General features: G+C 43.6%; 5 protein-coding genes across 9 annotated transcripts; 1 reads left to right on the plus strand and 4 right to left on the minus strand.

Moving 5' to 3' along the window:
- Window positions 1–4977: 4977 nt before the first annotated feature.
- LOC106611068 (synapse differentiation-inducing gene protein 1-like) lies at window positions 4978–14524 on the plus strand. The gene is made up of 4 exons (XM_014210925.2): window positions 4978–5453; window positions 7328–7830; window positions 12622–12759; window positions 13616–14524. Exons 2-4 carry the CDS (start codon window positions 7399–7401, stop codon window positions 13775–13777), a joined length of 732 nt encoding a protein of 243 aa, XP_014066400.1. The 5' UTR covers window positions 4978–5453; window positions 7328–7398; the 3' UTR covers window positions 13778–14524.
- A 19777-nt stretch (window positions 14525–34301) lies between these two features.
- LOC106611064 (visual system homeobox 2) lies at window positions 34302–40849 on the minus strand. Of its 2 annotated transcripts, none has more exons than XM_014210920.2 (5): window positions 40292–40849; window positions 39807–39891; window positions 38478–38601; window positions 35808–35988; window positions 34302–35459 (listed from the first exon to the last, which is right to left on the minus strand). In XM_014210920.2, the coding sequence occupies exons 1-5, from the start codon at window positions 40704–40706 to the stop codon at window positions 35083–35085; spliced, it is 1182 nt and encodes a 393-aa protein (XP_014066395.1). In that variant the 5' UTR covers window positions 40707–40849; the 3' UTR covers window positions 34302–35082. The 2 variants fall into 2 exon arrangements, with proteins under 2 accessions (XP_014066395.1, XP_014066396.1); XM_014210921.2 differs by having other exon boundaries at window positions 34302–35396; window positions 40292–40837.
- A 5262-nt stretch (window positions 40850–46111) lies between these two features.
- On the minus strand, window positions 46112–65782 carry LOC106611063 (protein lin-52 homolog). The gene is made up of 6 exons (XM_014210919.2): window positions 65635–65782; window positions 63582–63656; window positions 63431–63468; window positions 63276–63342; window positions 63104–63187; window positions 46112–46623 (listed from the first exon to the last, which is right to left on the minus strand). The coding sequence occupies exons 1-6, from the start codon at window positions 65651–65653 to the stop codon at window positions 46568–46570; spliced, it is 339 nt and encodes a 112-aa protein (XP_014066394.1). The 5' UTR covers window positions 65654–65782; the 3' UTR covers window positions 46112–46567.
- A 936-nt stretch (window positions 65783–66718) lies between these two features.
- Window positions 66719–72848, minus strand: pomt2 (protein-O-mannosyltransferase 2). Of its 3 annotated transcripts, none has more exons than XM_014210918.2 (21): window positions 72688–72848; window positions 71826–72096; window positions 71648–71732; window positions 71393–71497; window positions 71186–71294; window positions 70850–70958; window positions 70557–70716; window positions 70347–70453; window positions 70141–70223; window positions 69792–69968; window positions 69635–69692; window positions 69418–69496; window positions 69146–69297; window positions 68963–69054; window positions 68751–68827; window positions 68590–68661; window positions 68434–68493; window positions 68250–68355; window positions 68023–68163; window positions 67754–67865; window positions 66719–67544 (listed from the first exon to the last, which is right to left on the minus strand). In XM_014210918.2, exons 2-21 carry the CDS (start codon window positions 72083–72085, stop codon window positions 67439–67441), a joined length of 2250 nt encoding a protein of 749 aa, XP_014066393.1. In that variant the 5' UTR covers window positions 72086–72096; window positions 72688–72848; the 3' UTR covers window positions 66719–67438. The 3 variants fall into 3 exon arrangements, with proteins under 3 accessions (XP_014066393.1, XP_014066392.1, XP_014066391.1); XM_014210917.2 differs by lacking the exon at window positions 72688–72848 and adding an exon at window positions 72494–72654; XM_014210916.2 differs by lacking the exon at window positions 72688–72848 and having other exon boundaries at window positions 71826–72656.
- Window positions 72849–77240: 4392 nt separating this feature from the next.
- Window positions 77241–232388, minus strand: LOC106611061 (latent-transforming growth factor beta-binding protein 2). Of its 2 annotated transcripts, XM_014210912.2 has the most exons (41): window positions 231379–232388; window positions 224285–224358; window positions 199432–199708; window positions 147109–147320; window positions 146003–146176; window positions 140034–140237; window positions 138667–138908; window positions 137072–137174; window positions 124084–124158; window positions 113907–114029; window positions 113631–113795; window positions 110303–110788; window positions 109575–109594; window positions 109335–109371; window positions 108593–108691; window positions 107469–107594; window positions 106824–106952; window positions 106314–106433; window positions 105845–105964; window positions 102781–102903; window positions 102464–102586; window positions 102230–102352; window positions 101964–102089; window positions 101663–101788; window positions 101452–101577; window positions 100715–100840; window positions 99252–99377; window positions 98633–98752; window positions 98356–98481; window positions 95378–95500; window positions 94584–94712; window positions 83031–83165; window positions 82620–82754; window positions 81300–81491; window positions 81033–81119; window positions 80151–80279; window positions 79893–80033; window positions 79524–79697; window positions 79081–79398; window positions 78816–78965; window positions 77241–77880 (listed from the first exon to the last, which is right to left on the minus strand). In XM_014210912.2, exons 1-41 carry the CDS (start codon window positions 231840–231842, stop codon window positions 77699–77701), a joined length of 6390 nt encoding a protein of 2129 aa, XP_014066387.1. In that variant the 5' UTR covers window positions 231843–232388; the 3' UTR covers window positions 77241–77698. The 2 variants fall into 2 exon arrangements, with proteins under 2 accessions (XP_014066387.1, XP_014066389.1); XM_014210914.2 differs by lacking the exon at window positions 108593–108691.
- Between the last annotated feature and the right edge of the window lie 26934 nt (window positions 232389–259322).

Here is a 259322-nt window from a genome sequence, read left to right on the forward strand (position 1 = left end):
GATAAACAAACCAATTGTTTGTTAGTGAGGAGTTTGTCAGCGCCGATGGCCAAACAAGATTTCTTGCTCAATTAGAAAAATTGCCACTGTTTGCGAGAGGAAGATTAAGTCTTTGGCCATAAAACAGCTAGATGTGTTGTTTATTGGACAACCCATGATCCTTACTGATTCATCACCTCCTTCAATAATCATCTGCCCACTACCTCCACTGCTCATGTCTGGACAGAAAACAAAGAACACTTCCTGGTCCTCTCAGTATCTGAAGATGCACTTGGCCATGACATAGTCTTCACCAGAAAGTGTTTTTTAGGGGGTGTGATTGTATTTGTGCCTCCAGTTCTGGAAGGAGAGATCACATTTGTTCCTGCCAAAAACGCCTTCTCATTTGTCAAACGTCTGCAGACTTGCAGCAGGGGCAGCTGGGGCATGAGTGTGATCACAGCCTCCTCTCATGGCTGACTGACCTCTACTCCTGTGTATGAAATTCTCAGACAATGTCTGATGTTCACAGTGAGCAGCAGAAGAAAAATATTTGAAGATGAGTTGAGGGTGTTTCTAGACTAGATGATGCAGTAGCAGATTTATTGTACCACTAATAAGCTATAAGCTAATATTGAGTATTGAGCAGAGGAATCAGCCCTCCCAATTGACGCTTCGCTAAGCCCCCCTTGGTTACTGTTGAAACCTTGGACAACATTTTCCCGGGAAGCCAAATTCCCTCTTCTAACCATTGGTGAAATCCTCTCACTATGATCTAAAACTGTGTTTTTAATACTCAATTAATTTAAACACAGACTACCCCTTGCTAATCAGGAAACTCTTGGGTATGTTGTGGTAGACTGGCATTACAATTGCTTCACAGGAACCTGTTAAAATAATGTTTGTAGTGTGGCTAGCCACTGAAAGGCTCTGATCATTGTCAGCATGCAGTCAAAGCTACAACCACTTTTGGAGCAAACTAGTGCCCTCAAATCATATCCTGATGTCGACAGCAGATGTAAGTTGCATTAATAACATGGCTAACTTAGCTACCTAACAGAAATTTTGAGAAAACAAGTTACATTAAATGGCTAGCTAGCTTGCATTAGCAACATTTGGTGGTCAATGAGACTGAGAGCTGGCTAACCAGCTGAGCAAGCAAAATGTAACAAAAGTATCATTTCGGATTCTAAAAATACAGGCTCTGCATTCTGTGAATCACATTCGCAAGTACCCCTGGTGCACTGTTAAATTATTTAGCTATTTAAACAATTACTTTTTTGAAGAAAACTCTTTTCCCACTGTGCTCACTGCTTTCATGTGTTTCAAAGTTACAAATGGAATGCTACGATTGGTTGCCCAAAATTCTGGGGCGGGACTTAAAACCCAAATCTTGATTCCTGCCTTTAAACAGAACCTAGCAGCAGCTTTTCAGTATTGTGGATTGTTTTATCCATCCCTGAGGTGGGTTCAGTGGTCAGAGGTGGTGTTGGTGTGCTTTGGCAGAGTGCTTAATCAGAGGAAATAATGCCTAGAATGATCCTTGGGGAAAGCAGCTTAAACCCCTTCTGTCTTGACAAAAGCAAGAACAGATCAAATTAAGTGGTTTCATACTTCCTCTGCAAAGAGGATTAAGCCGACTAATACCCAAAAGTGTTTAAATGATTAAAGCTGGTTAATGGGCATTAGGGAGGCCTTCCAGCCCAGGGTCTCAGTGTTGGCTGGTAAATCAAAGAGAGGTGGTCAAAAGCCTCAGTGAGAGAGGTGTAACACTATTAAACAAACACTACATACTGTAGGTTCTAAGCCTCCCAGCTTCAATGCAATATTCTTTACCTTTCTATTAAAAAAATGTATAAAGCATGTAGGGCCTACACTAAAAGACTGTTCCAATGAAACTTCCTTTTTCTACTTTGAAGACTATGAAATAGAGTAGGACCATAAACTTATGGTTGACAAATATTGTATCAGCCATTTGGTGACAGAGGACCTAAATATAGACTAGACAATAGAACAGAGGCCATGGTAAACACCATAAATATTCACAAATAAGACTTAGTGTCCAGCTATACCCAGATGGCAAAGATTGGACTAGTAAACAGTACATTATAGATAAGTGGATGAATGGACAAATATTGCCATGTGTGTTAAGTGTGTTTATGCAATGGGCTTTCTATTGTAGGCTGATTAAATCGAGAGAGAGAGAGAGAGAGAGAGAGAGAGAGAGAGAGAGAGAGAGAGAGAGAGAGAGAGAGAGAGAGAGAGAGAGAGAGAGAGAGAGAGAGAGAGAGAGGCTGTTGCCTCTGTGCTATAATATACTTTTTCCAAAAGCATTTGTGTCCATCATAGGTAGACGTGTCTGGTTCTACCCCATCGCCTCGCCCATCTAAACACAAGGTGACTCTGTGACAGACACAGCTCATCAGACAACTCATGAGGCCACATGCTTCTAAATGCAGCCTCATTTTTCCCTCATAAAGTCCCCGTCAGCAGGTTAATGCTTCACACAATGCATCTGACAGTGGAGAGGCAGACATAGAGACACTGCAGACAACAATGTGGCTGTTTTTCTATGGAAAATAAGCTACTAAAGAGAGACTAAAGCCTTGACCTGGAAACAACCACTAGCTCCTACCTCTCCAGCCACTTTATGAGGTGGCTGGGGAGGTCTCTCTTATCGGCAGACTCAACAGCCTTGGTTTCTCAAATGACTGCCTCGCCTGGTTCACCAACTACTTCTCAGATAGAATTCAGTATGTCAAATTGGAGGGCCTGTTGTCCGGACCTCTGGCAGTCTCTATGGGGGGGCCACAGGGTTCAATTCTCGGGCCGACTCTTTTCTCTGTATACATCAATGATGTCGCTCTTGTTGCTGGTGATTCTCTGATCCATCTCTACGCAGACGACACCATTCTGTATACTTCTGGCCCTTCTTTGGACACTGTGTTAACTAACCTCCAGACGAGCTTCAATGCCATACAACTCTCCTTCTGTGGCCTCCAACTGCTCTTAAATGCAAGTAAAACTAAATGCATGCTCTTCAACCGATCGCTGCCCGCACCTGCCCGCCCATCCAGCATCACTACTCTGGACGGTTCTGACTTAGAATATGTGGACAATTACAAATAACTAGGTGTCTGGTTAGACTGTAAACTCTCCTTCCAGACTCACATGAAGCATCTCCAATCCAAAATTACATCTAGAATCTGCTTCCTATTTCGCAACAAAGCCTCCTTCACACATGCTGCCAAACATACCCTCGTAAAACTGACTATCCTACCGATCCTTGACTTTGGTGATGTCATTTATAAAATAGCCTCCAACACTCTACTCAGCAAATTGGATGCAGTCTATCACAGTGCCATCCGTTTTGTCACCAAAGCCCCATATACTACCCACCACTGTGACCTGTACGCTCTCGTTGGCTGGCCCTCGCTTCATATTCATCACCAAACCCACTGGCTACAGGTCATCTATAAATCTTTGCTAGGTAAAGCCCCGCCTTATCTCAGCTCACTGGTCACCATAGCAGCACCCATCCGTAGCACGCGCTCTAGCAGGTATATCTCACTGGTCACCCCCAAAGCCTATTCCTCTTTGGGCCGCCTTTCCTTCCAGTTCTCTGCTGCCAATGACTGGAACGAATTGCAAAAATCACTGAAGCTGGAGACTCATATCTCCCTCACTAACTTTAAGCATCAGCTGTCAGAGCAGCTCACAGATCACTGCACCTGTACATAGCCCATCTGTAAATAGCCCATCCAACTACCTCATCCCCATATTGTTATTTATTTTTGCTCCTTTGCACCCTGGTATCTCTACTTGCACATTCATCTACTGCACATCTATCACTCCAGTGTTTAATTTCTAAATTGTATTTACTTCGCCACTATGGCCTATTTATTGCCTTACCTCCCTAATATCTTACCTCATTTGCACACACTGTATATAGATTTTTTCCTATTGTGTTATTGACAGTAAGTTTGTTTATTCCATGTGTAACTCTGTCTTGTTGTTTGTGTCACACTGCTTTGCTTTATCTTGGCCAGGTCGCAGTTTTAAATGAGAACTTGTTCTCAACTGGCCAACCTGGTTAAATGAAGGTGAAATAAAAAATTAAAAAATTAAGGTCTAAAAGAAACCCGTCAATATGTTGATTGCTCCACCTTGGCTTCTGTGTGGGGCCAATTATTACATGTCTGTGTCTAGTAACTTGAATGTGGTGTGATGACATTCATAATTTTATTTATTGGCACTAAACACTGTTGATGTTGATGTGGTTGGATTTAGCTATTTGCATCCTATAAATGGTTAAGTCATTGCCTAATAGATTCTCCTGGTGACATGTCAAAAGTATCAAAGCTTAATTCCAGTGTGTGGAATTTGTCACAGTCACTATTTTGCTGTGCTTGCATTAAAATCACATCTATATTATATTCATGTTATTATGTAAACACTATTTACAATGATAAATTGAAGGCATGAAATCTTAAGCAGATTAGGAGGGCATTAAGGTCAACCAAACTGGCAGACTTATGATAAATTCATGAGCTTCATCTGAAATATTAACCAAATGTAAATGCAAGGATATTAACAATGTTAATTCGTTTCTCATGTGATGCGGCACCTGAATAGTAGGGTTGATTTATGCTAGGTTTGATCATGTCCTCGAGCTCAGACTCAGACATAGACCATTTTGAATAGTGGATCATGAAAGGCACAGTAATAAAAACAGAGACAATTGAAAAGACTCCACAAATTCAATAATGAAAATGGTAAATAATACTGTCATGTCATTGTAAAGAACTAAAAAGGGTATAGGGACGTTATACACAGAAGTAAAATGAGTACTGATCCTACAAAAGTCATGCTCACCAGGCCAGGGATAGGAACATGGAAGGCTGTGTCAGTCTGTAGGACATCAAGAACTATCTTCTTCAAGAGGAGTGTATGCCCATACGATGACGCTGGACCCCGACGGCATAGTCATCCGCACTGCGAGGTGAAACATAGATGAGCGGTGGTGATTCTACCATCAAGCACGCTCTGTAGACTAGGCTACAAACAGACTTTGTGTCGCAAAGTGGATGGAAGACATATCTTCGATGTACTTTATATGAGCTATAGCTATTACTGATAGTCATTTAGAGAGTGATTGAGGAAGTGAACCCAAGCGGTGAGTGTGCGTAAAATCAAATCCTTCTCTCCCAGACTGGCTTCAATACGCAGTGGTCTGTCTTCTCAGCTAGCGGCACACAGCATAGAGCGGGCCGTCAGTTCATGTTTCAACAGAGAGCCAAAGTGACCTGCGCATTGGTCCTCGTTGTGTTCTATCAATTTTTCAAATTTTATGATGTGAACTTATATGAGGTACAGGGGTATGATTGTGAGCACAATTCGCTTTCCATCGACTCTTGGACAACTGTAAAAGGGAATGCTATTGAGGCAGTCTGTGGCAGGATCTTGTACAATAGGTAAGATCGATGGACTCAATTGATTACCTTGAATTGTTTTGATTTGCATTGCATACCGTCATGTATTTTCACTTTGTATGTCATTGATTGTTCATCTAAGTTTCACTATAATTCATGATTTGTAAATGTAATATCTTGAGATTCTGATTAAACATTAAGTGTAAATGTCATTAAATATAAATAATGAATGTAAAATGTATAGAGACAGACGAATATGATGAATATGTGGAATAGGAATGTGACATTTCCTGAATTGGCCATTCAATTAGCCATAGTTTTATTCCAAAATGGACTAAGCACTGTAAAATATTATTAGAAGTGATTTATAATTTCAGATAGTTGTCACCTCTCAAAAATGTATTATATCATATTAATCAGAGAGAGAGCGAGAGAGACAGAGAGAGAGAACAGCTCATGAGCCCTCCTCATACACACACCAAACTGTGCTCTCTAACCACAGACTCATACAAACATAAGTGCATGTCACTCTCTGTCTGATAAATGATTAGTGGAGATGAAATGTGCTTTTTGTTGTGTAATGTACTGTGAAATGGAATTTCCTCTTATCTGAAAAGCAGCAGAGATGCATCCTCAAAGGCATATGAGAATCACTTTGTAATTCCATTTAAATATCCTCTGGAGATACTTATATAAAGGGAATGCAAATCTTAATTGATACTTTGCGTTGATGTGTAGAGGAGAAGGCACTTGTGTACTGTGGGAATCTTCCCACATGGACATGATTTTTCATAGAGTTAAAGGTCCACGCTGAATTAACAAGTATTGCTCCAGCCCTTTGATAAGTTTCTTACTGTACATATTCTGTGATATTGCTCCTGGGTGAATCCCCCAAAAACATATTCCTAGAAGGAAGGATAAGCTCTTACTCAGAATTCCGTCCCACTATGCCTTCTTCCACACATAAACCTCTACATGACGGATAATCTGACATAGCCACCTTAATGCCACCATTCCATAGTAGACCTATTGAATGCTATGACTGTGCTATAGGATGCAGGATATAGGCAACTCACTGGGTTTTTCCATTGCATGCCATGCGAGACAGAAAATATCCCATCACGTACCAGGATTAAGCTGATAGGTTCTCTTTTCATCAGAACCTCAGTGAGTAGGCTTGGGTGGAAAGATTAAGAAGGTCTTTTCACAAACTTCCTCTGGGACTGACCTGATCCGCTTCCATTGGCTACTAGTTTTATTTATGGTAATTTCCCTGTCTGATAGTGAGAGAGGGAATTGTGGTGAGTTTTGCCAGCTCTTCAGAGCATGTGAATCATACTGCTTAAAACAACAAACTAGCTCACAGGAAAACATGTTACCCTGGTGACACGCTCCCCTGATGGTGTTATTGTCATTATTGAAATAGCCTCTTGAGAATACACTTACCGTTGCATGAAAATACCTTTGCTATTTGCTTTTGGTGCTTTGTTTTGCTTGATTTCATAGAGCTAAAGTGACTACAGTCAACATCACTGGAGCTTATTCATGACCTATGAGAGGCTTTCCCACTCTTTTAGAGCAAGGTACTCCAACGATGCAGTGATGAGGGTAGCTTAGCACTCTGATCAGTATGCATTGCAAAATCCTTAAACATTTGTCTTCATCTTACTTGGTTGGAGGGAGCATGGAAAATGATGAATGACTTTTTACCACCGTTTTTATATGAATTTAGGGGCATGAAATGTGCAGCGGTGACAGATGGTGATTTGGTGGTTTAGGTGTGGGTGAATGCCATGAGTTTAATACCGTGTGAAGAATATAGCAGATTCTATTGTCAATGCATTGGTAAGAGTTTCATACAAATTAATGTCATTACATATCATACCTCATCCCACTTTCCGTCTTTTCCCTTCCAGCTCGCAGCCGGTTATCAGTGCTTGCAGTCTATCCACTCTGATCTCCCTGAAGTCCCTCTCTGTCTCCCACCATGGAGAGTCTGAGTGAGCTGCAGAACCCGCTTCTAGATAAGACCAGCAGCAGACACGTGGTCCACAATGACTACCAGGCGTACCAGAGTGACTACCCCAACCACCAGTACCAGGAGAACATCATTGGTTACTTTGTCACAGGCAGCAACGGCAAGACTCAGGCCCAGCAGTTCCTGGATGCTACCTCTCTGCACTTAGCAGTGGAGGCCTTCTATAGGCCCAACTTTATCCTGTATAAGGACAATGTCAGCCTCCAGAGCAAGGACTCTAAGAGTGAGAGCTCCGAGACCACCTTTACAGAGAACAAGGACAGTGTGTTGGGAGTGGAGGGAGCCCCCACAGAGGACCCTCAGGACAAACTACTGGGAGAGAAGGAAGTGACGATCCAAACTGTGTCCTATGAGGTGGAGGAGGAAGGACACGAGTATGAGGTGAGAGATCACACAGAGGGCAACTATAAATGACCAACTACAACTTTGGATTTGGGATGTGTTGATGCTCATACAGGCTAAACAATGTGCATTGTTCAAATCAAAAGGTTTCTTTTTCATTAGTAGAGAGCAGTTGGACATAAATGAATAGGACGATTAAAATAACAAGGTTACATGTACCTCAAATTGTGTGGATTGTAATAGTGAGTTGCAGAAATCAATCACAGAATAATGGGTCACGGCACTCAATGCTTCTCATAACTATTTCATTTACAACAAATCTCCCTACCTCTTTCTAATAGGCTGCTAAGGCTGCCAGCATGATTCATGCCTATTTATTCCACCTAACTGTCTGTTCACTAAATGGCCAATTTGGTGTATTTTATAGCAATCTTACAAATCAAATACAGGGGTAATTGTACTGTTTTTCTCTTCCATAATTGTTGGCAAATCTCCCTGTTCATCTTTGATCATATCACTCCAGTCCTTTTGTTATGTTAGGACAAAACTGTGACTAAGCACTCCAAACTAAAATGGTGACAGTGGGAGAGCAACTTCTTTTGAAAAGTGGGAAAATCTCATTTCATGCAGCTAGGGTTGTAAAATATCCAATGTCGTGAGTTGGCAGCGGGGGAGTGCATAGATCCCTAACTGGACTTACGATCAGTCCAGCTCCTGTCACAAGGAGCTCAGCAGATGGATAAATGCACAGCAGAGACGGCCATTAATGCCATAGCTAATGCAGTGCTTTGAAAGTATTAGAGACTGGGCTGATGCATGGCCCGTCACAAAACAGCCAGCAGATAAATTATTCCAGGTAGATTCAAAGAACAAATTAATCTGATTAACACCCAGGAGATGAAAGTTGGGCTTCCAGTTGGAACTTGAGAGCTGGTTCTCTTGGTTAACCCTCTGTCTGGCATTTGTGTGCGTGTGCGTGTGTGTGTGTGAGTGTGCGTGTGTGTGTGTCGGTAGATCATTTCATCCTTGGATGTAGTTCCAAGAATTGGAGATGAAGTGAGTGTGCCAGCCAGGTGTGTGTTGATGTGATACAGCTCTCTACAGATGGAGATCAAAGCTCTGTAGAAGGCTTTTAAAGTGAACATGCTCTCAACACACTTAGACAAGAGGGAAAGCACTGGACGATAATTCTTACATGTCAAAGCCAGTATCTGCTGTTAGTTCTTCTATACATGTTGTTGTGTTTATCATAAGTTATGGAATTTCTCTTGGACAGATCTACAAGAAAACGAGCAGCTGTAGTTCAGGTGTTTGTGTTTTTCCTCACTGGTTATTTGGACAAATCACGATTTCGCAGGTGTTAGCATCTTTTGAATTTCGGATTGGGGACGGGACATTCAGCCCGTAACTGCACAGTTCCGCTCCTTGCTCTAGCATCTGTTCATCTCTTCTCTTAACTTAATCGCTCAGCTGACCAATTACTTGAGACATTAGTTCTGTGTTAACCAAGATAAAAGATTATGTTGAAAACCCTGCATCTGTATACTGACAACATGGTTCTCAGTAGGCATACAGAGATATGATGGTATTAACTGTTCCACACAATAACACATGACTGGACCATGTCCTCAATGACACCCATGTCAATTCTTTACTCAGTAATTATTTTTGTATTGGTGAGCTCTGTGCAATGTTTTATATCCATAATTGTAGATGAAAAGCAAGTTTTTCCAAAATGCCAACAGTTTAGTCCCTCTGCCAGCGTTTCCCACCAGATGTGATGTGGAATCAGGAAACTGCTGGTGTGTAAGGGGTAAAACAAGACTCAGGCCTGGGTGTGGGTGAATATGCCATTCCCTAGTGACTGGGGCCATGGCTGTCTGTGTGACCTGTGGGTGCGCCCAGTGTCCCCTGCCGTCATTAACGAGCCCTCTGGGAGTGCAGTCTGAGGATAATTAACAGACCAGTGCAGTGGAGGAGTCTCATCAATTCCACTGGCCTCAAAATGCCTGCCGCTACTGGCTGACTGGCTAACTCTCAGATTGGCTTTAGTGTAATGCACCACTGTCTGTCCATATTCCCATACCAAGTCTAGCAATCTATCCACAGCGACATGGGCATTCATTAGAAATGTGGTTGGATGTAGAGAATCTCACCTGGTGCTACAGGTATCCACCAGGAATTATTTCAGAAGCCCATTGTGGGCCAAAATCTCTTGGCCATTGGTCATGCATGTGGGTCTCCGAGTGCAACTTCAGACAAAATTGACATAGCTTCTGTAGCTATATAATGGTATGGATGTATGTATTATGTAATACATTTTAGATCCTCTGTCACTTTGTTCTCTCTACAAGCACAGTACTTGTGGCATTTAATGCACAATGCAAGGACACATCAATATGTTTATCACTCTCTCTAACATGTTTGCCAATGGGTGACAGGGTGATATGAGGGTTTTTCCGCTATGTCCACTTTGTCTACATGCTGTATTATAATTGGCTGGAGAGCTTTGACAGACACTCTCTCCGCCCGCCTCTCCGCCTCTCCGCCTCTCCTCTCGTCCTCTTTAAATTGGCTCATTTATTTTCGGCCCCGAACATCCATTTCCATTTCCTCTCTTCCCTCAGTCGCCCAGGTTTGTTTGATCCCTGCGAGTAACAAGACTAACAAATGAATCCTGTCCTGATGGAGGGCCATTCATTTAATCAAATAGCAGCTCCCTCTCTGGGAGGACTGCAAAGGTGAGGCTTTCTCTTCTTAAAGGTCATCCCAGAGATGTGGCTCCTCGTGTTTGGCTCTCAACTTTTGTCCCCGTACCAGAGTGCCCACAGCAGCGTCAGACTTTTCCATTCATTAGTCCCTCAGCTACCCAGGGGCCTCTGAGAAGGATCAAGGCACAGCATGAGTAGAGACCACACAAGCCCTCAGAACATTCCCAGCCTCTCAAGCAAACAGATGAGAGTTGGTGGCACCTTAATTGTGGAGGACGGGCTTGTGGTAATGGTTGGAGCAGAATAGTATCAAATACATGGTTTCTATGTGTTTGATGCCATTCTATTTGCTCCATTCCAGCCATTATATATTTTTTTTATTTTATTTATTTAACTAGGCAAGTCAGTTAATAACAAATTATTAATTACAATGATGGCCTACCGGGGAACAGTGGGTTAACTGCCTTGTTCAGGGGCAGAACAACAGATTTGTACCTTGTCAGCTCAGGGATTTGATCCAGCAACCTTTCGGTTACTGGCCCAATGCTCTAACCATTAGGCTACCTGCCGCCCCATTATGAGCCATCCTCCCCTCAGCAGCTTCCTGTGGTGGAGGTGCACATGAAGGATGGGGGGAGGGTGTCTCTCTCGTGCTGTAGAGGCAATTTAGCACATAAATTACACTGTCTTCTTCCTGTTTCCCCTGTCACTTGGTGATGATGAAACAGTCCGTTAATCCAGCGTTATCGGTCAGGTCGCTTATGGGTGTTGACAGAAATACAAATCCTCTCTGCCTGGCTGAGCCCATCATGTCCTACATGTAAGCAGAACAAGGGCAGATATGCCTGGGGGTGTTTGTCATCAACTATCACACTGTTCACAGTATGTCACAGTGTGTCACAGTATGTCTGCAGTGCAGAGTGACTTGCTTGACAAGTTCAGGGCCATGGAACAATGTTGTAGAATCTGACCCTATAATCTTGCAGATTTTTGTGTTAGAAACAGCTTTGAGGTACACATATTGATTTATAAATGCATTAAAATGTGTAAGTGTAAAATAATCTAGCATGAGTAGCTCATCTACAATTAACTATTGGCGGGAGGATGGTGAGGGCCCTGGCGATGGTGAGGGCCCTGGTGAGGCCCTTAGTGGAGCCAGGAAAATAACCTCACCCTCAACGTCAAGAAAATGAAGGACCTGATCATGGACTTCATGAAACAGCAGAGGGAGCACACCACTATCCACATCGACGGTCCACCCAGACAGACAGTGTGGTGAGAAGGCGCAACAGTGCCTCTTCAACCTCACAAGGCTAAATAAATTTGGCTTGGCACCTAAAACCCTCACAAACTTTTACAGATGCACAACTGAGAGCATCCTGTCGGGCTGTATCACTGCCTGGTACGGAAACTGCACCGCCCGCAACCGCACGGCTCTCCGGAGGATGGTGCAGTCTGCCCAACGCATCACCGAAAGCACACTGCCTTCCCTCCTGGACACCTACAGCACCCGATGTCACAGGAAGACAAATAGTTAGTCAAGGACATCAACCACCCGAGCCACTGCCTGTTCACCCCGCTATCATCCAGAAGGCGAGGTCAGTGCGGGTACATCAAAGCTGGGCCCGAGAGACTGAAAAACAGCTTCTATCTCAAGGCCATCAGACTGTTAAATAGCCATCACTAGCTGGCTACCACCCCGTTACTCAACCCTGCACCTAGAGGCTGCTGTCCTATGTACATAGACACGGAATCACTGGTCACTTTAATAATGGAACACTAGTCACTTTAATAATGTGTACATACTGCTTTACTTATCTCATATGTTTATACAGTATTCTATTATACTGTATTTTAGTCAGTGCTCGTCCTAATATTTATATATTTCTTAATTCCGTTCTTTTACTTTTCGATTTGTGTGTATTGTTAGATAATACTGCACTGTTGGAGCTAGGAACACAAGCATTTTGCTACACCCGCAATAACATCTGCTAAATATATGTATGTGACCAATAAAATGTGATTTGATTTGGCGTCACCATAATGTAGTTGTTCAGACGTACACCAACTGTGACTATCCCAACTGACTGGCTTTCCTGTGCCCTTCCCTCCCTCCCAGAGTGACAGCTCCAGTGACAGTGAGAGTGAGGACAACTTCATCATGCTACCCCCCAGGGACCACCTGGGCCTGGCCATCTTCTCCATGCTCTGCTGCTTCTGGCCCCTAGGGATTGCAGCCTTCTACTTCTCCCAGAGGGTGAGTCCAGGACCAGTACACTTTTACACCTACTACCCTGTTATTAACGCTAATTACCCCCAGAACACTCTGCAAGGTCAGTAGGCACAAGTGCTCTCTCTTTCACAAGTGTAACGCAGCTCATGTTCTACATCCATTGGCCCATACCAATTATTACAGACCATTTACTCCGTAAACTGTATAGGTACCCGCCCCTATTTACTCTTGTGATCACAAGCAACCATACAGCAGAGAGCAAAGGAAACTGAGTACAGCTCAAGCTAAAGGATGATTGTGCCGCCACATATACAGTATATTTTATTTTCAATTATGGTCACATTTAGTCAATCAAATACCTCAACAATAAATGTTATTTTATGTTAGCAATACATTTCCCAAGGGAGTATCTAGCTGATACTATCTACATGTATTTTTCAGTAAATAATAAATAGACAGGATAGCTGCTGCCCCCGGGACTGTCTCACCATTATTGTGATTATATTGAACCCCAGGTCTATCTATAAATAGCAGCACTTTAGTGAACAGGTTCTGAATGCAGCAGGTCCCCTCCCTGCCCCCTAATCCAACTACAATTTATCTCAGTGGTTCGCAACATCTCTCAAAGTAATTGCAAAGACAATTACATTGCAAAATGACCCAAATAAATGTGTCAAAAGGACAAATGGGTTATGTGAGGGTCCTTTCGGAGGGATACAAAAACATCCAAACAGCGCATTAGTCACTTTCAAAACGGTAGTGACATAATTGCCATAGCAACTAATGTCTTGTTTTCTCGCTCTACAGTAAATGTACACCTACTCACATTTTTCTCTGTCATATTTAATCATGACTCATTTCTCTATCTTTTGTCTCTCAGACTAGCAAGGCCATTGCTAAGGGAGACTTCTCCAGGGCAAGCAGTAGCTCCAGAAGAGCCCTGTTCCTTGCTGTTCTCTCCATCACCATCGGGGCAGGGATGTACGTGGGGGTGGCGGTGGTCCTCGTAGCCTACCTGTCCAAGTCTGGAGGACATGTATAGCAGCAGTACCACGGCCACAGGGGATTGCTTAGGAAGCTGTCCCTTCTATGGCAACCCTGAAGCACCATCCCCTATAGATGTGGCTCTGTCTGGATGTTTGGGTTGTGGAGCAGCAGAGAGGAGAGAGGAGGAGAGGAAGGAACAGAGTCAGTGTTTTGAAATGTTTACCCTGACTAAACAATGTAAACCACAGACGTATCCATCTGGATTACACCCTTGTGTCTATTTCCCAGCCACTTCTCTCTAGGTTTATCAGCCTGATAAGGAAGTTCGAGGTTCACAAAGTAATGAGGAAAACATCAATGGAAAGAGGAAAATGCTATTTTCCCCCAATGACTGTTCTGCTCCTAGTAAAATGAAAGTGATGATACTAATTCCAGAGCTAACCTCCTCCACTGATCTTCATCATTATCATGGAGGCCCCCATCCATCATTTTTTGCGGTTCTCTGTAAATACTTCATGTGCAAATTGTGTTTTTCTTCTTATTGATTTCCATGCCACAGTGAGTCATAATGAGCCAGTCATTGTGTCTGAAATGCTACATCAAGAAGGCTTACTTTACTGATTATTCATCAAAGTGCTCGCCAGTCCAGGTTCTGGGAAATGAATCTGCCATCATCAGTCAATCGACTCTAAACACAGAAAGCTATCGGAGAATGTAGATAAAACTGGTGAGCAGTGATCAAGAGGAAAATGTGTTTATTGTGCACTGTATCTCCTGTCAGAATAAATACATTTGGCATGAATAATGATTTTCCTGTTGCCTGTCTTTCTCACTTATTCATTGTCTCATTGAGGAGTGTGGAGAGAGGCATTTCTGACCGTATAATAGAGGGATGTCAGAATGCATTGTTGGCCACTGTGAGTTATATTGACAATTTGCTCGCCTCGTGGCTTCTCCCCTCACTGGCACTGCTTCTCTGTTCTCTGTGTTTGGCATCACTCATGGTCTCGACTTGAGGTGACTTTAACTGCCAGAAAGCTGAAAGCTCAGGAACAAAGCATACATTTTGGAGTCAGGATGGCAGAATGAAATGAGTGCAGTCTTTTATTCACCTGGAGACTGGAGAGCCATCAAGCCAATCTCTCTCTCTCTCTCTCCCTTCTTTGTCTGGCATCTCATCAGCACCACTCAAAGCCAGCAGAATGACTCAAATACACAGGGAGACGTTTGTCGTGACTTGACTTTTAACATTAATCTGAAGACTGTTATTTATCTAATTAACTATGTTTAATTGTTACCCGATTAAATTAATTTTGTAACAATTAACTCATTAGGATCTGGGGCACCACGAGAGCGGTTCTTTAAAGAGTTACCATCTCCTGAATGAAACTCTAAAGTTCTTTACCTATTACATCTATAAACAGTCAACATATTAATCATAACCTTGTATCTGTAATGCCGGTTGAAAGGAGAGGACCAAGGTGCAGCGTGGTGAGCATACATACTCTTTATTAGACAAGATGTCGAACAAAACAAACTCTACCCAACAAACCGTGAAGCTAAAGGCTATGTGCCCTAAACAAAGTCAACTTCCCACAACCCAAGGAGGGGAAAAAGGGCTACCTAAGTATGGTTCCCAATCAGAGACAACGATAGACAGCTGTCCCTGATTGAGAACCCTACCCGGCCAAAACAAAGAAAATAAAGAACATAGAAAAAGGAACATAGAATGCCCACCCTAGTCACACCCTGGCCTAACCAAAATAGAGAATAAAACCCTCTCTATGGCCAGGGCGTGACAGTATCATATCATCATTCTGAACAGTCGTAACATCCTGCATCTGCAAAAAACCCAGCCGTACTTATGATTCAGTACTACACAAATTGATTTAATAATTTATTTACTAGCTAACTAAATAGTAACACAGGATAAACATACAGACCTAATACATTAGAAACAAAAGACATGGAGAGGGCAAGAGAGAGAGAGGGACAGAGACACTTAACAGTTAACTGTCACTGTCCCTCTCTCTCTCTCGCCCTCTCCATGTCTTTTGTAACAAGCAGCCATATTGTTACATTTAAAAACTACTCTCAATTACACTACTCCTATACTTTGCACACGAACTGCCGCCCGCTTGGAGTAAGAAATCATGAATGTATTTATGTGAAAATGCCTTTCGCGGCGAGCTTGTAAGGCTCTTGATTTACAACAGGGTGTGAGGTGGGGTCTGGTTGAAGTTACGTTGCAAAGCTGATCTGACCTATTTGAATCCTGACAGGACAGTCATGGCACGTTCTTAACTCTAACACCAATTTCCTTGAGTTCCCTCTGTGTGTTTGAATAACAACATGAACCATACGAAATTATATAATTTTTTAACTCAAGGATGAATAGAAATTACGTGTGCATACAGTATACCTTTTATTCAAGGTTGTAAGTAGATACAGATCTGGTATATGGTTAAGGGGAGGGAAGGTTGCCGGTATTACAGTGACCTCATCTTGTCCCTTTTCAGCTCCCCTCCCTTTTCAGTATTTTAGGCCTCTAATGGATGGAATGGTCCAGTGGGGAGGATGGGGGCGAAAGAGCTCCTCTCATCAATGAAAGCTGTATGGGGTGGTGAAGTGCGTGAGAATGAGTGAGTGCAGCATGTGTTCCCTGTGTCTGTTCAATAGGGAGGAAAGTTCACCCACGCTCTCAGCACCCGCAGCTGAGCTCAGACCACTCGAAGCAAACTGGAGTCATATTAGTCATCCACCACCCTGGGAATAAAACTTTATAAATTACTGCAGGATGTGTTTGAACTGTGGGAAATCATTTATGTATTTTGTCAATTCCTTTGTTTTGAGGAGAATAAGTATGTAGGATATAACTAATATTTATTCAAAAATCATAGATTTGTCTGTATTTGTATTCACTTTGTTTAGCAGATTTAGTCTAAAACACGTCAAGCCAAGACATTGTGAAGTTGTTTGATTCAGACAGAATCCTATCACTGCTGCTTAACTGTTTGTTTGCTCGAAAATGAGTGTGTAACATCCAAAGACCTTTCATTTCCCTCTAGAAAATGACAGTGAGGAAATTGAATGGGGCATATCCACATATGACTGAGGGAAGAAAAACAGAGTGATAAATGGGAGAGAACAAAGTGGAAAAGCAACTGTATAGGAGTGGAATGACAAAAAGTCATTAGAAAGCCAATATGTACATTAATAGTTGACCGTTCATACATCCGGGACCATTTTCACTGTGCTATCATGACTGTGATTGAATACCTGTCATAATTGCCTGCATGCGGACAACATTGTCCTGCAAAATAACATCCTCTGTTTCTAGCATGTTCCTGATATCGGTTACTCTCACATTAGTTAGCTGTGTTCATGAGTTTCACTATGTATTTACATGATTGACCATGTATCATTCTTCACAGTGCCAAATGCCTTAAAATATCACCTGCAGTGAAGCTAATTGGTTTTGAGTTACATTTACATTTTAGTCATTTAGCAGACGCTCTTATCCAGAGCGACTTACAGTAGTGAATGCATACATTTCATACAACTCATACATTATTATTATTTTTTTTTTTTTCTGTGCTGGCCCCCCGTGGGAATCGAACCCACAACCCTGGTGTTGCAAACACCATGCTCTACCAACTGAGCTACAGGGAGTTCAAAGAAGAGTCAAAAAAATGTCATCTAAATTATATAATTGCCATGTATAGCTCTGAATTCTGCAGTTTTGACCTTCGCAATGTTGGCTGAGAGAGTCAATGTTCGCAAGACTGTTTTATCAGCTATTACGGAAGCATAGTTCATTCTGTGGAATTCATTCTTCAGACACAATTTTTTATTGCCTGAAGCATATTACATTACCAAGGATGGTTTCAGCAACATTGGGAAAACCTAATGAGCCTCATCATTAACAAACTGTAGCAGCTAACTCTTCATCTCTGTGGCAACAGCATAACGACAGATATCTTGTGAAAACATCCTCCTAAAAAAGGGTGAATTGTGAAATACTGTCTTATTAGTGTGATAACTGCAAACTGCACAACAAGCTATTCTGTGAAAAATGAGTTGTGTAGATTACAGACACTGTAATGCTGTTTGATGTTTATCCAGAGATGATTATTTTATGCTAGTGTGTCATTTAATGTATATTTAATTATTACATTAATGTTACACAGTGATACATTCAAGGTCCATTGCAGTGGCGACCTGTCATTCAGGGCAGGTGGGGCAGAGCCACATTAGCAAAAACAAATGTATAAAAAAATACATACACTACCGTTCAAAAGTTTAGGGTCACAGAACATCGCAAACTGTCTCTAACCAGAATAGAAAGAGGAGTGGGAGGCCCGGTGCACAACTGAGCAAGAGGACAAGTACATTAGAGTGTCTAGTTTGACAAACAGACGCCTTTGACAAACAAACACCAGTCTCAACGTCAACAGTGAAGAGGCGACTCCGGGATGCTGGCCTTCTAGGCAGAGTTCCTCTGTCCAGTGTCTGTGTTCTTTTGCCCATCTTAATCTTTTATTGGCCAGTCTGAGATATGGCTTTTTCTTTGCAACTCTGCCTAGAAGGCCAGCATCCCGGAGTCGCCTCTTCAATGTTGACATTGATACTGGTGTTTTGCGGGTACTGTTTAATGAAGCTGCCAGTTGAGGACTTGTGAGGTGTCTGTTTCTCAAACTAGACACTAATGTACTTGTCCTCTTGCTCAGTTGTGCACCGGGGCCTCCCACTCCTCTTTCTATTCTGGTTAGAGACAGTTTGCGCTGTTCTGTGTTGTTCGAGATCTTCAGTTTCTTGGCAATTTCTCACATGAAATAGCCTTCATTTCTCAGAACAAGAATAGACTGACGAGTTTCAGAAGAAAGTTCTTTGTTTCTGGCCATTTTGAGCCTGTAATCGAACCCACAAATGCTGATGCTCCAGATACTCAACTAGTCTAATGAAAGCCAGTTTTATTGCTTCTTTAAATCAGCACAACAGCTTTCACCTGTGCTAACATTATTGTAAAAGGGTTTTCTAATGATCAATTAGCCTTTTAAAATGATAAACTTGGATTAGCTAACACAACGTGCCATTGGAACACCTATGTAGATATTCCATTAAAAATCATCAGTTTCCAGCTACAATAGTCATTTACAACATTAACAATGTCTACACTGTATTTTTGATCAATTTGATGTTATTTTAATGGACAACAAATGTGCTTTTCTTTCAAAAACAAGGAAATGTTTAAGTGACCCCAAACTTTTGAACGGTAGTGTATATATTTTTTGGGGGGCCTTGCCTGTTTGAATGTTATTTTGACATTAATACATGTCACATATCAGTTTGCAAACAATGTCAACAACAAAAAATATATAATTCAGTTAATAAAGCTGCACACACACACACCCAGATGCAGACACTGGAGGCAGATGGTTGGAGTCTTACAATGTTTATTAATCCAAAGGGGTAGACAAGAGAATGGTCGTGGACAGGCAAAAAGGTCAAAACCAGATCAGAGTCTAGGAGGTACAGAGTGGCAGACAGGCTCATGATCAAGACAGGCAGAAAGGTCAGGCAGGCGGGTACAGAGTCCAGAAACAGGCAAGGGTCAAAACCAGAAGGACTAGAAAAAGGAGAAGAGCAAAAAGCAGGAGAACGGGAAAAATGCTGGTTGACTTGGAAAAACATACAAGACGAACTCAGCGACACCTGGAGGGGGTGGAGACAATCACAAGGACAGGTGAAACAGATCAGGGCGTGACACTCTTTTTTGTTTGATTGAGTAAGGCAGCTCCAAAATGCAGGTATTTCCGCCTAGCTCAGTGCTTTCTGTGGTGGTGGGTCGAGCCAGCAGAAAATAGGAGCATTGCGCCGTTATAGGCTCAGTGTTCTGTCACTCATGGGGACAGTACTTCATCGCCAAGTTTAAGTGCTTAGTAAGGGTAGACATCCAAAATTTCAGCCCTTTGGGTCCTGCCATAGAGTTATATTACAAGTGCCCTTCCAAGAAGGCTCAAGGTCATTGGCCACAAATAACATTACGTCAAATCACGTTATATGTACAGTAGCTTTGATTGGACTGATCATGTCAACATCTTACTTTCAAAGACTTAGCTTGCAGTCATCATCATGAATCAAGTCGACAATCTACTGGCAAATCCTTTTTAATCCTTGTCCTATGAAGAGAAATAATGAAGAGAAATTATAGATAAAACGTATCGGTGCTCCATTGGACATAAAGATTACACAACAAGTCTGAAATGGCAAATTCAACAATAAGTCTTTTGGAAGGAATCAGTGGCTAACTGCAAGCATTGTAACACAACCACTAACATTAGCCTGCTACTCATGGGCTCTATTTCTCTACGTGGGAACAATGCAAACTCTAGGTTGGGATTTTTGGCCTGGTTACATGTGCATTGAACAACACAGCAGCTTTTCTGTATTTCTGTATAACTCAAAATTGACGGTGAAGTTGGCTGTTTTACAATGGGGGTCAATGGGAAAGAATATTTGTTTTCCCCAATTTGTGGGCGTGGTCGAGGGGAATTCCTTATTATTACTTGAATATTGACTAGGAGTATACACTGAGTATACCAAACATTAGGAACACCTTCATAGTATTGAGTTGCACCCCTCCCCTTTTGCCCTCAGAACAGCCTCAATTCCTCAGGACATGGACTCTACAAGGTGTCGAAAGTGTTCCACAGGGATGCTGGCCCATTTTGACTCCAATGCTTCACACAGTTGTGTCAAGTTGGCTGGATGTCCTTTGGGTGGTGGGCCATTCTTGATACACATGGGAAACTGTTGAGCGTGAAAAACCCAGTAGCGTTGCAGTTCTTGACACAAATCGGTGCACCTGGCACCTACTACCATACCCTATTCAAAGGCACTTAAATCTTTTGTCTTGCTCATTCACCCTCTGAACGGCACACACACAATCCATGTCTCATTTGTCTCAAGGCTTAAAAATCCTTCTTTAACCTCTAGGGGACCCCTTCCCGTTCTTATCCCGTTAACGGGATTGATTTTGACAACAGCCAGTGGAAAATCAGAGCGCCAAATTCAAAACAGCTAAAATCTCATAATTCCATTTTCTCAAACAATCAACTATTTTACACCATTTTAAAGATAAGACTCTCGTTAATCCAACCACATTGTCCGATTTCAAAAAGGCTTTACGGCAAAAGCATAAAATTAGATTATGTTAGGACAGTTCCAACACAAGAAAAACCACACAGCCATTTTCCTAGCAAGGACAGGCGTCACAAATACCAGAAATTCAGCTACAATTATGCACTAACCTTTGACGATCTTCATTAGATGACACTCCTAGGACATTATGTTGCACAATACATGTATGTTTTGCTCGATAAAGTTCATATTTATATCCAAAAACAGCATTTTACATTGGCGCGTAATGTTGAGAAATGTTTTCCCTCCAAACCTGTCGGTGAATGAGCACAATGAGCACACATATTACAGAAATACTGATCATAAACTTTGATCAATATAGAAGTGTTATGCACAGAATTATAGATACACTTCTCCTAAATGTAACCGCTATGTCAGATTTCAAAAAAGGTTCATGGCAAAAGCACAATTTGCAATAATCTGAGTTAAGCCCAGAAGACACCAATAACAAGCAAACAGAAACCCGCCATCTTGGAGTCAATAAAACTAAGAAATTACATTATAAATATTCACTTACCTTTGATTATCTTCATCAGAAGGCACTCCCAGGAACCCCAGCTCCACAATAAATGTTCGATAAAGTTCATATATATGTCCAAATAATCCATTTTGTTTGCGCGTTAGGTTCACTATCCAAATCCACAACGCGCATGCTTACTTAGTCCAGACGAAAAGTCAAAAAAGTTATACTACAGTTTGTAGAAACATGTCAAACGATATATAGAATCAATCTTTAGGTTGTTTTTATCATATATCTTGAATAAAATTCCAACCAGACCTATCCATTCTCTTTAGCAGTGAATATGAACTCAGCTCGCTCCCAAGTCATTGTGCGTGACTTGAGCCCATGCCTTATAATGGGACACCTACTTCCTTGTGCTGTAATTCCCATCAAATTCACCATAGAATCTTCAAACACCATTCTAAAGACTGTTGACATCTAGTGGACGCTTTAGGAAGTGCAAAATTAACCCTAAGTCACTTGAAAAAACTACAACCTCAGATTTTCAACTTCCTGCTTGACTTTTTCTCAGGTTTCTGCCTGCCATATGAGTTCTGATATACTCACAGACACCATTCAAACGGTTTTAGAAACTTCAGAGTGTTTCCTATCCAAATCTACTAATAATATGCATATTCTAGTTTCTGGACCAGAGTAGTAACCTGTTTAAATTGGGTACGTTTTTCATCCGGCCGTGAAAATACTGCCCCCTAGCCCCAACAGGGTCAACCTGTCTCCTCCAATTCATCTACACCAGTGGTTCCCAAACGTTTTATAGTCCCATACCCCTTCAAACATTGAACCTCCAGCTGCGTACCCCCTCTAGCACCAGGGTCAGCGTACTCTCAAATGTTGTTTTTTGCCACCATTGTAAGCCTGCCACACGCACACTATACGATACATTTATTAAACATAAGAATGAGTGTGAGTTTTTGTCAAAACCCGGCTCGTGGGAAGTGACAAAGAGCTCTTATAGGACCAGTGCACAAATAATAATAATAATAATAATAATAATCAATAATTTTGCTCTTTATTTAAAATATGAAACCTTATTTGTTCATCAAAAATTGTGAAGAACTCACCACAGGTTAATGAGAAGAGTGTGCTTGAAAGGATGCACATAACTCTGCAATGTTGGGTTGTATTGGAGAGAGTCTCAGTCTTAAATCATTTTCCACACACAGTCTGTGTATTTTCCACACACAGTCTGTGCCTGTATTTACTTTTCATGCTATTGAGGGCCGAGAATCCACTCTCACATAGGTACGTGGTTGCAAAGGGCATCAGTGTCTTAACAGCGCAATTTGCCAAGGCAGGATACTCTGAGCACAGCCCAATTCAGAAATCTGGCAGTGGCTTCTGATTAAATTAAATTTTCACAGAACTGCTTGTTGCAACTTCGATGAGGCTCTCTTGTTCAGATATCGGTAAGTGGACTGGAGAAAGGGCCTGAAAGGGATAATGAATCCAGTTGTTTGTGTCATCCGTTTCGGGGGAAAGTACCTGCGCACCCAACTCACTCAGGTGCTTCGCTATATCACATTTGACGTTGTCCATAAGTTTCAGTTCATTTGCACACAAAAAAATCATGCAATGATGGAAAGACCTGTGTGTTGTCCTTGTTAATGCAGACAGAGAAGAGCGGCAACTTCTTAATCATAGCCCCAATTTTGTCCCGCACATTGAATATAGTTGCGGAGAGTGTAATCCTAGATTCAGATCATTTAGGCGAGAAAAAACATCACCCAGATCGGCCAGTCATGTGAGAAACTCGTCATCATGCAAGCGGTCAGACAAGTGAAAATTATGGTCAGTAAAGAAAACTTTAAGCTCGTCTCTCAATTTAAAAAAATGAGTCAATACTTTACACCCTCATCATATTTGCGCCTCTTCAATGGTCCAACGTCCCTGTCTGTTGTTCAGTGCTTTCCCGGATAAGGGGGCAGTAGCTCTTCGGCTGCATCAGATTCACAACTCTCAGTGTCCATGCTAGCTGGGCTAACAACAAATGTAGAATTACTGATGCGAGTATTGGATGTGTTCGTGGAAACAGAACAACTTGTGTCATCGACAGGTGCAGGTGTAGTACTGCTGGTAGTAGCAGCTGGTAGTAGCAGTACTACCAGTAGAGCTGGTATGTGTCTCTATGACCGCGGGCCTTTCTTTTTTAACCATTTATACATTTTCGAGAAAACGGAATGAGCAGCAGCTACATTTGGCTACATACGGACCGTTAGTGGAATTCCCGCTGAGAGATTAACGGTTAATGTGATTGGATGTTAATTATTTGACTAGGCTACCTGTATTTGACATTGTGTTGTTATTTCGCTGAACACTAGATGGTTTAATTTTATTTTTGGCAGTGAAACGAGGCTACTCAGGTGAGAAAAAAACCTCACCCAAATGTATAGCCCTGTTGGAAAATATAAATGGAGTGTTTGAAAATGTGACCAAAAAAATTCAGCACATTTTTTTAAATTATAATTGTATTTGGCGTACCCCCGACGGCATTGAAGGGGTACACATACCCCAGTTTGGGAATACCTGATCTACACTGATTGGCGTGGATTTAACAAGTGACATCAATAAGGGATCATAGCTTTCTCCTGGATTCACCTGCTCAGTCTATGTCATGGAAAGAGCAGGTGTCCTTAATGTTTTGCACACCCAGTGACAATCCATTGTTTAGCTGGAATGGAATGTTTGTATCCTGTATATTTCAATGTGATATGGGGTTGTCTCACGTAGCTATCTTAGGATAAATGCACTGACTGTAAATCGCTTTGGATTAAAGCATCCTGCAAAATGCCATTTAAAATGTTAATATATTACATAAAGATCTCATATTGCTCTTTATCTCATATTGATAAATAAAATGTAAAACAAATGAATCATTTGTACCGTTCTTTATTACAAATGTAGTTATTTGTCACATTTGACTGTGTAAAATCTAGCAGTACTACTTATTTCTCTGAGAGTGGGGTGAATATATAGCGTTCTGCAACAAAACATGATTATTTGTCTCTCTGAAATGAAACCATCAAGTGATAGATTTTAACCAAATACATAAACAACCCCATGGCATGATTAGATTGTGAAAAAACACACCAATCTCTTTCAGAAGTTCTTTAAACTGTAAAAGCTAATTGACCACAATTTCTGAAAATGTATATTTAGCGTTTTGGAATTAAAATGTTCAATTATATGATGTTTTCTTCACACATTCAACATTATTATTGTAATGTTTTATGATATTATTTCCACAGATAAACTGGGCTGAGCAGACCAAATACAATGTTAAAGCATTGTAAAAATGTGCATCCATGTTCATGGTTTGGAGAGCAGTCATATTATATTTAAATAATGTTATCATTGAGGATACAATGAAGGTTGTATTGTCAAGTGGGTGGATATTGAAAATAGAAACTACTGCAGCCCTATTCTCTACACATCAATCTAATTATGACTTAAATCCAGCAACATGACACACTTACCACCCCAATGCGTTTAGTTGTCAACCAACTATTTTCTACCAGCCAGACTCAAAGAAAAAGTAACCCTCTTTCTTACGTTATGATTTAAAATTCATAAAATGTCACATTTGGATTTATTCAATTAGTTTAGGTCTTGGAAACTCCTTGGCAGCTCCTATTGCTGGCCTCCTAATGACAGAAATCTAAATAAAAATGGAAATTCAAATGGCACTGTACTGTGGCCCCAGTATATGCTTTATCTTTGTGAGACACACAACTCAAGAATTCTCTTTGGTTTTGAAGCCAATCAGTACTCCCCAAACACTCCATCCTCTTTAGAAAGAAGGAAACAAAGACATGCAGATTCAGCAGCCCAGCTATCAGCATCAGTCTCTAATAAAGCCCGCTTCTTGTGAGAGCCACAGCTTCACTTCAGAGTCCAGTGCGTCTTTGAACATGTTCACGTGCATGCTTATCTGCCCTCACACCGTTGTCGCACAGCAACATGTTCCTCTCCATGGCGACAGCATTAGCCGGGACACTCTCTGGGCAGATAACAGGCTAGCAGCACATCTTGGGCTTTACTTATCTCTCCCAAGCAACAAGGAAACTCTGTCTATCTTTTTTAGCTTTTTATCCTTTCCATGATAAGCAGAGACTGGACACTTTTGTGCTCTGAGCGTCCCCCCCCCAAACTGCTGTTTTATGCCAGCTGTGGAGTGATGCGAGTCTAACGCAGCAGAGAGATAAGAGGGACAGAGGGATGGGAAGGTTTCTGATTACCTGCTACTATTACTATGTTTGAGTTAGCAGCACACATCATGTCAAAATGAGGCTGGCTTGGTGGATCAGGTTTTGCGTGATTTATTCTTATAAGGTATTATTGAAGTGAACTGGAACTAACACTCTTTTAGTCTGGCAGATGACACAAACTGGCTCTCAGAACTGCCCACAGATGGCCTGCTGAAAATACCCAGCTCAGAGGGTTTGGGCTGGGGGAGGGAAAGGAGGGCTGCTGGTGTCTTGCCACACATCATAAATCTTTCTAGGCCATGCTGTCAATGCTAACTGTACAAGATATTTTCATGATTAAAGTAGTGGCCAGAACAGGCAAGAATTATAAAGACTTGTGTCCAGCTGAGCTGTGTAGTGGAGGTGGAGGTTATCCAGGGACAGAAGCCCTACTCTCAATTTGAGCATGACTAGATTACTGTCATCTTATCTATTCACCGTATTCTCACATTCATAGTGTGACAATTAGAAGGTAGCGTCAAGTACCACTGCCTGGGAAGCTTATGGCTACATAAGTAGACTAAAGTGAACCTTGGCTCTGTCTCTTGACACCAGTTAGGGTTACTCACTTGTTTGATTACTGTATGTCCCTGTTCCTTCCCCTTTTATAAACAGTCACCTCTATTATAGACTCTAATCGAAAATACTGAAAGGCTAAATGTAAAAAAATTTTTTAAAAGAGTTAAAGCTGGCAACAAACTCTAGATACTAAATTCAGTGCATGGAAAATGTGGATTTTTAATACAAAAAGTGTCTTTATTCAGATGACATAGCCTTGTCTGATCCTGTTTCTATGTCTTGGTAAAATAACCCCTGGAAATTAAGACAGCCCTGATCTCAGACAACTCAGTAGTTATCCACCTGATCTCGGACCTCTACGGACTACTATGACATGAGGAACACTAACACTAGCTTCATGTCCACACCCCAGCTCAAACCTAACCCTAGCTTCATGTCCACACCCCAGCTCAAACCTAACCCTAGCTTCATGTCTAAACCCCAGCTCAAACCTAACCCTAGCTTCATGTCCACACCCCAGCTCAAACCTAACCCTAGCTTCATGTCTAAACCCCAGCTCAAACCTAACCCTAGCATCATGTCCACACCCCAGCTCAACCCTAACCCTAGCTTCATGTCCACACCCCAGCTCAAACCTAACCCTAGCTTCATGTCCACACCCCAGCTCAAACCTAACCCTAGCTTCATGTCTAAACCCCAGCTCAAACCTAACCCTAGCTTCATGTCTAAACCCCAGCTCAAACCTAACCCTAGATTCATGTCTAAACCCCAGCTCAAACCTAACCCTAGCTTCATGTCTAAACCCCAGCTCAAACCTAACCCTAGCTTCATGTCCACACCCCAGCTCAACCCTAACCCTAGCTTCATGTCCACACCCCTGCTCAACCCTAACCCTAGCTTCATGTCCACACCCCAGCTCAAACCTAACCCTAGCTTCATGTCCACACCCCAGCTCAAACCTAACGCTAGCTTCATGTCTAAACCCCAGCTCAAACCTAAACCTAGCTTCATGTCTAAACCCCAGCTCAAACCTAACCCTAGCTTCATGTCCACACCCCAGCTCAAACCTAACCCTAGCTTCATGTCTAAACCCCAGCTCAAACCTAACCCTAGCTTCATGTCCACACCCCAGCTCAAACCTAACCCTAGCTTCATGTCCAAACCCCAGCTCAAACCTAACCCTAGCATCATGTCCACACCCCAGCTCAACCCTAACCCTAGCTTCATGTCCACACCCCAGCTCAAACCTAACCCTAGCTTCATGTCCACACCCCAGCTCAAACCTAACGCTAGCTTCATGTCTAAACCCCAGCTCAAACCTAAACCTAGCTTCATGTCTAAACCCCAGCTCAAACCTAACCCTAGCTTCATGTCTAAACCCCAGATCAAACCTAACCCTAGATTCATGTCTAAACCCCAGCTCAAACCTAACCCTAGCTTCATGTCTAAACCCCAGCTCAAACCTAACCCTAGCTTCATGTCCACACCCCAGCTCAAACCTAACCCTAGCTTCATGTCCACACCCCAGCTCAAACCTAACCCTAGCTTCATGTCTAAACCCCAGCTCAAACCTAACCCTAGCATCATGTCCACACCCCAGCTCAAACCTAACCCTAGCTTCATGTCTAAACCCCAGCTCAAACCTAACCCTAGCATCATGTCTAAACCCCAGCTCAAACCTAACCCTAGCTTCATGTCCACACCCCAGCTCAAACCTAACCCTAGCTTCATGTCTAAACCCCAGCTCAAACCTAACCCTAGCATCATGTCTAAACCCCAGCTCAAACCTAACCCTAGCATCATGTCCACACCCCAGCTCAAACCTAACCCTAGCTTCATGTCTAAACCCCAGCTCAAACTTAACCCTAGCTTCATGTCCACACCCCAGCTCAAACCTAACTTTAGCATCATGTCCAAACCTCAGCTCAGCCCTAACCCTAAACCTAGCATAACCCTAACCCTAGCCTTATGTCCACACCCATGCTCAACCCTCACTTTAGCCATAACTCTAAACATAATCCTAACCTTAACCCTAGCTTCATGGAGTACCTGGTTCATTAATTCATTAGAACATGAGTATCATGTATGGCTCAACCCTTACCCTACAGTGTGACAAATTAAAAACACAGAACAAAAATATAAACACAACATGTAAAGTGATGATCCCATGTTTCATGAGCTGAAATAAAAGATCCCAGAAATGTTCCAAACACACAAAAAGCTTAATTCTCTAAAATCTTGTGAACAAATGTGTTTACATCCCTGTTAGTGAACTTCTCTCCTTTGCCAAGACAATCCATCCACCTGACATGTGTGGCATATCAAGAAGCTGATTCAACAGGATGATCATTACACAGGTGCACTTTGTGCTGGGGACAATAAAAAGCCACTCTAAAATGTGCAGTTTTGTCACACAAGACAATGCCACAGATGTCTCAAGTTTTGAGGGAGCATGCAATTGCCATGCTGACTATAGGAATGTCCAGCAGAGCTGTTGTAAGATAATTTAATGTTAATTTCTCTACCATAAGCCACATCTAGCATGGTTTTAGAGAATTTGGCAGTAAGTCCAACCAGCCTCACAACTGCAGACCGGTTTGCTGATGCCAAACGTTGTGAACTGAGTGCCCCATGGTGACCAGTGGGTTATGGTATGGGTAGGCATAAGCTACAGACAACAAACACAATTCAATTTTATCGATGGCAATTTGAACGCACAGAGGTACTGTGATGAGATCGTGAGGCCCATTGTCGTGCCATTCATCCGCCACCATCACCTCATGTTTCAGCATGTTAATGCACAGCCCCATGTTGCAAGGATCTGTACACAATTCCTGGAAGCTGAAAATGTACCAGTTCTTCCATGCCAGCATACTCACCAGACATTGAGCATGTTTGGAATGCTTGGCTCAACGTGTACGACAGCGTGTTCCAGTTCCTGACAATATCCAGCAACTTGAAAAGGAGTGGGACAACATTCCACAGGCCACAGTCAACAGCCTGATCAACATCAACTCTATGCAAAGGAAATGTGTTGCGCTGCATGAAGCAAATGATGGTCACAGCAGATACTGACTGGTTTTGTGATCCACGTCCTTACCTTTTTTTAAGGTATCTTTTTCCAACAGATGCATATCTGTATTCACAGTCATGTGAAATCCATAGATTAGGGCCTAATGAATTTATTTAAATTTACTGATTTCTGTATATGAACTACAACTCAGTAAAATTGATGAAATTGTTGCATGTTGCGTTTTTGTTCAGTATAAAATACTTTTTATGTATTATACAATTTACATAAATAATTTCCAAAGGCAGGCTCTCAAATGTTTACTGTTTTATTTAAGTAATTAATTCCATTTTCCTTTTGAATGTCATATTTAGCTCAAGATTACCACCTTGTGGTCAATGCCACATATTTAACCCTTCCTTTCCTTTCTAGGATCCATTTTCTCAAGCTTCACTTTCCACCTGATGGACAGCATTTTTTTTAACTAGGCAAGTCAGTTAAGAACAAATTCTTATTTCAATGACAGCCTAGGAACAGTGGGTTAACTGCCTCGTTCAGGGGCAGAACGACAGATTTTTACCTTGTCAGCTCGGGGATTCCATCTTGCAACCTTTTGGTTACAAGTCCAACGCTATAACCACTAGGCTACCTGCCGCCCCGCATTGTAAGATATGAGGAAAACAATCATACATTAAAAAAGTGTGATTCATCTCAACAGTGTTGAAAACAACAAGCAAACAAAGAACAGCAAGCTTAGGTAGAATTCATACCTAACCGGACATATGCATGAGGTTGAATGTTTAGCTGGACTTTAATTATTTTGCTCCCTCTGGAGCATATTGACCACAAACAGACATATATTATAAGAGTATAAGAACTGTAGTCCTCCAAACCCTTCATCTCACCATCAGTGAAACACTGCTTTAGATGCATGCATTCCCCAAAGTACCCAACAGAGGGCAGAATAACATTCCATTTAATTCCATTGGGAAATAGGGCTGCGGTCACATTATGTCAACTCACAAGCAACTGCATATAATATAATATAATATACATAGAATTCACAGATATAGCAATGCTTTTATGACGTTTACATTAGTTATGAAGTCAATTCACTTCAACCAACCATAAAAGGGCTTTCTGAAGTTCTGAATTGCTCTTGTGATGAACAGGGGTCCAGAATGTTTAGCCCTCTCTTTGCAGTGCAGTTTATCTCCTAAATGAACAGACTGATGGAATGAGATGGTGGACTGGAAATGGGTTATTGACATATATAATGATCTTGCAATGGTCACTTTCATATGCTGCTGTTCTGAGCTGCTATGTGCAGAGCTGTTGCCATAGGAAATTATGTCGGTGTTTCATCTCCGTTCAACCCTAATGTGCCACTAGTAACATGGTTTATGAGCTAGAGCTGCCGTTTCTCATTGATTAACTCAACTTTTTTTCTTGTACATCATGCATTATTTGACAAAGACAATCACTCAGAAGAAATTGTTTTTTAATGTTGAGTTAAGAAGACTATTTTACATAAAAGCTCTTATCTTACAGTTTGAAGAACTGGAGTTTCATCTGTCCATCAGGAGAAATATGATAAATGACATATCTAATATAAACAGCTTTCTCGTCAACAAATATGATCCCTCATAAGAATCCATTGCACTTTCAAAGGATTAAATAGCTTTGCACTTAAATGATTAATCTTCACACTGCGTATGTCTTAGCCCGAGTCATTTCATTTGTGAGTTTATGTATCCTGGCTAAGGGTCCAGTTCACTATACGGTTCTTCCAACAGTATTATAGGATTCTGAGGATCCACAACCTGTCATTACACTATTTTGTCCCTCTAAACTGTAAAAATGACTCACTCAACCACAAAGCTGTTCACATAAAGTTCCTGACAGACAAATATCCTCTCAAATAGCTAATGGTAAATCTCAGCTCCACGGCAGATGTTCAAACGAAGTGATGAAACTTTTATCCATGAGCTTTTTTGCCTAGTTTTAAAATGCAGGAGGCCAACTTCATTTTGTTTATTCCTCTGAGTGTTTTCATTTAGATCCAGCAAACAGAAACCAGAGTGGATAATAAGATTCCAAATATTCCAAAGGTTTAGACTATTATAAAATACCGTTTGTTGGATGTGATCTGAAGTTTCTGGCATTTCTAATAAACTGAACCATTGAATCAAGAGTGGCAAATATGAATGAAAGGGATGTTTCCTAAAACATAATTTTGTTAACACAATCCAGGCATTATCACACCAGATGTCATTGAATTGATTACACTGATGCTAAGTAAATTGAAGTAAATTAGGGTTGAATTTACAGTGTAAATTTAATGACAGTGTCAATATATACGGTACACCGTATTTTCCCTCTCCTGTGACATGATGACTGCGTTTAGGCAGCCAATTCTGATATTTTCCAACTAGTTGGTCTTGACCAATCAGATCAGCTATTTTGTTAATAACTGGGCAAAAGAAATCTGAATTGGACCACCTGTGTAAATGCAACCAAATATGATTCTAATCTGGGAAGCATCCAGTGTGCAAACGTCATGATGCCTGCTGACAGCCTACTCATCTGCCTGTTGCTCTATGGAAATGTTTTATATTTGCTATGAATGGCTTGGAATGGTTAATTTCATAAAGGAAGTACAAAAAGATCAGCCCAAGAGATACAAAAAGGCTTGAATTATTCAAACCTCTGGTTTAGAATGGTATACAGTAATAGATAATTTAATAGATCATTCAGAGTGAATCTGATTCAACATGCAATCTGATGGATTCTGTCTTGCATCCAAATCTATTCTAAATTGAAATCATGTTGACCTAATATGAACCAATGAATGTAAGTTAGCTCAGCATTTCAGCTAGCAGTATGTGCATACTTAAAAAAGCTAGGATGGATAAGTGATCTAAACATCTAAAATAAAGGGATAAAACAGCAATAATGGAGACAGATTCGGTTCTGGCTAAGTATCAGAGCAGGCGTCTTTAATACAGGCTCAGAGCACCTCATCTGAGCTGCTCTCACTGGCTCCCCTCTCCGATATGACCCTTATGCACTGGCCCCATACTTTAATCTGAGAGATTGAAGCCTCTCTACTGCAACGGATTACAGGCAGCAGAACAAAATACTGCACTTGGCTTCCCTGGGAACAGGCAGAGCATGCCGTTATAGGACCAGCTAGCCACCTTCTAATCAGCATGACCAACGGAGCATCTTACACAGGGAATGACAAGGACAAAACAGCAAACGGTAGCAACAGGCTCCGAGACAGATTCTACCCCCAAGCCATTAGACTGCTAAATAGCCATAAGACTGCTACATAGCTGATTAAATGGTTACCCAAACTTTTTGCATTGACCCTATCTTGCACTGAGTCTATGCACACTCACAATACTATATATACACCATATGTATACACTCTCACACACTACACTGACACTCACACAAACCCACACACATTCACATACACTACATACGCACACACATACGTCATGCACACACACGCATGTAGGCATGCACATCATAAGCTGCTCCTACTCTGTTCTTTATGTTACTCTTTCTTATTATTTATCCTGATGCCTAGTCACTTTACCCTGCTTTTATGTACATATCTACATCACATTCGTACCTCGTACCCCTACACAGTGACATGGTACTCCCAGCTAGCACATTTGGTTCCTTGGAAGCTGTGGGAATGTAGGTATTTGGTTTCCCATTGGTTCTGGGAGTAAAGCCATACGTTTTCTGGCTGATAAAATATAACGTTTTTTTTTAAACGTTCTGAGAATGGAAGTGAACATTTTGCCTGTTATGGGAATGTTAATTTTTAGTTGAATGCAGATCCTGAGAACATTTTACTATAATTACCTGAAAGTTTTCCTGAGAGGTTTTATCAATGGAAATTATAGTTTTTATTTTTTATAACTTCCTTAAAACTTTCACTGAATGTTTCAATAAGACTTTTAATAACACTACTAGCTTATTTTAGCTCCAAGCTCAGATAGGACACATGGAAATTCATTTGCTTAGGCATTAATCATGCAAACATTGCAGCACAGCATCAGTGAGATTCAAACCTATGATCTTCTGTTCTATATCTATGGAATAAGTCCACTGCGCCACCTGATGGACCTAGTATACTATGGGTTTTTTTACTCATGCAAAACTGTTTATTTTGGTCTATTCAAACGGACCCCATTTCAAAGGCAATTGTTATACTGAAGTACTGAAAATCCCACAAAAGAATGTTGTTTCTTAACATTCTCTGAACGTACTGAGAACATGTCTTTAAATAGAACCATGAGAAAAAAACTGTAGGAAATGTTATGCTTAAAAGATGCAGTATGCGGAAATCGCTCCGCCATTTCCTGGTTGCTATAATTCTAATAGTTCGCATAATTTCAGTTTATGTGACAAAACAAGCATGTATAGTGTAGAGAATCATTGTACCATCTAAACTGCTGTGAAATATCGTACATTCCCAATGTCAAACCAGTTGGAGAATGTTCCTAGAACATTACCAAAAATGTAATTAAATGGAACCATGTTTGAACTTTTAGGAAACATTATTTTAAAGTAATGAAATACCAAGGAAATAACATAATTTTGTCAAGCTCTCGCCAAGCTCTAAGAAATGTATGGTTCTTAGAGCATATGGATCTGTATATAACTTAACCTTTGTGTATTTTATTCCTCTTTTGTTACTATTTTTTATTATATGTTTTGCATTAACTCTGCATCTTTGGGAAGGGCTCGTAAGCAAGCTTTTCATGGCAAAGTTTACACCCATTGTATGTGGCGCGTGTGACAAATAAAATGTGATTTGATTTGAACTCTGGTAGTTTTTAGAGCGTCCATTGTCTGGTACAGCAGTCCAGGACTTACTACTACTTCCTGAAGACGGAAATAGCATAAGTATGCCCAGGTAGTGAACAGAAGAAAAGACAAATATAGTGAAGATTAAACTGTAGACAATTATTGAGCTACAGCTTCTCTCTTGCAGGTCCACCTGGCCACTTGGCTTTGTGTTTAGATAAAACACTAAATAAAGCAACAGCAGACCTCATCAACAACAAAAAATTATATTCTGTATTGCATATTATTCAGACTATGAAACAAAAACGCAAACATTTAAAGACTACATAAAAGTATGTTTTAACAGTGCCTTTGTGAGCTATCTTTATCTTTATTATATACAGCGTAATAACAAGGTAAGATAACTTTTTCATTGTTGTGTTCCTCTTAAGAGAATAATGTTTTCCCTTTCATACATCATCATCCCAAAGAAAAATCTTGAATATGTGTCTTCAGGGAGCGACTATACAAGAAACACAGTCAGCATCAATATTATGGATGCTGTGAATTCAATATACAGTATACTTTCAAAGATTGGCTACTTATATATCAACAAATGTCCTAATTGGCTCATTCTAACAAACACAAGTATGTTTAAGAATATTCAATGAGAGACATTTGGAAAGTGGGTATCTTCTAGTTATAGGGGTTGTCAGCAATATACATATGTATGTAGTGTTAACCCCCATATTAAACAAGTTTTAACAATATATAAGCAACAATATATGTATGAATGTCAGGGAGTAAGAAAGACAGAAAGTGCATTGGTGTTTTTCTTAGTCAATAAGAGACAAATTCAGTTATCTTATCTCTCCAATAGGAAGACCAGTTTAAATAAGGTCATTTTAAAACAGCGTAATAGAGATCGTGGATGAGTTCAACATGTAAAAACCTCTCAGGGAACACTGAATAATACTGATAGATCTAGTTGAGTCCATACAGATGTTTAGAGAACGGTCAAGAGAACTGCAAAGTCTTTACAAAGTGAGGGTCTATGGACTCTTGGGCTCTTCCACTGGACTCAAAGGGCCACTAGATTTTTCCTCTGCTGCCTGTCTCTCCACTTTGCACTCTGGTCTCTCACATGTAACAGTCCCGAGCACCTTTGCACTGTGCTCCTGTGCTTTTGCCCTGAGTGCTGCGATGCTGTTCTCCCTCAGTTCCTCTTTGGAGATGGGTGACTTGCCCTCCGGCCTCTTCTCCTCCACGTCACATTCTTCTCCTCTCTGAATGGCTGGCTGCTGGGGAATGTCGAACTTCCCTGTTGGCTGGGCGACCGTGGTCTCCATGGACTTTTTGTGCATCCCTGTAAAGAATTGGGGGTATTCGGATTTAGAAAAGCGTCTGCTGATTGGAAAGCCATCTTCAACTGAAAATATTAAACAAAGAAATAGTTGTGATTTAGCTATAGGAATATGATCTTCAAATTGAGTACGCATAATAAATGTAGACCGATTGTCAATACTTGCAGTATAGTTTTCCCCCCACTAGGCGAGAAGTAAGCCTACCAAATATAAATGATCATATCTTGATCATTTCAGAGCCATTTGATGAAAGGATGAAATCAAGAATAAAGTATTTGCCCTCTGCCCTGAATGACGAGGAACACACCCACAATCACAAGTAGAAAAGTAGAATGTGGAGAATATATGAGAGCAAGAATTAATTCAAAGCATGGAGGATGAAACCTGCTGTAGATTAAACAGTAGTCTCATACCAAGCAGCCATGGGGCACAAGAGTCCATGATGCCATCCTTGGCGGACTTGAGGATGGAATCCGGTAGGGGGATGGAGTGACGGACCATGGCGCCATACAGCCCATACTCTGCCATCACACTGCTGCGACCCCAGCACTTCTCCCTCTTCCTCCATTTGGCCCTGCGGTTCTGAAACCAGACCTGTAACCCAGGAGGCGTCATTAAGGACCACCTATCAACACTGAATCTAGCAATATTCCGACACACTGACACTAGCAGCATCAATGAGTCTTCTAACTGACAGACACCACCACCTTAAAAGGCTTTAGCACTACCATCACATTGCGCCACAGTTGTCCACCTCTTGAAAAATCGTTTGTATAATTTTTGTTGTTTTATTGGTTGTATATCGTTGTATTTTACATTTGTGTGACTGTCCTTGTCTATCAGTGTATCAGTGTTTGTTACTTGTTTTGTGTTTTTTTTTGTGGATACCAGCTGCTGCTTTTGGAAACGCTAATGAGGATCCAAATAAAGACCCAATGGCCCTTCATGCCAATTCTGTTCTATAATTTGTGAAAACAACATAACTAAATCTGGTTTTATTTCACAGTTACTCTAGTGTTGTGTTGTTTTGAGATCTCTGTAAGACCCCTTATGCAATGTTTGGCTATCTCCACCCAGTCTGAGGTAGTGTGGATGGATGTTCAGTGAAACATCAACTTGCCCAATGCCAAATGTGGAACTCCATGAGCACTGGTTGGGGCCCCATGCTATCTGTCAGCTCAGTGAGAGGCCAAATTGATTTCATAGCACAACACAGAGCTGTTAAACAGCCTACTTGGCCACATCTGATGGCTGTGTGCAAAGTGCAAAAAACAAAAGAGGAGGGGCAAGCACGGATATGTCTCGACTGTGGAGGGGAACCAGACATTAAACTGAAAATTAACAAAACCATTTCAACCCTTTTTCTGTTAATTCTAATGATAGCCCTTATTTCATACAATATATTTTTTTTATGAGAAATTGCTTCTCTGGTCCTCAAAGGAAGCTGAGGGGGAAGCTGCGAGCAGAAGCGACCCCTAGGGCACGCCAAGACTGATTGAAAACTAAGTTAATTTCAAGCTCAATCGATGGTGGACAGGCAGGCAAATATCACGGGAAATTAAACGAGCGGGACTCCGGGGAGCGGCACTATTGACCCGTGCTAATAAATTCAATGTAGTTATATAATTTGAACTCCCCGCATCTCGAGCCAGCTTCCCCTCGGAACAAGGCATGCTCATCTGATTCAACTAATTAGACTGTATGAGAAAATTGGATGTTAATTTTATTTAGGATTGGAATACAGTTTTTTTCCTTATTATTTATTCGCGGCGAAGAGCCATAATGAGAAGGAAATTAAACGCCGGTCGGGCAGATGGATGGTCCAGGTCACACCGCAATCTTCTTCTGCCTTGATAGCTTGATTAGGTCGTTAGTGCTCCTGTCCGAGAACAAATTGTTTCACATCCAACTACACCTAATGAGAGATTATCTGGCGAGGATGCTATTAGAGGTGTCTTTGTTCAGACAGGTAGAGAGGCATTATTGGTCGATTTATGTGGGCTCACTTGCCTCCTCCGTAAAACATTAAGGAGCTAACTATTTCGTCAAGTGCAGAGTAAGCCTATATCACTCTCCTTTTCATTTTCCACGCCATTCATTGGTTATTGGATGCCTGCTTTATAACCTAGGCCCAGGCTATTTAAATGTCAAGGCTAAAGCAACAAAGGTAGACCTGCCTATAGTTCTACACTGCATAAACCTATTCAGGTACCAATGTCCTTTATTCTGGCCGGGGACGCAAAAACCACCTGATACCATAGGCCTTCTTTATGAATGACTTAAATTGTTTGTAAGAGACCTTATCTAAATTATTATAATACATATCAAAAGCAGATTATGGTCCCAATGTACAGTGGCAGATGTCAGTGTTGGTTTAAAGGGCTACTTCGGGATTATGGCAATGAATGTTGGCCCTTTATCTACATGCCCAGAGTCAGATGAACTCTTGGATACCATTTTGATGTCTCGCCATCCAGTATGAAGGAAGTTAGAGGTAGTTTCGCAAGCCATTGCTAACTAGCGTTAGCGCAATGACTGCAAGTATTTGGTATCCACTAGCATTCGCTAACGCTAGTTACCAATTGTCATTGCACTAACGCTAGTTAGCAACTTACCTTCAAACTGCATGCAGAGACATAAAAATGGTATCCACCAGTTCATCTGACTCAGGGGAAGTAGATAAAGGGCTTAATTTCCAAAATCCTGAAGTATCCCTTTAGTAGCGCTTGCTCCAATATAAATGCAGAAAAGGTGTTAAAAAACCTAATGTGTCACTGATAATCACATCTCATTGGAGAAATACATTTTACAATTAGCACAGGAGAACCTGTAGGAAATATTTTGGAGAGTAACATAATAAGTACATTTGAGTTTCTTGCAAGGGACAATGAGAATTATATCAAAAACGATATTTGACGTGATAGTCAAATATAAATACAAAATAATATTAACACGAAGAATGCTGTTTTGAGACATTTAAATGCTATTTAGGGGAGGAAGAACTGCAGTTACAAAATACATTTCCTCTGACATGATACAATAACAACAGTGCCAACAATAGGCTATATAACCTGTAGTCATACCTGTATTCTGTCCTCAGGAAGCTCTGTTTTCATAGCCAGCATCTCCCGTGCATACACATCAGGGTAGTGCGCTTCGTTAAAGGCCTTCTCCAACTCCTCGAGCTGGTAAGATGTGAATATGGTTCTGTAGAAATATGAAATATGTGTAAATTGTGGACATTGAAAAATGTTCGAAAGGCGAATAATAGGCAAGCTCGGTTGGCTGTTATTTATTTCAAACAGATCAGATGTACAAATGCACACCTTCATTTGTACGGTGGCAATGCATTCCATTACATCTGATCTATCCAAGGTGTCTGTATGCATTTCATCTTAGGTACATTAAAAACAATGGTGCATTTTAGAAATAGACCTACAGTAGACAAACTCACATGGCCTCCAAAAGCAGCTGCTAAATGTGATTATTTATTCTCTTATTATTTGTTTACAATAAAAAAAAATGTGGCCTATTCAGTAGCCTATTTGAGGCAGTGGCTGTATCCCAGAAACCAATGTGTAGGACTATAAACATGCAGCCTATACATGCATTCAGTGAGTAGACTGCAAAAAATAAGTGGATTCATTTAAAAGGTTAGCAAAAAAAAAATGTGCGGGCTCTAATCCTTTATAGGCCTATATGCTGGTATAAAGGAAATCCTATTTTTCCATTTCAATGTCTGATCACCCTTATTGAATAAGACTATTCACAGACTAAGCCTATCTCTATGAAAGGTTTTAATAAGTCAAATGTAGGCTATGTCCATATGGTGTGTTAGGTCTACACTCGATGGTTAAAATAGGCCAATGCATTCACACCCCAAAACAAATATACATCAAAATGAATGACAAAAATATATGAAAAAAGACAAACATGTTAGAGTAGGCTAGCCTGTAAATTCACACTTGAAATAGAATACGAGGGGTAAATATTTGCTATGAATATTTGTATTTGCTATGAAACATGTCAAACATTTGAAACCAAGGGCTATTGGGAAATAAGGCAATGCGTTGACTAATTGCGTTTTATTAACTTGAATTTCAAACATATAGGCCTAGACCTTATTCGATTTAATTCCATGTTTGTTAGGTATATAAGGTTATTGATAGCCTAATGGCAATTGACAACCTGTAAATCATCTAAGTAATTAGCACAGGCTACTATTTCAAAATATATCCTAGTCTAATCTTGTTGTTGAATTAAGACAGTTCAAAAGGACTAAACAATGTAATATTAAAAAGGAGTGTTGTTAGGCCACACCATAAATTATGAAACATGCGACCTTCAGAAATTGAACAAGTTATTAGCATTCTGATAAACAATAATATCATGTGTTGGAATGCAACGCTTACCGGTGGCGTCTTTTCTTCCGTTTCTTGCTCTGGCTTAATGAGGTCTTTGAGAGTTTTCGTTCGTTTGACGAAAAATCTTCTGAGTCTGTGAATATTAGAAAACGTGACAACGTGAATGACTCGTTTGAGGCATTAGATAATTTCCAATGTGTTATCACAATTGTTAGTGATGAAATTGAGTACAATTTCTCCAACACAAATGTTATCGTTGTATTTTGTTACTGTTATATATATTTTTTAACTATTTTTTATTTATTTAACCTTTATTTAACTAGGCAAGTCAGTTAAGAACAACTTCTTATTTACAATTACGGCCTGACATAAGTAGCCTATTGCTATTATTTTATATTATTATTAACCAATGGTTATCCATTGTCCCTTTATAGTTCAGCCTAATACTAATATTACAATTATTATTATAATAAATACAAGTATATTTTTTAAGTCCCTTATTTCAGGCTAATGACAACGACTGAAATTCCTACCCGAACTGGCGGACTGGCTGTGGTCCAGAGGTCCCACAGTTCTATTGCGGGGCTGCAAGTGAACGTTCTGCGCGTCCTGCAGGACCTCCAAAAACGCTGGTTGGCTGTAGAACGACGGAATCCCTCCAGGCCCGATTAATCCCATCCCAACTCCGACACCAGCGGTACCAAGCATTGACCTGGCGGCAAGCAGGTGCGCCCCAGATGGCAGAGACTGCATGGTGCTCCTCGGGACCGCCGAAGAGTCTTTATTCAGCCCTAAAATCTCCTGGATCCCGAATCCCGTGCATCTGGGAGGGTGCGTGGCGCTGTTCTTTGATTGTTGGTGCAGGCTGTTACCTCCGTTAGCACCAAGAGAGGACGTTTTGGATATATTCAACGTTTCAGATAGCACAGCGCCTTGTTTACCTGTCATGGTGTCTTCGATAGTATTCCCTATTTTTAGCGGCTCACAGGTCGGTCCCCAGTGCACGATCCACTATGTATCACTCCAGACTCTTGAAAATGGTTCTTTTATCAAACAGGTCCATCCCAACAAGAGTCAGAGCCCAGCAGCCAATCAACTACTAGGGATTTTTCGGGATTCCTGCGCATCAAGCATTACGCGCCTTTGGAAATGGTTTATTCGCTAAGAACTGATATATTAAGGCTATGGGCACATAACCCAGAGTGTGAGGATAACCCAAACGCCTGCGGATAAAGAGGATGAAACAGGTGGACGGAGTTAAAGCCATGCTATTCATCCAATTTATTGAAAAACATTGCATCAATGCAGGCCTTTTGAAATGTTTTTCGTTTGTAGGCTAGCGTGTGTACTCGTTTATACTGTATATTGAATATAACAATTATTCTAGTATTTAAACGTGATCTTGATATTATAATGTCATGCCGAATTAAAACTATATGAGGCGGATTGAATGAGTCCGGGCCTGGATTTAGTTACCATAAAAATAGTTTAGTTTCATAAAAATAAAAACGCATGTTTCAGTCCATCTTTTTTTTAAAACCTTTATTTAACTGGGCAAGTCAGGAATAAATTCTTATTTACAATGACGGCCTAGGAACAGTGGGTTAACTACCTTGTTCAGGGACAGAAAGACAGATTTTTAAATTATCAGCTCTGGGATTCGACCTAGCAACCTTTCGGTTACTAATCCAACGCTCTAACCTGCCGCCTCTTCTAGTGGCGATTTCCATCTTCTATGATCGCTATGTCCATCCCTTGCCTCACACATGAAGGGATAATTGATCCGAGGCAAGGAAACCATCACACGGACATCAAAGCCTCTCCATAACGACAGCTGGACGCGAAAACACATCTCTACAGACTGATCTCACAGTAGCATACAAAACAGATTAATGGGGATGGACATTTCGCAAAATAAATGGAAAATTAGGAAAGAATCTGGGCTACCAACGTGTAGGCCTATTAGAAGCTATTTACTAAACAACGTTCTCAAATTAATTAATGCGCACAAAAACAACATTAGGCCTAGCCTAAATCACTTTTAATCGTTTAGAAAAGGATAGTTACTGATGCATGGGGTCATTTGGGAAGCACGCCAAGCATGTTCATAAAGTGCAATTACATTAATAAAGATCATTACCATTATCAAACACTGCACAATTTTATAGAATGTTTAATGTGCTACATCATTTTCTTTAGGCCCTATTTGTCTAATAGATTTGATCCAATCCACATTTTAATCCCCGGTGCAATCCAAAGCAATTTAACTCTGTGTGGAGGCTTTGCAGCTTATCTTTCTATATGCACAAGTCGCTTAGTTTAGATAGTCAGTTTATGTTTCATATTCCAATGGAGAGAACATATAGCCTATTGTATTTTAATGTAAAAATGATCTATTTCGACAATTTTTTCCTATATCTTATCGAATTAGCCTATTTGAAAAACATTGATTTGGTATAAAATAAATTGGCGTTTTTCTTTAAAATTTAAATGTTCATCAATGAATTAAATATAGCCACCCTTTAATCCTTCCAATATACTTCTTCATCCTAAATATCAGGGGCTTTTCCGCTAAATGAATCGGACACTGAGGCCTACATTTGGTGCAATTTACAAAGTAGCCTATACTTGGTTAGTTTTGAATATAATGAATAAATAATTAAATCGTTTTCTACACGTTTAATCACATTCTATTGGGCAGTTGTAGAGTACAAGAATAATGATTTCAAATGTAAACTACAATATTTACATATGGCAGCCTTCTTTTGTCAATACTGCGTGGACACAAATAAATGCCCGTATGATGAGCATATTTACGATTAGGCCTACTTGTGAACAGCTCCATGGGTCAAGTAATTCATACAACCATTTTACACATCGACACTGGATGAGTTTTGAGATATGTGTGGCACAATTTGGACATCTGCACAGATAATTACACCCAGATCATTTATGGAAATGGACTGAAACTATTTGAGGGGGACAAAGCAAACTCAGATCTTATCTAAGTGCCATGTGGTAATAGATGAATACATGTCCTGGTTCAAAGGGGACGGCCAGAGAGTCAGGCGCGCCAGAGGAAGGAAGCAACGTTGGCGTGTGGCAAAAACAGTTGATAAAAATCTAAAGTCACGTGACTGACAATTACATGCTGATTCTATAGGAACTTGTTATTGTGGATGTGAAATGTACGTATGATGTCCAGCCATGACTATTGACAGAGAGATGATCCCGTTGATGCCTTAGCAATTAGGGTATTGCAATTTGTGCGCCAGAATTCATACTTCTGGTGAAATGGCAATTCTGGTATCCTATTTTGTAGTTAAATTAATCTACAGACCATTTAGATTTTGTTCATATCTGATCTAGTCGATAGGGTGAGAGACACAGAGGTTAAAACAAAATAAATATTGTAAACTATAGCCCAGACCTAAAACGAATCTGTTCAGCAAAATCATATTTTACATCAAACAGTTAAAATTGAGCCACAGATTAAGAGGGAGAAAATATTACCGCCACAATTACTCGATGACCAGTTGAAACTAATTAGGAGGCTATTAAGTCAAAATTTCATTACGGGTAATGAAGAAATCAATGTTATCGGAATATGCTAATGACGCATCAGCCAGTCGAGATAAACCCATCTATTCACATAGAACCGTGAGTCAGGATGACCTGTCAATTACACCGCGGGTTCCTGCCCTCACTCCACCACCACTTCTGTTGCAATCTATCACGGCTTTGTTGTTTATTGTTGCTGGAGACCCTCTCTCTCTCAGTAGGCTTTTAATAACACATCTCCATATCAAAATGACGCCAACCTGATTTACATGCAGATGAGCGAACGGTCTAATAGGGTTCTAGATTAAAGGCAGTTTTAGTTCACTCATTCGTGTATATTGGGTTGCCCATCAAAGACCACAACATCCAAAGGCTGCAGATTAAATGGCAAACAAACAGCTGTTGCAAAAATGTGTTTATCTGTTGTTTCTCCCTGTTCCCTCTGTTTCCATCTTGCTGTGGGAGAGTTGTCATGTTGTGTAAACCAGATTGCCCTCAAACAATGGGATGAGAAACACTTTTATAGTTCAAGATCCCAACTCAAGTGGATGGCCTGAGGATGATATAAGGCTGAAAAGTGGAATAAATAAACAAATGTGTGCTTTAGCTTTAAAACACATTACATATCCATTCCAAACATGATTATCTAGTGTGTTCCACAAACTGATGTCCTGTGGTTAAAAAAAGAAGTATTGACCTCTATAGGCTAGAGGTCAAATCAGAGGGTGTTTAACTGCATCACTTCCCATTGCACCAGGCATCTAAATGTTGCAAATTAAAACCTCCCCCTTTGAATAAACACCAGTTGAGTCTTCAGTCTGCAGTCGTTTTGATTGGAAAGGCTTGAAGTCTATTTGTAATAATGAATAAGTAAATAACTTTCAATCCACAGGAAGGTCACTAGATAATGGGCTATGTGATGGGCTGTATCAGTAACATAACTATGCATTAGCTCAACCCCTGCAGATTGCTTGAGCTTGATATTTCATACTATGCAATCAAAATGAAGGATCACCGACGCTCCCACAGCACACATCTGCAGCCGCGCTCTACTGTGCAGATATGAATGAAAGCAGCATTTTTCTACTCTAAGACTGCCAGCAGGTAAATCCAACACATTTTGTGATTCAGCTGTTAGTTCTGAATCAAGCCCGGGCCCCTAACTCTATAGCTGTGTTGAAACAGTGAGCCAGTACTGATGACAGCACACATCTTGTGCCGAGTCGGGGCAAACTAAAACACTGCAAGAGGGTCTGCTTTTTTTCTTTCCCCAAAGCGCTGCCGAGGGCTTGATGACCCCCTGACGCAAAGTGAGTTTGCTAGTTCCAGTTCTCATGGCTCCTCTACAATGGCGTGTTTGGGAGCTGCCTGCCGGCATTGCTTAACTAGGCGAGGAGTTGATTAATTTGCACTAATTGACAGCTAATTAAAGGCCTGAGGGAACATCGAATTGACGTTTGTCGGGGCAGCGAGGCTCGGTGAGGTCAGGGCGATGTATTGTTGACGGATGGAGGAGTTTGTTCTCTCTATATAGACGACCCCTCCATGGGGAATGACCCGTTTCCCGAGGAGCATCCAACGGACCGGAAGCCTCGCATGAGATGCAGCCACCAGTGATTGAACCATATTGTGAACGCCAGGTCACTTACTGTGTCAACACTCAGTAGACTGATCAATGTACATCAGTCAATATCAACAAGTGTTAACCAGCCAACACAGCAATAGGCCATGTCAACCAGTCAGCTCTACACTATCTGAGCTACATACTCACTTTTCACCCGTATAATGATGTAAAACTTGTGTTACAAGGTACAGTAGTGGTTCAATTTGACAGAAAATAAACACTGTACACTAGACTAGAGCAGATAAATGAAACAGACTACAGGAGACTTTAATAAACCCTGATGCAGTGGGGGTAAAATAAGTAGCTTGCCCTCCTCCGCCAGCTTACATTCCTGTCCATCAGGCCATGCTGTACTTCCACTCCCCCCACCCAACCTGTCACAGGAATCTCCAGCACACACAGGAAAACACACACGCTGTCTGGGAACGGGGAAATTATATAAATAATCTGTATTTTGCAAGAGGTGAAGCTGGGTACGTGCGAGAGGCAGGGGGTGCAGCCACTTGGGCAGTGGCTGCCTCCGTCCGTGTGACTCGGAAAGACAATTAGGGGCTTATTAGCGGCCTGTGGAGATGTGTAACTTGTGGAGAGTGAGCGCTCCCCAGCGCGGCCAGAGCCCCTGCGACATCTCCAGCCGGGAACAGTCTGAGGCATTGTCTCACCTAATTATGTTGGACGGACTTCTTTTTGTTTCCCATTCAGCATGCCTGTCTGATTTCCTCTTTGCCTGGCCGCTAGCTTCGACGTCGCTGGAAGTGTGCTAATTAGAAAAGAAATGGTCCTAGTAATTATGTCAACTCTCATTAAAAGGGATGACAATGAGAAATATTATTTTTACGCAACGTTTTGTGTAGGGCCTCTACTTCCAATCCTCATTAAATGGAAAAATGCCCTTGTAGCGGGGAAGCACTCTCATGTCACAGCTCCTTACATGTCCAAAGCCAGAGAGGTGCTCTAACAGAAAGCGTCTATGGAGTGGCACAGGCATGAAGTTATTGCCCTAATTAAAAGTTCGATTCCCCCCCAAAAACTGTTGCATCATGGAACCAGTTTCTGAAGTGAATTTAATTGTATCCTAAACCAATGAAAGATAAAATTCTATCCATAGATGTACACTGAGGGTAATTACCAATTAGTTTGATTACAAGGACAATTAATAAACATGTTATAGCCTAAAAGAGGGAGCAATTTATTACATTTTCTTAAGAATTAGACAATTTTCTTTGACAAATTGCATTTTTTTTTTTATAATGCTCCAAATAGAAAAATAATAAATACAGAATATACACATTTAAAAACAGTCCTACAAGCTAGCTAAACAGGAAAGTAATTCTCCATTTCAAATCATTACAAAAGTAAATGGAACTGCCTTTGAGGACAAAAGAAATGTACAGGTTAGGGGGTGAAAAGTGTTGCAGCCCTTTGACTCGAGCGGAACTCCGCAGTGAGTGAATTTAGCCCCAGTGTCAATATTCAAATCCAGGGACTTGGTGGTAGTAGCAGTATGAGTGTATACATAAAGGCATAGGTCTTATTCCTCTTCTTCCTGTCTCAAGTCAGTCGTCTGGGTGTTGTATTACTCTCTGTGCAGACACATCCTGTGTAAAGAGCAGTCCTGGGGTCTTCACTTTTTGGGTCTCTCCAGGATGTTCAGGAACTTTCCCCTGGTCATCTCCCTGGCTGGAGAATGAACAAATGATACGATGTAAATATCAACTGAACATTTCAGAAATCAAACATTTTTGAGCACCTCTTACTCAAGGCTGCTTGAGGTAGCCTACCTAAAAACAACTGATTTGTTGAAAGTATTTCCACTGAATTCTGTATAGTAAACTTCTGGGTACACTACAACCTACAGTGGCAAGAAAAAGTATGCGAACATTTTGGAAATAAACTCTGCAAAAAAAGAAAACGTCCTCTCACTGTCAACTGCATTCATTTTCAGCAAACTTAACATGTGTAAATATTTGTATGAACATAACAAGATTCAACAACTGAGACAAACTGAATAAGTTCCACAGACATGTGACTAACAGAAATGTAATAATGTGTCCCTGAATAAAGGGGGGGGGGTCAAAATCAAAAGTAACAGTATCTGGTGTGGCCACCAGCTGCATTAAGTACGGCAGTGCATCTCCTCATGGACTGCACCAGATTTGCCAGTTCTTGCTGTGAGATGTTACCCCACTCTTCCACCAAGGCACCTGCAAGTTCCCGGACATTTCTGGGGGGGATGGCCCTAGCCCTCACCCTCCGATCCAACAGGTTCCAGACGTGCTCAATGGGATTGAGATCCGGGCTCTTCGCTTGCTATGGCAGAACACTGACAAATCACGCACAGAACGAGCAGTATGGTTAGTGGCATTGTCATGCTGGACGGTCATGTCAGAATGAGCCTGCAGGAAGGGTACCATATGAGGCAGGAGGATGTCTTCCCTGTAACGCACAGCGTTGAGATTGCCTGCAATGACAACAAGCTCAGTCCAATGATGCTGTGACACACCGCCCCAGACCATGACGGACCCTCCACCTCCAAATCGATCCTGCTCCAGAGTACAGGCCTCAGTGTAACGCTCATTTCATCGATGATAAACGCGAATCCGACCATCACCCCTGGTGAGACAAAACCGCGGCTCGTCAGTAAAGAGCCCTTTTTGCCAGTCCTGTCTGGTCCAGCGACGGTGGATTTGTGACCCATAGACAATGTTGTTCCCGGTGATGTCTGGTGAGGACCTGCCTTACAACAGACCTACAAGCCCTCAGTCCAGCCTCTCTCAGCCTATTGCGGACAGTCTGAGCACTGATGGAGGGATTGTGCGTTCCTGGTGTAACTCGGGCAGTTGTTGTTGCTATCCTGTACCTATCCCGCAGGTGTGATGTTCGGATGTACCGATCCTGTGCAGGTGTTGCTAAACGTGGTCTGCCACTGCGAGGACCATCAGCTGTCCGTCCCGTCTCCCTGTAGCACTGTCTTAGGTGTCTCACAGTACGGACATTGCAATTTATTGCCCTGGCCACATCTGCAGTCCTCATGCCTCCTTGCAGCATGCCTAAGCCACGTTCACGCAGATGAGCAGGGATCCTGGGCATCTTTTTTCCCCAGAGTCAGTAGAAAGGCCTCTTTAGTGTCCTAAGTTTTCATACCTGTGACCTTAATTGCCTACCGTCTGTAAGCTGTTAGTGTCTTAACGACCGTTCCAGAGGTGCATGTTCATTAATTGTTTATGGTTCATTGAACAAGCATGGGAAACAGTGTTTAAACCCTTTACAATGAAGATCTGTGAAGTTATTTGGATTTTTACTAATTATCTTTGAAAGACAGGATCTTCATCTAGGTCGCAACAATAGACAAACACAGTCTGTTTAAACTAATAACACACAAACAACTATACGTTTTGATGTCTTTATTGAATTCACCGTGTAAACATTCACAGTGCAGGGTGGAAAAAGGATGTGAACCCTTGGATTTAATAAATGGTTGACCCTCCTTTGGCAGCAATAACCTCCACCAAACGTTTTCTGTAGTTGCGGATCAGACCTGCACAAAGGTCAGGAGGAATTTTGGACCATTCCTCTTTACAAAACTCTTTCAGTTCAGCAATATTCTTGGGATGTCTGGTGTGAACTGCTCGAGGTCATGCCAGAGCATCTCAATCGGGTTGAGGTCAGGATTCTGACTGGGCCATTCCAGAAGGCATATTTTCTTCTGTTGAAGCTATTCTGTTGTTGATTTACTTCTGTGTTTTGGGTTGTTGTCCTGTTGCATCACCCAACTTCTTTTGAGCTCCAATTGGCGAACAGATAGCCTAACATTCTCCAGCAAAATGTCTTGATAAACTTGGGAATTCATTTTTCCGTTGATGACAGCAAGCTGTCCAGGCCCTGAGGCAGCAAAGCAGCCCCAAACCATGATGCTCCCTCCGCAATACTTTACAGCTGAGATGAGGTTTTGATGTTGGTGTGCTGTGCCTTTTTTCCTCCACACATAGTGTTGTGTGTTCCTTCCAAACAACTCAACTTTAGTTTCATCTGTCCACAGAATATTTTGCCAGTAGCGCTGTGGAACATCCAGGTGCACTTTTTCAAACTTCAGACTTGCAGCAATGTTTTTTTTGGACAGCAGTGGCTTCTTCCGTGGTGTCCTCCCGTGAAAACAATTCTTGTTTAGTGTCTTATGTATCGAAGACTCGTCAACAGAGATGTTAGCATGTTTCAGAGATTTCTGTAAGTCTTTAGCTGACACTCTAGGATTCATCTTAACCTCATTGAGCATTCTGCGCTGTGCTCTTGCAGTCATCTTTGCAGGACGGCCACTCCTAGGGAGAGTAGCAACAGTGCTTAACTTTCTCCATTTATAGACAATTTGTCATACTGTGGACTGATGCACATCAAGGCTTTTAGAGATACTTTTGTAACCCTTTCCAGCTTTATGCAAGTCAACAATTCTTAAGCTTAGGTCTTCCGAGATCTCTTTTGTTCGAGGCATGGTTCACATCAGGCAATGCTTCTTGTGTATAGTAAACTCATATTTTGTGAGTGTTTTTTATAGGGCAAGGCAGCTCTAACCAACATCTCCAATCTCATCTCATTGATTAGACTCCAGGTTAGCTGACTCCTGACTCCAATTAGCTTTTGGAGAAGTCATTAGCCTAGGGGTTTACATACCTTTTCCAACCTACACTGTGAATGTTTAAATGATGTATTCAATATAGACAAGAAAAATACAATAATTTGTGTGTTATTAGTTTAAGCACACTATGTTTGTCTATTATTGTGACTTAGATGAAGATCAGATCAAATTTGATGACCAATTTATGCAGATATCCAGGTAATTCCAAAGGGTTCACATAATTTTTCTTGCCACTGTATGCTGTCAAAACTTATGCTTCAACCATGGATTTAGACTAAAACAAGCTACAGCACTCCATTTCCCAGTCCCTCACTTCAGAGCAGAATCACTTATCAATGCAAAGCATGTATTTCATTTGTGAAACATCTAACGGGGAGGTAATTTATACAAACATCTGTTCATTCTGGACATGGAAAACAACATAAGACGCAAACTAGCTACTAAAGAGACACACACCCCTTGTGATTGCCTTATCAAGGCAGCCAGATACATGTATTCAAGCATCTCAGTATGTGCATGTATAACTGTGTTAAAGAAAAAGATGGGGGGAGTGAAAGGGGGATGTTGTCTGAGAGATACCGTTCTCTGGAACGCAAACTAATCAATCCACAACTTTCCATAGTGCCTTATGTCTAAGAGACTATGGCCATAACCACATTTCTTCTCACTGGCTGCCTTTACTATACACTTAGCTACCACTGAATGACCGTCGTAAGAACCGAAGACACTGATCAGATAGCACTCACAACATAAACCATAAAGGTTAGCTAGGAAAGCCCATGAAAATGGGAGATGTACTGTACGGAGACATAATGAAGAGCACTTGGTGGGGGGTCTACAAAACAAGCTCTGCACAATAGTTCTGGATCTGTGCCAACCCCATTGCGCGACAACAGATTGGCCCCAACTGAACGCCTTGTCACCTTGCTTCTATCTGGTAAGGAGCGTATTCCAGGCGGTTTTCAGTCAACAGCAGCCAGGTTGTGTCACAAGGGAAGCTACAGGGATGTTCCTCAAGCATCAGTGCCACCCTGGAGAGGCCTCATCCAGGTCCAATAATTACACTTTGTTCCTGATAATAAGAGGAGCAGGCTCTTAGCATCAGTACAGAATCAAAGCTCAGGGCCAAGAGGGGAGCTGGGATCACCTCTTCAAACGTACACAAAAACACCAGCTTCATACAGTTGTTAAGCATGCCCACCAGGACACGAAGAGCATTACAGGCCACACTGACAATCACAGAAAGTAAATTCCTATTTCAAGGGGGAAGCGGGCCTTCCTTCTTGTATATTTTCTGAAAAACATGCATACAAATACACATGAGTGTGAGTGTGTCTGACTGTCCCAAGCTTTCCCACCCACACAGAAGGTTTACAGTTGTAGAACTGTCTCTCTCTGCTTGTTGAACCAGACACCAGAGCTGATGAGCTGCCTAGGTGTTTGTTGGGCTGTGCAAAGCGGTGAAGAGGTTAGCGGCGCCACGGCGGCTAATGAAAAAGCAGGGTGAATTGTAATTTAGATGAGCCGCCCTCCCAGGAATGATAATGCCCCGGCTGGGCACGGGCCGCTTCACCTTGAGGCGTCCATCATCAGGTTCAACATGATGCTAATTGGATTTGGATTGATTAATTTTGCGCGGTGCTGCGGTCTCTTCGAATAACACTAAACAAAATAATTAGTGCCCCCGGACAGACCGACATACAGGGTCTTAGATGGAATGAAACCATCAGAATCACGTGAGATGTAATGAATTAAGATGACACAAAACTACTGGTGCACAGACATCATTTCCCTATTAGGAGGAGTTGGGTTTAGTGAGCCAAAGGCTATCACAACAGTGCTCTACATATCTAGTTAGACCTATACTCCATCTTGGAGCACGGAGAAAGAGAAATCTGCATGTTAAATAGAGAAGATAGTTACAAGAGCATTATTAAATGTCTGCTTTGACCTTGTATTTGATGATTTGATACTAAATAAAAAGACAAGACTGTAGATAAAACTATAACCTAAAATTATAGAATTATCGCTGTATCGCGTTGACAAATACAAATGGCATTCCCTCCAAACTTCATGCTGATGGAGACAGGACCTTTAGAGAATCCTATTGAGTCATTGGTCTCCTAATCCCAGGTTTGTCTTTCTGATCTCTCTGCTAAGAGCTCGTTAAATGGACCACTGGTTTCTGGAGAGGCCTGCTAAATGGGACAGACTGGTGTCTCTCTCCCTCCGTATCTCTCCATCCCCCAACAATAAAGTAGAGCAGCCTGGTCTGTGGCTGTGCCCCCCACCCTCCTCCAGAGACCCCCTCCATCAGGACTCACCCCTCTGAGCCACTCATTAATTAGAGTTCCGTTTAGCCTCCCCCTCTGTCTGTCAGATAGAAAGTCATACGATTTGCATTGTAAGAGAAAGATTAAAAGTGGGAAGAGAAAGGACCAGCAAGCCAGCCCCCCTCAGGCAACTGGACTCACACACGCACACACACACACACACACACACAGACTGAAAGACACCCACATAGATCTCTGTCAATGAGGATGTCTGCCTTGTGCACACAACAGTCCAGCACCCCCCCCAATGTGCACATGCCCACACATACATGTTGTTACAGGCCAGGGGTGATCAATACTGATTAGAGGGAGTGAGAGATGTGTTTAGTTGATTAGAAAGGTCAATCCCTAATTCTGTACTATGTTAATCAGCGACTTGTTACAGCTGCCATTATACTAAATGACACCTTTGGCTTATGGATTGTGAGGGCCTTGTCTTCACCCTGTTGATTAGTTGCTCTCTAATTATCATTGAGCCCTGGCTGGTCTGGGGATGATATCACACCTGATGTATACAGGAAAATACAAGTACACAATGTCCCCCTCAACCAGATGAATATCCAAAACTGAATACAATATTCGGCCACCGGCACTTCTCAAAATGATACTCTCAAAATGTAAAAATATAGCCGAAATGTGCGACATCACCTTCCTACCATTTGGAGTGAGTGATCTGGGTGTCAGTCACATCATCTCGTCTCCCCCCTGCGGCCCCTCCCGTGTGTGGAATGGTAGTAATCATGGTGAGGCCGCTTCACCACTCCAGGCACACGCCAGAGGAGCCAGCCAGACCCCTGTTAGCCCCAGAGACAGATGACCACCTGGGTTAACTGGTGTCCCAGCCTCCAGCCCTGACTGCCCCAATTCACTTTCATTAAGAGTCAAGCACACTAATCTGACCCCCACTGCCCATCTTCAAGTGCCACTCAGCTATTACTGTCTGTAAGCTTTATTTAATGGATTTAACATCTATTCTCACTGCCCACTTCCCCAGGGACCGGAGAGACACAGAGGAGATGACCCCCCCCCCCCACACACACACCCCTCCTTCTGCCATCAACACATTCACCCCCCCATATAACCCCCCGCCTCGCAACACATACACCTGACGCTCATGTTTGTGTTCAAAATTCAATTACCCACTTATTGATACTTCACAGGGATATTTAAGATGCAGACACGACCAGTGATTTCCCAGGGGAGCCACTGGTTCCTCTTTATGTCCCACCCGAGAGAGCGCTCCTCTCCTCCCCCCTCTTCTCTCCCTCCAATGTCTTCCTGCCTGCTGCCTGTGTGCACCGACACACACACACAAGCCTGCGCGCACAAACAAACATCTACACCGCCTCACCCCTGCCACAGCCTATCCCTGCTCAAGAGGTGTCCTTATTAATAGGCAATCAGTCAAAATTCATTCATTAAAAAGCCTAAAAGGTTTTACTCCGCCAAAATGATTAGCTGGGAAAGAAAAAAAATCCAATGAATTCTTAATGCATTTATGGAAATGAGGTGTCATTTCCGATCTGATCAGGGAGGCGGAAGGCAGGCAGGGCTGAGGAACAGCTCTCCCTCCCTCTACCATGATACACAAATAATACTGATACAGAGGACACAGCTCCACTGCTACTGGGTGATCAGTTGACTTGTTTAGACAAACTTGATGAACCTAAATTATGATTGTTCGTAAGATTGCGATTCAGCACCGACTGTTGCTTCATGCTTCAACAGGTACACTAAACCAACAGTCAGGAACCTATTCTGCGATAACCATGCAACACTGGTTTGAGGGTTCTGAAATAACTTGATACATATTTGGCTGAACATACAAGCTTTTCGGGGACAATTTTCTCATACCAGCGATTTCATCTCTTCAAGCCAAACAATATTTCCCCCAAAACATGCATCTCAAATCACAAAAAAGGCAAGTTCCAACACACAATGATAATTTGATACAGAAAACTGATCAACACATTCACAGCATCGTTTATGTCCTATTTCAGTTTCCCTTCATGCCAATCCTAACAACTCTCTGGCGGGTGGGAGCTGCCATTCGTCTCCACTATGAGCCCATAAAGCAGGCCGGTGCAGAGAGAAGAGGAGGACAGAGGAGGAGGGTCCCCTGTTCCTCATTCAGAGGCTGTCAGGGAGCAGCACTTCATAACGGCCCGCCCCGCGGTCACTCAGGTCGCCCTGGATGGATTGATGGAAGCACATTAGCACCGTGGGCCAGTGTGAATGCAATCATATTCAGCAGCACAGGCCTGTTTATAGGCAGGAGATTGATGCTGAGGAGGAGAGGAGGCTGTGAATGCTGGGCCATTAAGAGCTGTCTGCGCTGACCTTCAGCCTCACCTCCACATAGGCAGGGATGTAGGTGTCATCCTGGTTCTACTGTGGTGGTGGTGGCACAGTGCCAGCTCTGTGCCACTGCCAGCCAATACTGAGCAGGACTGGTCTTGACTGGCAATCCTTTGTATCAAACCAAACCTGGACGATCATGACAGCCTCATTCTATTTCCAACAATAAATCCATTGCAGTGAATAATCAGGAGGCTCAGTCGGTACAGTTCTTTTCATAATCTAACTGAATAATTATTTTAAAAAATACTATTACTACACTTAATGGTCTCTGCATAGGGCTGCTGGGCTCCATATCAGGCCACATCAGAGACAAAGGTATCACTGCATTACCAACGAGCCAAGGCCCAGTCAGTCAGTCAGCCAGTGGTGGTTGTGATCAGTGAAACCTACAAGTGTGTTAGAGCAGCAGCCTGAGACATGTCCCTCAGGACCACTCTCCTTTCAATTACCTCCAATAACATCACTTATCACAGTAGTCAGTGCTCCCCTAGGACCCAGGGCCTGATGCCGGGCTCAGCGGCCCACGACAGGGGCATTCATCATAGGGTGGGGAAGCAGCTGGGGTCTGGGGAGGAGGCACGCGCCAGGCCCCCGCTGGGACCCACCCGGGCAGCGTCACACAGCCATGGGGAGGTGGAGCCCCCTCCCCAGGGGACAGCCTGCCACACACTTATACTAACACATAGGCATATATAAATACACATCTACACAAAGTGCTGTCCCTCATGCCTTCAAGTCTTGGGGTCTATGATCTACAGGAATACTCTGCCTCAAATCTCCAAACATTACATGTTGTCATTTCACATTACATTAGGCCCGTCTTCATATTTTTATGTTTTAGTCATTTTTTGGGGTAATTTATTCTGACAATGGCATCTATAACATTGCCATGGTAGTGTTCCAAGTCCTCCTGAAGGGCTAGGTGAAATCAGTGTCCTCTAGGTGAGCGGTGTCTACCTCTGGCCAGTCCCCTTCCTCCTCGGGCCGCAGGGCGGGGGTGTGTCTTCACTGGCTGATTGTGCTCTTCCCATTAAACAGCCCACAGTTCAATGGGCCACATGTTTAAGGGGGGATAGTAAATCCTGTCCCCTGCCTTCATGCTCTCTCGCTCTCTCTCTCTCTCTCTCTCTCAGGCGGCTTGTTTACGGGGCACTGAAGAGTGCACAAACATGATGAAAAAGTAGCTGAGATTTACAAGGCCTCCCCTGACAGTGGGAAAAGGAGAAAATTAAACCAGAGCACATTAAAGAGGCTCCAGTACAAGCTGCTCTGAGACCGATAATAACCATCATTGTGTTGCGTCATCCCGAGGTACATGACATGGTTGCAAAAACAACATCCCTTCCTTTATGGCAGATAACAGCTTTATAAGAACCAGCTACAACACGTTCTTGACTAATAAATACGTGGTATGGTAGACAACATGAAGCATTGAATTAAAGATCCTTAACAGACAAGTGCATGCTCAGGCCATGAGTCGGGCTGATCTGAAAAATGTGAGGGACATCAGATAGCTTCATTTGGCCATAAATGCCTGTAAATGAAGATTATCGCGTTTGGGTGAGATTGGTCCCACAGACCCTGGATCAGACTGTATGATCAGCCGGTTTCATTTTGTATTTAGCAGCAATAATATGCTAAAATGTGTGTGGTAGACAGAGGATCCTGACCTGTAAATATGAGCCTGAAATAAGCAGATAACACATTTCATCTATGCTGAAGTCAATTACACTAATCTGAGCTTTCATAATGCCTGCTTCATAATATGTGGGACATTCGATAGAGCAGTGTCATCCCCACCAAGTCTACACGAATTTTGAGGCAATTCATCGTCATTCAAGCTGTCAAGTCATGCTCTATATCTTGGTGGCAATATTTTGACGTGGCATGCCTCCTTGATCTACTCAAAAGATGCTATTAAATAAAAATATATTTCTCATTTTTGTGAGCGAGCGGGGCAAAGCCCAGACAAATCATGTTTGGCATAATCCTCTCCAGAATGAGCCTACTTTAATCATCCTGTCTTTATGGAATTTTACAAATCAGCGTGGCGCTCGCTGTGGAGCGGGACGCATGAGCCCTGTACCAACTCTGCATAGCAACATGCTATACATCTCTCAGGATCGCAAAGAGGGGCAGATGGTTCCTGGTCCCCATCGTACAATATTACAGTTTCTGTTGGAAGCATTGTATGGAGGCTAAATCCACTCCAGATTTAAGGGAGAACTCCCACCACAAAGCATATATATAAATCTGATTGTCAGGGAGTGCGTTACTCTACAACAAGAGCGCAAAACAATTGAATAGGAAAGTGCATGCAAATTTAAAAGCATGCAGTGTGTCAGAACTTTACAATACTTTTATTTTGGAAGCAACCACATAATTTTGAGAGGAAACACTTCGGTCTGTATCAAATCGCTCTTTCTGGGTTTGTGCATGGTGTGCTTTGTCCACAGTTAGCCAAGTACCCATCTTCCTCTTAGGAAAAATAGGAGCACTTAGCTATATCTCCCTAATCCACATGTTAAGGATTAGGACAACAGATGCAGAAAATATGTCAGACCACATTTTGCATCCATCACATGCTTCAATCGTTGATGTGTTACGCTTATGTGAGACCTTCCCCCACTTCACAAGGCTTCTAATGCACTCTCGCAATGCTGCTGTTTTACGCTGAATTACCAAACCATAATCAACACAACCAAAATAAGAAATTCATACGTGCAGTGCTCCAACTGTTTTATACACCTGATTAGACAAGATATACAGTACCAGTCAAAATTTGACACACCTTCTCATTAAAGGTTTTTTTTTTTTTTTTACTATTTTCTACATTGTAGAAGTGTGAAGACATCAAAACTATGAAATCATGTAAATAAAATCAACATTTTATTTGTCACACACATGGTTAGCAGATGTTAATGCAAGTGTAGCGAAATGCTTGTGCTTCTAGTTCCGACCATGCAGTAATATCTAATAAGTAATCTAACAATTTCACAACAACTACCTTATACACACAAGTGTAAAGGAATGAATAAGAATATGTCCATAAAAATATATGGATGAGCGATGGCCGAACGGCATAGGCAGTAGATGGTATAGAGTACAGTATATACTTATGAGATGAGTAATGTAGGGTATATAATCATATAAAGTGGCATTGTTTAAAGTGTCTAGTGATCTTTTTATTACATCCAATTTTTTATTATTAAAGTGGCTAGAGATGAGTCAGTATGTGGCAGCAGCCTCTCAATGTTAGTGATGGCTGTTTAACAGTCTGATGGCCTTGAGATAGAAGCTGTTTTTTAGTCTCGGTCCCAGCTTTGATGCACCTGTACTGACCTCGCCTTCTGGATGATAGCGGGGTGAACAGGCAGTGGCTCGGGTGGTTGTTGTCCTTGATGATCTTTTTGGCCTTCCTGTGACATCGGGTGGTGTAGGTGTCCTGGAGGGCAGGTAGTTTGCCCCCGGTGATGTGTTGTGCAGCCTCCTGAGGTTGAAGAGGCGCTGCTGCGCCTTCTTCACCACGCTGTCTGTGTGGGTGGACCATTTCAGTTTGTCCGTGTCGTGTACGCCGAGGAACTTAAAACTTTGCACCTTCTCCACTACTGTCCCATCGATGTGGATAGGGGGCTGCTCCCTCTGCTGTTTCCCGAAGTCCACGATCATCTCCTTTGTTTTGTTGACATTGAGTGCGAGGTTAAATTCCTGACACCACACTCCGAGGGCCCTCACCTCCTCCCTGCAGACCGTCTTGTCGTTGTTGGTAATCAAGACTACCACTGTAGTGTCGTAAGCAAACTTGATGATTGAGTTGGAGGCGTGCACGGCCACGCAGTACGGGAGAGGGCTGAGAACGCACCCTTGTGGGGCCCCAGTGTTGCGGATCAGGGGGGTGGAGATGTTGTTTCCTACGCTCACCACATGGGGGCGACCCGTCAGGAAGTCCAGGACCCAGTTGCACAGGGCGGGGTCGAGACCCAGGGCATTCATACATAGGCATTCCTCTTGTCCAGATGGGTTAGGGCAGTGTGCAGTGTGATTGCGTCGTCTGTGGTCCTATTGGGGCGGTTAGCAAATTGGAGTGGGTCTAGGGTGTCAGGTAGGGTGGAGGTGATATGGTCCTTGACTAGTCTCTCAAAACACTTCATGATGATGGAAGTGGGTGCTACAGGGCGATAGTCATTTAGCTCAGATCCTTTAGCTTTCTTGGGAACAGGAACAATGGTGGCCCTCTTGAAGCATGTGGGAACAGCAGACTGGGATAAGGATTGATTGAATATGTCCGTAAACACACCAGCCAGCTGGTCTGCGCATGCTCTTAGGATGCGGCTAGGGATGCCGTCTGGGCCGGCAGCCTTGCGAGGGTTAACACGTTTAAATGTTTTACTCACGTTGGCTGCAGTGAAGCAGAGCCCGCAGGTTTTGGTAGCGGGCCGTGTCGGTGGCACTGTATTGTCCTCAAAGCGAGCAAAGAAGTTGTTCAGTTTTGCGCGAATGCTGCTATCAATCCACGGTCTGGTTGGGGAAGGTTTAAATAGTCGCTGTGGGTACAACATCACCGATGCACTTGCTAATAAACTCACTCACCGAATCAGCGTATTCATCAATGTTATTGTCCGACGCTATGCGGAACATATCCCAGTCCACGTGATCAAAGCAATCTTGAAGCGTGGAATCCGATTGGTCGGACCAGCATTTAACAGACCTGAGCACGGGCGTTACCGGTTTTAGTTTCTGTCTATAGGCTGTGAGCAACAAAATGGAGTTGTGGTCAGATTTTCCAAAAGGAGGGCGAGGGAGGGTTGTATGCGTCGTGGAAGTTAGAATAACAATGATCCAGTGTTTTGCCAGCCCGGGTCGCGCATTCGATATGCTGATTACATTTAGGGAGCCTTGTTAAAAACCCGAGCTACAATAAATGCAGCCTCAGGATATGTGGTTTCCAGTTTACATAGAGTCCAATGAAGTTCTTTCAGGGCCATCAATGTGTCTGCTTGGGGGGGATATACACGACGGTGATTATAATCGAAGAGAATTCTCTTGGTAGATAATGCGGTCAGCATTTGATTGTAAGGAATTCTAGGTCAAGTGAACAAAAGGACTTGAGTTCCTGTATGTTGTTATGATCACACCACGTCTCGTTAATCATAAGGCATACACCCCCACCCTTCTTCTTACCAGAGAGATGTTTGTTTCTGTCGGAGCGATGCGTGAAGAAACCAGGTGACTGTACCGACTCTGATAACGTATCCCAAGTGAGACATGTTTCTGTGAAACAGAGAATGTTACAATCTCTGATGTCTCTCTGGAAGGCAACACTTGCTCGGATTTCGTCTACCTTGTTGTCAAGAGACTGGACATTGGCGAGTAGTATACTCGGGAGCGCTGCGCGATGTGCCCGCCTACGGAGCCTGACCAGAAGAACGATCGTCTGCCCCTTCTGCGGCGCCGTTGTTTTGGGTTGCCGGCTGGGATCCGATCCATTGTCCTGGGTGGTGGACCAAATAGAAGATCCGCTTCGGGAAAGTCGTATTCCTGGTCGTAATGTTGGGGAGTTGACGTGGCTCTTATATCCAATAGTTCCTCCCGGCTGTATGTAATAAAACTTAAGATTTCCTGGGGTAACAACGTAAGAAATAATACATAAAAAAACTAAAAACTGCATAGTTTCCTAGGAACGCAAAGTGAGGCGGCTATCTCTGTCGGCGCCGGAAGCGAACCAATTTTTTTTAAAACATATCTAAATATATGTTATCTTTGCCTTGAAGACAGATTTGCACACTCTTGGCATTCTCTCAACGAGCTTCATGAGGTAGTCACCTGGAATGCATTTCAATTAAAAGGTGTGTCTTGTTAAAAGTTAATTTGTGGAATTAATTTCCATCTTAATACATTTGAGCCATTCAGTTGTGTTGTGACAAGGTAGCCCTATTTGGTAAAATACCATGTCCACATTACGGCAGGAACAGCTCAAATAAGCAAAGAGAAATGACAGTCCATTATTACTTTAAAAAGACACGAAGGTCAGTCAAACCGGAAAATTTCAAGAACTTTGAAAGTTTCTTCAAGTGCAGTTGCAAAAACCATCAAGCGGTATGACAAAACTGGCTCTCATGAGGACCACGACAGGAAAGGAAGACCCAGAGTTACCTCTGCTGCAGAGGATAAGTTCATTAGAGTTAACTGCACCTCAGATTGCATCCCAAATAAATGCTTCACAGAGTTCAAGTAACAGAGACATCTCAACATCAACTGTTCAGAGGAGACTGCGTGAATCAGGCCTTCATGGTCGAATTACTTCAAAGAAACCATTACTAAAGGTCACCGATAAGAAGAAGAGACTTGCTTGGGCCAAGAAACACAAGCAATGGACATTAGAACGGTGGAAAGCTGTCCTTTGGTCTGACGAGTCCAAATTTGAGAGACGCAGAGTAGGTGAACGGATGATCTCTGCACGTGTGGTTCCCAACTTGAAGCATGGAGGTGGTGTGATGGTGCTTTGCTGGTGACACTGACTGTGATTTATTTTGAATTCAAGGCACACTTAACCAACATGGCTACCACAGCATTCTGTAGCGATACGCCGTTCAATCTGGTTTGCGCTTAGTGGGAATATCATTTGTATTTCAACAGGATAATGACCCAACACACCTCCAGGTTGTGTAAGAGTTATTTGACCAAGAAGGAGAGTGATGGAGTGCTGCATCAGATGACCTGGCCTCCACAATCACCCGACCTCAAGCTAATTGAGATGGTTTGGGATGAGTTGACCGCAGAGTGAAGGAAAAGCAGCCAACAAGTGCACAGCAAATGTTGGAACTCCTTCAAGACTGTTGGAAAAGCATTCCAGGTGAAGCTGGTTGAGAGAATGCCAAGAGAGTGCAAAGCTGTCATCAAGGAAAAGGGTGGCTACTTTGAAGAATCTAAAATATATCTTGATTTGTTTAACACTTTTTTGTTACTACATGATTCCATGTGTGTTATTTCATAGTGTTGATGTCTTCACTATTATTCCCACAATGTAGAAAATAGCAAAAATAAAGAAAAACCCTTTAATGAGTAGGTGTGTCCAAACTTTTGACTGGTACTGTATATAAACTCAGCAAAAAAAGAAACATCCTCTCACTGTCAACTGTGTTGATTTTCAGCAAACTTAACATGTGTAAATATTTGCATGAACATAACAAGATTCAACAACTGAGACATAAACTGAACAAGTTCCACAGACATGTGACTAACATAAATTGAATAATGTGTCCCTGAACAAAGGGGGGGATCAAAATCAAAAGTAACAGTCAGTATCTGGTGTGGCCACCAGCTGCAATTAAGGACTGCAGTGCATCTCCTCCTCATGGACTGCACCAGATTTGCCAGTTCTTGCTGTGAGATGTTACCCCACTCTTCCACCAAGGCACCTGCGAGTTCCCGGACATTTCTGGGGGGGGGAAATGGCATAGCCCTCACCCTCCGATCCAACAGGTCCCAGACGTGCTCAATGGGATTGAGATCCGGGCTCGTCGCTGGCCATGGCAGAACACTGACATCCCTGTCTTGCAGGAAATCACGCACAGATGAGCAGTATGGCTGGTGACATTGTCTTGCTGGAGGGTCATGTCAGGATGAGCCTGTAGGAAAGGTACCACATGAGGGAGGAGGATGTCTTCCCTGTTACGCAAGCTCAGTCCGATGATGCTGTGACACACCGCCCCAGACCATGACGGACCCTCCACCCCCAAATCGATCCCGCTCCAGAGTACAGGCCTCGGTGTAACACTCATTCCTTTGACGATAAACGCAAATCCCACCATCACCCCTGGTGAGATAAAACCGCGACTCATCAGTGAAAGAGCACTTTTTGCCAGTCCTGCCTGGTCCAGCGACGGTGGATTTGTGCCCATAGGTGACGTTGTTGCCGGTGATGTCTGGTGAGGACCTGCCTTACAACAGACCTACAAGCCCTCAGTCCAGCCTCTCTCAGCCTATTGCGGACAGTCTGAGCACTGATGGAGGGATTGTGTGTTCCTGGTGTAACTCGGGCAGTTGTTGCTGCCACCCTGTACCTGTCCCACAGGTGTGATGTTCGGATGTACCGATCCTGTGCAGGTGTTGCTAAACGTGGTCTGCCACTGCGAGGACGATCAGCTGTCCATCCTGTCTCCCTGTATGGCTGTCTTAGGCGTCTCACAGTACGGACATTGCAATTTACTGCCCTGGCCACATCTGCAGTCCTCATGCCTCCTTGCAGCATGCCTAAGGCACGTTCACGCAGATGAGCAGGGACCCTGGGCATCTTTCTTTTGGTGTTTTTCAGAGTCAGTAGAAAGGCCTCTTTAGTGTCCTACATTTTCATAACTGTGACCTTAATTGCCTACCTGTTAGTGTCTTAACGACCGTTCCACAGGTGCATGTTCATTAATTGTTTATGGTTCATTGAACAAGCATGGGAAACAGTGTTAAAACCCTTTACAATGAAGATCTGTGAAGTTATTTGGATTTCTATGAATTATCTTTGAAAGACAGCAAAAAAAGAAACGTCCCTTTTTCAGGACCTTGAGTTTATATACTCCATTTACAATCTATTGATGTCTTATTCATAATAAAATTATTCAGAAAGATTGGATTAGAAATACATTGAATCTAACTAAGGGGTGTCTGTTGCGTGAAATATAAATGAGTAGAATGACTATCACCAAATACTTGAGATGTTCCTTGACTGTTCAGACAAAGTAGCCATAAGGCTAGCAGCACCATCTAGAGGTAGTGTACGGAATGACAACCTAGACCAAATAAGTGGTGCGGGTGTCATGTGTGTATTTCTCAGGTAAATACTTACACTCCTCAAGGCCCAGCTGGTAGGCCAAGTTCTGTAGCCCTTTGACCTTCTCCATCAGGTTGGCTGTGGTCAGGCTCCCCAGCTCTGTTGGAGGAATACAGTTAGTCAAACATTGCCTACCTGTGAAAAGACTATGCTCAACAGTGTACCATATGATGCTACTGTACTTTACCTTTTAACATTTCAATGTCCTCACTCTCCAGTTCAGCCATCCATTTGGGCGGAGAACTGGTAATTGGCTGCAATACAAAACATGTAAATAAGATTGTGCATTCTCTCAGCCATGTAGGTCAATTAATTTATCAATGCTATAGATATTTAACTCACATTTTTGCATGATGCAGCAAAATCTGCGACTCCTGGCACTGTGTGAGGGATGACAGCATGAAACAGGCAAACCAATCAAAACCAGGAATGAGTAAATTGCAATGATAGCCTCATAAAGACATGTAGCCTAACACAGAGAAGACACACTTACATTGCTCTGGCCATAGGTCAGGAGATGCTCTATCCAGCTTCTCAAAACTCAGCAGAGATGATTCAAAATCATCACCTTACAAAGTGGAAATGGAGATTTTAGTCATCATCAACAGATTGAACACTATTAAATATGAAAGTGTGCTGTGCAAACTAAGTCAGAGCTTGCCAGCTACATCAACAGCGCTCATCTACAGTACCTAGCTAGTAGTGATTGGTTTTGAATTGAAAATAATGTTATGAAAGGGGTCATGATCCTTTCTTCTCAATATACAGTGAGTTTGCATGTAGGCTATTGCTTAAATAACTAACGTTAGCTAGTAGCTACCTAGTACCATAGACAGCTAGCTAGAAATATAGTTATTGTCAGATGTTTGACAGTATGGAAGTTATTTTGACTGTATTTCTAACATTAAATAGCTAGCTATGAGTTATTTTTCACCCATCCCTTGTTATGTCACAATGCATTAGCTAGCTAGCTAGCTGGCTACGTTAACATTAGCTCACATGAATTAGTTAGAGCTACTGTTCCTTTACTAGCCACCTAGCTAGGTCAGTGTCCATTAAAATACACTTCAATTTATTGTTAAGTTGGATAGGCCTAGCTAGCTAATAGCTGACAACCGACATAGCTGGCCAAAATGTTTGTATACACTTGCTTGTCGAACATCTCATTCCAAAATCATGGGCATTAATATGGAGTTGGTCCCCACTTTGCTGCTATAACAGCCTCCAGTCTTCTGGGAAGGCTTTCCACTAGATGATGGAACATTGCTGCGGGGACTTGCTTCAATTTCAGCCACAAGAGCATTACTGAGGTCGGGCACTGATGTTTGGCGATTAGGACTGGCTCGCAGTCGGGATTCCAATTCATCCCAAAGGTGCTAGATGGGGTTGAGGTCAGGGCTCTGTGGAGGCCAGTTAAGTTCTTCCACACCGATCTCGACAAACCACTTCTGTATGGACCTCGCTTTGTGCACGGGGGCATTGTCATGCTAAAACAGGATAGGGGCATTCCCCAAACTGTTGCCACAAAGTTGGAAGCATAGAATCGTCTAGAATGTCATTGTATGCTGTAGCTTTAAAATTTCCCTTCACTGGAACTAAGGAGCTGAGCCCGAACAATGAAAAACAGCCCCAGACCATTATTCCTCCTCCACCAAACTATACAGTTGGCACTATGCATTCTGGAAGGTAGCGTTCTCCTGGCATCCTTCAAACCCAGATTAGTCTGTTGGACTGTCAGATGGTAACACCGTTGGACTGTCAGATGGTGAAGCGTGATTCATCACTCCAGAGAGTCCTATGGCAGCGAGCTTTACACCACTCCAGCCGACACTTGGCATTGCGCATTGGGATCTTAGGCTTGTGTGCGGCTACTCAGCAATGGAAACCCATTTCATGGCGCTCCCGATTATTTTTTTTAACGCTCTACGCACTTCAGCGGTCCCGTTCTGTGAACTTGTGTGGCCTACCACTTTGTGGCTGAGCCGTTGTTGCTCCTAGTTTTCACGTTACAATAACAGCACTTACAGTTGACTGGGGCAGCTATAGCAGTGCAGGGTAGAAACTTGACAAACGGACATGTTGGAAAGGTGGCATCCTATGACGGTGCCACATTGCAAGTCACTGAGCTCTTCAGTGACGCCATTCTGCCAATGTTTGTCTATGGGGATCGCAAGGCTGTGTGCTGAGTTTATACACCTGTCAGCAACGCGTGACTGAAATAGCCGAATCCAGTCATTTGAAGGGGTGTCCACGTAATTCTGAATATATAGTGTATCTTACCAAGTAGCTAGCTAACTAGCTAGTTAACTGTTAGTTAGCTACTGTAGCTAATGTAAGCTGCCTTGTTAGTTTGTTTTGGCAGACAAAAACACTTGTGTGGACAAAGCCTGGTAAAACAACGTGATGCATTATTTGTACAAAATATAAACTTTTATCAACTCAGAATGTTTCAGTAAATAGATATAGGAAACACACGTTTAATTGGCATCTCGCTATCAAAATGTACATTTATACACCCAACAACAGAGTAAAGAATTAGAATTTACCTCCATTTGGAGACGCCATCTTCAGATCCACACACGTGATATAATGCAGCCAATGGGTTGACGTGTCTGCACCAAGCTGCACTGCAAACTTCTGTCAGCAGGTGGCACATGTATCACAGTGCCACAAATTGCATCAAATATTCTTATCGATAAATCCGTCTCTAAGAAAAAAGCTTTCCTACCGCCATCTGTGACTGTATGTATGCTCAATTTCTTGAAAAAAAATCTAGATGAACCTCTGGGTGATTACATGGCAGCAGCCTACAATATAGTCTACCTGTAATATTGATTCTACACATATCTATTGTCAGCTTGTTTCTATCTAGCCCTTGATAACGACTCTGTTCCATTACATTACACATAAGAGTCATTAGACAAAGGCTTCTGTACGGGGATTTTAAGACCCCCTGACGCTCAAATATTTACATTAACACGCGACGCTTGCAGAACCGTTTTTGAATCATAAGGACCTTATCTTTCATATCAAGAAAAAAAGGTTTGTGTTCCCACACGGCCATATCTCCATGTTACAGCACTTCTTTAAGGAAAATAGACAAGACCAGAGGCGACCACCTGTGCTAATTAGCTATCTAGTGTCCCCCGAACACTTGTGTAACTCGGAAGTGTAGTTTCGTCAGATGGAGGCCCCCATAGCTGTATCTATCTGTGCAAAAGTGCTACAGTAAGTGTATCTTTTTTATTTAAAGGATTCTTTCTCGCTGATGAAAGACAAGGTCCATATGTTTCGAAAGCGATGATAATTGACGTTTCTAAACGTTAAAACACAGTATTGTAGTTCACATGAGCCAGTCGTGGGCAAAGCTAACGGCTGAAAACTGTTGGGAGAGGGCAACATTTTGAGTTTGAGAGCTAATTTCGATCTAGAAAAAAATGCATGCATGACATTGTGGTCCTTTTCTGTATTTGAGAAGTATGACGATCATGTCTGTCAACTTGTCACAAATGCAAAAAACAAATGATTAAAAGCATACCCACACATGAAATAAGATCACACGTTGCAAAAAAAATATATAGGAAACCACAGGAGAAATAAAAGGCAATGAATATGCACTATATAAAAAGGTTGTTTTGGAGAGTTGTATTGAAAAGTAACAGATTCCTTTCTTTGAGAAAGCAAAATACGGGACAGTCATTGAAAGCACTATCTTGCCAAAGATGTATACAATACTGTGCACACTAAGATCGAGGAAACATTACAAGATAATTTGATATAATGTAACGGAAACACCTTAATTTATTCCCATCATAAAACTTTTAATTAGAATATTAGATTCCCAAAAGTATTTAAAATGTATTTAGTCCCTAGGCACTTAGCTCATTATTGCAACTCAGTCAAGAAAAAACTAAACATGTTAAGGCAGTACAGTAGACATCATTAGCCGCCACTAACGGTCTCAATTAAATAAAACACATCATTCACACATTTCAACATCCACCTAATGCACATTAATGTATTTATCTCCCAACACAAAAAGAGTAAGCTATGATTGTGAATAGTATATTCTGTTCTTAGTATCGTTTCACAATGCACTGCTGCGCAATTCAAGTGTAGAAAGTCACTAAAATATTCAGTTTTCAATGTTGAATTAAAACACTTAGAAATATTTGGACGTAACTGACTATAAAATACTTTAATGTTAAATATTTAACAATCCATAGCTATGCACATTATGAAAAATACTGAAGTTCACATAGTGTATAAGAAACAGACACTTGCATGTCTGCAAAAAACCCACTGATATTTCACTATGTCAGTCAGAACTCTTCCTGACTGTTCACCTGCCTAAAACTCCCAGGAGTCCATCCACTTCAGGCCAGCCATGGTACTATCAGGGTCATGGGCCAGCGGCCCTCTCATACCATAGGACAGAGGGTGAAACATGTAAAAGCTGCATGGTTTAGAAAAGCAGAGAGAGAAACAGATGTAAACTGAAGATGAGAAGAGAGAACAACCAATTTCAAAATTCATTTTTGGGTGTAGATTAACTATTGCGCCAATGACATACAGTACTGTTGGCAATAAAGCCAAGAGAAAACTTCCATGTTTACAATTTAAATCAGGTTCAAAGGCACATAAGAGGTCTCATGATTATCTCACCTATTGAGGATGGCCAGGAAGAGCATTGCCTGTCCTCCTCTGAGCAGCCAGTGAGAATAGGGTGGGCGGAGCCATAGGTCAGCACTCTGCAGCAGGGTGTCCAAAGTGATCCCTGAGACAGAGATGACAATTCAAGATCTTTATAAATATAACTGGATCTGAACTACTCCAACATTATTTCATGTATAACTCCTGGATGAGTCTGTAACGTGCGATCAATATGATGGGGGCATTATGGGGAGCATGTGTTTGTGGTAGACCCACTTTACCTGTTAGCATGCTGCTGAAGAGCATGGCAGGGAAGTAGTGGTGGTAGTAGAGGATGCGGCCCATGGTGTAGAAGGGTACGTAGTGCAGAAACCAGCCCAAGAGCAGCAGCCCTCCACCTTCCATCAGCACGCGACAATGCTCTGCGCACACACACATATCAGTGTTAGAATCAAGTACTCAAACGAGTTACTCATGACACTGACAGGGACGTTCTGAAAGCTCCTACCTATTCTTCTCTTGTCCAGCTGGACTCCTCTGCGGAGGGCCAGAGAGGCCACTGCCACCATAACCATATACAGGCCCAGACCGACCAGGTTCAGCCACCAGATCACCTGCAGAGGAGGTAGATTTAGCTATATTGTAGCATTGTTATGTGTTAGCATACTCAGTGAGTGGAGAGAGGTACTTACAGGGTTCCCTAACAGGTAGACACGGTATTCCGTCTCATTCACTCCAGAGAACCTCAATCCCTTTGCAAAAACAGAACAAAAGCACAGTAATAAGAGACTATTTCATCTTGGGACTGTCCAACTACATTGAAGTCATGGGGTATTCAACATAAAAACCTGGTAGTTGATTGGCCAATGCCAGGGTTTAGAGCTCATTTCATTGTCTTTGGGCTTCAACCCACTGTTACCCTGTAAAAAGAGACATTTAGTTGTAATCAATACAACAAGTATGTGGGAGAATTTGGCACACAGTGAGGTGTGTTGTCTTGTTCTCTCACCCTGATCATAACGATGTGGGACTCCAGCAATATCTCCAGGAAGTGGGGCTTCAGCACTGAAAGGCTAATGTTGGGCACTATCAATGCACACACACAAACAAAAACACACACCTTTAGGTATTAAGTAAACACACAACACCATCACATATCAAGCAGTGGGCCATGGGAAAACAATTACATTTTTTTTTTTAAATGCAGGAATGGAGGCGTACATTTGGTATTGATATGATCCTCAATATTCCATTGAGAGTTTGGGGTCTCCTTCAGATATGGGCTACATGTAATCTCCACCTGTTCCCAGCCCCTGAACAGAGAAGACATCATCGGTCATGTTAACATTTGTAAATAAAGATAGAGAACTTTAGAAGAGTCTAGATCATTCCTCCATGTCTTACCATTTGGGGAGAGTCTTGCCAGAGGAGTAGAGCACACAGCCAGTTGCTCGGTGCAGGAAGCGTACTTTGCTGCGTAACACCTTGACCAGGTCGCCCTTCCGACCCCCACACACCTCCACCTGCCACAGGTCATTAGGGTCACCTGTTCCATTCTGAAAGCACCAGAAAGGAATGATACTGATCAACATTTAGGCTGAAGATTGAAACCTCTCTTACACACAACCTATCAATAACTTCTGAGAACTGTGCAAGCATTGTATGTGCTTACTCACGATGCCATAGCCTGTGACCTGGAAGTGTTTTTTAGTGAGAGGTGCCTCGTGGAGGTGACTGTGAAGGTTACGGGTAGTCCTGGTGGACACAGGAGAATCAACCATTATTGCACTGAAGAATTTGTTGTAATGTCAACATGTAAAACAGGTACAGTATGGGTGCAGTACAATGATAAGCTTTCAAACAGATGAGGGGTGTCACTGTCAAACCACTTACCCTTTGTGCTCCAATCGAATAATGTCACCATGACGAACAAGGTCAGGTTCTGATTGTGCTGGACAAAAAAAAAAGAACAAAATACATCATAATACGTATAAAACGCCTGTTGCAATTAACCTTATATTCTGACTGCACAACAAGGCTGTCCTCTCACCATCACTGTCATTGGATCTATGCACCAGCCACATGTTGTTATAGTCCTTATGGAGGTATGCTGTGACCTGCTGCTGCTTTGCTCCTACACCCTCTGGGTACAGATGCCAGTGAGAGTGGAGGTATCCTCCAGCGATACGCAGGTTCTTCACAGTGATGATAGAGCCATATGCCAGGTCTATAGGAGAGCACAGACCACCATCATAGTAGAACAAGGAAAACACATCAGCCGGGGGTTACTTAGGACATTATTTGAATACACGTCATTCAAACTGACAAGTGGAAATGTACTGTAAAGCACCACTATGGTAAAGACAAAAACGTAGAAGATTCTATTTAAATCAACTCACACTCAGGCATGGATGCATTGTGTAGGTTGTTTCCAATCAGACGGGACTGAAAAGCAGAGCTGAAGAAGCCATCTCCTGGACCACTGGAGACAGGGGACAATGGAAACACATTGTGTAAATGTGATTAGACATTATTTAGGGGAGAATCAATTTAAAGCTTTCCAATAACCCCACTATAACAAATGCACAGCCAATAATCACCTTACCTTTTGTTCAGGACAACAAAGTGGACTGCAAATATTGTAACATACAGGAACAGGGGGAGCAGAATAAGCCCAAACACCCGGGACAACAAGTGCTTCCCAAAATCCATCTGGTAGAAGGAAGGAAAGGGAGCAGGAGTCAGTGTTGGCCTCCAATGTAAGTCAGTTTGGTACATCAATATTATAGGTGATTCATAATCAGTTGATGAATACCAGAGAGAGGTGCAGGTCCCCCAGCAAACTCCACAGGTCCCAGGCTGTGTTCATTCCCACCAGCAGGATGACAAACAGCCCCACAAACTTAACCCCCAGAGCCCCAGACAGGTTCACCCCTGTCAGTACCAGCCAGAACCACCAGGGTGCGCTAAAGGGCCTGAACACCATAGGAGAGAGCATAGCAGCATCACTATGTACAAAGTTGGTCAATAACAAGTCCCTTTAATCTGATTCTAATGACATAACTGACAACTCAGATGTAGATTTGCTCTGCTCTGGAGGTTCCTTACCTACATCTCTGTCGATTAAACTTGACCATGCTGAGCACTGCTCCCATTATAAAGAACATGAGAATGGGGTCGAGAAGGATGTACTGAGAGATGGTGATGCAGCCAGTGTCTGAATGGGGGAGACAGCCCAAGGTACAAGTTATTTAGATTAAGGTGATCTAACACAATACACATTTTAAACTTCACTGAGAATCCTATACCACAGTTAGAACATTATAAGAATGGTTGACCAGTCTATACTCAAGTCTGTTTGGCAAGGTAATTGGCTAAAGTAGATCCAGACTCTCCCCCAGGCTGTCTCTGGTTACTTTGTTAGTGCTGGTGGTACATACTCACCAAAGGCCAGCACTGCAGCAGTGATGAGGGCAGCTGTCGAGGACTGGGACAACTCCAGCACTGTGAGGTAGGCAAAGGGGGGCAGACAGGAGCCCAGAGATGCACAGAACTGCACAGAGGTAGAGCAAGTTCACAGGTCAAACTAGTACTGTGGCGCATGACATTATTCACACAATATAAAAACCATTCTGTCTGTGTAGGCCTTACCCCTCTCATCCCCCAGTAGTTGTGGTGCTCATATTTGTCCCCAGGTTTAAGGAAAGGGTAGGTGCCATCATAGCCAGTCATGTACCCAGCTAGCCCAATCAGCATCTGGCATAGAGGGAATGGTTACTTAAAAACACATACACATTGTGTAAAGCAAGAATCAAGATACTTATCACGTTATGGAAGTAATGATGACTGTAGAAAGAGATATTCTAAGAATGTTTAGAATGCTAAAAGATAGTGGCATTATCTTACTTTGCCAAGTGGTGGGTGGACATCAAAGAAGAAGGTCCTGTTAATATAGTAACTCCCCATTTTCCCAAAGTGGGTTTCATCCCAGCTAAAACAGATAGGATCACACACAGATTATACAGAAACACACAGTGACTTCATGAGGGAGCCTTACAACTTCACTTGGGGCACCATCACTCACCATACATGAGGGGGTTCCATGATTTTGTAAAGGCGTGTGGAAAAAGCGAGGAACACCACCAACAGAAAGAAAGCTGTGCTTTGTGCCTCATTCTTTGGAGAGTAAATGCCCTGGTTATGTTGTGCTGATGTCCCATTTAAGGATTGGCTGTCACCTTCAGACAGTCGATCATCCTCTGTATTCTCCTGGGTCGACTCATGATGGGTTGAAACAGGGCTCTGCTCCCCTGTATTCATCTGGCCTCTCCGATTTCGTAGCATTGAGGATTCGTCTTTGTATTGTGCAACACATTTTTTCTTTGCCATTAGTTAAAACTTAAACAAATTGTGTCAATTTAATTGGTATTCTTTCAACCTCCCTCACTGTCCAAAGAAAGCTTAAGAAATAGGAATATTTTGTCAGTGGAATGTTTGTGACAGACTGCTACAACAAAGTAGCTAACAAGCAGCAGCAAAACAAGTCCCCTGTTACATTGTAGATTGGTCTATGCAGGGAATAGCTAGCTAGTAACAATGTCGCATAACAACGTTACAATTAATATATATATATATATTGTAATGTTATCCGTACACTAGCTAGCATTGTAGCTAGTTCCCGGCAGCAGCTGTCAGACAGCTTTGTGCATTTTCAACTGTAATTAATATCAATCTAATCATTCCTGTTTTCACCTGATATTCCGTAGGTAACGTAATGCATTAAAGGCAGGACTTCTTAGCAGGTTACATTTTACGCATTTGGAAAACAAGCATTTCTAAAATTTAACTATTACTCTGGCATGCACTCGTGACGGAATTTGCGCTGCACGGTGCACAGATTTCAAAGCATCTACCGGTATTATTGTAAAAGAAAACAAAACATTTACCCGATGTCCTTCATGAGATATCTGCAAAAAGTGCGCATCACGCGCACAATATAGTCGAATCTCAACACTCCAATTTTAGCCACGCACATTGCGTGGTTTCTGGGATCTGTATGCTTTTCCATCCTTCATTAAATCCATGACACGGGAATACGGACACAATTTCCCAGCAGTCAACTGAAATTCAGGACAAGGCTGGGGATCAGTTATAAACGCCTTCCACAATGTGGTTGTGCTGTACGCATAGACATTACGGCCACTGGGTGGCGTGAAAGCACAATAAATCACAGGCTCGCACACCACACAGATGCTCACAACACGTAAAATCCTCTCTAGTATGGAGGGTGATAAGTGCCAGTTCGAAAATGCAATGCTTAAATGCTAAATAAGAATGTGAAAAGGATCAATGCATTTTTATTTTCATATCAGTGTGCATGATTCATTCCAAGATAAATTGCAAAGTTAAAATGAAAATAGAAAAATGTGAAATTATACAAATTTGAAATAAAAACGGTAAATGGTCAATGAAAAAAGCCAAATGGTAAACAGAAAATCGCAAAATGTAATTTGAAATTGAAAGTGGCTGTTTTCATTTTCCAACTACCCAATTAAGCGTTTTCTATTTCAATTAGCATTTTCAAAGTGTATGCAAATTGCTTCTTGGAGGCGTGAACCGGGAGAGCAACACAACACCCCAATGTAGTGGTACACCTCTCTGTACATTGATTTTAGACTAGTGTAACCAACCCGGGTCTCCTGCACACCAGAAAAGCATAGGCCTGCTTAGCTGAAACCAAGGCTCTGGGAGCCAATTCAACTCTTCAGGTATCAGACAAGGTTACTCATCATGTGAACAACTAACCAAGGAGAAGTGGTTTGGTGACCACGCACATATGATGAATAACTTTGCCTAGTACTGAGTAACTTTGCTAAGACCAGAAAAATTGCATTGTCTCCCCAAGCTACATTTCCTAGGCTTTGGCTTAGCAGGCTAAGCTGTTCTTCTGGTGTACAGGACACCAGGTTCAAACCCTGTCAGTTACACTAGTCTAAAATTAATGCACAGAAAACATGGCATGGCTAGGATGTATCACTGCATAGTGGTGTTGTGTTGCTCTCCTAGTTAATGCCTCCGGGAAGCAATTTGCATACACTTTGAAAATGAAAAGATTAAGTACTAAATTGGGCAGTTGGAAAATGTAAACATCCACTTTGCTCATAGCATTTACCATTATCTGTAAACCATGTGTCATGTTGTGTTTACCATTTTCATTTATCATTTCCATTTACAGTTTCCAATTTTCAATTACCATTTTCGATTTTAATTTTAACATTGCATTTTCCCTGGGGCATGAATCATGCGCACTGATATGACAATATTAAACGCATTTATCAAGCACTGCTTTCTCAGACTGGCATTGATCACCCTCCATTCTCATGCAAGTGCTCCATTTGAGCTGAAAGTATATTTGCATTATAAACATTTGGTTTCGAAATTAGGATATTATTGTATAGTGATGAAATGTATTACTGTGTAATGTGTGTAGAATATTCCACAGATAAGGGAGACAAATAAATATAGATATTTTCAAAGTTTATTTTGATGACAGATAGTGACTACAGTCAGAGAGGTAAACAAAAGGAATGAACATGATATTTTCATTGACCACAGCATACATCACATCCTACACCACAACTTGTGGTTTACAAAGCTTTAAATAATATAAAATACATGTTCACAATTTGTTTTACCTCAATTTAAGACTTGTGGAGGGATGAATCATACAGTATAGATAGACTGATAAAGAGTACAGTGAACATCTCTTTGAATGCAGGTCAAGGGCATCAGTCATTGAAAGAAGGCATCCTCCAAATATGTGTAAGATAGGTGCTGGCAAGATACGCATTTCTCTTAATGGAAAATGTGAAAACATGACTAATCAGCAATCATATGTTTCTAGAGTTGAATGTGAAAGGACAACAATGTTTGTTTGATTGGAAATGACGAATAGTGTTCACTATATTGATTTTAAAAAAGGTCACCAGAATGACATACTGTTCCCAGTAACATTATTTGAAAGGCAAAAAAGTTGTGTTTTAATGGCACAAAGAATAATGCTTGCATTTCAAAAGGCATTCTTCTTTGTATTGTACTTGTAGGATCTATGGCACCACATTGTGTTTAAAAAAGTACTGCCATTCCCCAACATTACATTTCAATGTCTGCTCCACAGGGCAGGATACATACACTTTCTCTGGTACAGTGTAAACCACTTTTCTCATACATAAAGATATGTTTTTTTAAAGTTTTTTTTTTACAGAAATATATAAATCTAAATGGCTAGACTGTAATGCTGGATTTCTTTTCTTTTTTTTGTCAAACAAAAATATTGGCTGCACTATATGCATTATTAGAATGTAACAAAAACATTAATACATAGTACTAGATCTGTACAAAATATCCTAAACCTCGTCAACAAAGCCTTTACTCACATTCAGAGATGCATTAATGGGAATGTTCTTACATGGGATCTGAAGTCAATTGTGAATGTGAATGTGATTGAATGTAAACATAAAAAATTAGCTATGGGACATAATGTGTGCTTAACTACTCTCTTGACTAGTGGGAGAAGGCTAGTGGAACCTATACAAACATATTACATATTTAATCATATACAGTACCAGTCAAACGTTTGGACACACCTACTCATTTAAAGGTTTTTCCTTATTTTTACTATTTTCTACATTGTAGAATAATAGTGAAGACATCAACACTATGAAATAACACATGGTATTATGCAGTAACCAAAAAAGTGTTAAACAAATCTAAACATATTTCATATTTTTAATTCTTCAAAGTAGCCACCCTTTGCCTTGATGACAGGTTTGCACACTCTTGGCATTCTCTCAACCATCTTAAACCTGGAATGCTTTTCCAACAGTCTTGAAGGAGTTCCCATATATGCTGAGCACTTGTTGGCTTCTTTTCCATCACTCTGCGGTCCAACTCATCCCAAACCATCTCAATTGGGTTGAGGTCGGGTGATTGTGGAGGCCAGGTCATCTGATGCAGCACTCCATCACTCTCCTTCTTGGTCAAATCGCCCTTACACAGCCTGGAGGTGTGTTGGGTCATTGTCCTGTTGAAAAACAAATGATAGTCCCACTAAGTGCAAACCAGATGGGATGGCATATTGCTGCAGAATGCTGTGGGAACTAAATCAAATCAAATCAAATGTTATTGGTCGCATACACATATTTAGCAGATGTTATTGCGGGTGTAGCCAAATGCTTGTGTTCCGAGCTCCAACAGTGCAGTAGCATCTAACAATTCACAACAATACACACAAATCTAAACGTAAAATAATGGAATTAAGAAATCTATATGTATTAGATTGAGCAATGTCGGAGTGGCATTGACTAAAATACATTAATGTATTTCTACTGTATTTTTTTTACTCTACATCTCACAAAGACTCAGCGGTTGGAACCAAAAATCTCAACTTTGGACTCATCGGACCAAAGGACAGATTTCCACCAGTCTAATGTCCATTGCTTGTGTTTCTTGGCCCAAACAAGTCTCTTCTTCTTATTGGTGTCCTTTAGTAGCAATTTGACCATGAAGGCCTGATTCACGCAGTGTCCTCTGAACAGTTGATGTTGAGATGTGTCCACCCCTACCTTGTAACAACACAACTGACTGGCTCAAAACGCATTAAGAAGGAAATAAATTCCACAATTTAACTTTTAACAAGGCACACCTGTTAATTGAAATGCATTCCAGGTGACTACCTCATGAAGCAGGTTGAGAGAATGCCAAGAGTGTGCAAAGCTGTCATCAAGGCAAAAGCTGGCTACTTTGAAGAATATAAAATATATTTTGATTTTATTAACACTTTTTTGGTTACTACATGATTCCATATGTGTTATTTCATAGGTTTGATGTATTCACTATTATTCTACAATGTAGAAATTAGTAAAAATAAAGAAAAACCCTGAAATGAGTAGGTGTGTCCAAACTTTTGACTGGTATTGTACATTTATAGCCTTTCCAAGCCCATATTCTATTCAATCTCTCTCTCTCTCTCTCTCTCTCTCTCTCTCCCTCTCTCTCTACTGGCAGCATGTCAAAGCAACATTGTGATAGCATATGAATCTGGTCTGGACCTTGTTTGATCGTAGTTATTGCTCTTGAGACAACCTTGCCAACAGAGGAGCCTCTGTCTCGAGGATGAGGACTGTAGGATTGCACTGTTATAAGAAACACAGAAGACCAGTGGAAGGGGTGGTTGGTCCTTTTAAAGGCCTTGCTGACAACAGAAGCATCCCAAATACTAGTAAAAAGTGGTTTGAAAGTAACTTTCCCTGTATAGCAATGTGATTATTATGTTATAATATGAATATAACATGTGGCATGCTTACGACAATAAGCTTCCTCCAGGCTTAGTTACCAAACTTAAAAACTATTCACTGTTTCCCCTCATCATTAGTAAAGTATATTGGTCTGACAAATAAGACAATATAAATCCTATGCCCTCTTACTTTACAGAGCCTTGTCATGTACATGAAATAAATAATCAACCAAAAAGACAAATGGAGAAAAACAATGCAGAAAAAAATGTATGTATGCATACCAAACTGCCTGGGATCTCTGAATAAAAGGTCACTCCTCAGAAAATCCCTTTAAGCAAAATATAAATGTTAAGAAATAGGATATCCCATGGAATACATTCACTGGATAGCTCCTGGTCCCCTGTGGAAATGTGAATGAGTATTTGTGTATGTGTGTGTGTGTGTGTGTGTGTGTGTGTGTGTGTGTATGTGTATGTGTGTGTGTGTGTGTGTGTGTGTGTGTGTGTGTGTGTGTGTGTGTGTGTGTTTTAGGGGACAAGCGTGGACGTTTCAGTGTTTTTTGATGGAGGTTTAGTGCCAGGCCCTGTGAGAGGGCGGGAGGGTGAGGGTAAGGGTGTGGGGTGGTGGAGGGAGGAGAGAAGAAGCTCCAACAGTCACACCCTCATTTCCCTGTCACTCTCTCTCTAAAGCCAGCCACTGGTACCTCTGGGATGCATTCATGGGGCTTGGCAGAGGCCTGGAAGCCAGGCAGGCAGGTGCACTTGTACGACCCCTCAGTGTTGGTACAGGCCCCGTTCTTACACAGCGCCACGTTGTCACTGATATCCTCACACTCGTTTATGTCTGCAGGAAAAGGAGACACACAGCGTTAACTGAGGAGACCAATTTCACAGCAAATGCAGCTGTTCATACCACACGTCCTGTGTCAGAAGTCCCACATAGTGGCCTGGTCTGTATGGGTGATAGGATGGCTCCACAGTCAGGTGCCGTAGTTGTCTGGCGACAGTGGGGGCTAGAGGGATGCCTAACTCTCAGTACTTATAAAAACTGCTTTCATCGCGCTCTCTCTCTCTCTCTCTCTCTCTCTCTCTCTCTCTCTCAATACTATCTGGAAGGCAGCAGCCAAATGTCCTTTCATTGTTTGCCTTCAAGTGGTTTCTATTTTCTATTATAAACTGAGTGTTTCGAACCCTGAATGCTGATTGGCTCACAGCTGTGGTATACCAGACCGTATACCACAGGTATGACAAAACATTTATTTTTACTGCTCTAATTACATTGGTAACCAGTTTATAATAGCAATAAGGCACCTCAAGGGTTTGTGGTATATGGCCAATATACCACGGCTAAGGGCTGTGTCCAGGAACTCCGTGTTGCGTCGGAGAACAGCCCTTAGCAGTGGCATATTGGCCATATACCACACCCCCTTGGGCCTTATTGCTTAAATCTGACACGGGAGGTTTGATTGTAATTTCTCTGCAGCCAAACTCTGTGTGATATTGCATGGCAAGTTACCTCACTAAAGAGAACCCCAAGACCTGTCTCCAAAAGGCATAAACCTAGGGAAGGCTTCTTCATTCTGAAGTAGGGTTTGTTCTTAGCCCCACACCATATATCATTTTTAAATGTGGGAAAATGGAACAGATCAAAAGGTTATCTAAATTGACTAATTTGTTTCTAGGAATTCCAAAATGAAATGAGATATCTGGTAGGAACACAGAGAGGAGAATCTGACTGACTGCAGGTGGACATTATGAGACACTGGGAGAGGAACCTACCGATGCAGGCCATTTTGGTGAGGTCAAGCTCGTATCCATCAAAGCAGTCACAGGTGTAACCTTCCCTCACGCGCACACACCGGCCATTCTCACAGCCGTTCAGGATGCCACACTCCTCTGCTCGCAGGCCCTCGAAGCCATCAAAGCGGCCTTATTGGAAACAGAGTATGAATGAAGAAGGAGTCCCTACAGAGGTAGCATTTCACCATGCATTAGCAATAATATTCATTGGTGTGTATTTTCTGAATGATTCTTATGAGGTTACCATTGTATGAGTCTACAGGGCGAGGCTGGAACTCTCTTGGCCGGTGGACAGGGACACGTAGTGGCGGCTCTATGTCTCCCTCTCGGGAGCCATAGTCGTTGGTGTTGTCTGTGAACAGGGGGATGCCCTGGGTGTCCTCTGGGTTGTAGTAGGTACCCCCAGGCCCAGTGATGGGCCCTCCTCCATAGTTGTCCCAGTAGGGGGGGACATAGGGCCCCTCAGGACCCTCAACCCCAGGACCGTACTCATAGCCTGGCCTCTCTCGTAGACTGTCAGATCCCCCTCTCCTTGGCAGGTTACACATTGCTGCGTAGTCATCTGATCGAACACAAACAAACACACAGGTCAGTGTTTTAGTGAGATATGTATCACAGGTCATCATGTCACTTCTACATTTCAACTGAATAATAACAGCATGAATGTCGACTAGCTGTGTCCCTTACCAGAGTCCCTCCTGGGGCAGAAGGCACACTGTTCGCTCCAGGCCACTCCATAGAGACAGCAGCACTCTGTGTAGGTGGTCCTCCTGCCGATCAGCGGCTGGGCACACATACGCTCATCTACCAGGCCCTGCCAGCAGATGTCCAGGTGGATGTTCTCCTCAGGCTCATGAGTCTCTGTGGTTCAGGGAAGGGAGAAGAGAGGGAAGGAAGGAGAAGGGAAGAGAGTGATTCACAAAAGAGGAAAGGAGGGAGTTTTTACTAATTCTTTGTTGTTAATGTTGGACAGGTGAATCAATAATCTGGCTGGTAACTGTTTCATCTGGATAAACTCTGAGATGGAGGATGTCTGTAGGAGTGTGTGAGTCTCACCCTCGGTGGTGTTGACGCTGACGCAGCGACGGCGGGTGGTGTCCAGGACCAGAGGGGGACTGCAGAAGCAGTCAAAAGAGCCGGCAGTGTTCACACACACCCCATCCACACACGCCTTCTCTGTCAGGCACTCGTCATAATCTGGATAACACACACACACACACACATACACGTATACGTCAACGACTGAGTCCCATAGTTGAGACTTGGAGCAAGTTTGGTGGAACGGAGAAAGCAGAGACAGCGGGCAGCCCTTACCCACACACTCCAGACGGATGTTGTCGTAGTAGAAGCCTGTACGGCAGAAGCAGGAGTACGAGGAGAAGTTGTTAGAGCAACGGCCATTCTTACAGATATCTGGCCCGAACATCTTACACTCGTCCACATCTGGTGAGAGAGAGAGAGAGAGAGAGAGAGAGAGAGAGAGAGAGAGAGAGAGAGAGAGAGGGAGAGAGGGAGAGAGGGAGAGAGAGAGAGAGAGAGAGAGAGAGAGAGAGAGAGAGAGAGAGAGAGAGAGAGAGAGAGAGAGAGAGAGAGAGAGAGAGAGAGAGAGAGAGAGAGAGAGAGAGAGAGAGAGAGAGAGAGAGAGAGAGAGAGAGAGAGAGAGAGAGAGGGAGAGTGAAAGAAAGAAAGGAAGAAGGGTGACATCGGTTGATAAATTCACATATTACCATTCATCCAAATCACCTTGTCTTTAATATATCACCTCTAGAATCAGCCCAAACCTTGTGTAGGCCTACTGTGTCTGTAGAATCTCACTAAAACCCCTCCATGTGCTGTAGCTAGCTAGACCCCTCAAATCCTGACCCCTACTGTAAAATGAGCACAGCACCTTGCCTGAGACAGCCTTCTCTATTAGGTCAAGCTGGTTAGTGCACAACACTTGTGCTTAATTAGCTAGGTATGCAGGTATCCCGTCACGGTGTAAAGGGCTAGCTTTAAAGAGAACCATAAATTTGGTTGGAAATTACGCAGGACTTTTTTAACGGCTGCCATGGGTGGAAATAAAAGGGGAGCTGAAACAGCAATTTTCTTTGTGCTGGTACAAAGTTATGGGAGAAGGAAAAACTGTGAAACCTCAGGTATACCGACTCTTAACAGTAGCCAGTGGGTTGAGGAGACAACATGGAAGTAAAGTACCTTTGAAACTCTGCTGTTCCAGGCTCTGGGAGAAAACAGCTTGGGGCAGAAGACCACTTCCATGTGGACACAACTGGTCATACTCCTCTGGAGAAACAAACAAGAATGAATGGACAAACATACTTTCTCCTTACTGTAATAATGTATTGCACATCGTGAAGCAAAAAGGAGTGAGTATATGTGAACAGTTGTATGTGAATATCTGTCTCCTAAAGGTTGATCATTTGATCCCTCTTGGGAATCTCACTCATACTGTAGTAAGCTTACCTCTCCCTGGGACAGGACAGGGGTGGATCTCACAGTCGTCCCCCCAGCCGGACCCCACCGTGCAGCAGCACTCCTGCTTGGTGGTGTTGCGAGACAGCACGTTGTCACAGAAATTAGCATCGTTCAGGTTGTAGTAACACTCCTTCCTCTGTTCCTCAGTGGGTGAGGCTGGCTTAGGAGGAGCATCTTCACCTGTAGAACATGTAGGGGAATCACACCTCTCACGAGGAGAAATAGATGGGAATAATTGGAGGGGATTTGCAGAATAAATTGTGATACTAGTTGACCGCTACTTTCAGGGTTGAATTACTACAATAAAGACTACAGGTATTACCACTACGAATAATATTTATTGCCATCAGGATATCAGTAAGAATCAGTCAGTCTATTGGCCCCATGTCTAACAGCATGGTGAGTGGCACTGTGTTTCCTGGGTCAGGAGCTCCACAACATACAGTAGGGCAGGCAGTAGGCCTGAGTACCTTCAGCTGACACTGCTGAGGCTACTCTTTTATCCACAGACATGGTCTCAGGCATTCATAGTTAAGCAGCGGGCTTAGCCAAATGGAAACACTGGCATGTGAGTCAACACACCATTCATTCTCACATGATTGATTACCACACGTCAAAAGCAAACAGCGGAATGGGGTCAAAGTACACAAGGCATACTTGGGGTTTAATACCGAACGAGAACAAAAACATCCCCGTCGAGAGCATGCTGCTTATTAATGTAAATATGGCTCGCTTGTGTGTACATGCCAATGTCAAGCTAAAGACAAGCCAACGCCACAGACTCAAGGTAAGTTTGACCTTGTATTTCAGTAATCTGTTTACAGTGAACACTGTTAGTGTTTCTGAGAGAGATCTTTCCATGCCAGGTTTGCCAATAGCTATACCTTATCCTTGTTTGTCTTTGGGGGGAATTTGACTTGGGGAGACTTGACTAGGGAGATTTGACTGGGGGAGATTTGGCCATGGGGGAAAGCTCGGAGCTGTGCTCTGAGCACAGCAAATCAATTCTGTAAGGGGTGGCTGGAATAGTTTTCCTGCAATTCGTTTTTCGCAGACTTGAACTGCAATGCATTTATCCTTGTAGGGATAAAACATAACTCTCCATTCATCCAATAGCATGGAGTCAAACTCAGCAGAAAGGTTGTCCAATAGAAACATCTACTACAGGGAACATGCAACCACTCGTGCCCTGCTAGTTCCCCAGATGTCATGATAATATGAGATGCCTCATTAAGACAGTGAAAACTCAATCCCGCATAGACAGAATGAACCCTTAAGTCCCATAAGTCCCTGTGTGTTGTGTGTTACCCTGCAGGCGGCACTGGCTGGTGATGGGATCAAATTCCTCATTGTCGCTGGGGCAGATGCACAGGAAGCTGCCGTCCACGTTCTCACACAGGGCCTCTCCACACAGCGCCGTGCTCATCTCACACTCGTTCACGTCTGCACGGGACGGGGATGGGGGGTAAATTTACACACACCGATGCACAGCACGTACACATGCACACCGACAGGCACGAGTGTGCTTACACACACACACACACACACACACACACACACACACACACACACACACACACACACACACACACACACACACACACACACACACACACACACACACACACACACACACACACAATACAGTACATACTGCACATTGGTATACAGTCACTGACCATGCTAACCAGTGGAGTGTATCATTTAACAGTTACTTACCCACACAGCTATGGGCCCCGGCATCACCAGGGGGGTTGCTGTAGCCCTGGTCACACTGACAACGGTAGGAGCCATCTGTGTTCTCACAGAAGCCATGGTCCCCACAGATGGTCTCATTCACACACTCATCAATATCTAAACAAGAGAGCACCCAAAGGTGAGCATAACATAATGCATTCCAATCTTTCTCTGCTACGCATGTATAATTGTACCATTTCACGACTGGCTTGCTAATGACCGTGTGTTGCAATACTATAAGAAATACTACTACCGCTACGACTTACAATAACAATAGCAATCACCATCATCATAACATGTCAAACAGAGAAAATTAATACAGGAAGAGAATGGGATAGTTTACAGCTTCGTGGGGACCCAGATCATTTGATGGAATCCATTCTGCTGACCCCGATGGCTATCAATGAACCCAGTGAAAGGTCTGTAAGGGCTGCCTCTCAGCATGTATACTTGCCTCTGCTCTAAGGTTTCCTCTGTTCTAAGGGTTCCTCTGCTCTAAGGGTTCCTCTGCTCTATGGGTTCCTCTGCTCTATGGGTTCCTCTGCTCTATGGGTTCCTCTGCTCTATGGGTTCCTCTGCTCTAAAGGTTCCTCTGCTCTATGGGTTCCTCTGCTCTAAGGGTTCCTCTGCTCTATGGGTTCCTCTGCTCTATGGGTTCCTCTGCTCTATGGGTTCCTCTGCTCTATGGGTTCCTCTGCTCTAAAGGTTCCTCTGCTCTATGGGTTCCTCTGCTCTAAAGGTTCCTCTGCTCTATGGGTTCCTCTGCTCTAAAGGTTCCTCTGCTCTATGGGTTCCTCTGCTCTAAAGGTTCCTCTGCTCTATGGGTTCCTCTGCTCTAAAGGTTCCTCTGCTCTATGGGTTCCTCTGCTCTATGGGTTCCTCTGCTCTAAAGGTTCCTCTGCTCTAAGGGTTCCTCTGCTCTAAAGGTTCCTCTGCTCTATGGGTTCCTCTGCTCTAAAGGTTCCTCTGCTCTATGGGTTCCTCTGCTCTAAAGGTTCCTCTGCTCTATGGGTTCCTCTGCTCTAAAGGTTCCTCTGCTCTATGGGTTCCTCTGCTCTATGGGTTCCTCTGCTCTAAAGGTTCCTCTGCTCTAAGGGTTCCTCTGCTCTAAAGGTTCCTCTGCTCTATGGGTTCCTCTGCTCTATGGGTTCCTCTGCTCTAAAGGTTCCTCTGCTCTATGGGTTCCTCTGCTCTAAAGGTTCCTCTGCTCTATGGGTTCCTCTGCTCTAAAGGTTCCTCTGCTCTAAAGGTTCCTCTGCTATAAAGGTTCCTCTGCTCTAAGGGTTCCTCTGCTCTAAGGGTTTCTCTGACACACACACACACACACACACACACACACACACACACACACACACACACACTCCACACAGATCACAATTGCTGCTACCAGATTCTTATTTACTATTGTTAATACTGTACAATTGAAACACTTGCCCCTCGATCCCCTGTTCCCTGATACATGTGTAAATATTGGACTATAACTTGTGCCTTCCTGTATTATACTTATGCTAGAATGTTTATTATATTCTACTGAGCCATTTACTTTATGTTCGTATTCTTATTTTTTATTATTTATTTTTGTTGTTTCATTGTCGAGAAGGAATTTGCAAGTAAGCATTTTGTTAGACAGTGTATACCATGTGTATCAGTGGAGGCTGCTGAGGGGAGGACGGCTCTGAAATAATGTCTGGAACTGAGCTGTGGAATGGCATCCAACACATTGAAATCATTTGTTTGATGTATTTGATACCATTCTACCTATTCTGCTCCATCCATTACCATAAGCCCGTCCTCCCCAATTAAGGTGCCACCAACCTCCTGTGATGTGTACCCTATACATACAGTACGATTAATAACACTTGAAACTTGCTGGGTTCTATGCAGTGAGAAGTTCTTGTCACCCACTTACTGGTCCAGTGAGGTCTGAGATTATGTAACAACATGGGACTGACTGGCTTACACATCCACATAAACCACTTGAGAGATATTTTGTCCAAATGGCTAGGATAGGATTTCCATTTGGCTTGAATTAATGTACAATTCGTTCAACAACTCTGACTGGTCCACATTGTTTCCTATTTGAATCGGTTAACCTATTTTGACTTATTTTACATCTTACTTTTGTAATTCCAAAAATGTGTCGCATGCAACAAATCTAAGCAGGAGGGCTGATCTGGACTCATTCAGAAGATGTTTTGGTTAAAAGGAGGGAGAGGCCGATACCTGGCAACCATGTGCAGCCGCTCGCATGCACAGCCATATATCACAAAGCATGTTTAATGAAGTCAGGGGAAAGCCTTGTTATGTGTACATTTGGATGCGTGAGGAGAGGGAAAGCACAGACCTTAGAGATGGTTAACACTAAACCATATACCACTAGTGCTGATTCCCAACCACCCTCTGTTTAAAGGTAACATTTGTTAGCAATTTCTTACATACATAATTTAGTATTCATTGGAGTATGATGCATTGTGCAGAGGCCAACGACAGACAATGTTAGAGAGGCCAGGCTGATTATAATTGTTTAAAAAAACATATGGTTTGATCACACTTCATTCATCTACGGTTGTTCCTTGGTCAATCACATAAACCGCTGGTCAACTTTAACCTGCTTGTGCACTGACCACGTTCCAAGTCACCAGGTTCTGTGACACACAAACAACCATTATTATGTTCCTACATCGCTTACGTTATCGCGTGCTTCCTCTAGAGATCACAGAAAGGTAAAATGCACACAAAAGCCACATTCAGCAGCGTTCTCTTTTTTTCTGGAAGGGCACCTTTGTTGCGGAATTTGAGGGAAGTTTGCCAAGTTCTCTTTTGTTCGAGACCCCATGCTGTGTGTGTTCTTTTCTAATTAGAATCAAAATGGCTGAATCAGCGAAAGCTAATCTTTTACAGAACATTTGAAGTCGTGGGGAAATGGAGGAGTATCTGGTACTGTATTATTTTCTCTATATGTCACAACGTTATGGGCATGACATAATGACAGGAACAGTAGACAGTAAAGTATAAATCAACTTCATGGCATCTAGTAGCCCTGTATGTCTTATTAAACATGCTAACACATCAATTGGAATCAAATGGAAATACAGTTGCGCCAAGGATTCATAAAGTTAGTAGATTTGTTAAGGAAAAAAGAACTGACATTCACATATTGTCTAGCAGCAATTTATTCTGTCTCCTAGCTCTCGTAAATGCTGCATCATTCGAGGAAGAAGAAGAGGCAGCCAGAATGACTGCATTAAGCAACCCGTTCAGCAGGGATGGAGAGGGCTTGGCTTGGGCCCTTGCCGTACAGTTACATTACAGACAAGTGCATTCTGGGAGACCTAACTGTCCAGCCATCCCGAAGATGGTCCAAAATATTGCTACTAGTGATGTCAGCCAAATGGCTCTGACATGATGAAGAACACAGTTGACGTGGGGACATAAGAGCCACCAAAATACAAACGTTGTGTTTGCCAACTTAGTAGAAGGGGCCGTTATCAAAAACATGTAGTTGTTTCCCCATTAAAATGTTCACTTATTTAAATGTTTTAAGTAGCTATAGTCCCTCTGCACCGTGTGGAATTTGAGGACTTCCTACAGACTAATAGTAATAGGAGGTGTACACTGTAACACCGAAGAACATTTCTGCATGTGTGAAAAGCTGAAGTGGGGTTTTGGATTGTCAGTGTGAGTAAAGCAGACAGCTGGGAGGTCTCTCAGGAAGGTCATCTAAACTCTCAGCTGCTACATGAAATAATCTGTGTCTGCCCCGCGATTTTCATCCATCTGAAACATGGAAACAATGTTCCTGTTTCCACATGTGTAGCGGCATATATGACGCTATCAAACCATCATCCAAGAAAGGAAGGGGACATTACTTTAATGGTCTTTCCATGGCTTTCCATGGATGTCCTGAAGCCCTGGGACTGACAGCCTTACTTAACTCTTCAATTAAGACTGTCTGTCTGTCCAGCCAGACCGTGAGCATGTTAATCACATGCTAAATGGCCTGTGGGAAATGCACAATGCATGCTCTAACTCTAATAATACAGGCACTGTCAGTAACATACAGCAACATGAACACTGACACAGTCCAGCAGGAAGCTGAAACCCCTCTCCTACACTTTCCAGGTCATGATCACCGTAGTAACAACAGGAAGAATGCTAGACTGAATTGCTCGAGGGGGTGGATTTGAGGTGGGGTGAGAAGTTAACTGTAGATGGGAGTTGCTGAGCTGTTGGGCCATCTCCCCCCCCACCCTCCTCTCTCATAATGGTCTGACCCAGGAGCCCCTTCCTGAGTGTAAATCAGCCTGGCCCGGTAATGGTTCACGCCAGATCAGGTGAGCAGGTTAAGTGGAGGTCTCAGTGCCGTGTTGTAATGTGGAGCACATGGTGGGCCTGTGTGGCTAGCTGACTGTTGGCACACCCTCCACACTTCTCCCCTATGTTCCCTGGTTCCCTGGGCAACCCATGGCCTGATTGGACCCATATGCAGGCCAGGGTTATTTGACGCATAGGATTAGCCAGGGATGAGGAGGGATATTTATTTTACAGGGAGCGTGTTTCCCTGTTTCATCTGTTGTTTCATTCCCTGACCCCAGCCGACCCCAGCCGAGCCCGGCCACCTCCAAGATTAAACCGTGTTTTATAACCTGTGTGTACTATGTCCATTCCCCAACATAACCCTACATCTGGACAACAGCGTGCTAAATGTCTTTTGAAACCCATTACATTTCCATACATTAGTGTAGAAGCTTGAAGAGAGTGTGACCACCAACCATTTCCAGCCCTGTATGCCTTAATAAAGACAAGCCGTAGCCACACAAAATGTATAGCCACAACGCCGAGCTACAGCTGGATCAAAATGAGGTACGTGTTTCTTTTCCAACACAAACACATTGACAAGCACACCCAGTTTTTCTCATACAGTACCCACAGTTTGTCTCTATAGGCTGTCGTAGCAGGGATGAGTGAACAACTGAAATGGACGGAGGTAGAGCGCAGTTGCAGCTTAAGACTGTTTTCCCCTTTTGTATTATGACCACAAAATGAGTTTGGCGAGCAGAGCCAAAGACAACCAGCACCCCATCGGAGTAAAAATAAAACAACGCCCCTCGAAGAAATGGCAAATTACAGTGTCTGGCCTCAAATTTGATGATTTTTACAAGCAGACATAAACGCCTCAGAGTAATTGAGCTCCCTCCCCAGACACTTTATTGGGGTGACGGCAGCATCTCTCATAACCTCCCATAATGCCCTGGAACAAGTGGCCATTGTGCTGAGATGCTGAGCTGTGGAGGGGAGAGAGAGAGGCGAGAGGGCTTGGTCCTCAGATCCCACAGCCCAGACTGAGGGTGCGGGGGCCGGAGGGGAGAAGTTCTGAGTCAACATCTGTGCTGCTTTGTGTGGATGTACTGTATATATGTCCCAGGAAGATGCTGGGGAGCCTGGAAGAGAGGAGGAGCGGCTGGCACCAGAAAAGAAGTGAGGAGAGAGCGGGTCAGAGATGGCCATGGCTGGCTGCACCACTGCACTGGACTGGACCAGAGAGGCTGGAGCTGTTTCGATGCTCTGGGGTATTTTGACTTGGACTTGGGCTGTTGCCTTTGAACAGGTGTGGGTCATTGCCCACAATGTGTGACCTCTATGGTCAAACTGTTGTGAAAAAAAACCTTGTTGGTGGTTAGATAAGTGAGAGGAGACAGTTACACAACAACATGGCTATTGTGGGCGCCTAATGCAATAACCAGCAGCACCTACTTACATCACACAACTTTTTCAGACTATATTGAACTGAGCCTATGCGAGCAGGAGACAGGTCAAGTTGATGGTAAATGGTAAAACAGGGGAGGCTGTAAGCAGCTGTTTTGGATCTGGCCAGCTCTCACAACAGGCCCCTCCACGCTGGGATCCAGCCACACAGCATCATGGTCTTCAGAAGAGAGAGGGACACACCAAGCCAGGCTCTGTCATCGGCCAGGGTGCTGACGCTCAGCTAGGCTCTGCTCTCCACTGTGAGTCAAATAAAGAGGCATGGCAATGAGAATATAACAGGCTGCTCGACGTTCACCGCATCTCAACACCCTCTCTCTCTCTCTCTTTCAGGACGCCCCATCTGGGGCTCTTTCCACTAGATCATGCTATCATAACTCTCTCCCCTTCAGTCCTGGCCCTGCCTGTTTGGAAGCCATTTTGATATGAGCAAATGCTTGGCCTGTATGTTTGTTCAATGTCAGATATGCCTCTTATAAAACCGACTTAATCATGTAAGCAGTAAGCGAGAAGTTTACGGTAAGCGAGAAGTTTATCGGCAAAGGCGAACAACAGTGCCAGCCATGGCCTATTCAACCTGCTTGGAAAACGGGTGAGCACCAGCATTAATCAAACACTCTTCTGTATATAGTAAAATTATGTTCATCTCTCATGGACACACATACACAAACGGATGGTCTGTCCTTGCCAGTAAACACATAGGCGCTCTTGTTTTCAGTTGTCATGGAGACGGTGCTGTTCTGTTGTATTTGGACAGATGTTATAAACTGTCAAAAAAATAATAATTGCACACTCCACGTATAATCTCCCAGCAATTTAATGGGTATTTACCAACATTTCGGCATCACCGTGCCTTCCTCAGGGTAATGTCATGAATACTTGAACCAGGTTATGTAGACACACAGTGCAATTAGTGTAACCAATGACAGTAGTGAGGGGTGTGTCATAATGATTAAGTTAATTAAAATTAATTAGTGAAACTGTTAAAAATATTGTATATGGCATATTAAATAAACAGTATTATGCTATTGTTATCATATAGAAACATAATGGAATATTGTACATCATATTAAATAAACAGTATTATGCTATTGTTATCATATAGAAACATAATGGAATATTGTACATCATATTAGCATCAACGTACATTATTGTTTCATTCAATTTCACATAATAACTTCATATTTCATTTTTGTTACATGTAATCTTTTGGTTCAACCTTACAGATGTTAGACGCAGATTTGTCAGTCGTCTACACCCATCCCAGACCAGGGGTTACGACTTCCGCCGAAGTCGGCTCCTCTCCTTGTTCGGGCGGCGTTCGGCGGTCGACGTCACCGGCTTTCTAGCCATCAAATGGATACCATTTTTCATGTATCCATTTGTTTTGTCTTGTTCCCTGCACACCTGGTTTTCATTCCCGAATCACACTACATGTATTTATTCCTCTGTTCCCCCTCATGTCTTTGTGTGAGATTGTTTGTGTGTTAAGTGTTTTGTAACGCGCCAGGCTGGCGTTCGTTATTTCCGTGTTATTTCACGAAGCTTGTTTGAATTGTTAAACATTTATGTTTTGTGACTGTTTTTACGCGCTTTACACTTTGCCTTGCTGGCTGGAGGTGTTTGACGCAGCTGCGTCCGTCTGTAATCTCTCTCATGCTAAAATAAATTGTGCGCCTGTTCACAATTCTCTGCTCTCCTGCACCTGACTTCACCACAAGTACGCACACGCCTGACAGAATCTCACACCTACCATGGAGTCCGCAGGAGTCGAGGAGCGCGTCCAGGAACACTCAGCAATGCTGCATCATCTCGGTGGCATGATGGATCGCGTTGTCCAGACCATGGACCGCTGGGAGAGACAGGAAGTTTCTCCAGCGCCTCGACCAGCGCAACCGGTGTTACCTCTACCCGTCCCGTCCGGATCCAGTTCCAGTGGGATGTGTCTCTCCCTTCCCAGGGAGTATGACGGGATGGCAGCACAGTGCCAGGGGTTCCTCCTACAACTGGACTTATACCTGGCCACCGTTCACCCAGCTCCCTCGGGAAGGGAGAGAGTGTCTGCCCTCGTCTCATGCCTCTCGGGGAGAGTTCTGGAGTGGGCAAACGCCGTATGGGGAGAAGGAGACGCAGCGTTGGACCACTTCGAGGAGTTCACCGTCTTCGACCATCCACCCGAAGGAAAAGCGGCAGGGGAACGGCTCTTCCATTTGAGGCAGGGGACGAGGAGCACACAGGAGTTCGCACTGGAATTCCGGACCTTGGCCGCCGGAGCAGGATGGAATGACAGGGTCCTCATCGACCACTACCGATGCAGCCTGCGCGAGGACGTCCGACGGGAGTTGGCCTGCGCCCGTGCATTGACTATCGAGGTCTCAATCAAATCACGGTGAGGTACAGTTACCCGCTACCTCTTATCGCCACGGCGATTGAGTCAATGCATGGGGCACGCTTCTTCACTAAACTGGATCTCAGGAGTGCATACAACCTGGTGCGTATCCGGGAGGGAGACAAGTGGAAGACGGCGTTTAGTCCCACCTCAGGGCATTATGAGTACCTCGTCATGCCGTACGGGTTGATGAATGCTCCATCAGTCTTCCAATCCTTTGTAGACAAGATTTTCAGGGACCTGCACGGGCAGGGTGTAGTGGTGTATATCGATGACATTCTGATATACTCCGCTACACACGCCGAGCATGTGTCCTTGGTGCGCAAGGTACCTGGACGACTGTTGGAGCATGACCTGTACGTCAAGGCTGAGAAATGCCTGTTCTTTCAGCAGGCCGTCTCCTTCCTAGGGTATCGCATTTCCACATCGGGGGTGGAGATGGAGAGTGACCGCATTGCAGCCATACGTAATTGGCCGACTCCCACCACGGTAAAGGAGGTGCAGCGATTTTTAGGGTTTGCCAATTACTACCGGAGATTTATCTGGGGTTTTGGCCAGGTGGCTGCTCCCATTACCTCACTGCTGAAGGGGGGTCCTGTACATCTGCAGTGGTCGGTTGAGGCGGACAGGGCTTTTGGGCACCTAAGAGCTCTGTTTACCTCGGCTCCCATGCTGGCCCATCCGGATCCCTCTTTGGCGTTCATAGAGGAGGTGGACGCGTCCAAGGCTGGGATAGGAGCCATGCTCTCTCAGAGCTCGGGCACGCCACCGAAGCTCTGCCCCTGTGCTTACTTCTCGAAGAAGCTCAGCCCGGCGGAGTGGAACTATGATGTGGGGGACCGGGAGCTGTTGGCTGTGGTTAAGGCTTTGAAGGCGTGGAGACATTGGCTTGAGGAGGCGAAACACCCTTTCCTCATCTGGACTGACCACCGCAACCTGGAGTACATCCGGGCAGCTAGGATGGGATAGGCTAGTCTGAATCCTTGTCAGGCAAGGTCCGCCATGTTCTTTAACCGTTTTGTGTTTTCCCTGTCCTACGGACCAGGTTCCCAGAATGTGAAGGCAGACGCACTGTCCCGGCTGTATGACACAGAGGAGCGGCCCATGGATCAGACTCCCATTCTCCCGGCCTCCTGCTTGGTAGCGCCAGTCGTGTGGGAGCTGGACGCAGACATTCAGCAGGCGTTGCGTATAGAGCCCGCTCCACTCCAGTGTCCCGTCAGGCGTCAGTACGTTCCGTCTGCTGTCCGTGACAAGTTGATCTATTGGGCCCACACATCACTCTCCTCTGGTCATCTGGGGATCGGTCGGACCGTGCGCTGTCTGACTGGGAAGTACTGGTGGCCCACCTTGGCTCGGAACGTGAGGGTTTATGTTTCCTCCTGCTCGGTGTGCGCCCAGTGTAAGGCTCCTAGACACCTGCCCAGAGGTAAGCTACATCCCTTACCCGTTCCACAACGGCCTTGGTCACACCTGTCGGTGGATTTTCGAACGGATCTTCCTCCCTCACAGGGAAGCACCACGATCCTGGTCGTTGTGGATTGTTTCTCTGTCCCGTCGTCTCCTCCCTCTGCCCGGTCTCCCTACGGCCCTACAAACTGCGGAGGCCCTGTTTACACACGTCTTTCGTCACTACGGGGTGCCTGAGGATATAGTGTCTGATCGAGGTCCCCAGTTCACTTCGAGAGTCTGGAGGGCATTCATGGAACGTCTGGGGGTCTTGATCCGCCTCACCTCGGGTTTCCACCCCGAGAGTAATGGACAGGTGGAAAGAGTGAACCAGGATGTGGGCAGGTTTCTGCCCGGGGGAGTGGGCGGCGTTCGTGGCCTGGGCAGAGATGGCGCAGAACTCGCTCCGCCATTCCTCCACTAACCTCTCCCCCTTTCAGTGTGTATTGGGGTACCAGCCTGTTCTGGCACCGTGGCATCAGAGTCAGACCGAGGCTCCTGTGGTGGACGATTGGTTCAGGCGCGCGGAGGAGACATGGGAAGCCACCCATGCTCACCTCCAGCAGGCCGCGCTGCGCCAAAAGACCAGCACGGACCATCACCGCAGTGAGGCCCGGTGACAGGGTCTGGCTCTCGACCCGAAACCTGCCCCTCCGCCTGCCCTGCCGGAAGCTGGGCCCATGGTTTGTGGGGCCATTTAAAGTCCCGAGGAGAGTGAACGAGGTATGTTACTGGTTACAGCTTCCCTCCGATTACCATATTAACCCCTCGTTCCATGTGTCTCTCCTCAGGCCGATGGTGGCTGGTCCGCTCCAGGAGTCTGAGGTGCGGGAGGTTCCTCCGCCCCCTCTGGACATCGAGGGGGCCCCGGCGTACTCCGTCCGTTCCATCCTGGATTCGAGGCGTCGGGCGAGGGGCCTTCAGAGGGGTACGGTCCGGAGGAGAGGTGCTGGGTTCCGGTGGCGGATGTGTTGGACCCTGAACTGCTGCGGGAGTTCCACTGTCGCCGGCCGGATCGCCCTGCGCCTCGCCCTCTATTTATTCCTCTGTTCCCCCTCATGTCTTTGTGTGAGATTGTTTGTGTGTTACGTGTTTTTTAACGCGCCAGGCTGGCGTTTATTATTTCCGTGTTATTTCACGAAGCTTGTTTGAATTGTTAAACATTTATGTTTTGTGACTGTTTTTGCGCGCTTTACACTTTGCCTTGTTGGCTGGAGGATTTTGACGCAGCTGCGTCCGTCTGTCTGTAATCTCTCTCATGCCGAAATAAAGTGTGCGTCTGTTCACAATTCTCTGCTCTCCTGCACCTGACTTCACCACAAGTACGCACACACCTGACACCAGGTGACCACCAGAACGGGTCTCTCTAGTTGCAGAGACCTGAGGAGGTCGAGGGCTGGGGTGGGCGGCTGGCCGGGAGGGGTAGGGTGCACCGTACGTCCCATCAGACGACAGCCTTGCCCCACTTAGAGAGGGGAACAGCTGGGATCAGGTTACACCCCTGGCCCCTGCCAATAGGGCTCCATTAGCTCCATTGTCTGGAGGATGAGACCTAGCCCTATTATCTGACGGGCCTCAAACACTGCCTCGGATGACACCGCTGCCCCCTTTCTAAATGGCCCAATTTCAGGGCCCATTTCCCCTTTCTATGCTCCCCTGGCCAGGAAGGCCCAGTGCACTTGATAGCGTTTGATTCACACGAGCCTCTTTGTGTATGCGTGCCAGAGTGATATCAGTATCTCTGTATGGTGGGGGTGAGCTGGGGGGCTATCGACAAAATGCAGAGTGCTTCTTTCAGACCACTGCTCTGTCCTCTCCCACCCCAAGGTAAATTAGCAGTGAGGCTGATACTCGGGTGCCTTCAGCTATTCATAAAGTAAGTACATTACCTGTTGACTAAGCACAGCGCCTGTGTGTCCACTCTGACTTACCACAGTCTGGGTTGTCCTGTCCGTACAGGCCAGGCTGGCAGCCCATGAAGCATCGGTATGAGCCAATGGTGTTCTCACAGCGCCAGGTGCCACACACTGAGCTACCAAACTCCTTACACTCATTCTGATCTGTGGAGAGAGACAGAAGATGCTCTAATGTCATACACATATCAATCCTATCCTCCACCCTTCACAGCAGCATGGATCTCCAGCATGAGTAGGCCCGGCCAGGAGCCCTGAGATAAACATGTGCTTATGTCATACATGCATGCACACGCACACATGCACTGACACACAGCAACCCTACTCCTCACAGGCAGCACAATAGCTCCCCCAGCATGAGTAGGCCCGGCCAGGAGGCCTGTGGTGCTGCTCAGCAGCAGCATGGCCAAGAGCAATATTTTACAGCAACTGAAAAACGTGTGAAGGAGCAAAGGGAGACGTTCCAGAGGGAGAATCACCTCCATCCCACAATGAGTTAATTCACCCCCCAAAGGGGAGATGGGAAGGAGAGCTCCAGTCACTGGGAGCTCCCTTACGCAAGGCTACAGCCAGAGGAAAGCCTCTGAGCCAGGATTGGACTCTCTCACTGAGGGAACGTTACCACTGAAACCAAACTGATTACAGCTACATAATCAATGTGTTACACCGGGATGCGAACTCTGGTCTAAATGGACCAGAACATTCTATTAACTCTGCTGAAATGTTGTGAGAATGTAGTGATTCAGCTGGGGCAGAAGCAGTGGCTTGTTGTGGGAAGAGTGAGGGAGGTATGAGGTTGGTAGTGTTCTTACCCTCACAGTCGGCTGTGTCTGTAGAGTACTTGAAGCCAGCCTCACAAAGGCAGATGTAGGAGCCAGCCTTGTTTAGACACTGACCATGGGAGCACACGCCATCCTTGCTGCACTCATCAACATCTGGAGGAGAAAGGAGGATGAGAGGGGGGAGAGAGAGAGTGAAAGAGAGAGACGAGGGAAGAGTGCGACCGAGAGAAAAAGAGACAAATGGAGAGGAAAGTGTGAAAGGAAATGATTGTTAAGTTTTCTATGTTGATTACAGTCTTGAAGTATTATCTCCTTTGGTACAATATGAATCAGTTCACCCACTGAGAATCTCATTCTCTTTTAGCATGAAGAAAAATAATGTGTGCAGTCAAGGGTTTGTCTGAGAGTAAGATACACTGCCCATTTGGAACACTGTACTGGCAAACAGGAAATATGAAGAAAAAAAACGATGTACCTTCCCAGCAAACCAGAATTTGTTCTAGGCAAGTTCCCAGAACATTAGTTAGGTTCTGGCAAATTTTCTCATAACACAAAAACTGTCCAGTCGTGCTGATGATTATACAACGAGGGTTGATGATTATACGAGGGTTGATGATTATACAACGAGGGTTGGTGATTATACAACGAGGGTTGGTGATTATACAACGAGGGTTGATGATTATACAACGAGGGTTAATGATCTTGCTGTAGATCTGAAGATTGTAGGTTCAATCCCACATATTATTTAACCAAAAAACGGTTGAGGCTCAGATATAATCTACTAGAAGAGAGGATGTCTTTATTTCATTTAGATATAGAAATCCAGGCAGAATTTAGATTAACTGTAGAAAATAAAACATTCTGTAAAAATGTACTGTTTAACTTTTTCTTTAACACGATATAATTCCTAATTTGAGAAGCTTGATATGATCCCAGCTATCTTATTTTTCATTAACTAAAAAACAAAAGTGATCCTAGATCAGCACTCATAGTCTTGAAAACCTTGTAATTATGGCCCAGAAGTACGCAGCATATAAAGAGTATGAGTGTCGTGATGGTGAATAACCCAGTTAACAGTATATCCCTGGGTTAGTTATGTCTAAGAAGGCTAACGATTGAACATACTGCCATGGTTATATATACTGAAAAAATAAGATTTGGTTATCAAAAATATTCTTTGAATGTTTTTCGGATGTTATAATCCTAATGTTAGATCAAATCCTTTCTAAAACTTAATGGGAATCTTAGATAATGTCCTGGGAATGTTCCCGGTTTACTGGGTTAGCTATTGGTCTGGGAACATTCACTCCGACTAGTAAAACATTTATAATGATGGCTTTATGCTTGATTAAATGTAGATTGGTGGATAATTGCCACATTACAACATAACTTACAAGGTATTTGGACTGAATAATAAGTGGGGGCAAGGCAGAAAAGCAACAAAAATAGAACAGGAATGAAAAGCCCCTCTTCTTCTGCCAAGGGCTGATAATGAGACAAATCTCTCAAGGTAGATAGTAAACACATGTATGGAGGTACAGGGAACAAAATAGTCTGAGAAGTGTCTAGGTAAACACCCCAATTTATGTTCCAGTTTAAGAACTATATGATTCAATAACAAACATTTATAGCAATGATTTATCTCAAACAGAGCTGCATGGCAGGTTATGCTAGATTGACAAGTGATTAGTTCATCTTTGTGATTTATATTAGTCCTATGTCCACTGTTGAGTCCCAGACAGTGAAAGTGCCCATTGCCCTTTAAGCAACCATCTATCCAGCCAGTCCACCTGTGTTCCAACCAGAGGACCAAACACTCTGGGCTCACCTGACCCCCTCCATCCCATGTACCCCCTCTCCTCTCCCTGCAGGGCCCATGGCAGAGAGGCCTGGCTTTCATTGTGTCAGCGCTGCACACACAACAGCAGACGGCATGAAAATATACCCAGCATCTGATTTATAGGATAATTAAAGGACAATATTTGCTGTGGCAGAGGGCCAGGGGAGTGTGCCGGTTGGGTCTGCCTTGCTCACTGGTGTGGTGCTGTAGTACATGGCCACAGCCCAGGGGACATCAGGGAGAGCCTAGCCATCAGCACTGGCTACTGGGGAGGGGCTGCCTAGCCTGCTGGGTACGTATGCGGCGGTAGGTAGCCTTGCGGTTACGAGCGTGGGGCCAGTATCCGAAAGGTCGTTGGTTCGAATCCCCAAGCTGACTAGGTAAACATCTGTTGATGTGTCCTTGGATAAGAGTGTCTGCTAAATGACTAACATGTAAATGAATGGCTGGAAGACGTCTCGGGGCCTCATAACCCCCTCCAGGATCCTCTACCCCCAGAGAGTGGTCTTGCTCTACACTTACCTGCTTCACATCCCTCTAGAGGGATAACATGCTCAGTGTACTGCCCAAAGTTTTTTCATCCAGGCTATGCTAACTCTTGGTACCCTTCAGCAGTAAACTATACCAGAATCAATAATACGCAGGTCAGACATTTAGCCTGAGTTATGTTCCCTTCATATTGATTCTCCCAGAGGGTTCCATTTCTCTGTATTTTGACAGCTAATGCTCCAGAAGGTTTCAGTGAAAGGCTAGCTAGCTCTCTTGCCAACAATTAGGAGCAGCATTTTTTCCCCCTCTGTTGTGACCAGGGCAGTGGGTGCGGCTGGAATGACATCAAACCTGGTCCAGTGGAGCTGAGAGAGGGGGAGCAGTGAGACGGTTGATGTCTGGCCATGGCCTGTTAGAAACAATGTCTGGGTTTGATGACTGCTGCCTAACTGGTCTGGGGAACAAGTGGACACCCAGGCACCCCAGAGCAGGAGCAGAGGGTCAGGGGGGAGAGGGGTCAGCCCTGAGAGAGACAGGGTCAGGGAGTACAAGCTGCCCTCTGCATGCACTGTCTGCCCTCACCCAGACAGGAGAGGGGCATGTGGCTTGTGCTCGTTGTGGTAATACATTCAAACCAGTTGGTAGTTAGTTATAAACAGTATATATTGTTCTCTCTCACCTTGGCAGCCAATTCCATCTGTGGTGCCTGTGGTGTATCCATCAGGACATTTGCAGAGGTAGGAACCCACTGTGTTTAGACAGTCCCCATCTCCACAGATCCCCCCAGACTGACACTCATCCACATCTGTAATACATACACACACACAGAGGCAAACATGACAACATGACAGGCTAATCGGATAGTTAATCAAGGACAGTTCATCAATACACACACAGCTGAACAGGAGAGGACGTCACCCCCCCCATCCTAAGAGAGAGGGTGTGAGTGTGTGTACCTCTGCAAGATGTCCCGTCCACCATCTCCAGGCCCGGGGGACAGGAGCAGCTGTATGAACCAGGGTTGTTGGTACACTGTCCTGCCAGACACAGACCGTGGTCCTCACACTCGTTGATGTCTGTCGGGGGACACGTAGGGGAAACAGACACACACAGTGCGTAATGTAGCGTGACACATTCCCACCACAGCTGGGAGGTCATTAGGTCTTAATCCAAGTGGGTCCTCACTTTGTCCTCCAAATAAAACGGCCAAAACTTCAAGGAAAGTGTCACAACCTCCCACATGAATATACATCATTTTCATCTTTTACATCAGGGAATTATGACGACTCAAATCGCATCTACTGCACAGGAGGTTGGTGGCACCTTAATTGGGGAGGATGGGCTCGTGGTAATGACTGGAGCGGAATCAGTGGAATGGTATCAAACACATCATACACATAGTTTCCAGATGTTTGATGCCATTCCATTTGCTCCATTCCAGCCTCCACTGATCTGCAGGTACTCGTCTACCACGCAGAGCTGTGACTGACTACAAATAAATCATCAGCATAAGAGGAGAACTTCAAGCAGGAGTGAAGGGTCATTAGAGTTTAGTCCCAGGTAAAAAAGTAGTACCTTCACAGGTGAGCCCATTGGGCGCCAGCGTGAAGCCAAGGTCACAGGTCATACAGGAGTAGGAGCCCTCTGTGTTGCTGCAAACGCCCATGGGACAGACCCCTGGGGACAGGCACTCATTTATGTCTGAGAGAGAGAGAGTGAGAGAGAGAGAGAGAGAGAGAGAGAGAGAGAGAGAGAGAGAGAGGAGAGAGAGAGGAGAGAAAGAGAGGAGAGAGACAGAGAGAAGAGAGATGGAGACAGAGAGAGAGGAGAGAAAGAGAGAATGAATGAAAGAAAGAGAGGAGAGAGACAGAGAGAAGAGAGACGGAGACAGAGAGGGGAGAGAGAGAAAAGAGAGAGAGCATCATAACATGAGTGAGGTCAGATCTAGCCTAAGGAGCCAGTCTCTCAGTCTGTCTCTGGCCTGACAACATGACTAATGACTGAATGCAAGGAGCCAGTCTCTCAGTCTGTCTCCGGCCTGACAACATGACTCATGACTGAATGCAAGGAGCCAGTCTCTCAGTCTGTCTCTGGCCTGACAACATGACTAATGACTGAATGCAAGGAGCCAGTCTCTCAGTCTGTCTCTGGCCTGACAACATGACTAATGACTGAATGCAAGGAGCCAGTCTCTCAGTCTGTCTCTGGCCTGACAACATGACTAATGACTGAATGCAAGGAGCCAGTCTCTCAGTCTGTCTCCTGCCTGACAACATGACTAATGACTGAATGCAAGGAGCCAGTCTCTCAGTCTGTCTCCGGGCCTGAAAACATGACTCATGACAATGCAAGGAGCCAGTCTCTCAGTCTGTCTCCGGCCTGACAACATGACTCATGACTGAATGCAAGGAGCCAGTCTCTCAGTCTGTCTCCGGCCTGACAACATGACTCATGACTGAATGCAAGGACAGTAAGCAAAGCCTCCTTTATTAGCTTGCACTGACAGTGCTTTATTAAAAAGGGTGGAGAGAAGTATGCAGGACAGGCATCTATTCCAAAACAGCAAGCTATTACAGGTGGTGTATAATTACTGTATCAACAAACACTCATGGCTCTCTGTTATGTGATCATTGGAAATTCCTTGCTCTGGTACAGATTGTATTTCTTACGAGGGAAATAGTGAAGGCCATTGTTAAGTGAATGGAATGGCTTTTGGTTTGCCTGTGGGTCAACAGAGGAGTTCCACAGTTTGTGCTGGCTGCGTAGGAGCTGGGGAGTGGTTGGTTTCATTTCAAATTAAGCCGTTAATCTTTCCCTGGCATGAAGACATCCATTAAAATCCAATCAAAGTCTGACTTGGACTTGTTTTCAGGATTTTCCCAGGGCAAAAAACATTTCAAAAAGGAGATCTTCTTCCTAGTCTCAATCCACCCTTCCATTAAATGACATTAGAGTATGAACTGGATCTGTGCTGTGCATCTTGGGGAGAAGAATAGGAGGGCGGAGGTGAGTGTGTTCCAGAGGTTAGACAGTCTTACCCTGGCAGTGGGAGCCATCCTCAGACAGGGTAAAGCCAGTCCCACAGCTGCTGCAGGAGAAGGATCCGGGACTGTTCCTACACAGCTGGCCTGGGCACACGTTAGCCACCAAGCACTCATCCACATCTGAACAACAGGACAGAGAAACAGAGAGAGAAGGCCAGTTAACTACATACCTGAACAGCAGCAGAGGATAGAATGCCTGGTGGAAAACATGACTACATGCCACATGTAATCATTTCGATCAGTTTCTAATTGATATGGCATAAAGTTCCACTGTCAACACATCTATCTCTCCCGCTGATCTATCAGTGGGACAGGCTGACTTCACTGTGTTTTATTTGAAGCCCATGTCTCTTTCTTTTGAACGCGGATCAGATGGATGGTGCCAGAGGGAGAGGGATGCAGGATCCAGTTATGATGTGATGTCTGGGAGGAGTATTTTGGGATCTTTAGCTAAGGAGAGGGGCTTTGGTCCAATCCGTCACACCTGACATCATTTACAGACAACCTGAGCCTGCTGTTAACAAAAGGCGATGTGGGAGAGAGGCTTGGCTGGACTCACGCAGGGCCCAATGGGGGCGTTACCTGGCACACTCTCTCACATCTGTCACAGGCAGGGCAGAGTGCAGAGGGCAGGGTCAGAGCCTAACATGCTCATAGAGCACTCGGTAACACATGGCCTGGTAACGCACACACCAACTCACATGTACGCAGGAAATGCGTCCAAGACTCACCATCACACTCCAGCCCATCCTCAGTCACTCTATAGCCTGACCCACAGGTGGTGCAGGTGAAGGAACCCTCAGTGTTGGTGCATGTTCCCCTGGGGCACGTAGTGGGCAGCTCACACTCATCAATATCTGTAATACACCAATACGGACTACTAAGTAAAACACCACTCCTTCGATGGACCATTAGATGTGGTTTCAGGGAGAATGGACCGACCTTCACACAGCTCTCCATCTAGGGAGACGCTGTAGCCTGAGGGACAGGTGATGCAAGAGAAGGAGCCCTCAGAGTTCAGACAGATCCCGTTAGCACACACAGACCCAGACCGGCACTCATCAATATCTGGAGGAGACACCAGGCCAGCACAGACATTAATTACTATTGGCAAACAAACTATATACAAGTATTGCGTTACAGTTCTAAGACACACCTAGATCACAGTAACAGAGACAGTTATACATCTTTACAGAAGGCGTGGGTGAGTGTTCCAGCTGGGGAAGGCTTTGGCTGGACTCACCCTCACACCTCTGCCTGTCCTGGGACACCCTGTATCCGTCTTTACAGCGGGTGCAGGTGAAGGAGCCCTCTGTGTTGGCACACACCCCTCCCAGACACATGTCTGCCTTGGAGCACTCATCCACATCTGGAATAAAATGACAGATTGTCATGAAAAATGAGCAGTAGGATGCTACACACTGTCTGACATGCACCATATCTGTCCATGGTGGATGATGATCCTTCACCATGTTGCCTGAAATGCTAAGGGTTGAACGGGTTCCATACCTTCACATCTCTGTCCATCCGCTGAGCGCTGGAATCCAGGTCGGCAGTTCTCGCATGAGTAGGAACCTTCGGAATTGGTGCAAATTCCCGCGGGGCACACAGGTGTAGCACATTCGTCAACATCTAATAAAAACAACGATGAGGCATTAAAAGAGCCAAAGAGAGCTCAGAGCTCGAGGAGAACAGCGGCATGCCGTGAAGGCTCATATTCCACACATCTAATCTTTTACAGACCTTCACAGGCCCTGCCGTCTGGAGCGCTTTGGTAACCAGGGTTACAGCTGCACCTGTGGGAGCCATCCAGATTGACACACCTGCCATGGAGACAGGCTCCAGGGAGCAGACACTCATCCACATCTGGAGAAAAGACAGTATGTTAGAGGACCTTGTTAAACCACCGCTCATCCTCACTGTTAACAACATTTATTACAAAAAACCTGGACCTCAAAGGCTTCTTCAGTAGCACCATTTCCGCTTCAGAGAACTGTTTATTTTAATTACCGAAACTGGAGAATGAATGATGTGGAACTTATGTTTTCACAAACAAGTACCTTGGCAACTGCTGTTGTCCAGAGAGGCCCGGTATCCTTGGTAACAGCTGCAGCTGTAGGAGCCCTCGGAGTTGACACACCTACCGTGGGCGCACACCGATTGGTCCAAACACTCGTTGACATCTGAGGGTCAAGACAGGTCGCCAACATTGAGGTCACCACGCACCAAGACACATGAGTTTCACTGTGACAGATTTCAGACAGTAAAACACCCAGAACCCACGTCATGATTAGTTGGAATATACTGTACCCCGTGAATGTTTGTTATTATCTATTGTCCTGCCTTAATCTTTTCCAATTCATGCTCTAAGTCAATACACATGACAATAACAAGTTATTTCTGTGGAAGAAATCATACAGAAACGTTGTTTTAGTTGACTCCAAAAAGGCATAAAACAAAGACTATATTTCATGGCTCTCCAAGAATTTGCCCGGCAGCTCTTTCCTCTGTGCGTGTGATAGAGAGCATCTGTGTGTCTGTGAGTGTGTGAGTGGGCAGAGTACAACTCTCTCAACACAGTTGTGTGGGCAGGTTCAGTGTGAGGTGAATGACACAGTAGAAACAGAGGGCTACTGCACTGAAAACATCCAGTGGAACACAGGCAGGGCTTTGTGTGTCTCGTCTCGCGGTGGCTGTAGCCAGACGTCTGTCAGTAGGGCCCAAAACTTTGTTTCTGCAATCTCCTGGCATCTCTCAGTCCTCTACGATAAGCCTGACATGAGACTGGAGCTGTTCTCTCTATCGCACAACCAATTAGGCTTATCCACAACGCAGCCAATTGGGCTCCAACTACTGTGCTACAGGCAATTGACTGAGGCAAACACTGGAAACAAACATAGAGAACACACACGCTGCTTGCATACATGGTCCCTGGTTTAGTTGAGTTCCTTCACCCATGTGGATATTAGCCTGTTAGTGGGGGTTTTGAACCAACTTTATTTAGCTCCTCTGTTCCACCTCATTTACAGAGGAAGTGCAACTCAGCAGCTAGTCATACTCCACATCACAATATAGAACGCTATGAGTGCATTGATTGTATTTGTTTAAAGACCTACTAGCGGAAAATAATGGAGCCCATGTACTGTTTTCTTTGAAGGAAAGTAATAAAACGGGAGTAATCAAAGAGCCCGTAAGGTAAGGTCGAGCCTTCTTCCGTCATACGAATCATTGGGAAGAAGTTATAGAACGGGCCAAAAAACCTGCCTGGATAAGTTCACCTTTCACAGGCCAGCTCAGTCAGGGAGGACTTGACCTTCACACAATAATCACCTCAGACGCTGAAGGATACAATATTTTTCTGGAGGAGGCGAGAAGGAGAAGACGTCACAATACCAGCCAGGAGCGTCTTACGTAACAGGAACACCTCAAGGTTAGGTGACGTTGGCTCGTTCAGCATGCTACAGACCTAGTGTGTCATGCATTGTGTATTGAAGCCTTATAAACCCCCGTAGTGGTTTTATAGTGTAACAGAGGCAGTTATACGAGTGACTAACCACGGCCCTGTTTGTCTGACAGTTGGGTAATATTGACCCCTTGACCCCTTCATACATCTCAGTCATCACTCCAGTCCTCTCCCCTTGACCCAGTAATAAAGACATAGCCCCGCTGGGCTCCACTGCAGAGGCCAGAGCCATCCAAAAATAATAGGCTGTTTGTTTAAGGCTGTGGCCAAGGGAAAATATTTTGACTCTCACAAATTGAAGTATTACAAACAATCTTTTACAGCAGCAGATGATGTGAAAAGATCAGCAATAACAAGGGTGATATGTTTAACCCATAACAGTCTAAGCACTGTCTAAGCCAGAGGGGGGGTTCTACTAAGCTATATGGAATTGTTTTAAGAATGTCATACCAAGGATCATTTAGCTATTTCATTTAGAATTTTAAGACCCCTTGAAGTATTTTTAAATTTTTTTATAAATATTTGAGTAACATTTTTATTTGGCCTTACTGCTATTAGCCCATACAAACGCATTGAATAACAGGTTCACTACACAGAACAACAGATAGTCCCCCCCCCCCCAAAAAAAAATAAATAAATAAGTTTGTTCTGAAGTGTCTGTCCTATATCTGAGAGATATAAGAAAAATCAGGCAACATTTGTTCTTTTTTTCACGTTTTTAACCCCTTAATCTTGGCATTAAACAGTTTCCATATTTATAGTCCTTCTATAAATGTTTTCAACTGGTACCGGGAGACCCTTCAGACGAGTCTTGTTCAGCCTGTGGGCGTCCTAGAGCAAAACATCTACGTGTTCATGAGAGTCTCACCTTTCTACAGAGGGGTCATATTAGTGTGTAGCCCAAACCGTTCGGACGCTACAGACGATTTGGTCTGACAAACACCTGTCACCTTTCACCGCAGATGCGGAAGTGCAACATCGGCATAATAACACGCATCCAATGTAAAAAAAAACGGACATCTCGAGCTTAAACTGACAGATTTTTATGGAGATTTTTTTTGTTATGCTAATAAAATTTCAGCGGGGGCGTGGACATCGACTCTAGGGGGTTAAACAATATGGGTCTGGCCCTGGGGGTTAGGGATTGGTGGGGATGGGCAGATATTACAAAAATAATAGAGCAACTGGAAGGTTAAAGAGTGAGGGAGAGAAGGACCTAGCCTATGAGTCACTAAATCATTGCCCACGCTATGAGAGAGCCATCACTCAAGCCCCACCATGGCCTCTCCTGCGAGTGCTGTGGTTGGGGTGCTGTGGTAGTCCCCTGCACATAAAACATCCAATATTAACCCCTTTGAAAAGAGTATAACAGCATGAAATACATTTTCCACTATCCTTAATGACTCCAGCCCTTTGAGTGAAAAATCTAATTCAGTCCAGTGTGGTTGCAAACTGTAGAGTATCAGGCCTGTCAACATGTCCTTAAGACCATTCACTGTTGCACCGATGACGTCTCATTGGTCATTTCTGGTGTTGCCAACTGCAAGCTTTGCTCACGTAAAGTGTGCCAGGCAGGCTGGGGGAATATTATCCAATCATAAAGAAGTTTAAGAGGGAAACCCAGCTTATTTCCAGGCATGGCCCCTGGAGGCCCATCTTACCCAGACATCTCCCGCTGGCAGCCCTGAACCCGGGGCCACAGGCCTGGCACTGGAAGGAGCCTGGGGTGTTGACACACCTTCCACTGGGGCACGAGCTGGGGCCCTGGCACTCATTTACGTCTGGCAATGGAACAGGGGAGGGAGAGGAGAGAGTGGAGTTGAGGAAATACCATTAAGATAAGCCTGGATCTAGTCTCTGCATTTACATGGGCACTCGCACGCACACATGCACACACACACACCAATAATCATGCCCATATCCTCCCTCTGGTATTGCCTCCTATTTAAAGTCTCCACTTTGTTTTTCCCCTGGCTCAGAGCTGAGGAAAATACAACAATGCCTGTTCTGTGGCTGGATTAGATATAAACCCAGTGCAGCCAATAAACACCCATGGCCAGCATTGTGATGTTCTGTGGATGTTCTGAAAGTACAGAGTATTAAGGTTGTCTGTCTCTGTGCTGGATTCACCTTCACACTGCCCTTTCCAGGACTTGGCGTAGCCACTCTTGCATTCACAGGTGTAAGATCCCTCTGTGTTGACACAGTCACCATCCTGGCACTTGTTGGCCATGTCACACTCATTTATATCTGCACAGAATCCCCAAAACAAGTCAGAGAGGGAAGTAACAAAGAGTGGCTATTGTTCTATGAATCTGGCTCATTAGAGAAACATTGCTAGTCTGAAATTGGCCTTAAATTGCCTTAAATTGCCTTGAAATACAACATAAAAGACTGTTTGAAAATGATGGCACATTACACTTATATAGCATGTTTAAAAAGCTCAAATGTGTCTTCTTAGAGCATAATTCATATTTAAATCTGTCTCTCAGTTCCCCTGGTCGCTCTGGGGAGTGCTTTAGCTAGTATTCTCGTGTGAGAGCACCAGCTAGTACAGTATTTATGTGAGCAGTGAGAACATCACTGGGTGAACGTCCCTTCCTAAAACTACAGCACCCAACATGCTTTTCCCCATCTCACCCTGGCAGAACTTCCTGTTCTGGGTGATGACCTGGCTGTAGCCGCTGTAGCATTGGCAGGTGTAGGAGCCAAAGGTGTTCACACAACGGCCCTTCCCTCCACAAGGGTCCCCCTCACACTCATTCACATCTGGACAGAGAGAGGGAAGGAGGGAGACAGACAGAGAGGGAGAGAGAGAGAGGGGAGGGGAGAGAGACAGAAAGAAACAAATAAAGAGAGAGAGAGATACAGAGAGAAAGAAAGAGGGGGGAGAAAGGCCAGAGTGTTCCATTTCAGTTCCATTTCACCACTGGAAACCTTGTCCTTTCCAACCCTTCACTCTGGAGCCCCTCCACAGTGCAGAGTGGAGTGCAAGCATTCCTCAGTGATGGGCCAGAGCAGGGTTTGGACGGCGACTGCAGAGTGAGGTAACGGATCACAGCTCTGTGGCAGCTCTCTGGATTGCTCCGACCTTGTTGTCAGGCGTTGCATAAAGGGTCAACATAAACACAGGGATCGCTTTCACTTGGCTCTTGAGTTCTCAAGGCCTCTGTGCTTGTATCGTATGTGGTGTGAACGGCGAGGCTCGTGTTGAGACAATGATATGGAGAGCTGACAGAACTCCCGGAGAAGCCCCCTTTGCCCACCCGGCTATTCCCGTCTTACCGATGCAGTTGGTCTGGAGTGCGCTCAGCTTGTAGCCGGGGTCACAGTAGCAGGTGTAGCCTGTCTGCACTGGCACACACAGCCCATGGCCACATATGGTTGGAGTGATGGAGCACTTGTCAATATCTGTGAGGAGATACTGACACTGACTTACCTGTGTGAACATTCAATACAATACAATACAATACAATACAACACAATACAATACAATACAATACAATACAATACAATACAATACAATACAATACAATACAATACAATACCAACAGACATGCCGTGTTCGTCCTATCCTATTAAGTTGTCTTTTCCACTCTTCTTAAACACGATCTACTCCAAAGAAAGTTTACTCGTCCACCACGTGTTATTCTCCATGGAAACGCGCAGGCTGCTTTATGGCAGGCTGCATGGATGGGACACGTTTTACTGCGGTGTAGTGTTCAAACATGTGGCAGGGGGCGCTCACTAAGAGTCAGGATGACAGGGAGGGGCCATGCACTGTTAAGCCTGTCATTGGACTTGTCAGTTGTTTGTTCCAGTCCAAAGTGGTTCTTGTAAACATGAGCTGAGGGTGGGCTGCTGGGTTTGACTCAGAGCTCTGACCCTCTCCATAGGATGACCGCGAGTCACAAACACACAGTCTTCTCTCTCTTCTTTTCATGCAGGCCTGGCGTCTGTCCAGTCCAGACAGTTTCCTCTTCCAAAAGGCACACTCTCTCTGGTTTCTCGCCCTCTGTGCTGCTCGGAAGCCTGAAGCCAAGTTGGCTTGGGGCAGAGGGTCCACTAAGAGGACAATTCATCCTATGCTTCCCCTTGCTACACTACAGGTCAGCCCTAAGAAATGTCTATCAAACAGGCCTGTTGGACATTCAAGTCACAAATGAACTGAGAAATCCCATTTGTATCTAGAAAGCATAAAGTTTAATTTCAATTCTACATTTAAATAGTTATTGGGGAGCATTATGAGTAGACTGTTCCAATTCATTGAATTACCAAAGCTTGTCACACCATTAAATCAAACTAAATCTGCATCTGCTAATGGACTGTTCATCTAGCATCAGTGGATGTTGAGGCACAGTGGCCAGTGCAGTGGAGACCATGAAGTGTACTGTGACCATGCCTCTCACCTGTGACCTGAGTGGCCACATTGATGGAGGCTGTGTCCTTGCCCTCAGATTCAGGCCCCAGGTTGATGGGAGAGTCAGGAGTCACTTTCTCTACCACATCTACCGGAGACAGAGTTGGGGGACAAGAGAGAGGGAGAGAGACAGAGAGAGAAACAGAGAGAGAGAAAGAGAGAAGAAAGACAGAGAGGGAAAGAGAGAAAAGAGACGAGGTGTCAACGTGTCAATGGGCCAATGGGGAGAGCAGACTGGATATCCAACAGCCTTGGCTGCTGCTACTCTCCCCTGACTGACATAGTATCTGCTTTTCCAACTGGCAATGGCATGACAATCACTCACAAGGTCCTCCTACGGTAGCATGGCAGTGATATAAAGGTGAAATACGCCTTTTCTGCTTGCTAAAAACAGATAACAGACATCAATCAGCTGGACCCATAGATCGACTCAACATACAGACTGTCAATGTTTTCATTGGCAGGGGAATCCCGAGGCAGGCTGCCTCTGCTGTGTGCTTTGTGTGAGCAATTTATAGAAAATGGATCAGCACTCCTTGTGCCTGACTACTTGATGAATCTCTGCTTTCTCTGGCACTCTCATTGGTTTTATCAATGCACCATGAGGTGTCGGATCACTGTGTAAAAACACCACAGTAAATTACAGGCTGAAACTGTGATTATGAGTTATGAATATGAACAGACACCATTGTGACGAGGTTCTTTGATGAATTGGGATTGAGATACATTACCTGGGTACTTCAATGGGGAGTCAGTCGCAACAGGACGCTGTGGAATAAGCAAGAATAGGTTCGAATTTGGTTATAACAAAATGTGTTTCTCTCTTCTGACAGTTTTTACCGTCAATGTATTTTTTCATATCGATTGCAATTACTTAATACCATAGGAGTCTTAAAGCTAAGACGCTGTGATTTCTTCTAAAATAAACATTTCAAAAGCATGTGTTTTTTTCTGAGAGAAGAGGAACTCACCGGGTTGAATATTTCCACATCTGTTAGGAGAGAGAGAAGTGGCTGTGTTATCAGTAGAGAAAACTGACATTCGGTTAGCATTACCGCGCATTGTCATTGAGATATCAATCCATGTTCTCATCGGGCGTTTTACTGTTTAGACGCCATCTTAAGGTCTTTGTTTCCAATAAAACTCATCTTACAGCACATTTATCCCTAAAGCCAGGGAGAAGACCTACACTCTGATAATGTACTATACAGCCCATAGAAACACTTGAAACAGATATCTCAGATAATGAAGACACAATCCCTAAATATTTATGGTCTCCTTATATAAATCATTTTGCTCGGGCCATGCCGATAAATGATCTCATAACTGTAAATCAGAAGAATGTTTCACAGAAGATTCAGAGGTCGCAGATGTTTGACCTGTGTGGATTAAGTACTCTGCTCAAATGCTTTTGGGAGGTGTATTCTGACCGATAGGGGAAGCAAATACGGTTTGATATTTAGTAGATGAGGATAAACCTGTTATTTGTGGAGATAAAAACATCCTGTTGATGTTTTCGTCTGTGTAAACAGCTACTTTATCCTCGTCTACTAAAAGGTTTTCCATTGTGTAACCTCGTAAACTTAGACCCATTTTAATATAGTATGTTGTAGAAATAATATGATCAATGGTCGACTGGCTACCTTATTTGGACACAAATACCACAATAAAATATGCATAACAATATAATTGTTCTCACCTTGAGGCTGGCTGGGGGTCTCCCCAGCTGGATGCTGGGTGTCTGGGTCTGGAAGGAGAGGGTGTTGTGGTTGTTGGGAGGTGTGAGGGTACTGGGGGATCTGGGGCGTCTGGGGGACCTCTTGAGGGTGCTGTGGATGGTGGGGTTTGTGGGATTGATGAGGGTACCGTGGGGTCTGGGGGTGGTGGGGTATCTCCTGTGGGTGTTGTGGGTGTTGTGGTTGGTGGGGGTGTTGTGGATGCTGTGGTTGATGTGGTTGGCGGTGGTAGGGGTACTGTGGGATCTGTGGGGTCTGTGGGACGTGGGGCAGCTGCTGCGGGGGCTGAGCTGGCTGCTGGGGCAGTTGGGGGTGGCTAGGGTTTTGGGCCTCCCAGGAAACGCCAGTCCTCCTCAGCTCCTCTTCCTCCAGCTGTCTCAGGGAGATCTGCACGTCGGAGCGCGAGTATGTGTAGCCGTGGCCAGCGGGACAGATCTCCTTGAAATGGTCTGCAGGCGTACAGGGGCAAACAAAGAACCATAGAAAACATCATAAGGCCATATTCCCCCCTTGGGCTCCTGAGCTAACATGAAACGCTGCCAGACAGTAATTATGGGTCGTATTTCTGTCTGGTGTTCGCAGCAATACCAAAAGCCATCCATGTAATACCATTATGTACAGCATGCCATACTGTAGTCTCTCCTCTGTGAAGGGGATTGGGTTTCAGCCATGGCCAGGGAGGGAGCTGCCAGGGAAGTGACAGCCGTCAGAGAGGCTATCACAAAGGGGATTTGGATGTGTCAGATGGGTGTGAACGTTTAAATTCAATTGGGATTGTTAGCGTTTAGAAAAAATCCCTAACTTAAAAACGATTTTTTCCCCCCAGTGCAGTTATCACTAACTAGACGATAGGCTATAAAGGCCTGGGGAAATTTGTGTAATTGAAATAAAACCAAAGAGGAAGATGTGAACTTTAGGCTACTTTAGTAAATATGCGAGATACATATTACCAAGACACATGCGGTTCTTTGTGCCTGCCCACTCCTCTCTCCCTCGCGGTGGCTCGCTTGCTCTTTCTCTTCGCTCATGATGCGAATGTGTGTTCAGTCTTCGGTCTGTTGCGTGTAGAATATCCTAGCCTATTCATTGATGATAGGGCCCTGCTTTACTGAAGTTGCGAGACACATGCAAGCCAAGAAATTGCGAGATACAACATTCCGTTTGGAGTTGACTCTCCACCACTACGTCATAATCGTTAACAGTTGGGAAAATGGCAGAGAAAGGCAAGTGACAGCAGCGAAGTCCTGTACGACAATAATTTGAGAAGGTAAATGTGAAGGTGATAAAATGCAAACGTATAGTAAATGTAGTACAGGTGCAATGCTTAACCATCTGAAAGGGACACACTGTGAGACCCGGGGATGGATGGGCGGAGTAGCCATGACTGCGGTAGATGGAACTGCATCACCCCCTAGTGGTCATAAGCAGGACCATATTTTGCCTTGTGAATTCACGTGCAATTGGATTATTTTTTTCTCAGCATTTAAACGAAGAAAAAAATTATGTTTAAAGATATATATTTATTTTTCATTTGTCACATCCCTAGTTTCAGACACAGACTCAGGGCAGTGCCAGGGGGGCAGTGCCAGGGGGGCAGTGCCAGGGGGGCAGTGCCAGGGGGGCAGTGTCAGGGGGGCAGTGTCATGGGGGCAGTGTCAGGGGGGCAGTGCCAGGGGGCAGTGCCAGGGGGGCAGTGTCAGGTGGGCAGTGTCAGGTGGGCAGTGTCAGGTGGGCAGGCAGGTGGGCAGTGTCAGGGGGGCAGTGTCAGGCGGGCAGTGTCAGGGGGGCAGTGTCAGGGGGGGAAGTAGAGGATCATGTAATACTAACTGACCTTTGAACTCTGGGCAGGAGAAGAGTGAGTAAGCGAGCCAGTGCCAGTGTGTGGAGGACTGACTGAAGGAAGGTAAAAGGAAGGTGATTGCATCTCTTTGTGTTGGCGCCCAACACATTTCAACAGGGGTGAATCCATTACAGTTAAATAGTATTGTACCCTGCCTGACCTGGAACACAGGCCTCCATGACAATTTTATAATGGACAAATAATCTCTGGAATATAGATACCAATACTGACAGCACTGTGGTTAGGTGTAACTGTAAATGCAAGAAGTAGGGATACGATGAAGTCTCCTAACTGATCTGTCTAATGCGGATGGAGATGGGGATTTGTGGCTAATTCCACATCAGAGCTCTAAGTCTGACAGGAAGGCAAGTCAATGTGCTCCTATTACGACTAATAATGAGTCTGGATGCTCTGTGTTCAACATGGCTCTAACAGCTTGTCACGCCATACAGATGTAGGATCTTAATTTGATCCCCCTTTTGCAGGACAACTTCCTGCAATGCAGGAAATGTAAAGCGTGTAGCGTATTTCAGGTTTAAAAAGGCTTTTGAAGTTTGTAATTTCCACTTTGAAATTTCAGACTTGATTTTCCCTTAAGAAAAATGTATCAACCCCTACAAAAATATCCATGAATTATAATCCACATTATAATTCAAATCTCCTGTAGCTGCAGTATTATTTTCCTGCTGTAGCAAACTGTTTCAAATGAAGATCCTTCATCTGTACAAAAGTCAGTGTCTGGCGATGACAGGGTCATCAGGCTGTATGTGGACTGCATCTACACATAGACCAGAGCACTAGTCTGGCATAGCACCATGGAGGTCTGGCTCTCTGATATCTGATCTATGACAACCTCCATGAATCACTTGCCAAAACGGTCACTGCTCTAAATAATGGTCTTTTCTTTGACTTTGAAGATAAAATCGGCAAGAAAAAAAGAGGATGACAACCACAGCCCATGTTTGATTTGGCTTGACTCGTTTTTCTTTCTTTGGGAGACATAGCTGGACTATTACTGACGTTTCTCTCCAAGGGCCTGTGTGATAACACACGATTCACTCCCACTATTATAATATTATACAGTCTCAACATATAAAGGTTCTGTTGTTTTGATCTTATTCCACATCAAACACATTGGGTTATCATTGAACTGCAATACATGACCGGCGGGCTATCGAGGCCAGTATAATATAGTGAGTGAAGCCTGAATGACAGTGGTGTTGAGTAGCATGTACTGTATGCTTTCATTAACATCACAATACGCAGCCTAAGATCCCACATTTCGTCCCGCTGTTAAAATCCAACCCAGCCAATGAATGTTCACCAAGTGAATCAAACTAGAAATATTTAACCAGTTCATCGAGGTTGTAGTGTTGAGAGAGCGAGAGAGAGATTAAGTAAAGAGAGAGAAATAGAGAACGTGGGTGTGGGGTTAGTGTGTGTGTGGGTACCTGTGTCTGGCAGAGGGCACCTCTCGCAGGCCGTGCCCCAGGCCTTGCCCACACGGCTGCAGCAGCAGATCTGTTTGGTAATGTGCTGAGCGAGAGGCAGAGAGCAGGTCCCCACTGACGCTGAGCGGTAACACATCCCCCTCTGGTCCGACACAGCCTTGTCCGCTGTCAGAAAAAAACATATACAAGCCTCAATGAGACAGACCTCACAGACCAAGGAAACACCATAAGACAGACAGACCATCAGACGTAACATCAGGCAGTAGGAGTACTCACAGACACAGTGGCTCCTGGCAGGGTCCAGCATGTAGCCTGGTTTACAGGTGCATCTGTAGCTTCCTCTGGTATTCAGACACTCGGCGTTCTTACAGATCCCGTTCATCAGACACTCGTTGATGTCTGAGAAAAGAAAACACTCCACGGTAGTACAGTATCTGATTGTTGGGTTGTCATCGTGAAACAGGAAAGGGCCTTCCCCAAACTGTTGCCACAAAGTTAGAATCACAGAATTGTCTATAATGTCATTGTATGCTGTAGTGTAAAGATATCTCTTCACTGGAACTAAGGGGCCTAGCCCGAACTACGAAAAACAGCCCCAGACCATTATTTCTTCTCCACCAAACTTTACAATTGGCACTATGCATTTGGGTAGGTAGCGTTCTCCTGGCATCCGTCAAACCCAGATGGTGAAGCGTGATTCATCATTCCAGAGAACAGGTTTCCACTGCTCCAGAGTTCAATGGCAGCGAGCTTTACACCACTACAGCAGACGCTGGCATTGTGCATGGTGATCTTAGGCTTGTGTGCGGCTGGTTGGCCATGGAAGCCCATTTCATGAAGCTCCCGACGAACAGTTATTGTGTTGACGTTGCTTCCAGAGGCAGTTTGGAACTCGGTAGTGTTGCAACCGAGGACAGACACTACACGCTTCAGCACTCGGCGGTCCCATTCTGTGAGTTTGTGTGGCCTACCACTTCGCCGCTGAGACGTTGTTGCTCCTAGATGTTTCCACTTCACAATAACAACACTTAGAGTTGACCGGGGCAGCTCTAGCAGGGCAGAAATTTGACAAAATGACTTGTTGGAAAGGTGACATCCTATGACGGTGCCACGTTGAATGTCACTGAGCTCTTCAGTAGGGCCATTCTACCGCCAATGTTTGTCTATGGAGATTGCATGGCTGCGTGCTCGACTTCATACTGTACAACTGTCAGCAACGGGTGTGGCTGAAATGGCCAAATCCACTCATTTGAAGGGGTGTCCACATACTTATAGATGCCCTAGATGACATATGATAGATGACATATGATAGATGACATATGATAGATGCCATAGATGACATATGATAGATGCCATAGATGACATATGATAGATAACATATGATAGACGCCCTAGATTACTTTTGATAGATGACATATGATAGATGACATATGATAGATGCCATAGATGACATATGATAGATGCCATAGATTACTTTTCATAGATAACATATGATAGATGCCCTAGATGACTTTTGATAGATAAGATATGATAGATGCTATAGATGACATATGATAGATGCCATAGATGACATATGATAGATGCCCTAGATGACTTTTGATAGATAAGATATGATAGATGACATTTGATAGATAAGATATGATAGATGCTATAGATGACATATGATAGATGCCATAGATGACACATGATAGATAACATATGATAGACGCCCTAGATGACTTATGATAGATGCCATAGATGACAAATGATAGAAAACATATGATAGATGCCATAGATGACATATGATAGATGCCATAGATGGCTTTTTTAACAATATAATACATCAGAGCAGAGTGGAGTGACATCATTAGATAGTGTGTGAAATGCACGTGAACTGTGTACACACACAGACACTCTATTGTATTTGTTCTTGGTATCTTGTCAAATCTTTTTTTTATAAAACAGAGAGAGAGATAAAGAGATGGCTCTTTTCTTGAAAGACCAGGGTAGTTGGAAACGGAGCAGAGATGGGTATGTCTTAGATTAGCATCTCTGTTCCTACAGTTTATTTCCCACACTGTGACCAAGGTCAATGCATCCAATAAGCTCACGTTAGGAAATATACTAGAGGCAGAGAGTGTTTTTCCCCCTCAACCATGTGTGGAAAGGAGGAAAGATAGCGTGATGGTGAGTGGCGTTTGTTTATGTGTCCATTCAACAGCAGAGAGCTGCGCTCCTGAGTCACCCAGCCAACCAGAGGAGGTAGCTAGTGGCCCAGGCAGGAGGCAGGAGAAGAGCACCACATGCCTCAGCCTCTTAGTCATGCCACCACATTGGGACCATGCAGGGTTTGTTTTTTCACAGAGTTAAACAAAGAGTAAATCATTAGGCCTTTTCCCATTGCCGTGACGACTGGAACCTGACAAGCTGCCATGGCAGATTTTCCCAATAATAATGAATCTGCTCTTGTTTTGCTGGTGTGCTAGCCGGTGGAAATAGTGAGCTTATAAGGGAACAGGCAGGGTCTGGGGAGTGATGGGAGGCAAAACAAACTATCATGTGAGTACAGGCCTCTCTCTCTCTATATATATACAGTCAGCTCCAAAAGAATTGAGACAGTGACACATTTTTTGTTGTTTTGGTGCTGTACTCCAGCACTTTGGATTTGAAATTATACAGTAACTATGAGGTTAATGTGCAGGCTGTCAACTTTAATTTTAGGCTATTTTAATCCGTTTAGAAATTACAGCACTTTTTGTACATTTTATGGGACCAAAATTATTGGGACAAATTCACTTATAAGTGTATTAAAGTAGTCAAAATTGTAGTACTTGGCCTCATATTTCTAGCACGCAATGATTACATCAAGCTTGTAACTCTAAAAACTTGTTGGATGCATTTGTTGTTTGTTTTGGTTGTGTTTCAGACTATTTTGTGACCAATTGAAATGAATGGTAAATAATGTATTGTGTTTTTTTTGGTCACTTTTATAGTAAATAAGAATAGAACATGTTTCTAAACACTTCTACATTAATGTGGACACTACCATGATTATGGATCATCTTGAATGAATCGTGAATAATGATCCGTGAGAAACTTACAGACACACAAATATCATGTCCCGGAGACATGCTAACCTCTCACCATTAAAATAACAGGGGAGATTAGCATTTTTGGGGGATATGATATTTATGCCCTTTGGGGCTCACTGCATATACACAAAACATTAAGGACACCTGCTCTTTCCATGACATAGACTGACCAGGTGAATCCAGGTGAAAGCCATGATCCCTTATTGATGTCACTTGTTAAATCCACGTCAATCAGTGTAGATGGAGGGGAGGAGGCAGGTTAAATAAGGATTTTTAAGCATTGAGACAATTGAGACATGGATTGTGTATGTGTGCCATTCAGAGGGTGAATGGGCAAGAACAAATATTAAAGTGCCTTTGAACGGGGTATGGTAGTAGGTGCCAGGCACACCAGTTTGAATTTGTCAAGAACTGCAAACGTTGCTGTTTTTTTCATGCTCAACAGTTTCTTGTGTCTCTCAAGAACGGGTCCACCACCCAAAGTAAAACTTGACACAACTGTGGGAAGCATTGGAGTCAACATGGGCCAGCATCCCTGTGGAACGCTTTCGACATCTTGTAGAATCCAAGCCCCAACGAATTGAGGCTGTTTTGATGGCAAAAGGGGGTGCAACTCAATATTAGGAAGGTGCTCCTAATGTTTTATACACTCAGCGTACTGAGTGTATACAGTGCATTTGGAAAGTATTCAGAACCCTTGACCTTTTCCGCATTTTGTTACATTACAGCCTTATTCTAAAATGTATTAAATAAACATTTTACCTCATCAATCTACATACAATACCCCATAATGACAAAGTGAAAACAGGTTTTTACAAATTTGTATGTATTAAAAATGTATTAAAAATAAAAAACAGAAAAAACATATTTACATAAGTATTCAGACCCTTTGCTATGAGACTCGAAATTGAGCTCAGGTGCATCTGGTTTCCAATGATCATCCTTGAGATGTTTCTACAACTTGATTGGAGTCCACTTGTGGTGAATTCAATTGATTGGACATGATTTGGAAAGGCTCACACACCTGTCTATATAAGCTTCCACAGTTGACAGTGCATGTCAGAGAAAAAACCAAGACATGAGGTCGAAGGAAGTGTCCGTAGAGCTCCTAGACAGGATTGTGTTGAGGCACAGATCTGGGGAAGGGTACCAAAAAATGTTTGCAATATTTAAGGTCCCCAAGAACACAGTGGCCATCATTCTTAAATGGAAGAAGTTTTGAACCACCAAGACTCTTCCTAGAGCTGGCCACCCGGCCAAACTGAACAATCGGGGGAGAAGGGACTTGGTCAGGGAGGTGTCAAAGAATCCGATGGTCACTCTGACATGGCTCCAGAGTTCCTCTGCGGAGATGGGAGAATCTTCCAGAAGGACAATCATCTCTGCAGCACTCCACCAATCAGGGCTTTATGGTAGAACGGAAGCCACTCCTCAGTAAAAGGCACATGACAGCCCGCTTGGAGTTTGCCAAAAAACACCTAAAGACTCTCAAACCATGAGAACCAAGATTCTCTTGTCTGATGAAACCAAGATTGAACTCTTCGGCCTGAATGCCAAGGTTCACCTTCCACCAGGACAACGACCCTAAGCACACAGCCAAGACAACGCAGGAGTGGCTTTGGGACAAGTCTCTGACTTGAACCCGATCGAACATCTCTGGAGAGACCTGAAAATAGCTGTGCAGCGACGCTCCCCATCCAACCTGACAGAGCTTGAGAGGATCTGCAGAGAAGAATGGGAGAAACTCCCCAAATACAGGTGTGCCAAGCTTGTAGCGTCATACCCAAGAAGACTAGAGGCTGTAATTGCTGCCAAAGGTGCTTCAACAAAGTACTGAGTAAAGGGTCTGAATACTTATGTACATGTGATATTTTAGTTTTAAATTCTTTACGAATTAGCAAAAATGTATAAAAACCAGATTTTGCTTTGTCATTATGGGGTATTGTCTGTAGATTGACGAGGTAAAACAACTATTTAATCAATTTTAGAATAATGCTGTAACGTAACAAAAAGTGGAAAAAGTCAAGGGGTCTGAATACTTTCTGAATGCACTATGTGTGTGTGTGTGTGTGTGTGTGTGTGTGTGTGTGTGTGTGTGTGTGTGTGTGTGTGTGTGTGTATATATATATATATATATATATATATATACTGCTCAAAATAAAGGGAACACTTAAACAACACATCCTAGATCTGAATGAAAGAAATAATCTTATTAAATACTTTTTCTTTACATAGTTGAATGTGCTGACAACAAAATCACACAAAAATAATCAATGGAAATCCAATTTATCAACCCATGGAGGTCTGGATTTGGAGTCACACTCAAAATTAAAGTGGAAAACCACACTACAGGCTGATCCAACTTTGATGTAATGTCCTTAAAACAAGTCAAAATGAGGCTCAGTAGTGTGTGTGGCCTCCATGTGCCTGTATGATGTGCTCAATTGGATTCAGGTCTGGGGAACGGGCGGGCCAGTCCATAGCATCAATGCCTTCCTCTTGCAGGAACTGCTGACACACTTTAGCCACCTGAGGTCTAGCATTGTCTTGCATTAGGAGGAACCCAGGGCCAACCGCACCAGCATATGGTCTCACAAGGGGTCTGAGGATCTCATCTCGGTACCTAATGGCAGTCAGGCTACCTCTGGCGAGCACATGGAGGACTGTGCGGCCCCCCAAAGAAATGCCACCCCACACCATGACTGACCCACCGCCAAACCGGTCATGCTGGAGGATGTTGCAGGCAGCAGAACATTCTCCACAGCGTCTCCAGACTCTGTCACGTCTGTCACATGCTCAGTGTGAACCTGCTTTCATCTGTGAAGAGCACAGGGCGCCAGTGGCGAATTTGCCAATCTTGGTGTTCTCTGGCAAATGCCAAACGTCCTGCACGGTGTTGGGCTGTAAGCACAACCCCCACCTGTGGACGTCGTGCCCTCATACCACCCTCATGGAGTCTGTTTCTGACCGTTTGAGCAGACACATGCACATTTGTGGCCTGCTGGAGGTCATTTTGCAGGGCTCTGGCAGTGCTCCTCCTGCTCCTCCTTGCACAAAGGCGGAGGTAGCGGTCCTGCTACTGGGTTGTTGCCCTCCTACGGCCTCCTCCACATCTCCTGATGTACTGGCCTGTCTCCTGGTAGCGCCTCCATGCTCTGGACACTACGCTGACAGACACAGCAAACCTTCTTGCCACAGCTCGCATTGATGTGCCATCCTGGATGAGCTGCACTACCTGAGCCACTTGTGTGGGTTGTAGACTCCGTCTCATGCTACCACTAGAGTGAAAGCACCGCCAGCATTCAAAAGTGACCAAAACATCAGCCAGGAAGCATAGGAACTGAGAAGTGGTCTGTGGTCTCCACCTGCAGAACCACTCCTTTATTGGGGGTGTCTTGCTTATTGCCTATAATTTCCACCTGTTGTCTATTCCATTTGCACAACAGCATGTGAAATGTATTGTCAATCAGTGTTGCTTCCTAAGTGGACAGTTTGATTTCACAGAAGTGTGATTGACTTGGAGTTACATTGTGTAGTTTGTGTTCCCTTTATTTTTTTGAGCAGTATATATATATATATATATATATATATATATATATATATATATATATATATATATATATATATATATGTGTCTGTGTGCGTGCATGTGTGTTGGTGGTATGGGGGATTAAAAGGGGAACAAGTTTAAGGTCATAAATAGCTGACTTCCCCATGACCTATCCCCATGACCTATCCCCAAGCCCCTCTGTTAGTAATGATGTAAACAGGCCGACTCAAGTGTAAGCAAATGGGCGGACATGGTTTCCTGTTTGGGTGAGCCATGGGGCACATAAAGAAGACGCAATGGACAACTCATGTCATGGGGTTATACATTATGAGCTCTGACCAAACCATATCTCTTGGGGAAACGGAACTCTGCTAGCTCTCACTCAGAGAGACAACAACACTGCTTGTGGAGGCGACAGGGACTATAGGGATGTAGAGCTGAAGGCTGAAGTTTAACGTTAGGCTCAGCCTTCCTTCATCACATGGGGTCTGTAATCCAGGGTCAGGTTGACTCCAGATTAGTGTTAGTGGTACAGTCTGGTCGGGGGTAAGAGATTGGAACTGACAGCCTGTCATGACCTGCACTAATCTCAACACCTATCTGACTTCATGGTTGGTCGCTCACTCATTCTCCAAGAGACATTCTCTGTTATTATATACGCACAGATGGAACACACATAGACGTCCATCAGAGCCCTCCGACAGGTTTCTCAGGATGCCATTGTTATTGTAGTAATGACGCGGAATGATGACTCCACCCAAAGAGTCCCCTGACTGCGCTTAAACTGACAACCTGCCGGCCCTGAACTCACCCGACCCTTCATTTCTCACTTTTTGACGGCAGGGCCAAAATAAGCTTGTAGAGGATTCACATAAACAACCAGGATAATTATTTACTGTCATTGTAAAGGAAATATCTAGTACTATTGGAGTGGGGACTGGCGGGTCCTCTGTGAAGACTGAGGTGTTTAAATCTTTTGAATCAGACACTAAACATAAGTCAAGAAGCGAAAAACCCATCCATTTGAGGATTTGGGAAGAATAAGTGTTCCTTTTCCAAATCTTCTCAGATACATGTAAGAACTTGACCGGTCCTTAGCTGGAACACCTGTCAAATCTCAATCCAAAATGTGAGAGTTCAGTGACCAGCCGGAGGAAGACGACACGACAGCACCATCCTCAGGGGATAGGTACTCAGTGTAAAGCCAATTAGTACACAGCTTGGCCCACTAATTGCTTTGTGTCTTCCTCTATATAGGTGTGCCAGGAGAGGAGCTGGGGGAGAATTGGGAGTAGAGGCGGGGACCTGCGAGGACGTCGGTATTTCCTACCTCAAAGAAAGTGTCTGTGTATGGGGTGTCTCTCTGTTAACCAAGGCAGGCTATAGGTAGAGAGAAGTGTTCCTCCTGTAACTATTATGAGTAGACGATAGTCTAAAGACAGGAGTAGCCGTTTGTTGTTTTGTTTTCCTTTTTTGGCCACGGCCTTTTGGTCAATGGCTTAGTTTCTGTTTATTTATTTTGTTCTGTAGGTGTTTCAGAGTTGGACGTTCCCTGTACGGGAGTTATTTTTGTCAGGTGAAAGAAGACCCGTTTAGTAAACTATACAAAACGAACCACAACCACTGCCTCTGGTCTGTTAATATTATACCTCCCGCCTGTGTTAGGGTGCTTCGACAAGCTGATCCGATCACAATAACATCTCGATATAGGCTAACTAACAATATGACTTCCTGTCTATAGAGACTTAAGCCCCCACTCACAACAGAAACAGCACATACTAAGTTTATGGCAGTGAGGCCATAGATGTCCACTACTTAAGCAGCCCTATATATATATTCATGGTGACTCTAGCTGACACAATTTCTCTGGAGTGTTTGAAAGATAAGGGCCTGTCCGGAGGTCACAAAACAGCTTGTGTTTCTGAGGGGACATCTTATCTGTGACGCGATGCCCACTGTACGCCACCGAGCCCAGCAGCAGGGGTAGAAAGAAAGAGCAGGGTGAATCACGTCTGTGCTCAGACACAGGATAAGACACAGTACTTTTTCTCCTCCTCTGAAATACAGAGCAAGAAGCTCAAGGCGAGGAGTCACGCTTTGGCAAGGAGGATACCCGTTTGATAATAATGACAGAATCCCTGAAAAATCAGCTTTTTGCCTCCTTGGCAGTTGTTCTGAGGGGTAAAATAAAATAATTTTGGGGAATGGAGCTCCAGCAGAATTGGAACAAGACTTTGAAGCTGGCCAGTAAATATTGTGAATATCTGTCAGTTTGGTTTTTCAGCCTCCAAAAATGAGGGACTGCGAGGGGAGAACATCTTGAAGTGATCAGAAAAAGCCAGCTGAATTAAAGTCAGATAAATTACTTTACTGGCAACTCTTGACACCCTTTTGGACAGCATAAAAAGTGTCTTTGTCCACCGCTTTTTTTTATATAAATGCGAGGAATGCAAAATAATTTAGCATATCAATAACTCTATCACCACAAATAAGAAACACCCACAGTATCCACAATACACTCTACTACAGTATTTGCCATGCAACTCAGAAAACTTGTTGAAATTTACTGTTGATGATGACCAATCTAATAAAATAAAACGAATCTTCTTGTTTTACATTGTGTGTATTCTTTTGTCTGGGATGTGCATTTCAAACCATTATAACATCTAAAATGATCTGTTTATGATGGTACACTCCATAAGGTTATAAGTATGCAATGACATCCAGATTAAAAAAACATAAATCAAGTCTTTGGAAGTTGGGAGTGGAAGAGCTGGTCATAAATCTAACTGATAGTCCTTAGCACTGACAGAAACTATATTTGGAGAATAGCACAAGAAACATCCAGAAATCACTGATGTATGAGGTAATGCATATCTCTTCAGGCCAAAATAGACCTATTGATCTTTGAATTCCAATATGATTTAACACCATCTTATATGTGATTCTCTCCCTATTTGTGGTTGTCTACAGCAGTGTTTCCCAACTCCGGTCCTCCAGTTCCCCCAACAGTACAATTTGTTTGCTGTTGCCCCGGACAAAAACACCTGATTCAACTTGTCAAGGGCTTGATGATTAGTTGACAAGTAAAATCAGGTGTGGTTGTCCGGGGTACTGGAGGAACTGAGTTGGGAAACACTGGTCTACAGTATCTACAGTATCCAGTGGATGTACGTTGTGGGAGGATATCTCTTCTATAGCAGTCAGCAGGCTGACAGGGCCCACTAAAAGGCAGTGAGGAGGGAGGCAAGCAACACATTCAGGGACGGACGGACACAGTTTGTTTTCACACACAGATGGATGGGTGAGCTGGAAGTCACGCCGTCTATCCCCTGCTGACAGATTGAGTAGGAGTGTTGAGAACAAACTGTAACAGAAGTTTAACAAAAGGCTTTGGCCATATAGCTCCATACAGACCTCCACAGAGCAATTAAAAACACCACTCCCTCCTGGGGCATATTGGGGCAGCTGAACTCTGACCCAGGCCACAGCTTATTGTACCCATGACCCTGTTCCCAGTGGGCTAGACATATAGACAGGAATACTTTTATACAGGCCCTGGGGGTTTGTTAAGCATGGTCATGTATGGGCAGTCACTGTAGAACTGTTCTTATCACAATACAGACATAACGTTTTGAGAATAGGATGTGGTGGAGTGTGGCTGCTACACAATGCATGTTTTGGGGTTGACTTGGGTCATTTGAATTCAATGCAGACATGGTACAACTATGTCAGAATACAATCTATGAGAAAAAATTCAATGACAGTTCTTCAGGCACTATTGGTATTACTAAACACAATCAAACAACAAGACATCTTTCCTTCCCCTTACCTTGACAATGAGTCATGTTCATCCTTTTGTAACCCTTGGGGCATTCCACTTGCCCGTTCGCAATCACTGCATACGCTGCAGGAAAAGGAAAAGAAAGAAGGTGATGAGTGAACGCACTGATTAGAAAAAGAGAAATTATCACACTCTGCTTGTCTACTTTAAAAAACATTGCATCCATAAGTCACGGAGGGAGGGAGGGAGGGAGGGAGGGAGGGAGGGAGGGAGGGAGGGAGGGAGGGAGGGAGGGAGGGAGGGAGGGAGGGAGGGAGGGAGGGAGGGAGGGAGGGAGGGAGGGGATGGTTCATGTGTAGCATGGGAGCATATAAGTTACAGATGTGCTGAGCTTGGCAGGGGGAGAAATGAGACGGGGACCCACAGCTGGGCCCTGCGGGACACCACAATGCTGCCATGTAAACGAATCCCCATTAACCGCAGTTATACGACAACACTGCCATCACGCACAATCATCAACACCACACGTCATTTATAATCATATTACCTAGAGCTCCACACCCCTGGGGACACATACACAGTGAAAGAGAGCCTTATATCATAAATTGTTTCGAGAAAACACATGCCACAGCCATGACCTGTGTCACCAACCACGGCGAAAATCCACTTAAACACCAGACTAATGCTTCATGTGCACATGCCAGGAATGATGATGAATGCAAGGTTTACTGGGGTTCTTACGAGGGTGCTGCGCATATTTATTTTTTTGCTTGTTCTACTATAACAATAACAATCTCCTCATGTTGCATGTCCTTCAGCGAGGTACTTTAGAGGTTCACAGAAGCTGTGTTGTAAATAACGCTCTGTGTCCGTTCATGCCCCCAGCATGGCCATACACTTGCTGACAGAGGCCTGAAAACCTGATGTCATTATTCATTCGGCTCCCAGTCAGGGCAGGGCATGCTCAATTAGTTGTTGGGACCGGGGAAGGAGGCTATTCTCAATATCAGATGGCCAGGACTGAGTCTTCACTTGTGGGGAAGGTAGGGGGTAATCAGAGCCGATTGCTGGACAGGATCAAAGTGATTAGTCACAGATTTCACAGTTATGGAAAGGTGAAAGAGGAGACGCAGACGAAGAGTCTCCTAGAATATCATCAGACACATGTTGAAAGGAGAACGGTCCTCTTCATGATTTAGTAGTGTCTGGCTAGGGTGGATTTTTCATTTCAACATGATGGGACAGTAGTGTATTCACTCCCTTTACATCCAGCGGAAGAGCAGAAAATGTTTTTCATGTGACTTCCAGACCATTCTTAGCTTTTCTAGTTCATCAGATTGTGAGCGGCACCACACAATTGACAAGCCTTCAAAAGAATGTTGATATCTCATATGTGCATTTGATCTAATTTTCAGCATATACACTACCGGTCAAAAGTTTTAGAACACCTACTCATTCAAGGGTTTTTCTTTATTTTTTACTATTTTCTACATTGTACAATAATAGTGAAGACATCAAAACTATAAAATAACACATATGGAATCATGTAGTAACCAAAAAAGTGTTAAACAAATCAAATTATATTTTATATTTGAGATTCTTCAAATAGCCACCCTTTGCCTTGATGACAGCTTTGCACACACTTGGCATTCTCTCAACCAGCTTCACCTGGAATGCTTTTCCAACAGTCTTGAAGGAGGTTCCTACATATGCTGAGCATTTGTTGGCTGCTTTTCCTTCACTCTGTGGTCCAACTCATCCCAACCATCTCAATTTGGTTGAGGTCAGGGGATTGTGGAAGCCAGGTCAGCTGATGCAGCACTCCATCAGTCCTTCTTGGTAAAATAGCCCTTACACAGCCTGGAGGTGTGATGGGTCATTGTCCTGTTGAAAAACAAATGATAGTCCCACTAAGCCCAAACCAGATGTGATGGCGTATCGCTGTGGAATGCTGTGGTAGCCATGATGGTTAAGTGTGCCTTGAACTCTAAATAAATCACAGACATGCGGAGATCATCCGTTCACCCACAGCGCGTCTCACAAAGACACGGCGGTTGGAACCAAAAATCTCCAATTTGGACTCCAGACCAATGGACACATTTCCACCAGTCTAATGTCCATTGCTCGTGTTTCTTGGCCCAAGCAAGTCTCTTCTTCTTATTGGTGTCCTTTAGTAGTGGTTTCTTTGCAGCAAATCGACCATGGGAGCCTGATTCACACAGTCTCCTCTGAACAGTTGATGTTGAGATGTGCCTGTTACTTGAACTCTGTGAAGCATTTATTTGGGCTGAAATTTCTGAGGCTGGTAACCCCAATGAACTTATTCTCTACAGCAGAGGTAACTCTGGGTCTTCCATTCCTGTGGTGGTCCTCATGAGAGCCAGTTTCATCAAGGTGCTTGATGGTTTTTGCGACTGCACTTGAAGAAACCTTCAAAGTTCTGGAAATGTTCCGTATTGACTGACCTTCATGTCTTAAAGTAATGATGGACTGCCGTTTCTCTTTGCTTATTTGAGCTGATCTTGCCATAACATGGACTTGGCATTTTACCAAATAGGACTATTTTCTGTATACCCCCCCACCTTGTCACAACACAATTGATTGGCTCAAGCGCATTAAGAAGGAAACAAATTCCACAAATTAACTTTTAAGAAGGCACACCATTAATTGAAATGGATTCCAGGTGACTACCCCATGAAGCTGGTTGAGAGAATGCTGGACCACAGAGTGAAGGAAAAGCAGCCAACAAGTGCTCAGCATATGTGGGAACGCCTTCAAGACTGTTGGAAAAGCATTTCAGGTGAAGCTGGTTGAGAGAATGCCAAGAATGTGCAAAGCTTTCATCAAGGCAAGGGTGGCTATTTGAAGAATCTCAAATATAAAATATATTTTGATTTGTTTAACTCTTTTTTGGTTACTGCATGATTCCATATGTGTTTTTTCAAAGTTTTGATGTCTTCACTATTATTCTACAATGTAGAAATTGTTAAAAATAAATTAAAACGTAATTTGGAGCACAGCAGGAATTTCGCCACCAGTACCAATGAAAACATGTTCTCTTCCCTGCAGGCTCTTCCCCTGGCCGAGTGGGCCCTGAGGGGAAGTTTATCTTCAGGCAACGCTGCAGCAGATTGCAGAGTGTTGATCTGGAGGCCTGGGAGTGACAGACAGTGGTGTCGCAGGACACCTGGCAGACAGTGGTGTCGCAGGCCGTCTGGCAGGCCGTCTGGCAGACAGTGGTGTTGCAGGACACCTGGCAGGTAAGCAGACGGTGGGTCAACAGGACCTGATAAGAGCCCCTCTCATACAACCCATCAATCTAGACACCAGGGCAGAGCAAACAGGTCCGGCATCCCCTCAGCCACAGCAGCACATCTGCCCTTACATCAGTGTAGCACTGATGTAAAGCTGACCCTGCAGTCAGCCTTCCTTCTCCTCTGTTTGTTTGGGAACCCCCCGTCATTTATTTTCCTTTTCCTTCCTACACAGGCGACAAGCTGTTAATTGGAAAAAAATTGGTGGAATTCTGATTCCAGATCCAGCTGCCAAAGTTCTCTCCGTTTGTGGTATTGGTGAACCTCAGTTCATCAACAGGCTATCAATATCGCAGGGAGGAGAAAGAATAGGGGGAGATCTTGTAGTCTACCTGGAATGTGCCATCAATCCGTCTTATTTATGGTGTTATCCCATCTGTGTTCTGAGTGATTGTGAGAGTCTAACAGTATTAGTTCATACTGTTGGTCATGACGTGACTCAGTGATCACTGAAGGAGGCAGTAAGGCTGCAGTGTCTGCAGGTTCACACAGCAGATCAGAAGTGGATCGGACCAGACGGGAGCTCCCCTGCAGGGTCAGGGTCGGTGATAATTGTGTCAAAGCGAAGCGGCTGTTCCGGTCCCGCCCTGCACCCCTGGAATCCCCAGAGAGGCCTCTGGGTAATGAGCTGTTGTGACAGGGTGGTGGGCGAGGCAGGTGCGAACCCCCATGAGAACAGGATCAGTCTGCCCTGATTGACAGGGACACATGACAAGGGATGCCTGGCAGGGCGCAGGCCACTCTATAAATCTTATTAGCACGGAGAGAATAGGGGACACACAGAGGAGAGCAGGTCTGTCTGAAGTAACTTCCCCCACAGGTACCTGAGCTGGCTGACAGGACATCATCTGTATGGTCAACCCACTGCTAAAGACAATGGCAAGCAAACAAGATACTGTATAAATAAGACCAGAAGTTTTGCCTAACCACCTTACAAGGGAAAACGAGTTATAGGCCAGTGCAATGGACAACAAACCCAAAGAGTGAAATGTACTGTAAGCTATGTATCTATGATATATGCTAGTTCAGGATGTTTTGTAACCTACTGTGGGTAGAATGCCACTCTGGAATGGGTTTGACATGCCGTCATGCTGACCCAGACAATGTTCATTGTCACAGATCCCAATGCAATGAAATGCAAGAGTGACCTCGCTGCATCATTAGTGTTCCCCTTGGTTACATGGATGCTGGGACAGAGAGACCAGACTGGCCCATATTCATTGTGCTTTACAAAGAGGAAGTACAGGGACACAGACTGTTGGCCTCACTTGTTCCCCCTCCATTCATTCATTGCACTTTACCAAAAGACTTTGTCACCCTTGACTGATTTGTTTTACTTCACCAGTCATCTCTAAATTGTGTCAGGCATTTTATTTGCAACCATCCAGCAATATTTGCTTGTAAACAGTTGAAGCCTCATATACAATTTCTTAATAGGTGGCATCACTTTCTTTTGAGAGCCTACTCTAAAACAGGAGTCAAAGCTAACTTAGCACGGCCTTCAAAATAGGCCTTTAGAGATGTGGGTGTTTACAGAGGGAATGAGAGAGGAGGATAGGAAAAAGGGGAGTGAAGGTAAGAAAAGAGTGAGAGGGAAGGAGTTTGAAGGGAAAGGAGCGAGTCTAGTCAAATGGGTTCTGCTTGACAGAAATCTGTAATTGGTAATTAGTGCAATCATTATGTGGACCACCTGGCCTGAAGGAGGCTTCTATTCGCCTACTTAGATGTACGAGCGGCAGGCACATCCATCACAGGCTGAGAGCACGGTACTGAACCCACAATGTACTGTACTGCCTCAACCCCAATATACTGCTCCTCCATGGGGCCTGCCCTGAGTCCCCCTATCCCCAGGCTTATCCAGGAGCCTAGCTGGAGAACCTGAGAAGAAGTAGTAGACCAGAGAGGGGGAATGGATGTAAGCCACAGGAGGAGGGGAGACAGTCATCTCTATCCATTCCAAAGTTAGCCATTCTGTAGGAACACAACAGACATGAGTGACAAGAACCTTTAAAACCCTTTAAGCGACTTGCTTACTGAGAACAGACGGCCATGGGACAAACTGGTGCCATGGAGGGGTAAACCCAACACAACCCTTTAATCACAAGGAGTTGTTTCATTCCCTTTGAGATGAAGATGAGAAAGAACCCATGTCCCTCTGGCCTCCAGGCCATCGACTGATTACAGAAAACAGCTAAGGGGAAGTCATTTGCTTTTCAAAGCAGAACGTCTCATTGGCATAAGCCAAGTTGCCATTCTGGCACGGCCCATATCACGAGTCCTGTAAATAAGCCCCAGCTGCCAGCCAGTCAAACGCTGGGGCATCAGATGAGACGAGACAGCCACATGGACCTAACATCAACATCCCCATGATGAGATCAGCCTCAGACACCACACAGTCATGCAAAGCTAACATTTGCTTTCTTAAAAAAGCTCCAGTATACCAGCTTGGAGTTTGATATTGGGTAAATGACATTCCCAGCTGTGAGTTCATAGGCACAGACAATTACCATGTTCTGACAGACATTGTATAAAGAAAATGCAGCTAGTCCGATCAAGGCATTTATTTCATCAAATGAAATCAACTGTATTTATAAAGCCCTTTTCACATCATGAGATGTCACAAAGTGCTTCTCCCTCATGTTCGGCTTGACTTAATCCTTCTTCAAAAACATTGTATTTGTCTCCGTTTTTAACATAATTTGATGCTTTTTGCATCTGTTTGTAGTTTGACAGTTTTACATTTTGTTCTGTCCTCCCTTCTTTACGACGCCCACAGCGGTGTGCCTGTGACCTCCCATTTAAATAGACACACATTCTCCCATAATCTCCCACTGCCGCCACTTGACATGAAATATTTACCACTGGGGGCGTGGCCAAGAGATGACATGGTATAGTCCATACCCCATGATGAACAGGCTAAACATGTATCATATCCAGCCATGCAACAGAGATTTCATTTCCATGTGCCTCCAACTCACTGGCACGGTGCCTTGTACAAGCAGTCCTCTCTGGGCCAGATAGATAGATACTGTGTGCCTGCATTGGGATTTATTCCTGCTTGCAGTCAGGCCCAGTCAGCCCTCATTAGCCACACTGCTGTCTAGCTAATAGATTCCATCACACTGTTTGTACCCGGCATTAAGCTACATCAACACAGAACGAATCAGAACCTGTCAAAGGATGGCAACGTCTCTGTCTAATCACCATGAGAGAGAGGCTGCATCGGCAAAGAGCGAGAGAGCAGCCTGGAACCTTGGCACGGACTACAGCAGATGTTCAGCTCAGTCTGTGTTGTTCTGAACAAGTCGCCCCATCACTGGGTTTGGATGTTGGTCATTAACAAGTGTTCAATGTTTGATCACTGCTAATAAAAAGTACTAGGCACATGTTTGGTCCTAAATGGGCAGATTCAATAGTTCTCCATGGGACTGGAAGGGATGATCTCATGTAGGGTGAATTGGAACAGGGCCTTCTCCTCCTCCTTCTCATCTTATTTGATTCATCTGATGCTCAGGAATAACATTCCTATGAGAGCGAGATAGTAGAGTCAGAGAGAGGTTGCTCCCTCAGTATGGGGCGGGCCTGCTGGTGTGGTCGGGGTTGAGGGGCAGAGGGCTGACATCATCATGCTGTGACATCATCCTGTGACCTCGGTGGCCTGGGGAGGTAGTGGCTCCAGGGCTAGAGGCCAGGGCTCCTGTGGGTGCGTCTGTGATTTATGTTGGCCCCGGGGACCTCTGTTCCTGCTCCCTGGGAAGCATCCCGGAGTGGGAGAGTCACTTGGAGGGAAGACTTCCTGGAATGACAGACAGGGAGACGACCGGAGCCATGCTTTATGGAATTGAATAAGCATTCGAACACACGGGTACTGATGGCCACTTAGAAATAAAATTACAATGGGTGGCCAGCTACTCCATATAAAGTCAGAAACAGCCATGCCACTCTCGCACCAGGTCATAGGGTCACACTCAGGGCAGAGCTTGTGGCCTCTTCTAAAGTACCTCAGATCAGTTTTCACATGAACCCTTCACTTAAAGTGATCCTCAATGCAGAAAACCCTAACAAACAGTCTGAATGACACTGATCTACCTATCATTGTTCTGATCTACTGTTTCTACAAAGAGCTGGATTCACTTTATTGGGTACGTTTCCCAATATACTGTACTTTGAAAGCAAATTAGCTGTCAATCAACTCCATACCCCACATTGGCCTTGCCTCATCCAATCAGCTGTCATTCTGCAGTCTAGGGGGACAAGCAGCTCTAATTGCTTCCATCTCCTCTCCTGTCAGAGGACACACTTCAACATTTCAGCCATAAGCCTGAAATTTAAATAAGGTCTGGCGCTGTTTTCTCTCAATTCAATTCAAGTGGCTTTATTGGCGTGGGAAACATATGTTAACATTGCCAAAGCAAGTGAAGTAGATAATATACAAAAGTGAAATAAACAATAAAAATGAACAGTAAACATTACACTCACAGAAGTTCCAAAAGAATAAAGACATTACAAATGTCATGTTATGTATATATACAGTGTTGTAACGATGTACAAATGGTTAAAGTACAAAAGGGAAAATAAATAAGCAGAAATATAGGTTGTATTTACAATGGTGTTTGTTCTTCACTGGTTGACCTTTTCTTGTGGTCTCTCTCTCTCTCTCTCTCTCTCTCTCTCTCTCTCTCTCTCTCTCTCTCACGCTCTCTCTCTCTCAGCCTCATATGAACCAGAGAGAGAGGAGAGATGGACATATGAACCAGAGAGAGAGAGAGGAGCGATGGATATATGAACCAGAGAGAGAGAGGAGAGATGGACATATGAACCAGAGAGAGAGGAGAGATGGACATATGAACCAGAGAGAGAGAGGAGAGATGGACATATGAACCAGAGAGAGAGGAGAGATGGACATATGAACCAGAGAGAGAGAGGAGAGATGGACATATGAACCAGAGAGAGAGAGGAGAGATGGACATATGAACCAGAGAGAGAGGAGAGATGGACATATGAACCAGAGAGAGAGAGGAGAGATGGACATATGAACCAGAGAGAGAGGAGAGATGGACATATGAACCAGAGAGAGAGGAGAGATGGACATATGAACCAGAGAGAGAGGAGAGATGGACATATGAACCAGAGAGAGAGAGGAGAGATGGACATATGAACCAGAGAGAGAGGAGAGATGGATATATGAACCAGAGAGAGAGGAGAGATGGACATATGAACCAGAGAGAGAGAGGAGAGATGGACATATGAACCAGAGAGAGAGAGGAGAGATGGACATATGAACCAGAGAGAGAGAGGAGAGATGGACATATGAACCAGAGAGAGAGAGGAGAGATGGACATATGAACCAGAGAGAGAGGAGAGATGGACATATGAACCAGAGAGAGAGAGGAGAGATGGACATATGAACCAGAGAGAGAGAGAGGAGAGATGGACATATGAACCAGAGAGAGAGGAGAGATGGACATATGAACCAGAGAGAGCGAGGAGAGACGGACATATGAACCAGAGAGAGAGGAGAGATGGACATATGAACCAAAGAGAGAGAGAGGAGAGATGGACATATGAACCAGAGAGAGAGAGGAGAGATGGACATATGAACCAGAGAGAGAGAGGAGAGATGGACATATGAACCAGAGAGAGAGAGGAGAGATGGACATATGAACCAGAGAGAGAGAGGAGAGATGGACATATGAACCAGAGAGAGAGAGGAGAGATGGACATATGAACCAGAGAGAGAGAGGAGAGATGGACATATGAACCAGAGAGAGAGAGGAGCGATGGATATATGAACCAGAGAGAGAGAGGAGAGATGGACATATGAACCAGAGAGAGAGGAGAGATGGACATATGAACCAGAGAGAGAGGAGAGATGGACATATGAACCAGAGAGAGAGAGGAGAGATGGACATATGAACCAGAGAGAGAGAGGAGAGATGGACATATGAACCAGAGAGAGAGGAGAGATGGACATATGAACCAGAGAGAGAGAGGAGAGATGGACATATGAACCAGAGAGAGAGAGGAGAGATGGACATATGAACCAGAGAGAGAGAGGAGAGATGGACATATGAACCAGAGAGAGAGAGGAGAGATGGACATATGAACCAGAGAGAGAGAGGAGAGATGGACATATGAACCAGAGAGAGAGAGGAGAGATGGACATATGAACCAGAGAGAGAGGAGAGATGGACATATGAACCAGAGAGAGAGGAGAGATGGACATATGAACCAGAGAGAGAGGAGAGATGGATATATGAACCAGAGAGAGAGGAGAGATGGACATATGAACCAGAGAGAGAGAGGAGAGATGGACATATGAACCAGAGAGAGAGAGGAGAGATGGACATATGAACCTGAGAGAGAGAGGAGAGATGGACATATGAACCAGAGAGAGAGAGGAGAGATGGACATATGAACCAGAGAGAGAGGAGAGATGGACATATGAACCAGAGAGAGAGAGGAGAGATGGACATATGAACCAGAGAGAGAGAGAGGAGAGATGGACATATGAACCAGAGAGAGAGGAGAGATGGACATATGAACCAGAGAGAGAGAGGAGAGATGGACATATGAACCAGAGAGAGAGGAGAGATGGACATATGAACCAAAGAGAGAGAGAGGAGAGATGGACATATGAACCAGAGAGAGAGAGGAGAGATGGACATATGAACCAGAGAGAGAGGAGAGATGGACATATGAACCAGAGAGAGAGAGGAGAGATGGACATATGAACCAGAGAGAGAGAGGAGAGATGGACATATGAACCAGAGAGAGAGAGGAGAGATGGACATATGAACCAGAGAGAGAGAGGAGAGATGGACATATGAACCAGAGAGAGAGGAGAGATGGACATATGAACCAGAGAGAGAGAGGAGAGATGGACATATGAACCAGAGAGAGAGGAGAGATGGACATATGAACCAAAGAGAGAGAGAGAGGAGAGATGGACATATGAACCAGAGAGAGAGAGGAGAGATGGACATATGAACCAGAGAGAGAGGAGAGATGGACATGTGAACCAGAGAGAGAGAGGAGAGATGGACATATGAACCAGAGAGAGAGAGGAGAGAGATGGACATATGAACCAGAGAGAGAGAGGAGAGATGGACATATGAACCAGAGAGAGAGAGGAGAGATGGATATATGAACCAGAGAGAGAGAGGAGAGATGGACATATGAACCAGAGAGAGAGGAGAGATGGACATATGAACCAGAGAGAGAAAGGAGAGATGGACCATGGTCTTATTTTATCTGGTGTTCATTACTCACTGAAATTTGCAGCATGTGGGTTTACAGTGCATTCGATCCTACAGGGCTGAACGGGGCTGGTGCTGGGGCTTCCACAGTGTCACTGTCATTACCTCCATTACGTCAACTTCCCTCCCTCCCAAAAACACACACCCGTTGGTTTCCCCACCGCACTGCGGCTTCCTCCACTCCATATAACAATAATAATATGTTATCTGCCTAAAACAACAGAGTAGTCTGGCAGTGTCTTGGATTGATGTCTTTCACTGAATCAGTCAGAGAGTTCAGTGATTCCCTCCCATTGGATAGAGGGAGAACTATAGGAGAATAACGTAGGAATGGTGTGGAGATCACAGTCAGGACTGAAGCCAAGATAGGCAGAGAAAGAGACATCCAGGCACTTGGAGCTGACCAGAGGAGACATTAAAAGGTTCCGGGAAACAGTAGGTCGATGGAGCATTCCTGAATGGAACCACATTCAACACTAGTCCTTAAACAGCTAAGCGACATAGTTCTCAGTGTCTATAAAATATGTTGTTAAGAGGCTCCTGTTGCTGTGACACTTGTTTTCAATGGCCTGTATGTTTTACAAACAGTAATAAACTGACGGGTGTTGTATGAGTCACACCCCAAAACAAGCTGGGCATTATGACCTCAGCATCACACGCTTGGAGAGGAGAGACACAAGCCTCTCTCATTGAGGTAAATGACTACTTTCCAGAAACTTGTCATCAAGCCATCAACTGACCTGGCTGGGAGCAGTCCAAGAGAGATGTACGGGATGACAAAATGATTACTATTCATTAGTGCGTGTCCACTTGTTTAAGTTACTACATACACAAAGTATAATCAAGCCAGCTAAAGCGGGTTCTGGCCATATTTGTATACAGGGAACCATAAGACTGGAAAGGAATGCCAAGTATTCCCTATAAAGTCCTTCAAAGTATGGACCAATCAGCATGGGACATACAGTATGTGGCTCCATCTTTCCCTCTTTTGTCTTTCATTCTCTCATCTCCAGTGTGACCCGGGACCAAGGCCCTAGCTGCCCCGAAACAACTACACAATGAGAGAATGGAGGTATAGTTCTGTTTCTCCCCACTTCAAAGGATGGAGGAGAGGAAAACATCTGTGAGCCAAACGAGATACTGGTGTGGGAGAGAGAAAGACAGAGAGAAAGACAGATATAGATAGAGAGAGAGAGGGAGGGAGAGAGAGAGAGAGAGAGAGCGAGAGAAAGAAAGCGATATAGAGAGACAGAGAGACTGAGAGAAAGAGACAGAGAGAATAAGATAGAGAAAGAAAGAGAGAGAGAGAGAGAGAGAGAGAGAGAGAGCGAGAGAAAGAAAGCGATAGAGAGAGACAGAGAGACTGAGAGAAAGAGACAGAGAGAATAAGATAGAGAAAGAAAGAGAGAGAGAGAGAGAGAGAGAGAGAGAGCGAGAGAGAGAAAGAGAGAGAGAGAGAGAGAGAGAGAGAGAGAGAGAGAGAGAGAGAGAGAGAGAGAGAGAGAGAGAGAGAGAGAGAGAGAGAGAGAGAGAGAGAGAGAGAGAGAGAGAGAGAGAGAGAGAGAGAGAGAGAGATTCTGGCACAGAGAGAAGAGAAGAATAGATGTTCGTCCATGATGAATGGACCTGAGATGAGATGATGTCTGCTTGTGATTAGCGCTCTGGCAGACAGACACTTCACAGGGAATGGGCTACGACAGCACCCTGTGACAGGCTATTGACATCTACCGCAGCCAGGCCTCTTCCTGATAGGATTAACAGGGAAGAGCAGGGCGGGGACCGTCTCTCCCAACCACCAAACAACCCTCGTGGGGAGCTTCAGTAGGGCCTGGAGGCCCTTGGGTGGGGGTCATCAGGGGCCCGGAGCACTCCTCTATTTAAAACATAATGAAGAAACGCTGCCAACAACTTTACTGAGAGTCTGCTGCCTCCACACACAGAGAGAGGGGAAGAACCACCCAACGGGCACACGGTGGCTTTTCAAAACCGCCGCAGCAGCAGCAGCACAGGGAGCTCTGGTCAGGAACCATGGCCGTCCATTTCTCTTCTGATAGCTATAGTAGAGGCAGAGCTGGCCTCTCTCTCTCCCTGACGGCAGGCTGGGTGGCACTCCTGCTAGTCTTTGTTAGTCATGCTAAATGTGTTTTCATTTGGTAACTTGTTTTGTTTTTAGAAGCGAAAACAGCTACATTTTACAATGAGACGATAAGTGATGCCAATAGTCGAGGCACGATCCTCCTAATCTAGGATACAAAAGTCAGTAATCATCCTGAATGATCACCCCACTGTTAAAGGGATTGCCTGTTCATTTCAGAGATAGATTGTGTTCATGATTGACGTAAAATACATTGTTTAGCCAAATGAACACATCATAAGATAACAGATATAACAGAAGGAATAGCTCGGGAGGATCTAGGTTCACTGGTTCAGTGTGTTCAGGATGTGAGGGTAAAGGGGACTCACCTGGTTTGGTTGGACACTCTGTGCACTTGTTCAGGCCCCATGAGGCACCCACACTTCCACAGCAGTCATCCTGTTTGGTCAGGCCAGGAAGAGGCTTCCCACACTGAAATGATAACACACACACACACATCTCAACACACTCACACAACACAGGACACATCACCTACACCTTCCCTTTTTCCACTCTGACAGCATGTTGTTTAACCTGACTTTATATACTGTGTGTGTGTGTGTTTGTGTGTGTGCGTGTGTTTAATCAGACTATATGTGTGTGTGTGTGTGTGTGTGTGTGTGTGTGTGTGTGTGTGTGTGTGTGTGTGTGTGTGTGTGTGTGTGTGTGTGTGTGTGTGTGTGTGTGTGTGTGTGTGTGTGTGTGTGTGTGTGTGTGTGTGTGTGTGTGTGTGTGTGTGTGTGTGTGTGTGTGTGTGGGTGTTTAGCTGTTTGTGAGTCTTCTCCTCTGAATGAGGATAGAGTGAGCTGAACTGAACACATCTGAGACTGGTTAGGCCGCAGCAGAGGACATAAACAGGCTGAACCAGGAATAGCTCTGCTGCTGCTCTTGGCTTGGCTCATTAAGGAACTTGGCTAATTGTGGAGAGATTATTATCAAACATCACTGAATTCTGCCTGGCAAATGGTGCCTCATGGAGCTTTGGGAAAAGAGTTAAGGACACATTGCTATGGAACACCTAATTGGTAAAGTCAGTCAAGACCAAACAGAGATCTTCTTTTTTTTTGGAGGGGGGACCAATGAGCGACATGAATCTGACTGTAGGTTATTTTCAAAATGGCATGGACAATGAGAGATCCCTTCCAGCACGAACATACACTTTCTCTGCTCTGCGTGTCAAGCAGCCGATAACACATAGCCTAACACTGGGCTTGCAGCGGCTCTACAGAGGACACTACTGTTAGAGTTGGAAACAGGAGGCAGGGGGAATAACAACATCTCTCACAGCCAAGCCAACAGATGCTGCCTGTACAGAACCTACGATGAGGAGCTCTCGTTACCAGTGGAGGTAGAAATCTGAGGAACGGCTCATTGTAACGGCTGGAATGGAACGGTATCGCAAACACATGGTTACCATGTGTTTGATACCTTTCCACATATTCCATTCCAGCTGTTCCAATGAGCCTGTCTTCAGATTCTACCTCCATGGGTTCCTCCAACCCCCACCACTGCTCTTTACGCTCTGTGTGTGAGAGATGAGATAGAGAGTGTGTGTGAGAGAGAGATGAGAGGGTGGTGTGTGTGTGTGTGTGAAGGAGATCGCTCTGTGTTTGAGACATTGGGTGGATTTCAGCCTCTCACCTTAGTCCTCCCTCTCAAGCCTAACTCATAACACGTCTGTGGGTGTTGGGAGGGGAACACGAGATGATCAATGTGTTGAGAGCTTATAAATCCTGGCTGCAGTATAATTCAGAGCCACAGACAGACTTCCTGTCCCAAACACCTACTATCAGACAGACGGTAAGACACACGGAAGCCAAACCTGGTCTCCACCCCTAAAGACTGCTAAGATCATCATCAACTATAATGTACTGCGTTCAGAGTATGCCACTCAAAACATCATACTCAGAGGACCGTGCTATACCTGTCCATCAACGGTCTCTTGGAAGCACCTCCCCACGTAGCCGTTCTGTCGGTTGTGTGGTCTGGTGTGCCCATGCCCATTTCCGATGCTATTGCCAGGTTGGGAGCGCTGCTGTACAGAGTGAGCCCCCTCAGCCGCGGGGGGTCTCTGGCCAGGCTTGACCCGGGCTACCTGGTGGATCTGCACCTCAGCCTCGTGGGGGTGCTGGATGTGGACATTCACCATGGACGGGTGTAGAGAGGCTGGACAGGACACAGAGCGCACAGCACAGTCTGTCAGGCAACACTCTACTACCACATTCAGCAGAAACACATTGAGCCCAATCTGTCTGGACATGGGAAAGAGCATGATGAATAGTCCTGGACCTGACCTTGCAGTGATGCTTCTCAAAGGGTTGTAAGGCCCAAGTTAGGTCTTAACATATAGAGATACAGTACAAACGAAAAGACACTTAAAACACAAAAAAGTTGAATTCCATTATTATATGTTTATGACCCAAGACAGGTTGGAGGAATTGCAGAACTGTTGTAATGTTGAGGACATTCTCCTTTGTCCATGTGACACCAGAGCACATCCATATTCAGGATGTGCCAAGGAATTTTCCATGAATTTTGACATACTCTCACCTTTCATAAATCACAGCTCCACAAACAGGCCCTGTGTTTGATATACTACAGAGAGTGAGAGAGAGCACATGACTTTACCATGGCCTTGTAGTGACTCTCTCGACACAGTCAGACAGACAGGCAGATGCCTGCCCTGTGATGTAACAACACACACATGTGGTCTGTCATTAGATTAGCATTATAAAGTCAGTAAAGGCTGGAAAAAAATGGAGAATGGAATTCAAAGGAGCTAAGTGAGAATCTGAAGAGAGAGCTTCTGCTTCTACTTACAGCAGGCCAAAGAGAAGCCAGGACAAAAGGGGAATGCTTCTTTAATGCTGCTTATTTTAGCAGCTCTTCATGGCACTGGTTAGGGCATGCTCTGTTTCTAATTCACTATAGGGTCTTCTGTTGATAAGAGGGAGCACTGTGTGAACAATATGGGGAACTCCAAAAAAACACCCCATTACATATTCTACTGAGAACCCATTCTGACTTTCACTGCTGGTTTACGAAGGTAGAATTCAGCAGAGTTACTATCTGGGCCGTTGCAAGTCAACAAATAAACCTGAGTTAGTTCAAACAAAAGCAGAAGAGTTGAGAGGGCATGATGAATCAGATGAATAAAAGACAGCAGTAAAATCAGCAGAACTGGAGGAAACAGCGTGTCTACAGGAGGCCTAGCTGGAGGAGGTCCTGGAGACCTGGCCAGAGACTGTGTTCCTGTGTCCCATCCAGCCAGCCAGACGGCTAGGTGATCACCTTGTTGATTGGACAGCGGCAGGGTGTACATGGAGTGGGAGGACGAGTTGCGTCCGGCCAGGCTGCCGTCCTTCCTGCTGGGGGTGGGTCGGGCAGGAGTGGGGGCTGGGAGGTGGCAGAACTTCCCCGTGGAGTTTGTTGGGCACCAGCACTGGTCCCTGCCAATGCAGCGCCCGCCGTTCAGACAGGGGATCTGACAGAAGACTGCAGGGGAGAGAGGAAGGGAGGGAGGTTTGTTAGTGTAAGAAACCGCCAGATTGAATTAAGTTGATTTATGCGTCCTCATATGCTGGGGCCCATACACATAATGAGAAGCAGGAGAGAAAATTCCAATAGGTAGTGTAGACTGAGACTTCATATGGACAACTACTTTCCTGTTGCTCACATAACCGTCACCACATTCACTAGTAGAAACCTCATTTGACATGGGTTTATGAAGCTCCAACTTCACCCTGAGGTGAAACACACTTCTAATATAACCTCTCCCTATTAAAGAGAAGATGCACCCATTTTGAATGTTATATTGTTTTTGTACATCACTGAGCGATGTTCTATCGATTCCTGGGGTCATTTCGTGTTTTCAGGAGTATCTGAGCTATTCGGTGTTCAAGCAGGCAGAAAAACAGTTGGTATGAATTTTGCATGATGACAGATCACTAATAAGGGGGATTGGGGGGTCACGAATTGAAACTGATTCATACATGATTTTAAATTGATTCAGACACAATATTTAAGATACTATTAGCATGGATGATCAAGCTGTTTCATTCTCTAATGTAGGACTCTATTACAGAAACAAATGTGTAAAAAGTATTTATTTAATCTTTTGAATCTGACCTTATTGCCATTATCTCAATAAAAGTTATAGCACAAAGATAAGTCAAATCAGGTAATGTCAAATTTCAGTTTGAAGGAAGTATATGCTTTTTGAAGGAAGTATGCTTTAATCAATTCATTTCCCCAGTCATTCAGATTCACTACCCTCCCTTCTAACGAGCCCTGCACAGTTTGTGTACGTCGTAGATGGACATGTTCCTGAAAGTATTGGCATTCAGGAATGTGGTTAAATTCGCTAAATAGTTTCAACTATTCAAAAGCTATAGCCAAATTCGTATTAATATTACCACTACATTTGTCCCAGCAGCTAATAGTGGATATCGAAGGTTACTTACGTAACCACAGTTCCATAAACTAATTAACGGTGCATTCAGCTGACTGAGGAAATCAACTTGCACAACACATTCATTCAGATTATTGCAGCGAGCCACCAATTAAGTTGCAGAGAGACACATGCGTCTTGCGAGACGTGAAATGACTATGGCTGACAAATTATTTAAAAATTACCCCATTATGACAAAGGGAAAACATGTTTTTAGAAATGTTTGCACATTTATTGAAAATTAAATACAGAAATATCTCATTTACATAAGTATTCACACCCCTGAGTAAATAGTTTGTTGAAGCACATTTGGCAGCGATTATAGTGAGTCTTTCTGGGTAAGTCTCAAAGAGCTTTCCACAACTGGATTGCGCAACATTTGCCCATTCGCTAATTGCTAGACAAACAGTTTCAGGTCTTGACATAGATTTTCAAGTAGATTTCAGTCAAAACTGTAACTTGGCCACTCAGGAACATTCCATGTCTTTATGGTAAGCAACTCCAGTGTAGATTTGGCCTTGTGTTTTAGGTTATTGTCCTGCTGAAAGGTGAATTCATCTCCTAGTGTCTTGTCTGAACCAGGTTTTCCTCTAGGATTTTGCCTGTCCTTAGCACCATTCCGTTTCTTTTTTATCCTGAAAAACTCCCCAGTTCTGAATGATTACAAACATACCCATGCAGCCACCACTATGCTTAAAAATATGGAGAGTGGTACTTATTTAGGCTTGCCATAACAAAGGGGTTCATTACTTTTTCACTCACGATCGTGACACATTTCAGCTTTTAATTTTGTAAATTTTCAAAAAACATAATTCCACTTTCACATTATGGGGCATTGTGTGTAGATCAGTGACATTTTTTCAATTTTTCCATTTAAAATTCAGGCCACAACAAAAGGTCAAGGGGTGTGAATACTTTCTGAAGGCATCATATATATATATATATTATTTTTTTTAATTGCAGTGCATCGCTGCTAAATGCATATAGGGGAAACACTGGAATACAAGAGAAAATAAATCTCACATACCAAAATAACAGCTTGGATAGAATTTCAAACGAGCGAGTCAATTGGTTCTTGAGCATTTAAGACTATTGAATCCCTACCTGACATTGTCTTTGCATATAGTTTGATTTACGCCCTGCAATCTTCCAGCAGTGATGACGGGTTCCTCTAGAAGGAAAAGCAGCTGGTGTTTGACAGGTTGCTTTCACAGCCTTTCATTCTGCTTATCTCTTGGCAGAGGTGCCAGTGTCCTACATACCTGCTCTATATCAGGATCTACAGAGACGCTCAAACCTTAACCTCAACTCACTCAAACTTCAAAGCCTGGAAAATGAAAAATCGATAACAGCCTGGCACAATAAAAGGGAATCTTCTAAAGGCAAAAAAGAAAAAATATCTATGCCTTTTTTATAATGCATATTTGGACGCTGTTATCCTGACCCCTGTGATGAGGCAGGATTCTAAAACAGCAGTTGAAAGAGAGTTGTATCTGTGGCATTAAAGGCTTCGGACCCAATCGTGTTGTGGCGCTATAACCCTTGTCACAGACAGACAGACAGACAGACAGACAGACAGACAGACAGACAGACAGACAGACAGACAGACAGACAGACAGACAGACAGACAGACAGACAGACAGACAGACAGACAGACAGACAGACAGACAGACAGACAGACAGACTCCGGGTGTGAGCAAATCAGGGAGGGCTGCGGCATGATAGTCTGGCTGGAAAGAAAGTGGTGGAGAGAGAGAGAGAGAGAGAGAGAGAGAGAGAGAGAGAGAGAGAGAGAGAGAGAGAGAGAGAGAGAGAGAGAGAGAGAGAGAGAGAGAGAGAGAGAGAGAGAGAAAATGAGAGAGAGAGAGAAGGAAGGAAAGAAAGAGAGTGGTGGAGAAAGAGGGGGACATGGAGCCTTTGTTCAGGCCCACAGGAAGCGCCCCTGTGATTACACATGCTGGCTAAATTATCAGCTACAAAGGGCCATTAATTCTTAACAATCTGGGGAGCAGCCCTGCACAGGACTGGACAGCCTCAGCCTCGGCCTCAGCCTCAGAGTGTTGTCTCAGCCTCATCTTCAGACTCAGCCTTGCCTCAGAGTGTTGTCTCAACCTCGGCCTCAGACTCAGCCTCGCCTCAGATTGTTGTCTCAGCCTCAGCCGGACTCAGACTTAGCCTCGCCACAGAGTGTTGTCTCAGCCTCGGCCTCAGACTCAGTCTCGCCTCAGAGTGTTGTCTCAGCCTCGGTCCTCAGTCTCAGACTCAGACTCGCCTCAGAGTGTTGTCTCAGCCTCGGCCTCAGCCTCAGACTCGCCTCAGAGTGTTGTCTCAGCCTTGCCTCAGAGTGTTGTCTCAGCCTCGGCCTCAGACTCAGTCTCGCCTCAGAGTGTTGTCTCAGCCTTGCCTCAGAGTGTTGTCTTAGCCTCGGGCTCAGACTCAGACTCAGAGTGTTGTCTCAGCCTCGGCCTCAGACTCGCCTCAAAGTGTTGTCTCAGCCTCAGCCTCATCTTCAGACTCAGCCTTGCCTCAGAGTGTTGTCTCAGCCTCGGCCTCAGACTCAGCCTCGCCTCAGAGTGTTGTCTCAGCCTCAGCCTGTCTCAGACTCAGACTCCCCTCAGAGTGTTGTCTCAGCCTCGGCCTCATACTCAGACTCGCCTCAGAGTGTTGTCTCAGCCTCGGCCTCATACTAAGACTCGCCTCAGAGTGTTGTCTCAGCCTTGCCTCAGAGTGTTGTCTTAGCCTCGGTCTCAGACTCAGACTCAGCCTCAGAGTGTTGTCTCAGCCTCGGCCTCAGACTCGCCTCAAAGTGTTGTCTCAACCTCAGCCTCATCTTCAGACTCAGCCTTGCCTCAGAGTGTTGTCTCAGCCTAGGACTCAGCCTCAGCCTCGCCTCAGATTGTTGTCTCAGCCTCAGCCTGTCTCAGACTCAGCCTCGCCTCAGAGTGTTGTCTCAGCCTCGGCCTCAGACTCAGCCTCGCCTCAGAGTGTTGTCTCAGCCTCGGCCTCAGGCTCAGACTCAGACTCGCCTCAGAGTGTTGTCTCAGCCTCGGCCTCAGACTCAGCCTCGCCTCAGAGTGTTGTCTCAGCCTCGGCCTCAGGCTCAGACTCAGACTCGCCTCAGAGTGTTGTCTCAGCCTCGGCCTCATACTCAGTCTCGCCTCAGAGTGTTGTCTCAGCCTCGCCTCAGAGTGTTGTCTCAGTCTCGGCCTCATCTTCAGACTCAGACTTGCCTCAGAGTGTTGTCTCAGCCTCGGCCTCAGTCTCAGACTCGCCTCAGAATGTTGTCTCAGCCTCGGTCTCATACTCAGACTCAGAGTGTTGTCTCAGCCTCGGCCTCAGCCACAGACTCAGCCTCGCCACAGAGTGTTGCCTCAGCCTCTGTCTCAGACTCAGACTCGCCTCAGAGTGTTGTCTCAGCCTCGGCCTCAGGCTCAGCCTCGCCCTAACCCACCTCAGCATGGGGCAGGAATTATTCCCAGACATCAACCTGACCTTTTTTCTCATTCACCCTCTACCTACCTTCACACATCTATTCAGCCCCCAGACAGACAGGAAGATACCATTCATGCCCGTGCCACACACCCATACATCCCCAGCACCACCCCCATCTGTCTTTAACATGCATTGTTGAAGGGTTTGTCAGGGTATGTCAGGGTTTAGAAGAACTGTTCAATGTTGTGAATCCAGGGAGCCCAAAAGTGGAATGATGCAATCCACCCAGTTTTTACTGCCCCACGTTGGGAACATAACAACAACATGACATAGCTGTTTGCTGTCTACTTGACATTCCTTGAGGAGGAGCATGCACCTCCGCAACAACAAAATGCCAGCTTGAATGTTGAGTAATTTCCTTTAACGGAGTCTTTTTACTGATGTTTTAATGATCAGAGATTTCTTTAAAATAAAATTGAGCATAAAAACAAACTGCTTCTCAGGATCATCCAGAAGTGCCAGAAATGCATTGTTGTGCAACGACTCTGCCAAGTCATTGTGTTTGGAGAAGCTTTACATTTTCCAAAAACCTATTAATGGGAACATAAATCTACAAAACAACCTGTTTATCTATTCATAACTCAGCCAGTTCCTCCCATGAGGAGTTTAGTGTGTTAAGTGTGGGGCGGCGGCAGCCTGTGTTCATGTGTGTGTGTGGTATGGGCACCCTTCACTTTTAATCAGTTCGAGTGATTACTGTAAGCCTTAGCTGTATGGTAAGGGCTAGGGAAACAGGGCCGGGCCGGGCCCCCAGTATTGGTTATTGTTCTCCCCCCACATGGAGAGGCAGAGAGGGAGACTACTCTCCTGTGTGAGTTTGTAGCAAAGCCCACGGATAAATAGCAGCTTTAATGTAATCCCTATAAAATCCTATTCACTCTGCTACTCCCTCTCTCTCCCTTTCTCTTTGTCTCTCTCCCCCTCTCCCATTGAGCACATTAAATGGTTAACCGTGGAGCTGAGAGCAAGGTGTAAACCACAAAGAGACCGGGCTAACTGTTGGGAGCGTGAGAGCGGTGCTTCCACGTGTGTGGTTAGCCTCCACTGAGTCCTGCGACACGAAGGGAGGGAGACCTGCTCTTAATCTGCTCTCCCCTTTCTCTCTCTTTCACACTGCTCCCAGGCATATAATCTCCCCCACTCTGTCACCTCTCTCTCCCCACTGCCTGGCATTCAGTGTTGACAGCGCCACAGTGGGAATGGGTTTATCTATCAGGAGCCCCTTTTTCCCCCTCTCACCTCTGGACTACATTCAGACAGCATAGGAAGAGAGAGGAGTGGAGCGAGAGAAGGAGAATTGAAAAGGGGGAACACTCACAGAGTCTGAAGCCCTGGGTCTTGGGTGGCTGGTGCTGCTGGTTCTCACTGTAGACGGTGGTGGTGTCACCCTTCTCACAGCTGTTGTAGCAGCGGCCGCCGCTGCACACCCTCCGACACACCATGGGGGTGAAGACAATCTTGATGCGGTCAAGGTTGGAAGTGAGGTTGGCCCCTGGAGCACAAAGACACACAGAGACCTGGGTGAACAGGAGCAGCGCTGCTCTGGAGAAGAGCTGCATCTTTAATGGACTACAGACAGACACAATCCCCGGACCTGCTGCCTAGCCAGCCCAGCAGAAGGGGAGGTTTATATGAGTTTGAGTGTGTTTGGATGTGTGAGTGTGTGTGCCAGTGCCTGGGCAATGGCACGGTGCAGCTGAAAGGAGGATGTGTCACTGGGCATGGCTGTGGAGGGGGGGGTCTAGTTAAGCACGGAGGCCGGCCTCCAAGCCTTTATCATTGGGATAAGGTGTTCTAGATGTGTGAGTAAACCTTGTGTAATGGTGGGAAGCTGTTCAACACCCGTTGCCCTGGTAGGATGGAAAAACAAGAGAAACTTGGACAGCAGACAGCTTTACAGAGGGCAGTGTTCTGTTCTGTTCTGAGAGGGTTGGAGGGGAGAGGAGTAGGTCATTAAAAGGTTTTGTTTCTGGAGGTTTCTGGTGGTGGGGGGGGTTTCTGTCGGGTGTGAACTGTCATGGAGCCAAGGTGACAGTGAGGACCGTGGTGCCTGCCACCTCCCTCTCTGGGTCTTCAGGGAGGGAGCAGGGCTGTCCTGTGTCTGCACACTGGAGATGCTCCAGAGCATAGAGTGGAGACGGCTAACCCCCCAGGCACACGGCTGGGATATCAAACGTCTGTCGCTCGTCTGATGAAAACCACAGGGAGGGGAGGGAGGGCAGAGGGAGGAAGGGAGAAGAGAGGAGCCTGGGACAGAGCCAACAACACTTTTTCCCCTAAATCTAATGTTACATTCAGTGAAGACAGAAACTCACTGTGTGTGTCATACATGTCATTTTTCTTATTTTTTCTATTTTTTTTACAAAGCAGGGTAATAAAGCAATAAAGAACAGTTGTATCATCTCGGGTGATTCTGGTCATTACCTGCTGGCGCCACTGCATTGCTGGCGTGGCCATTGGTGGGTCTGTGGCCGTTACTTGAGTGTCCATTGCCGTTCCCAATGTCATGTCCGTTTCCATTAGGCAGAGCGTTGGATGTGATGGGGCCAGTGGACGATGGGTATCGCTTGACGGTGCGAGACGTCCCAGTCTGCTGAGGAGACGATGAGTCGGCTGGTCCTCGCCTCACCTGGGTCCTGGTAACGAGACAGATGACATCAGATCCTTCAAACCTCTCCCTCAACACCAGTCACTAAACATACATGACCAACATACAGAAAACCAGCGTATAATCCACTTACACATGGTCAACATGTTAAACCTAACACCATGTCTGAGAGAGTGTGAAAGACAAACAGCATTATGTCTGTCTTAGGTCATAGCATTACTTAGTTTATTTTATAGATGAGATTCCATGTTTTTTTTAATATAATTGAATCAAGAATATCATATCGTACTCAGGCCCTATAGTGATCCACTTACTCACATCTGTTGTAAGTCAGGACAGCATGTGTGTAGCAGAGTTGGTTATGTTTCCACTTGCCACTGCAGAAATATGTATTCAATGTTTATGTATTTCTATTGGTTGGTGTTATGTCATTGGCTACGCTTGCAGATAGGGGGAGATTGAGAAACATCAATTCTTCCCGGTCTGATTTTGACATGCAAGCAGTAGGTCATGTTCTGAAATATTGCATTCTATTTACGTATTTACAATGTGTACGAGTTCACTATGTACATTTACGGACAAATACAGTGCCTTCAGAAAGTATTCACACCTCGTGACGTTTTCTAAATGTTGTTGTGTAACTAGCCTAAATGTTTACAAATGAATAACAAATGAAAAGCTGAAATGTCTTGAGTAAATAAGTATTCAACCCATTTGTTATGGCAAGCCTAAATAAGTTCAGGAGTAAAAATGTGCTTAACAAGTCACATAATAAGTTGCATGGACTCACTGTGAGGAATAATAGTGTTTAATATGATTGTTGAATGACTACCTCATCTCTGTACTCCACACTTACAATTATCTGTAAGGTCCCTTCGTGCCTCGCAAAGAAGGGAACCTATTGGTAGATAGGTAAAAAAAAAAAAAAAAAAAACGACATTGAATATTCCTTTGAGCATGGTGAAGTTATTCATTTGGATGGTGTATAAATACACCCAGTCACTATAAAGATATCGCCGTCCTTCCTAACTTAGTTGCCGGAGAGGAAGGAAACCGCTCAAGAATTTCGCCATGAGGCCAATGGTGACTTCAAAACAGTTACAGTTTAATTGCTGTTTTAGGAGCATGGATCAACAACATTTTAGTTACTCCACAATACTAACCTAAATGACAGAGTGAAAAGAAGGAAGCCTGTACAGAATAAAAATATTCTAAAACATGCATCCTGTTTGCAATAAAGCACTAAATAAAGTAAAACTGCAAAAACATTGTCCTGAATAAAAAGTGTAATGTTTGGGCAAATTTAACACAACACATCACTGAGAACTACTCTTCATATTTTCAAGCATCGGTATGCTTGTCATCGGCAAGGACTAGAGAGTTTTTTGGGAGGATAAAAATAAACGGAATAGAGCTAAGCACAGGCAAAATCCTAGAGGAAAACCCGGTTCAGTCTGCTTTCCAACAGACACTGGGAGACAAATTCACCTTTCAGCAGGACAATAACCTAAAATACAAGGCCAAAATATACACTGAAGTTGCTTATCAAGACGGCATCGAATGTTACAGAGTGGCCTAGTTACAGTTTTGACTTAAGTCAGCTTGAAAATCTATGGCAAGACTTGAAAATGGCTGTCTTGCAATTATCAATAACGATATTGACAAGAATTTGAAGAATAATAAAAAAGAAAATTGAGACTCTCAGCTGTAATCGCTGGCAAAGGTGATTCTAACAGGGGTGTGAATCCTCATGTAAATGAGATATTTCTGCATTTCATTTTCAATACATTTGTAAAACATTATAAAAACATGTTTTCACATTTGCATTATGGGGTTTTATGTGTAGAAGAGTGAGAACAAAAAATTATTGAATCAATTTTGAATTCAGGCTGTAACACAACAACATGTGGAATGAGTCAAGGGGTATGAATACTTTCTGAGTGCACTGTATATATGTGTGCAGTACCTGTTAGATATTAGGGGCTTCCTGTGATGTGCTTTTGTATGTTTTTGATGTAAAAGGGAGTTAGCTTGCATGCTCGAGATGCAATTTTTTAGGCCTTGCTAATGTATTGATATTGACATTATTATTACATTCAAAAATATTTCAGAATAATGTGGACAATGCCTTAATAGATTGGATGCATGAATGGCGATTTTTCTGTAACCTATGTGGCCGACACACATAATAAAGTAATGAATGGCGCGGTAGCATTCATCTCACCGTCGCTGTTTTTATAATGAGAAAGTGACCAAAAGCCAGGTTCCCATTTTATTGGAAGGATTTGTATGGAAAGCCAAGTTGAAGCCAACATTAGATATTGTCGTCCTCATAATAACCGCATGTGGTTTTACCGCAACAGAGTAGCGCAACACCCTTCAATTGAAGCGACGGTAAACAAACAAAAGGGGTCACGTCTCTCACAAAAACGGATCAAAAATGAAATCACGGATAATTATAAAGGAGCAGGAGAACTTATAAATTGGCTACAATAATTACAAGGCCTTTTCAAGCACCAAATTTAGGAAATGTCTGATTTTCAAAGTAGGCCTATTCAGGTAATTACATTTCTGAGCTCCAAATTCAATTTCAAGTAGGCGGCCCCTTGTATTGTTTTAAAATTGCAAGTCTAACATGAAAACAAAATGTCATGTTTTTTCATTAACAGATCATATTGTGAATAAGCACACTAGGCTGTGTAAATTCTTCTCATTATATCCAGAATAATTTATTTGGGTGTTGCACAATAGTCTATCCTACACAACTGCGCACAGTAGACTCGATGTCCAATCCCAGGCACAAAAACATATGAAAAGATGAACACAATACCTTGATGCTTTCTCTGTTAAATCTAACGAGACCCTGCTGTAAATCACGCCGACAAGAAGAAATGATCAACATCAACTCGTTAGGGATATTAGATCCAACATGGATCCAGGCACAAATGAGACGCCAAAATATTCTGGACATTCCTCCTGGACACCTTCTTTCAAGCCCTTGGGCTGTTGTTGCATCGCATTCACTATCACAACCATAGCCACGCTAAGTAGTGATGCTGAGAATGCTGCAGCACCCCCTGAAAAATTCATAAAAAAATGTATAATTCATAAGAAATACAAAATATATATATATATATAGAGTACCAGTCAAAAGGTTGGACACACCTACTCATTAAAGGGTTTTTCTTAATTTTTCTTACAATTTTCTACATTGTAGAATAATAGTGAAGTCATCAAAAATAAAAATAAAACGTATGGAATCATGAAGTAACCAAAAAAGTGTTGTATTTTACATTTGAGATTCTTCAAAGTAGCCACCCTTTGCCTTGATGACAGCTTTGCATGCCTCTTGGCATTCTCTCAACCAGCTTCATGAGGAATGCTTTTCCAACAGTCTTGAAGGAGTTCCCACATAAGCTGAGCACTTGTTGACTGCTTTTCCTTCACTCTGCGGTCCAACTCATCCCAAACTATCTCAATTGGGTTGAGGTCGGGTGATTGTGGAGGCCAGGTCAACTGACGCAGCACTCCATCACTCTCCTTGGTCAAATAGCCCTTACACAGCCTGGAGGTGTGTTTTGGGTCATTGTCCTGTTGAAAAACAAATGATAGTCCCACTAAGCTCAAACCAGATGGGATGGCATATCGCTGCAGAATGCTGTGGTAGCCATGCTGGTTAAGTGTGCCTTAAATTCTAAATAAATCCCTGACAGTGTCACCAGCAAAGCACCCTCACAGCTCCTCCTCCATGCTTCATGGTCGGAACCACAAATGCGGAGATCAACCGTTCACCTACTCTCCAATTTGGACTCATCAGACCAAAGGACAGATTTCTTGGCCCAAGCAAGTCTCTTCTTCTTATTGGTGTCCTTAGTAGTGGTTTCTTTGCAGCAATTCAACCATGAAGGCCTGATTCACACAGTCTCCTCTGAACAGTTGATGTTGAGATGTGTCTGTTACTTAAACTCTGTGAAGCATTTATTTGGGCTGCAATCTGAGGTGCAGTTAACTCCAATGAACTTATCCTCTGCAGCAGAGGTAACTCTGAGTCTTCCTTTCCTGTGGCGTTCCTTATGAGAGCCAGTTTCATCATACCGCTCGATGGATTTTGCAACTGCACTTGAAGCAACCTTCAAAGTTCTTGAAATGTTCTGGATTGACTGACCTTCATGTCTTGAAGTAATGATGGAGTGTCGTTTCTCTTTGCTTATTTGGGTTTGCCACAATATGGACTTGGTCTTTTACCAAATATGCCACCCCTACCTTGTCACAACACAACTGACTGAAACGCATCAAGGAAAAAAAAATCCACTTTTTTTTAAAACAAGGCACACCTGTTAATTGAAATGCATTCCAGGTGACTACCTATGAAGCTGGAGTGTGCAAAACTGTCATCAAGGCAAAGGATGGCTACTTTGAAGATTCTCAAATATATAATATATTTTGATTTGTTTAACACTTTTTTGGTTACTACATGATTCCACATATGTTATTTCATAGTTTTGATGTCTTCACTATTATTCTACAATTTAGAAAATAGTTTAAAAAATCTAGAAAACCCCTGGAATGAGTAGGTGTGTACAAACTTTTGACTGGTACTGTATATGAAAAAAAAGAATTCTCACCAACGTAAAGGCCCAAATAATAAATGTGATTGCAAACTCGAATGCTTCTAACCGAAAGAGTCAACTTACCTTGATACTTAAAACCTAAATCGATACTGTCATTAATGTGCTTCTTCAATAATTATACAATCCCGTATTAGGGGACTGATATAGCCGTCTGTAGCGTGGGCCCCAAAATAAATTCTGACTGTCATTCGGAAAATTCCTTCCTGGATCAGATGATGATGTGTGAAAATATCATGGCATAACTAATCAGTTGGAGACCAAATGAGCATCCAACAAGTATTATGCATTAATGACAGTATCTATTTAGGTTTTAAGTATCAAGGTAAGTTGACTCTTTCGGTTCGAAGCATTCGATTTTGCAATCACATTTATTATTTGGGATTTGTGTGCCCATGAAAACTGTTTTCACCCCGTAACATTAGGAGACACGAAATGTTATGTAGTTACACTGCATTTCTGAGATCTCTCTACAAAAAAAATTTCCTACAGCTACAGTGGTTCCTCCTTTAAAAGTTGCGAGCTGACACCGCGGGACTTAGAGGTACCCAGCGTCACGGATTCATTCCTCCAGACCACCACAAGGGGAAGTTAGAGCACTATATGCATTTGGGTCACAAGGTTTTTATATGACCAATCATATCGAGTGGTTCCAATGACGAATTTGACGCAAGCCACCCGTCCCTGGTGAATTTCTTCAGCAAAGATGGCTGGGGGAAGCAAATTTAAATAATTACAACGTCATAACGAGTCAAGCAAAAAATGTAGATCCAGGATTCTTAGTGTTCAAGTTCAATGTCTAATTTAATTATTTAATTATTGCTTAATATATGATATAACGACAACTTTCACTGCCATAAATGCAAGGACAGAAAAGTAATGTTTTATGTCACACGATTTTGAACAAATCCATCAAGATACCAACAATGATAAAGGGTTAAACATAGTTGTTAAATCAACTCATGAATTTTATTGAATATAGCTATGATCCTCCATTATATCTTAATGTAATGAAATTGGCAGATTATTATCAATGACTTATCAACAGCTGTAACAAGTTGTCCAGCGTAAGAAATCCTCACTGGTACCTTAGTTTATAAAAAGACCCCCATGCTACAGACAAATCTACCGCCATCAACATACTGATGTCCTGCACATCTAATATGCTTCCTTGTGTCTATCGTCAGAATAAACACCAATCAACCGAGATCGCTGGCTGGACAGTCCTTTGTTTAAAAACACATCGCAAGAGTGTTACGAAGTACAATCACATCTGTTACATGTGCACGGCTAATTAATAGACGATTCTGTTTAGTATTAAAGGCATTTTGTAAAATACGACCAGTCACCAATTATTAACATAAAATAAAGCATCCGGTAGTGCTGAGCACTTAAACAAAATGTTTGTTATTTTTTGTTTTTTAAACAACTAATTGACTGACATCAGTTAAAGTATTTGAATTCCATGTCGTTTTTTTTTTGCGAGCTCAATGCAGACATTGCTCAGTTTCTCTAGATATAAATCAGATCTTGCGTGAACTATGCGATGTAGTAGGGAGTTGTAGTTTCCAACAGGCCACTGGTCGATCACCAAACATTTCTGTAGAAAAGTCAACGATAAAGGCTTGCGCTCCTTTTCTTTTATTCGTGTTGCGCTGTTGACAGTAGGTGCACTTGATTCAGAAGCCCTGTGCACCAGGTAGGCAAAGAGTTGAACCATTTCACTTGTCTTTAAAGACAAACTCTGACTACCTGGCGGACCGGGAGATTTGTGGCTAAGCTAATTTATGCTTGATCCGACAATGCTGTCCTGAGGCTCCGTATGGAGGGTGTGACGCAATTGCGGAGCCTCCGGAGGCCAACTCGAGCTCTGCACTACATCGCCGTGTGCCTCCAAAACGTTGTAACAATGCAGAGGGTTCTATATAGCTCGGTCTAGCTCCACATTGACATGATTGGTTGACAGTAGGTGGGGGCAGAAAATCCTGTATAAACACAAACTCACATCCTTGACAACAGCTCTGCTCAACTGCTCTGCGAAGTGCAAGAAGTATGAATGCCTTGACTTCTGCAGAGGCCATATTACTGTCAATGCAGTACAGCCAATGCAGAAGGCGGAATCACCATGCAGCACTTATCGAGAGCGCCTACTGGCCAATCGGAGAGCTCAAATCACTGCGCCAACATCTTCCACGACCCGGGCCACAGCAAAATTTGATACTAGCCTACATAATATTTAATGACTTTTAAAACCATGACCACAGAGAGACAGTCAAAGTATACAATAAAGAGCTGATGTTTTTATGAGTAAGTTCATGTTTAAGTTTTTATTCAGCACTGTAAACACTGTTTTTATTCAACACTATTACAAAACATAAAAAGCCCTTCTCCCTTACTTCCACTCGCGCTGCAGCTGCAATGAATGAGTGGCCAAGTGTATCTGTCATGTGTGCTCCCTCTTGGTCACCATGTTGCTCGCTAGGGCGCACACCTGTCACCAGTTTAAGGTGCATAATGACACTCACCTGGACTCCATCACCTCCTTGATTACCTGCCCTATATATGTCACTCCCTTTGGTTTCTTCCCCAGGCGTCATTGTTCCTGTTTCATGTCGGTGCGCTGTTCGTGGTTCTTGTTTTGGTCTTTTATTTATTCAACGTATTCACTCCCTGAACTTGCTTCCTGACTTTCAGCGTACATCATTACAGTATCGATACCCCCGCGTATTTATGATTAGTAGTACTGTAGATAGCCCTGCGTAATTATTAGTACTGTAGATAGCCCTGCGTATGTATTAGTACTGTAGATAGACCTGTGTATTTATTATTATTAGTACTGTAAATAGCCCTGCGTATTTATTATTATTAGTACTGTAAATAGCCCTGCGTATTTATTATTATTAGTACTGTAGATAGCCCTGTGTATTTATTATTATTAGTACTGTAGATAGACCTGTGTATTTATTATTAGTAGTACTGTAGATAGACCTGTGTATTTATTATTATTAGTACTGTAGATAGCCCTGCGTCTTTATTATTAGTAGTACTGTAGCTCGTCGTGTATTTTAATATATTATATTTCATTTCATTTTCTCTGGTCACGGGAAGAACATTAATTTTTGCATGAGGCTGATGAGGTGCGACTCGACTTTTGCCATCAGGTGGAAGACGGTGTCCCCTCTCTTTGGTCAGTCTCACCGGATGAAAGGAAGGAGAGCGCAGGGAACGTGAGAGGCGGACCCTCTGCTCCTTTCTCCCTCTGCTTGCTGAGCCTAATGTTGTGTTCAAAACAGCTTGGAACTCGGAAATCTCCGACTTCCGACTTCCGTCCAAGACAACTATGAACCCAGGGGAAAAAACGAGATCCGACCAGGAAAAATCGTTTTGTTCGGTCATTCAACTCGGAATTCCAAGTCGGAAACTCTGGCATATTTTCTGGAGCGCCGACTTTCCGACCTGAAGATCACTGACATGATTTGCCGTCTGATTTTTTTTTCCCCTGGTTCCCAGTTGTCGTGAAAGCACCATGGCCATCAGATGCAGGTACCATCACTCCAGTAAAATAAAAAAGCAAATGATTTGCTAATTATTTCAATTTATGCTCAGCTGTGCCTTGCAAGTGCTACACCAACTGATCTATTTTGTTATCAAAACTCGAGTTTTGAAATACAGTATGATGTGAGAAGAACAATATTGCCAAGCTTATAGCCAATATGCTGTGATAATGTATTAGGCCTACTGCACAAACCTAATTCTTAAGGAAATATTTTTATAAGGTTAATGTAAAAAAAAAAAATGTAAGTCATGTTTTAAAAAGATTCTGAGCGGTAGATTTCGGCTTGCTTTTTGACTGAAAAAGTGGTTTAGCGCATAAAACGTGGTAATTAACTACAATGACCATAATCCATTAGGCATCTACTTGTCCGGCCTGTGTATCATTTACGCCAGCTATGGAAGAGACAAGAATGAGTGATTGTGAGGGCATATAGAGAGCAGCTGATGCTTCTCAAGGTATCTCTAACTGAAAATACATGATCAAAGTGATTGACAGTTGTTCGTAAAAGTATTCCTTATTTACTTTGAAGAACAAAAAAATAGTGATTTTGTCAGACAGCATAGGCAGCAGCTCTATAACGATGAGATGATGACTTGGAGTGAAATAGTAAAGTCATCAAGTAAAACAAATGCAATATACACAACAATTGACAGTAAAGTAATGTGAATAAATTATGGTTAATAAGTGATAAGAAGTAAGTCCCACCATCGTGGGACTTTTATTCATTGTTTATTCTGTGTTACAGCATTCAACCCACATAATGCATTGTTCATTTAATGTTTAAACAATATATTTTAACGGAAATAAAAAAGTGATCATTTTTTAGCATCCAGCAATTACGTGAAAAACACTAATGATTTCCCTTTGGATCCATCTGCACCTGTCTGACTTACAGGAGGGCATCAGCCCGAGTGTAAAATAGAGCTATAAGAAGTATGAAAAACCATGTGGAATAACAAAGCGATCACACTGCCTTTGTGTGGGAAGCCTGTTTCTACCTGTGCTGTCAGCATTTGATTTGGGCTAATTACAAACCCAGCAGCAGCTTGCAGGGAAGAAGCTGAGCTCATGTGAGAGCTGTGGACCAGGCGGGTGAATGCCCTGTCAGAGCCACTCTACCTTGTTATTTATTTATTTTATTTAACCTTTAAATAAACTAGGTAAGTCAGTTAAGAACAAATTCTTATTTACAATGACGGATTGACTTCACCCCTTAAAACATCCCAATGGTCTGCCACAGACCACACTGGTACACAGGGGAAGAGGAGAGACAGACCCCAGCCCTCAGAGAACCAGCTTCTCAAAGCTGCACACCTGCAGTGCTTCAAGGTATTTAAGGATGAAATGAAACCATAGATTTAGACTACGCCTAACAATAACACTCATTACAGTGCCTTCAGAGTATTCATACCCAATGTTCCCTCTAAGCTGCGCGCGTGGGCAGAATAAATATCAGCCCGTGCATAGAAGCACGAGATCCGCCCTATATGCAAATAGACTATTGTCATAATGGATCTGTGCCATTCACTTTGAACTGAACTGTGTTTACAGCGTGAGCTGTCATATGTAGATGCGCTTGTTTTGATATCAAAGTGAGAGCTGCATGTAGCCACGTGTGCAGATTTGTTCATATCCTTTGCTAGTAGTGAGTTATTAGCTCATAGATAATTTGTAGTCAGCAATGGGGGCGTGATTGCTTCTTACAAGAGCACAAAAGTGTACATTTTTACACATCTTTGAAAAGCAAGTTGGGTAAAGAAAAATGTTTTGGTCTTAAAGGGGCAGTGTTGTATTTTGAAACAGGCTTGAATAAGTGTCACGACTTCCGCCGAAGTCAGTCCCTCTCCTTGTTCGGGCGGCGTTCGGCAGTCGACGTCACCGGGCTTCTAGCCATCGCCGATCCACCTTTCATTTTCCATTTGGTTTGTCTTTGTTTTCTACACACCTGGTTTCATTCCCCAATTACATGTTCATGTATTTAACCCTCTGTTTCCCCCATGTTTTTTTGTGCGTGATTGTTTCTATGTTCATTCTGTACTTTATGGCTGGTTTTTGACGGGTGCTGTGTTCACCCGTGCGTAATGTTTACCGTTGGTTATTGGTCAAGTGTATTGTTACCTTGTGCCTTTATTTTGAGTAAAGTACGTTGCTCACTCATTCTGCTCTCCTGCACCTGACTTCAAGCACCAGCTACACCCACCTTCTGACAATAAGCTAAGTAGCCAATATTTATTTTATTTTATTTTATTTAACCTTTATTTAACTAGGTAAGTCAGTTAAGAACAAATTCTTACTTGCAATGATGGCCTACCAAAAGGCAAAAAGGGAAAAAGGCCTGCTGTGGGGATGGGGGATAAACAATTATTTAAAAAAATACAGGACAAAACACACATCACGACAAGAGAGACAACACAACACTACATAAAGAGAGACCTACGACAACAACATAGCAAGGCAGTAACACATGACAACACAGCATGGTAGTAACACAACATGACAACAACATGGTAGCAACACAACATGGCAGCAGAAGAACATGGTAGCAGCACAAAACATGGTACAAACATTAATGGGCACAGACAACAACACAAAGGGTAAGAAGGTAGAGATAACAATACATCACGCAAAGCAGCCACAACTGTTAGTAAGAGTGTCCATTATTGAGTCTTTGAATGAAGAGATTGAGATAAAACTGTCCAGTTTGAGGATATGTTGCAGCTCGTTCAAGTTGCTAGCTGCAGCGATCTTAAAAGACGAGCAACCCAGTGAAGTGTGTGATTTGGGGACCTTTAACTGAACGTGACTGGCAAAGAGAGCAATAATTTGTCTGATTCTCTGTAATAATGGTCTGATGAGACATAAGTATTCACACCCCTTTGTTGTGACATTCCAAATTGAGCTCAGGTGCATCCAATTTCCTTTGATCATCCTTGAGATATCGCAACAGCTTGATTGGAGTCCACCTGTGGCCAATTCAATTGTTTGGACATGATTTAGAAAGAAACACAGCTGTCTATATAAGTTCCCACAGTTGACAGTGCATGTCAGAGCAAAAACTATACCATGAAGTCCAATGACCTGTCCGTAGATCTCTGAGAATCTAGAGTGTTGAACATTTCCAAGAGCACAGTGGTCTCCATCATTGGGAAATTGAAAAAAAATTGAAACTACCCAGACTCTGCCTAGAGCTGGCCGACCAACCAAACTGAGAAACAGGGCAAAAAGGACCTTGGTCAGGGAGGTGACCAAGAACCTAATGACCACCCTGACAGAACTACAGAGTTCCTTGGCTGAGATAGGAGAACCTGCAAGAAGGCCAACAGTTTCTACAGCACTTCACCATTCTGAACTTCATTGGAGAGTAGCCTGACGGAAGCCACTCCTGAGATGAAGTCACATGAGAGCACGCCTGGAGTTTGCAAAAAGGCACGTGAAAGACTCAAGAGCATGAGGCAAAAGATTCTGTGTTCTGATGAGACAAACATTGACTCTTTGGCCTGTCTGGAGAAAACCAGGCACAGCTCAGCACCCGTCTCACACCATCACTACTAGGAAGCATGGTGGTGGATAGGGATGCTTATCAGTGGCAAGGACAGGGAGACTGGTAATGATAGAGGGAACAATGAATGGAGCCAAATACAGGCAAATCCTTGATGAGACCCTACCCCGGAGTGCCAATGACCTTAGACTGAAAATGTACGTAACAACAAAACAATGATCCCAAGCATACAGCCAAAGCAACGCTGCAATGGCTCCAGAACATGAATTTGAAAGTCCTTGAATGGTATAGAAAAAGGCCTGTACACTGTTAAAGCTCCCAATTCACAGATTTATTGACAACGATTCGATCTGAAACGGATCTTCGTCATGTCAAACAAACTGAGTGCTCACATCCCAAAATATCCACATTTCACTTCACATGACCATTGCAGACATGACGCATGGTGGGTGCCAAAACAAATTGTGTATCTAATAATTTAATAACAATGAGATGGGTACATGTAGTAGTTCCAGAAAATAATATATATTTACAAAATGACCAAGTGGGTAAACTGGAAGGCAAGACAAATCAAAGTGAAAAATTCATATAAGAAATGGTCTGATATCAAACCTCTAGGAGACATGGTACACAATCGGTGAATCCAATACAATTCTCTTCTCAATAATAGATTATCAGTATCTCCCCCCTCCTAGGAGTCTTAACATGTTCGATGCCAATGTATCTCAAAGAGCTAATGTTGTCAAGGAGCCTCCATGAAATGCGCAGCCCCAGGGTTTCTCTGGTCAAGGGTCCTGATATTACTCCTGTGTTCTGCTATCCTAGATTTCAGTGCTCATTTAGTTTTTCCTACATAGCATAGACCACAAATACACTTGATCAGGTATATATATATATATATACTGCTCAAAAAAATAAAGGGAACACTAAAATAACACATCCTAGATTTGAATGAATGAAATAATCTTATTAAATACTTTTTTCTTTACATAGTTTAATGTGCTGACAACAAAATCACACAAAAATAATCAATGGAAATCCAATTTATCAACCCATGGAGGTCTAGATTTGGAGTCACACTCAAAATTAAAGTGGAAAACCACACTACAGGCTGATCCAACTTTGATGTAATGTCCTTAAAACAAGTCAAAATGAGGCTCAGTAGTGTGTGTGGCCTCCACGTGCCTGTATGACCTCCCTACAACGCCTGGGCATGCTCCTGATGAGGTGGCGGATGGTCTCCTGAGAGATCTCCTCCCAGACCTGGACTAAAGCATCCGCCAACTCCTGAACAGTCTGTGGTGCAACGTGGCGTTGGTGGATGGAGCGAGACATGATGTCCCAGATGTGCTCAATTGGATTCAGGTCTGGGGAACGGGCGGGCCAGTCCATAGCATCAATGCCTTCCTCTTGCAGGAACTGCTGACACACTCCAGTCACATGAGGTCTAGCATTGTTTGCATTAGGAGGAACCCAGGGCCAACCGCACCAGCATATGGTCTCACAATGGGTCTGAGGATCTCATCTCGGTACCTAATGGCAGTCAGGCTACCTCTGGCAAGCACATGGAGGGCTGTGCGGCCAACCAAAGAAATGCCACCCCACACCATGACAGACCCACCGCCAAACCGGTCATGCTGGAGGATGTTGCAGGCCGCAGAACGTTCTCCACGGCGTCTCCAGACTCTGTCACGTCTGTCACGTGCTCAGTGTGAACCTGCTTCATCTGTGAAGAGCACAGGGCGCCAGTGGCGAATTTACCAATCTTGGTGTTCTATGGCAAATGCCAAACGTCCTGCACGGTGTTGGGCTGTAAGCACAACCCCCACCTGTGGACGTCGGGCCCTCATACCACCCTCATGGAGTCTGTTTCTGACCGTTTGAGCAGACACATGCACATTTGTGGCCTGCTGGAGGTCATTTTGCAGGGCTCTGTCAGTGCTCCTCCTGCTGCTCCTTGCACAAAGGCGGAGGTAGCGGTCCTGCTGCTGGGTTGTTGCCCTTCTACGGCCTCCTCCACGTCTCCTGATGTACTGGCCTGTCTCCTGGTAGCGCCTCCATGCTCTGGACACTACGCTGACAGACACAGCAAACCTTCTTGCCACAGCTCGCATTGATGTGCCATCCTGGATGAGCTGCACTACCTGAGCCACTTGTGTGGGTTGTAGACTCCGTCTCATGCTACTACTAGAGTGAAAGCACCGCCAGCATTCAAAAGTGATCAGCCAGGAAGCATAGAAACTGAGAAGTGGTCTGTGGTCCCCACCTGCAGAACCACTCCTTTATTGGGGGTGTCTTGCTTATTGCCTATAATTTCCACCTGTTGTCTATTCCATTTGCACAACAGCATGTGAAATTTATTGTCCATCAGTGTTGCTTCCTAAGTGGACAGTTTGATTTCACAGAAGTGTGATTGACTTGGAGTTACATTGTGTTTAAGTGTTCCCTTTATTTTTTTGAGCAGTGTATATATATAAAACCTCTTAATAGAATGTAATGATGCCCTTAATCTTAATGGTCTTTACGATCATTGTGCATTTGTTCGTAAAGTTACACTGGGTACATCCTCAACATCTATAGTTACCGTCCAGCACTTGTCTAGAAAGGTACTACGTGACACTGGTGGAAGATCAGACCTCACCACCATTTGACTGATGTTGGGGGCGTGTTTGAAGACTACCCGTGGGGGTTCTTTAAACGTCTTTTCCAGTCGTGGATCAGTGCGCAAGATGTGCCTGTGTTTTTTAATGATGTGGTTGAACTGTTTACCAAGTGAAGGAGCATTGAACGTGTTGGTCAGGATGGCGGCGAGGTTTGGGCGTGAGGCTGTCATCCTGGGTCATATTTTTATAACGTTCCCTTGCGTCCTGCAGCCATTCCTCTGGGTAACCCCGCTGTCTGAAACCGCTCATCCAGATAGCCGGCTTGTTTGTCATAGTCACCCTGTGTACTACAAATCCTGCGGATGCGAATGTATTGGGAATTTCTGTCCGTCGGCTTCCTGTATAGATCCGTGCTAAACCCCGCCCCCCTCCCTCTTAATCAAAATGTCCAGAAAACTTGTTTCATGTGCAATAAAGGTGAATGTGAATTTCAAATGTTCACTGCTTGTATTGATGAAGGAGTGGAATCGATAAAGTTCCTCTGCTGTGCCCTGGAATAGAAGGAACACATCATAAATGAAGCGTTTCCAGAGTCTGATATGGAGCAAGAATGGATAGTTAGGGCTGAAAATCACATTCTTCTCAAACAACCCCACATACAGATCGGCATAATTCGGTGCCATTTTACTACTCATAGCAGTTCCCTTCTGCTGAATGAACATGTCATTTTCAAACATAAAAAAGTTCTTAGTCAGAACAATCTCAGCAAGTCCAACAATACAGTTAGTGCTAGGGAGTGTGCCAGTGGGTTGATGACTAAGACAGTGTGCCATGGCTTCTAGGCCTCCCTGGTGGGGGATATTAGTATACAGTGATTCAACATCAAAGCAAGCCATAAGCATCTCCCCATTGATATTGTGCAATGTCTTGAGGGTGTTAATCATGTCCGTAGAATTGCGTACATATGCTGGGAGTGACACCACACTGGGTTTTAGAACGAAATCTACAAAAGCAGAAATATTTTCAGTCAATGATGCTGAAGGCCACAATAGGTCTCCTTGGTGGCTTATCCAGTCATTTGTGGATTTTTGGTAAAGCATGAATAATGTTCCTGATTGGATAGTCTACTTTCATGAACTCATAATATTTTTGCATGTCTCCACTTTCCACAAGAGACTTCAGCTTGCAGTGAATCTCACCATTGAACAGTGGTGTGGGGTCACGAGACAATTTCTGATAGAAAGTGGTGTTGTTCAATTGTCCCCGGATCTCATTCACATAGTCACCACGGTTTAACAACACCACAGCTCCGCCCTTGTCAGCATTACGCACTATCAAAGTGGAATCATTTTTAAAACATCCAATGCTTGTCTCTGTTCTTCAGGGAGATACTTGTAGACTCTGTATTCTCATTTCTTATTCAAAATCTGAGACACATCTTTTTCCAATCTGCAGTTTGTTTCTAGGGAGGGATTTTTGGATCTGGGCGGACAAACTCAAATCAAATCAAATTGAATTAGCCACATGCTGTATATGGCGCCATATACGAGCCCCTGTTGCACCTTACAGTGAAATGCTTACTCACGAGCCCCTAACCAACAATGCAGTTTAAGAAAATACGGATAGGAATAACAAATAAAAGTAACAAGTAATTAAAGAGCAGCAGTAAAATAACAATAGTGAGACTATATACAGGGGGGTACCAGTACAGAGTCAATGTGCGGGGGCACCGGTTAGTTATGGTAATACGTACATTTAGGTAGAGTTATTAAAGTGACTATGCATAGATGATAACAACAGAGTGTATCAGTGTTGTAAAAGAGGGGGAGGACAATGCAAATAGTCTGGGTAGCCATTTGATTAGATGTTCAGGAGTCTTATGGCTTGGAGTTAGAAGCTGTTTAGAAGCCTCTTGGACCTAGACTTGGCACTCCGGTACCGCTTTGCCGTGCGATAGCAGAGAGAACAGTCTCAGACTAGGGTGGCTGGAGTCTTTGACCATTTTTATGGCCTTCCTCTGACACCGCCTAGTATAGAGGCCCTGGATGGCAGGAAGCTTGGTCCCAGTGATGTACTGGGCCGTTTGCACTACCCTCTGTAGTGCCTTGCGGTCAGAGGCCGAGCAGTTGCCATACCAGGCAGTGATGCAACTAGTCAAGATGCTCTCGATGGTGCAGCTGTAGAACCTTTTGAGGATCTAAGGACCCATGCAAATTCTTTAAAGTCTCCTGAGGGGGAATAGGTTTTGTCGTGCCCTCTTCACAACTGACTTGGTGTGCTTGGACAATGTTAGTTTGTTGGTGATGTGGACACCAAGGAACATGAAGCTCTCAACCTGCTCCACTGCAGCCCCGTCGATGAGAATGGGGGAATGCTCGGTCCTCTTTTTCCTGTAGTCCACAATCATCTCCCTTGACTTGATCATGTTGAGGGAGAGGTTGATGTCCTGGCACCACACGGCCAGGTCTCTGACCTCCTCCCTATAGGCTGTCTCGTCGTTGTCGGTGATTATTATGTTTGCGGTGGTAGCACTGTTGTGTCATTGGCAAACATAATGATGGTGTTGGAGTCGTGCCTAGCCATGCAGTCATGAGTGAACAGGGAGTACAGGAGGGGACTGAGCAGGCACCCCTGAGGGGCCCCTCTGTTGAGGATCAGCATGGCGGATGTGTTGTTACCTACCCCTACCACCTGGGGGCGGCCCGTTAGGAAGTCCAGGATCCAGTTGCAGAGGGAGGTGTTTTGTCCCAGGGTCCATAGCATATTGATGAGCTTTGAGGGCACTATGGTGTTGAACGCTGAGCTGTAGTCAATCGATAGCATACTCACATTGGTGTTCCTTTTGTCCAGGTGGGAAAGGGCAGTGTGGAGTGCAATAGAGATTGCATCATCTGTGGATCTGTTAGGGCGGTATGCAAATTGGAGTGGGTCTAGGGTTTCTGGGATAATGGTGTTGATGTGAGCCGTGACCAGGCTTTTAAAGCACTTCATGGCTACAGACGTGAGTACTACGGGTCGGTAGTCATTTAGGCAGGTTACCTTAGTGTTCTTGGGCACAGGGACTATGGTGGTCTGCTTAAAACATGTTGGTATTACAGACTCGGACAGGGAGAGGTTGAAAATGTCAGGGAAGACACTTGTCAGCTCATGCTCGCAGTACACGTCCTGATAATACGTCTTGCCCTGCGGCCTTGTGAATGTTGATCTATTTAAAGGTCTTACTCATATCGGCTGTGGAGTGCGTGATCACACAGTCTTCCGGAACAGCTGGTGCTCTCATTCATGTTGCAGTGTTATTTTCTTCGAAGCGAGCATAGAAGTAGTTTAGCTCATCTGTTAGGCTCGTGTCACTGGGCAGCTCTCGGCTGTGCTTCCCTTTGTAGTCTGTAATGGTTTGCAAGCCCTGCCACATCCGACGAGCGTCAGAGCCGGTGTAGTACGATTCGATCTTAGTCCTGTATTGACGCTTCGCCTGTTTGATGGTTTGTCGGAGGGCATAGCAGGATTTCTTATAAGCTTCCCGGTTAGAGTCCCGCTCCTTGAAAGTGGCAGCTCTAGCCTTTAGCTCAGTGTATATGTTGCCTGTAATCCATGGCTTCTGGTTGGGGTATGTACGTACGGTCACTATGGGGATGACGTCATCGATGCACTTATTGATGAAGCCAATGACTGATGTGGTGTATGTACTCCTCAATGCCATCGGAAGAATCCCGGAACATATTCCAGTGTGTGCTAGCAAAACAGTCCTGTAGCTTAGCATCTGCTTAATCTGACCACCATTTTATTGATCTAGTAACTGGTGCTTCCTGCTTTAATTTTTGCTTGTAAGCAGGAATCAGGAGGATATAATTATGGTCAGATTTTCCAAATGGAGGGCGAGGGACAGCTTTGTATGCGTCTATGTGTGTGGAGTAAAGGTGGTCCAGAGTTTTTTTCCCTCTGGTTGCAAATTTAGCTGATAGAAATTTGGTAAAACTGATTTAAGTGTCCCTGCATTAAAGTCCCCGGCTACTAGGAGCGCCGCCTATGGGTGAGCATTTTCTTGATTGCTTATGGCGGAATACAGCTCATTCAATGCTGTCTTAGTGCCAGCCTCAGTCTGTGGTGGTAAGTAAACAGCTACAAAAAAATACAGATGAAAACTCTCTAGGTAGATAGTGTGGTCTACAGCTTATCATCAGATACTCTACTTCAGGCGAGCAATAGATCGAGACTTCCTTAGATATCGTGCACCAGCTGTTATTTACAAAAATATTTAGTCCGCCGCCACTTGTCTTACCAGCTGCCGCTGTTCTAGCCTGCCGGTACAGCGCATAACCAGCCAGCTGTATGCTGATAGTGTCATCATTCATCCACGACTCCGTGAAGCATAAGATATTACAGTTTTGAATGTCACGTTGGTAGTTTAATCTCTGCGTGGGTCATCAATTTTATTCTCCAAAGATTGCACATTTGCTACCAGAAATGAAGGAAGTGGGGGTATATTCGATCGCCTACGAATTCTCAGAAGGCAGCCCGCCCTCTGGCCCCCTTTTCTCCGCCTCCTCTTCACGCAAATCACAGGGATATGGGCCTGTTCCCGAGAAAGCAGTATATCATTCGCGTCGGGCTCGTCAGACTCGTTAAAGGAAAAAAAGGATTCTGCCAGTCCGTGGTGAGTAATCGCAGTCCTGATGTCCAGAAGTTATTTTCGATCATAAGAGACGGTAGAGGCAACATGTACAAAATAAGTTTAAAAAGAGTTACAAACAACGCAAATAAACAAACAAAAAAACAAAATTGGTTGGGGACACGTAAAACGTCAGCCTTCTTCTCCGGCGCCATTGTTACATGGTGGATTTGACTCAAAAATGGGTTTTCGTTCTGTGGGGAATGTCATTCTCCATTGTGTCACCCATAGCCCGAACACTCGTCTCACCCATACTTGACACATCCACATATGGACTCATCATTTATGGGACAAAATAACTGCCAAAGTCTCAATGTACGAAATAATTTCTGAAACTCTATTGTGGTGTCAAAGTCATTACATGATGCAGTGGGGACGAAAGATAAACCCTTACTCAAGGCCACCTCACATGAAGTGGTGATGAGACGTGATGAAAGGGTAATCACACTCAGGCATTCTGACTGTGTGTCCAATAGAGGCCTTGCTCCTCTGTTCTTCTTGCCCCTCCGACACTTCATCCATGTCCGCGGTGCTGCTGACCCCTGTTGGGCCATTGAGGGTATTCTCTTCCCCCTCACTTGCGTCCTAAAAAAGATCCACTCCCATGGGAATCATAGCTGTAATCCGAATCTGCATCAAGAGAAGATGCACTCGAGTGTGGAGGTAGGGTAACCTGTTTTGGGTAGTCTCTGACGTCACTGCGCGTCTGTCTACGGCCTCGCCGGGGATTCTCTCGCCACAGATACACCTAATTCTGTTCATAGTCATTGGAGTACTGCTTGAACTTCTTAATCTTCCTCGCTCTGATGTCCTGCTCCAGGTCAGTCTTCAATTTTAATAGTGGTTCAATACTGGGTCAGTTATTGCTGCGTGCAGTTGTAATGTAACTTCTTGTATCTTCTCACGTATTCCACCTAGTTGCTCAGCTATTTCCTGGATAATAAGAGCCATGAGATCAAATTAGCATTTTTTCTTAATTTGGCACCACTGGTCACAGAAATTCTCAATGTCTCTGCCAATTGTGGGTGCCTTCTGGATTCTAAGGCCTCGTGGAATCAATTTCTTGTGCAGATAGTTGCTCAAAGTGACAGCGAAGAGATGCATATGTGTCTCTCTGTCATATACTGTAGGTGTTTCAGTCTCTTTTGTAGTGATTCCGTTGTTTCAAATGGATCGACATGATTGTCCTTGAGTGACCAGGCCAAAACCCAGACTTGAATTCCATTGAAAATCAGTGGAAAGACTTGAAGATTGCTGTTCACCGCCACTCCTCATCTAACTTAACAGAGCTTGAACAATTCTGCCAGGAAGAATGGAAGAAAATTCCCTAACCCAGATGTGCAAAGCTGATAAAGACGTCTCAAAGCTGTAATTGCCACCAAAGGTGTTTCTACTCAGTATTGACTCAGGGGTGTGAATACTTATGTAAATGAGATATTTCTGTGTCTTTTCACTTTGTTATCATAGGGTATTGTGTATATTGGTGAGAGAAAACATACAGTTGAAGTCGGAAGTTTACATACACCTTAGCCAAATACATTTAAACTCAGGTTTTCACAATTCCACAATTCACAACATTTAATCCCAGTAAAAATTCCCTGTTTTAGGTCAGTTAGGATAACCACTTTATTTTAAGAGTGTGAAATGTCAGAATAATAGTAGAGAGAATTATTTATTTCAGCATATATTTCTTTCATCACATTCCCAGTGGGTCAGAAGTTTACATACACTCAATTAGTATTTGGTAACATTGCCTTTAAATTGTTTAACTTGGGTCAAACGTTTCGGGTAGCCTTCCACAAGCTTCCCACAATAAGTTGGGTGAATTCTGGCCCATTCCTCCTGACAGAGCTGGTGTAACTGAGTCAGGTTTGTAGGCCTCCTTGCTCGCACACGCTTTTTCAGTTCTGGCCACACATTTTCTATAGGATTGAGGTCAGGGCTTTGTGATGGTCACTCCAATAACTTGACTTTGTTGTCCTTAAGCCATTTTGCCACAACTTTGGAAGTATGCTTGGGGTCATTGTCCATTTGGAAGACCCATTTGCGACCAAGCTTTAACTTCCTGACTGATGTCTTGAGATGTTGCTTCAATATATCCATATAATTTTCCTACCTGATGATGCCATCTATTTTGTGAAGTGCACCAGTCCCTCCTGCAGCAAAGCACCCCCACAACATGATGCTGCCACACCCGTGCTTTACGGTTGGGATGGTGTTCTTCGGCTTACAAGCATCCCCTTCTTCCTCCAAACATAATGATGGTCATTATGGCCAAACAGTTCTATTTTTGTTTCATCAGACCAGAGGACATTTCTCCAAAAAGTACGATCTTTGTCCCCATGTGCAGTTGCAAACCGTAGTCTGGCTTTTTTATGGTGGTGGCTTCTTCCTTGCTGAGTGGCCTTTCAGGTTATGTCAATATAGGACTTGTTTTCCTGTGGCTATAGATACTTTTGTACCTGTTTCCTCCAGCATCTTCACAAGGTCCTTTGCTGTTGTTCTGGGATTGATTTGCACTTTTCGCAACAAAGTACGTTCATCTCTAGGAGACAGAATGCGTCTCCTTCCTGAGCGGTATGACAGCTGCGTGGTCCCATGGTGTTTATACTTGCGTACTATTGTTTGTACAGACAAACGTGTTACCTTCAGGCGTTTGGAAATTGCTCCCAATGATGAACCAGACTTGTGAAGGTCTACAATTTTTTTCTGAGGTCTTGGCTGATTTATTTTGATTTTCCCATGATATCAAGCAAAGAGGCACTGAGTTTGAAGGTAGGCCTTAAAAAACATCCACAGGTACACCTCCAATTGACTCAAATTATGTCAATTAGCCTATCAGAAGCTTCTAAAGCCATGACATCATTTTCTGGAATTGTTCAAGCTGTTTAAAGGGACAGTCAACTTAGTGTATGTAAACTTCTGACCCACTGGAATTGTGATACAGTGAATTATAAGTGAAATAATCTGTCCGTTAACAATTGTTGGAAAAATGACTTGTGTCATGCACAAAGTAGATGTCCTAACCGACTTGCTAAAACTATAGTTTGTTAACAAGAAATTTGTGGATTGGTTGAAAAACGAGTTTTAATGACTCCAACCTAAGTGTATGTAAACTTTTGACTTCAACTGTATATTTAATCAATTTTAAATTTAGGCTGTAATACCAATTTTTTTTAATAAGTCAAGGGGTATGAATACTTTCTGAAGGGACTGTATGTGGTTTTCAGACACACACACCTTCTGTCAGGCACAAATAAACACAAACACACACACACACAGTGAATATGCGTCTTGTGACGTCCATTTCTCCCCAAACAAAGGGACTGATTGTTTGGTACAAACATTGCTTGTGAAATTAACTAGGAATATGCTATCGCTAGTGCCATCAAACATTGTGCTTCATATATTGACTGAACAAAGACCAGAGAGTCTAATTACCTTTACCATTTATTTAGAAATGCTTAGCATTGTATTTATTTTGTTTGGATTAGCTAACTTGCTACTTACCATCGCTGTGTGAACTGTCTTGAGTAGTTTCCTATGTGAGCGCACACCAGCCAAGGTTGGCTTTAGGTACAGGATGCTCACCTACCAATGATCTGTTTCTCCCTTTTCGGGGTGTTTTCATTGTTTATCATTAACGCTCATGTTTGCTAATACAACTTCTTGTATTGTGGAATTGAGAATTCTCAGCAATTTAAAGTGTGAATGGTTTATGTCGGTGAGGGTAGGTCCTTTTAGGATACCTATGCTCCTCATTCTTGGAGAGCCAGACAGGATGGAAAACCCTCTTTAAGCTGCTTGTCTAGGTAACATGCTGTTACTTTCTGCAATACTCAGATGAGTTTATCAGTGATTGTCCCTGTGTTTGAGGGTTTTTTGCCAAAGTCATCGAGTCGAGATAATTTAACTATTGGCCAAGTAAGTTTGTTTTTCAAGTTCATTATTGTTGTCAACCATTTTTCATAACTTTTCTGTATTTGTATATTTTGTACATAAATCTCTTGATCCAGTCTTCTGCACTGTTAAATAAATGACACCTATTTTTGCACCTGATCCTCTGACACCATCTGAACTAACTTAAAACACACACACCGCCTCAGGTGTTCTGAGCAGCTCAAGACTCAGCATGCTTTATTAGAGAGTCCAAACCACATTCCTGCTGCCAGCTTAACAAGACACTTAGTGGAAAAGAGAAATAGAAACAAACAACATTTGATATTGGTCCTTCACCTAGCTGACAGCTGTTGACCCAGTAGTTCCTGACACTACTAGAGACCCTCTCTGTAGGAAATGACATTGGGGAAACAAGATGTGCTTGTATCAGTCATCAATCAGAGGAGAGGTGCATGGCGGTGCTGTGGCCAGCCCAGTCCAGGCCATTATGTTTTTTTCCCCCGTTCCTGAGTGTGTTACACCTGGCCAGCACCCATCCTGTCTCACTTCACTTCCTGGGCCAGGCCAGATGTTTCACTCCCAATCGCAAACTATTTCCTCACAGCATTTGGATCAGGGGGTGCAGGGGGCAGCTCATTCTGTACGTTTGATGTCATCATTACTACTTCAAGGAGTTGGGAGGATTCCCGGCCCGCCATGTTATGGGTGAATGAAAAGCTATTTGAGGAGCCCTCTGCCAAGATTACGTAAAACATGCTTCAATGGAAGACGTAAAAAATCAGTATCAAATGATATACTATGACATTTTAATTAAATCAGTATCTGCCACGAAAGGGAGGGAGGGCCGCATTATCGTCATGATGACGAGGAACAAAGACAGCAATGAGAAATGATTGAATTACTGGAAACACATTTATTGAATTTGCACTTGCCTTCCACTGTCCAATATAGAAACAAAGGCTTGTGTTTGATGTCGCCACTCACACACAGACAAGTGTTCCTGAAATCTATGGATCAGGCTCATAATATGAGCCTGGCTGGTGGCTCTTAGAGAGCTGTGAATAGGACTACACGACTAACACCCGACTGAACAACTAACAACTAATTACCAACTGAACTGTCCCCAGACACCCTAGACACTTGAGTACGTGATGATGGGAGTTATCATGTGAGACCACATAATTACACTTACCACTCAGCAAATTAAATTACAAAAATCTCAGCGTCACACTAAGGGAGCGTGTGTTTGCATGCGTGTGATATGTGATGTAAGGTTGTATAGTAACAAACGTCATTGTCATAACAAATGAAAATGCACTCCAATTCTGGCTTTACCTAATCTTACCCTATGCTTTCACCCTTCAGTTACAGTACACTGCAGGTTGTGAGATTCGGATGGAGACAAGGCCTGGTCCTAAATGTCTTAACCAATTCCCAGCAAGGCCTGCTTCTACTTTACAGAATTATCAGTGTAAATCAAAACTCTGGCGGATCTCAGAGGACCTTAAACACACAAGACAATCTGTGCTCAAACACCTGATGAAAACCCTGGGATGATTAGCAGGGAATCGTTCCGAGCCAGAAGCACGGCTTGGCAGTGACTGCTTTCGTTCATCATTCCACATATGTGGGAGAGAATTAGAAGTTATCACGTTTGGGAAATCACTAATCACTGTAACAGTCTAGTCCTGCTTGATAGAAATACACATATTGTACCCCTTCCAAAGCATTACACTGAATGCCTACAATTATTTTGGCAAGGGGTTGTTATATACTGTATCTTCAAACCCATTTCAGCATTACCACACAGGTATAACACGTCTAGTAAAAAGTGACAGACAATGTGATTGGCTGCTCCTGACGTGTCCTTTGACAATAATAAGAGAGGGCTCAGGGGCCAATTAGGGGCCATCCCTGCTGATAGTACTGCCCTATCAAAACAGAAGACAGAACCAGGAACTGTCCAGGACAGTCTAAAGGGGTAAAAAAAAAAACATCTCAGAACGTCACAGCCGTTTGCTGACGCAGAATCCCGTAAATCGTGTTGTTAATAGCTCTCAATGACATAATCCTGCCAAGCAAAATGGTAGGCATTCTTTGAAGAGGGGGGTATAGTAACCAATGCTTCCTTTGTGACATTCTGCAAGGTGGCTTTGATATGCTGCCAGGAACAGCCAGATACTAGGGGGTCTCTCAAAACAAATCACTTCCTATCAGCCTAGTATTTCTCAATCTGTTGTTTCTGCTAGTGGTGCCCATCGGAAACAGCAGCCGGCTAGGCTAGGCCCCAGACAGCACCTGTTCATCTGATGGTCCCAGACCCACTCCACCACCACCCACCACCCACCTCCACCCACTACCACCTTCCACCCTGACCCAGTTCGCCATCTCAAACTAACCCCTTAATCATCACAGGCCTACTGCACACTGTCAACCTGGAAAACATGCAAAGTGTATCCATAGTTCAGTACGATACAGGGCATACTGTAGCATCTTACACAATTCTGTTTCATCACTGCTAATCCACACTAAATATATCAGAAGTTAGTCAGTTAGAGACTAATGCATTTCAATAGCAGAATATTGTTTCTTTGGACTTGGAGTGCCAGGTGGCCTGGAAAGAAGCACAGGGTGTATATATAAAAAAGTTTTATACAGCTCTCTCAGCGCTTTGAGAGACTGAGTTCCACACAACTGTTTTGCCCTGGCAATAATCATTTTTCATCTAGATTTGTTTGAAAATACCATACTCAGAACCCACATCTAATGGCCTGGCTTTGGCTAGTGGCAGGCAGCTTAATGCAGAAAATAGACTGATATGAAGACTGTCTGGATTTTGGAAAAAGCCATTTGGCTTTGCACCGACTGTCTAAACAAGCTTGTCTGACAGCAGGCAGAAAGAAGTGTCTGGCATGGCCGTCCCAGTCTGGGTCTGGGTCTCACCACCACAGCACACAGCTCAGCGCACAGAGGCCAACACTCAGCCACACTGCCTCCTTTGTACAGCCCTTATATTTAGCCTCACATGGAACATGACCCCTAGAAAGAAGAGTGACATGCCCCCAGGACCAATCTATAATGCTACAACACATCACCAGAACAATAGCTCACTCTATTATGGGAAAAATAACCCAGTGACTTTTTTTCTCTTTATTTACACAAAATGCTTAATGGCTAACTTTGAACCTCTTTCCAAAAGTGATCTTAGTCAAAAATGCTCTTGTTGCATAATGGTCGCTCGCAATTAGCAGCAATTTGAAGGCTAGTTGGCAAATAGGAAAGTAAATGATAGTCATTAAAGATCAAGTGGAAATCCAAGTTTGTTCATCTCATTAGGAGAAAATAGAAGAGAGAGAACTTCACTTCACTGCTGAAGATTGAATATGTAGATCATCAGACTAATTTCGAGGAACAACAGAAACCTGGCAAATTGGTCAATTGTTATTGAATTGCACATATTGTGGCTTCAACAGTGAAAACACCCTTTTTTGGCAATCGAAGTAGAGACGATTTCTGAGTGTATTGTGAGAACGTGGAGGCGAAAGAAACGCATACCTTGTTAGGCGAGGTGCTGGCTAGCGGAGTAGAACACGTGAAGAAGAAAAGGAGAGCTGCACACTCCGATGCAATAATTGAATAGCATAATTGAATGTATTGTGAGAATGCACTTGAACAGTGAACTAAGAAAGTCTTTACTGTAATCTATTTAAACATATCGTAGATACTGTATTGCAACAAGAAATGTTTTAGACACAGTCAAACTACATAAACATTATGCTTTTACATGTATCTCCACAAATTCCAAAGCAGCAATAAAGGGAACGGCATTTGGACAGAGAAAGCATGTGATATAATTCTAAAGCATCTGGCCAACAGAGTTTTTCAACAACAGAATATCTCTGAAACAATAAAGTACTTTAGAACGGGCATTACAGAGCCTGTCTACATTGTTAAAAGGTTCTCAAGTTTCAACAGATGGTACTTCAGGTGAAGTGTAGAGAGCATTCACAGACTGTAACATGGACAGCATAGAGTGTCCTCATAGAGTGCAGTGTATAACTTGAAACAGGGCCCTGGCATTGTCATTCAAGTACCTAACATGATGCTCGACTAAGTCAATGTTTTAGTATTTGAAACACTGTTGTGTAATGAATGACCATAAAGTTCCTGGAACGAACCAACCGAACTATAACACAGAGGAACCTTTCCAGACTGTCCGTCAAGATGCTATCATCATTCTGCAGAATGCAATCCTCTGAACCTCTCCCTCAACATAGGATTTCATATCAGATAAACTTTCACATTACAAGGTTTGATCAGCACACAGGAATTCAAACTTGGCATTTTCAGAAACAATGTTATTTTTTTCATGATGGAAGTTTACCTTAGATTTGATTAGATCGGGTTTGGTCGAATTCTACCCCATCTCCATCAATCCACGTTATAGGAAACTGATACATGCCTCTTATTTGTCTGGAAATTCAATGTAGATTCAGTTGGGTGGTTTGAGAAGCAGTGAGAAGAGAGGTGGCTGGGAGCTGTGAAAGCATGAATCCTTTATTACTCACACAGAATAGCAGCACAGCTGCCACCACAGTGGTCAAATACAGCTCCAGAGGCAGATCCCATTTCCCTGGCTTTATTTCTAGAGCCCATATGCAGCGGGTGCATTGAAGTCTCTGTGCTCCTTTCAATAAGACCTCAAAGCTTGACACTGAACAGGCTATAGTAAATATGATATCCTGACAGCACTGGGCTTATTTCATATTGTTGTTGCTTATTCCTCATGGCAACATGAACAATTCAACAGTGAGAACACTGAGCGGCGGAAACGTTGGTGTTCATTGGGAAACTTAAAATAACTCAGAAGTCTCTGTCACATCAAAGCCTGACCTATAATTATAGCCTCTGTGAAAGTTTAATCTGTGGTGGTCAGTCGTGTAAGCCGGGCCCTACAGAATGGCTGGGATGTGATGTGAACTGAAGGCTTGGCGAGAAAAAGCAATTGGCCTGTTTTCAGAAGTGGCACTGAGCTGTTGCTCCTCCACCGCAGCTTCTCTGTATGTCAACCAAACATTACATCTTCCTCCAAAAATGACGTAAAACCTTATCAGTTGTTCCTTTGAAGACAGGCGTTAGCAATTCATCTTTATTGACATCTGCCTCGCTCTTACACAACGGGATGTAAGGAGGCAATGTCCTCATTATCAATTTACCATGTACTAATATTTTACCAGATACATGTGGATTCAATCAGGAGCGAGGACACGGGGGACGCGGGAGCCTTCTCTAGTGAGCTCTCATTACGACATTATCCAAAACACTTTTTTATGGGACCAGCAATAGAGCAGTTGAGGAAGCTAACTGAGAGTTTTATTGGAGTTTCTCCCTCTCCTGGCTGGAGATCGGCACCACATTAAAAAGCACCAACAAACTGTTGAAATAAATGACACATAGCTATGCAGATAGAAGTTGTACCACTGACCTCCATGTTGGAAGCAGCCTGAACAGTGCTGCTGAACATCCACCATGGCTGCACACCAGAGCAAAAACCTTCCTCTATCCCCTGTAATTCACACGCACACTCAAACCTAGGATGACTACAATTCAAATAACAAATCTTACAACATGTCTTTGTAAGTTTTTCCTATGTTTTTGATGAAACCCTAACTAACCCTGTGCCCTGAAACTAGATGCAACTCTGAGGTATTTTCTCTGGAGTACATGCAAGCAATATTAGTGCTGTTGTTTGTCCCATCTCTTAAGAGAAAAACACCTGGTTAGCGGATATACAGTGTAACAGGGCAGAGTTCAGGGTCTTCTCGTTACACAGTTGCACAGGGCCAAACATCAGTGAACAATTAAAACCCAAATTGGCCTATTGTGTTTGATAGCATCTCTAGTCATTATGGCTTGGCTAATTGTGGCTCCAGGCAGATTATTTTCCCCTCATGAAAATCTGGGCGCGTCAGAGTGAAACGCACCAGCCGTAGAGGCTGGATTAAATCATGTTCCTCCTGTCTAGCCTTCCAGGAATCCAGTTGGTAGCAGCCATGGCCTGGACACAATGAATTAGAAAAGAGTTAGATTAAATCCCTGAGCTACAATGAAGTAGCTCCATGCCAACTCCTTCCTTAGCCTTTATGTGCCCCAGGGGACAAGGCTTAGATCAGAGGACAAACTGTGCCTTCCAGAGGAGAGCGAGCACAGCACAGTCCATTTTCCTCTCCACAAGGTACTCTAATGGGTTTGATTTAGGTGCTAACCACATAGAACTGAAACCAGTTTCTTCATTTTTCCCCTCATGATTTGCATCAGAATATACTTTTTCTAAACTTGATTCCAACGAGGTCCACAGATGCTCTATGTGCAAGTGAATCACTATATTTCTGTCTACTATATTTCCGGCCAAAAAGTTGTGAAATAAACTGTTGTTTTGTCCCCCCTGGGGGGCCATATTATGTGAGACCCTCGCCAGCCCGTCAATTTCCACCTCGGTTCTTGGAGAGAGTAAGGAGTGTTAGGCTGTGAGAAGCAGGCTAGTGAGCCGCGTCTGGACGCGAGGGGAGGAGATGCCTGTGGTTTGTGTGGTCCAGGGAAGATGCCCAAAAGGCCTGCAGACATGCGAAACTGAGAGGCCATTCAAACCTCTCCAGCATATTACAGTCGCTCTGATCATTCATTTCCCAAATTATAGCGAGACAGCTAAGCAGGAAGAGGTGTTCTGTGAAGCCAAGTCCTAATAACATAAAAGCATAGTTTAGCTCTGAAATAGGTTTTCATACTTAAAAAGGGGATTTTGATAGAGCACAAGGAAGTTAATTGAAAAGCAACACGAAACATTGATTTACTGAGAACGACCTAAAACAGCAAAAGAAAAGCCAGCAAAGGTCGTTTTCCGATGTCTGGAAACAAGAAACTGCGATAAATAAATAAAAATTGTGGGGGGCCCAGACATGTCAAATATCTATGTAATCACCTATCGCGTAGGATAAGTTAGCTAGTGCTCACCAAGGACCAGAGGCTGACATTGTTGGATGTTATGAGCTGGAAGTTGAACTCTGCTGCCTCAACCCCCAGGGATCAAGCTCTCTGACCTCTGCCTGCTTTAACTGGGCCAGCAGCATACCACTCTGCATCCCACTGCTGGTTTGTTTCTCAAGCTAAGCAGGGTTGGTCCTGGTCAGTCTTTGGATGGGAGACCAGATGCTGCTGGAAGTGGTGTTGGAGGGCCAGTAGAAGGCACCCTTTCCTATGGTCTAAACAAATATCCCAATTCCCCAGGGCAATGATTGGGGACATTTCCCTGGGTAAGGTGCTATCTTTTGGATGGGATGTTAAATGGGTGTCTTGACTCTCTGTGGTCACAAAAACAATCTCATGACACCTATTGTAAGAGTAGGGTTGTTAACCCTGGTGTCCTGGCTAAATTCCCAATCTGGCTTATATACTATACCATCATGATCACCTAATCATCCCCAGCTTCCAATTGGCTCATTCATCCCTGTAATTATTCCCCAGGTCATTGCTGTAAATGAGAATGTGTTCTCAGTCAACTTACCTGGTTAAATACAACTGGTCCCATGCACAGCCATACTGGTAATTCATGTTTTCAACACCAAGCCCCATCACGGGAACTCAGCCTGACCAGTGTGGAAGGGACACTTTGTTTCCCAGAAATGTTGTTGTCTCTGCGAATGACAGCTGCATCACAAAGGCCTGCTGGTTGATGTGATGGATGGCTTGGAACCTGCAGTCCACCAGGCCGGGCACTGTGGCATTAAATATGTGTCTGACAAGGCACCTGGAGAGCTTGACGGGCAGAAAGAGAAAGATCTATCTTTCCTGCGCTGCCAAGCTTTCTAAGACCCTGTGGCCTGACAAGAAAGTGAACCACTCATGGGACTTTGTTGTCCTTGTCTTTGCAATAGGGGAACAAACTCTGATCCCTAGTCTTACTCTGCCAATATCACTGTCATGTCAAAATGCTACTTTCTTTGTGTGAAAAATGTTGAGTTGTCTTCCCCATCCCAAATCAATTGTCTAACCTTGTAAAATAGTTGTAAATACAATATAGCATTGTATCCCCACACTGTTAGTACATGGCACAATAATTACCATGAAAATATCACCAAAACATTCAAATTTCCTGTTTCCCATTTTCTTCCGTTTCCCTAAATTTCATGTAAAATGTCAACTTTGACTGAAATACAACTCTTGACTGAAATACAACTCTTCCATAAAATACAAGTAACTTTAAAGTAACTGTCCAGTGTTTCTAGATTTCTATAAAAAAGTATCTATAATTAATTACAATATGAGTGAAATAGTTAAAGTATGTTAAAGGCAGCTTTTCTGTGTTGGAAAGGTGTAGGTGTACCCCAACAACAGAATGGTGTGGGAGTACACTGGTCATTAAAAATATTAATGAGAGTAGAATGCTGATTGGCCAGCTCAACTTCCTCAGGAAGATGACATCAAACGGTCTGTTTGAGATACAAGTTTGAGGGTGTTTTAAGTGTTTTCTTCTCCAATTAAAGCTTTTCCCACAAATATGAGTATGGGATGAGTCAACAACATTATTTGGGCATGAGTTAAAATAATATTAACTTTTAAAAGTGAGTTTCTCCCTGGGCAGTTACTTTAAACATGGCAGCTGGTTTTTACCCAATCCCCCAACCATCCCATCCCAAGCCCCACAAGGTTTCCCATGAGTCCAAGGTAGCCTCCAGAGCTGAGTCTGCACTCTTTGCCATGTTGATGTTCTATAATCCAGCGTTAGCAGAGAAACACAATTGCCTGGACACTCCTAAACCATTGCAGAGGATGTCACCGGTGCTCCGGAAAGCCCTTACCCGTTCACATCACAAGTGAAAGTGATCATCAGGGACCAGGGTCGAGCCAGAGGTCAAGTTTGTAGCATCAGCACAAAGACAAACCTGTCTCTCCAGAACACTGAACACTGAGCCTGCCCAGAACTCATTCATGTTCATTCACATCCACACTAGTGAAATAGATCAGGGATCCCCATGCTACAGTCCCTATCCTAGTTCCTATCCTTGCAGAGATTAGAAAGAACAGAAACGGGTAAAGGTAAAACTGTTATGACATATGGGAATTAACACTCCGAGTCCGAGCCCCCCTCCATAGCCCTCTATTGCCCCAGCTCAAGGCATACTCTTTTAGCTGTAGAATCTGGGGACAAGGGGATGACTCTTGGTACTTCCTCTCTGATTATGATAGCAGACTACCAGGTGGCAGGATAACTTTCCCAGTCAGAACGTCTTACCATAACCCTTAGCATAAAGAGCATGCAAGCTTGAAAGTGTCAAGAGTATTAGGGACCTAAAGTTAGTAGGATATTTGCTATTTTAAATTTTCCCCTTCTGTGTAGTTATGAGAAACTGTGAGGAAAGATGTTTTCCCTTGCTTTCAACATTAAAGTTACCATTCCACCACAATTGCTACTATTACCATCACTAGACCTCCCACCACAGCCACTGCTATTACTATGTCTCACACCGCTCCTAATTCTATAACAACTACTACAGTATATTACAGAACAACAATAATACTTCTGGCAGCTTCCGTGAACACCTACTAGGGTATGGTGACCGTAGCTTCCAGTAGTGAGAGTCGTGTGGTCTATCTGGGGTTAGGCTAAAAGGGATGACTGTTCAATGATTCACATGGAGAACTCCCTCACTGACCACAGTTTCCTCTGAGAAGTTACTGTGTGGTTCAATGTAAAGCCTAGAGTCAATAAGCCCCGTAACCACTAGGCCTATTAGTCACCAGACAACAAGTGTGGGCCGATATGAGGAAACCGGTCACTGCCTACTATAAGAGAAATATATCACCATCATTCACTTAAGGGTCATTTTGCTCTGTGCACATGGCTGGTTGGCTTGCCCTCAACATCGGTCCAATACCTTAGATGATATGGCTGAGTAATTGAGCTGCCTTAAAGGAAAACTCCACCCAAACATTTTATTTGGTATTTGTTTCATTAGTCCATTGTTGACATAGTCCCAAAATGTTTTGCTTGTCAGTAATCAAGATTTCAAGATATGTAACCTTCAAAATACAGAAATGCATCATACAGGGATGATTTCTGTCAATGTTTTACTTAGTTCTTCAATGATAGGCAGAACAGATAAGGTTAACTTTGATTCTTTACAAGTAAAGACAAACAAAATCCAACTTATCACATGGAATGTGTACAGGCTCCATGATGAGGAAAAAAGCATATGGTTCTCAGCATATGGTTGTCACCAGATTCGTGTAAGAGTTACCTAAAAAAATATAAATTTAACATTTAAATAGTAGCTGGGTTGGTGAGGCCTATGCTGCCACCTACTGTCATAACAGCAGAGGTGTAAGCATCCTGATAAATAAGAATATACAATTTTCTCTTATATCCCAGCACAAGGACCAAGAAGGCCATTTTTATAATGTTGTATTTTACCTTACACATTGATTTCATTGTGTATCCCACCATAAATTATACATTTGATAAGATGGAGAGATGTAGAAATAAAAAAAGGCAGATTTAGGGAGCCTCCAAAGAGGCTGAAAAATGTAATCTCTGCAAATGATTTACAGGACACCAGGATATTAGTATTCCCAACTACAAAATATCCTTAATTTTTTCCTCAAAGTAAGAAAAACTATTCAAAAATGGACCAAAAAAATTATTCAAAAAATGCACTCAACAATTTACTGGATTAAAAAATGTATGATATAGTGATATTGGATCATTCTCTGGTATCATGTTTAATTACACAAATAGAAAATAAACTTAGCAACAGAGTTTGGTGAATGAACAGAGTGCATCTTCCGGACCCGAAATGTATTAAATATGTAAATAAAAAAATAAAAACCTTTACCATTACAAATGCAGACATAGAGGACAGAGAAAAGCCGACCCCCGATATAAACTAAGGCGTACATTAGGGTGATGATAATCTCATACTCTGTGAAAATTGAATCTGATTTACAAATTAAAATTAAAGAAAAATAAATCACTATCTTAGAAAAAGCCCATAAAAAATCTTTACAAGGTAAAGAAGAAAATACAATTTTGGAACTTAAGCAGGAATAAGATCTTTTACTTTAGAAAGCCATAAATTACAGGTTAAACTCAAATAAAGCATAGTACTTAATGGCAAATAAACCTGGTAAATATCTCACAAAATAAAAACATCTTAAACAAGTTATAATTTTTAAAGATGAAAATACAATTAGACACAGCAATCGTGATTAATGTCAATTTTTAAAGCTTCTATGAAATGTCTATAATTCAGAATTAAACAACAGTTGGACGGATCATATAGCCTTCTTAGACTCAACAACTCTGAACCAATTATCGGCAGACAAAAAATTATGACTAAAAACAGAGATCCCTCAAGAAGAAATATTAGATACTATTAAAATATTTGTACCGAGAAAAACACCAGGAATGGCTTGCTTTCCCATACGATTTTATTAAAAATGTTGGGACAAAGTAGCCCCCCTTTTAACACAAATGACAACACACGTCAAGCAATTCAGTACTTCCTAGTTCCCTGTATCAAACAGTTATTTCAGTTTTATTAAAACCAGGAGAGTCTCCTGCTGATTATGGACCCATAAGTTTAATAAAATGTAACAATAAAATATACTGAACAAAAAAATGAACGCAACATGCAACAATTTCAACGATTTTACAAAGTTACAATTCATACTGTATAAGGAAATCAGACAATTGAAATAAATTAATGAATCCCCTAATCTATGGATTTCACATGACTGGGCAGGGGCGCAACCATGAGTGGGCCTGGGAGGGCATAGGCTCACCTACTTGGGAGCATGGCCCAGCCAATCAGAATGTGTTTTTCCATACAAAAAGTGCTTATTACAGACAGAAATACTCAGTTTCATAAGCTGTCCGGGTGGCTGGTCTCGAATGATCCAGCATATGATGAAGCCGGATGTGGGGATCCTGGGCTGGCATAGTTACCCGTGGTCTACGATTGTGAGGCCAGATGGACGCACTGCCAAATTCTCTAAAACGTTGTTGGAGGTGGCTTATGGTAGAGAAATGAACATTCAATTCCTGGCAACAGTTCTGGTGGACATTCCTGTAGTCAGCATGCCAGTTGCAAGCTCCCTCAAAATTTGAGACATCTGTGGCATTGTATTGTGTGACAGAACTGCACATTTTAGAGTGGCCTTTTATTATCCAGGGCACAAGGTGCACCTGTGTAATGATCATGCTGTTTAATCAGCTTTTTGATATGCCACAACTGTCAGGTGGATGGATTATCTTGGCAAAGGATAAATGCTCACTGATAGGGATGTAAACAAATTTGTGCACAAATTTCCAACATTTGAGAAAAATAATCATCTTTTTTTTATTGTGCGTATGGAACATTTCTGGGATCTTTTATTTCAGCTCATGGAACATAGGACCAACACTTTACATGTTGCGTTTATATTTTTGTTCAGTATAATAACAAACTTATAAGCAGACTTGATACGTACAAAACATGAAATTTAAGCCGTCTTGAATGGCCTTTTCTATTCAAAACTTTGGAAGCTTTTAACTAACTTTCCAGCTGACATTTAATAAAAAAATATAACGCAAAAATATACAAAAAAATACATTATCTGATGAAATTGCTTTAGAAAGGGCACAAGACAGGGATGTCTCCTCTCCCCCATCCTGTTTGCACTGGCACTTAAACCGCTTGCAGAAAGAATTAGACAGGACCCAAACGTAACAGGTAGTGATAAACATTAATATAAACTAAATTTATTTGCAGATGATCTCCTGATATACCTGATCAATATTGAAAATTCAATGCCCCCTTTGCTAAAAATATTTTCAGAATACTAAAAAATTTCAGGATATAAAATTCTACTTGAAAAAAAAACCTTGATAATTGCAAAAAAGAATAACAATCAATCTACAGCAATCATTTAAGTGGACCACAAAAAAATATAAAAAACTTGTGGTGCTTAATAAGTGACAACAAACAACAAATATATAAAGATAACTTTAATCCATTAATCAACAATATGAAAGCAGATCTAATTCAATTGAATTATCTTCCCATAAATCCTACAGCCAGAATAAACCTCTTTGGAATGGCAAGTCTCCCAAATTTTTTGTATTCATTTTTGGTAATAACAATTACCCCACCGAAGACATTTGGTATACTCAGTCATAACAGACTTTATATGGGCTAATAAAATTAATAGAATAAAAAATAATGCTTTAAATCTTCCTAAGGCTAAGCGCGGTTTTAACCTTCAGACTTGGAATTGTATCAACTCACCACCCAAGGCTTTTACTTGAGACATTTACTGTAGTTAAATGCACTAAAGAGGAACAATGGGTACATATTGAAGATTCACATGCTCATCCCCAGACTCTTTTTGTTTGTCTATTTTCAAAAGATAAAGCTAACAACATTAACAACTTCATGGTTAATTAACAACACTATAACAATACAGTGCATTCGGGAAGTATTCAGACCCATTCACTTTTCCACATTTTGTTACGTTACAGCCTTACTCTAAAATGTATTACATTTAAGAAAAAAAAATCCTCATCAAGCTACACATAATACCCCATAATGAAAAAGTGAAAACAGGTTTTTAGAAATGTTTGCAAATTCTGTTTCCATTGTTTCCATAATTGTCCGTAGGGATCCAAGACAGGATTGTGTCGAGGCACAGAACTGGGGAAGGGTACAAAAAAATGCCTGTAACATTGAAGGTCCCCAAAAACACAGTGGCCTCCATCAATCTTAAATGGAAGAAGTTTGGAACCACCAAGACTCTTCCTAGAGCTGGCCACCCGGCCAAACTGAGCAATCGGGAGAGAAGGGCCATGGTCAGGGAGGTGACCAAGAACCCAATGGTCACTCTGACAGAGCTCCATAGTTCCTTTGTGGAGATGGGAGAAACTTCCAAAAGGACAACCATCTCTACAGCACTCCACCAATCAGGCTTTTATGGTAGAGTGACCAGACGGAAGCCACTCCTCAGTAAAAGGCACATGACAGCCTGCTTGGAGTTTGCCAAAAGTCACCTAAAAGACTCTCAGACCATGACGAAACCAATATTGAACTCTTTGGCCTGAATGCCAAGCGTCACGTCTGGAGGAAACAAGGCACCAGTCATCACCTAGCCAATACCATCCCTCCGGTGAAGCATGGTGGTGGCAGCATCATGCTGAGGGAATGTTTTTCAGAACGGAGCAAAGTACAGAGAGATCCTTGTTGAGAACCTGCTCCAGAGCGCTCAGGACCTCAGACTGGGGTGAAGGTTCACCTTCCAACAGGACACCAACCCTGATCACACAGCCAAGACAATGGCTTCGGGACAAGTCTCTGAATGTCCTTGAGTGGCCCAGCCAGAGCCTGATCTAACATCTCTGGAGAGACCTGAAAATAGCTGTACAGCGACGCTCCCCATCCAACCTGGCAGAGCTTGAGAGGATCTGCAGAAACGAATGGGAATTTGAGATTCTTCAAAGTAGCCACCCTTTAACTTGATGACAGCTTTGCACGCTCTTGCCATTCTCTCAATCAGCTTTCTTCTCCAACACTGTGTTTTTGCATTATTTAAACCAAATTGAACATGTTCCATTATTTATTTGAGACTAAATAGATTTTATTGATGTATTATATTAAGTTAAAATAAATGTTCATTCAGTATTGTTGTAATTGTCATTATTACAAATATATATCAAAAAATCGGCCGATTATTTGGTGTCGGCTTTTTTTTGGTCCTCCAATAATCGGTATCAGTATCGGAGCTGAAAAATCATAATCGGTCGACCTCTATATGAGATCTTCAGTTTTTGGCAATTTCTCGCATGGAATAGCCTTCATTTCTTAGAACAAGAATAAACTGACGAGTTTCAGAAGAAAGTTGTTTGTTTCTTGCCATTTTGATCCTGTAATCAAACACACAAATGCTGATGCTCCAAATACTCAACTAGTTTAAAGAAGGCCAGTTTTATTGCTTCTTTAATCAGCAAAATAGTTTTCAGCTGTGCTAACATAATTGCAGAATGGTTTTCTAATGATCAGTTAGCCTTTAAAAATTATACACTTGGATTAGCTAACACAACGTGCCATTGGAACACAGGAGTGATGGTTGTTGATAATGGGCCTCTGTACGCCTATGTAGATACTCCATAACAAATCTGCCATTTCCAGCTATAATAGTCATTTACAACATTAACAATGTCTACACTGTCTTTCTGATCAATTTGATCAAGAACAAGGACATTTCTAAGTGACCCCAAACTTTTGAAAGGTAGTGTATATATTTTTTAAATCCATTTTAGAATAAGGCTATAACATAACACATTTTGGAAAAAGTGAAGGAGTCTGAATACTTTCCGAATGCACTGTATGAAAGAACAAATATCACTCCCTAAAAACACAACCTTATGGAACAATCCTTAGATAGCTTTTCAGAATTCACCGATAAATTGGTCCATATGGAATACTAAAGGCATAGAAACCGTAACTGACTTGGTAAGAGGAAATACATTTATTTCCATGATAGAATTAAGAAGTAATTTTGGACTGACCAATGTAGATAGGTTCAAATACATGCAACTTAAAAGTTACATATCACAGAATTTCAATTTGAAATCTTTTGGAGATCAGAGCAACCTTGAGGGAATCTTATTTGAGTCAGATAAGGATGTTCATATGACAGGTAAGATATACAAGACCTTGCAGAGATCCTATCCAACTGACAGTCTCTTTGAAAAAAATATAAACTATTGGAGCAAAGACTTAAAAAGAACTGATGTTGGCACAGGATGGAGGGAAAGTTGGACCATAACTAATGAAATTACAGTTAACAAAAATGTACGCTTAATCAAGTATTAACTATACAAGAGACAAAATTCACAAATTCTAAAACACAATGACAGAGTCATGTCTTAAGTGTAAAACTAACAATGATTACATAATCCATGTATTCTGGGAATGCTATGAAGTCCAAAAGTTATAGGCAGAGCTCGACATTTGTCTGTCAGAAGTATTACAATGTAAACTTTTAATCTGTCTGTCTGCATATTTTATGACATGGCATATGGGGGTGTAGTGAGACCCAGTGGGCTGGACGATTATCTTCTCATCACTCATCTTGAAAAAAAAGTATATTAAAAATTTGGAAATCAATTAATCCGCCATCATTAACACAATGGGAAAATCAAAGGATTTATTATTGAAATATTGAAATAGCATGGGCGACCAAGAAAATCAAATTGGTACAATTTAAGGCCATGTGGCAAACAACAATGCAAGCACAAGGGATGGAGGTGTGAGAATTTGGGTCTGGGCAGAGGAGATGTAGTTGATGTTTGTAAATTGTTGTTCTTATGTGTATGTATGTATTTTTTTAAATAGGAACTTTATTTTATAAAAAAAGGGATTGTCGGCACTGTTTATCAAGCTAGCTAGCTGGTTCATCTTGGAGAATTTCAGTTGAAACTTTACACGGTGCCAGACAATGTCTATATATCATGACTGTCAATGATGTGAAGAAGTTTGCATGAATCTCCCGTTTGGCATGTGTCTTGATGTAATGGCCAACCCTTTTGATCCATGCTGAAGACCTAGCTAGCCAGTTACTAGCTAACGCCAGACACAGATGAAAGATGAAATCTATAAGTATCTTTGCCTTAGATGAATAGGGGAAACCTCTTATTATATTTGCTGACATGCTGCAGTCAAAATGAGAGGCTTTTTGTGCTGTCACAAAAAGCCCTTTATTATCCTGCATTAATCCCGCTTCCTGAATCCAAGTGTATTGTCATGAGGGAGGGGACAAGTAACTTTATAATCAATGTAAAAGCAACAGTCATTTTTCATACTTTGGTCATTGTACTTTGATCTGGTTTCATCCAAATATCATCCAAGTTCATGAAAAACATGATTTTGACTGTTCTGGAGCTTTAAGTGAAACAGCTTTGCATGGACTCACTGTAAGGTCACCATTGTGTTTGTGGAGTAAATTATCATGAAGCTTTGGCTGAGAAAGCAATACCTGTTCCAACAATGCAACCTGCAGTTAGCATATACATTTCTATTAGTCCAGTTAAGCTAGCACAAGTGGAGAGACCATCAGATGGGAAGTTGTTGCTGTGCAGAGTCCTACAGTAGAATCCAGGTTCCTCCTCTCTCCAAGTTTGATTATGTAACCATGGAGCACAGAGAGAAATCACCTTTGGAAAGATGACTGCACACACATCCTGCTCTGCCCTGCCCCTGGCCTGGCCCCGTTTCCTGTGGAGGCCTGATGTCAGAGAAGGAGAGAGGGACGGGAGACAGGAAGAACCCAGGGGAGGCAGTGACTGTGTCCTCCATGCCGTACTGTATCAGTGATCCAGCTGTATCACCGATCCACCGATTCAGCCTGGACTGGAGAGGTTCAAGGCTGGCCCTGACCCTCATAAAACGGGCTGACAGACTGGCTGTGACCACCAGGATATCATGCTGGCAGGGAAGGACGTTTCACTACTTAAGCTGAGCAAAGCCCCCCACAGGAAAGCCTGTGTTACGCTGAACCTCTGTCGAATCCCACTGCAGGGGTGACGAACGGGGCGGACGAGGGACGGCATGGGGGGAGAATGGATTATTTCTTTGGCAGCTACGTAAGGATGTACTCATTCTGAAGTGTGGCCCAGAGACCTGGCAATCTCTAGCCTGCCGTTAGACCTGGCCAGACCCTGGGAGGTCCACACAGTTCACTATAGGTGAAGGGTCGGAATAAACGGGAGTAGGTGGGAGTGTAGGGGACTAGAGTGGGAGGGTAGGACAGTGGGAGAGTAGGGGAGGGCAGTGGGAGTGTAGGGGAGGACAGTGGACGTGTAGGGGAGGACAGTGGGAGTGTAGAGTAGGACAGTGGGAGTGTAGGGGAGGACAGTGGACGTGTAGGGGAGGACAGTGGACGTGTATGGGAGGACAGTGGACGTGTAGGGGAGGACAGTGGACGTGTAGGGGAGGACAGTGGGAGTGTAGGGGAGGACAGTGGACGTGTAGGGGAGGACAGTGGACGTGTAGGGGAGGACAGTGGACGTGTAGGGGAGGGCAGTGGGAGTGTAGGGGAGGACAGTGGGAGTGTAGGGGAGGACAGTGGACGTGTAGGGGAGGACAGTGGGAGTGTAGGGGAGGACAGTGGGAGTGTAGGGGAGGACAGTGGACGTGTAGGGGAGGACAGTGGACGTGTAGGGGAGGACAGTGGGAGTGTAGAGTAGGACAGTGGACGTGTAGGGGAGGACAGTGGACGTGTAGGGGAGGACAGTGGGAGAGTAGGGGAGGGCAGTAGGAGTGTAGGGGACTAGAGTGGGAGTGTAGGGGAGGGCAGTAGGAGTTTAGGGGACTAGAGTGGGAGAGTAGGGGAGGGCAGTAGGAGTGTAGGGGACTAGAGACGGAGTGTAGGGGAGGGCAGTAGGAGTGTAGGGGACTAGAGTGGGAGTGTAGGGGAGGACAGTGGGAGAGTAGGGGAGGGCAGGAGGAGTGTAGGGGACTAGAGTGGGAGTGTAGGGGAGGACAGTGGGAGAGTAGGGGAGGGCAGGAGGAGTGTAGGGGACTAGAGTGGGAGTGTAGGGGAGGACAGTGGGAGAGTAGGGGAGGGCAGTAGGAGTGTAGGGGACTAGAGTGGGAGTGTAGGGGAGGACAGTGGGAGAGTAGGGGAGGGCAGGAGGAGTGTAGGGGACTAGAGTAGGAGTGTAGGGGAGGACAGTGGGAGAGTAGGGGAGGGCAGTAGGAGTGTAGGGGACTAGAGTGGGAGTATGGTCAGGGTGGAAACAGTAAGTTTGCATGATCCCAATTTATGATTTTAGCTACAAACATTATGAACACACTTTCTTTACCGTTTGATGAATAATCTAAACGGTCTGTGTTTGGCCTCAGAGTACTCTGCACAGGCCTACTGTAAATTGAGTTAAACACAGCAAAAGTCTACACCTGTTTTACTGGAATGTCTTACAGACCGTCCATGTCTTACAGACCGTCCCGATATTCCCAAGTGTTGACAAACCACTTCACAAAATACAGCAGACAGTATTCATTTCCCATCTGCTGCTGACACAGTGCACACAGGGTGATTTCATTACCGCGGGAGGCCAACTGGCAGGTCGGGAGAGCAGGCTGTCTGGACTCCCAGACCGCTCCACGTTGGCCAGCCAGGCGACCCCTCATGCCCTGATCACTGCCAGCCAACTTGGCCCATCTTAAGCCCAGCTCTGCTTGGAGCTGCTACATAATGCCTGTTTTCTTGGCGCGACCCAACAGGCAATAGAGGTAAAGTCAGTAACAAGGTGCTACTGGCGTAACGACCCAAACCTGTTTCCCAGACGGAGACATACCTCACACCTTCCCTCTTAGGGAGAACAGGAAAGGCCTGGACAGGCTGGAGGCAGGAGAGTAGAGGCAGCAGAGGCAGGGGCAGAGGTAGGGGTCTGCGGCTGTTGTTGAGAGTGGCCCTTTCTCCCCGGCCGGAGAAGAGGAGAGGGGGTAAAACCAGCAGGATGTTCTAATCTGTGCCGAGGCAGCTCTCCTCACCCGTTAATTTGGGCTTGGCACCGCGCTGCACTCTCTCACTGACCTCACATTGCTCCCGCGCCTCTGGCCACAGCACAACCAAAACTTGATATCTGAGACAAAGACCTGGGTCCACTACTGCTCCAGGGGTAAACTTTTTCCACCTCTGGGTTACAACAGGGCCTGAATGGCGAATGGTGCTCACTAGAACTGGACCCACACATACAGTACATTACACAAACATCTTCTGAGAAGAAGTACTCTAGTAGCCTGAAAATACAGACACGTGAGCCTGCCACTCTCTGAATGGGTTATGTGAATAATCTTTTCCAAATGTCCACACACTCACTGTTTTCTATACTTCTCATAGTTTGGGCCTGTTTCTAAGCTTCACAACCCCATTTTTTTCTAAATGTCTGTGTTTGCCAACTCATCCACAAGCGTTCATTTGAATGGTTGGACAGGCTCTGGCCAGGCTTGTGTTGTGGAGTAGGAAATGGCTCATCTTCAGATGAACAGCACCTGCTGCGATGTGTTAGTCAGCTCCATTAAAGACAAGCGAGATCACGCTGCTCATCGCCAGGTTGTGTGTGACTCAGTAATGGTGTCTGCCTCTTGTAATGTCAAATATGCAGCTTTGCTCTCTTATTTGTCCCAGATCTGTGACTCAGGTTGCAAATATGTCCACTAAGTCAATATCAAAGCAAGCATATGCATAGCAACTGTGCACTTCTGACACATGCCTTGTATTGATTACAAACTGAAGATTTATCGTGACTAAGAAACAATGCAAGGGAAAAGAATTTAAAAACTGTTTTCGGAAAACATCTGCCAACACATTTACTTGGGTTACTTCAAGCTACTACATGCATCACAGCAGTTTTGCCAGTATAATTCCATAACACCAACTGAAATACAATGTGACATAACTGCAAAAGGCACTCTCAGTTCTCGCAATTAGAACGTACTGGACCATAAATGTCAACTGTAATGGAATACACTGCAGAGATTTCAGAGAACGATATTACCCAGATGACACTTTGGCTGAAAACGAAGGGTGACCTCAGTGCTCAAACAAATTATGGCATTTAATACAACTGCAGGAGGATTAGAAAACCATTGGGCTCTCATCCAAGCCAGAGAAGCGTTTGACAAGATAAACTTTTCCCATACATAACAAAAAAATCGGCCTGCACAGTCATAGACACAAACAAGCATCACCTTTCAACACCCTCAGTCGGAAATACGGTTCAAACCATAACACGACCATAATCAGAAGATTTGGCAGTGACCTCCAAGCTTAACAACGTACTTAAGCAAACAGTGGAGAAAAAATACAATCATTTTTAGTAGAAATGTACGAGTATCATTTCCAGAATGATTGCGACACAAATAGAATGCTGTCGAAGCCAAAAGTCTGATGCCATTCTCTGGTCTGATAATGGTCTTTGGAGAATAGCTGAATGTGCTGTGAGATGACCTAGTCGGACCAGTTGTCACGCTATGTGCATCGGTAGTCATTGCTAGTCTAGTCCAATTAACAAATTGACATTTTTATAATGTTACACAAACCCAAAGAAAATACATTATTCATTCAAATCTGGTTTCTATCTTCATAGCAAATGGCAAGCGTTACTGTGGCAATCCTATGTGGCAAATCAGACGTTGTTTTCCTTCACACTACATGTTGAACTCCATGTTTTTCAACCATGGCTTCTTAACCCCCTGTGGAGTTAATATGGAGCAGCTCTTTTAATGGTGAAGAAGGAAAGTCATGCTATGTTGTTTAGCTCTGGTTCTACACAGCATTAAGAATGAAGCACTAAACATTTAACATATGGACCCGCTAATCTGCTATGATTCAACCCAATGACAAACACAAATCATAATTTATTTGTATTTATATATTTCACCTTTATTTAACCAGGTAGGCTAGTTGAGAACAAGTTCTCATTTGCATCTGCGACCTGGCCAAGATAAAGCATAGCAATTCGACACATACAACAACACAGAGTTACACATGGAATAAACAAAACATACAGTCAATAATACAGTAGAACAAAAGAAAAGAAAAAGTCTATAAACAGTGAGTGCAAATGAGGTAAGTTAAGGCAATAAATAGGCCATGGTGGCGAAGTAATTACAATATAGCAATTAAACACTGGAATGGTAGATGTGCAGAAGATGAATGTGCAAGTAGAGATACCGGGGTGCAAAGGAGCAAGATAAATAAATAAATACAGTATGGGGATGAGGTAGGTAGATAGATGGGCTGTTTACAGATGGGCTATGTACAGGTGCAGTGATCTGTGAGCTGCTCTGACAGCTGGTGCTTAAAGCTAGTGATGGAGATATGAGTCTCCAGCTTCAGAGATTTTTGCAGTTCGTTCCAGTCATTGGCAGCAGAGAACTGGAAGGAAAGACAACCAAAGGAGGAATTGGCTTTGGGGGTGACCAGTGAGATATACCTGCTGGAGCGTGTGCTACGAGTGGGTGCTGCTATGGTGACCAGTGAGCTGAGATAAGGTGGGGCTTTACCTAGCAGAGACTTGTAGATAACCTGTAGCCAGTGGGTTTGGCGACGAGTATGAAGCGAGGGCCAACCAACGAGAGCGTACAGGTTGCAATGGTGGGTAGTGTATGGGACTTTGGTGACAAAACGGATGGCACTGTGATAGACTGCATCCAGTTTGTTGAGTAGAGTGTTGGAGGCTATTTTATAGATGACATCACCGAAGTCGAGGATCGGTAGGATGGTCAGTTTTACGAGGGTATGTTTGGCAGCATGAGTGAAGGATGCTTTGTTGCAATATAGGAAGCCTATTCTAGATTTAATTTTGGATTGGAGATGCTTAATGTGAGTCTGGAAGGAGAGTTTACAGTCTAACCAGAAACCCAGGTATTTGTACTTGTCCACGTATTCTAAGTCAGAGCCGTCCAGAGTAGTGATGCTGGACGGGCGAGCAGGTGTGGGCAGTGATCGATTGAATAGCATGCATTTAGTTTTACTTGCATTTAAGAGCAGTTGGAGGCCACGGAAGGAGAGTTGTATGGCATTGAAGCTCGTCTGGAGGGTAGTTAACACAGTGTCCAAAGAGGGGCCAGAAGTATACAGAATGGTGTCGTCTGCGTAGAGGTGGATCAGAGAATCACCAGCAGCAAGAGAAAAGAGTCGGCCCAAGAATTGAACTCTGTGGCACCCCCCATAGAGACTGCCAGAGGCCCGGACAACAGGCCCTCCGATTTGACACACTGAACTCTATCAGAGAAGTAGTTGGTGAACCAGGCGAGGCAATCATTTGAGGAACCAAGGCTGTTGAGTCTGCCGATGAGGATATGGTGATTGACAGAGTCAAAAGCCTTGGCCAGGTCAATGAATACGGCTGCACTGTAATGTCTCTTATCGATGGCGGTTATGATGTTGTTTAGGACCTTGAGCGTGGCTGAGGTGCACCCATGACCAGCTCTGAAACCAGATTGCATAGCGGAGAAAGTACGGTGGGATTCGAAATGGTCGGTAATCTGTTTGTTAACTTGGCTTTCGAAGACCTTAGAAAGACAGGGTAGGATAGATATAGGTCTGTAGCAGTTTGGGTCTAGAGTGTCACCCCCTTTGAAGAGGGGGATGACCGCGGCAGCTTTCCAATCTTTGGGAATCTCAGACGATACGAAAGAGAGGTTGAACAGGCTAGTAATAGGGGTTGCAACAATTTCAGCAGAACATTTTAGAAAGAGAGGGTCCAGATTGCCTAGCCCGGCTGATTTGTATGGGTCCAGATTTTGCAGCTCTTTCAGAACATCAGCTATCTGGATTTGGGTGAAGGAGAAATGGTGGGGGCATTGGCGGATTTCTGTAGAGGGTGCCGGGCAGTTGACCGGGGTAGGGGTAGCCAGGTGGAAAGCATGGCCAGGCGTAGAGAAATGCTTATTGAAATTCTCAATTATAGTGGATTTATCGGTGGTAACAGTGTTTCCTAGCCTCAGAGCAGTGGGCAGCTGGGAGGAGGTGCTCTTATTCTCCATGGACTTTACAGTGTCCCAGAACTTTTTGGAGTTAGTACTACAGGATGACATTTTTGTTTGAAAAAGCTAGCCTTAGCTTTTCTAACTGCCTGTGTATATTTGTTCCTAACTTCCCTTAAAAGTTGCATATCACGGGGGCTATTCGATGCTAATGCAGAACGCCACAGGATGTTTTTGTGCTGGTCAAGGGCAGACAGGTCTGGAGTGAACCAAGGACTATATCTGTTCCTAGTTCTACATTTTTTGAGTGGGGCATGCTTATTTAAGATGTTGAGGAAGGCCCTTTTAAAGAATAGCCAGGCATCATCCACTGACGGAATGAGGTCAATGTCATTCCAGGATACCCCGGCCAGGTCGATTAGAAAGGCCTGCTTGCAGAAGTGTTTTAGGGAGCGTTTGACAGTGATGAGGGGTGGTCGTTTGGTTGCAGACCCATTACGGATGCAGGCAATGAGGCAGAGATCGCTGAGATCTTGATTGAAAACAGCAGAGGTGTATTTGGAGGGCAAGGTAGTTAGGATGACATCTATGAGGGTGCCCGTGTTTACGGATTTGGGGTTGTACCTGGTAGGTTCATTGATAATTTGTGTGAGATTGAGGGCATGAAGCTTAGATTGTAGGATGGCCGGGGTGTTAAGCATGTCCCAGTTTAGGTCACCTAGTAGCACAAGCTCAGAAGATAGATGGGGGGCAATCAATTCACATATGGTATCGAGAGCAACAATTGAGGGCACCTGGGGAGTGGGAGTGGAGCTAGGCACTGCAGGACCTGGATTAACCTCCACATCACCAGAGGATAAGAGGAGGAGTAGGATAAGGGTACGGCTAAAGGCTATACGAACTGGCCGTCTAGCACATTCGGAACAGAGAGTAAAAGGAGCAGGTTTCTGGGCACGATAGCATAGATTCAAGGCATTGTGTACAGACAAAGGTAAGGTAGGATGTGAGTACATTGGAGGTAAACCTAGGCATTGAGTAATGATGAGAGAGATATAGTCTCTAGAGACGTTTAAACCAGGTGATGTCATCGCATATGTAGGAGGTGGAACAACATGGTTGGTTAAGGGCTAGAGGCTCTATAGTGAAATAAGACAGTAATCACTAACCAGGACAGTAATGGCCTTTCTAATCGACCTGGCCCGGGTATCCTGGAAGGATATTGACCTCATCCCTTCAGTAGAGGATGCCTGCTTATTTTTTTTAAATGCCTTCCTCACCATCTTAAATAAGCATGTCCCATTCAAGAAATTTAGAACCAGGAACAGATATAGCCCTTGGTTCTCTCCAGACCTGACTGCCCTTAACCAACACAAAAACATCCTGTGACGTTCTGCATTAGCATCGAACAGCCCCTGTGATATGCAACTTTTCAGGGAAGTTAGAAACCAATATACACAGGCAGTTAGAAAAGCCAAGGCAAGCTTTTTCAAGCAGAAATTTGCTCCCTGCAACACAAACTCAAACAAGTTCTGGGACACTGTAAAGTCCTTGGAGAACAAGAGCACCTCCTCCCAGCTGCCCACTGCATTGAGGATAGGAAACTCTGTCACCACCGATAAATCCACTATAATTGAGAATTTCAATAAGCATTTTTCTACGGCTGGCCATGCTTTCTATCTGGCTACCCCTACCCCGGTCAACAGCACTGCAACCCCCACAGCAACTCGCCCAAGCCTTTCCCATTTCTCCTTCTCCCAAATCCAGTCAGCTGATGTTCTAAAAGAGCTGGAAAATCTGGACCCCTACAAATCAGCCGGGCTAGACAATTTGGACCCTCTCTTTCTAAAATTGTCAGCCGAAATTGTTGCAACCCCTATTACTAGCCTGTTCAACCTCTCTTTCGTGTCGTCTGAGATTCCCAAAGATTGGAAAGCAGCCTGCAGTCATCCCCCTCTTCAAAGGGGTGGGACACTCTTGACCCAAACTGCTACAGACCTATATTTATCCTACCCTGCCTCTCTAAAGTCTTCGAAAGCCAAGTCAACAAACAGATTACCGACCATTTTGAATCCCACCGCACCTTCTCCGCTATGCAATCTGGTTTCAGAGCTGGTCATGGGTGCACCTCAGCCATGCTCAAGGTCCTAAACGAGATCTTAACCGACATCGATAAGAAACAATACTGTGCAGCCGTATTCATTGACCTGGCCAAGGCTTTCGACTCTGTCAATCACCACATCCTCATCGGCAGACTCAACAGCCTTGGTTTCTCAAATGATTGCCTCGCTTGGTTCACCAACTACTTCTCTGATAGAGTTCAGTGTGTCAAATCGGAGGGCCTGTTGTCCGGGCCTCTGGCAGTCTCTATGGGGGTGCCACAGGGTTCAATTCTTGGGCCGACTCTTTTCTCTGTATACATCAATGATGTCGCTCTTGCTGCTGGTGATTCTCTAATCCACCTCTATGCAGACGACACCATTCTGTAAACTTCTGGCCCTTCTTTGGACACTGTGTTAACTACCCTCCAGACGAGCTTCAATGCCATACAACTCTCCTTCCGTGGCCTCCAACTGCTCTTAAATACAAGTAAAACTAAATGCATGCTCTTCAACTGATCGCTGCCTGCACCTGCCCGCCCGTCCAGCATCACTACTCTGGACGGTTCTGACTTTGAATATGTGGACAAGTACAAATACCTAGGTGTCTGGTTAGACTGTAAACTCTCCTACCAGACTCACATCAAACATCTCCAATCCAAAGTTAAATCTAGAATAGGCTTCCTATTTCGCAACAAAGCATCTTTCACTCATGCTGCCAAACATACCCTCGTAAAACTGACCATCCTACCAATCCTCGACTTCGGCGATGTCATTTACAAAATAGCCTCCAATACCCTACTCAATAAATTGGATGCAGTCTATCACAGTGCCATCCGTTTTGTCACCAAAGCCCCATATACTACCCACCACTGCAACCTGTACGCTCTCGTTGACTGGCCTTCGCTTCATACTCGTCGCCAAACCCACTGGCTCCAGGTCATCTACAAGACCCTGCTAGGTAAAGTTCCCCCTTATCTCAGCTCGCTGGTCACCATAGCAGCACCCACTCGTAGCACGCGCTCCAGCAGGTATATCTCTCTGGTCACCCCCAAAGCCAATTTCTCCTTCGGCCGCCTCTCCTTCCAGTTCTCTGCTGCCAATGACTGGAACGAACTACAAAAATCTCTAAAACTGGAAACACTTATCTCCCTCACTAGCTTTAAGCACCAGCTGTCAGAGCAGCTCACAGATTACTGCACCTGTACATAGCCCATCTATAATTTAGCCCAAACAACTACCTCTTCCCCTACTGTATTTATTTATTTATTTTGCTCCTTTCCACTCATTATTTATATTTCTACTATGCACTTTCTTCCACTGCAAATCTACCATTCCAGTGTTTTACTTGCTATATTGTATTTACTTCGCCACCATGGCCTTTTTTGCCTTTACCTCCCTTATCTCACCTCATTTGCTCACTTTGTATATAGACTTATTTTTCTACTATATTATTGACTGTATGTTTGTTTTACTCCATGTGTAACTCTGTGTTGTTGTATGGGTCAAAGTGCTTGCTTTATCTTGGCCAGATCGCAATTGTAAATGAGAACTTGTTCTCAACTTGCCTACCTGGTTAAATTAAATAAAGGTGAAATAAATAAAATTAGAGAGAGGCACGAGTAGCCAAGTGAACATATGGGTCCAGTGAGTGGTTGGGCTGACTGGGGACACGGTGATTCAGACAGTTAGCAGGCCGATGCTAACAAGCTAACAGTTAGTAGGCCGGGGCTAAATAAGGTAGCAGTTAGCCGACCAGGGCTGGCAAGCTAGCAGTTAGCAGACCGGGTTAGCAAGCAAGCAGTTGGCAGACCGGGGCAGGCAAGCTAGCAGTTAGCAGACCGGTGCTAGCAAGTTAGCCTTTGGGGGACGTTGCAATGGGGGTAAGTCTGTTTTTGCCTCTTCATGCGGTGACGTCGATAGAACAGTCGTGGAATTAGTAGGGTTCCAAGTAGCTCTAGGTAGCTAGTAGCCCGCGGTTAGCAGAATGGGCCTTCAGCGGACGTCGCGCCTGAGGAGCCTGTTGGAATCCTCGGGCAGATTATGTCGGTATTCCAGTCGTAGAGGATCGGCGGGGTTCCGTGCCCCGTACCGGCAGTAGAAGGGGTCTGGATATTGTAGCCCAGGAGTGGGCTTCGGTGATAGCACAGGAGCCCTGGCCGGGCTAGCTTCAGGCTAATTGGTGCTTGCTCTGGGATGGAAACACTAGCCAGGAGTAGTCACCCGGGATTGTGGTTAGCTAGTTGCGAAGATCCAGATGAAAATGTTCAGAGTTTGCGGTAGGAATCCGTGGATATGGGGGGAAAAAATTTAAAATAATAATAGGTCCGTTATGCTCTGGTTTGAGTCATGTTGTTCGAACTGGCGAGAGCTTTCTGAGCTAAAGGTTAGCTGATGACCGCTAGCAATGGTTTGCTGACTGATAGCTGGTAGGTAGTTAGCTGGCTAGCTTCAGTTGAGGGATTCCAGATCCGAAGTAAATAGAAATACTTTAGAAAAAACAGATCCATGCCACATTGGGCGAGGCGGGTTGCAGGAGAGTATTTAGAAGTTGAGGTTTAGGAAAATATTTTTAAAAGATATGCGAAGAAAAAGATGTAAAAAGATATATACAAGGGACACGACAGGACAAAGACAAAGATGTCTGACTGCTACGCCATCTTGGCAAATGTGGGGGATGCATACCAAGATAAAGAACTTCTGTTTTGCACACGCCGTATGTCGTACATACACATCATAAAGTATATTATTGCACTTGCTTCTCACATTGTCCAGGTGACTGTTGTAGTAGTTCAACTCATGGTGGTGTGTACAATACAGTGCCTTTCTCCTTCCTCTGCCTGCTCCTGTCAGACTAAGGCTGATTTTGATTAGATACAAAATTATAATTTTGTCTTCTTACTGTAGAAATGAAGAGCTTAGAGGCATAACTCCTTTTTACATGAGCTTAAACCGCAGCGTTTTTTCCCCCGAATAAACAGCAGAATCTTCACTTGAGTCCAAGTTTGACTGTGAAACGAATTCCATGTTCAAATGAAGATGTATATCAGTGTGCCATGACACTGGGCCAAAAACATTTCATAAAGCCGCAGGGCTGCCATGCCCACATGTCAGACTGCCATCATAGATCAAAAGAAATGGCATCCGAGGTTTAAATCCTCTTCTGAACTCAGCGATTATATTACAAAAATCTCAGATGTCAGTGGTCGAGCGCCAGAAAATCAGTTTTGATTACACTTCAAAGGCCTACTGTACTCTTGGATTGGAAACCAAGAATATTTTACTGTCACCCCACTATTTAGTGTGTTACAGATCCAGAATGTACGCATCTCATCAAATACTGAAACTTCTGTAAGTCCAGTATTCCATATTCAGTGTCTACTGAACTCCAACATTTCAGTTAATTGCATTCAGTTGTACAACTGACTAGGTATCCCCTTTTCCTTTCCTTCCCTCTTAAAGTATGATTAAAGCATAAAGCATGTTGAACACAAACAATCAAAAGATAATTTACATTTCTCTCCTTGCTTCTGTTGGGAAAACACATAGTTCCTCTAGCTAAACAGAGATAAATTAGGTCAGTGTGTAAAGGTCAGTGAGTAACCATCTTTAAATGTGTAAATACTCCAGCAAGAAGTGGGTACAGTGCAGCGGTGGACTTACACAGGTTGAAGAGGTTGTCTGGTGGTATCAGGTTTGATTGTCTGGGCCCTGGGGCTGGGGTTGTCTATGGCCTGCCTCTCTGTAGGTCTCCTCCTGGGCTGCTCTCTCTGGAAGGGGTTAGTGCCTGGCTGGATCCGCCTCAGGGACCCTCCGGTGTGGATGTACACCTGCTCTGGTGCTGCCTCCTCGCAGCGGGCCCCCTGGAACCCCGAGCGGCACACACATGTGTGGGGCCTACTGCAGGAGCCGCGGTTATGGCAGGGGGGCTGACAGTCGGCTGCAGAAAAGGGGGGGGGGGGGAGATCATTAGCGGTGTCATGTTAGAACATGTGGTCTTTCACATAAAGGAGCAGCTCCAGACATGGCCTACATTATCTCAGCACTGGCCCGAATTGACTTTAAGTGATTCAATCAAGGGGGCGATTAGTTGTGTGTCTCTTTCCTTGCTTTTCCTTATAGTACAGAGCCTGGAGGGAATGTCATGTTCAATTTCACCTGAGCCCATAACAGCCCTGTTTAGTCTAAATGTATGTGATCACTTACATTTAACCCTTGTCCGATTTCTCAGATTTTGTACTTCAGCTCCTTGGCGGTGCTTAATGCTACTGGCGTTCCAATGCTCAGCAGTTTTCCTAGAAATACCTTTCATTACCGATTCCAAATGGAATGTTTGTCATTGCTATTATAAAGACAAACAGCTTAAATGGGTCATAAAAGAAGCACATAAAAAAATGCCTCACCTTTCATATATGGCATGGCTCGTGCTCGCAGATATTCCTATATTTGAAAAACAAACCAATCTGTTTTCCTTGTCTGGTCAAAGATTGATGTATAAACAATATTTATCAATTGTCTGAAAATACAGTGAGTGTTGAGGTAATTTCATGGTCATGGCAAACAATCCGCACACGGCCAACCCTGGCCCCTTCCTGCACCTCAGTCCAGCTACGTGAACACTATTCAAAGGCCTGTGGCATGCGATTCAAAGCAAACAACCACTCCATCTTGTGACACAAATGTATGTACTGGATGGCACTGCAGAATTTATGACATTGTCCTCAAACACTAAATCAGGTCGCTACTCTCTGGTGGCTAAAGCAAACAGCAGTGCTCTGTCAACAGTGGTGGAATGCTATTGACACAGATGCCGTGGACACTGACAGATCGCAGCCAGGAAGGCTTCCACTGTTTCTGGCACTGTGAAGAGAGCTGGTAGCTAAGGGCCCCACTGGCTGCATGGTCTACCTGCTGTAGGCTTCCTGTTATTGTTCAGACACAGGGACCAGTTTGTCTGACGTGAGAGGAGAATGGACCTCCTACGTGTCCTCTATGGCATGAGGAAGACTGAGTCCTTGGCTGCCACACCGAGGAACATAATTATTCTACTGTGTAGCTAACAGCTTGGCTTCAGTCTCTTGTTCTCTCGCTCTCTCTAATTGTATCCTAACAGTAGACATAAAATTGCCATGAAAAGTCAGCAAACTAGCACCACATGGTTTTGAATGCAGCACCACAACTTTCTTACGATATCATGTACATTTGTTAATTGAGAGAGTATGCATTACAGTCAATCATTGCAACTTGATGGCAAAGGGGAACAAATGCTAAATTAAATAATAGTCCTTGACCAAATTCCTGTGGTTTATTGTTAAGTCTATTCTATTTAAACCCAACAAATTCACTAGAGCATTTAGTTTTAACTGCTTTGGGGGGAAATATACCCCTGTCTGATGAAGTGTACACAGTCAGGGAAATGTGCTTGTGGAGTGTGGACTCATATAACTTGGTATGTGATCTGAGTTTTCCAGTTTCCACCATGGGATAAAATAAGAATTGCCTGGTCTCTACTTGGCAGGGAGTTAAATATATCATTCACTAACTAGACTTGAGGTTGGCCTGGTGCCACAGCCTTGTTCAACCTCAAAGATTACAAGGGTTTGGGGAAGACTTTGAGGATCAAAGAGTCTGTTGACATTATGAGGGAGAGTTCAGTAAATGAGTGGCTCCCTCTCCCCACCCCACCCCTCCCAATCATTGACGCTGTACCATCTAAATTGGAACAATTACATATACTCACTTATCAATTTGTGTAACTGGCCTAGAAAATGGCCTAATCAACAGGCTGTATGGTTGGTACATGTCAGAGTCTGTGTATGTGACCTTGAATATGTGACCCTCTTCAGCTCTGTCGCCCAATAGCAGTCATTAAAGTGACACAATGTGGCACCAAACATGCGTTCCATTCATTGACAATGGGCTTGGCTGGGCAGTGGGCACTGACCCTGGTCCTTTTGACTCTGACTAGAGCTCCACACAAGCCTGGCTGCTGCAGTGTCACGGTCTGTCTCTCTTCCCTGGGTCTGGCCTGCTGCAGTGTCACTGTCTGTCTCCCTTCCCTGGGTCTGGCCTGCTGCATGGCGCTGGCCTGCCTGTCTGGCTGCCTGGCTGTTGAACACTTTGTCGCAGTAATTGCTGTCGTGCAGATTTGTCTTGCACATCATTAAAACTAATTGCCTCACATTCCGTCCATTTCACAAATATGTGGTTTAATTATTGCATTGGGGAATAATAATAAAATACGAATTTTCTTTGAAACACTAATAGAAATGGGAAACATTCCTGGCAGGGTCATTGTTGTGCTTAATTATGATTGAGGCTGAGGACCAATCTTAAGAGACAGAATCCAGAGCCAGTCATCTGAAAAGTGCATAAACGTGGGCATTATTGGAACTTGTCATGAGATGGAAGCATACACTCCGAGTCTCCATGCAAGACTCTGTGCATTAATCAGATTCATGAGCTTTACTTTGTGAACTCAGTTCAAACATCTCATATGGGCAATTCCACAGTAACAGAATGATGCTTAGACTCTGACTTTTCACTTTAAAAATGTATGTCAAACAAAACACAATGATTGCAACGTTAAACAAACAATGCAACCCTATGCACAAGGACGACATTTAACAATTTCCACAGAAAATCTGTACAAAAACACATACGTGAAGAACAGTTCAGATGCATAACAGAATGATGGTTTGTGCTGTTTGTGCCGTCATCCTGTCACCAAACGTTGCATCTGCAATGTTCAAGTAAGTGTGTTTGTGCAAAATGTTCTGTGTTAATTATTTGTCAGCATCATTCTGTTATCGTGGAATTGAACATAAACTACAATTCAAAAGTTTGTGGTCACTTAGAAATGTCCTTGTTTTTTAAAGAAAAGCACATTTATTTTTTCTCCTTTCTCCATTAAAATAACATCAAATTGATCAGAAATATAGTGTAGACATTTGTTAATGTTGTTAATGACTACTGTAGCTGGAAACGGCTGATTTTGAATGGAATATCTACATAGGCGTACAGAGGCCTATTATCAGCAACCATCACTCCTGTTTTCCAATGGCACGTTGTGTTAGCTAATCCAAGTTTATCATTTTAAAAGGATAACTGATCATTAGCAAACCATTTTGCAATTATGTTAGCACAGCTGAAAACTGTTGTTCTGATTAAAAAAGCTATAAAACTGGCCTTCTTTAGACTAGTTGAGTATCTGGAGCATCAGCATTTGTGGGTTCGATTACAGGCTCAAAATGGCCAGAAACAAATAACTTTCTTCTGAAACTCGTCAGTTTATTATTGTTCTGAGAAACAAAGGCTATTCCATGCGAGAAATTGCCAAAAACTGAAGATCTCGTACAATGCTGTGTACTACTCCCTTCACAGAACAGCGCAAACTGTCTCTAACCAGAATAGAAAGAGGAGTGGGAGGCCCCGGTGCACAACTGAGCAAGAGGACAAGTACATTAGAGAAACAGACGCCTCACAAGTCCTCAACTGGCAGCGTCATTAAATAGTACCCGCAAAACACCAGTCTCAACATCAACAGTGAAGAGGCGACTCCGGGATGCTGGTCTTCTAGGCAGAGTTCCTCTGTCCAGTGTCTGTGTTCTTTTGCCCATCTTAATCTTTTCTTTTTATTGGCCAGTCTGAGGTATGGCTTTTTCTTTGCAACTCTGCCTAGAAGGCAGAACATCAATTTGATGTTATTTTAATGGACAAAAAATATGCTTTTCTTTCAAAAACAAGGACATTTCTAAGTGACCCCAAACTTTTGAACGGTAGTGTTCGGGTAGTTCGGGTAGTATAAAACAAATTGTTCCTCATCGATCTAACGACAAAGCAAAAATATATTTTTTGACATTTTTGCAAATTTATTAAAAATAAACTGAAATATCACATCTACATAAGTATTCAGACCCTTTACGCAGTACTTTGTTTAAGCACCTTTGGCATCGATTACAGCCTCGAGTCTTCTTGGGTATGACGCTACAAGCTTGGCACAACTGCATTTGGTGAGTTTCTCCCATTCCTCTCAAGGGGGCTGTCATGTGTTTTTCACGGTCAGAGTCCTTTAGGTGCCTTTTGGCAAACTCCAAACGGGCTGTCATGTGCCTTTTACTGAGGAGTGGCTTCCGTCTGGCCACTCTACCATAAAAGGCCTAATTGGTGGAGTGCTGCAGAGATGGCTGTCCTTCTGGAAGGTTGTCCCATCTCCACAGAGGAACTCTGGAGCTCTGTCAGAGTGACCATTGGGTTCTTGGTCACCTTCCTGACCAAGGCCCTTCTCTCCCAATTGCTCAGTTTGGCTGGGTGTCTAGCTCTAGGAAGAGTCTTGGTGGTTCCAAACTTCTTCCATTTAAGAATGATGGAGGCCACTGTGTTCTTGGGGACCTTCAATGCTGCAGACATTTTTTGGTACCCTTCCCCAGATCTGTGCCTTGACACAATCCTGTATCGGAGCTCTACGGACAATTCCTTCGACCTCATGGCTTCGTTTTTTCTCTGACATGCACTGTCAACTGTGGGACCTTATATAGACAAGTGTGTGCCTTTCCAAATCATGTCCAATCAATTGAATTTACCACAGGTGGACTCCAATCAAGTTGTAGAAACATCTCAAAGATGATCAGTGGAAACAGGATGCACCTGAGCTCAATTTTGAGTCTCAAAGCAAAGGGTCTGAATACTTAAGTAAATAAGTTATTTCAGTTTTTTATTTTTAATACATTTGCAAAAATGTAAAAATAAATACTTTTTGCTTTGTGATTATGGGGTATTGTTTGTAGATTGATGTGGAAAAAAAGTGATTTAATCAATTTTAGAAACGTAACAAAATGTGGAAAAAGTCAAGAGGTCTGAATACTTCCCGAATGCACTGTATCTAGGGGCAATAACAGTATGCATGTGAAATTCAGTCCAAGTTCGGTCCTTAAAACCAATCTCCAGTTTAAGTTATCTAAGGACAGTCTTCAGGAAGGGAGAATGGGGGAATGTCAGAGGGATAACAGTCCTGAACAAATCCATGACAGCTGAGGTCTACTCCATCATCCCTGCTTTCCAAACAACATTCACTCTGTGGCCAAACTACACTATGAGTCATGCTTCAAAACAGACCATAAAACCCATTCTGAAAAAGCAGAGCATATTTGAATATTTTGTACTGTATGAGTTTTTGATTGAATTGGCGGTGAGCATACTAAATTGTGAATATTAAAATAAGCCAGGGCCTTAATTTGGGTAAATAGCATTCTTAGCTCCCACAGCACAGCAGGCCTGAGGGAAGCCTTTTGGAATGCAGCAGGCAGCAGCCCACATCCACTGTATGGGGCCGGGCTGTCGTTTCTAACAGAGTGGCTGTCTCCAGTCCATTACTATTCACTAGATATTTGCCCCCTCTCTCCACCTCAAAGTAATACAACCCATCAAAACTTTTACAATCCTCTCATTCAGGACAAGCAATTTGAAACCAAATATTTGACATAACTCAAACACATACAAAATTGTCAGCATTTTTTTTCACAGGTCAACAATACTACTTCCGCTAACTTGATATTGGTGCTTTTGAAAATGATATGAATAATGAGAACTGAATCGGATAATCTTGGGTACCCCTCTCTCTACGGTTGGAGGAGATGATGTGCCATTAAGAGATTTATGGCCAGTGAGCCATTCTACAGATTAGGATTCAGGCACTCTTTGAACAAGACAACACAAATAACTAAAGATCTCACCACCAAGGGCCCTTTCAAACATAACTAGAACACTGGAAGAGGGGTGGGGATAATCATTTTTGTGTTTTGAGTTGGATTTTCAAAATATAGGGAAATGTATGGAAGAATGTCTGTTCAAAGTTAAGAATGGAAACATGCTAAACTCTGGAACACCAAGCCATGTGTGTGATATCAGAGAGAAACCGTAACACGTGGCCCTAACTTTACCACACTCTCTCACCCTCTCCATTACAACAAAAAACCTGCTCTCAGGAGGTTTTATTAAACCCCATTTTCATTACTATCCAACATTGGACAAACTTAGGAAAATACTATTGTCTTCTGCTAGTGAACAGATGTCTTTAAAGATAGTTCAACGGTAGGCCAAGCTCTGGAGGGTGAAATCATGTCTAAAATGTTTTCTATCAAATAAGTAACATTGCAGAATTGTGGTACACTGGTATTTCAGCACCCCTGATCTTGATCAGACTATTTGTTATTGAATAGCACCGGTTATATTGTTTTCAAAAGTGAGCATTTGCACATTTCAGTACAATCAATCAACCTCCCTAAGAGATTGTCACTGTCCATTGCCCAAAATATAATCCCTGTCACCCTCTACCATCTAGAAGCCTAGTCATTACCAGCAGTAGAAGTGAGGGAGCTCAGCTCAGGACTGACTGATGACTGGTCCTTTGTGGTAGTTCTGTGGTACTTTCTGGTAAAGCCTTGTGGGGTAACATTTCAGAAAATGGAGGTGCCCCTTTCATATCTTTTCACTTTTTCTGTCACAGTGCGGATTTTCAACCTAATACAGAAGTCTGGGCTTTCACTCCCTCTCCACTCAAGTTGGCGTGGAGATTTAGGTAACCTGAGGCTGACCCATGGCATTGTGTACATTACTTTTAGCCATGCTATACTGTACCTCTCCACCCACAGGCTCCCTCCTTCAGCCTTTAATGAGCAATCTTCTGGGGGGATATCTGGGGGTATGTGCCCACTACTGTATGTGTAATTTAGACTCCATTCTCCAGGGGATAACATCACAGTTTCCATATGGCCATAAGGCTATCGGTTACAGAGAGGTGGGGAGTGTTTACTGTTTGGTGTTGTGCTGTGTGTTGTATGTAACCACGTCAATCAAGCAAAGTCTTGCAAAGTTCTCTACAGTCTCTCTGTTAAGAGATCTCTGACAGATCCACTCTCTCCTTGCATCACGACACCAGTTACATCACGCTTAAAGAAACAGAAACTGTCAAATATCATTGAACAATGTATTAGACCCATCAGACAACCCATGGCTAGAGCAGAGTAGCAACGTTCTACTTCCCTCTCTAGTGTTATATATATATATATATATATATATATATATATATATATATATATATATATATATACTATATCAACAGGGGCTCGCCAACCAAAACCAACGCGTAAACAGAAAAACAAACCTTTCACCTCCTCATCCACAGCCAATGCAGTAACTCATTCTAGCTATGTTGTGGTCCATGGTAGCAATTTGAAAAACATGTGGCCAGAGGAGGCCCAAACAGAACCTGATTGCCACCTCCAGACAGACAACAGCTGGTGAGGAGAAGGGAGGCCTCCTGGTTTGGGGAGTGTCCATCCCAGTGTGTGGGTAATGATAGGGCTGTGTGAACATGGTGTGTGTATTGATTACAGGATCTGTCTAATAGCCCATAAAACCATCCAGACTGCCAGGGAGAGTTATGCCCCTGAACGGTGAACTGTGTAACCCCCTGCTAATCCGCAGTGCGCCTGTAAAGCAGGGACGGCCTGTCTGTGTAGCAATTACTTCACCCCTGACTGAACAACGTTACCAGAGAGGCCAGTGGTTTAAATACCTTGCAGTGGTCCTGTAAAGAAACAAGCCACGTTTCTAGGCAGATTTGATCCTTATCAGCATGCCCTATATACATGAACTGTTTATGCCTAATTCACTTTTCTTTCAAAGAGATTTCAGGCTAAACTCTATGCGTGTGTGATGCTAGATGACAATACATGGCAAAGACATTTTCAACAGTACTGTATATTGGCTCATGATGTCCTTCAAGCCTGATATTTAACTCTTCCATACAGCTAATGCATTTAGCAGTGTATGCTCTTCAAACAATTGAATGGAACATAAAAATATTTCTCCCAATGAAAATGACAGGTGACTTGGCTGACAAGCAGATTTGGTTTTGATAAGGATGAGCAACTGGCCCACAGCCATGGAGGCAATGGAGCACTGTCAGATTCAATGATAGGCTTGAATATACAGTGGTTGAATGCAAAGACAGTCTTCACACTAAATCATGAACAGTGTTTGGACTGTAGCAATGCATGCCCAATGCATCTGGAACAAAATAAAATAAATATTCAAAAAAGCACCAGTACCACAAGCCAAAATAATTTCCCAAAATGCTCACACATGTATGTCCTTGATGCTTTACTTTACCAGCTGGTGGACACGTGTTTATGTGAGAGGAAAGCATATTACAGGTGGACTCTGTTTTACAACAAGGTATAGTCAACCTGAACTCACTCCCCTGGAGTTGACAGGGCCCCAAATGAGAGCTTCAGTAGGATGGTACATAGGCCCATGTTATCAGAGGCATCATACTGTATACCCTGAAAGATCTGAGGGTGACTGGGGGGTGGAAATCTAGAGCCATAATCATTATGCTTAATTCTATGTCTATTTATTTTCATATATAAGCATACCTCTTGAGCTGTCTGTACCCTCCTGACTGGTGTTTCTTTATTTAAAGAAACAAAATATGCTTCTCTGCGTCTCTGCCAAAATCTGGATAAAATATTGAAAGGAATGTGAGTCTTATTCAGTATATTTAGTTATTGCTTGCTTTTCTAAAGTCTCCCAACCTTACCAGCAGGCATAGTTAGACAAGCTAGCTACTCCAACTTGATTGATAACCTGCAATGGCTTCTTGGTAGCTAGATATGAGGTTTGGTGATTGGGAACCTATCTGGGCTAGCTAAAGCCAACTTCATAAAAATGCTAAGTGGCTTGTCATGTTCATTTAAAAAAAAAAAAAAAATACCAGGATCTGAGGGGGCATGTGCCCCTGTGCCCCCTATGGGCATGACACCTCTGTAGGTTATGTAGGATGAGGTAACTACAAAGTACATCATTCTGATTTTGGGCAGCACAGCTTGAAACAAAACATACATCATTCCTAACGGTGTCTCCAAATCTGTCTGCACTGGAAGGCTTTAATCTATCCCTAACAGCCGTGAGGATATGATGGAATTAAAGAAACATTCTACATGCAGGACATTTTTGTTTGGAAAAGGAGAGAAATAGCGAGGAAGGGGGGAATGAAAGAGAGAGGCAGACTTTCTGCATGAAGAGTTATTTTAGGTTTGGATGGGGCCCTGAGCAGCACAGCAGGCCAAAGAAAGCTGGAAGGAAATCAAAAAGAAACTCCTTTCTACCGCATTTCACTCTGTCAATCACTGGCTGCTTAAAAGGTTGAAAACAACATTATTTCTCTTCATGAATGATGCACCTTTCATCTGCCCTCTCAAAGACAGCTAAGGATTTAAACCAAGAGACATTATTTCATGGCTGATTATACTTATTGCATGTTCAAATACATTCCATGTACCATTTGGTCTTCACTACAATAGGTGCAGCAAGTATGAATTCAACTGCAGAAGATATCGATAAGTCTTTGTGCCATGGCACTGGGTAAACTCAGTGTGTTGGGGTGAGATGGTCAGCGAGACAAAGTATGCACTGTGGGGAGTCTCCCTCCTGTGAGAGGCATTCTGCATTCAGTCCTAAATTCAGTTTGTGTTCAGCAGACCATGTCATTAATCCAATTAACAAAGAGACCATGTCAGGAGGAGAAGCCATCGCAACCCTAATGACACTGATGCATAGTGACCCGGGCGGTATGAATGCAAAGGGCTAGCCCTCTCTCTATGGCCGGTGGAAGTCCGTCTTATGATCATGATGTGCCAAACTCAGTGTGTAAACACCTGTTGGTCAGGATTTAAATGGCAACTTTGATATGTGAGGATTAAACCTCCTAACCAACCAAAAGTAAACACTACTAATAGGAGATCTGAATGGTCAGTTGACTCAGATCAACTTTGATATGTGAGGATTAAACCTCCTAACCAACCAAAAGTAAACACTACTAATAGGAGATCTGAATGGTCAGTTGACTCAGATCAACTTTGATATGTGAGGATTAAACCTCCTAACCAACCAAAAGTAAACACTACTAATAGGAGATCTGAATGGTCAGTTGACTCAGATCAACTTTGATATGTGAGGATTAAACCTCCTAACCAACCAAAACAAACACTACTAATAGGAGATCTGAATGGTCAGTTGACTCAGATCAACTTTGTGTGATACTGTAGTCCAGATAATGTTCACTGTGAGATGCATGCTGTAAATCTTACTTTGAATATCACAGTCCATAGATTAGAGTGAGATATCTAAGTGAAGCACAAGTAGAACAAGAGAGAGACTCTATTCATCTATAAAATACTGGAGTCCAATTCTGGTACAGTAGTGACAGTCAATAAGTAAAGTAAAAGTGCTTCCACCTAATAAGGTGACCTTTTACTTCCTCCTCATTTGATTCAGTTTGGCCTGCCGGAGGTTTTGCTATTTTGGAAACATGTTTCTGTGGCTATTTACGATACAAATCAGAGGAATTCCAGTAATTCGATGTTCAGTTTCCCTTTTTTTGGCAATAATTGGTCATCAAGGTGGACTGCTTTCCCACTACTTATCATTCCTGGCTCATTTCATGAATGACTGGTTTGCTGGTGAAGTGTTCATTCATTCTTTGGTTTAAAACAGTGTAATTGTGATTGTGAATGAATATTGGCCAATATTCAGAAAGTATTCATACCCCTTGACTTATTCCACATTATGTTGTGTTTCAGTCTGAATTCAAAATTGATTAAAAAAAAAATCTTCTCACCCATCTACACACAATACCCCAGAATGACAAAGTGAAAACATGTTAAGAATCTTGTACATTTATTGAAAATGAAATACAGAAATCCAATTTACATAAGTATTCACACCCGAGTAAATACTTTGTAGAAGCACTTTTTGCAGTGATTACAGCTTTGAGTCGTCTTTGGTATATCTGTATCAGTTTTGCACATCTGGATTTGGGGATTTTCTCCAATTCTTAATTTAGATGGAAAGTGGCAGGAAACAATCTTCAAGTCTTTCCACAGATTTTCAATGGGATTCAAGTCTGGGCTTTAACTGGGCCACTCAAGGACTTTCACATACTTGTTCTGAAGCCATTCCAGAATTGCTTTAGCTGTATGCTTGGGGTCATTGTACTGTTGCAACGTAAAGTCTTTGACCCAGTCTAAGGTCATTTGCACTCTGAAGCAGGTTCTCATCAAGCATTTGCCTGTATTTGGCTCGATTCATTGTTCCCTCTATTCTTACCAGTCACCCAGTCCCTACCTCTGAAAAGCACCCCCATAGCATGATGCTGCCAACACCATGCTTCATGGTAGGGATGATGTTAGACGGGTAACTAGCTGTGCCTGGTTTCCTCCAGACACATTTTTTCAATTTCCCAATGATGGAGAACACTGTGCTTTGGAAACTTTCAACACTCTAGAAATTGTTTTATACACTTCCCCAGATATATGCTTCATCACAATCTACAGCCAGTTCTGTAGATTGTGCTCTAACTTGCACTGTCAACTGTGGGACCTTATATAGACAGGTGTTTCATTCTAAATCATGTCCAAACAATTGAATTGGCCACAGCTTGACTCCAATTTAATTTATTAAACGTAACCTTTATTTAACTAGGCAAGTCAGTTAAGAACAAATTCTTATTTATAATGACGGCCCATTCCGGCCAAACCCGGACGAAGCTGGGCCAATTGTGTGCCGCCCATGGGACTCCCAATCACGGCCGGATGTGATACAGGCTTGATCCGAACCAGGGACTGTAGTGGTGCTTCTTGCACTGAGATGCAGTGCCTTAGACCACTGCGCCAATCAAGTTGTCATGACATCTCAAGGATGATCGAAGTAAATTGGAAGCACCTGAGCTCAATTTGGAGTGTCATAGCAAACGGGTGTGAATACTTACAGAATCAGTCAAAGGTTTGGACAAACCTACTCATTAAAGGGTTTTTCTTAATTTTTTCACTATTTTCTACAATGTAGAAGAATAGTGAAGACATCAAAACTATGAAATGACACATATGGAATCATGTAGTAACCAAGAAAGTGGAAACAAATCAAAATATATTTTATATTTGAGATTCTTCAAAGTAGCCACCCTTGGCCTTGATGACAGCTTTGCACACTCTTGGCATTCTCTCAACTAGCTTCATGAGGAATGCTTTTCCTACAGTCGTGAAGGAGTTCCCACATATGCTGAGCACTTGTTGGCTGCTTTTCCTTCACTCTGCGGTCCAACTCATCCCAAACCATCTCAATTGGGTTGAGGTCGGGTGATTGTTGAGGCCAGGTCATCTGATGCAGCACTCCATCACTCTCCTTGGTCAAATAGCCCTTACACAGCCTGGAGGTGTGTTTGGGGTCATTATCCTGTTGAAAAACAAATGATAGTCCCACTAAGAGCAAACCAGATGGGATGGTGTATCGCTGCAGAATGCTGTGGTAGCCATGCTGGTTAAGTGACAGTGTTACCAGCAAAAGCACCCCCCACACCATCACACCTCCTCCTCCATGCTTCACGGTGAGAACCACACATGCGGAGATGATCCGTTCACCTACTTCGCGTCTCACAAAGACACGGTGGTTGGAACCCAAAATCTCAAATTTGGACTCATCAGACCAAAGGACTGGTCTAATGTCCATTGCTCGTGTTTCTTGGCCCAAGCAAGTCTCTTCTTCTTATTGGTGTACTTTAGTAGTGGTTTCTTTGCACTAATTCGATTATGAAGGCCTGATTCATACAGCCTCCTCTGAACAGTTGATGTTGAGATATGCTGTTACTTGAACTCTTTGAAACATTTATTTGGGCTGCAATCTGAGATGCAGTTAACTCTAATGAACTTATCCTCTGCAGCATAGGTAACTCTGGGCCTGTCACAGCTTTCTTCATCTTCCGATGATATTGAGAAATCGTCGTCTGAGAACGTGGACCAATACGCAGTAGAGTTGGTGCTCATCATCTTAATTTATTAAATAACGTTGAACACGAGAAAACAAGAAAACAACAAGAACGACGAATGACAGTTTTGCAGGCTATACTAACGCAGTGCAAAAACAATCTCCCACAAAAGACAAACACAAACCCTCATATATGGGACTCTCAATCAAAGGCAAATAGACAACACCTGCCTTCAATTGAGAGTCCCAACCCCAATGAACCCAAACATAGAAACAGACACACTAGACTCAACATAGAATACATGAAAATCAAACAGTGCCCAAAAACCCCGGAATACCTAAATCCACTGCCCTACAACAAACACACCACCCCTAACCACATAAAACAAATACCCTCTGCCACGTCCTGACCAAACTACAATACCAATTAACCCTTAGACTGGCCAGGACGTGACAGGGCCATCCATTCCTGTGTCGGTCCCCATTAGAGCCAGTTTCATCATAGCGCTTGATGGTTTTTGCGACTGCACTTGTTCTTCAAATATTCCACATTGACTGACCTTCATGTCTTAAAGTAATGATGCACTGTCGTTTCTCTTTGCTTATTTGATCTGTTCTTGCCATAATATGGACTTGATCTTTTACCAAATAGGGCAATCTTCTGTATACCACCCTACCTACCTTGTCACAACACAACTGATTGGCTCAAACGCATTAAGAAGAAAAGAATTACACAAATTAACAAGGCACACATGTTATTTGAAATGCATTCCAGGTTACTACTTCATGAATCTGGTTGAGAGAATGCCAAAAGTGTACAAAGCTGTCATCAAGGCAAAGGGTGGCTACTTTGAAGAATCTCAAATATAACACTTTTTTGGTTACTACATGGTTCCATATGTGTTATTTCATAGTTTTGATGTCTTCACTATTATTCTACAACCTGACATGAGTAGGTGTGTCCAAACATTTGACTGGTACTGTATGTAAATTAGATTTCTGTATTTAATTTTCAAAACATGTTTTCACTTTGTCATTATGGGATATTATGTGTAGAAAGGTGAGAAAAATATATTTCATCAATTTTGAATTCAGGCTGTAACACAACAACATGTGGAATAAGTAAAGGGGTATGAATACTTTTGAAAACACCGTACATGTATAAGTTCATTTAATTCTCATTTCTAAACCTGGTTCAGGCAAAAGGAGGAATCCGCAGGTTTTTTTTTTATCATGGAATAAATGTGTGGATGAGTGAGGGGGGGCTTTACAGTAAAACACATTGGAAGATGAAAAGTGCATTTAGAAGTGTGTGTGTGTCTTGACAGCAGCAGGTTGTGCAGACATGTCCACATGCAGCCTGCCTGCCTGCCTGCCTGCCTGCCTGCCTGCCTGCCTGCCTGCCTGCCTGCCTGCCTGCCTGCCTGTCTGTCTGTCTGTCTGTCTGTCTGGCCTTCCGTTGCTCTTGATCTCTGGGACTGGGGCTTTTTTGGTCAACAGATGTGAATCTGGCAAATTTACTAAAGAGATGACCCCCAAACCAGATGCACCCTTTTGGATCCGTGGGGCATAGTTATGCTAAATGCTGCTTGTAAATAAATATGAAGGTAAACTGGGAATCTTCTATAGCCATTGGCCACAGTTACACCTGGCTTCACTTTATGGCTTTGGCCAACCTAAGCAGAAATAACCCCAGAACTATGTGTCTTATGACAACCAGCAATAAAACCAGAGGTTGGATCAGACAACACTGACAAACACGAACTTAAAAGCCTGATCAGAATTGATATACATAACAATAACATAAGACATTTTCTCAACAATGTATTATTTTTAATTATGATACTTCAAAGAACATTTACTAAGGTGACTTTCAAGCTAAAATAATTACAAATTATTGCTCAGTATTCTATTACATAACAGCAAACTCTTTTAGACCGATGTTACTTACTAAACAACACAAAACAGAAAAAACAACTGTGTTTACCATCCATCTTCTACAACAACAAGGCAGAATCTGAGCCAAGAGCAAATCTTGGGCCAAACCCACAACAGGACACCCAGATAGCACATAACGTTCTGAGAACCAAATGCTTCTCAGAGCTTGGTGAGACCATAGTTGTCCTATGGTTATTTTGTATACAACCTTCCCACAACTTTCTGTGAATGGTGCATGATAGTTACTTGGCATTGGAACATTCTCAGCACATTTAAGAAACTTTGGAACATCCTCATTTAAGGAACTTAGTAAAAAAAAAAAAAAAAAAATTCTTAGTCATTCATTAATTTAACAGAACATTTCCTAAAAGTTCAAACATGGTTACATTTAATTTCAATTTTGGTAATGTTCTAGGAACGTTCTCCAACAGGTTTGACATTGGGAATGTTTTCAAATATTTCAGAGAATGTTAAGAAACAACGTTCTTCTGTGGGAATTTCAGCACTTCAGTATAATGTTTCCTACTGGTTTCTTCATGGTTATATTTAACGTCATGTTCTCAAATTGTTCTCAGAACGTTAAGAAAACTTTCTATAAAAAAATCACAAGAAAACAATAAAACTTTAGAAATGTTCAGAGAACCTAAGAATGTTATTTAAAAGCATATACAGTACAGTGCATTTGGAAAGTAGTCAAGCCCCTTGACTTTTTTCACATTTTGTTACGTTACAGCCTTGGATTACTTTTTTTTCATTATTAATCTACACACAATACCTCATAACGACAAAGTGAAAACAAGTTTTTTGAAAAGTTGGCAAATGTATTAAAAATAAAAAACAGAAATACCTTATTTACATAAGTATTTAGACCCTTTGCTATGAGACTCGAAATTGAGCTCAGGTGCATCCTGTTTCCATTGATCATCCTTGAGATGTTTCTACAACTTGATTAGAGTCCACCAGTGGTAAATTCAATTGATTGGACATGATTTGGAAAGGCACACACCTGTCTATATAAGGTCCCACAGTTGACAGTGCATGTCAGAGAAAAAAAACAAGCCGAGGTTGAAGGAATTGTCCTTAGAGCTCCGAGACAGGATTGTGTCAAGGCACAGATCTGGGGAAGGGTACGAAACAATTTCTGCAGCATTGAAGGTCCCCAAAAACACAGTAGCCTCCATCATTCTTAAATGGAAGAAGTTTGGAACCACCAAGACTCTTCCTAGAGCTGGACACTCGGCCAAACTGAGCAATCTAGGGAGAAGGGCCTCGGTCAGGGAGGTGACCAAGAACCCAATGGTCACTGACAGAGCTCCAGAGCTCCTCTGTGGAGATGGGAGAACCTTCCAGAAGGACAACCATCTCTGCAGCATTCCACCAGTCAGGCATTTATGGTAGAGTGGCCAGATGGAAGTCACTCCTCAGTAAAAGGCACATGACAGCCTACACAAGATTCTCTGGTCTGATGAAACCAAGATTGAACCGTTTGGCCTGAATGCCAAGCGTCACGTCTGGAAGAAGCCATCCCTACTGTGAAGCATGGTGGTGGCAGCATCATGCTGTGGGGATGTTTTCAGTGGCAGGGACTGGGAGACTAGTCAGGATCGAGGGAAAGATGAACGGCGCAAAGTACAGAGTGATCCTTGATGAAAACATGCACCAGAGTGCTGGTTCACCTTCCAACAGGATAACAACCCCAAGCACACAGCCAAGACAACACAGGAGTGGCTTCGCAGGAGTGGCTTCGGGACAAGCCTCAATGTCCTAGAGTGGCCTAGCCAGAGCCCGGGCTTAAATCCAATCTAACATCTCTGGAGAGACCTGAAAAAGCTGTGCAGTGACGCTCCCCATCCAACCTTACAGAGCTTGAGAGGATCTGCAGAGAAGAATGGGGGAAACTCACCAAATATAGGTGTGCCACGCTTGTAGCGTCATACCCAAGAAGATTTGAGGCTGTAATCACTACCAAAGGTGCCAAAGTACTGATTAAAGGATCTGAATACCTATGTAAATGTGATATTTCATTTATTTTTTACTTAGCAAAAATGTCTAAAAAACGGTTTTTGCTTTGTCATTATGAAGTATTGTGTGCAGATTGATGAGGGGAAAAAAACAATTTCATCCATTTTAGAATAAGACTAACGTAACAAAATGTGGAAAAAGTCAAGGGGTCTGAATACTTTCCGAATGCACTGTACATTGCATTCTCAGCATCAACAAAACAAGATAAAGGATAGAGAAAGTTAAGTGTTTTCAGGTGTGTGATCTCAATGAGTGCTTGTTTCCTTTGAAATGGGGTCTGTTTGAATAGACTAAAATGAACAGCTTTGTATGCATAAAAAACATGGCATGCTAGCTCCATCCAATTCCATGGGTAGAGAAAAGAAGATTCTAGGTTTAAATCTCACTCATGCCATGTCACAATAAAAAATAAATGTGTTTGCATGATTAATGCCTAAGGAAATTCATTTACATGTGTCCTATCTGTGCTTGGAGTTCAAAAAAGTTTACCCAAAATGAGATTGAAGTGTTATTAAAAGTCTTATTGTAACATTTAGTGAAAGTTTTAAGTAAGTTATTATAAAACCTCCAAATAGCCTATAATTTCCGTTCTCAGAGCGTTAATAAATCCTCCCAGGACAACATTCAAGAAACCAGAGTAAAACGTTCTCAAAACCTCCCTGCAAACTAAAAATGAATGTTCCCAGTACCGGCAAAATTTTCACTTCCGTTCTCAGAACGTTTGAAAAAGTTTCACTTATGGCTTCGTTCCCAGAACCAATGGGAAACCAAAAATGTACTTTCCCACAACTTCTAAGGAACCAAATGTGCTAGCTGGGCAAGAACTCTTAAAACCATATCTTGATTCCACACCAGACCAGACACACAAAGACCCAGACATTTCCATAAACATAGCATTTAAAAATCCTTGTAGGCATTCTCACTGGACAACTGTCAAACCAATTCCTGCCATATATTTGCTGTGAGATCAACCTGATTCAACAAGGACGTGTTGTTGAGAAACCATAACTCAAGACACCAAATCCCCTCTCCCGGTTGAAACTTACGACCGACAGTTTTAATATTAGACATTACTTCAATTCCGTCACATATAATTTCCTAGACATGGCTCAGTGAGGATATGTTTTTACATATTGCCCATTTGACAGGTTTGTTCCTTTTCTTTCCCCCACTGTGAACATGTTTTCTCATGCAGCCGCCCCCCACTAGTTATACCCTGTTAGGGTCTGCAGTAACACACTCAGAGAATGTGATCGTCTGAGTTAGTGGGGGGTTTCCACCACCACGGTGGAGGTCTCCAGAAGGGAGCTCCCAGGGCAGGCTGGCTGGGGGGCTTGTTTTGGCACCAGGCCAGGGCCCGGCCTGGGGTCGTGATGTGGAGTTCACTACACAGCTGATGGTACCCTACCCTCCAGCCACACCTGGGTGAGGGCCAAACTCCTAACAGAGACCAGATGGTGGTGGGATGGAGACCTTGCCTTCTTAGATGGTCTACTGTGTTTAATATGACTGGTTTAGAAGGGACATGTTACTTTCTGGCAGGTGAAAAAAATGTACCCATCTGATTTGGGTAACTCCTGCTTCATCCTAAGTAATTAACACCTCTGTAAGTGTGCCTTTAGCTGGGACTTGAAAAAAAGGAGGCAGAACCAGCGATAGCAATTAGGAGGCTGGCTAATGAGCTAATGAGGAGGTGACTTTATTTATTGATGGGCAAACAACTACAGCTTTTGTATCGTGCGACACTTTGTGAGTGTGTGTTTGTGTGCTGCTGTCTAGTTGCTGTGGGAACTGTTTTAGCCCAGAAATGCAGGTTGTGAGTGTGGGTTTCACATTCTGTGCTTGTAAAATGTAAAGATAACTCTTTCTAAAACAGCTTCTCCTATAACCTGTTATTTCAGTCGGCAACATGATGACAGACAAAAATAAAAGGAGAAACATTCTCAAAATGTTTTGATAGGCTGTAGAAAAGCTTTGATAATATTTGTAACCAGGAGCTGCCGAGCTAACACTTAAAGTCATGTTCTCAAATTGTTCCAAGAACGTTTAGAAGTAAAGTTCTTCTGTGTGAAGACAACATTTCCTACAGGTTTCATCATAGTTTTATTTAAAGTAATGTTCTCAAACGTTATAAAAACTTTCCATAAAAACCACAAAAAAAGTTTAGTAACATTCAGAGAACATTTTAAGAATTTACTTAAAAACATACATTAGGATCTCAGAACATTAAGAAAACTTTCCATAAAAAGCACAAGAAAACTTTAGTAACATTCAGAGAATGTTCTAAGAATGTTATTAAAAACATATATTTTGTTCTCAACATCAACAAACCTCTCCCTATCCTCTTGTAAGTGTGTTCAGGGTCATGTTCAGTTGGCAAACATTCCTGAACGTTGCAGATAGAAATGCCATGAATAGAGCCGATGTGATTCCTTATTCTACGTATCAGAGAGGTATTTTTGATCTACATAGACTATTTCTATCTGAATGTTCCAAAACGTTCAATCCCGCTGAACGCGCCCAAGGTGTGTTGGCCGCGCCCACTAATTGGCCACACCTGATCTTAACCCTTTACAGTCTAAGCCCTGTCTAAGCCGGGAAGGGGGGGGGTTCTACTAAGCTATGACTGACCTTTTTTAAGGTCATACCAAGGATCATTTAGCTATTTGATTTTGAATTGAAGTATAAAAAAATATATACATAAAATGTATGACAATTTTAATTTGGCCTTACTGCTATTAGCCCATACAAATGCATTGAATAACAGATTCACTACATGGAACAGATAGTCCCCCCTCAAAAAATCTAAAGGACGTTTGTTCTGAAGTGTCTGTCCTATATCTGAGAGATATAAAAAGTTCAGTTTATAAACTCAGCAAAAAAAGAAACGTCCTCTCACTGACACTGCATTTATTTTCAGCAAACTTAATTATCATGTGTAAATATTTGTATGAACATAAGATTCAACAGCTGAGACAAACTGAACAAGTTCCACAGACATGTGTCTAACAGAAATTGAATAATGTGTCCCTGAACAAAGGGGGGGGGGTCAAAATTAACAGAAGTAACAGTTAACAAAAGTAACAGTATCTGGTGTGGCCACCAGCTGCATTAAGTACTGCAGCGCATCTCCTCCTCATGGACTGCACCAGATTTGCAAGTTGTTGCTGTGAGATGTTACCCCACTCTTCCACCAAGGCACCTGCAAGTTCCCGGACATTTCTGGGGGGAATGGCCCAAGCCCTCACCCTCCGATTCAACAGGTCCCAGTGTAACGCTCATTTCTTCGACGATAAACGCGAATCCGACCATCACCTCTGGTGAGACAAAACTGCGACTTGTCAGTGAAGAGCACTTTTTGCCAGTCCTGTCTGGTCCAGCGACGGTGGGTTTTTGCCCATAGGTGACGTTGTTGCCGGTGATGTCTGGTGAGGACCTGCCTTACAACAGGCCTACAAGTCCTCAGTCCAGCCTCTTTCAGCCTATTGCGGACAGTCTGAGCACTGATGGAGGGATAGTGCATTCCTGGTGTAACTCGGGCAGTTGTTGTTGCCATCCTGTACCTGTCCCGCATGTGTGATGTTCGGATGTACCGATCCTGTGCAGGTGTTGTTACACGTGGTCTGCCACTGCGAGGACGATCAGCTGTCCGTCCTGTCTCCCTGTAGCACTGTCTTAGGCATCTCACAGTACGGACATTGCAATTTATTGCCCTGGCCACATCTGCAGTCCTCATGCCTCCTTGCAGCATGCCTAAGGCAGGTTCATGCAGATGAGCAGGGACCCTGGGCATCTTTCTATTGGTATTTTTCAGAGTCAGTAGAAAGGCCTCTTTAGTGTCCTTAGTTTTCATAACTGTGACCTTAATTACCTACCGTCTGTAAGCTGTTAGTGTCTTAACGACTGTTCCACAGGTGCATGTTCATTAATTATTTATGGTTCATTGAACAAGCATGGGAAACAGTGTTTAAACCCTATACAATGAAGATCTGTGAAGTTATTCGGATATTTATGAATTATCTTTGAAAGAAAAGGGTCCTGAAAAAGGGACGTTTCTTTTCTTGCTTAGTTTATAAATATATATATATTTTTACATGTATTTAACGCCTTATTTTTTATACTAAACAGTCTCCATACATACAGTGCTTTGCGAAAGTATTCGGCACCCTTGAACTTTTCGACCATTTGCCACATTTCAGGCTTCAAACATAAAGATAGAAAACTGTAATTTTTTGTGAAGAATCAACAACAAGTGGGACCCAATTATGAAGTGGAATGAAATTTATTGGACATTTCAAACTTTTTGAACAAATAAAAAACTGAAAAATTGGCCGTGCAAAATTATTCAGCCCCTTTACTTTCAGTGCAGCAAACTCTCTCCAGAAGTTCAGTGAGGATCTCTGAATGATCCAATGTTGACCTAAATGACTAATGATGATAAATAGAATCCACCTGTGTGTAATCAAGTCTCCGTATAAATGCACCTGCTCTGTGATAGTCTCAGAGGTCCGTTTAAAGCACAGAGAGCATCATGAAGAACAAGGAACACACCAGGCAGGTCCGAGATACTGTTGTGGAGAAGTTTAAAGCCGGATTTGGATACAAAAAGATTTCCCAAGCTTTAAACATCCCAAGGAGCACTGTGCAAGCGATAATATTGAAATGGAAGGAGTATCAGACCACTGCAAAACTACGAAGACCCGGCCGTCCCTCTAAACTTTCAGCTCATACAAGGAGAAGACTGATCAGAGATGCAGCCAAGAGGCCCATGATCACTCTGGATGAACTGCAGAGATCTACAGCTGAGGTGGGAGACTCTGTCCATAGGACAACAATCAGTCGTATACTGCACAAATCTGGCCTTTATGGAAGAGTGGCAAGAAGAAAGCCATTTCTTAAAGATATCCATAAAAAGTGTTGTTTAAAGTTTGCCACTAGCCACCTGGGAGACACACCAAACATGTGGAAGAAGGTGCTCTGGTCAGATGAAACCAAAATCGAACTTTTTGGCAACAATGCAAAACGTTATGTTTGGCGTAAAAGCAACACAGCTCATCACCCTGAATACACCATCCCCACTGTCAAACATGGTGGTGGCAGCATCATGGTTTCAGCAGGGGCAGGGAAGATGGTTAAAATTGATGGGAAGATGGATGGAGCCAAATACAGGACCATTCTGGAAGAAAACCTGATGGAGTCTGCAAAATACCTGAGACTGGGACGGAGATTTGTCTTCCAACAAGACAATGATCCAAAACATAAAGCAAAATCTACAATGGAATGGTTCACAAATAAACATATCCAGGTGTTAGAATGGCCAAGTCAAAGTCCAGACCTGAATCCAGTCGAGAATCTGTGGAAAGAACTGAAAACTGCTGTTCACAAACGCTCTCCATCCAACCTCACTGAGCTCGAGCTGTTTTGCAAGGAGGAATGGGCAAAAATTTCAGTCTCTCGATGTGCAAAACTGATAGAGACATACCCCAAGCGACTTACAGCTGTAATCGCAGCAAAAGGTGGCGCTACAAAGTATTAACTTAAGGGGGCTGAATAATTTTTCACGCCCAATTTTTCAGTTTTTTATTTGTTAAAAAAGTTTGAAATATCCAATAAATTTCGTTCCACTTCATGATTGTGTCCCACTTGTTGTTGATTCTTCACAAAAAATTACAGTTTTATATCTTTATGTCTGAAGCCTGAAATGTGGCAAAAGGTTGAAAAGTTCAAGGGGGCCGAATACTTTCGCAAGGCACTGTACTTCCATAATTTTTTTAAACTGGGACCTGGGGACCTGGGGACCTTCAGACGAGTCTTGTGAGGCCTGTGGGCATCCTAGAGCAAAACAACTGACATGTACATGTTCGTGAGAGTCTCATTTTTTAGTGTGTATTCCAAACTGTTCGGACGCTACAGACAGAAGTCGGCAAATCGGTTGTGCCGTCTTCCGACGAGTCCCAAGACGCTCGTAGAGCAAAACGGAGAACACCATCGTGTTCCTGAGAGTCTCATATTTTCATAGAGGGTCATAATAGTTTGTAAACTAAACCGTTCGGATGCTACAGACTATTTTGTGAGAAGACCGATTTTCGGGATATCTCATGGTCTGACAAACACCGCTCAAACTCTGTCCCCTTTCACCGCAGACACGAAGTGTGATATCGGCGGAAGTGATGGATTGAGATGTATCTAATGAAAAAAAAACATATCTCTGGCTTAAATTGACAGATTTAAGACAGATATAATTATGCTAATTACATTTCCACGGGGCCACGGAAATCAGCTCTAGTTTATGAGCGCTTGAAATGAGGTCTGTTTGAATAGATTTAAAATAACAGCTTTGTATGTGTAAAAAAACATGGCATGCTAGCTCCATCCTGGTGGCGCAGTGGACTAATTCCATAGATAGAGAACAGAAGATTATAGATATACGAATCACACTGACGCCTTGTCACAAAAAATAAATGTGTTCACATGATTAGGAAATTAATTAGCATGTGTCCTATCTGTGCTTGGAGTTTGTTTTTTTATGTAAAAAAATAAGCTAGTAGTGTTATTAAAAGTCTTATTGAAACGTTCAGTGAAAGTTTTAAGGAAGTTATCAAAAAAACTCAAAATAACATATAATTTCCATTCACAGTGCATTAATAAACCCTCCCAGGAAAACTTTCAAGGAACTAGAGTAAAACATTATCAGAACCTCTCTTCAACCGATAAATAAACATTCCCAGACAGGCATAATTTTCACTTCTGTTCTCAGCACGTTTAAATAGCTTTTAGTTTAACTGGTCAGGAAACGTATGGCTTCGTTCCCAGAACCAATGGGAAACCAAAAACGTATGTTCCCAAAACTTTGAAGGAACAAAATGTGCTAGCTGGGTGGTTAGTATGTCACAATTCTCTCTTAAAAGGAGAGATTATTTAAGGCTCCTGCCCCCCACTAGAAAACATACAGAACACTTTACAACCCACAGAACAGTAAAAAGGCAGAAAAAACTTGCCAAATGTCAAGAATGTTACAATGAAAAGTATGGTAACACTTGTAAGCTGTTAAAATTCTGCAAAAATTGCGTTTTAAAAAGTGCCCAATTATTCCCTCACCTCCAGTATCTGCCATTGAGTTTTTAATTATATGGCAGTTAAGATATCCAATATTGCTGTGGTCAAATAAAAAAAGTGCAGTTACACCCATTATTAAGGGCTAGTGTCAAACAGAGCGAGCCAAATGCTAAGCACAGGTAATTTCCATGTTAAGATTTTACATGAAAGAGCATGCAAATCCACATTAATAACATGACCATGGAGGTAATAATGACACACCAGAACACTTCCTATAGGACAGGGGTAGGCAACAAGATTCAGCCGCGGGATGGTTTTTGTAGGACCGAATGGTCAAATTGACCACACCTAAGGCCAAAAAGAGATTGTTTAAATTTCGAAAGCAATCATTTCATATCATGATTTCATTGAGACACGATCATGTCTATTTTTTTATTTGTGTAAATATTTGGGAACAGATTTCTTAAATTTCACAGTCATTTTTTTTAACAAAAACTAAAATTATATATATATTTTTGATTTAAAACTTTAGGGGGCCAAAGTTGCCAACCCCTTCTATAGGGTAGCACAATAGGCTTAAACTATTGAGAAGGACGGTTAAGAGACAGTGATGCCAAAGGATAGAGATTATCATTGATCATTGTTTACCTAAGGCATATGGTCAAAGATGAATACTTACGCTTTATGCAGCGGTTGGTCCCAGAAGCCACAGCCCATCCAGAGCAGCACTGGTGACCTCCACATACATTAGGCCTGCAGAGAAAGAGAGGGAGAGAAATGGAATATGTAATACTGTACAGGGATATGTAATACTCAGCCTCCAGTATCTATGCTGCAATAGTCTATGTGCCAGGGGGCTAGGGTCAGTCTGTCCTATCTGGTGAAATTCTTCTGTCTTATTTGGTGGCCTATGTGAACTTAAGTATGCTCGCTCTAATTCTCCCATCTCTCTCGGAGGACCTGAACCCTAGGACCATGCCTTAGGACTACCTGGCCTGATGACTCCTAGCTGTCTCCAGTCCACCTTGTTGTGCTGCCGCTCCAGTTTCAACTGTTCTGCCTGCGGCTATGGAACCCTGACCTGTTTACCAGACAGACGTGCTACCTTGTCCCGCACCTGCTGTTTTCATCTCTCTCTCTCTCTCTCTCTCTCTCTCTCTCTCTCTCACCTACATTTGATTTGTACGTAATGCTTAAATGGACTGGCATGTAGAAAGTACAGTACCCCACAATTCATAAGGGGAATAATGTTTTGAGTGTTCATGGTCTCAAACCTTAACATTTCTATCTGAGATTTAATTCTGACCCCATTATAGTCTCATATCCCTTAATGTGGTTGGCCTATTGAAGGAGCACCTTAGAGACTCAGAAATAATTGCATTTTATTCAATAACATTTGCAGGCAAAGCATGAAACTCTATCTGTGAGTGTAAAGCCACACACCCCTCTCTCTGTGCTGCATGGAGTCCAGAGGGAAAACAAACAGGCTAGTGGTTATCTGAGCCTGGGAGGGAACAGGAGAAACACATGAAAAGCACCCTTTGCTCACATAAATCTCCAGGAAAATGAAAGATGACAAGTTTCAAACTGTAATAACTAGATTCTTTACATATTTTACTCCACAAGAACAGCGCTGGCCAATTTTTACAGCGAGATGCATGAAAAGGCACCACACCACAAGAGCAACTCCAGGGCAAATTCAAACCACAAACAAGAGTTCTGGCATAAATTGACTTCCCATCTTCTTTCCACAAGATATTAATGGCAATGAGTTGAGTGAATGTATGTATGGCTTATGCAGATATAGTACGATATCTGTTCTGGGTCAGGAGATGACTAGTAAACTGTTAAAGGGTAAACACAGGGTGACAGTAGTACTGTTTGCCTTCTGTCAACACCACCTGGTCAGACAACTGGGGTGTATTCACTAGGAACCAGATCCAAACGGAAGTAAACGGAATGAAATGGGGAGGGACATACCAGAATTTGTCTAATAGAAACTCTTGTTTCCGTTGCAAAAGGGTTAAGACTAATGATTACATCCAGGTTTTTTTTGTGTGGTTTGAGAGTTCTTTAGAAGGATGGATTACTCTCTATGTAGAAAAACATCGGATGGAGACCAATGACTCTGTTGCAGATTTAGGGCGTGTTCCTATTGTTAGACGTTGCTGATGCCTGACAGATCATACAATGCCTGAATAGGTATTTTAAGAATCAGTTAACCACATCATATGCTATAGCAATTTGTCAGTCGATGACACAGTCGATGACGTGCCACGCAACCATTGGTTGTTGCGTCGCTTTGCCGTAGCTGTGAAACGCTAAGGCAAACTGACCATATTCACAACCATGCATCAACTCAACTACTTCCTGATCTCTTCTGACAACTAACAAACATCTGACCAATCAGACAAGAGCAAAGTAGTTGCTAGGTAGTTAATCAATTACCTTTACAATTGCAAACAGCTGATTCACCATATTTTAACTACACAGCAGTGACTTAGAAAACAATAATATCACCCATAAATGATGAATATGAACCATACAAAATAGACCAGCAGGTCTGTGGGGATGTTGATGCCTATAGGGATCATTCCTGATAGCATCATGACGAGTACAGTAGCATGGTAAAAGTATTCAAGTTCTACATAACAAAAACATTAATAAAAGCTCTATAAATATCAATGATGTCATATTTGCACTCATAATGACCCATTTTATGCAGCCAGGTTGAGCAATTTTCCGAGCAAGTTGGAGCAGTCACGGGTCTTCCTGGCAGACTGAGCTCGGGAGGACATGACAGGTACACCGTATGGAACTCCCTATCCCAGAGGGTTAACCAGAAACCAGGGAGTGAGTAAGGAGACAGTGGGAATTCCGAGAGGAAATGTGTCATGCAAGCACACGCTCTCTAACGACAAGCAGATAATTCATTTCAAGCTAACGAAAGAGAAAGAGGTGAAAAATCATGAATTACACAAGGTTAATTAATGCCTCTGAAGATTTATGGAACTTTTACTGTTACGATCCCATAAAGGGGCAGGTATTTCCACTCTATAAGGTTTAAATAATACTGTGAAATTGTGAAAATTATGATAATGCCCTTTTATGTGTTTGAGCTATTTGAATAGAAACACCTGGAATTGCAGCATATTTTGGCGGGATGGAGTTTTGGCCTGCCTGGCAACATCACTAGGCGGTATAAGTTAATAGACCAATGACAAAGAAGAGTTTCAAACCTATCTGCCAATAACAACTCGTGTTCAGGTTACATATCCCTCCCATTAGGCTCCTCCAATTAGGTCCCTCACTCAGACCACTCCCAGACAGTCCCATCAAAATTCTTGTTTGAGAAATTGCTTTTTGCTAATAAACTATTTTGCTTATTTTTGACAATTTTAATTGAAACAATCACAGTAAGGTACTTAATTGTTACACAGAAAGGATTTGATATTGAGATAAAAACAGCTGCATTGAACCTTTAACCCCTACAAGTCTAAGCCTTTGGAGGGGAGGGTTCTACTAAGCTAACATATTGAATTGTTTTAAGATGGTCATACCATGGATCATTTAGCCATTTGATTTTGAATTGTAGGACTCCTGTAGGTATATAAAAAAAGTTTAACAAATGATTTGATCAAATATTGTATTTGGCCTTCACTGCTATAGCCCATAGAAAAGCAATGAATAACACATTCATAAATGGAAAAACAGACAGTCAAAAAATGTATAATAAGGAATAAGGTTTTGACGTGTCTTTTCTATATCTAGGAGATATAAGAAAGCTTAGGATTTTTACACATTTTTAACTCCTTTTTTTAGTTGGCACAAAACTACTTTCATTAAAAAATGTAAACGATACCGGGTAACCTTCAGACGAGTCCCATGACTTTCGCACTGCTAAAGCTAACTCTCTCTCCTCTGCTCTCATCCTTCTAGACCTATCTGCTGCCTTTGATACTGTGAACCATCAGATCCTCCTCTCCACCCTCTCCGAGTTGGGCATCTCTGGCGCGGCCCACGCTTGGATTGCGTCCTACCTGACAGGTCGCTCCTACCAGGTGTCGTGGCGAGAATCTGTCTCCGCACCATGCGCTCTCACCACTGGTGTCCCCCAGGGCTCTGTTCTAGGCCCTCTCCTATTCTCGCTATACACCAAGTCACTTGGCTCTGTCATATCCTCACATGGTCTCTCCTATCATTGCTATGCAGACGACACACAATTAATGTTCTCCTTTCCCCCTTCTGATAACCAGACGGCGAATCACATCTCTGCATGTCTGTCAGACATATCAGTGTGGATGACGGATCACCACCTCAAGCTGAACCTCGGCAAGACGGAGCTGCTCTTCCTCCCGGGGAAGGACTGCCCGTTCCATGATCTCGCCATCACGGTTGACAACTCCCTTGTGTCCTCCTCCCAGAGTGCTAAGAACCTTGGCGTGATCCTGGACAACACCCTGTCGTTCTCCACTAACATCAAGGCGGTGACCCGATCCTGTAGGTTCATGCTCTACAACATTCGCAGAGTACGACCCTGCCTCACACAGGAAGCGGCGCAGGTCCTAATCCAGGCACTTGTCATCTCCCGTCTGGATTACTGCAACTCGCTGTTGGCTGGGCTCCCTGCCTGTGCCATTAAACCCCTACAACTCATCCAGAACGCCGCAGCCCGTCTGGTGTTCAACCTTCCCAAGTTCTCTCACGTCACCCCGCTCCTCCGCTCTGTCCACTGGCTTCCAGTTGAAGCTCGCATCCGCTACAAGACCATGGTGATTGCCTACGGAGCTGTGAAGGGAACGGCACCTCCATACCTTCAGGCTCTGATCAGGCCCTACACCCAAACAAGGGCACTGCGTTCATCCACCTCTGGCCTGCTGGCCCCCCTACCTCTGAGGAAGCACAGTTCCCGCTCAGCCCAGTCAAAACTGTTCGCTGCTCTGGCACCCCAATGGTGGAACAAGCTCCCTCACGACGCCAGGACAGCGGAGTCAATCACCACCTTCCGGAGACACCTGAAACCCCACCTCTTTAAGGAATACCTAGGATAGGATAAAGTAATCCTTCTAACCCCCCCCTTAAAAGATTTAGATGCACTATTGTAAAGTGGTTGTTCCACTGGATATCATAAGTGCTAAATGACTTAAATGTAATGTAATGTTGTGGGGTGTCACGTCCTGACCAGTAAAAGAGGTTGTTTGTTATTGTAGTTTGGTCGGTGCGTGGCAGGGGGTGTTTGTTTAGAGCGTTTCGGGGTTTGTTGGGCTATGTTCTTGTTAGTCTATTTCTATGTTAGTTCTAGTATGTCTATTGCTATGTGGTGTTTATTGGGTTGACCTTCAATTGGAAGCAGCTGCTCCTTGTTGCTTCTAATTGAAGGTCCTATTTAAGAGGGGTGTTTTTTCTATGGGATTTGTGGGTAGTTGTTTCCTGTTTTGTGTTTGTGCACCTGACGGGACTGTTTAGTGTCGTTTGTTGTTTTTGTATACGTGTTTCTTTTGTTTTCCTTCTTTAATAAAATAAGAAGATGAGTTTACACGTTCCCGCTGCGTTTTGGTCCAATCCCTACGACACCTGTGACATGGGGTCGTAGAACAAAACGGAAAACACCATTTTGTTTGTGAGATTCTCATCTTTCTATAGACGAATTTCGTGTGAAGACCGATTTTCTGACAAACAGTGCTGTAGCTATGACACTTTCCACCATAGATGGGGCGGCAGGTAGCCAAGTGGTTAGAGCGTTGGGCCAGTAACCAAAAGGTTGCTGGATCAAATCTCCGAGCTGACAAGGTAGAAATCTGTCATTCTGCCCCTGAACAAGGCTGAATCCACTGTTCCACAGTAGGCTGTCGTTGTAAATAAGAATTTGTTCTTAACTGACTTGCCTAGTTAAAAAAATGTAAAGATGCGGAAGGCGACATAGGCGGATGCCGTGGATTGAGACGCAGCCCATACAAAAAACAGATATCAATCTTAAACAGACTGGGGATTTTCATGGGGATTTGTTATTATGCTAATTAGATCGGCGCACATGCCCTATTCAATCAAACTAGTAACTAGGTTCCTGGAGAAAAAAAAATTAAATAACACTCTTTCTGTGCAGTGAGAAAGCATGTTTAAATCCACATGGGTTGGATTATATTTTTATTCACATTGTTTTGTAACATAGGCTTGTTGAGTACATGAATCCAAATGTGCATTCTTAATGCACAAGAAGTAAGATGTTTCTGGTTACCGTACAAGTTTGATGGAATCTAGCCCATTGTGTGGATGTGGGAGCGCTACATGAACTGCTTTCTACAGCAACTCAGTTACAGTAATAAAGACATTGGTGCTGAACACACTGATACACTAGTATCTCCAAATCTCCCTGTGAAAGGCTATGGGAACCATTATATTAGGTTTGCTTTTCTGGAACCAAGCGACAAAGCCTACCAGTGCAAGATATCAAAAGGAGAACGGTGGTTGAAATCAGGGCACTCAGACTATCATCTCAGATCTTTCCCTACTCACCTCCTCCTAACCCTAACTGTCAGACGTTACACAGAGTCTGCTAGGCATTCTTCACCTCATTCAGCAGAGTAAGGTTTGTGGGTACACCTTTCATCCCCCAACATGTGTTTCTCCAATTAGAAGGGATCCTCATACGGTTCATAAAGTGTCCCTTTAGAAACTGTCCATATAAATAACCTGATTCCCATAGGTTTGTGTGCCATGCATGTGTACAATGCGTCGTCCTATGGAACAAACAGGGTTGGCTGCATGAGGGTTCATTTACTAAAAATAATCCGCTTTTAATGGAAACAACTGATGTTTCTGTTTTGAGTAAAGAGAAAGAACTCCAGGTATTTGCAGCTCTGAGAAAAAGCCTCAAGGAAAACAGGTGTTTCTAATCACTAAGTGAATTTGCAAATGTAGGACAGGGCTTTTGTAGAACCACTACATGGCCATGGACAGCATGTGGATTCACAAAACTAGAACACACACACTACTAGGAGTAGTCTGAGGACATGGTAACTGTACTGCTTTCAAAGTTTTCTTAAGATGTAATGATAGCTCTGGAAGTGCTCTTTCAATAAACTGCTCTGCATAAACTGGTGACAAAAATGTGGTTTAACACTTGTCGTTAATGAACAACTTCCCAGTCCAGAGAAACATGTTGTGTTCACTGTTCTGATATGAATAAAGGCTTTAACCTCTACCAATATAGTTCAAATCCTGCCATGACCCCACATGACAAATTATCATTCCATTCAGAGAAATGTCACTGAGGAATCCCGTGTCAGACTGAATAGAGGAGGTCCGACTTTCACTTCAGACACACTGGAGCCATGGGATGGAATTATTTCATTCATTCATTAGACATTATAGCAATATAGCCAATGCTTTCCAGCCTGTGTGAGATATAGGGGAAAATAAGAGCAACAAAACATCTGTGGCAGATAGAGGGCACACAACTGCATAGGCTACTGTTGAAAGTCATTCACCCTATAATACAATCATTATTGTGTAGCAGACAAATAGCAAGTGTATCAACTAAGCAAATGTTTCACTGTAGTAGACTATTGTTCATTCATGACACGACACAATAGCAACAACATAAATCACTAACATCAAAGATGATAATAAATAATGTAACCTCACAACCCCGGGAGGAGAAACAGCAAGATGTATGTAAAAAATAAAAATACATGTTTAATTTGTAGACAAACTCAAATGTACTCCTGCGGCCATTACATATTTTTTCAACTGAAAACAAGCGCTGTGTCTTACCCTGCAAGGCGCCTGGTATGCGTTGAGCTGGGTTTGTTGCTCTGTCTGGAACTGTTTCGGGGTCTTTGCTGTGATGAGTGATGGGTGCCGAGCTGTGTCGCGGCCCTACGCGCAGCATCTCGTGGGACGGTGGCATCATCCGCCCGGAGGGAAGCTTCCGTACTGGGAGCTGGAACTGGTTTAATTGCCGTCGCGTGCCTGTTATCTCGTTGAGATGAGGAGCTCACCGGAGCCCCGCGACCGGAGTGCGAGACATTATGAGAGAAACTGAGCGAGCTTTCTCTGGATGGTATGGCGGGGACAGCGTCCTTAGCTCCCACTGCGGAGTGACCTTGGCTCCTCGCTAGCTCCCGGAGCTGCTCCCACATCTCCTGTCTACCACCTGTTGAGTCCTTCTGGCAGTCACACATTCGTACTAGTGCAATGGTTAGAACCACTAAAACTGCAATCCATAAACGGTCCATATTTGTGTCAAAAATGTAATTGCTGCTGCGTGTAGGCTGGTCACTCAAGATTCAGTCGTGTCGATAGCCACAAGCAATATCGAGTGGTTGAATGGAGGCGAACAGAAAGTTTCAGCAATACTGTATCTTTTCCCAAGCATGCAAAATGCTTTGATGTCTCTTCATAATGTCCAGGTAAGCATTACGCAGGATGGATTCAATATCTTAAACCAATTCACAACTTTCGCATATTCTACGAAAATTGAAAATGTAAAGCTTACCTATAGGTTACTTACAAAAACAGGTTTATGTCAGATACGTTTTAATCCATCTGTGAGTTCATGTTAAGAGCGCGCGCAGGCAACAATGGGATTTTGTCTGAAGCCGCAGTCCTACTCGAAGTGAAAGTTCTAGAGTATGAATGGTGCTCCGATGGATATGACCACCTCCTTGGATCTGAAGTCACCGGGAATTTTTGGAGGCTTTTCATGCATTTTACAAGTAGAAAACTCCCCCTTAGTGGTCTTATTGATGCCTACGCTCAGCCCCCCTCAGTCCAAGCCGCCAAGCTACAGTACGAGATAATACACATAAACTAACCCTGATCTCCTCTTTGCTGCGGTTGCATAAACCCACATGTAGCGCACAATGTGGATACCGCAGGATAGTATTAAAAATGCAAATCAAGGAAATGTTAGATTGAGTATGCTAGGTTAGGTCAACTTGTCATATAATATAGCACATTGATAAACGTGATTGAGTAATTAGTAGGCTCGTAATTGAACATTGACATAACAATATGATATTTGTGTCACATAACATGGGGGATATGGGAAGTGCACACACAGTTAAAGCTACATTTGAGTTCTTGGAAAACTATAGAAGTTATATAACAAATCCCATTCATCTTCCCCTCTCTTCCATGCTGCATCATCAGTTTCCCTGGACTGCCTGGAAACAACACATTTCCTTTCTCCCATAAGATCTTAAACAACCCAAAGAGAGTTGGCAGCCTCATCCCATTCAACCCACAATGATACACTTCAGCCTTGTTCACATTGGCAGTTTGAAGTTACTCAAATCCAATGTTTTTGCATATACGATTCAAATCTGTTCTGCAGTCTGAAAAGCCAAAAAGCACATGGAATCTGATATTTAAGCCACATTTCAAACCACCTTGATTTGAAGTCAGATACAAATCTGATTCCTGGCCATGCGACTTGTGTCGGAATGGTAAAGTCTTATTTAATTACCCTCAAGTGGTTTTTAGACTGTTATTTGGCATATTTTGTTGCTTGCTAGCTACTCTGTTGACAGTTTGACATGAATATGACATGGTAGCTAATTAGCTTGCTGATTGGTGAATTAGTGAATGTGCTAGAAAGCTCAACAGCTACCTTGCTAGCTAGTTGACTGCTGTAGCTAGATAAAAATGAACTCATTGTGAAAGTTGGATCATTTTATCCTTTGAGGCTTTAATTTCTTTGGGAACGGGGGGCAGTATTGAGTGGCTTGGATGAAAAAGGTGTCCAGAGTAAACTGCCTGCTACTCAGGCCCAGAGTCTAGAATATGTATATAATTAGTATTAGTATTAGATTTGGATAGAAAACACTCTAAAGTTTCCAAAACTGTTAAAATAATGTCTGTGAGTATAACAGAACTCATATGGCAGGCAAAAACCTGAGAAAAATCCAACCAGGAAGTGGGAAATCTGAGGTTTGTAGTTTTTCAAGTGATTGCCTATCCAATATACAGTGTAAATTGGGTCAGATTGCACTTCCTAAGGCTTCCACTAGATGTCAAAATTCTTTAGAACGTTGTTTCAGGCTTCTACTGTGAAAGGGGAGCGAATAAGAGCTGGTAAGCCTTGAGTTGTTGATCGCGCGCGGCCGTGAGCACGAGCTACATTTACATTTAAGTCATTTAGCAGACGCTCTTATCCAGAGCGACTTACAAATCGGTGGATTCATCTTATGATATCCAATGGAACATATCCACTTTACAATAGTGCATCTAAATCTTTTAAGGGGGGGGGTTAGAAGGATTACTTTATCCTATCCTAGGTATTCCTTAAAGAGGTGGGGTTTCAGGTGTCTCCGGAAGGTGGTGATTGACTCCGCTGTCCTGGCGTCGTGAGGGAGCTTGTTCCACCATTGGGGTGCCAGAGCAGCGAACAGTTTTGACTGGGCTGAGCGGGAACTGTGCTTCCTCAGAGGTAGGGAGGCGAGCAGGCCAGAGGTGAATGAACGCAGTGCCCTTGTTTGGGTGTAGGGCCTGATCAGAGCCTGAAGGTACGGAGGTGCCGTTCCCCTCACAGCTCCGTAGGCAAGCACCATGGTCTTGTAGCGGATGCGAGCTTCAACTGGAAGCCAGTGGAGTGTGCGGAGGAGCGGGGTGACGTGAGAGAACTTGGGAAGGTTGAACACCAGACGGGCTGCGGCGTTCTGGATGAGTTGTAGGGGTTTAATGGCACAGGCAGGGAGCCCAGCCAACAGCGAGTTGCAGTAATCCAGACGGGAGATGACAAGTGCCTGGATTAGGACCTGCGCCGCTTCCTGTGTAAGGCAGGGTCGTACTCTGCGAATGTTGTAGAGCATGAACCGACAGGATCGGGTCACCGCCTTGATGTTAGTAGAGAACGACAGGGTGTTGTCCAGGGTCACGCCAAGGTTCTTAGCACTCTGGGAGGAGGACACAATGGAGTTGTCAACCGTGATGGCGAGATCATGGAACGGGCAGTCCTTCCCCGGGAGGAAGAGCAGCTCCGTCTTGCCGAGGTTCAGCTTGAGGTGGTGATCCGTCATCCACACTGATATGTCTGCCAGACATGCAGAGATGCGATTCGCCACCTGGTTATCAGAAGGGGGAAAGGAGAAGATTAATTGTGTGTCGTCTGCATAGCAATGATAGGAGAGACCGTTCCCTTTCCTTTCTAATGACAAAGGAATTGTCCGGTTGGAATATTGTTGAAGATTTATGATAATAACATCCTAAAAATTGATTATATACATCGTTTGACATGTTTCTACGAACTACAGTGGAACTTTTTTGACTTTTCGTCTGGACTTTGTGAGCGCGCTTTGTGCATTTGGATTACTGGACTAAACGCGCAAACAAAAAGGAGGTATTTGGACATAAAGATGAACTTTATCGAACAAAACAAACATTTATTGTGGAACTGGGATTCCTGGGAGTGCATTCCGATGAAGATCATCAAAGTTAAGTGAATATTTATAACACTATTTCTGACTTTTGTTGACTCCACAACATGGCAAGTATCTGTATGGCTTGTTTTGGTGGCTGAGCGCTGTACTCAGATTATCGCATGGTGTGCTTTCACCGTAAAGCTTTTTTGAAATCTGACACAGCGGTTGCATTAAGGAGAAGTTTATCGATAATCCTATGCCTAACACTTGTATCTTTCATCAAAGTTTATGATGAGTATTTCTGGAAATTAATGTGGCTCTGCAAAATCACCGGATGTTTTGTAGGCAAAACATTACTGAACATAACGGGCCAATGTAAACTGAGATTTTTGGATATAAATATGAACTTTATCAAACAAGACATACATGTATTGTGTAACATGAAGTCCTATGAGTGCCATCTGATGAAGATCATCAAAGGTTAGTGATTCATTTTATCTCTATTTCTGCTTTTTGTGACTCCTCTCTTTGGCTGGAAAATGGCTGTATGTTTTGTTTGTGACTAGGCGCTGACCTAACATAATCGTATGGTATGCTTTCGCCATAAAGTCTTTTTGAAATCAGACACTGTGGCTGGATTAACAAGAAGTTTATCTTTAAAATGGTGTACAATACTTGTATGTTTGAGGAATTTTAATTATGTATCACGTCCTGACTTAGAAAGCTTTTATTTTCTATGGTAGAGTAGGTCAGGGCGTGACTGGGGGGTTAGTCTAGTTTATTATTTCTATGTGGGGTTCTAGGTTTGTTTTTCTATGTTGGTGATTGTGTATGATTCCCAATTAGAGGCAGCTGGTAATCATTGTCTCTAATTGGGGATCATACTTAAGTAGTATGTTTTCCACCTGTGGGTTATGGGATATTGTATTTTGAGTAAGTGTATGTAGCACCTCTGTAGTCACGGTTCATTGTTCGTTTATTGTTTATTGTTTTTGTTAAGTTTCACTATTAATAAATTATTTGGAACGCTACTCACGCTGCGCCTTGGTCCAGTCATTCCAACGAACGTGACAGAATGTCCCATCAAACCAGGACCAAGCAGCGTGTCTGGGAGGAAATGGCATCCTGGTCTTTGGAGGAGATCAGGGGAAAATAAGTTGGACCTGGGAGGAAATAATGGAAGGACAGCAGATCCTTCCTTGGCAGTAGTCACAGCAGACGCAAGGAGCGAAGGAGGATCAACGACGACTCCGGGGTTCGCAACCACGACGGAAGCCTGAGAGACAGCCTGAAAAAAAAAAAATTGGGGGGGGGGCACATGGAGTGGTCGGCGGAGCCGAGGAGTGAGTCAGAGACCGAGGAGGAATATTGGGACAGATTGAGCGAGGAATGGGTGGCGAAAGTTGAGGAGAGTGATGAGAGAGAGCTGTTGGTTTGGCGTAGTATGCACGGCATTTGCCCTGAGGAGCGTGTTAGCCGTCCGAGGCCACCTGAGTCAGCTCCTCGTACTCGTCCTGAGAAGTGCGTTAATAAAGTTCCGGTACAATTGATGCCGGCTATACGCACCAGGTCTCCAGTACGCCTTCACAGCCGAGTACGTCCTGTGCCAACTCCCCGTACTCACGGTAGGGAGCGTGTGACCGGTCAGGCACCATGTTTTGCGGTGATACACACAGTGTCTCCAGTGCGCACCCACAGCCCGGTGCGTTCTGTGCAAGGTCGGCTGAAGGTCGGCTGAACCTCCTGAGACGGTCCACGGTCCGGAACCTCCTGAGACGGCCCACGGTCCGGAACCTCCTGAGACGGTCAACGGTTCGGGACCTCCAGAGACAGTCCACGGTCCGGAACCTCCTGAGACGGTCAACGGTTCGGGACCTCCAGCTCCAAGGCCAGAGTCTTCTTCTGTGTTGGTGCCCAGTCCAGGCACAGCGTCCAGTCCCGCTCCATGGCCGGAGCCTTCCCCTGCGCCTATGCTCAGTCTAAGCACGGCGTCCAGTCCAGCTCCAAAGCCAGAGTCTTCTTCTGCGTTGGTGCCCAGTCCAGGCACAGTGTTCAGCCTGGGTCCATGGCTGGACCCGCAGGATGAGCGGGTTCTTCGGCCCGCACCAGAGCCGCCACCAAAGCCGCCACCAAAGCTGGCGGATCCGCAGGATGAGAGGGTTCTTCGTCCTGCACCAGAGCCGCCACCAATACTAGACACCCCCCAACCCTCCCTTTTTGTTTCAGGTTTTGTGGTCGGAGTCCGCACCTTTGGGGGGTACTGTCACGTCCTGACCATAGAAAGCTTTTATTTTCTATGGTAGAGTAGTTCAGGGCGTGAATGGGGGGTTAGTCTAGTTTATTATTTTTATGTGAGGTTCTAGGTTTGTTTTTCTATGTTGGTGATTGTGTATGATTCCCAATTAGAGGCAGCTGGTAATCGTTGTCTCTAATTGGGGATCATACTTAAGTTTCATGTTTTCCACCTGTGAGTTATGGGATATTGTATTTTGAGTAAGTGTATGTAGCACCTCTGTAGTCACGGTTCATTGTTCGTTTATTGTTTTTGTTAAGTTTCACTATTAATAAATTATGTGGAACGCTACTCACTCTGCGCCTTGGTCCGATCATTCCAACGAACGTGACATTATGAGATTTCTGTTGTTTTGAATTTGGCGCCCTGCAATTTCACTGGCTGTTGTTGAGGTGGGACGGCGTCCCACATATCCTTCTTACACTATGATTTTGAACATTCAAAGCAACTGGGAAACGTCCATGGCAGGCATTGTTGTCACCTTAGCCTTGATAGGAAGCAGGAGCACCACCACCAATCAGCCTACACCACTGTGCACTCACCCATCTTTACAATGACATCTAGCGTCTGATTGTCAGCAATTGATTGTCTGAACACACAAATCCGATTTGGTCACTTGTAACTTAACTGTTACGACAGTCAGTACTCCAAAACGGATTTGAAAAACAAAACTGATTTGAGCATTAAGGCCTGCAGTGTGAACAAGCCTTAAGGGCTTTATTCAATATGCATTGCAGAAGTTTAGCTTTACAGCGTGATTTAAAAATGAACACAGTAGAACAATAATGAGGTTATATACAGGGGGCACCGGTACCGAGTCAATGTGGAGGTTATATACAGGGGGCACCGGTACCGAGTCAATGTGGAGGTTATATACAGGGGGCACCGGTACCGAGTCAATGTGGAGGTTATATACAGGGGGCACCGGTACCGAGTCAATGTGGAGGCTATATACAGGGGGCACCGGTACTGAGTCAATGTGGAGGCTATATACAGGGGGCACCGGTACCGAGTCAATGTGGAAGCTATATACAGGGGGCACCGGTACCGAGTCAATGTGGAGGCTATATACAGGGGGCACTGGTACCGAGTCAATGGGCGAGGTTACAGGTTAGTCGAGGTAATTTGTACATGTAGGTAGGGGTAAAGTGACTATGCATAGACGATAAACAGCGAGTAGCATAGCAGTGTAAAAACAAAGGGGGGGTCAATGTAAATAGTCCGGGTGGCCATTTCATTAATTGTTCAGCATTCTTATAGCTTGGGGGTAGAAGCTGTTAAAGGAGCCTTTTGGACCTAGACTTGGCGCTCCGGTACCACTGGCCGTGTGGTAGCAGAGAGAACAGTGCATGATTTGGGTGGCTGGAGTCTGACAATTTTTTGGGCCTTCCTCTGACACGGCCTGGTATATACAGTTGAAGTCGGAAGTTTACATACACTTAGGTTGGCGTCATTAAAAATCGTTTTTCAACCACTCCACACATTTCTTGTTAACATTAGAGTTTTTGCAAGTCGGTTAGGACATCTACTTTGTGCATGACACAAGTAATTTTTCCAACAATTGTTAACGGACAGATTATTTCACTTATAATTCACTGTATCACAATTCCAGTGGGTCAGAAGTTTACATACACTAAGTTGACTGTGCTTTTAAACAGCTTGGAAAATTCCAGAAAATTATGTCATGCTTTAGAAGCTTCTGATAGGCTAATTGACAACATTTGAATCAATTGGAGGTGTACCTGTGGATGTATTTCAAGCCCTACCTTCAAACTCAGTGCCTCTTTGCTTGACATCATCAGAAAATGTAAATAAATCAGCCAAGACCTCAGAAAAACAATTGGAGACCACATATCTGGTTCATCCTTGAGAGCAATTTCCAAACGCCTGAAGGTACCACGTTCATCTGTACAAACAATAGTACGCAAGTATAAACACTATGGGACCACGCAGCCGCCATACCGCTCAGGAAGGAGACGTGTTCTGTCGCCTAGAGATGAACGTACATTGGTGCGAAAAGTGCAAATCAATCCCAGAACAACAGCAAAGGACCTTGTGAAGATGATGGAGGAAATAGGTACAAAAGTATCTATATCCACAGTAAAACAAGTCCTATATCAACATAACCTGAAAGGCTGCTCAGCGAGGAAGAAGACACTGCTCCAAAACCGCCATAAAAAAGCCAGACTACGGTTTGCAACTGCACATGGGGACAAAGATCGTACCTTTTGGAGAAATGTCCTCTGGTTTGATGAAACAAAAATAAAACTGTTTGGCTATAATGACCATCGTTATGTTTGGGGGAAAAAGGGGGAGGCTTGCAAGCCGAAGAACACCATCCCAACCGTGAAGCACGGGGGTGGCAGCATGATGTTGTGGGGGTGCTTTGCTGCAGGAGGGACTGGTGCACTTCACAAAATAGATGGCATCATGAGGATGGAATATTATGTGGAATATTGAAGCAACATCTCAAGACATCAGGAAGTTAAAGCTTGGTCGTAAATGGACAATGACCCCAAGCATACTTCCAAAGTCAAGGTATTGGAATTTCCATCACAAAGCCTTGACCTCAATCCTATAGAAGATTTGTGGGCAGAACTGAAAAAGCATGTGTGAGCAAGGAGGCCTACAAACCTGACTCAGTTACACCAGCTCTGTCAGGAGGAATGGGCCAAAATTCAACCAACTTATTGTGGAAGGCTTGTGGAAAGCTACCCGAAACATTTGACCGAAGTTAAACAATTTAAAGGCAACGCTTCCAAATACTAATTGAGTGTATGTAAACTTCTGACCCACTGGGAATGTGATGAAATAAATAAAAGCTGAAATAAATTATTGTCTTTATTATTCTTATATATATTATTATTATTCTGACATTTCACATTCTTAAAATAAAGTGGTGATCCTAACTGACCTAAGACAGGGAATTCTTACTAGGATTAAAGGTCAGGAATTGTGAAAACTGAGTTGAAATGTAGTTGGCTAAGGTGTATGTAAACTTCCGACTTCAACTGTAGCTACTCTGTCTGTCACGACTTCCACCGAAGTCGGCTCCTCTCCTTGTTTGGGCGGCATTTGGCGATCGACGTCACCGGCTTTCTAGCCATTGCCGCTCCATTTCTCATATGTCCATTGGTTTTGTCTTGTTCCATTACATACCTGGTTTTCATTCCATAATCACTGCATGTATTTAGTCCTCTGTTCCCCTCCATGTCTTTGTGTGTAATTGTGGATATTGTCAGGCGCTATACTTTTGCTATGTTTCGTGTTTTTGGCACGTTATTGTTTTTATGTGCTGTCATTTTTGGATCGGAATTAAAGTGCGCCTGTTTACTACACTCTGCTCTCTTGCACCTGGCTTCGCCTCCCGTACACACCCCTAACACTGTCCTGGCGATACACAGAAAAAACAGCCAGCTCTATATTATCCGTATATCAGGTATGAAGGTAAAACCCAGATGCAGACAACATCGAATTAACACTGGTTTAATAATCCAACAGGGGCAGGCAAAATACAGGTCAAGGCAGGCAGGGGTCAGAAAACCAGAGGTGGGGCAACGGTACCGGACGGCAGGCAGGCTCAGGGTCAGGGTAGGCAGAGGTCAATAATCCAGAGGTGGGGCATAGATACAGGTCGGCAGGCAGGCTCAGGTCAGGAGCAGGCAGAGTGGTCAGGCAGGCAGGCAGGCTCAGAGTCAGGAAAGGCAAGGCTCAAAACCAGGAGGGCGAGAAAAAGAGAGACTGGGAAAAGCAGGAGCTGAGACACAAAAACGCTGGTTGACTTGACAAACAAGACGAACTGGCAACAGACCAACAGAGAACACAGGTATAAATACACAGGGGATAATGGGGAAGATGGGCGACACTTGGAGGGGGTGGAGACAATCACAAAGACAGGTGAAACAGATCAGTGTGTGACACCGTGTCGTCGTTCAGCCACGACTCGGTGAAACATAAGATATTACAGTTTTAAATGTCCCGTTGGTAGGATAGTCTCGACCGTAGATCATCAAGTTTGTTTTCCAGTGATTGCAGGTTGGCCAATAGAATCGATGGTAATGGCGATTTACTCACTCGCCTACGAATCCTAACAAGGCATCCCAACCTTCTCCCTCGGTATCTCCGCCTTTTCTTCAAACGAATGACGGGGATTTGGACCTGTTCTCCGGAAAGGAGTGTATCCTTAGCGTCGGAATCATAAAAAAAAGGTGAGTAATCTCTGTTCTGATGTCCAGAAGCTCTTTTCAGTCATAAGAGACAGTAGCAGCAACTTTATGTACAAAATAAGTTACAAACAATGCAAAAAAACAAACAAAATAGCACAGTTGGTTAGGAGCCCGTAAAACGTCAGTCATCCTGTCCGGCGCTATACTGAAAATCTGAGGCGCTGTACAGTCAGAGATGGCGGAGTGATTTTTTTAGGCCTTTTTAGATAGGCCTATTTGTTGACAAGTTGACTAACAAATAGCCTTCCAAAATTGTTGAAATTATAAGCAGAAACATAGGCCTACATGCCGCTTCTATTTGTCACTACTTGTTGCCCTAGAATACTAAACAAACCCTTGCTCACCAAAATAATGTCATAAATCAATAGAATCAATGCTTCAATCTAGTTGGCATCGGTAAAGTTTCTCTTTCATCTCTGCTTCTGTTCCGCCGCATTTAAATGTAACATTTAAGTCATTTAGCAGACTCTCTTATCCAGAGCAACTTACAGGAACAATTAGGGTTAAGTTCCTTGCTCAAGGGCACATCAACAGATTTTTCACCTAGTCGACTCTGGGATTCGAACCCAGTTACTGGCCCAACGCTCGTAACTGCACCTCCAAAGCAAAAACATCTAGGAACCGGGTAGAAAATGCAACTGGAAAGATTTTTCCTGCTAACTTTCTGAATGACATCAGTTGGACCGGTTTTAAGGAAATTAAAATCTTTGAAAACTACCCAACATGTTTCTGATAAGATTTCAGTTCGGCTTGGATGCGTATTTTATTTAGTTGAAATACTAATCAGCTTTTATAATGCTGATAAATATAGCACCTTTACAGACAGTATGAATTGCACAAGAAGTATACTTTTATGGATTTTTTTATGCATAGTTTTTTCTTTATTCAACCTGCCTGCCACCCACCCACAGTAACCGCGGGGCCTGCGGGTTAGCAACCTGCACATCACTAACACTTAAATAGGTCTACAGTATGTCTCCCATCTCCTGTCTCCACCACGCCAACACCATTACCGTTACACACACCTTCCAAAAATGTCAACAGGAGTTGGCTAGTGTGGTCAGCATGCATGGTTTGTCCGTTCATTTTCTATCCCACCCATAAGGGAAGTAAGCTTCTCTTTCTTTGGCCAAGTTTCATGGGAATTAATGAACAGAGGTTATCACATGCAGGGAAATCATCATAACTTCACTGTGGAGTTTAAGTGTGTTGGGAGTAGCAAGCCAGCTGTCCTTCCTCTCATGGGCAGACTGGGACCAGAAATCGTCTCTGGCATTTCTAACACACTGGCCGATCTTTTCCCTCGAGGCCCCCACACAGGCAAAATGTTTCCCGAGGCCCAGTTTATCAGACAGATAATGATCATTTTGCACAAATGCCAGATGGGCTTGTTCATTTTTAGCCCAGTGGGTCTAACTTGTTGTTTTGACCATTATCTGTCTAATAATGGGGGCCTCAAGAGAAAAAATGTGCCGGTGTGTTAGAAATGCCAGGGACGATTTCTGGTCCCGGTCCGCCCCTGCTTCCTATGAATAACAGCTGAGAGAGAAGAGCATTGGACCCACCACACTCGCCCTCGCTCTGCTTAGCCGCTCCCCTCCAGAATCCAGCCTGCGTGATGATTTCCAACCCAAACATGTCCGGTGTGTGAGGAGTAGAGAGCAGGGCTGACCAAGGCTGTGTAGTGGAGATGTACTGGAGTTGATTAGCGCTGCTCCTCCTCCTCTTGCCAATGGGAAATCTAATTAGAAGGGAAGCTGCAGTTGTCTTATGACTCTGGGGTTGTCTTGATGGTGCTCATTCCGATCCCCTAGTGTGTTGCCCTGGGCATCAGGGGGGTTGACCTGCCCCTGGGCTCTATTGTCTGGGAGGCCCCCGAAGGTTGCTTCTGAAATCAAAGATATAGAACATGTTATATTGTCTATGCCTGAAACACTCCTGGTTAATTGATCACCATCATCTGATAAAGCACTGGTGATACGTGTATGGCTAGGTCTATAACATAGCCTACTGTACATGCATGTGACCTGAGATTGGTGGTAGAGTTGTGTATTGGAGAGTTGATATGAGTTCAGAGGGGCAGTTAGTAAGGTGCTTCTCTGCTACTTTCTGCTGCTCTGTAGGAATGTGTTGTTCTAGAAGGGATTCTCTCGATCTCTCCACGCTATTTACAGCCCACATGTTGCGTGTGTTTAGGGGATCTTTGGAGTAGCTATCAACGTTATGAAAGCTCGCCTTAGTCTGGCCCAATTTGACACAATTTACAGCATCTGGAGTGACTCAGGAATGAATACCAGGAGGATCTCTCTGGCTGCGACCAAAGCTTTTAAACAAAGAGACCTCAAAACTCCAGCGTGACAACCAAGCCACTCCTATCAATTTTCAAATAGAAAACAAATTATAGCTGTTCTGTGAACAAACAGTACAGTTACTAAGAACAGAAATTACAATTCCAAACAGTGCACTATTTAGTGTTTTGTATGGGTGGTTAGAGCCATGAATGCTGATTGGCTGACAGCCGTGGTATATCAGACCTTATACCACGGGTATGACAAAATATGTATTTTTACTGCTCTAATTACGTATATAACCAGTTTATAATAGCAATAAGGCACCTCTTGGGTTTGTGGTATATGGCCAATATACCACGGCAAACGGCTGTGTCCAGGCACTCCACGATGCATTGTGTATAAGAACAGCCCTTAGCTGTGTTATATTGGCCATATACCACACCCCCTCGTGCCTTCATGCTTAAATATAGGTACATACCTGTTAACGTTTTATAGAAATATTCATACAAATTGATTTACATATATTACATAACCTGTGCATGTTTACTTCGTGTGCATGCGTGTGTGTGCGAGAGAGAGAGAGAGAGAGAGAGAGAGAGAGAGAGAGAGTGTATGTCTGTCTCTGTGCCTTTGCTTTGGGCCTCACTAATCCCTTCATTGAATGATCACTCTGTGCTGTGAATTGAGAGGCCATTGAGGCTGTGTGTCACCATGAGACAGCATTGTGGGACCATTGAGTCGTCATATTCTATGGGTTTGACACCTTCTAATCAATTCTATCCGGGAAACAAAAAACTGAGGATTTGCCCGTCAGTGGAACTGTCCCAGGAGACACACATTTGCGTTAATTTGGTCGAAGGCACAATGATTGAATGGTCCGTCACCATAAGAGTGCTGCCTTGGGGTCAGAGTTCAAGTGTACCCATTAGAAAACCAAACAGTATCATTACGCTCAGAATGTAGGGCCCTCATTCTAACCAAGTATCAACAGTACATTCTAAGCCATGGCTCCGGAATTTTAAGTGTTCCATTTGAATCGTCCTCTGTGAGTGCCCTTGATGGAGGCGACCATGAAGAATGTCAATCTCTTAGCTACTTTTTGCCATTTGTACCAATGTCCTCAGCTCCCTTTTCTCTGTCCAACTGCGAACATAATGCACATATTGTTCAGGCTGGGCAGCAGTCAAGACCTGGGAAAAAAAGGAGGGAATACAAATCTTATAAGCTAAAGAGAAATGGGACTCGTTTTGGCAGAATAACATTTTGTCACAGCCTAAATTGCATATGCGTTCTATTAATGTAGTTTATTTCATTGAACATGGCATCTTCTCCTTGGAACGGATATCATTTAAACCTCCATCGTGTTTCACTACAGATACATTTTTTTTTACATAAAACAGGCATCTCCTGACTAAGAGGAAACCGTGGAAGATAGAGCAGAATAACAGTAAAGTGCTTAGGCTAAGGAGTCCTCCCAGCTTATACTGAATGAATGAGGTGCTGTCAGCTGAGGGTAATGGAACTAGGTCACATGGGCGTTATTTAAGACAGCCACTTCCACTTCTTCTTTCATGATACTCATACTTTGCTTTTTCATTTTTTTTAATGTGGAATTAGGAGTACTGGCTTGAGAGAGCACTACACAGAAAATAGACTTAATAATATTAATTTGGTAGGTGCTTATATTTGTCTTAGTTCACACATGTACAAGTGTGTATTATACGCAGGTGTGAATTGGAAATGTTTGTTTATTTCATATCCCAACTCCCCCTGATACACCCTCGGAGAGTGGGGTCACGGCCAGGGTCAGCCATTATAAATGGCGACCCTGGAGCAATTAGGGTTAAGTGCCTTGCTCAAGGGCACATTGACAGATTTTTCACCTTGTCGGCTTGGGAATTCGAACTAGCGACCTTTCGTATACTGGCCCAATGCTCTAATCGCTGTGTGTGTAACAAAAGTACATGTGTGCGTGTGTCTAAAAGCCTCATAAAGGCTCACCACAGATTCATTGTTCACTTCCTGGATTGCTGGAGAAGAAGTGGAAAAATATCTAAACTTTGTTCAAATGAGAGTGGGAGTCCAGTAACACTTCAAAGTTACACAGACCTCAGAACCGTTGGCAATGTGTTTCAAATATGTCACCCATTACTGGCATGACATGCACACTGCATTATTTACAGCTGAATGATCGTTTCATTCATTAGCGGGTGTGAGTAGTTTAAGATTTACAAAGACTTCATGCACTAGCCACACAGGGATGATGTAATTCATGGACCATTTTAAAATCAGGAAATAGTTATTAGGATCAGATTAAGAACTTCAGAGTAGAGCTCCCTCAAATCTACAACCTCTTAAGACAAATCACACTTTTGACTCTCCCAAAGCTTCATCACTGGACAAGTGCTTGCTCTTAACATCTTCTTGGCAAAGGCACCGCCAGTAAATAATGCACATGTTACTCCCACAGCAAAGTGTGTGATGTGGATGACTGCTGGTAGTGTAATAGGGATCCAGGGGCCAACTGCAGCAAATGACATATGGCCTGAAGTCAGGAGCCTTTCTGCAGAAAAACTAAATGACTAAATTCCTCCCAAACTTAATTTTCCATTTTTTATGAGTCGTGTTTGTTAGGTATACGTACGTATGCATCAGTGACCCTGCTGACCGTCCATGGTCCAGGCTGATCAGTAAGGTTTCTGCCTGACTTGAGGGGGGCTATGTGTTTTATGCGTAGTGCTCAGAGGCTTCCTTGTCTTGTTCCTGATGTTTGGGGTCACCCGGCAGGGGCTAAGCGACGCTGTTTGTGTGTCTTCGGCCCGTGTAATAAACTGTGTCTATAGTGGACAGGGGCCCTTCCTCTGAAGTCAGACCCTGACACAGAGACACCCATGGTGCCAGTGTTTCAACAAGCCAGGCTTCCCTCATAGACTCATCTCTCACTCTCCCTCCTGAGAGGTCTGCCTGGGTAGCCCATGGGAAGGTCGGGCCCGCCTGCTGCCTTCCCTGCAGAGATTGAACTCATCTGTGAACTGGAATGCAGAGGGCTGAACGTAAACAGGGTCTCCCGCCGGTCCCATCTAGCTCCGTCGGGCCAACTCTCTGAGACGCTCGTTTACCAAACATAACGACTTCTGCAATTTGGAATGTGATCAGGGCAGCTGCCTCTCATTAGCATAAATCACAATGATAAGGTGCTTGAGATTTAATTGCCTCGCTCCATACCCTCATTCGTCTGGTTTTGGTTCAGATACTGAGGTGAAGTGTGTTTTGGACCAGGGGACTTGGATCAAGGGCAGTAGAACTGAGTTTACAACCTCGGACATAGATCACCATGAGGATGATTGTTTCATAGTTTTATAAGCCTGGTTGTGGCTAGGTGGTATACAACTTTGGTTGGAAGTGACACACAAATAGTAAAAATCGTCATTTTTGAGTTGTTTCGGTGAGAATTTGAGCATTTTAACTGACCCTAACAATTTTCCTAAACTTAACCTAATTCTCCTAACCTGCTACGTTAATTATCCTAACCTGCTGAAAAGTTCTACAAACCTGCTACGAAAAGTCAACTCTGTTCGTAGAAGTATACCATCTAGTCCTTACCATTTTATTATGACCTATGTCTTAGATTTATCACATCAGAGTTATTTTGTCCATGGCAACCCAGGTGGGCCCTTAAAACATCTGTTTATTTCCTGCCTGGCTAGAATGGAAACATTGATCCAAACTCCTCTCACACATTAATTGTGAATGGTTTCTTAAATCACCACCTCAGCTTGTCCCTGTTGCATATGGTAGGGAGGGCAGGCAGTCGTCACGTCTCTAGACATTTGATTTAGAAGCGTCCCTTATGAACAATGCTCTGCATGATGTCATGGCCCTTCATCATAAATGCCACTGGACCCAATTCAAAGGGCGGATCACACTGGCGGCCAATTAAGCCAAGCAAGACCCTGCTGCCATAACTTTCCAGCAAGTATACATTTTCCAAATTTGAGAGGCCTTCCATTCATTAGTCTGACTTAGCCTGAGACTCTCTCATACTCACATAAAATCAGTCACAGCATAAATCTATAGAGAAACTATTTAACTAGTAAATAAGGAGGGGGGGGGGTGGACTCCAAATACTTAGTGACAGTCATGTTTTGATGTGCTTTTACCAGAGCCCATGTTCGAGGGAGGAGAAGGGGTGTGGGGGGTTACGGGATGTGGTGGATGGGCCTGTGAACCCCTTTCCCCAATGGGACCCCCTCCCTCCCTTTCCCCCCCTCCCTTCACCCAGTGCACAGTACTCTTACATACCCTGTGGCACAGCCCCATGGGAGTCCTCTCCACGGCCTCTCCTGTGACCTGGTCAACTGTGCTATTTGGATTGGGTCCACTGCTTGGCCTCCACTGGGCCCCTGCTTCCACGTAGGACTGTCCTTTTGCTCTCTGATGCTGCCATTTGCTCTGAGGGGGTGAAAGACGGTCTTTTCGAATCACGTTGTTCCATGGCGTCTCCACCAGCAGAGCATGGAAAATCAGGGTCAAGCATTTTCCACATTAGCAGCTTTACTACCCGGGAGGATAGAAATTAGTATCTGCTGCATTGTAATAACTCCCTCAAAAAAGGGATACTTTGGGATTTTGGCAACGAGGAACTCGATCTACCCCAGAGTCAGATGAACTTGTGGGTAACATTTTTATGTCTCTGTGTCCAGTATGAAGGAAGTTAGAGGTAGTTTTTCGACCCATTGCTAACTGGCGTTAGCACAATGACTGGAAGTCTATGAGTGTCTACTAGCATGCTTCAACAAACTCTGGGGAAGTAGATTAAGAGCCTCATTGCCAAAATCCCGAAGTATCCATTTAACTCAGCGCTAAACACAACACACTTATCAATCCCAACAATGCAGCCACGACTAATGGCAACTGATGTCTCTATTCAACACAATTTCATAAACCCTTACTGTAACTTCATAACCAATGGCATGAATAACGCATATCTGGGAGTCCATTAGAAGGGGGATGTTTTACTGTAAAATAAATGGGGGAAAGGTGAATTCAGAAGTTGCAGCACTGATGCCAGCACATACTGTAATTCTAATGTATTTCCTTTTATCTACCATCCAGGTTTATTTCACAGAAGGTGTAAACAATCACCTAATGTTTTAAAAAGACACAAAGCTTAGATTCAATTTGAATTCACTGCCATGCAGTTTGTTGTAAAATAACATGACCTAAAGCTTCCACTGCAGTTGAAGAAACATTGACTACTTCCCTTTCATTTTGTTCAGATTTTATACTTGAATCAAGAGCAGTAAAATGCCTTTTAATACCATCTCTGTGGGGAGAATAATATTGGATTCACTTCATTTCTTGATCATCTCCAGAAGGTTACTCACATTTCAGCACGTTGTTGAAGGAGTAAATGTAGAGGTCAACATTTTTAAACATTTTTTAACATATTTACAACACTGTGTCAGCCTACATCATGTTTATGGAAGGATGCAAGCCTCTAGATTATTTACATGACCCGCAGAAATTATTTAGCCCCTAAAACAAACACCCATGCTGCTGTAGAAGTAATAACGCACAAACACAAATTACAGTTTACAGTTCTGCCCTGACAGTAATTGTGATCTACTGAGGCTGAAACATGTGTTTAGTAATCAATCATAGTCTGTTGGTTGTTCACAGCTATTTTCTCGGAGTGCTGGGTAGGACAGGGGAAATGCAGCAAATGCGGGAAAGGATTTACCAAACAAGTCAAAATGTCAATTGTTTTGATACTACTAGGCATTGAGTCAGTTGAGTAATGAACGTAAAAGTGTTTGCTTCTGGAAAATAGATGAGGCATTCGCTGTGTTTGGTGGTTGACTCATTGATGACAAGTACCTCTCTTACAAGCAGAGGCAGGAAATTAACTTAGTATTTTAGGATACACTTACTGGAAGCCATGTTTTCAAGACGTAATTCATTTAAAATTACTATGGTTGATATTTACATTTTGTAACTTATTATCAATACCAATTTGATATAAGTTTTGTTCTAAATGGGTTTATCAACCACTTCCACAATGTTATTTTATTATTTGTCCTGGAAAGGACTTTTGCTTGAGTGGAGGTTCATCATGTGCTTTCTTCAGTGCCCATTGGTGAATCTCAACCAAGTATAAGCCTCTTCATTTAACCCAATTAACAATGAGGTTTACGCGCCAGAAGGTTATGATCAGATTTACCCCCCCCCCCCCCCCGAGGTCAATTTGACCTTAATAGGTTCCCATTAAGCATGATAAATGTGTTATTATTCAGACCATTACACCTTTACATAGCCTACTTAGGCCTATTCAGCACAAGCTGCTGACTAGGTATACTTGAGCTCTGTTCACAGGGTGAAACCTAACTTAAGACACATTTTCACTTAGTCTTCCATTGACATCAATGCATGATGAAGTGAATTGACTTAAGTGAAAGTTAGGATTCGCCCTCAGAGCTTGCTTACGGTAAAAATGGATAACACCACAAATAACAGATCAACAGTACGACAGCTGTGATAGAAACAGGACGTTTGGTACAATTCTATAAATGCAGACAGATCATTTGTTCAATTGACATGGTGGACTCTTTGTGTCGATAAAATTAATTATGCGAGAAATGATGCGCAAATATTGATATAATAACCATCATATCTAAGTAAACTTGGAGCCATGCGATGATATGGTGTATAGTCCTCCCACTACAACTCGGGAAAGCATGCAGTTTATTAGGCCAGGGGTTCCTAAACTTTTCCACTCGGGGCCCCCCTTCCAGCATTGGTGAAAATCCCGCACCCCCCCTGCGTGAGTGCGCACGCGACACGTCTACTTCTATGGGCACAAGCACTGTTCATGACACAAACTGTTCACACCTCTCTTGTTTGTGGAGAGAATTTTGCAGATTTAAAGCTTATTTCCTGCTATTCTACACATTTTGATATTTGAAATACTAAAACATAATATCTATGGGCTAAAAAACCTACATCAAAAAACATTAGCTGACATGGCTAGTTGATCTGGACATTTCTGACACGTTATAAATATCTCTCTAAAACTAACATGACAAGAGGAACTGATGATGCACTACCCAATTTCAAAGTTGCACCTTGTGCATTCTATTTTTACAACTTTCAAGAGTATATTTTATTTTTTACATTTAACCTTTATTTAACTAGGCAAGTCAGATAAGAACACATTTTTATTTACAATGACGGCCTACCACAGCCAAACCCGGACGACGCTGGGGCAATTGTGCGCTGCCCTATGGGACTCCCAATCACAGCCAGTTGTGATACAGCCTGGAATCGAACAAGGGTCTGTAGTGACATCTCTTGCACTGAGATGCAGTGCCTTAGACCACTGCACCACTCGGGAGCCCCAAGTAAGTTTAAAGCCAAACTGAGTTCCTTAAATCATTATTGTATTTATTTTTTGTGTGCACTATGGCATCACGCACTGATTTTTATCTTGCAACAAGTCTGTTTGGTGGAAACACCACTTGTGGGAAAATGAGCATATTTTCTTTATGCAGATTTTTGAATATTTGAATGAAAATTTGTTGCAAATTGGATGGAAACATAGCTACTAACCATAACTAATCATTAGACTCCAGAAGGGTAATGCCACAGATGGAACAATGAGTCAGATATTTCACCGGATGTATAAATGTGAAGCATCCGGTTGGCGTTTCTACTCACTACTAAATATGGTGGTGAGAGGAAGCCCAGTGGCCGGCAGTGGGGGAAGATGGAGGGAGATGGAATTTGGTCGACATTCTGATATTTTTCTCATCGGTTAAACATTTGATATCAACACAGTTTTCTGTTTCCAGAACTAGATCTGTTACAAACGCGATGATATGGACTAAGTTTTGTCGACTTTACCCTTTGCCAAAGTTTTAAGAAAATGGCCATGTTTAGAAGGAGGAAAATGTAATTGTTTAGAAGGAGGAAAATTGAATTGTTTAGAATGAGTGCAAGGGAGAATTGAGTTATTGCACACGTGCACTTCATAGAGTAGGCATTCCCTAACGGAAATATGCAAATACTTGGTAGAACGCGTCAATAGGCTCTCGCTAGCTCTTGGTTGGCTCTCCCCTCCTCCTTGCTTGTACTGCCCACTATGATTAATTTGCTCCCTAACCCCTTGACTTTTTCCACCTTTTGTTACGTTACAGCCTTATTCTAAAATGGATTAAATAAAACAATTTCCTCAGCAATCTACACACAATACCCCATAATGACAAAGCGAAAACAGGTTTTTGGAATTTCTATCAAATTTATTAAAAAACAAAAACAGAAATACCTTATTTACATAAGTATTCAGATCCCTTGCTATGAGACACGAAATTGAGCTCAGGTGCATCCTGTTTCCATTGACCATCCTTGAGATGTTTCTACAACTTGATTGGAGTCCACCTGTGGTAAATTCAATTGATTGGACATGATTTGGAAAAGCACACACCTGTCTATATAAGGTCCAAGAGTTGACAGTGCATGTCAGAGCAAAAACCAAGACATCGCATTGAAGGAATTGTCCATAGAGCTCCGAGACAGGATTTTGTCGAGGCACAGATCTGGGGAAGGGTACCACAAAATGTCTGCAGTATTGAAGGTCCCCATTAACACAGTGGCCTCCATCATTCTTAAACGGAAGAAGTTTGGAACCACCAAGACTTCCTAGAGCTGGCCACCTGGCCAAACTGAGCAATCGGGAGAGAAAGGCCTTGGTCAGGGAGGTGACCAAGAACCCGATGGTCACTCTGACAGAGCTCCAGAGTTCCTCTGTGGAGATGGGAGAACCTTCCAGAAGGACAACCATCTCTGCAGCACTCCACCAATTAGGCCTTTATGGTAGAGTGGCCAGTCGGAAGCCACTCCTTAGTAAAAGGCACATGACAGCCCGCTTGGAATTTGCCAAAAGGCACCTAAAAACTCTTAAACCATGAGAAACAAGATTCTCTGGTCTGATGAAACCAAGATTGAACTCCTGAATACCAAGTGTCACGTCAGGAGGAAACCTGGCACCATCCCTACGGTGAAGCATAGTGGTGGCAGCATCATGCTGTGGGGATGTTTTTCAGTGACAGGGACTGGGAGACTAGTCAGGATCGAGGCAAAGATGAACGGAGCAAAGTACAGAGAGATCCTTGATGAAAACCTGCTCCAGAGCACTCAGGACCTCAGACTGGGGCGAAGGTTCACTTTCCAACAGGACAACAACCCTAAGCACACAGCCAAGACAACTCAGAAGTGAGACTCATTGATTTAATGTTACGTCAGCCTACATGATACACCAGTAAAGTAAAAAATATATAGCTGTCGGCTATATTAGCCACGACTTACCGTTCTTTGTGCAGCTTCAAATGTCGAACAAAGTTGGAAATTGTTGCGCCTCTGTCTGTAATTTTCTTCCCGCATGTTTTGCAAGTTGCAATCCGTTTTTTGTTGATACAGCGTCGTCTTTATATCTGAAAATAATAATTGTGGGTATCATCTTTCCAAGGGCTCCATCTGAATTCACTCGCCGACGTTCCTCTGCTCTGCCACGCACAACTTTTTCTCAAGCTGGCACAATTTGATTGGCTGCTGTCCGATTCAAACTGTAATCCGTTAAATGAAGAGTTGATGCGCTGCACACTTTTTTAATAGCATCATTTTTAATATTTGGGATTGGGGAGGGTATCAAGTCAGGTCGAGTCATAAGGCTCAAGTCCAAGTCAAGTCACGAGTCATTGGTGTTAAAGTCAAAGTCGAGTTGCAAGTCATCATATTTGTGACTCGAGTCTGACTCGAGTCTAAGTCATGTCACTTGAGTCCACATCTCTGCTGTTTACCATGCAAAGAAAAGGAAACATAGGAAACATACACCCCCTCCTATCAATAACTATGCCTTCTCAACAAGCACATATCTGCATAACATGTTGACGAAACAACCACCGTGTGTTTACTGTACTGCACTGTGTTTATATTAGGAGAACTTGATATCAAGATATTTGTATCATAATTCCCCCATGCAGCCTATGGGGGCTACATAGAGTTGAGTAGTCAGGAGAGAGCAGGAAGAGAGGCTTTGTGCTGCATGGTCTCGGCTCCTGAGCGCTGCTGAGCACCCAGCGGGCTTCAAGGGCGAACGGTCATTAAGGAGCCAAGTTTTAATAAGCCCGCAGACAGACATGCTGCTACACAGCCCAAGTGCCAGGAAAGGTGATTTTCTTTTGTGCACTCAGTCACTATATTCTCCCTTATGACTCCAGATATCTTGAATGACCTGCAGCCAAACATCTCTTCGTCTCAAACAGTCACCCTTAACAAAGAATGATCTGTAGTTTTTCCGGATACTTTGTCAATGTCCATTGTCTTAAATGTATGGGTTGACCCAGTAGTCATGAGATGGTAAGGGCCTTCCTTATGAATTGATGAAGGCAGGGGCGAGGGGGTGGTGGGATCATGGACACATCAGTGGGTTATCAGTCTGCCCCCTTACCAGTGGCGTACCACAGTTTCACAGGGGCCGCCAGCGAGGTCTGAGCAAGGCCCCAAAACTGCTAACTTTCTACAATTCTACACATTTTGCCATGAGGCTGAGATAATTTAGCATTTTTAAAGCTAATTTCCAGGAACTCTACAATTGCCATGGGGTATAGAGAAAAATGTGCAGTTTTATAGCTAATCTCATGCTATTCTACATGAATAGCATGAGATTACGTGGACTGGGATATGTTCTGGGTAGTCTCAGACAATAACGTCAACGTATACGCTGACTCGGTGAGTGAGTTTATTAGGAAGTGCATTGGAGATGTTGTACCCACTGTGTCACGTCCTGACCAGTTTAGGGGTTATTTGTTATTGTAGTTTGGTCAGGACGTGGCAGGGGGTGTTTGATTTATGTGGTTCAGGGTGTGTTTTGTGTATGTGTTTCGGTAGAGGGGTATTTGATTTATTAGTCCGGGGTTTGTTAGTTTGTTCTATGTTCTATCTAGTCTTTTGTATTTCTATGTTTAGTTTATTGGGGTTGGACCTTCAATTGGAGGCAGCTGGTTATTGTTGCCTCTGATTGAGGGTCCTATAATTAGGAGTTTGTTTTTCATGTGTTTTTTGTGGGAGATTGTTCTTGTTTAGCTGTTTGCCTGACGAGACTGTCCAGTTCGTTTGTGTTTTGTTTTGTATATGTATTTTGTGTTTTCCTTCTTCACCAATAAAAAGAAGATGAGTGTACATTTCCCCGCTACGTCTTGGTCTCTACCCTATGACACCCGTGACACACTGTGACTATTAATATCTTCCCTAACCAGAAACTGTGGAATGATGGCAGCATCATGGCAAGGCGACTGGAAACATGTCCGAATACAAATAGTGTAGTTATTCCCTCCGCAAGGCAATCAAACAAGCAAAGCGTCAGTATAGAGACAAAGTGGAGTCGGAATTCAGCGGCTCAAACACAAGACATATGTGGCAGGGTCTACAGTCAATCACGGATTACAAAAAGAAGACCAGCCCCGTCGCCGACATCAAGGTCTTGCACCCAGACAAATTAAACAACTTCTTTGCGCGCTTTGAGGACAATACAGTGCCACCGACACGGCCCGCTACCAAAGCCTGTGGGCTCTCCTTCTCCGTGGCCGACGTGAGTAAAACATTTAAACATGTTAACCCTCGCAAGGCTGCAGGCCCAGACGGCATCCCTAGTCACGTCCTCAGAGAATGCGCAGACCAGCTGGCTGGTGTGTTTACGGACATATTCAAATCAATCCCTATCCCAGTCTGCTGTCCCCACATGCTTCAAGATGGCCACCATTGTTCTTGTTCCCAAGAAACTATTGCCCCATAGCACTCACTTCTGTCATCATGAAGTGCTTTGAGAGACTAGTCAAGGATCATACCACCTGCACCCTACCTGATACCCTAGACCCGCTTCAATTTGCTTACCGCACCAATACGTACACAGACGATGCAATCGCCATCACACTGCACACTGCCCTATCCCATCTGGACAAGAGGAATACCTATGTAAGAATGCTGTTCATGTGCCACCAGAGACTCTGGGTGCGAGCCCAGGCTCTGTCGCAGCCGGCCGCGACCGGGAGGTCCATGGGGCGACGCACAGCGTCGTCCGGGTTAGGGAAGGCTTGGCCGGCAGGGATATCCTTGTCTCATCGCGCACTAGCGACTCCTGTGGCGGGCCGGGCGCAGTGCACGCTGACCAGGTCGCCAGGTGTACGGTGTTTCCTCCGACACATTGGTGCGGCTGGCTTCCGGGTTGGATGTGCGTTGTGTCAAGAAGCAGTGTGGCTAGGTTGGGTTGTGTTTCGGACGACGCATGGCTCTCGACCTTTGCCTCTCCCGAGTCCGTACGGGAGTTGCAGCGATGAGACAAGACTGTAACTACTACCAATTGGATACCACAAAATTGGGGAGAAAAAAGGGGTAAAAATATATATAATTAAAGAAAAAAAAGATTTCAAAAAAAGAAACAAAGAATGCTGTTCATTGACTACAGCTCAGCATTCAACACCATACCCTCCAAACTCATCATTAAGCTTGAGACCCTGGGTCTTGACCCCTCCCTGTGCAACTGGAATTGGACGTTCTGACAGGCCGCCCCCAAGTGTTGAAGGTAGGAAACAACATCTCCACTGATCCTCAACACTGGGGCCCCACAAGGGTGCGTTCTCAGCCCTCTCCTGTACTCCCTGTTCACCTATGACTGTGTGGCCATGCACGCCTCCAACTCAATCATCAAGTTGCAGACAACACTACAGAGGTAGGCTTGATTACCAACAACAACAGGGAGGAGGTGAGGGCCCTCGGAGTGTGGTGTCAGGAAAATAACCTCTCACTCAATGTCAACAAAACAAAGGAGATGATCGTGGACTTCAGGAAACAGTAAAGGGAGCACACCCCTATCCACATCGAGGGGACAGTAGTGGAGAAGGTGGAAAGTTTTAAGTTCCTCGGCGTACACATCACAGACAAACTGAAATGGTCCACCCACACAGACAGCATGGTGAAGAAGGTGCAACAGCGCCTCTTCAACATCAGGAGGCTGAAGAAATTTGGCTTGTCACCCAAAACGCTCACAAACGTTTACAAATGCACAATCGAGAACATCCAGTCGGGCTGTATCACCGCCTGGTAAGGCAACTGCACCGCCCTCAACCGCAAAGCTCTCCAGAGGGTAGTGTGGTCTGCACAACGCATCACCGGGGGCAAACTACCTGCCCTCCAGGACACCTACAGCACCCGATGTAACAGGGAGGCCAAAAAGATCATCAAGGACAACAGCCACCCGAGCCACTGCCTGTTCACCCCGCTATCATCCAGAAGGCGAGGTCAGTACCGGTGCATCAAAGACTGAAAAACATCTTCTATCTCAAGGCCATCAGACTTTTAAGCAGCCATCACTAACATAGGGAAGCTGCTCCAACATACAGACTCAAATCATTGGCGACTTTAATAAATTGATTTAATAAAGGTATCACTAGTCACTTTAAATAATGCCACTTTAATAGTGTTTACATATCCTACATTACTCATCTCATATGTATATACTGTATTTTATACCATCTATTGCATCTTGCCTATGCTGCACGGCCATTGCGCATCCATATATTTATACACTGCTCAAAAAAATAAAGGGAACACTTAAACAACACAATGTAACTCCAAGTCAATCACACTTCTGTGAAATCAAACTGTCCTCTTAGGAAGCAACACTGATTGACAATACATTTCACATGCTGTTGTGCAAATGGAATAGACAACAGGTGGAAATTATAGGCAATTAGCAAGACACCCCCAATAAAGGAGTGGTTCTACAGTTGGGGACCACAGACCACTTCTCAGTTCCTATGCTTCCTGGCTGATGTTTTGGTCACTTTTGAATGCTGGCGGTGCTTTCACTCTAGTGGTAGCATGAGACGGAGTCTACAACCCACACAAGTGGCTCAGGTAGTGCAGCTCATCCAGGATGGCACATCAATGCGAGCTGTGGCAAAAAGGTTTGCTGTGTCTGTCAGCGTAGTGTCCAGAGCATGGAGGCGCTACCAGGAGACAGGCCAGTACATCAGGAGACGTGGAGGAGGCCGTAGGAGGGCAACAACCCAGCAGCAGGACCGCTACCTCCGCCTTTGTGCAAGGAGGAGCAGGAGAAGCACTGCCAGAGCCCTGCAAAATTACCTCCAGCAGGCCACAAATGTGCATGTGTCTGCTCAAACGGTCAGAAACAGACTCTATGAGGGTGGTATGAGGGCCCAACGTCCACAGGTGGGGGTTGTGCTTACAGCCCAACACCGTGCAGGACGTTTGGCATTTGCCAGAGAACACCAAGATTGGCAAATTCGCCACTGGCGCCCTGTGCTCTTCACAGATGAAAGCAGGTTCACACTGAGCACGTGACAGACGTGACAGAGTCTGGAGACGCCGTGGAGAACGTTCTGCGGCCTGCAACATCCTCCAGCATGACCGGTTTGGCGGTGGGTCAGTCATGGTGTGGGGTGGCATTTCTTTGGGAGGCCGCACAGCCCTCCATGTGCTCGCCAGAGGTAGCCTGACTGCCATTAAGTACCGAGATGAGATCCTCAGACCCCTTGTGAGACCATATGCTGGTGCAGTTGGCCCTGGGTTCCTCCTAATCCAAGACAATGCTAGATCTCATGTGGCTGGAGTGTGTCAGCAGTTCCTGCAAGAGGAAGGCATTGATGCTATGGACTGGCCCGCCCGTTCCCCAGACCTGAATCCAATTGAGCACATCTGGGACATCATGTCTCGCTCCAGCCACCAACGCCACGTTGCACCACAGACTGTCCAGGAGTTGGCGGATGCTTTAGTCCAGGTCTGGGAGGAGATCCCTCAGTAGACCATCCGCCACCTCATCAGGAGCATGCCCAGGCGTTGTAGGGAGGTCATACAGGCACGTGGAGGCCACACACACTACTGAGCCTCATTTTGACTTGTTTTAAGGACATTACATCAAAGTTGGATCAGCCTGTGGTGAGTGTGACTCCAAATCCAGACCTCCATGGGTTGATAAATTGGATTTCCATTGATTATTTTTGTGTGATTTTGTTGTCAGCACATTCAACTATGTAAAGAAAAAAGTATTTAATAAGATTATTTCTTTCATTCAGATCTAGGATGTGTTTGTTAAGTGTTCCCTTTATTTTTTTGAGCAGTATATATACATATTCTTATTCCATCCCCTTACATTGTATGTATAAGGTAGTCGTTGTGAATTTGCTAGATTACTTGTCAGATATTACTGCACTGTCGGAACTAGAAGCACAGCACATCATTTCGCCAACACTCGCATTGACATCTGCTAACCATGTGTATGTGACCAATAACATTTGATTTGTTCACTCACACATTTACACCAGATGTGCACCATAATCATCACTCCTCAGGAATACTTTGCATATCTCACCATTTAGATTCAACTTGAAAATACACACACTCTAAAACCCATGGTGAGGGGGCAAACGCAGAGACATGCCAGAAACAGGAGTGTCATAGAACTGTACTAGAG

Source organism: Salmo salar, chromosome ssa09, assembly GCF_905237065.1.
Source record: "Salmo salar chromosome ssa09, Ssal_v3.1, whole genome shotgun sequence".
In the NCBI taxonomy this organism is placed as follows: Eukaryota; Metazoa; Chordata; class Actinopteri; order Salmoniformes; family Salmonidae; genus Salmo; species Salmo salar.

What these genes read in the sequence shown, in the direction of transcription:
- LOC106611068 (XM_014210925.2), top strand. Translation starts at nt 7,399, where the DNA reads ATGGAGAGTCTGAGTGAGCTGCAGAACCCGCTTCTAGATAAGACCAGC. An exon ending in AGGAAGGACACGAGTATGAG is followed by an intron (nt 7,831 to 12,621) that starts GTGAGAGATCAC and finishes CCTCCCTCCCAG; the next exon opens with AGTGACAGCTCCAGTGACAG. An exon ending in CCTTCTACTTCTCCCAGAGG is followed by an intron (nt 12,760 to 13,615) that starts GTGAGTCCAGGA and finishes TTTGTCTCTCAG; the next exon opens with ACTAGCAAGGCCATTGCTAA.
- LOC106611064 (XM_014210920.2), bottom strand. Translation starts at nt 40,706, where the DNA reads ATGACAGGTAAACAAGGCGCTGTGCTATCTGAAACGTTGAATATATCC. An exon ending in CAGCCAGTCCGCCAGTTCGG is followed by an intron (nt 39,892 to 40,291) that starts GTAGGAATTTCA and finishes TAATATTCACAG; the next exon opens with ACTCAGAAGATTTTTCGTCA. An exon ending in TTCCTGAGGACAGAATACAG is followed by an intron (nt 35,989 to 38,477) that starts GTATGACTACAG and finishes CCTGGGTTACAG; the next exon opens with GTCTGGTTTCAGAACCGCAG.
- LOC106611063 (XM_014210919.2), bottom strand. An exon ending in TTGCTGCATCATGCAAAAAT is followed by an intron (nt 63,343 to 63,430) that starts GTGAGTTAAATA and finishes TTTGTATTGCAG; the next exon opens with CCAATTACCAGTTCTCCGCC. An exon ending in CCAGCTGGGCCTTGAGGAGT is followed by an intron (nt 46,624 to 63,103) that starts GTAAGTATTTAC and finishes TTCATTCTCCAG; the next exon opens with CCAGGGAGATGACCAGGGGA.
- pomt2 (XM_014210916.2), bottom strand. Translation starts at nt 72,130, where the DNA reads ATGGCAAAGAAAAAATGTGTTGCACAATACAAAGACGAATCCTCAATG. An exon ending in ACTACTGGGGGATGAGAGGG is followed by an intron (nt 71,295 to 71,392) that starts GTAAGGCCTACA and finishes ACCTCTGTGCAG; the next exon opens with TTCTGTGCATCTCTGGGCTC. An exon ending in GGCAAGACTCTCCCCAAATG is followed by an intron (nt 69,055 to 69,145) that starts GTAAGACATGGA and finishes TTCTCTGTTCAG; the next exon opens with GGGCTGGGAACAGGTGGAGA.
- LOC106611061 (XM_014210912.2), bottom strand. Translation starts at nt 231,842, where the DNA reads ATGGACCGTTTATGGATTGCAGTTTTAGTGGTTCTAACCATTGCACTA. An exon ending in GGATGGCTCCCACTGCCAGG is followed by an intron (nt 99,378 to 100,714) that starts GTAAGACTGTCT and finishes TCTCTCTCTCAG; the next exon opens with ACATAAATGAGTGCCTGTCC. An exon ending in GGACGGGACATCTTGCAGAG is followed by an intron (nt 98,482 to 98,632) that starts GTACACACACTC and finishes TATGTATTACAG; the next exon opens with ATGTGGATGAGTGTCAGTCT.